General features: G+C 39.3%; 1 pseudogene; it reads left to right on the top strand.

Moving 5' to 3' along the window:
• Positions 1-210,688: 210,688 nt before the first annotated feature.
• LOC103220507 (ADP/ATP translocase 2 pseudogene) lies at positions 210,689-211,719 on the top strand (annotated as a pseudogene).
• The last annotated feature ends 76,639 nt before the right edge of the window (positions 211,720-288,358 follow it).

Raw genomic sequence — 288,358 nt, 5'->3', positions numbered from 1 at the left:
CAATGGACCTGCAAAGCTGTTCTTTGTGGGAGAAAATTGGCATCATTAAAGAATCTCTAATAACATAGCTAGTTCTTTTTCTTCCAGACTTTCCCAATCCTAAAGAGATTAACATTTGAAGAGGAAACTTCGTCGTCTACTGTCTGTAAGGGCAGCCACTACAAGACTTCAAAATAACTTTGGTCTCCAAATCTTTTATCTTAACCTGAATTCTCCCTTTCTATGGATTCCAGATCTTTAGACAAATGCAACCAACTGTCAACCAGAAAGTGTTTAAATTTACCTACAGCCTGGAATCCACCCCTTTCCCCCTCCCCTCCCCACTTTGAGTTGTCCTGCTTTCTGGACCAAACCAATGTGTTTATTAAATGTATTTGATTGGTGTCTCATGCCTCTCTAAAATGTATAAAACCAAGCTGCACCCCCACCACCTTGGACATATTGGGACTTCCTGAGGTCTGTATCACGGGCCATGGTCACTTGCCATGTGGACAGAAGTTCAAACCAGCCACAACATTCCCTTACGCCAAAGCCTAATCAAAAGCAAGACCCTAATTCTCTTCAGTTATCTGAAGATTGAAAGAGGGGAGAAAGCTGCAGAAGAAAAGTCTTTTGTCTGACAGTAACAGAAGTTGGTTTATGGGGTTTAAGAAAAGCCCTGTCCATAACATAAAAATTCAAGATGAGGCAGGCAGGTGCAGATGTAGAAGCTACAGCAAGTTATCCAGATCTAGCTAAGATCATTGATGAAGCTGGCTACACTAAACAGCTTTTTCATGCAAATGAAACCACCTTAAAATGGAAGAATATGCCATCCATGACTTTGATAGCTAGAGAGGAGAAGTCAATGCCTGGCTTCAAACTTCAAAGGACAGGTTGACTCTCTTGTTAGCAAGGGTTAATGCAGCTAGTGACTTTAAGTTGAAGCATGAGGGTTTGAGAGGATTGACTCCAATTTTCAAAGAAGTTCTTCTGTGGGTAAAATGCTATCACACAGCATCACGTGCTACAGGGCAAGCTTTTGTGAAAGGAAAAGTCAACTGAAGTGACAAATTTCATTTTTTTAAGAAATTGCCACAGCCACTCCAACCCTCAGCAATCATTTTCTCTGACTAGTCAGTAGCCATCAACATTAAGGCAAGACCAGAAAAAAGTTCATATTTTGCTGAAAGTTCAAATGACTGTTAGAACTTTTTAGTAATGTGCTAGTTTTTATTAAATTAAGGTATATAGATTTTTTAGACATAATTCAACTGTACCCTAATAAGCTACAATGTACACATAACTTTTATATGCACTGAGAAACCAAAACAATTGTGTAACTTGCTTTATTGAGATATTCACTTTATTGTGGTGGTTTGGAAGTGAACCCATCATGTCTCTGAGGTATGCCAGTAATTGGTTATAAGCAGGAGAGGTAATGAATGGTGGAGATAAATGGAGCCTGAGCTGAGTCAACTGGCTAAGATTAGACTTTATTCTCCAGGCAAAGGGATATTATTTTGTTTCTGAGAAAAATACTGACATGATTGGATTTGTGCTTCAGGAAGATTAATCTAGCTGAGAAAGGTAAAACAAATTAGACACAGGAGGAATCTAAGGTAACAGTTCAGGGGAGAGGGTCTGAATTATACTAGCAGTAGTAGGATATAGGTGCGGGGGCAGATCTGAGACATAATAAAGTTAGTGATCATCATCAAGTTAGTGATCAGAAGTTCACTAATGAAATTCACCTATCTGGATTTATAGGACAAACAAACACCTTCGGAAAAAAAATATATATATGTACCATCGTCAATATTTCTATTTCAAAACAAATACTTGAAGTGCGTCTTGGATTGTTTCCCCCATATTAGGGTGATATTTTCCCCAGAAGCTATGTAAGCAGCTCGGACTCAATCCCAAGTTCCTTCACTAAGTTCATGAAGTAGTTTTTCATCATGACAGTAAACCCACAGCACACACTCAAGAGGCAGATGATGGATTAAGGACATCTTTGAACTGCCAGTGGGAATGGAAAACAGAAGAAGACTAAACACTGCAGCACACCAGAAGAAAACCTTACCTTTTGGTTGTTTTTTATCAAGCATGAAGTTTATCTTCTGCCCCAGGACTGCAATGTTTTCCACATGGGCACAGTGGTTTATGGCCACAAAGCAGGCACCCTCCAGAGGTTTCCTAAGTCATTCATAATGCCTAGTCTCCAGTCATCACATGCATCTCATCTAGATACCACACACACTGAAAAAAAAGAAGAGAACGTGCAGGCAATTTTAGAATGTAAAAGCAATCCATTTTTTTCATTTGTTCAGCAAATATTTATAACATACCTACTCTGTCCTAGGGGAGTCAGCAAACTAAAGCCTCTAAGCCAAATCCAGCCTGCAGCTGGGTTTTGTAAATAAAGTTTTATTGGAACACATCCATGCTCATTTGTTTAGCTTCTTTCAAGCTTCAATTGCAAAGAGGGAAGAAAAGGAGATTTGATGTTCTCCAGGGTTGGTAAACTTCCCTGAAGGAACAGAGAGTAAATATTTGAGACTTTGGGGGTAATGTGGTCCCTTGTCACAACTACTGTATTCTGCACTGTGAAGCAAAAGCAGGTATAAACAACATGTAAATTGTCTTTAGAGTTCTGTTTACAAAACAGGAGGCCAACCTGTAGCCATAATTTCTTACCTCTGGTCTAGATCATAGAATGTCCCTGGGCTATGTCTCTAGAAAAAAACAATAATTTCTCCAAGAACTAACCAATATTTTTATTTCTCTTCACTAGTGTGAACATAAAGGAATGACAAAACATATTTTGTGTTTGATTTCTTCATTTGATGATTTATCTGTCTTAGATCATAAAATTTTAACAAATCACAGTTAAATCTCAAGTTCTTTTTATTCTATCTTGTTCTTATTCAAATATTTGTTTCTTCAATATGCCTGTTGCAGAAGAGAAAAAAATTTTTATACATTTTTCGTATTCATTTCAGTAGAGGAATTTTATGGTGTTTTTATTTCAGCATATACTTGGGTAACTAGGGTTATTGGACTAAATTTGGATATAGATTCTGCTGCATGATGATAAATTGCTAGTGCTTGGAAAAGAAAATATACCAAAATTTAGAAGGCACACTCTGAATTTACCCAATGCTACATCTATATGATATCTATTATATGTAGAACAATAATGTGTCTGTGAGAATCCTGTTAGAGACAGAAACCACACCAGTAATTTGATCAGGGAAACTTTAATATAAGAAAATACTAACCAGTACAAAAGGAAGTAACATTTTAGTAGTTAAAAAGGAAAAGAACAGAAAAGAATACCAGAAAAGTGTCTCTAACACCTCTTACACTGTCACATACAATCAGTTGCCAAGACCACATATATTTGGTCTATTATGATCATTTCCTAATTGAGCTCTGTACTTTCGGTCTCTTTGTGAGGCAATATTAATCTTTCTTAACTAATCACAACTTTCCTCAAAATCTTTTAAAATAATACTTCTATTCAATATCCTCTTTAAATGTCTTTTAAACTAAATACTTTCTTAGTATTTAATAACTCCTTGGTTCTTTTACTTTAAAACCTCCATAAAACTCTAATTTCTTTTTCATGATTACTTTTGTACTTTCTTGCCTATGTAATTTTAGCTGAGTCCTTCCTTTCTTCTAGAATCCCCTCAAGCCTATCTCTACTTGTTAAAATTCTCTCATTTCTTGAGAACTGGTCTCCAATACTATTTTTCCCATGAAGAGTTTCCAGTTGCTCCATTAAATAAATACAATCATTTCCTACCCTGATCTCCTCCAATACCATTTTATATTTCCCTAATGCTAATTACCACACCCACAAGTGTTAATTTTTCCACAGTCATAAGAAAACACCAGCAGATAAGCAACTTGTAGACTAGGACTATATTTTAGGGAGTTGGTATATAACAAGAGATGATGTATTAAATCTAATGGTTGGGTTTGAGGCCCGGCTGCTATACTTGCCAGGCATTAACCCATTTATGCCTGAGGTTGTGATTTTTTTTTTTAATTTTTGCAATCAGACCTTGCTGATGACTTTGAGCAGCAGGATATAAATAACTCCCACATGCTTAGCGTTCCTATAATGGAACACTAGGCAGAAAGGGGTTTTAATGCCTGATTCAGTGAAATACAGAAAATATTATCAGCCTTACAAACAAAGTGACTAACACAATGTTAAGCTCAAAGTGGGTGCAAAATGAATCAGTTCTTCTTTTTCATCTTTAGAACCCTCCTGACCCCGAACACAAAGAATGCTCAATTTCTTAAATACATTTTTATGGAGATGTAGGCCAATATGAAGTTTGCCAATCTAGAAACTCAGCATTATCAGCTGAACAATCCTATTTGAATTCCTAATGTAGCAAAATCTTCAAAGAACTTCCAGATCTCAGTTTCTCCCATATGGGAAACAAAATGTAAATGAACCTATTGCTCCCAATTACAAATGTGTGGTGGGTAGAAGAGAGAAAAAGAGGGGCACGTTGAGGAAGGGAATCCCTTTTTTAATCCTTAAATTCCAAAATCAGGCCACTATTTTGATTTTGTATTTATTTTTTCTTAGTCTATTCAGCTTCCAAGTTTTAGATGGAAACCATAGTCCTTTTATTGCTTCATATTAACCTAATTTTTTAAACTTTTATTTGTCCCTTTATTTTGAATTATTTTCAAGTTCAATGCAATTACAACTCTCAAATATATATATATATGAGAAAAGGTTTTGTTTTACGTATAGGTTTTTGTCTTAAATATATATACATTTAAGGTTTTTGTCTTAAATATACATATATATTTAAGACAAGGTTTTGCTCTGTCACGTAGGCTGGAGTGCGGCACGATCATAGCTCACTGCAACCTTGATCTTCCGGGCTGAAGCAATTCTCTCACCTCATCAAATGGAAATTTTACTTGTAGTTTCATTCAAAAAATCAGAAGTTGCTTAACGACATTAAGTTGACTTTAAGCAATAAATGAAATCCTAAAAATTGTGTAGAAATTGAATTTGTTTTAATTATAAATGAATGAATTCATATTGGGTTAAATGGTCTATAGTAGTATGATTCTTGAGGAATAAATTCATATTTATAAATATTTGGGCAAAAATGAATAATTTAGGTTTTCATACGTCAGATTTGTTGTATGTGGGCTAAATCTGTAATCTTTTTCCTTATTCCTATTTGAAACTCATTTCTATGATGACAAAATATATATTATTTTCTGAGAAAATAAAAACCATGCTTAATGAAACAAATAAAGGGAATAAGTCATGAGCTACATTTCAATAATTTTAGCCCTCAGTTTAAAAGATACTGCCAAATAAAGTGTCCCATATCTTATATTCATTTAGAAAACCTTTCTCTGAACACAGAAAAGAAATATAACTCTATAAAAACCCCAGGCACAAACTGCTACCCAGTTGAATATAATTTTACAGATTTTTTTAATACTTGAATATAGAAAGGCTTTTGACTGTCATGTATCTTGCAAGATTTGTATAAATAAGGGATGACTGGTTGCATCATAATATACACATGTATTGCTCAGTCTGCTACTTCATATTTTTGCTATGATGATGAAATATTCACAATGACATTTCCCTTGACATAAATGCAGATCTATAACAGAGAGACTTCATCATCAGAATCACGGAATGTTTGAACTCTCAGAACCACAGAGATGACTTAGTTTAGCCTTTTCCTTTTATATTTCAAGTTGTTGAAACTCAGAAAGATAATGACATACTCAAGATCATCCAGGTTATTGGTGGCCACACCATAAGAAATTTAGGACTCTGTTTCCTCCCCTATTGCACAGTTTGAAACAGAAAATGGAAATTACAGTGTTTCAAATCCAAAATTTAAGCCATTTTTTCCCCATGCTATTTACCCAAGCTACTTTGAGGTCATTTTTGCTTGCTCATTTTTGTTTGTTACACAAAGCATCTTATTCTATATAAAAAATAAAAACCTAAAGTATTGACTCTGGGAAAGTTTTGAAAGTAAATTAAAATAAATGATGAAAAACAAAGTAAATATTAGATATAATTAAACACAGTATTTATTCCTGGGAAGTAAACTTCCTAGAGCTCTCATAAGTATTTTTCATTACGACAGTTGAATATTCTCCAGCCACTTGCCAACACCTAAAACTGAAGGATGAATATGCAGGGCTAAAATATGTCAATTATGTTTTTAATATCCCAACAGCTTTAGTTATAACCTATCTGAGTTCTATACAAAGGGAGGCAGAGCAAGATGGCTGAATAGAAGCCTCCATTGACTGCCCTCCCCGCAGGAATGCCAAATTGAACAACTATTCGCACGTTAAAGCACCTTCCTGCGAGGCAAAAACCAGGCAAGTTATCATAGTAGCTAGTTTTAATTTCATATCAAGGAAAGAGGCACTGAAAGTTAGGAAAAAGTCTTGAATTGCTGATGCTACCCCTCTGCCATCCCCTAGCAGTGGCTGCATAATGCTGAGACAGAATCTGTGCCCTTGGGGGAGGAAGAGTGCCATGATTGTGGGACTTTGCACTGGACCTCAGTGTTGCCCTGTTACAGTGGAAAGCAACACAGGGCAGAACTCAGTCAACACACAGAGAAAGCATTTAGACCAGCCCTAGTCAGAGAGAACTTGCCCATTCCAGTGGTTGGAACCTGAGTTCCAGCAAGCCTTGCCACCATGGACCAAAGTGCTCTGGGGTCCTAAATAAACTTGAAAAGCAGTCTAGGCCACAAGGACTGAAATTTCTGGGCAAATCCTGGTGTTTTGCTTGGCTCAGAGCCAATGGACTTGGGGAGCACGTGACCTAGGAAGATATCAGCTAGGGTGGCCAAGGGAGTGCTTAGGCCACCACTCCCACAACCTCAAGCAGTAAAGCTCACAGTTCTGGGAGAGACTCCTTCCCTCTGCTTAAAGAGAGGAGGGGAAGAGTAAAGAGCACTTTGTCTTGCAACTTGGATACCAGCTCAGTCACAGTAGGATAGGGCACCAGGCAGATTTCTGAGGCCCCCATTCCAGATCCTAGCTTCCAGATGAAGTTTCTAGACACAACCTGGGCCAGAAAGGAACCCACCGCCTTGAAGAGGACCAAATTCTGACAGGATTCATCACTTGCTAAACTAAAGCACCCTTGAGCCCTGAATAATCAGCAATGGTGCCCAGGCAATACTTGCCAAGGACCTTGGATAAGATTCACAGACATGTCTGCATCAGGAGTGACCCCACACATTCTCAGCTGTGTTGGCTAAGAGGGGGGACTTTTTCTGCTTGAGAAAAAGAGAGGTAAGAGTAAGGGGAGTTTGTCTTGCAGATTAGGTACCAGGTCAGTCACAGTAAAGAAGAGCACCAAGCAAGCTCTCGAGCTCCCAGTTCCAGGCCTTGGCTCTTAGATGGCATTTCTTGACATGCTCTAGGCTGGAGGGGAGCCCACTCGCCTGAAGAGTGAGTCTCAGCTCTAGCAGCATTTACCACAAGCTGACTGAAGAGCCCTTGGGCCTTGAATAAATATCAATAGTAGCCAGGCAGTACTTACGGCAGGCCTGGGGTGGTGGTGGCCATAAGGACAGACTTCTCTGCTTGAGGAAAGGAGAGGGAAGAATGGAAAGGACTTTGTCTTGTGCCTGGGATGCCAATCAGCTGCAGTAGAATAAAGCACCAAATAGATTCCTAAGGTTCCTGACTCCAGGCCCTGCCTGTGGATGGCATCTTTAAACACCCCAGGCCTCTGGAAATCTTAGCACCCTAAAGGGAAGGATACAAGCCTGGCCGGCTTCACCACCTGCTAATTAAAGAGTTCGAGGACCTTGAGCAAACATAAGCAGTAGCCAGGCAGTGGTTACCACAGTCCATGGGAAAGACCCCAGTGCTGTGTTGGCTTCAGGTCTGATTCAGCACAGTCCTAAGGGTGGTAGTCACAGGGGTGCTTGTGTCATCTCTCCCCAAGCTCCAGGCAGCTCAGCACGGACAGAGAGACTTTGGTTGATTGGGAAAAAGTAAACGAAGAGAACAAGAGTCTCTGACTGGTAATCTAGGGAATTCTTCTGAATCTTACCCAAGACCACCAAGGTGGTACCTCCATGAGTCTGAGGCTTGGGATGCCCCCTAATGCAGATACAGCTATAGTGACCTAAGACAGATCATAACACCCAAGTTCCTTTGAATACCTGGAAATCATAACTGAGAAGGATATGTACAAACAAACTCAACTGTGAAGACTACAATAAGTACCTAACTCTTCAGTGCCCAGAAAGCAACAAACATCCACAAGCATCAAGAGCATCCAGGAAAACATGGCCTTGCTATGCAAACTAAATAAGGCACCTGGAACCAATCCTGCAGAAACTGAGACATGTAACTTTTCAGACAGAGAATTCAAAATAGCTGTTTTGAAGAAGCACAACAAAATCCAAGATAGCACAGAGAAGAAACTCTGAATTCTATCTGATAAATTTAACAAATAGATTGAAATAGTTAAAAAGAATCAAATAGAAAAATTCTGGAGTTGAAAAATGCAAGTGACATACTGAAAAATGCTTTGGAGTCTCTTAATAGCAGAACTGATCAAACAGAAGAAAGAATTAGCTTCAAGACAGGCTGTTTGAAAACACACAGTGGAGACAAAAGAAAAAATAATAAAAAAGAATTAAAGCACACCTACAAGATCTAGAAAATAGCCTCAAATAGGCAAATCTAAGAAGGCCCTAAAGAGGACGCAGAAAGAGGTAGATGTGGGTAGTAAGCTTATTCAAAGAATAACAACAGAGAGTGTCTCAAACCTAGAAAAAGATACCAATATTCAAGTACGAGGTTATAGAACAGCAAGCAGATTTAACCCAAATAAGTCTGCCTCAATCTATTTAATAATCAAACTCCCAAATGTCTAGGATGAAGAAAGAATTCTAAAAGAAGCAAGAGAAAATAAACAAACAAAAACATACAATGAAGCTCCAATACGTCTGGCAGCAGACTTTAAAAAGGATATTTAAAGGCTGAAGGAAAAGAAAATTTACCCTAGAATAGTATATTTGGCAAAAATATCCTTTAAATATGAAGGAGACATACTTTCTCAGACAAAATCTGAGGAATGTCATCAACACCAGACTTGTCCTACATGAAATACTAAAGGGAATTCTTCCATCTGAAAGAAAAGAATGTTAATGAGCAATAAAAAATTATCTGAAGGCACAAAACTCACTGGTAATAGTAAATACACAGAAAAACACAGAATGTTATAAAACTGTAATTGTGGTGTGTAAACTATTCATATTTTGAGTAGAAAAATTAAATAATGACCCAATCCAAAATAATGACTTAATAATGAAAACTTTTCAAGACATAGACAGTACAATAAAATATAATTAGAACAGCAAAATGTTAAAAAAGCAAGGGGAAAAAGTCAAAGTGTAGCATTATTAGTTTTTATCTTTGCTTGTTAGTTTGTTTATGCAATCAGTGTTAAGTTGTCATCAATTTATAATATGGGCCAGAACACAGTATTTACAAGCCTCATGGTAACTTCAAATCAAAAATCATACAATGGATACACACAAAAATATGAAAAGCAAAAAATTAAAACAGACCACCAGAGAAAATCACCTTCACTAAAATGAAGACAGGAAGGAAAGAAGAAAGCGAAGACCACAAGACAACAAGAAAACAAATAACAAAATGGCAAAAGTAAGTCCTTACTTATCAATAATAATATTGAATGCAAATAGACTCTCTGATCAAAATACATAGAGTATGACTGATACATTAAAAAACAAGACCCAGTGAACTACTGCCCACAAGAAACACACTTCACCTACAGACAAAATAGATTTCAAGACAAAACTATCGAAAAAAGACAAAGAAGGTCATTATGTAATGATAAAGGGATCAATTCAGCAAGAGAATACAACAATTGTAAATACACGTGCACCCAAAACTGGAGCACCCAGATATATAAAACAAATATTAGAGTTAAAGAGAGAGACACCAATACAATAATAGATGGAGACTTCAACACCCCACTTTCAGCATTGAACAGATCTTCCAGGCAGAAAATCAACAAGGAAACATTGGACTTTGCACTATAGACTAAATGTACCTAACAGATATTTACAGAACGTTTCATCCAATGGCTGAAAAATACAGTCTTCTCATTAATGGATTATTCTCAAGGATAGACCACGTGTTAGGCCACAAAATCAGTCTTAAAATATTCAAAAACATTGAGATAATATCAAGCATTTTTTTCTGACCATAATAGAATAAAACTAGAATTCAATAACAAGAAGAATTTTAGAAACTATACAAACACATGGAAATTAAACATATGCTCCTGAATGACCAGTGGGTCAATGAAGAAATTAAGAAGGAAATAGAAAAATTCCTTCTATTTTTTTACAATTACAAATGGAAACACAACATACTCAAGCCTGTAGGATATAGTGAAAGTAATACAAAGAGGAAAGTTTATAGCTATTAAGTGCCTACATCAAAAAAGTAAAAAACAAAACAAAACAAAAAAAACACTTCAAATAAACAACATAGTGATGCATCTTCAGGAACTAGAAAAGCAAGTGCAAACCAAACCCAAAATTAGTAGAGGAATATAAATAGTAAAGATCAGAGCAGAAATAAATGAAATCGAAACAAGGAAACAAGGCAAACAATAAAAAAAGATCAATGAAAAGAAAGTTGGTGTTTTGCAAAGATAAAAAAAACTGACAAACCTTTAGCCAGATTAAGGAAAAGACGGGAGTTCTATACAAGACATTGAGACACTATCCATTCATCACAACTTGAACTCAGTCATGAAGCCTGAGCATCGTTTTTTTAATGCTTCCCTCTTCATTTATACCTACGTAATTTTCCTCTCTGGAATCATTAAGTTATTTTATTGTCTTAGTAAAATATATACCCATGCATGTACATAATTTATTCTTTATTCATCTTCCATAAGAATTGTATAACTATCTTTTCCTGCTGTCTCCAGCAGGGACAGTTTCCCTTTATCATCAGTCTGTCTTTCAATTTGTGCCAACTAATTACCTATTCAACACAGGATTAAAGGCTAACAGAGAAGAGGAGGATGGACCAAAGATGTAAAATACGTGGAACCAATACTTAGTTCAGGGAAAAATGGATATTCAATTAATTCTCCTGTGAACAAAAAGAATATTAAAGTCTCACCATAACCTTTATAATATTATTACTATTCTATGGCAGCAGTTCTCAATCAGAGGCAATTTTGCCCCCTATGGGACATTTGGCGACATCTGAAGACATTTTTGATTGTCACAACTTGGGGAGTTGGCCGCTGCTAGTGGCATCTAGTAGGCAGATGCCATGGGTCCTAGGACAACCCCCTAAAACAAAGAATTAACAGGCCAAAAATGTCAATCATGTCAAAGTTGAAAAACTCTCTCCGAAGGCATTATTATATGCATTCTATGTATATTACATAATTTAACCCTAGGTTACTCTCATTTAACTGAGGAGTTACACAAGTCACAGAGAAGTTAAGTAACTTGCAAAAGAGGTCAAGAAACAGCTAACAAGTGACAGAGATAAGATTTAAAATTGAGAGGTCTGGATCCTAACAGCTCTGCATCTCTGCTGAAATATTCATTTTTTAAGGCCAAAATTACTAAAATTTTTCTAGTCCAGTTGACCCTTGAACAATGTGTGGGCTAAGGACTCTGATCCTCCGTGCAGATGAAAATTTATGTATAACTTTTGACTCCCCCAAAACTTAACGACTAATAAACCACTGTTGACCAGAAGCCTTACCAATAACATAAACAGTCTATTGATACATAATTTGCATGATACATGTATTCTATACTGTATTCTTTAAAATAAGCTAGAGAAAAGAAAATATTAAGAAATCACATAGAAGACAAAATGTATTTACTATTCATTAAGTGAAAGCAGATCATCATAAAAGTCTTCATCCTTGTTGTTTTCATGTTGGGTAGGCTGAGGAGGACGGGGAGGGGGAGTCGGTCTTGCTGTCTCAAGGGCGACAGAGGTGGAAGAAAACTGGCATCTAGGCCAGGCACAGTGGCTCATGCCTGCAATCCCAGCACTTCGGGAGGCCGAGGCAGGTGGATCAGGTGGTCAGGAGATCGAGACCATCCTGGCTAACATGGTGAAACCCCGTCTCTACTAAAAATACAAAAACAAAATCATCCGGGTGTGGTGGCGGGCACCTGTAGTCCCAGTTACTTGGGAGGCTGAGGCGGGAGAATGGTGTGAACCTGGGAAGCAGAGCTTGCAGTGAGCAGAGACTGCGCCACTGCACTCCAGTCTGGGCAACAGCATGAGATTCCATCCCCCCCCAAAAAAAAAGAAAAGAAAATTGGCATCTAAATGGACCCATGCAGTTCAAACTCATGCTGTTCAAAGATCAGCTGTACTTTGTAGGACCCTCTCATATGATGACCATAGCAGCTCTATGCTCTAAGTAAGATTCACAATATTTTCATATTTCATTAGCTGTCACCATTGCATGAAGATTTTTTGATTCCCTTCCCACCTACACAGTTAAAAATAATTGTTCTGGTCTTCAAATTCCCAGAGCTGTAATATCTTACCTAGAGCATGACACTAGGATTTCCCAAAGCACTTCTTAAGGGACACTAGCTCTGCCAAGGATTAAAATATATTGTGTAACAAGAAGAATTCTGTGGTTAAATAATACATGAAAACATAAGATAAATAAAATCAAACTTTCCATTTAAACTTCCCAGAGACTGATATGCACTGTGACGGTCTGAGATATATACTTTATATAGCATACCTCAGATTAATTTGAGCAAAAAAGCTCTTCTTTACCTATCAGTTTGAGAAATATTAGTATCATATGACCAAAAATAATAAAAGAATAGTAATCATGTTGTTAGGTTATAATGATCTTTTCTTATCTCTTGACCTTTTAAATGACCCACTCAATACCCTTTTCCCAAGCAAATGGGACAATATTTGTAAAGCACTGGAATATAATAAACATTATGCAAAGATACTACAGAAAATATACACAAACAAATCATTATTTTCATGACTCTTCTCATGGGGCTTAAAATAAAAAGAAACAACTAATATGATTGTCATCTTGCAGATAGAACAACCATGCATTTGGGTGCCCTGTAACCACAGGGTTCATATATCTCCTCAGTCAAACCTCCTAAAAGAAGCCTGTTAGAAGTAGAGAACAATGCTGCCAATGATCCAAGAACTCACCCTTTATTCTCCAGTGAGCTAAGAAACAGTTTTGTCATTGTGGTTTGCAGCAGAATGTGCTCTCGAGATGGTTGCAGACAATTGGGTCAAGAATGTGGCCTCCATGACCAGGTACAGTGGCTCATGCCTGTAATCCCAGCACTTCGGGAGGCTGAGGCAGACAGATCATGAGGCCAGGAATTCAAGGCCAGCCTGGCTAACACAGTGAAACCCCGTCTCTACTAAAAATACAAAAAAATTAGCCAGGCATGGTGGTACATGCCTGTAGTCCCAGCTACTCAGGAGGCTGAGGCAGGAGAATCACTTGAATCTGGAAAGCGGAGGTTGCAGTGAGCCGAGACCATGCCATTGCACTCCAGTCTGGGTGACAGAGTGAGACTCTGTCTAAAAAAAAAAAAAAAGAATGTAGCCTCTAGACCTAGGTAAACTACCCACCATAATGCCAAATAAAGTGAAAACCCTGGTGGGAAACAGGCAAAGGATTTGAATGAACATAAGCACATGGAAAGATGCTCAACATCATTCTAGAACTTGATTAATTGTTAGAGAAATGCAAATAAAATCTACACTGACCTACAACTTCTCTTTCACTAGGATGACTAAAATGAAAAAGACAGACAATAATAAATGTCAGTGAGGATGTGGAGAAATTAAAACCCTCATACAATTGTTAGTAGGACTGTAAAATGGAGCAGTCACTTTGGAAAACAGTTTGACAGTTTCTCAAAACATCAAATATAGAGTTACCATAGGCTGCTCCTAGGTATACACCTACAAGAATTGAAAACCTATGTTCACACAAAAATTTGTACACAAATATTCATGGAAGCATTATTCATACTAGAGGGAACGTGGAAACAATCCAAAAGTCTGTAAACTGATAAATAAGATGTGGCATGGCTATACGATGGAATATTATTTGCCATACAAGAGAATGAAATACAATGGGAAGTAACACCTAATGGGTATGGTTTGTTTTGTTTTGTTTTGTTTTTGAGACAGGAGTCTCACTCTGTCGCCCAGGTTGGAGTGCAGTGGCATAATCTAGGCTCACTGCAAGCTCCACCTCCTAGGTTCACGCCATTCTCCTGCCTCAGCCTCCCGAGTAGCTGGGACTACAGGTGCCTGCCACCATGCCCGGCTAATTTTTTTTTATTTTTAGTAGAGACGGGTTTTCACCACATTAGCCAGGATGGTCTCGATCTCCTGACCTTGTGATCTGCCCGCCTCGGCCTCCCAAAGTGCTGAGATTACAGGCGTGAGCCACCGCACCCAGCCGGGCATGTGTCTTTTATTTCCGTGGGGGGTGATGAAAATATTCTGGAATTTGATAGTGGTGATGGTTGCACACTCTAGCTGCATACTAAAAACTACTGAATTATATGCTATAAACAGTTTAGTTTTATGGTTAGTTTTAAACAGATTAGAGAAAATAACCACACACTGTATAAAAGGGGATCCCACAACTCACCTTGTAAGAAATCCTCAAGTTTTAGTACTTTAGGTTGCTTATTTCTATTATACTACTAAAAAGAATTTAGTATTATAGTTTCTTTTCTTCTCCAGATCCACACAGATTAGAAAGAGCTCTTTCTCCTCCATATACGTTCAACATTTTTCCCCAGCCCAGTTAGAGTGCCACCTCTTCAACAAGACCCCTCTTCTGCTTTTTAATAAACAAAAAGTCACTTTTACTCAGCTCCAGCAGACATTGTTTTAAGCGAATGTCTCTTCAAGGCAGGGATTATCTTGTGCCTTTATTTTTAGCACATTTACAATAAGCATTGGTGGCAATGATGTTGATCTTCCTTGTTTTCTTTGTCCTTTTCATTTTTCTTCCTTTTCCTTCTCAGGGCTTCACTATTGTCCTCCATATGTAGAGCTTAAGGTTAAGCTCTATCTTGAGCTACTCTAAAATTTCTAGAACTTTATTCTACTGGTGGATGATGCAAACTCTCAAGATGGCCTTTGAGGCAGAGGATCACTAATGTGCTGTCAGCTGACTTCCCACTCCTCCCACCACCTACCTCAGCTCAGCACTCTCCGGGCTTCTTAGTACAGGTACCACATGCCTATCTGCTGTTTTGCATGCCAAAGATTTTTTTATTCTATTCTTACTGCTCCTCTGCATTTATGGCTTTCAGAAGGAGAAAAAAAAAAAAAAAAAAAAAAGAACACTGCAATTATATGAGTGGTGTTTGGGTGGAAAGCCAGTGTACTTATTCCCTGGAATGTTCTTTGACAAACTAGAAAACCCTGGCAGATCAGCATACTCTGAGAAGCATCACAACTGGGAAACACTAGTCTGGCAAAAGGATATTGAGATTTCAGGTCAGAAAAACTAGGCTCTAGTGTTAGCTTTGCTATGATTTAGGGGTAAGCTAACATTTCCAAGCCCCAGTTTTCTCATCTGTTAAACGGACATAATATGAACCTTGCACGTACTTGAGACAAAGAGATGAAACATTACCTGTACATTGCCTTGTATGTAGCCTACAGCTTTTTTGAGTTGTGACTCACAAATGTTAATTCAATTTTATTCCCTTGAAAGCAGATCCGGAGCTATGCTACTCAAAGGGTGGTCCATGGACCAGAAGCATCTGCATATCCCAGGTTCTTGTTCAAAATACAGAGCTTCCAGCTCCACCCCAAACCTATTGAATCAAATCTGCATTTTATCAAGACTTGAGGGTATCTGTATACCTACTTTTATGCATATTAAAGTCTGAGAAAACTCTGCTATAGAGGCCCATGTTTATTAACTGACAGTTGTTGGCATGGGATGGAATTGGAGATGATAGGAAAGTCTATTAATGAGATTCCAGAACATCCTGGGGAAGATTCAAAGGGCCTGAGAAAATTGTAGAAAGTGTCTTTATAACTGAAAAGCATAAACTCCTTCCAGTTTTTGCTTTCTCCCATTGATACATACATTGAGATAGTAGAGCATGCTGAGGCATCTTGGGACAGATGTTGAATAGAGGCAGCTCCCACACTTCCCTGCCATGCAGATGATGGAGATCACTCCATGCCAGGTGAGTGATCAGCCTGATATTGTCTCTCAAGGACTTTCCTTTGGTATCTTTATAATGATTTTTTTTTTTGAGATGGAGTCTCGCTCAGTTGCCCAGGCTGGAGTGCAGTGGTGTGATCTTGGCTCACTGCAACCACCGTCTCCCCAGTTCAAGTGATTCTCCTGTCTCAGCCTCTTAAGTAGCTGGGATTACAGACACCCGCCACATGCCTGGCTAAATTTTTTTTTGTATTTTAGTAGAGATGGGGTTTCACCATCAGGCTGGTCTTGAACTCCTGACCTCAGGTGATCTGCCCACATTGGCCTCCCAAAGTGCTAGGATTACAGGCGTGAGCCACCACACCCAACTATAATGAATTTTTAAACCTATAAGCAGACCATGAGTGTAACACTTCATGCCTGAGCCCAACATACAGATACAGAAGCGCTGGTTTCCTCTGTCTCCTTATGCCATTTACAAAATGCATCCCTCAACCTCTGTGTTACAGCCAGAATTTATCCTAAAGCTGCTCCTTCAATTTCTGGGTCTTGTATTGATATATTCCTACAAGCTCAAGCATTTTGAAGACCATTAGAAATATCCAATGTGGGCCGGGCACGGTGGTTCACTCCTGTAATCCCAGCACTTTGGGAGGCCAAGGTGGGTGGATAATGAGGTCAGGAGTTCAAGACCAGCCTGGCAAAGATGGTGAAACCCCATCTCTACTAAAAATACAAAAATTAGCTGGGCATGGTGGCGGGGCCTGTAATCCCAGCTACAGGCTGAGGCAGAGAACCGTTTGAACCCGGGAGGCGGAGGTTGCAGTGAGTCAAGATTGCGCCACTGCACTCCAACCTGGGCAACAGAGCAAGACTCTGTCTCAAAACAAAACAAAACAAAACAAAAAAATATCCAATGTGGTTCAATCAAGAAATAATGTTAGAGAAAATAACCATCTACTGTGTATAAGAGAGGATCCCACAACTCACCTTGTAAAAAATTCCTCAAATTTTAGTACTTAAGCCTGCTTGTTCCATTTTTTAAATAAACTAGAGAAGCAATTGACAGGTATCTTAGGGTACACTTAATTTACACCAACAGATTTTCATTTAATCGTTGGAGTCTGTGATTTCAATTAATTACCAGAAAGATTTTTGAAATGTTAGTACCATCCTTTCTCCAACTATCCTTTAATCCAACCCCAAACAGGATACTATCTTAAGCACAGCCTTAGGTAACAAGAAAAAAAAAAATCAGGAAATGGATTATTATCTCTTAAGATAGAGCTTTATAACTGTAAAATTAGTTTAGATGAATTCCTTTCTTTAAATCACTTCACCCAGAAACTCAATAAATGTTCATTAGAGGACTGAATAAACCAACATTTGGTGACAATGTTCCACCAGCATCTCCGGAAAAGCGTCTACTGTTAGGACACTGTTTGGCTAACCACCCATAGTAGATCTTTCCAGATCACATCAGTAATTGCAAATGCTATCTCTTGGATGAAAGAAAAACTGTGTTAGTTGTTATGTTGACAAGTGTATCCATAGAGATGTTTTGCTGCCAAGAAAAGAGGCTGAATATGAGGAAATTTCATTATGCACACATTTCCATTAAAAAAAATTAAATGATCCAAACCATCTCTCTGAAGCACAGTCTTTAGCATCAACCTGGAATTGATTCAGTTGTTGTTATTTTAATGGAATTGCTTTTTTCCCCAATAAAGCCTCAATGAAATTTGTTAGCAGAAGTTTCAGTTAATGGCATTCAGCCAAAGTATTTGTCCATAGGATTTTACTTCTTAGATGTGTTTGGTAGGTTTGGAAAAGTTTTTATTTATTTATTTTTTAATTAGACGTCTCCAAAGAATGTCTGGAAGCATAAGTACTAGATAGTCTCTATTCCAAGATTTATTTTACATTAAACTTGAAATTCCCAGGTCTCCTTTGGGTACTAGAATATGCAAATTTATGAGTATGACACTGCACAAATACACAGTTGAAGACTGCATGACTGAAAGAAAACACCAGTTTAAGTGGAAGAAAGATTATTTTTCTTAGGAAAAGAATAAAGAAGATCAGAAATGTGGAACTTTGAGTCTGACCATGATAATAATATAGTATAATTTATTGAATTAAAATTCCAATCCTGACCTGTTTCTTTTGTTAACTCACTACCTCAACAGCTCTCCACTGCTGGTCCACCAACCTTGTGCCTCAGATTTCCAATAGACTTCCATTGTAGACAGTGAAAGTCACGTCCTTCACTGTCATACCTCAGCTGCTGCAGTGTAGGAGAATGTCTAGTTCTTTTTAGTGAGAGAGTGAATGCATTTGCTCTGACAGAGAAGTCAAGTTTTACTCAAGGAAGAAGTGTATGGTCCACAGCAACGCATTGACACAAATGTGCTACTCTCTGGCAGCATAATCTTGGTTCTTTAACCTCTCAAAGCATCACATTCCTCATTTTGAAAATGCAGAAAATACTCAATACTGTCACAGTATTGCTGCACTCACAAGTAAAGTGCATTCATACCCAACAGACAACAAGTGTTCATCGCATTCCTTTTCCTTCCCTCTACAACCTGAAGTTATGAAGAGATTACGCTTATATTGCATAGAGACTTTTTGGGCTTCACTGAATCTTCTACCTTTACAACGGCAATCACTATCAGCTTTACCAGCAGCAACATTCACAGGTCAGGTAGATCAGGCTTATATCATGTATTGACTTGGTTCGTAGGCTTAGAACTTATGTGGAAACAAACTTTGAATTTACAGATAAGAAAATATGAAAAACTGGGATACTTTAGGGAAATGTTCTAAAACAAAAATGAGATCCCTTCTCCAGTCTTGCTTTTATTACCAACTGGCTTCATGACTTTTACTGTCACTTTATCTTTTGAGACTCAATTTTCTACCTAAACAATATGATTGAAACTGTTTGTTAACTCAGAGTGTTATAAAAATCCAGTGAAATATGGAAATCTGGAACTCTTCACAACTATAAGGTAGTGAGAGTAGCAGGACCACAGAAATCTTCCTGCTACTCTGTGCAATTGTTTTTATCAACAAACACATAAAACACACAAAAAAAGAGAGATTTTCTAGGCATATAATTAGTGACTCTGAGGTTTTTCTCACGATGAGAATAAAGATGCCAAATGTGGAAAAGTAGATAAATTCTGAACAAGACCAGGGAAGCAGTCAGAGGGAAGGAGTTAGATCTTAGTACAACAGGTACAAGAAAAAGTGTGAAGGTCAGAATACAAGCACACATTATATGATATGGCAGGTCATGCAATGAAATTATATAAATAGCATATTTGTGAATATAGAGAAGGAGTTTAGAAAATAAGAAAATTCGATGAGGTTGAACTTTTCCCCGATTGAGATCAGAGATTTATTAGCTCATATAGACCAATAGGAATGTATCCCTTTTTCTGTGAAGTTGTATAATGACTTCTGCATAACCAGAACATGGCCAACTTGGGGAATGTGGTCTGGGAAGAAAGAACGTGAGAGCAACTGAGTGAAAGTGTGGAGACCATGAGCAATTCTGTTGTGATCATCCCCAGCAAACAGCAGGAGCCAATCTCTGAACTTTCATCAGCTTATATAGAAAGGGCTTTATGCAAACCTCTCGTTCCAGATTGAACTTTTGAAGGCTTTCAAATCACCGCTAACATGTAAACATTGCTGCTTGCTGGCAACGGTCCACCGACCTTGTGCCTCAAATTTCTAATGGACTTCCATCGTAGACAGTGAAAGTCATGGTTATTATTCGGCCACAATTTAGTTTTTTAAAGCGTGATTATTTGAGGTGTTGGGAATCAACATAATTTTCATGCTTCTTCTGCTTAAACATCTGTATAGCTTTCCAGATACATATGCATACATCTCTCATATCATTGTAAAATAAGATGCTTGAGAAAATGAACTATATCCAGAGACAGAAGCAACCATAAACGGAGTAGGGATTTTTCTTAAATAACTTCTTTTTTGGATATAGAAAATTTTCACCTCTACTCCAATGATCACCTTTCCTTTTCTTTTTTGTAGTGTTTATCAAACATGTATTTTCTGGCACTGGTTCTCTTCCCAGATTTATTGAGGCATAATTGACAAAAATTATATATATTAAAGGTATACAATGTGATCATTTGAAATGTGTGTGTGTGTGTATATATATATATAGTGAAGTGATCACAATTTAATAAACATATCCATCACCTCACATAGTTACCTTTTGTTTTGTGTTTCACTGTCATACCTCAACTCTACTCTCTTAGCAAATTTCAAGTATACAATGTGGTATAATTAACTATAGTCACTGTGATGTACATGACTTTTTTATTCTTAAAGGAATAAAGCCAAGGTCCATCCAGAACAACCTTTCCTGAAATGTGGTCATGTTCTGTGAAACAAGAGATTATTATACCTCAGCACACTGGAAGAAAAGATGGCAGAAATCCAAGAGTGGATGCAAACAGACCCAGAATCATCTTATAATGCTAGCAGAGAGTTTGTTTTCCAAAGAAGGGTAAATGCTTTGACTACCACCTGTGAAGCAAGGCTCTGATATTCTACCAAATTATGTCAGAACATGAGATAGGGAGGCAGAAGAACGTTGAATTAAGAATCAAGATGCTTTGCTCTGTCTCTAGCTATTAGCACATCACTAGGCAAGTCACTTTCTTTACTCAATCTGTTATCCCAATTGTTAAATAAAAAGAATGTGTTATAGTCTCCAATGTTCCATCCAACTCTAAGTTTCTATGATATCCATGAACCCTCTGTTCAATAGTAATGAGATTAGCATAGAGGCTATGCAGGGAGAAATCAACTTCACCTAACGTGGAGCAAACCTCAAAAATGCCAGTTGCTTCTTTTCTGTATAAAAACATTTATTTATTTGATTATATTTAATACATTAATCAGCACCAATGAGACTGTACCATGCAACTTGAACGTGAGGACCCTGACCATAACCGAATATACATATTTTGCATCTCCCATCAAGGTTCATCAAAGACTTCACAAAGCCTAAGGGACTTCTTCAGTCTTGCTAAGACGCACCTGTCATTGCTAGCATTCTCTTGTAACAAACATTGGCCTAATACTCAGCAATCTTGAGTTGAACCCAGCTGCTAATAATTTGCTTTGTGATCCTGAGCATATCACTTAATCTGCTCAGACTCAGTTTTCTCTACTCTACCTGGAGAAGAATGGAATAGATTTCACATTCTATCATTCGACATTTAAACAACCAATGGAGAGGGGTGATTGTAATTTGCAGTCAAGAGATATTGAATATATGTCTTCATACTACCCTTATTTGTCTTTGCTTCCAGATCCACTTGCAATGATGATTGATTTGGTAAACTGTAAACACTGTCACTCAGGGAGCAATTCTCACATCACCCAGAACAGTATCTGGCACTTATTAGGCCATCAGTATGTATTGACTGAATATATGAATGCAAGAAAACTACAGCTTAACACTGAGAACCAAAAACTATTATAATAACTCCAACTACATTCTGTAAAATCTGACTAGAAATTTCTGAATTGGAAGTTACAAGTACTAACTAGCATTCTGAGATATACAGTTACTTACCTATGTATTGCTTCAGGATAATCTACAGCTAAGGCACAATTTCAACTAAATGGATTTGATTAGAATCTAAATTTGTCCATTCAAATCAAAGCAGCTTAGTAGAAATTTTACATATGTTAGGTAATTAAGTGAATTTCTAGTTAGTACCTCATTATTGGTTAATTATTAAAGGCAGGTCACAGCTCTAATTTAAGGATTCTATTTATGTCTGGAAATCTATGCTATGGTCTACTTTGAAGTGCTATTGCACGGGAGGGAGAGAAAAATAGCCATGAGTCCATGGCGGTAAGTTCAAACCCTGGTTTCTCATCCAGAACAATTTAACCCATTTCTGTTCTCAGTTTCCAAGTATAAATGGTGCAATTAAATTTTCTTTTGCATGCCACCTTCACAAATACTAATGTGTTACTGTTAATTTTTAACAGAGAACTCTTAGAAGGTATGCATAGTCCAGAAATAGGAAGAATAAAAGAGAGGAAGTAGAACATCCAGGAAGAAAAGATGGCTCTGTTTCCATTGGCATCTTGGCATCATCTTTGCTTTTTCTTTTTTCTATTTTTTTCTTTGTTTCTTGTTTTCTTGAGACAGAGTCTCACTTTGTCAACAAGGCTGGAGTACAATGGTATGCTCCTGGCTCACTGCAACCTCCACTTCTCAGGTTCAAGTGATTCTCCCACCTCAGCCTCCCAAGTAGCTGGGAAGACAGGAGCACGCCACCACGCCTGACTAATTTTGTATTTTTAGTAGAGACGGGGCTTCACCATGTTAATCAGGCTGGTCTTGAACTCCTGACCTCATGATCTGCCCGCTTCAGCCTCCCAAAGTGCTGGGATAACAGGTGTGAGCCACCGTGCCTGGCCCATCTTTGCTTGTTTTAAGAGATTCCAAGCTAGCATAATAAACACACACAAAAATGGGATAGCAGTCAAAATATTACTGTCGTTAATAATTCTGATAATTGGGGAATCCACAGATGGTATATCAATTCTCCTTTTGCTAAGCAGTCCTTCATGGTTCTTCCCCAATATCCACACATGCGTAGCTATTTTAGGAGCATTAATAGTTCACTCAGAATAGAATCCAGGGATGCATTTGCTGTGATTTGAACACTATATCTGAGAAAAATATGCAGATCTTTAAGAAATAAACAATGTATTTCTAGAAGAATTAGGTAGGGAAATAAGATAAAATTATTGAAAGGGATTTATAACAAATAGCCTTTGAAGTGAACTTAAAATGCACTGGAAGAGAGGGAAGAAGGAGGTTGTATTTAAAAAAATAAAATAAAGGATGACCGTGCAGGGTATTGTCATTTACCGCAGAATTTTACCTTGGCCAGAGGCAGCAGTTATATATGCAATAAATTAGGCAGCCCCTAATTTAAAGAGGGCTAACTTGAGGGATATATAGAGTCATAGCATGGGCAAGTACAGCTTGAAGCTTACTGCAGTGGAGAAGAGAGACAACACCCTTCATCATATAGAACACGGACTGAAAGGAAAGCCAAGAAGTGTCTAATTACCCAGGCAAGAGTAAAATGGGAGGAATCAAGAAACCAGACTACTTTTAATTTCTACCTAGAGTCAGAATAATTACTTATTAATTTTACTCAAATATTGACTATGAGAAAAAATATTTAATTTTAAATGTAAATTGTTTATATTAAACATAGATAAATGTTACAAATATAGATTTGAATGTCAATGTTATAGGACTTTTGAAAATAAAGATATTAAAGAAGTATCTTGGCCGGGCATGGTGGCTCATGCCTGTAATGCCAGCACTTTTAGAGGCCAAGGTAGGTGGATCACGACGTCAAGAGATCGAGACCATCCTGGCCAACATGGTGAAACCCCATCTCTACTAAAAATACAAAAATTAGCTGGGCATGGTGGCGGGTGCCTGTAGTTCCAGCTACTCGGGAGGCTGAGGCAAGAGAATTGCCTGAACCCAGGAGGCGGAGGTTGCAGTGAGCCGAGATCGTGCCACTGTACTTCAGCCTGGCAACAGAGCAAGACTCTGTCTCAAAAAAAAGAAAAAGAAATATCTTGCTTGTGATATACTAAACAATCATATGGTTTGTACATTTTTCTTTAAGAACACAATTTTAAAAATTTAGAATTAAGCAACACTTCTCTGCATTAAGTACAAAAACCTCAAACCATTTGTTATCAGAAAATATTCAGGGGCCAGGACTTCAGTAAGGATTGAGCATCCCTCATTCCCTGATAACCTCTTCGTAAAGAATAAATATTTGCCACCAAGAGCAAGAGGTCCCCCTAAAGAGTCCAAATGATGGAGTGACAAAAGGTGTTTACAAAAGGTAAATGTTAAGCTAACTCCCCTCTGCTCTCCCCCAACACAGTCACTAAATGTAAGACAGCCCTCAAAATCACTAGATAAGCCATCGTAATTTTAGAAATCACATCTTGTTTATAAGCTGTTACTTATGCATAACAAACTCTGGGACCTCTTGGTGAGCTCCTATATCTGCTGGCAATTAAGTATTTTAAAAATAAAAATAAATAAAATAAATAAATGAAAATTCAAACTCTCAGCATTTGTGCTGGGAGGAGCTAAGTTCTCAAGCAAAATGCAGAGTGAGCTCATTTATCATTTACTTTCAGATAAATGATAGCTACAAGAGCAAAAATGAAGATAAATGTATACCTTCCAAAGAAGTCAAAGAACTTATTTCTCTCTTCTGAAAGAATTAGATATGTCCAACAATATCTCTAGTTTAGCAAAGATGTATAAAAAGATGAAATTATATTTAGAAATTCGAGAAGGTCAAAATTAAGTATTTTATTCTAACTCACATCTGTGGAGTAAACAAACAGGGAGAACTGTTTACCAGACTAAAGCTACAGGGAACAAGGCAATGCAACAGGCTCTAGCCAACAGCAGAGTTCAATGGATGGCCCCATAATGGAATTCCTAGTGGGACAATCAGAGAGGTGAAACCATCAGCCAAGCATGACTGCACATACCAAATCCATCAAGACCTATGATAGCCCTGGCAAGACAAATAGCAAGGGCACAAAGACTTAAATGATATTGGAGAAACTTTACTATCCCCCAGCTTCCAGCATGCCTGAGAAACAATGACACTCAAATTCCCATCTATTCTAACAACACAATCAAAATACTCTTTTCCTTAGCCAGTTGAATTTACTGCCTAGTATTTCTTTTTAACTGCATCTATGTATAACTAAATAAAAATGTTTATATATGTTTTTATATGTCTCTGTTACTGCATCAAACAAAATCAGCCTGACAGATTTTTATCAAATTTGGAGAGTATGTTTTGAGCAACGTGGTTTTAAGTTTAGGCTATGTAGCATACCTGAAATTTGCTTTGGGGTCCTCTGGGTGGCAGAGGCAGGCAGTCATTTACTAGAGAAGCAGAACCAGAGGTGAAATAAGAGGACCATAAGACTGCCACAGGGAGTAATGAGCCATAAGTATGAGGATGCATTAACATGCCAAGGACAGGGAAAACAATTGGTAGTTTTAAATATGAGTCCCAAATTGATCATTAAAAACATAGGTATAGTTCGCAATCTAGCCACTCCTCGCCTGGGTAACTATAGGTAAAACTGTTCAGGTTAAGTCACACCAATGACTTATATAATTAATGGTAATTAATACATTTTTAAAAATTCATCAGCTCTAGAGAGGCATTTTTGGAGAAACTGTTTAATGTGCAATGAGTCTAACTCCCAATTCCAAGTCAGAGTAGGGAAATGCCAGCCCTCGCCTCATACTGGTGAAACACGATTCAAAAGAACACTCCAAGAGCTTGTCCCTCCTAGTTACGAGACCTTGGAGCCTGGTATCTAACTACCTCCAGCAAATTTAATGGTCCAGAGACAAGCTGACTACCCACTACTGACAAGTCAAAGGAATGATGTCTGAGTTGGGTTCAGACTGTACCCCCAGAGTTTATTGGCAACTCTGGCACAAAAGATGCATAAGCATTTCCCATGGAGCAGATGTGGGTTAGGCAGGAGAAAGAGAGTGCTATTAGACCTATCCAAATGAAGAACAGACTCAAGAAGTGGAAAGTTGTGGGCCATACCTTATTTCTAGTGGCTATGGAAGGACTAAGTTGCCAGACAGAATAGATAAATATTTTCTATTATCAATGGAGCTACAGGTTAGAGATCCCTCAAAATTTGGAGGTATGAGCGAGGATTTCCTCCAAAGAACACTTGAATGTCCCATGAGAAGAAGAGTCAACCTTAAACACCTGCCATGGCCAGAGGGAAAAGCCAGTTTTTGATATCCCAATCAGGGGGAACTTGCTAGAGTAGTTATAGACCACCCAGACTTTTGTCCAGAGGCAAGAGAACTGGTTCCAACGAATATTTTTAAAGGGACAGGAGAAAGGAAAATTAATGATTCTATTTCAAGTGGCATGCTTATTCAATATATCAAACATACAACACACACACACACACATATATATATATATATATGCAAGAATGGAAACATTCACCCACACAGATAGGCAGAATATAATTAAGCACTGTGATTTCAAAGCAGAAAACAATTTAAGAAACACTTGATGTCTGAGCTTTGTATCGCTTGGGGACTTATGAGAGCTTCTTGCTGTCTAGTAAGTTATGTTTCTAGCTGTTGGGTTTGTATTTGAGATTTTACTACATGACCCCTTGTGTCCATATCTGTCCCTGACAAGTCTCATTTCCCATCACTTCCACATGCACAGCCTTTGGCTCAGCCAAGCAAGCTACTTGTTATCACTGTCATTACTTGTATTCAATTTTCCATTCTGCCACATCCAAAGAAATACTTCTCACTACTCAAAGAATCCTCAGGATCAGGGAAGATACAGTCACTCACCGGGTGTGCCTTAGGGTTATGTTTTCATGGCTGCTGATTTCCTAGCCCTACTGGGGCTCAGTGGTTCTCAAAACTGACTACCTATTTTAATTATCCAAGGGTAAGCTTTAAAAACAATAGCACTGGCTAGGGCTGTACCCCATAATATTTGAACCAGAATCTCAGGGGTTTGGTGCTAGGCAAGTATTCTCTTGGGGTTTGGGTTTTGGTTTTAAGCTCCCCAAGTAATTCCAAAGTGCAGCCAAGACTAAGTCTATACTGCGTAAGGTACAGCACAGGTAATTAATTTCTTAATGTAGAAGAATGTATAGGTTGGCTAAGTCGGCCCTTCGGAGAAATTTTGATAAAAATTCAGTTGGTTGTGCAGGTTTTTAGTATTCTATGACAGATAAGGGTGGAATTAAATATGACTATGAATCAGATTTGGGGTCTTGGAGGAGAAGATTGAAAGAAGAGAAAAGAAAAAATGGCTGTGCCAGAGCAGTGGTTCTCAATGCTGAATACACAGCGGTATCACTGGGCACCTAAAATATATCTATGCCAGAGCCTCAGCTCCCACAGATTATGAGTTAATTGGTTTGCACAGAATTCAGGCATCAGGTAGTTTTAAAAAGCTCCCTGGCTGACTCTAATGCACAGCCAGATTGAGAATCCTTGCTGTAGAGAAAAAATAAGGTGAGTGTCATCTGACACTGTGTTGTCAAAGGAAGCAGATTCTTCTATGAAGGCTACTTCCTTAAAGAACAGAGAATGAGGCCGGGCGCGGTGGCTCACGCCTGTAATTCCAGCACTTTGGGAGGCTGAAGAGGGTGGATCCCAAGGTCAGAAGATCGAGACCATACTGGCTAACATGGTGAAACCCTGTCTCTACTAAAAATACAAAAAATAAGCTGGGTGTGGTGGCAGGTACCTGTAGTCCCAGCTACTCGGGAGGCTGAGGCAGAAGAATGGTGTGAACCCAGGAGGCGGAGCTTGCAGTGAGCCAAGACGCACCACTGCAGTCCAGCCTGGGCCACAGAGCGAGACTCAGTCTCAAAACAAACAAGCAAACAAAAAAAAAAAAAACAGAGAATGAGGAGGTTGTATCTATGAGAATGTTGTTAGTTTAAGGGATTTAGTGTTCAAGTCAGGGCCCCAAAGCTCAATCCATTTGCTCACAAGTCGTCCAAGCTGTCCACAGAAGCATGCTGTTCATAATTAGGTTCATGTATGAAAAAGAAAAAAACAAGAAGACTTTGTATTAGGGTTCCCCAGAGAAACAGAGAGAAGGAGGAAGAGATTAATATGGGAATTGGCTCACACAATTACAGAAGCCTAGAAGTCCCATGATATGCTGTCTGCAAGCCGAAGAACCAGAAAAGCTGATGGTGTAATTCAGTCTAAGTCTGAAGGCCTGAGAACCAGCAGAGCTGATGGTATAGAGCCCACTCAGAAGCCAAAGGCCTGCAAACCAGGGAATGAGGGAGTTGGACACTGGTATAAGTCCAGTTCAAAGGCCCAGAAACCAGGAGCTCAAATATCCAAGCGCAGGAGAAGATGAATGTTCCATCTCAAGGAAAGAGAAAGAAAATCACCCTTCCTCTTCCTTTATGTTCTATATAGGCCCTCAATGGATAGGATGATGCTTATGCACATTGGTAAGGGCAGATCTTCTCTACTCAGTCTAATGATTCCAATGGTAATCTCTTCCAGAAATACCCTCACAGACACACCAGAAATATTGTTTTACCAATTATCTGGGTGTCCCTTAACCCAGTCGAGTTGACTTGTAAAATTAACCATCCCAGACCTCAAGAGGTTCTTTACCTATTTCTACAAGGTAGAGATTCCTTAATAAAGATGAAGCATCACAGGACACTCTGTAATTTTTCTGTCTGCTATGGTCGATTCTTAGGAGATATCCACTCTTTCTCTCAAACACCTCCACAGCCTGAGTTTACTTCTCTCTCTCTCTTGACTTCAGGCTTAGCTATGTGTTTTACTTTGACCAATGAAATGTCAGCAGATAAGACATGACAAAGGGCTTGACAAGTACTTAAGAGACTGAAATGGCTCTGCTATGGATATGAGAAGTTCATGTCTTGATTTCTTGCTGGTCTGAGAAGGATGCATGACACTTTGCGCAGAGTTGCCTCAGCCAACTGCCAGACCTGAAGTGAGAAGCAGAGCCTCTCACCTCCTGCAACCTGAGGCAGAGCTGCCTGGGGAAGCCTGTCTTAGGGCAGATGAGTCTGGCCAATCTGCAGATGAATAAGCTAGATAAATGTCTATTTTTTATGCTGCTATAATTTTTCGGTTGGTTGTCATTTAGCCATATTATGGCCAAGGATAGCTAATACACTTGCTTTTCACACTTTTTTCACACAAGGGTGTGCTTTCATCCTTGACATGTTTTTCCACATTAGATCAAAATCTACTCTTTTAAGAAGCCTTGTAACATGTGGGAGGTGAATGTATTATCTCACTTCCTCACAGTCCCTTCAAGCTAATACAATAGTAAGTTTTATCTTTTGGAGGATGTTCTACGAAACACTTGTATCAACAAAAAGGACTGAAGTCTACTTGAGGAAGGCTATTGCATCCTTTCAATGCCTTTTCTATTAATTGTTAATTTCATCACAGCATTATTTAAATAGCTTAAGCTTAGAACCAACCTATGTGACTAATATTAGGGAAGAGTTAAGTAACATTTGGAATTTTCATAAACTGTTTTCCCGCATTTCTAAAAATACGCTTATGAAACTTAAGTATGAGGTGATATCTATATAAACAAAGTAAATATAAAATTGCTTGTAAGACTTGGTTTCAATTACATAAAATCAAATACATAAAGAACGTTCAAAATAAAGTATACCAAGATATTAATGGAAGTTGTATCTGAATAAGGGCATTAAGAGTGATTTCCTTTTTTAAAACCTTCCTTGTACTTCCTAAATGTTCTTCAATGAGTATATTTTGCTTTTACATTCTAGAAAAAAACAACTCTAAAAATGGTAAGAAAGAAAACAGTTTCTGAGGGACTTGGAATTCTGAACACCACATGACTCAAAAGGGGCAAAGGTCTCTCCTTTTTATAATGTATTCAGCTGCCAAAGTGAGATGATAACTGGCCTCTTTCCAGTTGGTGAAAGTTCTCTAATTCTAAGGAGTTCTCATTTCTTCTTCGGGATCCCTATCTGCCCATCCTCCCTTAGGAATAGTTCTGAATTTTGGTATCAAATCCTGCACAGTTCTTCAATATGTTGACTTACTTCTTCCTTATAATTAGAGGCAGTTCATACTAACAAATAAGGTTATTTAAATTTTCCATTTCCAATACTACTTAATTACAGGAAGCCAAAGTTGTACAGGTAGCCAATGTACAATTTAGTTAAACTCTCAATAAATGTCAAATTTGGCATTAAGCTTTGAATTCTGAAGGTCACTATTTATACCGTAATATTCACATTTTTGAATGACTGATCCTGGGCCAATGGATCATAAGTTTCTTATATGGAAAAAACTCTATCACGTTCATCTTTGTTACCCTCACCACCTAGTAAAACAAGTAGCACATTGTAGGCAGGGTTGAAACACTGATAGCTGGATTTGCTCAGTAATAGTCCACTTTTAAAATATGTTTGCTGGCATAACCAAAAGCACCTGGGCTTTTGTTTTTATACTGAATGTTTCAGTATTTGTTAAATTAAACGAGGGGAGAAGATAGCCTCTTTTGTGCTGGCTACTTAACAATCATAGCCTAAAGGCTGCAGAAAAGACGTATAAGCTGCTGTGCTTATGCTCTAGGCCTCATGTCTCATTCCTGGGCTGCAGAGGAATTTCCCAGCCAAATTTCCAACCTATATTTAGATATGTGGTCACGGCCGCCAGGCAGTTTGTGGCACTGCATTAGGCACCAAACATGGGCTGTTACATAGACCATTCTTCACATATCCAGAAGTAAACTGCAAGACTTGGTACATTGTATTTGGGAAAAAAAAAAAAAAAAAGAGAGAGAGAGATTAAATTCGAACTTTATACTATTACAGCCTTGAGAATTGTAGGAACATGGCGTTTCCTTTTGGCTAGACATAACAATTCCTCCTTTTCAGGTAGTTTTTTCTATAAAAACTGGCCTTCAGTTACTCAATCCATTTGTCCCAATATGGATCATGATATAAAAGATTTCATACACTTGACTTAAGCATATGACAAATATGTGTTTAAATACTCTTTTCCCCAGGACACTGAGTTTCCAAGCCTTTATGTAGACATTTGACCCATTTTACTGGAGTGGTAGATTTGTAAACCAATTAGTAACTAGGCTATTGACTGAATTTAATGGTTGCTAATTGATTCATTACCAATTAATCTAGACAAAATGATCAAATCACTTGTTTATTTCAGGCTTAGTAGTGATAAAAAGTCTATTACTTCTTTAAAAACATGGTGCATGGAAGCACCCCATGTTTAGTAACTAAATTGATTACAGTTATGTATTTCAGGGTCTGTCTCCAGCTGCCTTGGCATCTGTTTCAACTCTCTGCCTTCTCCTCTCCCTCAAATCTTTGAGTTCTTTGGGTAGAGGTAAGTCTCAGCAATGCCAAATCCTATATTCACTTTTAGAAACTATAACAGCAGGAGCCTGCTGAATTTCACCTTCAGAGTGTCATAGATGTTTGCAGCTTCTCAGGTTTGTTCAGCATCTCTTCTGCAGTGTCCTCACTTAGACTGCCTGCTAAGGCTTGAGAAAGTCAGTGTTTAATCTTAGCATACCACCAAAGGGATGAAAGCTACTCCCTATCATTTTTTAAACAGCTAAATGATTCAAATTAGAACTGTGAATGGTCCAGCCATATTAACAGGTGTTGCAGTATATTAATTTCAAAAAGGACAAAAAGGATTTTGAAGGAAAAACCTTCTGCAAATCAAGTCTGAAACTGGGTGCAATATGAAACAGTCCAATGCAGTGGGATTTTTTTTTTTTGTGCTTTGAAGACTTTACGTCTTTTTTTGTGGGCAAGAGTTCAAAATTCAGGTCAGAAGGTATCAAGGCAGAAATGTCATGTTAAATGAAAAGAGAAAAAGAATGCATCCGTATAAAGGCTGGGGATGTGTGCCCTTGCCTCCTCGACGTAGATGTGTTCATTGCAAGGGCAACTGCATGACTGTTCAAAGGGCCACTGCCCTGTTAAAATGCCCTGCCTTTGAAATTCTGTATTATTGTCCTAAAAATTCTACTTCCAAACTCACTAATTGGTCAGATGCAAGAACTTGCCAGTTTATTATTTATTCTCCATAAATAAGATAGAAATTCTTTATATAAAGGCAATGATACTGTCAGGACTACTACAGTATAATCCCAGACTGTAGAAAATTGATAAACAAGTCTTGGTGTATAGATAATTGTCAAACTATGATTTTCTAAGAATGAGCTGGTAAAGTAAGATTATCTAGCCAAAACCATCTCTGGATTTTTTTAAGAAAATCCAGTGCTTAGGGTAACTTCATGGAATTTGTACTACTGTTAAGTACAAACATGTAAGTGTTCTACTTCTTCAGTTCAAAAATATTTAATCTGCTATCAAGTATGAAAGCACAATCAAATAATATGTAACTGTATAATCGTTAAATTACACCCAAAGAGGTCATCTTTTAATTGGCTCTTCTCTGTATATCACATCATTAAGCCTTCCATAATTGCTTGTTGATTTAAGAGCTCCGATTTCCATTCTAAGGTATTTCCATTAGAAGTATGAGGATATATGGATGGAGCTCTTGAGGGATGACCTTATTCCCATTCCCATACCTACTGACCTATTCAGAACAAACATTTTACAGATGGAACAACTGAGACTCCGGGAAGCTGGACTTCTTCCAAGGAATGCCTAGTCTCTGTTGTCACACCATCACTCCAACACTGTCTTAGGCATACAGAGCATCTGATTCAACCCAGCAAACCTATACTGAGTTCCCACTACATGCAGTACATGCACTATCCTTCCCACTCTTCCTTCCTAATTTACCAGTAAAAATCTGCTTAAAATAATGAATAGAGTAGTAGTTGTGAATATATTATGTACACAAACACACACAAAAAAGTACATGCTAAAAAAGTTCACACTCCCACCATTCAAAATGTTCTATATTGTATTTTTTTATCAGCCCGTTTAGCAGCAAATGAAGGTATGTACAGGAAGGAATTATACTGGGTTTCATAAGGACCTTTTTTAATTGAGTAGAAATGTACATTGTCACGGGATACTCATTTTGCTTCAGGTTTCTGCACATTGTGGTTGACTAAGATTTTAAAGCAACAATGATAACTATAAGGAGGCCCTGATGATAACGGTAGCATACGTTACAGGTCATCTCACTCCATATGCAAAAGCAATCTTGTAGGAGATGAAACACAATATTGTAATTAGAAATAGATGGATTCAATAAATATTAAGCAGTAAAAAATATTCTCTTAGCCATTTCCTTCTTGGCAGAACCTGCAATTCTGGCTGATCCTAATATCTGACCCATGAAATTAAGATAAAAGGTTATTGAATAGGGAGAGAAAATGGAGAGAATTTAATGGGCATGGCTTTTTGGAATTGCAGTATGCGTTTTGCAATTGCAAGTTGATGCTTCCTCCCTCCTCACCAGGACCGACCACCTCAATGTAAACAAGAAATGGTAACTGCCAGAAGGACAAAGGACACGAACACATGCGGATAGATGAGTTCTATTCCTAATTCTATGAATTACATTTTGCTATTTTGATAGAATTAGGCTTCAAGATCAGTTGTTTCAGATAACCAAAACAAACACAAATTTTAAACTATTTTGCATATATTTCCTGATTATTTAAAACCTGTTTGATCCATTTGAATATTTATTTTAATTGAATTGCCCAAACTGGTCAAGTTAGTTCAGGCCCTGGGTCAAGTTAGTTCAGGCCCCACTGCCTTTTTTCTTTTAGAAAATGCTTCCTTTCCTCCTTCCCAACCAAAGAAACTTCAATAAACTCTACCTTTAATCAAGCCCATCTAGTCTTCTCCCAGTCTCAGTTTTGCCTCCAGGCAGCCCTGAGCAGCAGGAAGCAGGCCAAACTAGCTCTCTGCTAGCTAATCTGATAAACGAATCTGACAGAGACGAATGCTTTTTAGGGAAGTTGCTGCTTTGCATTTTGGAAAATGGATATTAAAGGCAACCCAGGGATAAAATAAGGTCAGTTTTGAATATTCAAATTGCTTGGTCCCTCTTTCTTTGAAATGTTGGTCTTACATGACTCGCAACTATTTTTCAAATACTTTTCAATGAATAATAATAATGTATAGCTCTTTTTTTATATATATAACCAAAAATAGTCATTGTACCTATTCCCTAAACTAGTAAAGTCTCATCTAGCTTTTCAAAATTTTGCTGATAGACAGAAGCTAGTATTAAGCTTATAAATCATCAGAATTGTTCTCAAGGTTTGGTTTAGAGAATTGCTTCCATCTGTGAGTGGCAAACTTATTCCCTACCAGAAAACTCTCTTTCTTCTAAAATACTAAAAGCATCCCTGGAGTACTTTAAGAACAGAGAGCTAGCCTCAGGGCCTCTAATGCTTTTTTTAAGTTGTAACTCTCCACAGGAAGCCTCAGGGCCTGGTGCACCCCTGAGCCTTGCAGCCTTACTGGTCGCTATTCCACCTGCTCAACCCCGGGCAGGTGCAAGGCACTTCTGACCTCGCTCAGCAGTCCTTCTGATTCTTTGTGTTTTAAGGCCTTAGAATGTGTGTGCTCTAAAGTAACAGCTTTTGGATACAGGTAAGTCCCCAGTGTCAGACTAAACTCAGGGCACAGCAGAGCAAGAAAATAGCTAAAAATCAGAGCAGGTGAAGTAAGGTAAAGGCCAGGTTCAAAGGAAAAGAGTAAGTCAGAGAAAGTCAGGGATTCCATCCTGGGCCAAACGTAAGTCATGAATCAAAGCTAGATATGTGACCAGGGATCATAAAGAAACTGGAAGTCAGGACATGGGAAAAGAAGACTGAGATGAGAAAGAAACCTGGGTTTTCATTTCACTCCACTCTGGGTCTCAATTTTCTTATCTGTAAAATGAAATTTTAATATGAAATTATCTTAATCACCTAAATATTGTAAGTCTAGAAAGACCATATGAATAGTGTATTAGTCAGGGCTCTCCAGAGAAACAGGATCAACAGAAGAGAAGAAAGGAGAGGAGAGAGAGATTTACCATAGGAATAGGCTCACATGATTATGAAGGCTGAGAGTTCTACTGTCTGCTATCTGTGATCTGGAGACCTGGGAAAGCCAGTGTTGTCATTCAGTCTAAGTCCAAAGGTCATGGAAAGGATGGGGTACAGGGGGACAATGGTGTAAGTCCAGGTTTGAGTCCAAAGGCCTGAAATGTTTGAATGGGGTGGTCATATAGGCCATGTTCTACATTGCACAGAATAAATAATTCTGAAGAGAAAAAAAGGAAATGGTAGACGCAGAGCTGAGATGCAATGCAGAATGCAAGATAAGAGAAATCAGCATTAACTAAGTTCCTGACTTTCAGCTCATGGTACATACCCAATGGAGGTCGCCTGGTAGGCTGTGTTCATTTCATTGCATTCTTTCAGGGACTCAGGCTAATGGGAGATTTATCTTGACACATGCTTTCTGTAACACGGAAACAGGAAAAGGAAAGGTAGAAAATTGTACACTGGCTCTAGTTTCCACTCCAAAGTGACAATGTCACATCTGCTTACATTTCATTAGCAATACCAAGTCACACTGCTCTAACTTCAAAGGGTGTGAGAAAGTGAAATCTTATCTACTATGTGCCCAGAGGGTAGAAAAATTGAGCATGAATTCCACACCACCCATAGGTTCTTTACCTTCCAAATATAAACATATACAAGGTTTTTTTTTGTATCTTTAAAACCTATGCATGTGCACACAAACACAAATACACAAAGAGACCCAAAAAACTCTGTCAAAGCTCGGTCCCTCTTTTCTATCCTTTTCATATGCAGGCTTCTTAAAAGAACTGTCTCTATTTGCTACCATTACTTTCTCCTTCATATAATCATCTTGATTTCTAGTTCTTGTTTGAAACTGTTTTTACCATGGTCACTAGTGACCCATGTGTGCTTAAATTCAATTAACACTTTTCAGTCCTTATTTTTCCTGCTCTGTCTCTCTCTACAACATTTGCTGCTATAAATTATTCCCTAACCTCATCATTTTCTCCAACTTTAATTTCAGTGACACCATTGCTTCCCTCCAAAATCCTGATCCATTCTTTCTCCTCTCCCTTCTTCTCACTACATGCAGCCATGAAAGCTCTCCTTAAGTTATCCTTTCCCTTGGCTTCACTAATTATTTATACCTCAATGACTCCCAAATCTACATCCCTACCTTTGATTCCTCTTCCATCCTGAAAAACTGCCTGCTGGCAATCTCCATATGAGAGCCCTTTAAGTTCTTCACATGTAACAGCTCCAAAACAGAATCACATTTTCCATTAAAATCTGCTTCTCTTTATTTCTTAGTTCAGTGAATTATACTACCATTTCCTAGTCACTCAAGTCAAATATCTAGGAATCACCTGCAGCTTCTTTATCTTCAGTCCTTTGTTTTTGATTACAAAGTCATTGTTACAATTTCTCACTTGGTTTACGACACCAGCCTCTTGAAGTTTCCTCTGCCACCAGTACTAACCCTTGAGTCTTATTCTTCACAGATGATCAGAGTCATCTTTATAAACATAATTATGTCAACCCCTTGCTTAAAACCCTTCAATGTTTCTCAGAGGCTGTAGACCAACATCCTTCTTATGGATTATAAGGCCTTCAAGGCTTCACCAGTTATATTTATTGCCCTGACCCTCTCCCTCTGTAAATTTCAGCTATATTGCATTACCTATGGGTTCTAGAATGGTCTCTGATAATTCAAATTTCCAAGCCTTTGAGCATGTAGCACTTAATATCTCTCTTTTCTATTATCTGTCTGGTTAACTCCTTTGGACTTAACTGACTATCATTTCTTTCAAGAAGTCTTCTCTGATCCTCCTAATCCTGACCAGGTATCCCCACTATGTGTTCTAAGGGCAACTTAAGCTTATCTCAATCGCAATAGTACTTATCACAATTACGTTTTTCCAGTCAACATTTCATTTTTCTTCCCTGCTATGAATTTCATAAGGAAATACTTAGCTTTCACTCATTATTGTAGACTCAGTCTAATATAGTGCCTGACACATAAGAGGAGTTCCATAAATACCCATTAAGTGAATTAATTAGTTAAGCCCAATTTTCCTATGAGAACAAAATTCTGGAACTGTGCTCAGGGAGACAGAAAGAATGGGGGGAAAGTATGCCATATATACATGTATTGATCCTTAGACTAATATATGTATAATTGGCATACATAATTAACTCCTTCAGAACAGGTCCGAGTAACTGCAGTGGTGCCCTTTACCAGATCCCTGGATATGTCATGCTACACTTGCCCTCCTGTGATGCCTCTTTCTTTCACAATTAAGATGTGGTTTGAGAGATAAGTGACTTGTCATATGTCTTTCAAATTATATGTTAACTTGGTGTTAAAAAATAAACACATATCTATCAAAGACCTAATGTGCTGGTTTCCCTGGAGAAGCAAAGTTCCTGTCCTCAAGGAGTTACAGCCTAAGGCAAAGAGCTACGTTTCCAGCAAATAGAGAAATCTGCTCATCTCAATTTGAGTTTCAGTTCTTTCCATATATATTTTTTTCAGCTCTTTCCATATATATATATATATTCCATATATATATATTCCATATATATATATTCCATATATATATAAAAGAAAATATATATTAGGAAATATATATTTTTAGGAAATACATTAGGAAATATAATATATAACTATATATTATAAAAATATATTAACACTTTTCAGTCCTATTTTATTTTTTATTTTTCCTGCTGTCTCTCTCTACAACATTTGCTGCTATAAATTATTTCCTAACCTCATTATTTTCTCCAACTTTAATTTCACTGACACCATTGCTTCCCTCCAAAATCCTGATCCATTCTTTCTCCTCTCTCTTCTTCTCACTACATGCAGCCATGAAAGCTCTCCTTAAGTTATCCTTTAGGATCTTAGGATCATGCCATTCTCCTGCCTCAGCCTCCAGAGTAGCTGGGACTACAGGTGCCCGCCACCACGCTCAGCTAAGTTTTTGCATTTTTAGTGAAGACAGGGTTTCACTGTGTTAGCCAGGATGATCTCGATCTCCTGACCTCGTGATCCGCCCACCTCGGTCTCCCAAAGTGCTGGAATTACAGGTGTGAGCCACTGCGCCCGGCCTAGCTGTTGCCTAATATTACTAAGGAAATGACCCTTCCTTCTGTGACTTCATTTCCTTATCTGTGAAATGTGTAAAATAAGATATTAAAATAATATGGGTTACAACAGTAATGATAATAATTACATGAGGTTTAATTGATATGAAGTCACTTTATAGTAATAGCTATCATCTACTGCACAATCACTTGGTAGTATTAATTTTACATTCTAGATGTTATTTCATTCTTACAACAACCCAATGTAGCATTATAATCTCCATGATACCTATAGAGAAATAGTGGTTCATAGAGGTTAAGTAACTGATTCAATGTCACACAGCTGGTGAGTAGCAGAGCCAGGATTCAAATCAATATTTGTATTACCCAAAGACTAGAGCTGCTAACTACTATCTACATTGTCCACTTTTAAGCTGTCATACAAATATCAGTTTATACACTGCATATACCCTTAAATATATCAATATTTAAGCACTATGATGAAGTAGAGTCCACACTATAAGTGAAAGTTACCAATAAACCAAATGGCCAGATTTTTCCATCTGTAAAATGAGTGAGTTGGATCACATTAAATGAGACACTGCATATCAAGCACTCTGCACAATCCATGACACAGAGTATTAAAAAATGATAACTATCATTATTATTTTATTGTTGCTAAGTCCCTTTCTACATCAACCTTCTATAATTCTGTGACATTTCATCCACATACATTTTGTTAAAGGGCTAGGGAAACATATAATAAGATTTATATCAAAAGATACAAATAAGCTGGGTGATGATTTGTGGAGGCCATAAAGGCAGAGGTAGGTGTTTGGGACCCTACAAAACACGAGTTCAGATGAAGTATGACAATTATCCAAGAAATTTGTTACCATTTTTCAGGGCTTGAGGATCTGCTCCTAACTCTTTTAAATAGCTTAGGCTCAGTATTCATTCTCCAGCTAATTGGGAGCACAATCTGTTCATGAAGTTCCCAGTGGATTCAATGCTACTAGAAGGATAATCTGCACGTTCTGTTTATCTAGTGGGAAGAGGGCCATGGAATTGACCTGGTGAGACCACTCTTTTCCATAACCATCACAGTACTTAGAAAAATACCAGACTCAAAATTCTCATTTGCTACAGGCTGGTAGCCACCACTATCCTTCTTGTTTAATAAGCTCAGCCTGTGGACTATAATAAAGGGGACAGAGATAAACAAGTATTGTTTTCCACCTGGAAAGCCAGGTAGAAAAGTCAAGAATCCAGGGAGAAACACGAGCTTTTAGGGCCTGACACATATCAAAATCTAGGGCATAAAGGATGAAATCATCAAGACAGTTAAAGCTATGCAGAAGTCAGAAAAGGCAGGAGTTAAAAGATCACAAGGGATCTTCCCAAACACAAACTTAGTTACTTCCATAACCTTCCAAAACCCCAATTTATAGATGAGGAAACAACTTCAGAGAATTCAAGTGATTTTTCAGAGGTTATAAAATTAGTAATATATTCAGGAGAAGGAATATTAAATAACTAAAAGTAAACAAATATGCTGCTAGATTTTAAGATTTAAACAAGGTGATACTAGGGAGTAACTGAGATGAGAGTAATACTAGCTAGATGCGGTGTCTATTAGTTACATATTAGTGTATAACAAATTACCACAAACTTAGCAGCTTAAAACAACACACATCATCTCATGTATTCTACAGGCCAAGAATCTAGGCACAGATTAGCTGGGTCCTTTCTAGGGTCTTAAAAGACAGCAATCAAAGTGTCAACTAGGCTATATTTTCATCTGTAGGCTTGAATGGGGACAAATCTACTTTCAAACTCACTCAAGTTACTGGCAGAAATATGTATGTATGTATGTATGTATGTATGTATGTATGTATGTATTTGCAGCTGTAAAAATGAGGGTTGGGCTTCTTGCTCACCATTGGCAGAAGTTAGCCCTCAGCTCTTAGTAGCTGTCCATAGTTCCTTGACACAGAGGCTTTCCCAACATGGGTGATTACTTCATTGAGTCAGCAAAGAAAATCTCTAGCAAGACAGTCTTATATAATGTAACATAATCACAGGCATATCTCATTGCCTTTGCCATATTCTTTTGGTTAGAAACAAGTCACAGATCCATCAACACTCAAAGAAGGGGATTATCCAAAGGCATGAACGCTGCAGGCAGGGATCATGGAGGTCACCGCAGAGTCTGCACACCAGAGCGTGTCACAGTGGTCTTTAAAGGAAGTGAGACCACTGGCTTTAAGGAGCTAGAGATGGAAAGACCCAAGAGAGGGTGTGATAGATGGAGGGAACTGCACATACAAAGCCCCTAAAGTGGGAAAGAGCTCAGACAGGTAGGGCAATGGAAAGGAGGTCTGGGTGGCTGGAATATAGGAGAACAGGTGGGGAGCAGGTGGGAAACAGTGCAAATTCATCATGAAAAGATTAGAGAATTGAGCAGCAGCCAGATCACACGTAAGTACGCACTACAACTTCCTGATGATCAGTTGATATTTTATTCTAAACTTATTTTGATTCTTTCATTCAGCCAACATGTATTATGTTGCCCACTGTGGCCAGGCACTGTGCTTCATGTTGAATGAAAATCTAACATTATTTTTTTTATTAGTTTCTGGCCATGAAATCTACTAGAATAAATTCAGATAAAACACCTTCTGTTGCTTCTATGTTGACCCTAGGCAACAATGATGTGCCTAAGTGGTAAAACCTGGAGAGCCATAAACAACATCCACGTAAAACATTAAAGCCCAGTGAAAATGAAAATCATGCAATTTAATTCTACTTTGCTACCTGCCTGATGTGTGTGAGGCCTTAAAAATAAAAAACCGATATTTGTCAGGTTTTCAGATGGCTCTAGTATCTCAAGAAAGAAGAGAGACAAGAATCTTCCCCAACATCATTTTCTCACTCACTCCATTAGTTTCTCTCCATCTAATCTGTCTCTCAGTCACCACCGGATGCACATCCAAGACGCTTTTAAATGGGCTGCAATATGAACATTCCAGTAATGTCTTTTCTTTGTCATTCAGATTAAAAACACTTCAGCATTTTGCTATAGTATTAATAATACAAAGGAAAGCTCACTCCAAGACTTTCCTAGTCATTCTTTTGTCTTTGTTTTTGTTTTTGTTTTGACGGAGTCTCGCTCTGTCGCCCAGGCTGGAGTGCAGTGGCACGATCTCTGCTCACTGAAGCTCCACCTCCTGGGTTCACGCCATTCTCCTGCCTCAGCCTCCAGAGTAGCTGGGACTACAGATGCACGCCACCATGCCTGGCTAATTTTTGTATTTTTAGTAGAGACGGAGTTTCACCGTGTGAGCCAGGATGGTCTTGAACTACTGACCTCATGATCCACCCACCTCAGCCTCCCAAAGTGCTGGGATTACAGGCATGAGTCACTGAACCTGGCCAGACTTTCCTAGTCATTCTTTCTGCCTATGTCCTGTAAGAAGCACAAGAGTTTGTGAGTTAGTCATTAGCGATAGTAGAAATTATCCACATTCAGCCCAAAGAGCAGTGTGACCTTCTCCCCAGAATGTGGGCATGTGGGAACAGTATCAAGCCCATATAAAACAGAGCTGGTATCCATTATGAATTGTGAAGTTTTAAAATAAAAACCTGATCTCAAAGCATCAAAGTAGATACTTTGACCTACATAGAATTTACAGCTTATACATGTTAGTTACACATTAATTCAGTTTCCACTAAACCAGACGCCCCCAACCCTCAGACCAATCTAGTACCAGTCTGTGGCCTGTTAGGAACTGGGCCACACAGCAAAAAGTGAGCAGCTGCAACCCAGTGAAACTTTATCTATATTTATAGCCACTCCCAATCACTCACATTATCACCTGAGCTCTGTCTCCTGTCAGATCAGTGGCAGCATTAGATTCTCATAGATTCTCATTCGCAAACCCTATGGTGAACGGCACGTGCAAGGGATCTAGGCTGCTCATTCCTTATGATAATCTTTTTTTAAAATTTCAATAGTTTGGGGGGAACAAGTAAGGTTTTGTTACATGGATAAGTGTTTTAGTGATTTCTGACATTTTGGTGTACCCATCACCCCAACAATGTACACGTTACCCAGTGTGTAGTCTTTTATCCCTCACTCCTGTCCCAGTGTTCCACCTGCATGCCAAAGTCCATTGTATCATTCTTACGCCTTTGCATGCTCATAGCTTAGCTCTCACTTATAAGTGAGAACATGCGATGTTTGTTTTTCCATTCCTGAGTTACTTCACTTAGAATAATGATCTCCAATTCCATATATATGTGTGTGTATATATATAATAGCATATATATACATATATATAACATATATGTGTGTGTGTATATATAATGGCATATATATAGCATATGTAAAATAGCGTATATATGTATATATAATAGCATATTTTCTTTATCCGCTCGTTGATTAATGGACATTCAGGCTGGTTCCATATTTTTGCAATTCCAAATTATATGGCCATAAACATGCATGTACAAGTGTCTTTTTCATATAATGACCTTTTCTCTAGGAACCCAGTAGTGGGATTGCTAGATCAAATGGTAGATCTACTTTCAGTTCTTTAAGGAATATCCATACTGTTTTCCACAGTAGTTGTACTAGTTTACATTCCCACTGGCAATGTAAAAGTGTTCCCTTTTCACCACGTCCAACATTTTTTTTTTTATTTTTTAATCATGGCCATTCTTGTAGGGGTACGGTGTTATCACATTATGGTTTTGACTTGCATTTCCCTGATAGTTAGTGATGTCAAGAATTTTTAAATATGTTTGTTGGCCATTTGTATATCTTCTTTTGAAAATTGCCTATTCACGGCCAGATGCAATGGCTCACGCCTATAATCTCAGCACTTTGGGAGGCCAAGGTGGGCAGATCACCTGAGGTCAGGAGTTCAAGACCAGCCTGGCCAACGTGGTGAAACCTTGTCTGTATTAAAAACACAAAAATTAGCTGGGCGTGATGGCGGGCACCTGTAATCCCAGCTACTCAGCTGAGGCAGAATTGCTTAAACCCAGGAAGCACAGGTTGCGATGAGCCGAGATCGTGCCATTATACTCCAGCCTGGGTGATAAGAGTGAAACTCCATCTCAAAAAAAAAAAGAAAAAGAAAAAGAAAATGAAAATTGCCAATTCATGTCCTTTGCCCACCTTTTGATGGGATTATTTGTTTTTTTCCTTGCTGATTTGAGTGCCTTACAGATTCTGGCTATTAGTTCTTTGTTGACTGCATAGTTTGTGAATATTTTCTTCTACTCTGTGGGTTGTCTGTTAACTCTGCTGATTATTTCTTTTGCTGTGCAGAAGCTTTTTAGTTTAATTAGGTCCCATCTATTTAACTTCATTTTTGTTGCATTTGTTTTTCAGTTCTTGGTCATGAACTCTTTGCCTAAGCCAATGTCTAGAAGAGTTTTTCCAATGTTCTCTTCTAGAACTTTTATGGTTTCAGGCCTTAGATTTAAGTCTTTGATTCATCTTGAGTTGATTTTTATATAAGGTGAGGGATGAGGATTCAGCTTCATTATTCTATATGTGGTTTGCCAATTATCCCAGCACCATTTGTGGAATAGGGTGTCCTTTCCCCAACTTGGTTTTTGTTTGCTTTGTCGAAGATCAGTTGGCTGTAAATATTTGGCTTTATTTCTAGATTCTCTATTCTGTCCCATTGTTCTACATGCCTATTTTTATACCAGTACCATGCTTTTTGGTAACTATAGCTTTGTGGTATAGTTTGAAGTCAGTTAATATGATGCCTCCAGATTTGTTCTTGTTGCTTAGCCTTGCTTTGGCTATGTAGCCTCTTTTAGGGTTCCATATGAATTTTAGAATTGTTTTTCTAGTTCTGTGAAGAATGATGGTATTTTGATGGGAATTGCACTGAAGTTGTAGATTACTTTTGGCAGTATGGTCATTTTCACAATATTGATTCTACCCATCCATAGGCATGGGATATGTTTCCATTTGTTTGTGTCGTCTATAATTTCTTTCAGCAGCGTTTTGTAGTTTTCCATGTAGAGGTCTTTAATCCCCTTGGTTAGGTATATTCCTAAGTATTTAAAATTTTTGGTGACTATTGTAAAAGGGGTTGAGTTCTTTATTTGATTCTCAGATTGGTCGCTTTTGGTGTACAGCAGAGCTACTATTTGTGTACATTGATTTTGTATCCTGAAACTTTACTGAATTCATTTATCAGATCTAGGAGCTTTTTGGATGAGTCTTTAGGGTTTTCTAGATATACAATCATATAATCAGCAAACAGTGACAGTTTGACTTCCTCTTTACTAATTTGGATGCCCTGTATTTATTTCTCTTGTCTGATTGCTCTGGCTAGGACTTCCAGTACTATGTTGAATAGAGGTGGTTAAAGTGGGCATCCTTGTCTTGTTCCAGTTCTCAAGGGAAATGCTTTCAACTTTTCCCCATCCAGTATAATGTTGGCTGTGGATTTGTCATAGATGACTTTTAATACCTTAAGTTATATCCCTTATAATGTCTGATGATCTGTCACCATCTCCCATCATTCCAAGAAGGGACCATCTAGTTGTAAGAAAACAAGCTCAGGGCTTCCACCGATTCCACATTATGTTGAGTTATATAATTACTTCATTATATGTCATAATGTAATAATAATAGAAATAAAGTACACAATAAATGTAATGTACTTGAATCATCCTGAAACCATACCCCAATCTACCCTGGTCCATGGAAAAATTGTCTTCCATGAAACCGGTTCCTGGTACCAAAAAGGTTGGGTACTGCTGCACTAAACGATTCTTAAAGAATTATAATTATTCCACTGTAGAATTAAAAAAGCAGAAGTTGTGTGGCTCTCCCAAAGTCACATGGTTAATAAATGGTACACTAGATTTTGGATTTGCTGATTCTTCATCTGACTCCTCTTCAATTTTATCAGCTGATATTGTCATTGTTACAAAGCAAAAATCTATGTAATTTTCCTACAATGGTATACTTTTGTTCAGAAATATTAAGTGAGAGTAGCCTGCTGAGTTTTGCTAGGCAAGGGGTAAAAAGGTGAACAGGACACATTATACTCACGTGCTCATACACACAGAGATACACACACAGACTTGCAAAGCATTTGCCTAACTTAACATTTTAAAATTAGGCCAGGCGTGGTGGCTCACACCTATAATCCCAGCACTTTGGGAGGCTGAGGCAGGCAGATCAAGAGGTCAAGAGATCAAGACCATCCTGGCTAACATGGTAAAATACCGTCTCTACTAAAAATACAGAAAATTAGCCAGGAATGGTGGCAAGCACCTGTAGCCCCAGCTACTCGGGAGGCTGAGGCAGGAGAATGGCGTGAACTCAGGAGGTGGAGCTTGCAGTGAGCCGAGATCACGCCACTGCACTCCAGCCTGGGCGACAGAGCGAGACTCCGTCTCAAAAAAAAAAAAAAAATTAACAGAATTAACCCAAGGATTAGGCTTGAAGAGTCCATCCATTAATTTTACATAGCCTTAATCTGAGCAAAATGTGTCAATCTAAGCAGAGTCCTACAATGTATGCATAAAACTGCCATATCTGGGTAACTTAAGGGAAAATTCTATTGTTGGTTTCCCCATATAAAATTAAACCACTTGAAAAGTAATTGTTTCTGTTATATATATTTTTATTTTCCCTAAAGGCTATGTTGAGATTAGGCAGAGCATCCTAATATGTGGTCTATGGCCACTCCAGCACTAAAATTACTTTTGACTTTAAACCTTTTCAAGTTTTGCTGAATTTAATATTTCAATCAAACCCTGAGAAAATCAGGGTTCCACAAATGCCAGCCTTTCCTCTAGAATTATACTGGAAAATAAACTTTTAAATATTTTTAAACTGTTTTAAAATTTGTATATACCAACCAATATATTAATATGCAACTTCATAAACACTTTGATCATGCATAAATGGCTGTTTCAATTTTTCGCCTCAGCTTAATATGTCATATTTACATGGTAACACACATCAGCTTCTAAAATGAGGTGACAATTCTATGAGTAATTGAAGCTCTCAGGGTCATGTACATCTCTGCAACTGAGATTATTAGGGACTCCCTAGTCTTATAACGTCTACTATTCTCATATTACCCCTCAGATAATTCAATAATCAAATTATTTAAATTGTGCATCAAAGAACTCAGAATCTCCAAGGAAAAGATCTTCATTCCAATAAATGCATTCTAAAGAATACTGAATATACGAAAATAGATTTAGAGAATTTGGACTTTTGAAATATCACTACATTGATTTTCTTCACATTTTCTAGTTATAAAAATAATCTTTAGGTAGAAGAAAATTGTCAAGGTGTTGAGAAATTGAGGGAGAATTTGAGATCTGAGATTGGATTCGACCTGAGATCTAATTCCAAATGTTCTGACCTTATTCAGTTTCTTTCTATGTAACATTTGGATAAATACCCACCATAGAATTTTTAGAGAATTTGTGAGATTTTTATTAGAATGTATGAAAATTAATATAAACAGATATATTAAATGAGCATAATAACTATAATATAAAATTTATAACATAAGTGACACCATGAAGGATTTTGAAAAGCCATAAATATGGCACTTTATAGCTTGAAGCTGGATAGGGCCAGACAGATAGCCTTGTATCTACAGATGGGGTTTTTGTCTATTCAACTGATTATCCTCAACTCTAACCTTGTCAGTTTCTCCAAGTCTCTCATACCTGGCCTAGCTACACAACCATGACTTGATCTCTCTTTCTCCTTCTTTCCATGACTCCTGATAACCTTTCCTGCCACAACTCAACCTTCTCCCTGCTCCTGCTTCCAACATAGCCAAGGGGTGCTTCTCTAACTTGGCCTTGTGCAAGCTCACTTGGAAAGCCCTCTGCTGCCCCCATCAGTCATCATGAGGCAGCGTCCACAGACTCAAGCTTCTCTCCTGTCCAATAAACAATGAAAATTTGGTTTCTACTGGGTTGTATTAAAAGGAAAGTTAATCTGAATTTTACAATAGCAGAAATAAAGAAAACATATTGTGTTATGTGAATTTTTATGGTTTGCCTATGCTATATTATCCTGAAGTATGTTTCTGAAGTATTACAGGGAGTGACAAAGAACCTCCCAATTCATCCAAAGTGGCAAAGCCCGTTTGATGAATTCCAACAACAGATTCTAGGATGGTCTTGTGACTAAGCAAGATGATAGTAAGGTGGGACACTGAGAAGCCTGCTGAATTTGCAGCTCAGTCCTCTACAAACAAAAGAGAAAGAGAAAACAAGAAAGGGAGAAATAAGGGCAAAGTAGTGATTAAGAATTTTGAAGTCAAACAGACCTGACTTTGATCTTCCTGATAACTGCAACTTTGGACAAGATACTTAAACTCTCCAAACTGGAGTTTCTTCTAGAAAATGGTAATAACTACCTCACAGCATTATTGTGAATATTAAATTAGATTATGCATTGCATGACCTTCAGTAAATTGTCAGAACATAGCATTATCATTATTTTAAATGGTTTTCAGAAGTTTTTATCCAGCTTTTATGGAATGTGATGGATGGCAGAAATAATACAAATTTATAATTATATTGAGTAAGGCCTATCAGATGCTACTATATTTAGAAGCTATATCTGAACAAAGAGCAAATCGACATGAAATATGTTTTGAGAAATTACAACCTTACATATTCTGTTTGAATTGTAAACTTATTATTCATTTAAAACACTTGCTAAGGTAATTAAAAGCCTTAAGTATAACAAACAGCATGATCTTTTTACTGTGATCGTATCAAAATTTCTGGCTTCTTTGCAAAGAAACAGAACGAATTTGAGACAGATGTTTTGTGTGTTTATTATGTTTACATATATCTGACTTATAAGGCAACAAAGTTAGGAAACCACTGTGAATAAGCAGGATGGTGGAGTTTATAGACCCAATGTAGTAATTAGAGCCACACAGATTTGAGAGAGGAATTTGTTGTAGTTATATGCTGTAAATGATTTTCCATCTTACTTTATGTCATTTCTCTTTATGTCAGTTTCACTCATCCTTTCACCATATCCATGCCAGATGATTTTTTTTTTTTTTTTTTTTTTTTGAGACAGAGTCTTGCTCTGTTGCCCAGGCTAGAATGCAGTGGTGCCATCTCAGCTCACTGCAACCTCCGCCTCCCAGGTTCAAGCTATTCTCCTGCTTCAGCCTCCCGAGTAGCTGGAACTACAGGCCCATCACACCCGGCTAATTTTGTATTTTTAGTAGAGACGGGGTTTCACCATATTGGCCAAGCTGGTCTCCAACTCCTGACCTTGTGATCTGCCTGCCTTGGCCTCCCAAAGCACAGATGATTTGTTTTTTAAGTTTCAAGGAGAGGGCCATCTACACCCAGGATATCTCTCAGGATATTCACAGTATTGCTTTTTTCCACTCTCTCCTCATTCTCAGCTTCCACACTTGATTTCTCACCGAGATTTGAATCCCAGTCACTGAACTCTCCTCTGTCTCTTTCTCATGACTTCCCTTTTACCTTTAACTTTTACCTGGTTATTTTGGGCTTTAACTTTTCTACCTGGTTATTCTACTCTGGTTTTAACCCCAGGGGTCCAAGCCCTAGGACTCCCACCTTCCACTGAAAATCAGACTGGTCCAGCCCTTCTTCTTATATTACAGGAATCTAGATAAAAATATAGTAAACCCAAGAAAACAGTATTAAACATCACATGATAGACACACGTTTTTTAATTACAAATTACTCCTATGCTGTCATTATTTCTTATACCAGGACATTTCTAAATTTACAGCAAATACAGTGTTACAGGGAATATGCACAAGTTTAAGATGAATCCCCTTCCCAAGAGACAATTAGATATAAACAAAGAAGTTGAAACATGTATAAAATATTGAAATCTGACTTCAATTCACCTGAGGACTTCTACTTCTGGCCAAATTTATGCTCTAGTCTGAAACAACAAAACAAGGCAAAATATTCTTTAAAAATTATTTTCACAATGTTGGATGTCAGGAAATGAAGGAAAGTGATCCCTGAAAAAAACAGAAAACAAATAAAGTGATCCTTATAACTACTCTAGCTTATGTCCTTAAAATGTTTTAAATTATGCTGCAGGTAGGAGAAAGCTAAGCAAAGCACAGTGAACCATCTGACTTGAGAAGATGGAGCTAAAAGTCTGTGAAGGTGGCTACAGTTCTTAAGACAATGCACCAGAAAGGAGAAAACTGGACAGAGGAAGAACTCCTAACATTTGGTCAGAGACCTCCTCAGTGCTCAGCTGAGTAATGATCAGCCAGTGCATTGAGGCTAAGGAAAGAATCCCCCAAAAGGATCAGCGGTAACTGCCCAACATTCACCCAAGACAGGCATAGAATAATGCCTGCTCCCACTGGGGAAAATAGAGATCCTCATGACTCACTTAGCATCGGGTAGATAATACAGAAGGATCTTGCCTCAGTAGAGAGAAATAATTCTCCTTAGACTGAGCACTGCTATACTTCCACCTAGCAAATCTTAACGGTAAAGAAGCCAAATTTTTCTGAATAACTGAAATGCATTCCAGAACAAAGGCCAATAATAGTTATATAAATAAAAAACTGTACAAAAGCAAACAAGTTAAAATTCACAACATTTGAAATCCAATAACAAATTACTAGATAAAGAGATGAGAAGGAAAATACAGCCTATAATAAAGAAAGAATACAATCAATCAAAATTGACTCAGAATAAATGCAGATGTCAGAAATAGAGAACAAAGAAATTAAAATAGTTACCACTATATAATCATACCTTCAAAAATTAAAAGTATACAGAGGAAGATACATTTTTTGAGAGACCTAAATCAAACTTTTAGAGATGAAAGTACAATGTGTGAGTTGGAAATAGACTTGATAAGATAAAGAGCAGTTTAGACACTGCTGAAGAAAAAAATTAATGAACTTAAAGACACAGCAATAGAACTTTCCAACATGAAAAAAAAAAAATCAAGAAGAGTTTGTTTTTTTTTAATGAACAGAGCATCCATGAAGTGTGGAACAGTATCAAGCAGCCTAATTATGTGTAACCGTAGTCACTGGGTTTGGAGAAAATGGAGGTGGCATAAAAGAATATCTGAAAAATTCATAGTCAAAAATGTTCAAAATTTGATAAAAACTGAACTTGTATATGCAAGAAGTCAAACAAACCCCAAATGCTAGAAACTGAAGAAAATAGGCTATGGCACATCTTTTCAAATGGCCCAAAATCAATGATAAAGAGAAAGTATTAAAAGTAGCCAGAGGTCAGCCGGGCACAGTGGCTCATGCCTGTAATTCCAACATTCTGGGAGGCCAAGGTGGGCGGATCACAAGGTCAGGAGATCAAGACCATCCTGGCTAACACTGTGAAATCCCATCTCTACTAAAAAATACAAAAAATTAGCTGGATGTGGTGGCAGGCACCTGTAGTCCCAGCTACTTGGGAGACTGAGGCAGGAGAATAGCTTGAACCCAGGAGGCGGAGGTTGCAGTGAGCCGAGATCGTGCCACTGCAATCCAGCCTGGGTAACACAGCGAGACTCCGTCTCAAAAAATAAAAAATAAAAAAAAAGTAGCCAGAGGAAAAGTCATGTCACATACAAAGAAACAAAAATGAGGATTACAGTTGATTTCTTGTCAGAAACAATGTAAACTAAAAGATAGCAGAACGACATCTATCAATCTAAAATTCTGTGCCCAGGGAAAATACCTTTCAAAAATCAAGATGAGCCAAGCAAGCTGGCTGCACCTGTAATCGCAGCTACTTGAGAGACTTGAGGAGAGATAATCACTTGAGGCCAGGACATTGAGCCCAATCTGAGCAACATAGCAAGACCTGTCTCTAAAAGTATAAACAAAGATGAAAATGAAACGAAGGCTTATCACCAGATCTATACAACAATAAATGTTAAGGAAGTCCTTCAGGCAGAAAGAAAACAACAGCAAATGGAAATAAAGGTCTATGGAAGAGATAAAGAGTGCCAAAAATGGTAACAAAATGGGAAAATATGTATCTTATTATCAAAGTCTGTTTTTTTTTTTGGGGGGGGGGTGTAGATTATACAGATTATACAGTCTCGCTCAGTCACCCAGGCTGGAGTGCAGTGGCGCTATCTCGGCTCACTGCAACCTCTGCCTCCCGGGTTCACGCCATTCTCCTGTCTCAGCCTCCCAAGTAGCTGGGACTACTGGGACTACAGGTGCTTGCCACCATGCCCAGCTAATTTTTTGCATTTTTAATAGAGACAAGGTTTCACAGTATTAGCCAGGATGGTCTCAATCTCCTCACCTCGTGATCCGCCTGCCTCGGCCTCCCAAAGTGCTGTGATTACAAGCGTGAGCCACTGTGCCCAGCCTATCAAAGTCTCTTTTTAAAGATAATTAAATATCTAAGCAAAAGTAAGTATGGTTTATAACATATGTCAAAGTAAAATGCATAACAATAGTATAAAAGTTGGGAGAAGAGAAAAGAATATACTGTTGAACATTTCTTATAATTCTCATGAAGTGGTATAATTTTATTTGAAGGTAGAATATGATAAGTTAAATATGTATAATATATAGCCTAAAGCAGTGACTAAAATAGTTATAATAGAATCATAAAAATTATTAATCTAAAAAAAGGACAATAAAGAAGAAAAACAGGAACAAAAGAGATAAGACCAATAGAAAGCAAATAGAAAGATGATCAATTGAAATGCAATCATATCAGTAATCACATTAAATGTAAATGTTTTAAACATCTCAATGAAAATGCAGAGATTGTCAAATAAATTTCATTTTTCTGGTTGTCAAATAAATTTTATGGTCTTGCTCTGTTGCCCAGGCTGAAGTGATCATGGCTTACTCCAGCCTCAACCTTCTGGGCTCAAGCAATTCTTCCACCTCAGCCTCCAAAGTAACTGGGACCATAGATGTGTGCCACTACATCTGGCTAATTAAAAAATAAAATAAAATGTAGAGATGGGACTCACTATGTTGCCTAGGCTGGTTTCAAACTCCTGGGCTTAGGTGATCCTCCTGCCTCAGTCTCCCTAAGTGCTGGGATTACAAGCATGAGCCAGTACACCCAGCTCTGTCAGATTTTTCTTTTAAAGCACAACCATATGCTAATACAAGAAATATGTATTAAATATAAAGAAACAAATAAGTGAAAAAGAAAAAGTACTGAAAAATATATGCCATGCTAACATTAATGAAAAGAAGGTTAGAATGCCAGTGTTACTCTCAAACAAAGTATATTTCAGAACAAAGATGATCAGTAGGAATGAAGAAGATCATTTTATAATTGTAAGGTGGTCAGCTGAACAATAAGCATAGTATTTGTAAATGTTTATGCCCCTAATGAGAGAGTTTCAAAATATATGGTGCAGAAACTCATAGAACTGCCAATAGAAACAGAAAAACCCATAATTACAGTTAGAAAATTTAACACCTCTCTTCCAATTGTTTCTAGAAAAAGTAGACACAAAATCGGTAAGGATTTAGGAGATCTGAATAATGCCATCAGCCAACTTGACCTAACTGACATTAATAGAACACTCCAAAATATGGAAAAACAAAACTCCACCAAAGGCAGAATACATATTCAAACGTACATGGGACATTTACCTATATGGATTATATTCTAGGCCACAAACAAGTCTCTATAACCTATATGGATTATATTGTAGGCCACAAACAAGTCTCTATAAATGTAAAAAAATTCCAGTCAGACACAGTATGTTCATTAATCATAATGGAGTTAAATTAGAAATCAGTAACAGAAATATCTCTAGAAAATCCCCAAGTATTTGGAAACTAACACATTTGTAAATTTCCTCTATATGCACAAGGGAATGAAATGAAATGGAATAAATGGAATTCAGCCTTTAAAAAAAAAAAGAAATTCTGTCACTGTGACATCATGAATGAACCTAGAGGTTCAGAAATAAGAGAAATAAGCCAGACACTGATGGACAAATACTACATAATTCCATTTATATGAGGAATCTAAAATAGTCAAACCCTCAGAAGTAGAGAGTACAATGGTGGTTGCCAAGTGCTAGGAGAAGAAGAAAATGGGCAGGTATTGGTTAAAGGGTACAAAGTTTCAATTATACAGGATGAATAAGTCCAACAGATCTACTGTACAGCACAGTGCCTAAAGTTAACAATACTGTATTTCATACTTTAAAATCTGCTTAGTGGGTAGATCTTATGTTAAATATTCCTAACAAACAAATAAATAAATAAACAGAGGATGGGTGGACACTTTCGAAAGTGATGGAACATCTATGGCATTGATTGTGGTGATGGTTTCACGGGTATATATTTATTTTCAAATTCATCAAGTTGTATATATTATATATGTACAGCTTTTTGTATGTCAATCGTACTTAAATAAAGTGGTTAAAAAAAGAAAAAGCACAAAGTACTATGCTAATTAGTAATAGTAATAAGAACAATAATGATAAACACTTTGGTGTTTCTCTTCTGCCTCAGCAAAGTATATAAATTTTCTCTTGTCTTTTAAAATTAGACAGTGCGATTAAAAGTCATTTGGCTGAGATCAGGACACCCAGGTTGTAGACCTGGCTGTGTCGATCCTCTCTTACTTTGGGAAAATCCCTAAAATCACTCTGTATCTGTCTCCTGATCTGTAAATTATGGTGGTTGGATTAAAGGATCTGTATGGTGTCTTCTAGCTCTCAAATTATAGTATTCAATGAAATACTATAAGCTCCCCTCTGGCAGTAAAGTTCATTCATTACACACACACACATACACACACACACACACACGCACACACACGCCATGGGAATATATTAGCATTTCTCTTCTGAATATCAGGAGAGAAATAACACCACATCCTAGGCCCAGGAAGAAAGGGAGAGATACTGTCGAGATGAAGGGGTTGCTTCTTATATGGAATTGCAGCTCCTACACACCACCTGAGTATGTCCCCATGCCCACTGATGACCATAACAGAAGGAAAGCAGTTAACCCCTGTCTGGGCTCCATCAATTCCTCATTAATTGCTAATACTGGAAGTGTTGAGTTCGCTGGCAGAGGAGGGGCACCCGCCTAGTTCTGCACAAAGGATTTAAGCAGAGCCACACAAAGACACCTAAAGAAAGAACTGAATCCATCAGTTCATCCCACAGAGAAGCCCCATCTCTGATTCTTCTGGTTTTACATCAATTGCTAACCTCAACAAGACTGTATGGCTATGAGAGAAATGGTATCTGTGGAGTTCCACACAGGCATCATAGCAGTTGGGCTCTTACTTGCAGCTGACACAGCTGCACTGCCATAACAAGTATCTTTCGGCTAAAATTAACAAAGTCCGTTATGTATTAGTAAGAGGTAGCTGGGGTTGTTACTTTTGCATTTATAAAACCCATAAAGAGGAAAGCAGACACCTAAGAAGTGAAGAGAGGATAAACCCTAGCAGTTGGATATGAAGAAGAACTTGGGTTTGAATACAGATCCCCTTAAGGGCCCTGGGTGAGTACACTGGAGTCTGGCTCTTTATATGCTGAAGATTCATTACAGCACCGACCATGGGGCTGAGCTGTGGAACATAGATAAAAATGCTTATAGTGAGATACTTTAAATATTTTAATCACTAAATACAATTGAATAGGGTCAACGAACTCCACCTTGCATCAAATTATATTTTATTATTGTGTCCCACTGTGGCTCCGGTTTGGATTGATAAAATGTCATCACTGAAAAATAAACCTCAGAGATTGATCTCCACTCTATACTCAGTGTGATTACTAGTCCTCTATAAGAGATATTTCATGCATAAAGATGCCAGAGCATTAAAAGGTTCACAGATAATCTCTGCAGGCATATAGCTACTTACGCATTTAGGATGAGGGACCCAGGATCCCTCTGTCATACCTTGTTACAGAAAGCCAAAGTGACGTGCACATTCTGCGAGATTTTCCTCCCAAATATGTGTGGATGGGACTGCCAGAATGCATACAAAGCAAACCACTGTGCCATCCCTAATTGGCACAACACAAAAATGAATGTGGACAAAGGCTTGCTGGAAAAGGGCAGGATTCTAATAATCTCCCATTATTCGGGGATGCCTCGCCAGCTGGCCAAGCCAAATCCCAGCACATTCTCCGCCAGTTTTCATCTTTGGGGCTCAGTGAGATGAAAACAAAGGGATTAACCCAGATTTCAGATTCTTTCAAATTTGCAGTTCACATTCAGTGTTCCCAAACCTATCTTAGGCCTCCTCACTCCACAGACCCGGGACTAGTGCCTGCAAATCTAAAGGGAAACCGGGAATAAGTGACAGGCGAACTTGTACTGCCAGAACGAAAACATTCAAAATGGGAGCAGAAACATATGAGGATCTAACCTACAAGGAATCCTACACAAAGAAGTTTTATGCAAAAGATACTTATTGCCACAATAAAATCTCAAAAAATTAGAGACATGAATGCCCCCAAATTATGATTAATAAACTGGTTTTGTCCCATGAAGCCTTTGAGAACATTTAGTTTATAATTATATAGAAAATTCTTGGATTAAAAAGGCGATACAGAATGGTCAATATACAACATGTACCACATAAATGAAAGAATAAGCAAAAACATTGAGAAGTTAAAAATGAAATCTGAAAATATTAGAATTTAAGTGTTTGGTTGGTGGGAGACTATTTCTTTGTTCTATTTTATTTTCTAAATGTTTTATAAAACATCTCATTTTTGATGAAAAATAAAATTTTAATGGAGTTTTAAAGCAAGTTGTAAGCTAAAGACTAATTAAACTTTACATTATTGTATATATAAGCTGTATTTGAGCTGGTCTGAAAAACTCCCAAGATACTTGACACTGGGTATTGATTCCTAGGACTACAGCTTCTCCTTCAGCTACCCAATACATTCCCACAATAAAACAAAACAAAACAAAACAACAACAAAAAACCCAGAAGTTTGAGAAGTTCGGGTTCCTCTTCAAGGTACCAACATAACATTCACTGTCTGGAGATACTTTGACCCCGCTGGTAAGCCTTGGCTTTTAGGGTGTGAGCACTTTTGGAATAGCACTATTTGGGGAAGTGTGCTTTTTGATCAGAATGCTTTTAAGAAGGGCAGTCAATGACTAAGCTACAAGTATAGACAACCACAAGAGAACTGGAGGGTAAGATTAGCGAGCTGTGGCAATCCAAATGTACCTGCCTGCAGCTCATGGGCTGACTTAATGAGCCACTGCAAATCCAAATGACTGAATCCCTCAGTTGCTTTTAATTTTGCACTATTGTATTATATTGACACAGCCAGTATGTCTGATACTGAAACCAGATCTAATCTGCTAATTAAGCCAGCTAATAAAGAGTCTGTGTTTGAATTCACTTGGTAACTCTGTAGTTGAAAAAATCCTGTAGGATAAGAAAGATTAATCTAATCTGATTTTTCTCACTCTTTTTCATTGAAAAGATTTGTATCCTATGTCATACAGAGTATGAGTTGGTTTCCTATATTTGCAAATAGCAGAAACCTATTTAAGTAAAATAGTGAATTTATTATACAGTTACAAGAATGTCACATGGAAACAAGAGAAATGGCCAGTCCTCTGGAATAAACTGGAAGCTAGAGGAAACGTACAAGATCTTCTTTCTTATTTAGTTCTGCATCTCTTCGTGCCTCTGCCCTATTTATTTTTTTCTCTCTGCTTTCCTAATTATGGTCTAAAAACATGGCCATAAACAGCCTTATTTACAGGTCCAGCCACCCACAGAATGACTAGTCTTTCTCTCGATTTCTCTTTCTTCTTTTTCTTTCTTTTGCTGTCACTCCTCTCCCCAAATCTCCATGGTCGGGACTCTCGTTGTCAAAACTAAGAACTGGTGCCTACCTTGGAAAAATCAACTGTGGCCATAGGATGTACAGTCATCTCATAAAACCAAAGCTGCTGAGATCCCTGCCTCTACAACCAGGTAGATGGCAAGAGGCAGGGAGGAGCAAGAACAGAAGGAGAAAAGGTATTCACAATCCACAGCATTCATCTATCCTCACTGATATTTTAATATTTCTGTATTCAAAAACATAAAAATTAAACTTGATAATATATGGAGAACAGCAAAAACATGAAGAATATTGCTTCCATGAACCTTTCTGTATAAATCTCTTATATACCCACCAAAAGATGACTGGAGAGAAAATGGCAGAAGGAGTATCAGTGAGCGTTGCATCTTTGTAACTGTAGTACTAAGACTAAATAACTGTGGGGAGTTTGGTTGGCAATAGATGTTATAACTCTTAATGTATATAATCAAAATGTTAGGAGGGAAGGTGACATAAGGATGACAAGTAATGTGTGCCCCGACCTCATCGCTTTTAGTAGTTGGGGGTTTAAAATAGTTAAATCTGAAAAATCAATACCAGAGAAAAAACTTACTTGATAAAACAAAAGCGAATACTAAGAATCGTTATTTAACAGCAAGTCCTCACTTAACCTCATCAACAGATTCTTGGAAACTGTGACTTTAAGTGAAATGACATATGGCAGGCCTTGAATAACATTGTTTCTTTCAAGTAGTTCTGTTATAACATTGATTAGAAAAATAAAATTGTTTTTGCAAAGCAGCATGGTGCTAGTACAAGAACAGACACACAGAACAATGGAACACAATAGAGAACCCAGAAATAAGACTACATACCTTCAACTATCTGATCTTCAACAAACCTCACAAACACAAGCAATGGGGAAAGATTCCCTATTTAATAAATGGTGCTGGGATAACTGGCTAGCCATATGCAGAGGACTGAAACTGGACTCCTTCCTTACTCTATATATAAAAGTTAACTCAAGATGGATTAAAGACTTAAATGTAAAACTCAAAACTAGAAAAACCCTGGAAGACAAGCTAGGCAACACCATTCAGGATGTAGGCACAGGCAAAGATTTTATGATGAAAATGCCAAAAGTAATTGGAATAAAAGCAAAAATTGACACATGGTATCCAAGTAAACTAAAGAGCTTCTGCACAGAAAAAGAAACCATCAGCAGAGTAAACAACCTACAGAATGAGAGAAAAATTTTTCAATCTGTCCATCTGACAAAGGTCTAATATCCAGCATGTATAAGGAACATACGCAAATTTATAAGAAAAAAAACAACCCTGTTAAAAAGGTGGGCAAAGGACATGAACAGACACTTCTCAAAAGAAGACATACATGTGGCCAAGAATCATATTTTAAAAAGTTCAGTGTCACTGATCATAGAAAAATGCAAATCAAAACTGAAACAAGAGAGTCCCCTGACCCCACTCTCAGGACATCTGACATGGGTGTGGCTCATCTGTTTGGTCACTGCCACTGCTCAAACCTCTTATGGAAGGTGGAGCATGCAGACGAACAGGTGCAGGAGCGTAAGGGGGCATTTGCTACAGTACCCCCTTTTAGCCTTGCCATCTGCTGATGGCTTAAGTGTTAACTGGCTCAGTGAACCCTCTGCCTTTTTGCAAGGGCAGAGGGCCAGTTTGACAGCTTTCTGTATCCCAAGCTCTTGTCCAGCGTCCCAGAAGAATCAGGTTGCATGGGGACTTGAAGGATGGTGAATGTGGGTTTTACTGGGTAGTAGAAGTGGCTCTCAGCAGGATGGATGTGGAGCTAGACAGAGGATAGAGTTGGAAGATGATCCTCCCCTGAGTTTCACTACCCAGTGACCAGTTCTCCAAATGTCCCCAGCCAAACTCCTCCCAATGTTCAGATGCTCCATCCCTTCTGTCCTTCTCTGCTGTACCGTTCTTCCATTTGTCTGCTTGTCTGTTCATTTCCTGGTGGATCTGAGGGTTTAGGGTTTATATGGGTACAGCACAGGGGGACATGGAGAATGAAAGGCAACTTTGGGGTGTGAAAACAGGACTGCCTGTTCTCATTTAGGGCCACAGGTTTCCAGGCTTGAGGGTGGGGCCTTTGCAGGGGAACCGCCCTCTTCTACCCAGTATTTCCCTGTCTCCTGTCCATATCAAAACCACAGTGAGATGCCATCTCACACCAGTCAGAAAGGCTATTACAAAAAGTTGAAAAATAAAAAATAACAGATGCTGGTGAAGTTGTGGAGATAAAAGAATGCTTATACACTATTGATGGAATTGTAGATTATGATAGTTCAACCATAATGGGAGACAGTGTGGTGATTCCTCAAAAACCTAAAGGCAGAACCATTACTGGGTATATACCCAAAGGAATATAAATTGTTCTATTATAAAGATGCATGCATGCATATGTTCATTGCAACACTATTCACAATAGCAAAGACACAGAATCAACGCAAATGCCCGTCAATGATAGACTGGATAAAGAAAATATAGTACTTATACATCATGGGATATTATGCAGCTATAAAAAAAGAAAAAGCTCATGTTGTTTGTAGGGCTATAGATGGAGCTGAAGGCCATTATCCTTAGCAAACTAAGGTAGAAACAGAAAACCAAATACCACATGTTCTCACTTATAAGTGAGAGCTAAATGATTGAGAACACGTGAACACACAGAGGAGAACAATATACACTGGGATCTCTCAGAGGTTGGAGGGTGAGAAGAGAGGGAGGATCAGGACAAACAGCAAGTACTAGGCTTAATACCTGTATAAGGTATTAAGGTATTAAGGTAAAATAATCTGTACAACCAACCCCCATGACACATTTACCTACGTAACAAACCTGCACAGGTACCCCTGAACTTAAAATTAAAGTATTAAAAAATTGAAAAAAAGGAAAAGGTTTTTTAAAATAAAAGAAATTGGTTTTGTTACGTATTGTTTTACATTAAGTTGCAGTTTCTAAGAACCTGCAATGCCAAGTGAAGACTAAACTGTAATTAACTAAACTTAGGAGGTAGAGGCAAGGAAGGAAAGAGAAGCAAGGAAGGGAAAAGAAGAAGAAAGTGTACTATTTTCATCATTAATCAGAGTAGAAAATTAACAAATACTGTCCAAGGAAAGAAGGATATCATATAAAATTACAGGAAACAACTACAACAAAAGTACAAGCCTTTCTAATTATCAAAAGAAGCACAAACATAAAGCAGAGAAACCAGAGCAGGCCATGAAATATTTGTAAAGCTATAAAAACATAAGCATGAAATAAAACAATATGACAAAACTAAGACCAAACACATGTGCCATTTCCATAAGAATAAAAGATTAAACTTGTCCATTGAAAGTGTTCCACATTCAATTACAAAGCAAAACCAAATAAATACTATAAATATAACTAAAACCTAAAACATTAACTCAGAAAACTTGAAAATGAACTTTAAGCAAGTTAAATTATTTGCTTATTAAAGAGACAAAGAGGCAGAAATCATGATCATAATATCACATGATTAATAACCAAAAAAACAAGTTAAAAAAAGAAAAAATCTGTAAAATAATAAATGGTACCACCCAGACACGGTGGCTTACACCTGTAATCCCCGCTACCATACAGATCATACACATCATACCTCTGAGAGGCTGAGGCAGGAAGATTACTTGAAGCCAGGAAGTTGATACCAACCTGAGCAACACAGAAAGATCACCATCTCTGGAAAAAATGTTTACAAGTTAGCTAGCATGGTGGCATGAGCCTGTAGCCCTAGCTATTTAGAAGGTTGAGGTGAGAGGAACTTTTGAGCTCAGGAGTTTGAGGTTACAGTGAGTTAATGACTACATCACTGCACTCTAGCCTGGATGACAGAGCAAAACCTGTCTCTCTAAAACACAGGCCGGGCCAGTGGCTCATGCCTGTAATCCAGCACTTTGGGAGGCCGAGGCGGGTGGATCACGAGGAAAGGAGTTTGAGACCAGTCTGGCCAACACAGTGAAACCTCATCTCTACCAAAAATACAAAAATTCACCAGGTATAGTGGCACGCACCTTGTAGTCTCAGCTACTCAGGAGGCTGAGGTGGGAGAATCGCTTGAACCCAGGAGGCAGAGGTTGCAGTGAGCCGAGACCACATCATTGCACTCCAGCCTGGGTGACAGAGTGAGACTCCGCCTCAAAAAAAAAATTAAAAAATAAAAAATAATGGGCACAATATCAATGAAACTATAATAGTAGAAATATCTACATATTATGAAAAATGGTATCAATATTCATAAATAAAACCTGAGAATATTCAAAGAAAAAAATAGAAGCATATTAGAAGCAATCTATACAACATAATTAAGTACATCAAAAGGACATATATTTTAAAATCTACCACGAAAATATAGGCTAGGCTTACTTTCAAGAGTCCATAAAAAAATTAAAATTATTAGGCCACAAAAAAAGTCAGCAAATTCAAAAAAAAAGAAATGGTTCAGACAAACTCTCTGATCATAATGTAGTAAAATTATAAACAAAACCAAAACCAAAAAGTGCATCAAATCTGAAAATGAAAAAAATACCCTTTTAATTAAATTTTGTCAAGTCAAAATTGAAATTGCATAATCTTTATACATTATAATAAAAATACATCATACCAAAATTTGTAGGCTATATCTAAATTCATTCTTAGAGAAATATTTATAGTTCTAAATATATATCCATTTATATCATACATAAATGATACATATCTTACTACAAATACAATATATAGGTATATACGCATATATATACATCTAACTCAAGAAACAAAATGAGCTGAACAAAATAAATCTAAGTAGAGCAAAAGAAAAGATTAATTTAAAAACACTGCATTTGATAAATTAGAAAAATGAGTACTAATTAAAAATTACAGAGCTAGTTTTTTAGTGAAAAACAATAAAATTAAGAACAAAAATAATTCAGTGACAAAAGAGAGCACAACAAAACAAGTGCACAACAAAACAAGAAATAAAGGCTGGGAGAATTCTACTTCTTAATGAGAACAACCGGAACATATAGATAAAATATTTTTTAATAAAATCTGCCTTAAGCCATTGAACAGGTAACAAGATGAGATTTGTGATCAAAGGAAAAATCATTTCAGCAAACCAAAAATTCTATACTGTCTACCTCAAGTCATTTCTCAATTCATAGGTGACAATGGATAAGATGAGAAACCATGAAGACAGTAACTATCCATGCATAAAAATACCTTCACAAGAGATAAGTAAGCCAGGTGAGAGATCACAGTACCTGAGTATGACACAGAAATCATATGCACTGAAGAGGGTAGGAAGAACAGCTTTACATTACCTGTATCACCCCTCCCCCATACCTAGGCAGCACAACATAGAGAGAGAGATACCCTCCACTTGGAAAAAGAGAAGAATTGACACAAGACATTGTCTTGGATCCCAACAACAGACCTGCCACAGTAAAACCCAGCATTGTATAGGCCCCCACAGCAACAGACTCCAGGCCAATATCCTCACACTGAGCCTGTAAGCCTAACCTGGCACTAAGTTGGACTCCACAGCCTCAGGCCTCAGACCTACACGGGAGACTTGATCTCCAGTCCACACTGCCACCAGACCAAATTCACTGTTCCCAGGCTACAAACATTCCTCAGAAACAGTGACACTGGGCTTCAGGACTTCCCCAATGCCAGGCCAGCCCCAGCAGCACTGGGGATTAGACCCACTCCAACACCAGGCCAGCCCATGAGAACACCAGTTTTAGGTCAATCCCCATGGATACAGGCTCCAGGCCCACCTCAACAGATGCAATCAACATGTCCACCCAAGTGTATTCTGGCTCCAGGCTCACCCTCCTGCTGACCCAGGCACCAGAGTATCCAGGCCAAGGACTCCAGCAGCAAGTCCATCTGTGGACTATGCCAAATGACTTTTTCAGAATCTCTGGACATGCTAACTGTTGAAGGGCTTTCCCAGACTAAGCCAGTCTGTGAAGACTGAAATAGGTACCTATGCCTTCAAATGTACAGATACCAATCCACAGCTGTAAGGATTAGGAATAATGAGAGAAACAAGACCTGACCAAAGTGAAAAAACAAAGTGCCAGTGAATAACCCTAAAGATATAGAGATGTATGAACAGGCTGATGAATAATTCAAAACAATTGTTTTAAGGAAGCTTAGCAAACTTTGAGAAAACAGAGAAAAAAATTCAATAAAATGAGAAAAACAATAAGTGATCAAAATAAAATTAAATAGAAATTAATTTTAATAATGTATATTATTAAAAACACAAATGGAAATTCTGGAGTTGAAAAATACAGTAAATAAAGTGAAAAATGTATTAGAGTATTAACAGCAGAATTAATCAAGTGGAAGAAGGAATCTGTGAACTTGAAGAAAGGTTATTTGAAAATATACAGTCAAGGAAAAAAAGAATAAAAATGAAGAAAGCTTACAGGATTTATGGGAAAGCATCAAAAAAAGCAAATTTTTGAGCCATATGAATATAAGAAGGGGAAGAGAATGATAAGTAGAAAATATATTTATAGAAAAAATGGCAGAAATCTTTATAAACCCGAAGAATTATAAATATCCAGGTAGAGAAAGGGCAAGGGACTTCAATAAGATTCAATCTAAACAAGACTACTTCAAGACAGAAAAGAAAAATCTTAAATAAGCAATTTTAAATTGCATCTCAAGAAATTAGAAAAAGAACAAAGTCCAATGTTACAAGAAGAAATAAGATTAGATAAAAATAAATGCAATAGAAAATAGAAAAATAAGAGAAAAGATCAACAAAATGAAGAGTTTGTTTTTTGAAAGATAAAATTAACAAACCTTTAAGAAAAAAGGAGAGAAGATAAAATCAGAAATGAAAAAGAGGCATTACAACTGATACAAGAAGAATACAAAGAATCATCAGAGACCATTATGTGCAATTACATGACAAATTTTCTTTTCTTTACTCTCTCTCTCTCTTTTTTTTTTTTTTTTTTTTTTTTTGAGACGGGGTTTCGCTCTTTCACCCAGGCTGGAGTGGAGAGGCACAATTTGGCTTACTGCAACCTGCAACCTCTGCTCCCCCGGGTTCAAGCGATTCTGCCTCGGCCTCCCGAGTAGCTGGGATTATAGTCACCTGCCACCATGCCCAGCTAATTTTTGTATTTTTAGTAGAGATGGGGTTTCACTATGTTGGTCAGCCTCATCTTGGACTCCTGACCTCAGATGATCCACCTGCCTTAGACTCCCAAAGTCCTAGGATTACAGGCATGAGACACCGCACCCAGACAAAAAAAATTTATAACCTAGACAATACTGATACATTCCTATACACATACAACCTACCAAGACTGAATTATGAAGAAAAATAATCTGAATGTACCAAAAATAAGGAGAGATTTAATTAGTAATTAAAAAGTCTCCAATTAAAGAAGCGTGCAGATGCTGATGGCTTCACTACTAAATTCTACCAAACATTTAAAGAACTCATTCAGTCTTTCTACAACTCTTCCACAAAATTGAAGAGGGACTATTTACAAACGCATTCTATGAGGCCAGCCTTAATCTGATACCAAAACCAGACAAGACTACTACTGGGAAAGACACAGGAAAAATACAAGCCAGTATCCCTGATAAGCACAGACACAAAAATCCTCAATAAAGTACTAGCAAATTAAACTCAGCCACACATTAGAAAGATCGTTCACTATGATCCATGTTGGATTCATTCCAGGGATGCATGCATGATTCAACATACTCAAATCAATAAATATGATATACCATATTAACAGAATGAAGGATTAAAGTCATGTAATCATTTCAATAGAAGCAGAAAAAGCATTTGACAAAATTCAACATTGTTTCATGATAAAAACTCTCAACAAATTAAGTATGGGAATGTACCTTAACACAAAAAGGTCATGCATGAGAAACCCACAGCTAATATCATAATCAATGGAGAAAAGTTAAAAGTTTTCATCTAAGATTAAGACAATAATTTTTACTCTTGCCATGTTTATTCAACATAGTACTAAAAGTCCAAGCCAGAGTAATTAGATAAAAGAAAGAAAATACACGCAAATTGGAAAGGAAGAAGTTAGATTATCCTTGTTTGCAAATGACATATTATATAGAATACTCTACAGACTCTACCAAAACATTTGTTAAAACTAATAAATCCATTCAGTAAAGTTGCAGGATACAAAATCAACATACAAAACAAAGTATGTTTCTATATAATAGTAAACTATGTGAAAAAGAAATCAATAGGGCCGGGCACGGTGGCTCAAGCCTGTAATCCCAGCACTTTGGGAGGCCGAGACGGGCGGATCACGAGGTCAGGAGATCGAGACCATCCTGGCTAACACGGTGAAACCCCGTCTCTACTAAAAAAATACAAAAATTAGCCGGGCGCAGTGGCGGGCGCCTGTAGTCCCAGCTACTCAGGAGGCTGAGGCAGGAGAATGGCGTGAACCCGGGAGGCAGAGCTTGCAGTGAGCTGAGATCCGGCCACTGCACTCCAGCCTGGGGGACAGAGCAAGACTCCGTCTCAAAAAAAAAAAAAAAAAGAAATCAATAAAGCAATCCTATTTACAATGGCTAAAAAAAATACTGAGAAATAAATTCAACCAAAAAAGTAAAAGATCTCTACACTGAAAACTATAAAACATTGATTACAAAATTAAGCAAGACACAAATAAAAACAAAGACATCCTGTGTTCACGAATTAGAAGAATATCATCAAACTTCATACTACCTGAAATGGTCTACAGATTAAATATATTTCCTATCAAAATATCAGTATTTTTCACAGAAACAGAAATAACCATCCAAAAATATGTATGAAACCACAAAAAGATTCCAATTAGCCAAAACAATCTTGACTAAAAAGAACACAACCAGATGCATTACATTACTTGACTTCAAAATATGCCACAAAGGTGTAGTCATCAAAGCAGCACAGACACAGAACAATGAAACAGAATAGAGAGCTCAGAAATAAATCTATGCATTTACAGTAAACTGATTTTAAAGAAAGATACCAGAAACACAAAATGGGAAAAAAAACAGGCTTTTCAACAAATTGCTAGATCATATGGTAATTTTTTTTAAATTTTTTATTTTAAGATCAGGGATACGTGTGCAGGATGTGCAGATTTGTTACATAAGTAAAAATGGGGGTTGGCTGTACAGACTATTTCATCACCCAGGTATTAAGCCTAGTATCCATTGGTTATTTTTCCTGCTTTTCTCCCTCCTCCCAACCTCCACCCTCCAACAGGCCCCAGTGTATGTTGTTCCCCTCTGTGTGTACATATTTTCTCATCATTTAGCTCCCACTTGTAAGTGGAAATGTGGTATTTGGTTTTCCGTTCCTGCGTTAGTTTCCTGAAGATAACGACTTCCATCTCCATCCATGTCCCTGCAAAGGACATGATCTCATTTCTTTTTAAGGCTGCATGGTATTCCATGCTGTATATGTAGCATATTTTCTTCATCCAATCTATCATTGATGGGGATTTGGGTTGATTCTGTTTTTACTATTGTGAATAGTGCTGCAATGAACATATGCATGCATGTGTCTTTGTAATAGAATGATTTATATTCCTTTGGTTATATACCCAGTAATGAGATTTCAGAGTTGAATGGTAGTTGTCTCTAGGTCTTTGAGAAATCGCCACAGTGTTTCCCACTAATGGTTGAACTAATTTACACTCCCACAAATGATATAAAAGTGTTCCTTTTTTTCTACAACCTCACCAGCATCTGTTATTTTTTGACTTTTTAATAATAGTCATTCCGGCTGGCGTGAGACAGTATCTCATTGTGGTTTTGATTTATACTTCTCTATGATCAGTGATGTTGAGTTTTTCATATGATTGTTGGCCACATGCATGTCTTCTTTGGAGATGTGCCTGTTCACGTCCTTTGCTCACTTTTTTAAAGGGAATCTTTTATTGTAAAGTTAAGTTCCTTATAGATGCTGGATATTAGATCTTTGTCAGATGGACAGATTGCAAAAATTTTCTCCCATTCTGTCGGTTGTCTGTTTACTCTGTTGATAGTTTCTTTTGCTTTGCAGAAGCTCTATCATTTACTTACATCATATTTGTCAATTTGTGCATTTGTTGCGACTGCTTTTGGCATTTTCTTCATGAAAACTTTTCCTGTGCCTATGTCCTGAATGGTATTGCCTCGGGTGTCTTCTGGGGTTTTATAGTTTCAGGTTTTACATTTAAGTCTTTAATCCATCTTGAGTTAATTTTTGTATATGGTATAAGGAAGGGGTCCAGTTTCAATCTTCTGCATAGGGCTAGCCATTATCCCAGCAATATTTATTGAATATGAAATCCCTTCCTCATTGCTTGTTTTTGTCAGGTTTATCAAAGATCAGATACTTGTTGGTGTGTGGTCTTATGTCTGGGTTCTTTGTTCTATTGCATTGTCTATGTGCCTGTTCTTATATGAGTACCATGCTGTTTTGGTTACCGTAGCCTTTTAGTATAGTTCGAAGTCATGTAATGTGATGCCTCCAGCTTTGTTCTTTTTGCTCAGGATTGCCTTGGCTATTCAGGCTCTCTTTTAGTTCCATATGAATTTTAAAATGGATTTTTCTAGTTCTGCAAAGAATGTCAGTGGTAGTTTAAGGGAATAGTATTGAATCTATAAATTGCTTTGGGCAGTATGGATATTTTAATAATATTAATTCTTCCCATCCATGAGCAAGGAATATTTTTCCATTTGTTTGCATCATCTCTGATATCTCCAAGTAGTGGTTTTTAGCTCTTCTTGTAGAGATATTTTCTTTCCCTTGTTAGCTGTAGGGAATTCTAATCTTAATATTTGTAGAATCTCCATATTGTTTTCCATAATGGCTGAACTAAATTACATTGCTACCAACAGAGTTCAAGTGTTCCCTATTCTCTCCTTTCTTACTAACATTTGTTGTCTGTGTCCTTTTGGTAATTCTCAATCAACAGATGTGAAGTCATGTCTCATTGTGGTTTCAATTTGCATTTCCCTGATGATTAGTGATGTTGAGCATTTTTTGATATACTGATTGGCCATTTGTATGCCTTCTTTTGAGGAATGTCAAGTCCTTTGCTCATTTTAAAATCTGGTTGTTTTCTTGCTATGGAGTTGTTTGAGTTTCTTATATTTGGGTGTTAACCCCTTATTAAATTTTGTAAACATTTTCTCTCATTCTATATGCTGTCTCTTCATTCTGTTGTTTCCTTTGCTGTGCAGAAGCATTTTATTTGATATAATTCTGTTCGCTTGTCTACCTTTGCTTTGGTTGCCTGTGCTTTTATGGTCATATCCAAAAGAATAATTGTCCATACCAATGTCATAAGGCTTTTTCCCTAAGTTTTCTTCTAGTAGCTCTACAGTTTGGGGTCTTACATTTAAGTGGTTAATCTATTTTCAGTTGACCTTTATTGAAGAGTGTGTCCTTTTTACAAAACACATATATTTTAAAATAGAAGATTAATAAATCCAAACACGTAAAAATTTCAGCATGCCAAAAATACCATTAGTAAAGTCTAAAAGCAAACAAAACATTTAAGGGAAATTGCAACATATGTCACAAAAAAAGTAGTTAAATTCCTTAGTATACAAAGAGTTTCTAGAAACCAATCAGAAAAAAAGGGAGGCTGAGGCAGGCGGATCACAAGGTCAGGAGATCGAGACCATCCTGGCTAACATGGTGAAACCCCGTCTCTACTGAAAATACAAAATAATTAGCCAGCATGGTGGCAGGCATGTGTAGTCCCAGCTACTCGGGAGGCTGAGGCAGGAGAATGGTGTGAACCTGGGAGGCAGAGCTTGCAGTGAGCCGAGATTGCGCCACTGCACTCCAGCCTCGGCAACAGAGTGAGACTCTGTTTCAAAAAAAAAAAAAAAAGAAACCAATCAGGAAAAAAAAGGCCAATAGAAACATGTGCCAAGAATATGAACAGATAGGCCAGGCGTGGTCACTTACGCCTGTAATACCAGCACTTCAGGAGGCTGAGGCAGGTGCATCACTTGAGATCAGCTTCGAGACCAGCCTGGTCAACATGGCAAAACCCCATCTCTATTAAAAATACAAATATTAGCTGTGTGTGGTGACGTATGCCTGTAATTTCAGCTGCTCAGGAGACTGAGGGACAAAAATCACTTGGACCCAGGAGGTGAGGATCACAGTGAGCCAAGATCATGCCACTGCATTCCAGCCTGGGTGATGGAGTGAAACTATCTGAAAAAAAATAAATATGAATAGACAATACTCAGCAAAGGAAATACCAATATCTCTTAGTTATAATTAAAGATTACTGGCATAGTATTTTGCAACTATCAGGTTGATAAACATTAAAATGTTCAGTAACACTCCATGCTTTCAAGGGAATGGAGAACAGTGACTCTCACACATTGCTGGTACAAGCGGAAATCCAATGCATTCTTCATATGGGGCAATCTGGCAATATCTGTTTTTAAAATGCAGCAATTCCATGTCAAATAATTTATTCTATACTGAAACACTTGCACAGGTTATCCTTTGCAGCACTGTTAGTGACAGCAAAAAAAAAAAAAAAAAAAAAAGGAAATAATCTAAACACTCATCAAAGTTTATTAGTTAAATAAATTTTAATATAGTCCTATCATGGAATAAGATGTAGGCGTAAAAAAGAATAATAGCAGCCAAGAGTGGTGGCTCACACCTGTAATCCCAGCACCTTGGGAGGCCGAGGCGGGTGGACCACGAGGTCAAGAGTTCAAGACCAGCCTGGCCAGTATGGTGAAACCCCATCTCTACTAAAAATACAAAAATTAGCCAGGTGTGGTGGCATGCACCTGTAGTCCCAACTACTCAGGAGGCTGAGGCAAAAGAATCGCTTGAACCCGGGAGGCAGAGGTTGCAGTGAGCCAAGATCACACCACTGCACTACAGACTGGGTGACAGAGACTCCCTCCCAGAAAAATAATAATAATAACCAGCTGTTGTGGCTCACACCTGTAATTCCAGCACTTTAGGAAGAAAGGAGGGAAGATCTCTTGAGCCCAGGAGTCCAAGACAAGCCTTAACAACACAGTGGGACCCCACCTCTGCAAAAAATATATATATATTTTAAATTAGCCAGGCATGGTAGCATACCCTTATAGTCCTAGCCACTCAGGAGGCTGAGGCAGGAGGACTGCTTGAGTCAAGGTCAAGGCTGTGGTAAGCCATGATCATGTCACTGAACTACAGGCTGGAGGACAGAGTGAGATGCTGTCATAACAAAATGGTAAAGTTTTTTAAAACACTGATAAGAAATAAACTTTGACACACATTTCTAAGTGCAAAAAAAAAAAAGCAAACCTAGAACAGTGTATCCAATACTCTATTTGTGTAAAAGTGGGAAAAACATTTATACAGAAAAGGTATTAATAAAATGCTTTTATTCCTCCTCTCAGTCCTCACTTCAGGAGCTGGGTAAAGGCACAGCCCCTCCCTGAGGTTTTCCCTGCCATTCACCTGTGATGAATTTCATCTATGATACTTAAGTCATTCCAAAACTACTTAGAATTTAATTAAAGATATAGAATAGTTCTTTGAGTGGGCTCGATTCAGTAGGATAAAATCAAGAAAATAATTTATTTTCCTACCATTGATTTCTAACACTCTTTTCTGGCTGTCCCTTTTGTGCTCTTATACAGTACCCTGGGAAATCCTACAGCTCCCCAGGTCACTTTCAAACATTGGGTTTCTTCCCCACGTTGCCCCCACATCATCCTCAGTTATTCTGCTGTTTCGTATCTACTCAGAGGCAGGGGCAGGAAGATGATGATTCAGTCAACCACTTCTTTGATGAATACTGTTGTTCTTTAGAGTCCTCTGTGGTTGTTATAGTTCGGGTGTATTTGTGAGCTCCAAATCTCATTTGAAATGTAATCCTCAATGTTGAAGGTGGAGCCTGGTGGGCGGTGTTTGGGTAATACAGTGGATCCCTCATGAATGTCTTGGTGCTGTCCCCAAGACAGTGAGTGCGTTCTCATGAGATGTGGTTGTTGAAAAGTGTGTGACACTTCCTCCCTCTCTTGCTGCTCATCTCATGTGACATACTGGTTCTCTATCACATTCTGCCATGATTTTAAGCTTCCTAGGCCTCACTGGAAGCAGGTGCCAGCACCATGCTTCCTGTACAGCCTGAAAAACCATGAGCCAGTTAAACATCTTTTTTATTATTGTTATACTTTTAAGTTCTAGGGTACACGTACACAACTTGCAGGTTTGTTACATAGGTATACATGTGCCATGTTGGTTTGCTGCACCCATCAACTCGTCATTTACATTAGGTATTTCTCCTAATACTATCCCTCCCCCAGTCCTCCACCCACTGACAGGCCCTGGTATGCGATGTTCCCCATCCTGTGTCCATGTGTTCTCATTGTTCAACTCCCACCTATGAGTTAGGACATGAAGTGTTTAGTTTTCTATCCTTGCAATAGTTTGCTTAGAATGATGATTTCTAGCTTCATCCATGTCCCTGTAAAGAACATGAACTCATCCTTTTTTTATGGCTGCATAGTATTCCATGGTGTATATGTGCTACATTTTTTTAATCCAGTCTATCATTGGTGGACATATGGGTTGGTTCCAAGTCTTTGCTATTGTGAATAGTGCTGCAATAAACATGTGTGTATGTGTCTTTATAATAGCATGATTTATAATCCTTTGGGTATACACCCAGTAATGGGATTGCTGGGTCAAATGGTATTTCTAGTTCTAGATCTGAGGAATCACCACACTGTCTTCCACAATGGTTGAAGTAATTTACACTCCCACCAACAGTGTAAAAGTGTTCCTACGTCTCCACATCCTCTCCAGGATCTGTTGTTTCCTGGCTTTGTACTGATCATCATTCTAACTGGTCTGAGATGGTATCTCATTGTGGTTTTGATTTGCATTTCTCTGATGACCAGTAAAGATGAACATTTTTCATGTGTCTGCTGGCTCCATAAATGTCTTCTTTTGAGAAGCATCTGTTCATATCCTTTGCCCATTTTTGACACTGTTTTTTTTTTCTTGTAAATTTGTTTAAGTTCTTTGTAGATTCTGGGTATTAGCCCTTTACCAGATGGGTAGATTGCAAAGATTTTCTCCCATTCTGTAGGTTGCCTGTTCACTCTGATGATAGTTTCTTTCGCTGTGCAGAAGCTCTTTAGTTTAATCAGATCCCTTTTGCCTATTTTGGCTTTTGTTGCCCTTGCTTTTAGTGTTTTAGTCATGAAGTCTTTACCTTTGCCAATTAAACATCTTTTATAAATTGTTCAGCCTAGGGTATTTCTTCATAGCAATACAAGAATAGTAATAGAGAAAATTGGTACGAGGAGTGGGGTGTTCCTATAAAGATACCTGAAAATGTGGAAGTGACCTGGTAAATGGGTAAGAGGAAAAGGTTGGAAAAGTTTGGAGGGCTCAGAAGAAGGCAGGAAGATGAGGGAAAGTTTGGAACTTCTTAGAGACTGGTTAAACAATGATAGAAATACAGATTAAGTAAAGGCCCGGTTGACCAGGTGTCAGATAGAAATGAAGAAGTCATTGAGAACTGGAATAAGGGTCACCCATGTTATGCCCTAGCAAAGAACCTGGCTGTACTGTGTTCATGCCCTAAGGATCAGAGAAGTTTGAACTTAAAGGTAATGACTTATGGTATCTGATGGAAGAAATTCCTAAGCAACAAAGCATTCATGATGTGGCTTGTCTACTTCTAACAGCCTATAATCAGATAGAGAAGCAAAGAAATGACTGAAATTTGAAACTTACAATTAACAGGAAAGCAGAGCATAAAAATTTGGAAAATTTGCAGCCTGGCCATGTGGCACAGACAGAATCCAAGCAGGCTGCAGAACCACCACTTGCTAGAGAGATTAGCATTACTAAAAAGGGAGCCAAGTGCTAATCTCCAAAACAAAGGGGAAAAGCCCTCAAAAGCATTTCAGAGATCTCAGACAGACCCTCCCATCACAGGCCCAGAGGGCTAGAAGGAAAGAATGGTTTTGGGGGCCAGGCCTAGGAAATTCCTGTCCTGCTCAGCCTTGGGACATTGCTCCCCACATCCTGGCTGCTCCAGCTACAACTGTGGCTTAAAGAGCCCCAGGTACAGCTCAGCTCACCTTTCCAGAGGGCACAAGCCATAAGCTTTGGTGGCTTTCACATGGTGTAAAACACACAGAATGCAAGGGTGAACAAGGCTTGGTGGCGTCCATCTAGATTTCAGAGGCTGTATGAGTAAGCCTGGGTGCCCAAGTAGAAGCCTGCTGCAAAAACAGAGCCCTCACAGATAATCTCTACTAGGGCAATGACAAGGGGAAGTATGGTGTTGCGGCTGCCATACAGTCACCACTGGGGAACTGCCTAAAGGAGGTGAAGAAGGTGACTGCCACCCTCCAGACCCCAGAATGGTAGATTCATCGGCAGCTTGCACTGTGTACCTGGAAAACACACTCAACTCTAGACCATTGGAATACCAAGCAAACCCACAGAGGCAGAACTGCCCAAGGCCTTGGGAGTCCACACTGCACCAATGTCCCCTAGATGTGGGACACGCAGTTGAAGATTATTTTGGAGCTTTAAGATTTAATGACTGCCATGCTGAGTTTCAGACTTGTGTGGGGCCTACTGACCTTTTCTTTTGGCCAATTTCTCCCTTTTGGAATCGTAATGTTTACCCAATGCCTGTACTACCATTTTATCTTGGGAGTAAATAACTTGTTTTGATTTTACAGGCTCATATGTGGACGGAGATGAGTCTCAGATGAGACTTAGGACTTTGGACTTGAGGCTAAAATGAGTTAAGACTTTTGGAGACTATTGGCAGAGGATAATTATATTTTGCAATGTGAGAAGGGCATTCAGTTTGAGGGGCCAGAGACAGAATGATATAGTTTGATTGTCTGTTCCCTCAAAATCTCATGTTGAAATGCAATCCCCAGTGTTGGAGGTGGGGCCTGATAGGAGATGTTTGGGTTATAGGAGTGGATTCCTCATGAATGTCTTGATGCTGTCCTCATGATCGTTGAGCCCTCATGAGATCTGGTTGTTTAAAAAGTTGTGACACCTCCCACTCTCTCTCTCCCACTGTCATCAATTGACATGCTGGCTCCCCATCACCTTCCACCATGATTACAAGCTTCCCGAGGCCTCATCAGAAGCAGATGCTGGCACTATGCTTCCTGTAAAGCCTGCAGAACCATGAGCCGATTAAATCTCTTTATAATTACCCAGCTTCGAGTATTTATTTATAACCATGCAAGAATGGTCTAACACAGCGATACACGTGTATAATGCTCCTTCTTTCTTCAGGGGCACAGTTTTGTGCCTTCTGTGAAGCTAATTCTGCTAGGAACCTTGACATGTCTTGTGTCCTCTCTGCCTAACATTTCTTGGCAGCCGCTCAGCTGCAGTCTTCAGTAGTATTCCCAACATACTCTCTTTCTGCTTGGGTCTCCCTTTTTCAGACAGCCTTTTGGGCAGGACCTAACATTACTACTATCCCTAGCATCTACTCCTCCCATGGAAACTCACGCGCTTTTGTCCAGGTTATTTTCTGAGTATAGCTTGCGGGCTCAGGAATCATCCCTTCCTACTTGCCTGTAGAAAGGGGAAGCTCCAGCCATTTCCTGACTTCAGATGTCCTCAGGCCAGAGTCCAGCACCAGTTGATCTTCCTGCAAACTAAAGGGGTCAATCTCCAGTTCTTCCAAAAAAAATGTATCACTTTCCCTTCTTCAGACATTCCCCTGCATTTCAGGACCTTTTCCATTTGTCATTTCTCTTCCATGTGTTCCTTCCCCAAACTGTCCACTTCAGTGGGATATAAACCCAGTCAGTTTTATTGCAAAAATGAAAAAATTCTTATTGCACTTTAGCAATTCAACAAACCTCTGGGAATGTTTGTATGCCACATTCCACTTCTAGAAAATACCCCTTAATCTTTCTGAGTGTTCTCTTGCATCTTACTGATATTTTTTTAGAAATTCTCTCCCCTAAATTGATTCTACACATCTGGTGAAGGGTCACAAAGCTTCCCAACACTGTGGTATTTCTGCAAAGCATCTCCTGTCAGCTTGCTCTTGTGAACCCAAGTGAGAGACAGGAGTAGAAAGTTGATTGTCCACTTTGGCTACATCTGTTTAAATATATGGAAATTTGTTTAGCAGTTCTCATTTAGAACCTGAGCACACTTATCACCTGATATCCTCAGCTTTGAGAACTGTTCAATTCCTACCAAAAGGATACCTCCCTTTCTGCATTTTTTTGTTTGTTTTTTGGTTTTGTTTGTTTGTTTGTTTGAGATGGAGTCTCTCTCTGTCACCCAGGCTGGAGTACAGTGGCAAGATCTCAGCTCACTGCAAGTTCCGCCTCCCAGGTTCACGACATTCTCCTGCCTCAGGCTCCCGAGTAGCTGGGATTAAAGGCACCCACCACCACGCCCAGCTAATTTTTTGTATTTCTAGTAGAGACAGGTTTTCACCCTATTAGCCAGGATGGTCTTGATCTCCTGACCTCGTGATCCGCCTGCCTGGGCCTCCCGAAGTGCTGAGATTACAGGTGTGATCCACCGTGCCCAACCCCTTCTGCATTGTTATACGAGTTTCTGTCATCTCCTATTATTCCATAAACTTTGCTTTGCTTGTTTCCCACTGAATATAAGCTGTTTCATGTCAGAGGACAGGCTTTCTAACTCTTCTGCATCCCCAATCCACTCTGAGCAACTACCACAAATATGTAATTACTTGTCATATTATATTCACAGGTTGTAGGGCTTATAGGTTACTTGATTAATAAATTACCCAATTAACAAATTTCTTGAGTAAAAAATATGTAATTACTTTTCATAGTATAGATTCATAAATTGAAAGTTAATGAAAGTTGACAGAATTCATTCCCAAGGTGCCCTGCCTATACTCCCAGACATCAGTCCTTTCCTTACAAAGTTGTTGAGAAAGACCTAATATATTCTGGTATAAGTCTGTACTCTTCTACCATCTGAAGGCCTGTTTTTGCTTCAGGAGTACTTTTGTGAGACACTCACTCTGTTACTGAGTAGTTCTTTTGATACCTCCTTAAGATCTCTGTGAACCTCCTCTCTACTTTTAATTCTACCTGCCACTAGAGTCAACTCCAATTAATAAACAGGTATTAAGCATTTACTACATACCTGTCCCTGTAATATAAGCAATGATGCTCAAATTATGGGAAATACAGATACGCAAGAAAATAATTGCTCAGTATTTGAGTACAGAATGTTACACAGATGCAGACATAATAAATTCTCATGGGTAAGACAATGTGATAGACTTCACAGGAGAAACAATATCCACTGCGGGCTTTGTATTAGCCTAGAAGATAAAGGAAGAGATCCTTCCAAATAAGAGAAGGGAATGTTTTCCCTAAGAAAACAAGAATCAAAACTCCTCTTCCAGCCTCTTAACTTATGGCCCCAAATTTCCTCTCAAAAGAATTAAAAAGTTAAACTCAAAACTCCAAATACAAAAGCTACACATGTGAAAAAGATGACATAAAATCTGCTGTTTGTATATATCTATTTTGTCCTTGTGCCTATGTTTTAATTAAATCTAGGTTTAAAAAAATAACACCCAAATGTTAATAAGGAAGTATGTATTTAGCAAATCTGTTGAATTGGAAAAAAATACTGTATGTTCTCCAAGAATTATGTATTCCAGAATTGATAATTTGCTAAATTCTTTTAGACACAGTAAATAAGGAGATCAAGATATTTACCAAAATAAATGCAACGCATATTATACAGTGTCTCTGAAAACATCTTAGTTTGCCTTTTTCGGAAGCAATCTGAGTTGGCAGTGTTTTCAATTACTTAAAACAGCAAGATGCTGGGAACATTTCTCAGTTAAAGTGCTAAGTTAAAACATGTCAAGATTTTTCCCAAATCCAGAAAATCACTTTAGGATTTGCACAAGCAAATCCATATAATCCTCTTGACATTTAATCTGTCCAAATCGGTAGTAGAAGGGGAAGTGTCTTTACTTCTACATCTTCCAACAATAGCTTGGTCTTCTGACCAGTAATTCTTATCCATTGCCACTGAGGAATGAATGGATACACACCCCAGACTCCAGAACTGTAGAATGAACCTTCACTCCCTCTCTTCCCAGAATAGCATATTGCTCTGAAGACTTCTCTTTCTCTCAAAATTAAAAGCATTTTTAAAATATTCCATGTAAAACTATAAACATGTAGCAAATATCAACAAAATGAACACTTGTGGGAGATATCCATTTCTCTCATGACTTCCAGTAACCTCTCCAGCCACCTCCACCTAATCCCAGTTGTACTCATTTGAGAAGCAGTGCTTTAGATTATAGATTTCAAAGCCCTCATAATAATCATTACCATCGAACAGTGCTTCCTAAATTAAAACCATCACCTCTTAATTCTCACAACTACCCTATGAAGAAGGTACTATTATTTACTATTTTTAATACCATCCTATAATAAAGAAATTGAGGCTGAAAATGTAAAACAACTTGCCCAAAGTAACCACTAGTGGTAAAGTCACCAAGTCTTATTCCAAAGTCTATGGTCTTCACCAGCTTTTAATATCTCACTGTCTTTCTCATGGGTATGGCTTATAGTTTCTATTTAAAGTGTAAATTTTAGTTTTTGAGGCTATATTTTGGCCAGCAATATGTACATAACACTGATGTCAATAAATACCTGCCATGAGTGGGGTATAACCCCATGGTATAAATACTATAGTACTCATTGGCCATAATGATAAATAAAATGTATATAGTATTTCATTGCTGAAATGCACAAGAGGGCTCAGAAAATGTGGGATAAAAGGGATTAGTAACCCAATTTTGCAAATAACAAAGCAGACCAAAAGTGATTGACCAATTTTCCAAGGATCTTGCAACTAGCAGAAAAGGTGAATTTCTGCAACAGACTCTTCCATAAAGCAGTTCTCAAATAAAATATTTCCCCTTCTACCACATCTTAGCTACCATCTCAAAGCACAAAACTATAATAGAGCATTCTTCACCAGATATCCCCCTGTATTTTATGGTATTTTATATTTATTTCTCTTATATATGTGCGTGCTCCAGCACTGTCCATTTCCATGGGGTATAAACCCAGCCAGTTCCAGTACACAAAAGTTTCTTATTGCAGTTCAAGAAAACAGGAAGGAATAGCCCCTGGTTTTCACCACCCTCTGCTTACTTGAAATGGTCTCATAAAGTCAATGGCTTCATTGTTAAATAGATCATATATTTTCATGGTAAAGAAATATTCTAATGGAAAGACATTCCTATAAACAAATAATAGCTATTGCCAGCAATGTATCATACAAGCCATGACTATACATTTCTAAGTATCAAAATTATTCTTCAAGTCCTACCTAAAGAGCATAAATTTCTGAACCATTGATTACACAAGAGATTTCAATGGACAGTCATCCAAAAGGCTTCCCAGCATTATATTCTATCATGTTTACCTTCTGCCATGTTAGTTCTCTCCTTCCCTCTGTAGCCAACTATCTTCAAACAACTGACTTCACTCCTCGCTTTTCCCACAAACTTCCTAGTTTACTTCTCTCTAAATAGTTATCTCCCTAAAACAGCTTTCTCTTGAATCAACAATGACCTCCATATTGCTAAAACCTAAAATCAATTAATGTTTGTATTGTTCATATTACCTCACCTGCTAATAGCATTTGGCAATGTCAGTTATTACATCAGCCTAGAAACGCTACTTTTCCTTGGCTCCCAAGGTAAACACTCACCTGGTGTTTTCTCTCTACATCTTAGGTTTCATCTGCAGATTCATCCCTTTTTAACCACCATTAAAGGTTGGCATTCTTAAGGTTCACTCCTAGATGTTCTTCCTTTCTCATACTCTTATAAGAAATGTCATGAACAACCAAATATTCTGAGACAAACAAATTCACATCTGTAGGGTCAACCTATCCTTTGAGTTCCAGAATCACATGTCCAACCAGCTATTTAATGTAACATTTGGTTATGTTATAGGCACCGCATATCTAACATATCCATGATCAAACCTGTGATCTCTCACACCAAACCCCATCTTCTACCAGTAGTTGCAGCTTCTGTGAATACGTTATCATCCTGCCAGTTGCATAAGCTGGAATGTAGAAGTCATCTTGACACCACTTTCTCCCTCACCCTATCTAGGTATAACCCATTACAAAATATTGTCCATTTTACTTCTAAATATCTTACACATTTTTCCACTTCTTTCTCCATCATGATAGCTCAAGTTGCCATCTCTACCAGGACCAATGCAATAGCTTCCTAACTATACTTCCTGCATACACCCTAGGCCCCTCTAATATTTTCCATACAATGGAGCCAGAATGATCTTCGCAAAAACATAAATGTGATCACATCAAGTCCTACATTAAATTATCTAATGGCTTTTCTCTGTTATCATGAAAAAGCCAAATCCTTATCATGGTTTGGAATGTCCTACATGGTCTGACCTCTGCCTCCATCTCCATCTTCACCTTGCATCAATCTTATCTTTCTTCTCACTTTAAACACAGTTTTCTACCAGTCTTTGCACCTTCTGGCAACAGACTCATTGGCCATTGTGTTTCCTCTAGACGGAATATTTATCACCGGCCCCTTCATCACCTTCCATACTCCCTTTTCACGAGGATCTCCTAGGTCTATCAGCTTCTATTGTTGTATGGCTTCCAGATACATTGATTTCTATCTTATTCTATATCATTTCAAATGGCATGTGCATTTGATTAATCCACACTTGGTCTGTAAGTCAATTAGGGCACAGATCATGTCCTTGCTTACCAGTGTCGTTCTAGACCTTATTAAATAACTGGGTACATATTTGATACTTTAAAATATCTGTTGGATGAATGAATAAATGAACGAATGAGACCTACAAACAACATATTAAAATAAATATTTATTTTCAAACAATTTTTCCCACATCATGGGAATTTAAAAAGATTGATCTAGGTAATGCCTCTTTTTATTCTTGATCAATTATCCTGTAAGAATAGAATACATTCAGAATTATTTCAATAAGCTTAGAACTGAGTTTAAAATATAAACAATGGCCAGGCGTGGTGCCTCACGCCTATAATCCCAGCACTTTGGGAGGCTAAGGTGAGCAGATCACGAAGTTTAAAGATCAAGACCGTCCTGGCCAACATGGTGAAACCCCATCTCTACTAAAAATACAAAACTTAGCTGGGTGTGATGGCATGTGCCTGTAGTCCCAGCTACTCAGGAGGCTGAGGCAGGAGAATCGCTCGAACCCAGAAGGCAGAGGTTGCAGTGAGTCAAGATTGTGCCACTGCATTCCAGCTTGAACGACAGAGTGAGACTCCATTTCAAAAAAAATAAATAAAATATATATATGTGTGTGTGTGTGTGTGTATGTGTGTGCAATGTGGGATGAGGACAGAGGGGTTGTATAAAATTTGCTCAGATTATTTCAAATTTTACATTTTTGCATGCATGTGCCTCAGTCTTCCAGGAAACCTTTTCTTACCTATACCATTCTCAGTTCAGTGAAAAACAATTAGAAAGTCTAGGAATTTCATGTATTGCGCACCAACTAGGCTTCAGTAAGGTAGCCAGATTCTAGTAAGAAATAATTCTTCCCTGAAGGACCTCCTAATCTAGGAAGGGAGGTACAAAACTGAGTTCATATCCATAGGAACAAATAGCATATTCAGAAAATATAAATATTTTAAAAGAGAAATAAAAAAAAAAGAGTAGAGAATAACAATAGATAATTTCAGGAAAACTAAATCTGAAAGACAGACACATCTGCTTAAAGATGGCGATGGCCTGAGCCTGATCTCTCCTTAACCACATAATTCCAGCCCACTCCTAGAAACTGACCTTCTTAGCTGCTCACCTCAGCTGCTTTCAGTTATTATCTGGCTAAGTTTGATCTCTAATTATTTTGTCAGTGAAGGAAACATGGAAGCCCAAGTCTGAAGCAAAGGCACAACTCTTTTTCTTGATATTTGTGCCCCAGAACCAATGCCAAGACGGAGACAGATTGAGTGAGGCTCAACACATAATTTTGGAAGAAATGGGGATTTTACCAAAAAATTTCAGAACAATCTTGCCTTTGCAAACTTACAGAGATATACGATCACAGAATACATTGCTAGGACCCCACTCCCACCCCACCCCAGAGCTTGGGAAGATGCTCTGAAGGTTCACCTTCCTTCAGCTCAAGGCAAATTCTCCTCTGGCCCAGATACTCCCAACTTTGATACTCAGGATCCTAACTAAGCCTTTTGACTTTTGCTGTTTAGTTTGTGGCTAACCCACCTCCCTCTGTACAGTGGAGCCCAGTCTATTTAACCTCTCGATACTCTATCCTTCTGGACCTAGAATAATTGCCTAGCTTTCGCCTGTGCCTTGTTCTTCCCCGAGTTACCCCTGTGATAACCCAGCATGCTGCATGTGCCCCTTAACATTTGTGCTTCTATCTCCCAGTCCCATGATGGCTTTCCTGTTAGTGGATCTCACACTGGTCCCATCTAGCATACAGACTCCATGTTATCACACCGGCCCCTCTAATATCTTCCTGTGTCCTATTCCACTCCCAATATTGTGCTCTTGTGTTTTCTTTTTTTAAGCCACATCTAATTGCAAAACTTTACCGAAGAGTTGAAATCACTCATCATAACTTGATCTTATGTTAAATACCTCCATTCCCTTTCCACACCATATATGAACAATTCTCTAAGTATATTATTCCTCATGAGCCTCTTCAGTGTCTCTGCAGTATCCTTAATTTGTGACACTCCAATATGAATACAGTGTTCCTGCCTGAGAAGAGTTAAACACAAAAAGGAACATGGATTTCCCTCCCTGTCCATTAACTATTAATAACATATGTACAATACTAGTACTACATTAGCAACTCATCATCATGCCTGATCCATCTCCAGGATTTCTTTCCTGTTTTCCTGGAACATACTTATTCTCCATTTTCTGATCACACAATATGGTCCTTATTTTTTTTAATTTCTAAACTTGATGCTTACAATGTCACTTTGTTTCAGCCTAACTCTCCAGCTTTACAGAATAACTTTTGAATCACCATCCTGCCTTACAAGGTGCTTTTTCAAACACAGTCCCATTTACATTGACTATTAACTTGTAAATATTATGAGGTAAATTGTAATTGTGATTCATATATTTTCCCATAAACACAGACATTTTTCAAGGGACAGGAAATGGTCTGACACATTCCCTACTGTCCCAAATCTCACTTATTCTAGTGTTCAGCTGATAGAGGGAGCGCAATGCTTATTTGACAGAACACCTTTTTTTTTCTTGCTGCCAATTCTCTTGAAAAGGTGCTCTGCATGCACTGCCCACACATTTCACTCTCAGTCACATGTCAAACCACTTCAGCCTGGCTTGCAATCTTACCAACTTTCTGCAAGGGCTTTCTTAAAGGTCAGCATTCACCACCTAATTGGATAAGTGGCCTTTTCTTTGGTCTTTAGTTCACATAACTCTGTCGCTTTTGGCACTACTGATAGGCCTTCCATTTTAAAAGTATCTCTTCTCTTTTCTTGACAATCCTCCATCCTAGGTTTTTTTTTCTTCTTCTTCTTTTTTTTTTTTTTTTAACCTCTCTGACTTTTTTTCTTGGTCTCCAACACGGTATCCTCTTTTGAAATATTGCTAGTACTAAAATTCCATAATGAATCCACTTCCTTTATTCTCTGCTTTGTCTCCTCAAGGGATCACTTTCACTTCCATGACTTCAACAAACACCTGTACACTCATGACTCACAAAGTTTTTATCACACTGGCCTCATCCTGAGCTTCAAACCTATATTTATAAGTCCCTCTACCTAAAAGTAACACAGGCAGCTTAATATCTTTCCACAAAAAAACTATTCTGTCTGCTATATTAATCTTCAAAATGAGGCTAATAACTGTACTTATTTTGTAGAATTATTAAGGTAATACTAGCTGCTATAACAGATAAACTGAGAAATCTCAGTGACTTCACAAAACAAGAATTTATCTCTCACTCCTTTTAATTTCAATGACAGGAGGGAAAAAATGTTGTAATGCTCTGCCCTTCTTTATCCATTTATTCAGGGACTCAGGAAAGAAGAAAAATATGCTGTCTATAACACATCCTAGGCATCAGTCTCAAATGGCAGACAAAAAACTAAAGGAAAGAGGATTTCCTAAAAGCTCTTGTTTTTAATGGGCTAGACCTGGTAATAGTTTCTATTACTTCAGCCAACATTTCTTTGGGGGGAAAAACTTGGTCGCATGGTCTAATTGCAAAACACACTGGTAAATATAGCCTACCTCTGTGCACAGGAGGAAAGGAAAATGAGTTTGGTGAAAGGTAAGATTAAATTAATTAACAGATATTTGCCAGATAGCTGTCACTTAGCCTGATACATAGTGACACAACTGTTGGTTTATCATACATTTGTTTAGCCATCTCAGTTAGAATTCTAAGAGTTGTCTTTTATTTTTCACTATCCCATTTTCAGCTGGCTATCAGATCATGAAATTCTATTTTGCAATTATCTCTTAAATGTAAATATTTCCCTCCATTTAAATTCCCTTGGCTAAGTGGTTCTGAACACTGTCTTGACAACAGGATCTCCTGGCTTTTTCTTTTTTTTAAGCATTAAATTAGATCTTTCCAGGATCAACATTTTATTAAAGCTTTCAATGCAATCCTAATCCTAATGGGCAGTTAAGGGTGAGAAATGCTGCTGTAATCCAACCGCTTCCTTGCCATACCCAGAATGATCTCACTGAAGCACTGATTTCATCATGACATTCCTTTGCTAAAAAACTGTTTCTGGGCCAGGCGTGGTGGCTCACGCCTGTAATCCTAGCATTTTGGGAGGCTGAGGCGGGTGGATCACAAGGTCAGGAGATCGAGACCATCCTGGCTAACAGGGTGAAACCCCGTCTCCATTAAAAATACAAAAAAAAAAAAGAAAGAAAGAAAAATTAGCTGGGCGTGGTGGCGGGCTCCTGTAGTCCCAGCTACTCAGGAGGCTGGGGCAGGAGAATGGCATGAACCCGGGAGGCGGAGCTTGCAGTGAGCCAGATTTTGCCCCCGCACTCTAGCCTGGGTGACAGAGCGAGACTCAAAAAAAAAAAAAAAAGAAAAAAAAGAAAAAAATTGTTTCTGGGCCAGGCACAGTAACTCACGCTTATAATCCCAGCACTTTGTGATCCTCCTACCTCGGCCTCCCAAGGTCAGGAGATCGAGACCACCCTGGCCAACATGGTGAAACTCCATCTCTACTAAAAATACAAAAATTAGCTAAGCATAGCGGCACGTGCCTATAATCCCAGCTACTCTGGAGGCTGAGGCAGGAGAATCCCTTGAACCTAGGAGGCGGAGGTTGTAATGAGCCGAGATCATGCCATTGCACTCCAGCCTTGAGACAGAGCCAGACTCCGTCTCAAAAAAAAAAAAAAAAAAAAAATGTTTCTGAACTCCCATTATCTAAAGCAAGGGATGCATATTTGAATGAGTCTGAAAGGATGATACACTAATGAATTTAAATGTTTATTTGTATGTTTTATTTAATGTTACTTTAATGTGATCATTGTATAAGTTTTATAACATACAAAATTTATTAACACAGTAGAATCAAGGTATTTCCTTACTTAAAATTTGCTGCTGACTGTGCATTCTCTAATGCAGTGGTTTCCGATGTAGAATGTAAATACCTCACATGATATGCAATCAGAAACAATCTCTTGAATATAAATTTTGTTTGCAATTGTATAAGTCAGGGTTCTCTAGAGAAACAGAATAAAAAAGGCATGTGTATACATATATTACATGTTTTGATACATACATATCATATATATATCTATCCTGTGTGTTATATATCTATATCAATAGAGATGTATCTCTATATCTATATATACACACTATTGTTAATAGTATATATACACGATAGTATTGTATAGTATATATACTATTGTCAAAAGTATATAGAGAGAGATCTAGATACAGATCTAAATCTAGATATAGATATCTATATAGATATAGATATATCTAGATATAGGTATATATATAGAGAGAGTTATTTTAATGAATTGGTTCATGCAGTTAGGAAAGCTGGCAAGTACAGGCAAGCACTGTGGCTCACGCCTGTAATCCCAGCACTTTGGGAGGCCAAGGACAGCGGATCCCCTGAGGTCAGGAGTTCAAGACCAGCCTGACCAACATGGAGAAATCCCATCTCTACTAAAAATATAAACTTAGCCAGGTGTGGTGGCGCATGCCTGTAATCCCAGCTACTTGGGAGGCTGAGGCAGGAGAATTGTTTGAAGCCAGGAGGCAGAGGTTGCAGTGACCCGAGATCACGCCATTGTACTCCAGCCTGGGCAACAAGAGTGAAACACCGTTTCCAAAAAAAAAAGAAAAAATAAAAAGAAACCTGGCAAGTATAAAATCTACAGGATAGGCCAGTAGGCTAAAGGCCCAGGGAATGTCAGTGCTACAGTTCAAATCTGAAGGCTGTCTTTTAGCAGAATTCCTTCTTGCTAGACTTTGTTCCATTAAGGTTTTCAACTTATTGAATAAGGCTCACCAAGTTTTGGAGGATAATTTGCTTTATCTGTCAATTTAAATATTAATCTCATCTAGAAAACATTCTCACAGACACATCCAGATAATGTCTGATTAACCCTCACAACAATGCAATAAAATGTAAAACTTTAAAGAAAAGTCAAATAAAGTATAAAAAAACTTCCCACCTCTAGTTTGGGGGCTAATGGGAGAAAGATCAGGAAAAGCACCTAAGGGGCTTCTAAAATTCTGATACTCTTCTAATTCTTAAGTGGCAGCTGAGTACACAGGTGTAATTATATTGGTTGGGGAGGGGGGTATTGGTAATTTACATATATAGAGGAATCTTTTAAATATATTCAATATTTAATAAAAATGAATTTTAAAAATCCAATCCAACCAAATTTAACATTTTAATTCCATGCTATTAACATCTGCTCCTCTTTCTCACAAGCTCAGGCCCGAGTCATGGATCTCAGATTTCTAGTAAAGCAAAGATGTTCAGTTTGGTCCCTCACTCTTGTTTATTTTTGCTCTCTTGCTCAGTTTTGTTATTCCATTCTCTCTTCATTCTTGCAGGCCTCCTTGCTTTTCTTCAACCATACCAAGAATGTTTTCACTCCATCATCCTAGCCCTTGTCATTCCCTTTCTCTGGAAGCTCTTCCTCAGCTCTTCCACTTCACTCAGGTCTCTGATCAAACATTCCCTCTTTACCTGTAACTGCACCATCCCTCTAAATCCTCTTACTTTATGCATTTTCTTCATTGCTATTATTACCTGATGCATGTAAGTATTCATTCATCTTTTTCCACCAATAAAAATGCAAGTATAACAGCAGAGACTTTGTTTTGTTAGGTGATACAACCCAAGCACCAAAAACAAAGCCTCATGCATACTAAATCATCAATAAATATTTGTGTAATGAATACTATTTATCAATGTTATAGAGAAAAATTCTGATGGAAGTTATAGAAATTCTCACCTATGGCTTAATATATACTGTAAAATTTGGTAAGTTTGCAAGAAGGGAAAGTTTGACAAACCTTTATTCAAGCGGGAAATTTTAACATACATCTCTCCGTAATGTATAAGGAGAAATTTAAAAACAGGCCAAATAGCAGTCCTAACTGCAAGATCTCAGAGTGGTTTTTAGGTTTAAAGGTCAGCATAACTTACAAAACACAATTGGCTTATTCTTCACCATGTTTAGTTAGCATAGGGAAAGGATGCGGGACAGGGAACCAATGAGAAGCACATCAGCAACATGATGAGGTCTCAGACATGCGGACTCAGCTTCTGATGCAGCTCATTACTGCACAGGGAAAATTTTGATTGGGAGACATGACAAGAAACTGACGTAAGTGAAGATCACAGTAGAATACAAAAACCTCAGGCCAGGACCCCTTAGCTTAAATCGCATGCTAATCTGCTAGCTCATAGGAGATGATCACCTAGATCATAGCTAGATCCGATTTTTTTTTAGGACTGCAGAATGTCATAAATTATAGATTACATAGGAAATAATTCTAAGCATACTTACATACATCCTTGGATCAAAAGTAACACAGAAACCCCAGCAAGACACCGTCACCTATTTCCAACTCTTCACTTAATACTGCACAAATCCGTCAGAGAATTATAGCTTTGCATTAACTCTTTTCCTCTAAATTTCAATAAACTGTCTATTGAATATATTTAGAATCCTATAACCAACAATTAGATAATGCACACTCATACCAAAGACTCTTGGAACATTTCTAAAAATTCACATCTTAAGCCACAAAAATATTCCCAACATACCAAAAATCAGTATTATACAAAGTTCTTGTCCATAACACGCTTAAGTTAACAAACAGTAACCAGAAAGCAATTTTGAAAGTTCTTATTGCGAAATCTAAAACACTCTGCTAAATAAGCCATAGGTCCAATAAATCATAACACAATTTATAAAACATGTAAAACTGATCATTAATGAATGTGCTATATATAATGAAACTTAAAGGTTATAACTGAAGTGGTCTTTACGAGAAATTTTTAGCTTTAAACTATGTTAAAAAACAAAACAAGAAAACTAGTATGTGATAAGTATTTCTTCCCATGTATTCAGTCTTCCTATGCATTATACCTGGGGAACCCGTTCTGCTGCAGTCAGACCTTTGGTATCCTCACTGTAGGTGATATCCATAGTGATTATCCCTAACAGTTGATATGCTGAATCCATCCATGCCACTGTAGCTTCATCTCCACTGGATGAAGATGTGATCTCTTCCTTACTTTTTCAATTACTGTAAAAACTTGGAGTGTGCATAAAAAAATATATTTACCTATATACTTAAAAAAATAACTATAAGGAAGATAGCATAGTATATAACGGCTACATATATTGTCAATAGTATATAATGGCTATATACTTAGAACTGCTTTCAAAATGCGGAATGAATGAGAAAAAAAAAACACATACGAAACAGAACCTCACTGACTGGGTTTAGATATTAAATGAGAGCGTACAGTAAAAAGTTTGACCTTGCCCAAAAGAAGTCTACCTTTGCTCTCAGCCTTGGGAAGTCAATCTATTTCATACTTGATAGGAACATTGTTATTTAGGGTTGGGGGTTGGCCACACCGGGATGGAGTTAGTCACACCTGATAATCTTAGGGTATAGACTGGCTATGGCAGGAAAATAAATTATGAGATTAAGGACGGAGGTTTGGGGATCACACAGTATCAGTCATCCTGAAGTTTGAAATTGACCATGTGGGCAATCAGTCAATTAATCATGTCTACATAATGGAGTTCCAATAAAAATTGTGAACACCAAGACTTGGGTGGGTGTCACTGGTTGGCAATGCCCCATGCACATGTTCACACATCAATGTCAGAAGAATAACATAACCTAAAGACAATAAAAGCTTCGTGTCTGGAATCCTTGCAATCCCTTCTTTATATGCCCCTTCTTTGGCTTATTTTTATCCTTTTCCTGTAATAAACCGTGACTATAATAGCTTTCAGTGAGTTCTGTGAGTTTTTCTAGTGAATTATCAAAGCTGAGCATGGTTTGGAGAACCCTTCAAGCTTGCATTTGGTATCAGAAGTAAGGGTTGTCTTGTGTGGATTCTTTTCTCTAAACCTGTAGTTAGACCCTAACTCCTTGCAGTTGGTGTCGGAAGTTTTGGCAGACTTGACATTCTAGAAGACTATGCCCTCATCCTTTGCAGTTTTGTCAATTCTAGGTAGGGAGTAAAAAATACTGCATATGAAATATTGGATGCAAGGAATGATGGGACAACGAGCTAACAAGCTAATTTCAGTATTTTGTATAGTATGTAATCAAAAGACAATAGGCTTTGTCTTAATCAGTTCAGGCTCCTGGAACGAAAATACCACGGATCGCATGTCTTAAACACCAAACATTTGTTTCTAACAGTTCTGGATACTGGGAATTCCAAGATCAAGGCACTATCAGACTTGGTGTCTGGTAAGAGCCTCCCTTCTGGTCCATAGACAGCTAACTTCTCACTATGTCCTTACATGATGGAAGAGGTGAGTGAGCTCTCTGGAGTCCCTTTTAAATGGGCTCTACACTCATGACCTAATCATCTCCAAAAGGTCCCACTTTCTAATATCATCACACTGGGAGTTAGGATTTCAACATGAATTTGTCGGGAGGGCGATTGGGGCATGCGGCACATAAATATTCAGTCCATAATCTATCTCCTCCCGAGAGAGAGAAAAGGAGTATAACAAATTTTTAAAGCCCGATTTAAATATATAAATAGACAGGTGTGGATGTAAACCGAGGTGGATACACAGATGATATAGCAAGTAAATGAAAACAACTAAAGTAGTATATAAACTGCATTATCTATTTTGTTTCTGGAAAATAAAACTGACATAAGTGTGCATGTCATATGAGAAATTAGTGAGAAAAAAAACACATGAAAAATAGAAGAAACTCACTGATTACCTTTAGCTATTAAACAAGAGTGTATAGTAAATAATTTTGCTTTGCCCAATAAGAGGTATGTGTTTTCCCTCAGCTTCTGGGACACAATCTATGTCACACCTGAATAAAGCACCTGAATACAGTGTCCGTGTAGAGCTGATATGCTTTCAAGTACACACGAAATATTTAAGAGAGTTTATTATTAAACACAGGCTACAAAGAAAGCCTCAAGAGAATAAGTCACAAAGAATAGAAATAATACAAATAAAAATCTCTGTCCATAATGCAGTGGACCTGCAGGCAAATAACAAAAACTTTTAAAGGCCGTTCCACCTGGTATTAAAAAATAAAACCGAACAAAAACACCATAACTCTTGGATCACTGGAGAAATACAAAATAAAATTGCAGAATTTCTTGAAAATAACAATGAAAACCATACATGTGAGAAATTATAAAACAACTAAGACAGGCAATGAAATAAATTTTCCAGCATTAAATGTCTATTTGACAAAAAATAAAAATTGAAAGAAAATGTATTGCATAATCAATTCAGAAAGCTAGTGAAAGAAAACACAGCAAATGAAAGCAGAACTCAAAAAATTTTTTAAATATTGGCTTTATAGAGTAAATATAACATCGAGTCACAAATCTGAAAAAAATTCATCCCAAAATACAACTGCAGAAGATTTTCATTTGTGAATATCAATGCAAAAAAATCTTAAATTGGTCAGCAGAATCCAAGAGCATATTAAAAATTAATACATCATGAAGTATAATTTAGTCCCAGAGTACAAGGCAGTTTATATTCGGAAATACACTGCTGATTCATAACATTAATAGAGCTAATGAGAAAAATCATATTAAATCTCCACACCTATTAACAATTAGGTATTTAACAAAATTCAACATTTACCCATATTAAAAGAATGCTCAATAAAATAGCATATACAATTCCTAGCCCAAAGCCAGTGATTTTTCTTCATGGAGAAGTATTAGAGATTTTCACAATAAAACCAGAAACAAGAAAAGAAAGCCCACTACAGACAATCCCCAACTTGCAATGGTTGCACTTAAGATTTTTTAACTTTTTGATGATGTGAAAGTGATATGCACTCAGTAGAAGCCGTACTTTGAGTCCCCATACATCCATTCTGTTTCTCATTTTCAGTATAGGCTACAGTACAGGCACACCCTGGTTTATTGTGCCTCACTGTATTGTGCTTACAGATATTGCAAGTTTTTATAAATCAAAGGTTTGTGGTAACCTCAGTTGAGCAAGTCTGTCAGTGCCATTTCCCCAAGAGCAGGTGCTCACTTCATGCTCTTTTAGAATTAAGGTATGTACTTTTTTTAGACATCATGTAATTGCACACTTAATACACTACAGTACCATGTACACATAACTTTTATATGTGTTGGGAAATCAAAAACTGAGTCATTTTATTGTGAGATTCACTTTATTGTAACGGTGCAGAACTGAACCCACAATATTTCTGAGGTATGCCTGTATGGTATTCAATAAATTACAAGAGATATTCAACACTTTATTATAAAATAGGCATTGTATTCAGTGATTTTGCCTAACTGTAGGCTAATATAAGTGTTGTGAGCACACTTAAGGTAAGCTAGAGTAAGTTATGATATTCAGTAGAGTAGATAAATTAAATGCATTCTCAACTCACATGGGTTTACTGAGATGTAATCATCGTAAGTCAAGGAGCACTGATATTTCCATTGCTATTTAGTATTATGTTACAAGTATTAGCCAATGAATGTTGACAAGAAAAATATTGAGGAAATAAAAATTAAAATAGTAAAACTTTCTGTGTAGATATTGTAATCCATATCTAGAAAAACCACCCTAAAGAATCAACAAAAACTACAATAAACAATTTTAAAAATTAATAAAGTTGCAGGTAATTAAATTAATTTACAAAAAAAACCAGTATCCATCTATCCTTTCAAAAATAGGTGAAGGATACAATGGAGGACTCCATTTCCAATCATGGGAGGAAAAAGAAAACAAAGTACCTATGATCAAAATGTATCAAGTGTATTTAGATCAATGAGTTTGTAATGATACCAAAATATAACTTTAAAATATCACTTTTCTTCTTTAGAGGAGGCTATGAACTGGTTCATTATTTGGAACACTGATAACTAGAAAGAGGAAATCAAGCAATTACTCTGACTTGACATGATGACTGTATTTCAGAGTAGCCAAATATTTGGTAAGAAGAAATGATAGAAAAAGATCTAGGTAAAGCTCTATCAATGGCTGCTAACATCCTACACATAAAAAAAAAAAAAAAAAAAGTGACAAGACACATTTTGTACATCTGAAGAAAGTAAACAACAGTACCTGCTATGGGCTGAATGTGTTTCCCCAAACTCACTTTTTAGAACTTAAATCCCAATGTGATAGTAAGAAGAGGCAGAGACTTCAGGAGATGATTAAAAGTCAGGAGGGCAGAGTCCTCATGAATGGGATTAGTGATGCTATAAAAGGACTACAGGAAACTAGCTAGGCTCTTCTCACCCTTCAATCCCTTCTGCCATATGAAGATGCAACATTTATCCCCACTGGAGGATACAGCAACAAGGTACCATCTTGGAAGAAGAGGCTGGGTTCCCACTGAACACCAATCCTGACAGAGCCTTGATCTTGGACTTCTAACCTCCAGAACCATGAGCATTAAATTTCTGTACTTTATAAATTACCCCACCTTGGGTATTTTGTTATGGCAGCAATAAAAGACTAAAATACCACCTATGAAGTAGTCTTACTAAAAAATACCAAACCTAAATTTAATCAAGTCTCCAGATCTAACCAACAATTTACAAAAGATACAGGAATCAGAGCAACATGTAAATGCTACCTTAGGGATGTAATCAACAAAACCTATCCCGTATAAAAATTGCCCAGTGACTTCAAAAACAACCCAAGAAGAAATAAATGCAAGACAAAAATCAGACAGAAAAAGGCATCCTTTAGAAGACTTGAGCATATGCTAATTAGCTTTATTTAGCCATTGTGCAACATATACATATATGAAAAGATATTATATACCATAAATATGTACAAATTTTAATTGTTAAGTTGTGTTTTTTTTTTTTTTTTTTTTTTGAGACAGAGTCCCACTTAGTCTCCCAGGCTGGAATGCAGTGACGCAATCTTGGCTCACTGCAACCTCTGCCTCCCGGGCTCAAGCCATTCTCCTGCTTCAGCCTCCCGAGTAGCTAGGATCACAGGCTCCCGCCACCATGCCCAGCTAATTTTTGTATTTTTAGTAGAGATGGGGTTTCACTATGTTGGCCAGTCTGATCTTGAACTCCTGACCTCAGGGGAAACGCCCACCTCAGCCTCCCAAAATGCTGGGATTACAGGTGTAAGCAACTGCGCCCGGCCGTCAATTTTGAAAAAAATAATGAGGGAGGTAAGATTCCCACTAGAGAAGAGGAGAAAGACAGACCCCTGAGAGAGACCTAAGAGACTTACTAACCAATCGCAATGTCTGGATGTTACTTATCTCCTATGTCACATAAACCAAACAGACAAAAATTTGAACACTGGGTATTTTATTAGGTTACAATATTATTTATGGCACAATAAATATTCTCTTTGCTGTGATAATGTTTCTTTGCTGTGATAATGTTGAAGGTATGTAATAAATATTATTTAGATTATATTCTAATATGAGTAATATTCAATCGGTCTTGATAGAATCTCTGGGGCTTGCTACAAAATAATCTGGGAGATAGAAGCCAGGAAGTTGCAGGGGAAGTTAATAATTGTTGAGGCTGGATAAATAGTTCATTGTACTGTTCTTTCTACTAATGTATATGTTGTAAACTTCCTAACATATAAAGTCTTTCTAAATACAGAAAACCTAGAGAAATAACTCATTTTACCTAAGTTTGTGAAATGAATGTGAGGAATCTGTAGCTTCTTATATGTGATTAAATAATTCTTTTTCTGAAATTTTTACTCTAATTGTCCCGTTCTCTCTAGATAATAAGAAGCTAATTGAGATTATTAAGAAGTTGGCCAAAAAAAAAAAAGCTTTCTCAAGAAAAGCCAAAACAATTTTAGGAATTAAAGTTTTACATTGTCACGGACTCCTGTTTTATAATAGTGATTTCAATACCTTCTTTCACATGTTTCCCCATTTATATGCCCCTGTCTTTCCATCAAGTCCCCATTAAAGCAAACACCTGTGGAGACATTGCCTCTGCTCATTTTTAGTGTACCCATGAACTCTTTCTATCCCAAACTCCTTCTAAGGACAAGTATGTGAAACTTTAAATCATAACCAAATATTTTCAATACTTTCAAACCTCTATGTGGCATCAAAATGTTTTGCTTATGTATCTTATAACAGAGAACCTTCAACACAATTCTTCTGCAGAAATATCAGACCTTCAAGAAATTAAAGCAAAATCAAAATGACTACCTTTATTTTGGCAATTCAGATGCTAAAGGAGGTTAGTCACCTCTTTAAAGCATTTCTGCACCTTAAATGTTCGGGGCAGTACCAGCTGTAGTCACTTGATTGCAGCAATGGGATGTGCTCTCTCTGAAGTTTAATACAGTACCTGCTCAAAGGTCAAGCCAAGTTGACCACACATTCTGCTCCTCTTTTGCTTTGAAGACAAGTGTATACAAACAATTTTTTTTAATGTGCTTTAACACATTTGAGACAAGATTTTAAACTTCTTTTACTCACTTTCTTTAATGTATTTTAAAGTCTTTTAGGTATTTTTCCTCTTTTGGGGGGTCTAAAATGTGCTCTTTGTCAAAGCTGCAAGGGTTTTTTAGCAATATATTTTTTTCTTCCTAGTTGTACAGATTAAATTTCTCTTACTGAAGGATGAATTCTGAGAAGAGAGAGAAAAGACACAGGATATCCATCTCTTTCCTGCTACTTACCCTTTCTCATCATAGAACTATTATTCATAGGAAGCATAAAGCCCTGTGTTTTCATTTATGATGGTTTTTACACTATTCTTCCATCCTCTGCCTGTTACCAAGTTCCAAAGTTGCTTCCACATTTTCGGGTGTCTTTAAAGCAGAACAACACTCTCTGTAGAACCAATTTACTGTTATTAGTCCATTATCAAACTGCTATAAAGAACTGATCGTGACTGGGGAATTTATAAAAGAAAGATATTTAATTAACTCACAGTTCAGCATGGCTTGGAAGCCCCCAGGAAACTTACAATCATGGCGGAAGGTGAAGGGGAAGCAAGGAATCTTCTTCACAAGGCAACAGGAAGAAGAAATGCTAAGCAAAGGCAGGAAGAGCCCTTTATAAAACCATCAGATCCTGTGAGAACCTAAGAACGAACTCACTATCATGATAACAACATGGGGGGAACCGCCTCCATGATTCAATTAAAGAACTTAAATGCTTTCTTAATTGGTGGCTGCATTTGGGCCATTACCTCCACCTGGTCTCTCCCTTGACACATGGGGTTTATAGGGATTACAATTCAAAATGAGATTCAGGTGGGGACACAAAGCCTAACCATATCAGTTCCCTAGGAAGGGACAAAAACAACCCTATCCTTACATTTATCAAAGTAGAAGTTGCCAAATTACCTTGAATGTGATTTTTAAAAGATTACATGGCCTATGAACATAGAAAGTAGAAGATGGTTATCAGAGGCTGGGAAGGGTAGCGGAGGGCTGGAGGGAGGTGAGGATGGCTAATGGGTACAAAAAAATACAAAGAATGAATAAGACCTACTATTTGACAGCACAACAGGGTGACAATAGTAACTTAATTGTACTTTTTATTTTAATTACATGGCCTGACAGCCTGCAGTGTTTTTGACTTTCTTAAAGAAACAGGTAACAAGACTCATATGACACCAGTGGTTCCCAAGCATTGGGAATTTACCATGGACTCTATTTAAAATACTTAACAGGCCGGGCATGGTGGCTCACACCTGTAATCCCAGCACTTTGGGAGGCCAAAGCAGGCGGATCATGAGGTCAGGAGATTGAGACCATCCTGATCAACACGGTGAAACCCCGTCTCTACTAAAAATACAAAAATTAACTGGGTATGGTGGCACGTGCCTGTAATCCCAGCTACTCCAGAGGCTGAGGCAGGAGAATCGCTTGAACCCAGGAGGCGGAGGTTGCAGTGAGCCGAGATGGCGCCACAGCACTTCAGCCTGGCTGGCAACAGATCGAGACTGTATCAGAAAAAAAAAAAAAAAAAATAGTATCAGCTGGTAAAGCATGAGCAGTCAGAAAGTATCCTGGTGACCCCAGCTATGACAGGGATTAACCCTGCAGATACTTAATTTTGAGGAAGTCTAGTCCCAAGAAAGAGGATTGGGTGGACAGAGTGGGTGTGAAGGCAGGCAATTAGGGCACAGTTATTTAATAATAATTTTATTTCAGTAGTTTCATAGCCAGTACAGCTATAGATGCTTAGTACTTACAAGTCCCAGAATATACTAATTAGTGATTTTTTTTAACTGGGGACCAACATATGGTATCAACTTTTCTTTTGTCAAGTGAGAATATTTAAAAACACAAAAATGTAAGTACTGCCTACTGTCACCATGATTTCATAAAATCAACAAAACCTATCCCGTATAAAAATTGCCAAATTTAAAACCATGTAAGTAAATAGAAGGCAATCATAAAGCCATTTTTAATGGAATGAGTTTACCATTATGAAAAACTTACAACATTGACTTTATTTTTTGCAATTCCTCTACTGACTTGAGAAAATTTAATCACTGATCTTCCTCTGTCCGCAGAGAAGCCTTAGCCTGATATTTTTTTAAGTGCCGGTTTAAAGTGAAGAAGTGTCTTACCCTAGAAGATGCTATATGAACAGAAAATCTGAACAGGTCAATAACCAGAAGATGAATTAGTTTCATCACAAGGATATTAAACATTGGTCATTATTTATTAAAGAAATGCCAAATATGGCTCAACTTCTATTTGCTTTGTGCTCACACATCTAGTGTCAAATTAAGGATTTCAATCTCTTTTTATCTCAACCAAAATATGTTCATCCATTTGTTTTATTGCTGATTCTTCGTAAGGAATAATCAATATTTTTTACAGTACAACTACAAAACTACCAGCTCTTACAGAAACTCCATTTCAGCACACACATGAGTTCATGGTGGTACAATATTAATAGTTTTACTCTGGAAAGGATATACAATATAAGCTGATGTGCTTCAAAACAGAATTTGTGGGGATTAGGGATGCTTTCTCTCTAACTAGGTGAATGTTTTCATTCCACAGTAGAAGCATTTCCAAAAGGAAAGCAAAAAACTAAAACTTTTCACATGTTTAATTTAAAAGCAGTTTCTTTATATTCATTCAAACTCAGGTCAAGTTCCTTAGTAATAATACTCAATATTCTGAAATCCAACTAGAGGATCACTTTTTACATTAACTGATATGAAATTATAAATACATTTGCATGGAGAAGCATAGAATTCTTATTCTTAATGAGAACTCAAATACACATAATTAAAGAAAGTTAATTTCATATGATACCCACAATTACATGCATGATGGCTAGTCTCATATTGCATATTAGAAGTAAATGCTTGGCCGGGTGCGGTGCCTCATGCCTGTAATCCCAGCACTTTGGGGGGCCGAGGTGAGTGGATCACCTGAGGTCAGGAGTTCGAGACCAGCCTAGCCAACATGGTGAAACCCCATCTCTACTAAAAATATTTTTAAAAATTAGCTGGGCATGGTGGCAGGCACCTGTAATCCCAGCTACTCAGGAAGCTGAGACAGGAGAATCCCTTGAACCTGGAAGGCAGAGGTTGCAGTGAGCTGAGATCGCACCACTGAACTCCAGCCTGGATGACAAGAGTGCAACTCCATCTTAAAAAAAAAAAAAAAAAACAAAAGAAGTAAATGCTCTTTCTTCTTACTGAATTAATGAGATCCAGAGACTTTTCCCTTTCTTTAACTGAATCTGTTCTTAACTAGGACAACTTTAAACTATTTACCCGTAGTTGTTCATGTTGACATTCTAATGCCTGATTTCCAAAACATACTTTGATACTTTTGGTGTCATAATTAGTTCACAAATGATTTGTACTGAACCATCACTTATTATTATTTTTATTCTTTCCTACTCTGGGTATGATCTTTCTCTTCCTTCACCTTAAAGAAAACTTTGGATAAACGTGTTCCAAAGGAACTGTGGTTATTATCTTAATTTTTAGTGCAATTAGCAAAGACTCAAGAAAACATCTCCCAATGGAATGATTGCATCATGCAGGAGTGCAATCCTTGGCTGGCTTAGTCAAACTACAACTGGTACTTAATCCACACAAATATGCAGAGGCTGTCTCTTTGCTATTCGTTAACTATAAGAACTGAATCACATAAATACAATTTGATCTGTTAATTTTAAAAAAATGTATAAGAAGAAATGAATGACCATTCTTTTTGACTGGACACATTACTATAAGCCTTTTCTAAAATTTCACAGCAACCACACAGTGAAAGGATGTTTCTATAACCCATGAACTAAATGAAATGATGGGACAGAAATTTGATTGTGGTCTCTTTCTTCAGTCTCTGTCTTAAATGATGTCTTCCCATTATTTTTTTCAGAACTATAACTTCCCTGTAGAATCATCTGTTTCCCTTAGGATGGGGGTGGGATATCAATATCTTTCCTAGTAACTATGTCCAGAGCCTGATTCACCATTATTTTACTCCAACTCCATAGCTAAACTGTCCTCAGAAGTGTTTCTAACAAAGCTTTTTTTCCCCTACAGTGATAATTTCACAGCTTCACTCATTGGACTTCTTATTTTTTGTTTTGTTTTGTTTTGTTTTTTTGTTTTTTTTGAGACAGAGTCTCGCTCTGTCACCCAGGCTGGAGTGCAGTGGTGCGATCTCGGCTCACTGAAAGCCCCTCCTCCCAGGTTCACGCCATTCTCCTGTCTCAGCCTCCCAAGTAGCAGGGAGGCGCCCGCCACCACGCCCAACTAATTTTTTGTATTTTTAGTAGAGACAGGGTTTCACCATGTTAGCCAGGATGGTCTTGATCTCCTGACCTCATGATCCACCCGCTGCGGCCTCCCAAAGTGCTGGGATTACAGGTGTGAGCCATCACTCCCAGCCTGTACTTAGTTTTATAACTAATTCCCATCCTCTTTTCAACAATCACTCCACTTATAAATGAGAAAACTTGGCTATTTCAGATTCCTTTGGCAATATTTAAAAAAAAAAAATTAGTACCTTTTATTCAACCTGATTTAAAGTAATAAATGTTCTATTGTTTGAAACAGCTAAATAGACCTAAGAACTCAGTTTTAGAGTTATTTTATAACTAGTGGCATGTCCAGACATAAGTTGGCCTGGCTGAGATCACATTCTTGTAAGTTGCTGGTTACCTGATGTACCTATTTCAGACTACAGGATATTGACTTTAGTGATCTGTGAAGGATCTCACAGCCCTCACATAGCTAATCAAACTGATATTTTTAAGACTTCATAAGTTTAATAAATTATAAAAGTGCTAAAAGTTTTGTTGTTGTTTAGAAATGACTAAATTCATATGTGGAATAAGAGCTATGTAAAATTTGCTAGGAAGCTAACTTAAGCATGATTAAAATCTTGCTTTTAATCAAGCAGGGTAGGTTATATATTTAAAATAGGCAATTCTGCCAGCAAATTGCCTATAGACTCAAACTGCAACTTTTCTCTGGGTCTTCCCATACATGGCAAGTTCAAGTTCAAAGTCTACAGGGTAGGCCATAAAAAAATATATATATATACACCCACACATGCACACACACATATATATACTATATATCATATACTGTGTATAATACAGAGACAGACAGCCACCGATGAGTGGACTTCAGAAGCAGATGATATAAGTTTGTGCTGAATGAGATATCTACTTGGATTTCCTAATTTGATAAGGAGGTCAAAACATGGGATGGATTTTGAGAATGGATTCTGAGGGAAGAAAATCCTTAATCGCTCTTGGTTTTTTTCCTTTTTTCATTGCTCCTACCAATTGCAGGGCATCACTATTTGGCAATGTCATTGAAATGAGATGTAATAATGCAGTTGTAAAATGCCACGTGAAAACAATGTCTTAATGAGAGTTATATATTCCTTCACTACTTAAAAGATAACATAGGCTCTTAACTGGTAGCAGCAGGCCGGATTGCCTATAAGTTTATTTCTTTATATGTCAACCAGTCATAATCAGGCTGCCTGTTAATGTTTTGCATTCACAGATTAAGATATTTAAAGTGCTGGTTTCAGAGAATTAATTTGAAAAGGACTGGGAAGAATGTGCTTATGTTCAGTAACACAAAGCAGATAGCACAAACGCTCAGGCAGTCTGGACCAATCGATGACCTTCGTGCCATATTCAATACGTTCTTTGTGACTGAATTAAACTGTCTCAGAAAGAAGGGATGAGACTTACCTCCCTTGTCCTCATTAATGCTGAAAGCAGAAAGCTGAATTTCTCAGCTGTATTACTTTAACTCCCTCCAAAGAAATACATGTTCATGGATTATCTTTTAATGATTGGAGGATCAAAATGAGGACTGGTCATGTAATGAACATTTCTGTTTCTATCAATAGATGACTATTAAATAATATTGTTTATTTGATTGTTCACCTTTCCTAATATTAATAAATTGAGATTTATAAAAATGTATCTCCTCTGAAAACTTAGCCATGGCTTCTTCCTCTTCTTTTTTCTTCCTCTTCTACTTCTTCTCCCACCATTTTGCAATGACTCTCAGAAAACTCAAGTATAAATTTATTTTTAAAAAATTCAATAATGACCGGGTGTGGTAGCTCATACCTGTAATCCCAGAACTTTGGGAAGAGTAAGACTCTGTTTCAAACAAACAACAACAACAACAACAAAACAATAACTACAGGAGCCTAGGCTTTTGTTAAATTTGTGTTTCCCAATAGCTGTATGGTTCGAATTTTATTTCTATTTTAACACACATATTTTACATGTCTTTTATAGTAGCACTCTCAAGTTCTTTTCAGACAGATAAACAGCATTTGTAAACTAACATATGCTTAAAAAACAAGCCATCTGCAATGGTAATAAACATTTTCTTATTCCTGTAGTAAGATTTCACAGCTCTATTCTTTGAGCTTTTTAGCTTTATAACCATAATTCCCATAATCCTTTCATCATTTACTTGTGCTCTGCCCAAATCATCTCAAATCCTTCTAATGCCCTCTCCCAGGCGTGTGGACTTTTTCTTCTAATGGTTTGCATCACAGACTCTCGAAGAATTGTTCTTTGGTTACCAGAGCCGTTTTGACAGCTCACACAGAACTGGAAGTGCCTGGAAATTTACATCCCTCTGGAGTGGCCCTTAGCCAATGACTGATTAAAGCCTAGCTCCTTTGCCTACAGTTGGAACAGACTGTAAAGTATAATTTACACCTCAGAACTTCCTGCTCCAGCAGGCTGGGGCTTCACCTGAAATCACGCATTTGCAGGGCTGCTTCTCCTTTGTCCTACTTTCGTCATTCCCTTACTGGTTACTCTTGGGAACACTTCCTTAATAGACTGCCTGCACATGAATCCTCTCAAGGTTTGCGTGTAGCGAACTTGCCCCAAGATGCCATTTATTGAGTTTAAATCTTCTCTTTCTTTCGCTCTCTGTCTCTCTCTCTCTCACACACACACACACACACACTCTCTCTCTCTCTCTCAACACTGAATGTAGAAAAACACAAAGAAAATAATGATTTAAGCTAATTGAAGCATAGAGACATTCAGTGTAGAACTACATAACTGACCCACTCTTAGGGTACTCAATAACACATCCTTATTGGAAAATGTAAACTTCTTTGGGATATTGTTGATAAAGACTCACTACTTAACAGCAGGAGGACTAAGGACAGAGGAGAGGCTTTGGAGTCAAACAAATCTTAATTTGAATCCTGCCCATTTCGCTCATCAGATTTTGTATTAGTTAGGGTTCAGGGTTCTCCAGAGAAGAGTGTGTGTGTGTGTCCCATTAGCATATAGGAAAACAATGTCCACATGGTAGGAGACAAGGTCTCAACAAAGACTGCAACTCCTAGCCTTTTACATATGAGTCCTATGTGAGTAAAAGAATTGAGGCTGGGCACGGTGGCTCATGCCTATAATCCCAGCACTTTGGGAGGCTGAGGTGGGCAGATCATGAGGTCAGGAGTTTGAGACCAGCTTGGCCAACATAGTGAAACCCTGTTTCTACTAAAAATATGAAAAATTAGCTGGGCATTGTGGCGGGTGCCTGTAATCCCAGCTACTTGGGAGGCTGAGGCAGGACAATCGCTTGAAGCCAGGAGGCAGAGGTTGCAGTGAGCCGAGATGGTGCCACTGCGACCTGGCGCCATCTCACCAGGAAAACAGTGCGAGACTCTGTCTGCAAAAAATAAAATGAAATAAAAGAATTGAGCTGTAGAGGACAGAATTCTCAATTGAAAAGGAGTACATTAAAAGAGAAAATGAAAGATGAATGAAACTCAATTTTCTCCTGTTAAATCCATTAACTACAAACATCGTCCATGAACACAGAGCTTCCAATAAGCTTCATTAATATATTAGTCTCAAATATGAGAAGACCCGCTCTGGCACGAAAACATAAAAGAATACAAAGGATGTAAAGAATATTAATATTAATATTCTCAAAGTGACAAGAAAAGTTATTGTATTCATTAAATAGGACAAGGATAATTGCTATCCTAAGAAAAGAACAACTGGAAAAAGAGAAAGAGCCCTTGGATATTAAAAGATAACAAAAATATCAATAGAATTATGGAAAGATAATATTGAGGAAATCTCACAGAAAATATAAAGAGAAAAATAGGTGAGAAATAATACAGAATCTAGGAAGTCACCCCAGAAAGTCAAATATCATATTAAGAAGATTTTTCAGGAAAAAAAAAAAAGGACAAAGAAATGGGAGAAAAAAATAATTAAGGAAGAAGACATTCAAAAAAATTTTCTAGAGCATAAAGATGCAATTTTCCCAACTGAAAGACTCCACTGAGTGTTCCGCCCTGTGGATGTAAGAAGAGTCATATCAGGCACATTATAGTGGAAGTTTGAAGTACAATTATGAAAAGATCCTAAAGGTTTGCAAAGAGAATAAAGCTAGACATATTCAAACAATCTGGGGTTAGAATGATCAAATTTATCAAGAAAAAAGTACTGGCAGCTAGAAGACAATAGAGGAATGCCTTCCACATTAGGAAACAAACCTAGAATTTATACATAACCAAATATCAATTACATGAGAAGGTAGAATATAGACATAATCAGGCATGCAAGGTCTCAAATGATTTCTCTCCCATGCTCTTTTTCTCAGCTAGTGACTAAAGAATTGCTTTAGCAAAAATAGAGGACAGAAATAAGGAAAAGACATGGAATCCCGAAATGTGGGATTCAATGTAAGAATCAAAAGAAATTCAAAGGATCATGGTACAAGGAAATCTTAAGATGACACTTGTACAACAGGCTTAGGGAGGAACGGGTCCAGATAACAGCAAGAGGCTGGAGGTTTCTGAAAGAATGCCTCCAACAACTAAATGTGTGACCTTAAAATAATTGATGTGGTTGTTATGTAGAAAATAAGAAACAGGGAGCAGGAACAGAAGCAGGAAGTGACTGCGGTTTTCCAGATGAGGGGTAACGATGGCTTGCACTGGAATTCTATAAAGGAGGACCTGATTTAGGATATGTTGCCAAGGTAGAACTGATGAGATGTGCTGAGGGATTAGAGAAGCAAAGAAACACAGAGGCACTGCCGGCGCCTTGATTTGTAGCCTGGGACCTTGGGTGAATGAGGATGCCCTTACTGAAATGGGGATGGGTTGGGGAGAAGCAAGTTTGGATATTTAGGGATGAGAAAAATCCAGATATGTGTTTTAGATGTGTAAATTCCTAGATTCATATTAGAATTACAAGTAGAAATATCAAGCTGTGGTCAGATATATGTGGCAGAGAGGACATAAATCTGTAATAAAAGCTGACGGACTGGGTTAGGGTGTAGATAAAGAGGCCAAGGAAAAATCAGAGGCTAGTGTCCTACATGCCAGTCAGAAAAAAAAAAAAAAAAATGTACTAGAAGAAAAAGGGACTGATCATGTCAAATCAAATATGAAGATTAAGGTTAATCATTAGATTTGTCAAGGTGGTGGTCATTTTAGTCTAGTTTGAGTAAAGTGGTAAGCTAAGGGCTTAATCAGAGTACGCTAAAGGGGAAATAGAGATAAGGAAGGGGAGACAGCAAACGAGACCATTATTTTGGGGAGTTTTGCCAGAAAAGAAGCAGATATTAAAGCAGGAGCTAAAAAGGAGAACAAGGTCCAAGAACTTTAATAGGAAAAACAATGAATATGATGTTTATATCCTGAATGGAGTAATCTAGTGGGCAGAGAAGACAAATGATGCTACATATGGGACTGGGGGAAGGAACATCCTTCAGCAGGTGAGAGGGATGGACTTGCTTGAGATAAGTACTGACAAAAGTCCTGGCACCACAACCACAGGGACGGCAAGAGGGGACAAAGGGAAGAAAGCGAGAGCATGAGGAGGTCCTTTTCTGTTTCCTCTGATTGTATTATCAGAGGAAAGGCCTGACAGCATCAGCTGACAGTAAGCAGGAGAGGAGGACTGGAATTTGAGGAGTGAGAAGGTACAAAATAGTAACTTGAAGAGCAGGAGAGTGGATGCACTTTCATGAGGAAGGGTTGCCAGGTACTGCTTAGGGCTCTCTTTATTATTATTCTTTACTTTTGTAATAATTCCATCATGGAAAAGTGGATATTCATCCCCTCAACCATTTATCTTTTGTGTTACAAACTATCCGATTATAATATTTTAGTTATTTTTAAATGTACAATTAAATTATTGACTATAGTCACTCTGTTGTGCTATCAAATACTAGGCCTTATTTATTCATTCAAACCACTTTTTATACCTATTAACCATCCTCAGTTCCCTTCCACTACCTTTCCCATCTCTCTGATAACCATCCTTCCTCTCTCTATGTCCATGGGTTCAATTGTTTTGATTTTTAGATCCCACAAATAAGTGAGGACATACAATGTTTGTCGTTCTGTGCCTGGCTTATTTCACTTAACGTAATGACCTCCAGTTTCACCCATGTTGTTGCAAATGACTGAATCTCATTCTTCGTGATTGAATCTCACTCTTCATGGCTGAATAGTGCTTTATCATATATATAAGTACCACATTTTCTTTATCAATGGATATCTGTTGATGGGCACTTAGGTTGCTTCCAATCTCTTAAGATGTGCAAATGTGAATTTAAAATAAGAGCAGTCCAAACAGTTGTATGTTTTTCTCCAGCCAGATCCAGCTGCTCCACTTTGGGTCTAGAGTCGGTACAGAGTTGGTTTTCATAGAGTCTGAAATCTTACAGGAGAGTAAAATAGAGATGAGCAAAGGAATTAAAGATGTATAAAAGGCATAACTATAATGACAATTCATAGACCCTAACCTGGGGTGGGTAGATAAATGGGACCAGGTAGTGGAAGATATGTGATTTAAAAAAAAAAAATGGACAGGATCAAAGAGTTACGGAGTGTAGGAGAAGGGGATCAGAAGGAGTAAGTGGCAAAAATATGATGTGCATTCGGAGCCTGGTGGTGCCACCACTGGTAATGGCCAGATCTAGGGTGTGACCATAGGACTAAATGGTGAAATGTTCAGCAGGAATATGGATCTAATAAACCAGATGCAAAAATCTTCAAATAGTGTTCAGAGGCTTAAACAAGGAAAATATTTTCCTTGGCACACACACTTTATTTTTAAAGTAGAGATGGGGTCTCACTTTGTTGCTCAGGCTGGTCTTAAACTCCTGGACTCGAGCGATCCTCCTGCCTCAGCCTCCCAAAGTGCTGGTATTACAGGCATGAGCCACCACGCCTGGCCAACATGCACACTTTTTAATGCACTCCGTAAGAGGTTTCTTTAACATCCATTTAAAAACTCTGTTTATCTAATGAACTAAATTGAGGCAATAAAAATAATATTTTGTAAATATTAAAATGCACCATATTGATTTTCTTTACTCTCTGCATTTAAGTCATTAAATTTTATTTGCCCCAGTGAAAGAAAGAGTAAACAAAGACGCCACTGATCTCCTCTGAGTCTCAAAGTTGGTTTTCTTGACCTCTTTGGTGAGACAATGGTCTTGAAAATAGAGGCTTTGTGTTGTAGTTTCATTCATGCACAGCATGTATCAGAATTAATTCCCTTTGAATAATATTCCACTGTGTTTATTCCACATTTTTCTTTCTGTATTCATCTGTTGATGAATAACTTTTGGCCGTTGTGAAAAAATGCTGCTATTAAGCCAGACACGGAAGCACAAATATTGTAATGATTCCACTTGTACAAGGTACCTGGAATAGTCAAATTCATAGAAATAGAAAGTACAATGGTGGTTATCAGGAGCTGGGGGAAAAGGCAATGGGGAGTTAGTGTTTTCATCAATACACAATTTCAGTTTGGAATGATGAAATAGTTCTCAAGATGGACAGTGGTAATGGTTGCACATCAATGTGAATGCACTTAATACCACCAAAGCATATGAGAAAACGTTTGAAATACTAAACTTTATGACACATATACTTTACCACAAATAATCTCATGAAAAAGAGGGCTTATGAAGGGAGGGAAAATTTCTTAATAAAATACTCCAACTCCCATTTTGGGAGGCCGAGGTGGGCAGATCATGAGTTCAAAGAGATCAAGACCATCCTGGCAAACCCCGTTTCTACTAAAAGTACAAAAATTAGCTGGGCATGGTGGCATGGACCTGTAGTCCCAACTACTCGGGAGGCTAAGGCAGGAGAATCGCGTGAACCCAGGAGGCAGAGGTTGCAATAAGCCAAGATCGCACCAGTGCACTCCAGCATGGCAACAGAGCGAGATTCCATTTCAAAAATAAATAAATACAGAAAAATAATAATAATAATCCAACCCCAACCTCCACGCCCTGCCCCCACTGAGCACTGTTCCAGTTTTAAACACATCAATAGGTAGAACTGGCCAAATGGAGCAGAGAGGTTTCCTGTAGAGAAGTCTATTGAAGACAGGAGGAAGAAGGGAGAAAAGCTACCCTTTCCAGAACCAATGGCCTCTGGGAAGAAGAAAAGAGAGACTGGTGGAAGAGATGGGGAGGGAGGCAGCTGTGCCTTGACTTCTCTCCCTGGGCCTTAACATTTAGTGGAAATGATATTAAATAAACTCAGTAGAACAATGAGGACAGGAGCCTTTTGCCAACATTACTCTACATTTTTAAGAGGTTTTAAATTGTGGAAGTTGAACTGGGTGTATGTACTTTAAATTCAGGAGATAGTGCCTATAGGTTGGCGACTGAGAAGGAGAAATAATAATACAAAATAAATAAGGATCTACACTAACTAATCATTTAAACGTACCATGAATTACAGAATATAATCAACCTACTTCTGAAGTAAATTAAAAATATACTATACTACCAAGTTAAATTATCAGTTCTCTTTTCATTTCTGGCTTACACATACGGACTTGTGAAGAAAATCAGGTCAGTTATATATAAAAGAAAATGATGGCTGGGCACGGTGGCTCATGCCTGTAAGCCCAGCACTCTGGGAGGCTGAGGCGGGTGGATCATGAGGTCAAGAGATAGAGACCGTCCTGGCCAACATGGTGAAACCCCAACTCTATTAAAAATACAAAAAATTAGCTGGGCATGGTGTCACACACTGGTAGTCCCAGCTACCCAGGAGGCTAAGGCAGGAGAATTGCTTGAACTTGTGAGGTGGAGGTTGCAGTGAGCCGAGATCACACCACTGCACTCCAGCCTGCACTCCAGAGAGATTGGGAATCTGGGTGACTGTGTGAGGGCGTTAAAATTTTAAATAAGACAGTTAGAGTAAACCTCACTGGAAAGGTGATATTTGAAGGAACTGAGGGAGTTAGCTACGCAGAATGAGCATTCCAAGCAAGGAAAATCCTCTAATGAGGAATATGCTTGGCATGTTCAAGAAACAATAAGGTCACCTGATTGTCATGGAGAATGAGCATGAACACCACAGGACATGAGAGCAGAGAGGTAATGGAGAAGCAGAATGAGAAATAGATGATGTAGGACTTTGCAAATCATCATAACAACTTTGTTTTTTGTTGGTGGTGGTGGTATTTGGAGGTGGCGTCTTGCTATCTGACCCAGGTTGAAGTGCAGTGATGCTCAATCATAGCTTACTATGGCTTCTAACTCGTGGGTGGGCTCCAGTCATCCTTCTGCCTGAGCCTCCTGAGAACCTGGAACTACAGGCACTAGCCACCACACCCAGCTCACTGTAAGAACTTTGGCTTTTACTTTGAGGAAAATGTTGAGAACAGGAATGATACGTTCTGACTTGTGAATAAAGAGTGTAACTCTGGCTGCTGTGTTTGGGGTGATGGCAAGTGCAGGCATGGAGAAATACGCACAATCTGGATATATTTTGAAGGTAAAGCCAATATATTTCCTGAGCAATTGTTTGCACAGTACCAAGGACAAACATTGAGAATACTCCCAAAGCTATTGGCACAGCAAGTGGATGAATGGAGTGGCAATCAACTGAAATGAGGAAGGTTGAAGATGGAACACATGTGGGGAGGAATATTAGGAGTTTGGTTGTGAGTATGTTAAGTTTGACATTTATTTAACATCTAAGCAGAGATGTCAGGTAGACAGTCATCTGGAGTTCAGACTGATTTTAATGTTAATCTGTGAGTTAACCACATGTTCATGCACAGTTTTTAAGTCATGAGGCAGATGAGATCATCACAACAGTAAGTTTAGATAGAGAACAGGACAGGAGCCTAGTAATACTTGAGAATTAAAAATCAAAATATCTATAATTTAAAGGAATAGAAATATGAAACATTTGTGAGCATGTGGAACAACTGGAACTCTCTTAAATTGTTGATAGGAGAACAAATTGGTACAGCCACTTTGGAAAAATGTTAGACAGCACCTATAAAACCTGAATATACATTTAATTTATGACCCCACTATTCCATTCCTAGATTTAAAAAAAAAAACCCAACTTTAATAAATGCTATATTCAACAAAAGACATATATAAGAATGTTTATAGCATTTTTATTTGCAGTATCCAAAAACTGAAAAGAAAAATCCACAAATATCTATCAACGGTAGAATGGATATGTGACTTGCAGTATATTCCTACAATGGAATACTACCCAGCAATGAACAAGAAAGAACTATTGATGCATGAAACAAGTATAAATCTCACTGACATAATGTTGAGTGAAAGAAATCCGACAGTAAGAACACACACTAAATTTTTCTCTTCCTATTGTGTTCAAGAACAGGCAAAATTAGGCCATTATGACAGTGGTAAGAATAGCAGGTATACTTTGTACTGCCTAGGAAGGAACACAAGAGAGACACCTGGAATGTTGTAAATGTTCTACATTTTCATGTAGGTGGTGATTACACAAGTAGCATCTTAATACTTAAGATATATACACTCTGCTGTATGTAAGTAATTCCTCAAGAAAACAAACAAACAAAAATCAGAAAAGGATGACTCAGCAAACAAAACTAAAAAGAATACCAGTAAGGTGAGAGGAAAAAACAAGATTCTTGTATACTATAAGCCAAGAAAAGAAAGCGAAACAAAGATAAGAGCATCATCTACTGCCAGATGTTGTGGATTAACATGAAGGCTGACAAATAGCCATTGGATTTACCAGTGTAGGTCATTAGCAACTTTTGTAAGAGTAGTTTAGTAGAGTGGTGAGCACAAAAGCTTGATTGGTATAGGTTCTTAGATTACGAATAAAGGAATTGAGTCAACAAAGGCAGATAGATGACTCTTTTAGAATTTTGTTGAAAACGTAAGCCAAATAAATAGGGTGAAGGAAGTATTGTTGCTTTTTTTTTTTTTTTTTTTTTTTTTTTTTGAGACAGAGTCTTACTCTGTCACCCAGGCTGGAGTACAAAGACATGATCTTTGCTCACTGCAACCTCCGCCTCCTGGGTTCAAGCGATTCTCCTGCCTCAGCCTCCCAAGTAGCTGGGATTACAGGCACCTGCCATCACGCCCAGCTAATTTTTGTATTTTTGTAGAGATGGGGTTTCACCATATTGACCAGGCTGGTCTTGAACTCCTGACCTCCAGTGATCCACCCACCTTGGCCTCCCACAGTGCTGGGATTATAGGCGTGAGCCACTGCGGTTGGCCTGCTTTTTTTAAGTGAGAAAAATACATGCATTTTTTAATACTATTGGAAATGATGTGGTAAAGAGGAAATAATTATAAACTAAGAAAGAGAAGAAGAATTATAGCAGAGTCCTTGAGAAGGTGAGAGAAGCTGACATCTACTGCACATATGGAAACACTGGTTTTCTATAACAGCGTGGACACTACATTCACAGTAAAAATGCACAAGTTAGTATATGTCCATGTAGATGCTGGTAGATGAGTAGATGTAGTCATGGAGTATGAGATGTTCTCTTCTGATTGCTTCAATTCAATTTTCCCAGTAAAGTAAGAAGCAAGGTCTTAATCTCAGAATGAAGATGTGCAAGGTTTGAGAAGAGAAGGAAAGGTATGAAATATTATCTAAAGGGGCCAGGCATGGTAGCTCATGCCTGTAATCCCAGCACTTTGGGAGGCCAAGGCAGGTGTATCACTTGAGGCCAGGAGTTAGAGACCAGCCTGGACAACACGGCAAAACACTGTCACTACTAAAAATACAAAAATTAGCTGGGCATGGTGGTACACACCTGTAATTCCAGCTAATGGGGAGCTGAAGCACGAGAATTGCTTGAGCCCAGGGGGCGGAGGTTGCAGTGAGCTGAGATCATGCCACTGCACTCCAGCCTGGATGATAGAAATGAAACCCTCATCTAAAGGAATGAGAGAGTAATTGGACTAAAGAAATGTAGCATGACTGCCATGACTGCCAGGCTGCATTAAAGGCCAATTTAGGATCCGTGTCATGAATGTGATTTGAGGTCAGCTGGTATGGTTGAGTAAAGAAAGCTGGAATTTAAGTCAGAGTTGTGGTTTTGCCAAGTAGGGCAATGTAGATGAGGTCATGGCAGTGTTTACCTGGTTTGTGAGGTCCTAAGTGATCTGGATCAACTCTCCCAGTGGATTCTCTACTCCAGTCACATTGGACTGGTCATCTTTCTGTTCTCAAAAGCTCACACTCTCCCACTCTAAGGCCTTTGTGCTTATTATTTCTCTGACTTCAATCTGTCTTCTTCTGAGTCAGAATCTTTCCTAATCCTGGGTCTCAGCTCTCAAGTTCTATTCCCAGAAGGGCCTTCCCAGACTACCTTCATTCTTATCACATCACCTTCTTCATTTATTTTTTAGCACTCATGAGTATCTAAAACACACTTGCTTCACTTGCTCACTATCTGTCTCTTCTCTAATAGTAGAATATAAGCTCTCAGAGCAAAGAACACAACTGTAATGTTCATTGCTGGATTCAATGCCTAGAACAACACCTGGGATGGATCAGGACAAAGATAAATGTTTCTGAATTGAATATATTATTTTTTTTCTTAAAGATATTATGATCTGGTTGGGGAACTAGAGATACATGCAAGTAAAATAAAATTTCCTTTTTTTTTTTTTTGAGATGGAGTCTCGCTCTGTCACCCAGGCTGGAGTGCAGTGGCACGATCTCTGCTCACTGCAACCTCTGCCGCCTGGGTTCACGCCATTCTCCTGCCTCAGACTCCCAAGTAGCTGGGACTACAGGCACCCACCACCACACTCATCTAATTTTTTGTATGTTTTATTGGAGATGGGGTATCACCAGGTTAGCCAGGATGGTCTCAATCTCCTGACCTTGTGATCCGCCCACCTCAGCCTCCCAAAGTGCTGGGATTACAGGCATGAACCACCACAACCAGCCATAAAATAAGATTTCTAAAGCTTCATATTTCACTGGGGAATTCTTGTATTGAAAAGCAGGGTCTAATCAGGAAATGTATGTTTACCCCAGAAATCCTTGGGATTCAATGCATTGTGTCCAGAACTTGTTTTATGCAACTTTCTAACGAAAATTATAACAGAATGTTTAATATGTGTCTCCTCCCCCTGCCCCAATCCATCTGAATAAAAACTAAGTAAATGTTAGAGCAGCTGTATTCAATATGCAAAATTATGATTATTCCTGCTCCAAGGCAAGTAAAAAGCAACACAATATTTTCCATTAAAAAATCTATTTCATTTCAGAATATTCTTACAGATTGTTTTTTAAATGCCTTTATTTAGTCATTTTCTTGTTCTCAGTTTTTTGCTCAAAAATTCTGCCATTCTGTGATGTGTTCATTTTAGCTGCAAACACCTAATCAGAATTTTAAGGATAATTAGTAGGTTGGCTAACTTTCAGAAAGAAATACTAGTGCTGTTTTCAACAGGCCGGCAGGATGTCTCCAATTATAAAGACGGAGGAAATAAAAACAACAGGATCATAAAATCCATTGAGGGACAGATTGCATTTTATAGGAAGAGATGTAACTTCATTTACCTTCGGTCTTTATGTCTTGCAAATGTGCTCAGCACTCCTACATCCCAGGGGTCTCAGCGTCAATATTTATATGCTGGAATACTTCATTGCCTCATAAACCAAGAAGTAACTGAGTATTTTTACTCTCTGGAAAAAAAAAAATGTGTTATACCAGGTAGTTTCCACCAGCTCCACTCACACTTTTACGCATTGACTCGCAAGAAGATACAAAGCTAGATAAACAAGAAACGTTGATCTTTTCCTTCTTGTTGCTTGAATTAGACTTTAACTATTTCTAATTTTTTGTTAAATGTTATTCAACTCCAACCAAAATTTCAATCATGGATAACCTAGGGATAAAGGCTTGAAGTTTTTTAAAATTTTGTTTTAATATAAATTTCAAAAGTCTTTATGAGGGGAAGTCCTAGTACCTTAAATAGCAAATTCAGATTCAAAATTGATGTCCTTCCAAAAAGAAACAGAGGGGAGTTCTAAATAAATGATCCCTAAAAGACTTTTAAAAATATGAACAAACATTGCATTCAATATCCAGAAACAGTGAGTATTTCTCAAAGGAGAGTCACTCACCTCATGAAGAGTCCTCATGTGGAGTCCCAGATTACAAGCCTCCTTTCTCAATTCCACAGAGGGTTCTGTCTTTAAGGATCATACATCCAAGTTACCTGGATGCTTACCCTCTGATTTCTGCTCCAAAGCCCTTTATTCCATCAATATTTTTCATCTGTGTTAAATTTGAGAGCAGAATCCAGGCGCCTGACAGGGATGAGCTCATACATCTATTAGGTGGTCATGTTGTCTACCAACCAAATCAGGTCTCCCGATAAATAAGCTGTTTTCCACATTGTGTTCTGCAGGCTTATATTCTACGGTATGTTTTTCTCTCCTCTGTCTCCTTATCTCTCTCCCCACTTCCTTCTTTTCTCTCTTCCTCTTTCTTACACACACACACACACACACACACACACACACAAAGGAGTCTGTAATGATAAGCTTGAAAGATGTAGACTGAACACAAAATAGATCTATTTATTAGATATCTCAAAGCATATATGTTAATATGCATTAGGAATCTCCAAAAAAGTGATACAGGAGGTAGTGTTTTCCAAATATTCTTGAGCATGGATAATTTTTTTCAAGGAATGATCTTTATTGTCGCAATAATTTATTGAGCTACTACTATATGTCCTCTATTGATTTTCCTAAGTACATACCAAGATAAATAAGACAGATTTCCTGCCCTAAAGAAGCTTATAATTCAATGAACATACCACATTCTCAACAACTGTGCTCTCCAGAAAGGTAGCCACCACCTACATGTGGCTATTTTAGTAAACAAATAACACTAAAAATTCTCAGTTCTTTAGTCTCACTAGTCACACTGCAAATTCTTAATGGCCACATAGTGGCTACTGGCTGCCATACTACATGGTGCAGTTATACATTTCCTTATTTCTATTGCAGATATTCTATTGGACAGAGGTGCTCTAAGCACTATATTATTTGTATTAATCACACACTAACAAGCATGACCTTTCATTTTTATATATTTTTTCCTTCAAAGACTACAAACTTTTTCAGATCTTATACAATCACAGTCATCTTCTTATTGCTGTTTAAAAAAATTCACTCAGACTGGTAGAAATTATTTCTAGTTCTATTAATTTATTCTTGCAGTGGGTTGTTTTTGGACGTAATCTGTTACCTAATTTCAAGGGCATTGACATGAGTTTACAATCAAACCAACTCTATGGTTGGTCTAATCTGATCTGATTTTACAGACCCTAAAATCAGAGATTTCAGAATCTGCAGAAGCACCTAAGTGTTATTTAATCCTATTCTCCCAATTTTGTAAAGTAGCAATTAAAGCTCAGTGTCATTAGGAACTTAAACTGGTTTACAAAGATGTTAAGTAGCAGGGCCCTTTGGATTCACCTAAGTAAAATTTGGTGGCTGTATACAACTCCCTAGGCCTTAAATATTGTCCCTCAGAAGTATAAATTGTGGCATAACACACTGCTGGCCAAGAAGTACACCTGTACGAAGACAGGATTTTTCTACTGATATTCCTACATTAATGATATAAAATGGAGCCCATCTCTATGAGATTATCATAGGCATTAACTTTTACTGAAATTCTGTGGGTATCATAAATGATAAGCCCTACAGAGAAATATTTGCTGAGTTACAAAGTGTGTGTGTGTAGGGTGTTTACACATGTGCACTTGTGTGCATATGTGTACAGAATCAGGAAAAAGGATGCAGTTTTTTTTTAACTTTTAAGTTCAGGGGTACAAGTGCAGATTTGTTACAGAGGTAAACTTGTGTCATAGGGATTTGCTGTACAGATAATTTCATCACCCAGGTATTAAGCCTAGTACCCATTAGTTATTTTTCTTGATTCTCTCCGTTCTCCCACCCTCCACCCTCCGACAGGCCCGTGTCTATTGTTCCCCTCTATGTGTCCATGTGTTCTCATCATTTAGCTCTCACTTATAAGTGAGAATATGTGGTATTTGGTTTTCTGTTCCTGCATTAGTTTGCTTCCAGCTCCATCCATGTCCCTACAAAGAACATGATCCAGTTCTTCTTTATGGCTGCATAGTATTCCATGGGGTATATGTACCACATTTTCTTTATCCAGTCTATCATTAATGGGCACTTCGGTTGATTCCATGTCTTTGCTATTGTGAATAATGCTGCAATGAACATGTGTGCATGTGTCTTCATAATGGAATAATTTATATTCCTTTGAGTATATACCCAGTAACGGGACTGCTGGGTCAAATGGCATTTCTGTCTTAACAAAATCCAGCAGCACATCAGAAAGTTTATCTAGGCCAGGTGCAGTGGATCAAACCTGTAATCCCAGCACTCTGGGAGGCTGAGGTGGGCTTTTCACAAGGTAAAGAGATCGAGACCATCCTGGCCAACGTGGTAAAACCCTGTCTCCATTAAAAATACAAAAATTGCCTGGGTGTGGTGGTGTGTGCCTATAGTCCCAGCTACTCAGGAGGCTGAGGCAGGAGAATCGCTTCAACCTGGGAGGCAGAGGTTGCAGTGAGCCGAGATCACGCCACTACACTCCAGCCTGGGCAAAAGAGTGAGACTCCATCTCAAAAGAAAAAAAAAAAAAGCTTATCCATCACAATCAAGCAGGTTTTATCCCTGGGATACAAGATTGATTCAACACATACAAATGAATAAATATGATTAATCACAAACAGAACTAACGAGGTTTTGTTGTTGTGGTTGTTGTTGTTGTTGTTTTGTTTGTTTTGAGGCAGAGTCTCACTCTGTTGCCCAGGCTGGAGGGCAATGGTGCAATCATGGCTCACTACAGCCTTGATCTTCTAGTCTCAAGAAGGTCACCTCAGCCTCCTGAGCAGATAGGACTACAGGTATATGCACCACCATACCCAGATGATTTTTGCTTTTTTAGTGGAGACAGGGTTTCATCATGTTGCCCAGGCTGGTCTTGAACTCCTGGGCTCAAGCAATTCAGTTGCCTTGGCCTCCCAAAGTGCTGGGATTATAGTCACGCTCTACTCCTCAGTACCCATTTTCTGTCTTAGTCCATTTGTGTTGCTATAAAGAAATATCTGGCTGGGTGTGGTGGCTCACACCTGGAATCCCAGCATTTTGGGAGGCAGGGACAGGCAGATCACTTGAGGTCAGGAGTTCAAGACTAGCCTGGCGAACACAGTGAAACCCCGTCTCTTCTAAAAATACAAAAAAGTAGCCGGACGCCTGTAATCCCAGCTACTCAGGAGGCTGAGGCAGGACGATTGCTTGAACCCAGGAGGTGGAGGTGGCAGTGAGCTGAGACTGAGCCACTGCACTGCAGCCTGGGTGATAGAGGGAGACTCCATCTCAAAAAAAAAAAAAAAAAAAAGACATATATATACACACACACACACATATGTATACACACATATATGTATACATACATGTATACGTGTGTGTGTGTGTATATATATATCTGAGGCTGGGCAATTTATAAAGGAAAGGAGTTTATTTTGTTTACAGTTCTGCAGGCTGTGCAAGACACACAGTACCAGCAGCTGCTTCTGGGAAGGATTTCAGGCTGCTACCATTCCTGGTGGAAGGCAAAGGGGAGCTGGCATGTTCAGAAGTCACACAATGAGAGAGCAGAAGCGGGGGGCGGGTAGTTCTAGACCCTTTTTAACAATCATTTTTCTAGGGAACTAATATAGCAAGAACTTACTCATTTCCACAGGATGGCACCAAGACATTCATGAGGGATCCATCCCCATGACCGAAACACCTTTCATTAGACCCCCAATCTCCAACATTGGGAATCAAATTTCACAATGATATTTTGAGGAGACAAATACCCAAACAATATCAGATGAACATGTTTTTAAAAGAAGCAAGACATTTGGCAAGTCTGCCTGAATTTTTTGGCAGATGGAAAGTGTCTTTCATCTTAGCAATACCATATAAATGTAGTATAGTCTCTGGACAGTTGAAATTATGTGTTCCGTTGATCAGAATTATGAGATGGCTGCCCAGAAAAATAACGAAAAGCAGAACAGCCTCAAGGGGCACATCTGGAAATTGAGTTGCATACATTGAAGAATACAGAAATACTTCTGGGGACTTAAAAATTGAACACTAACAATTGTTGAGATTTTTTTACCTTAAAGCAGACACCTGTGCAAAGTGAATTTTTACATAAAACTTAAGGTTATTGGCTAGTAAATACTATTGTAAATAAAGAAATATTTTCAGCCTCTTTGATCCAGAAGAAAAAGAGGTGAAAGACCCCTTTCATATAAAAGGGCTATGGATTAACTTAGAGAGTTTTAAAAGTCATCTTCCTTGACATATATGAACCTTGCATCCCCAAGAAAGGAGCAGCTGATGATTTTGGATTGTGTGCCCATCCACGTTCCTTTCATTTCCCAGAGCAAGCATAGATCTGCAAGTCAGCAAAATGGGAGCTCTGCTCTCACATCTAGTTTCTAGAGCTGAGTGGAAAGACAGAAATGGGGTCTCTATGGAAAAATCAGGAAAATTATTGGAAACATACAAATAAAATTTAATTGCTCTCCATCAGTGTAAGTTCATTTCAAGATTGAGTTATAATAAGAGATTATTTTGTACAGTTCCAGAGTTGGACAGATACTTCAAGATTACACAAAAAAATGTAAAAAAGTAGTTAAGAACATGAGTTCTGGAGTCATACAGACTTGGCTTCTTTTCCTGGTTCTAAGATGTGTCCATTTTGCTTTCAGACAGATGCAGTCAACAGGATTAAAGACTGGTCCATAAAAATATCTCAAAAATTTATCCATGCTTCTTTCCCCTTCTAATTCAGTGGGATGGATATGACTACAGCAGCCATGGAAACGAGGTGTTGTATTGGCACAGTCCTCATCTGCTGAAGGCCCTGAATAATGACAGAGCCTCCATCGACGGGCATTCCTGAATGACCACAAGAAAACCTCACTGCTGACATGCTCACCTGCCAGAGACAGCTACAAGCACAAGAAACAAATTCGTATTGCTGCAAGCCATTTTATATGTAGGTCTGTATGTTACAGCTGTCAGCATTACCCAACAAAGACACAACCATTTGCATGTATCCCTAAGTCCGGGAGAATATTTTCTAAGCTCTCTAAGACTTATGTGTGACCTTTTAGGTGTTTTCCAGTTCTTCATTTAAAGTTTTGCAATTCCTGCAAAAGCAAAGCTTTCTTTTACCTATGATATGTCATGGGGAACAATAAAGAGTGTAGGATCAGAGCATGACTAGAATTTTATTGATGACCCACGGCAAAATGAAATTCAGCCTGCTCTTTTGCAGCAATATTAGATCTGCTGCTCTTTCAGCAGTGAAATCTTGTTTTGTCAGCAGCTACTGAGAGTGGATATGACTCAGAAGACACATAAAAGCATATATGTAAGTAACTAGCTATTATGTTTAGAAAATCATTTTTTTGCAACTTAAGTGCACTCTAACATTTCCTATTTTAAATAATCAAGACCGCCTTCAGAATGCAGAATCTCAAAAATAGTACGCTTTTCTATTTATGTCCTAACTGAATAAGGCAGAAGAAAGTACAAGTCACACAAGGACATACAGAAAATCACAAATTTTAGATATGAAAGGGAGCTTTAAAGATCATTGAGCATAACAGCTTCATGCTATGGAAAAGGGAAGTAAGGCTTAGAAGGATTATGTGAACTGCATAGTATCATTCAAACAGACTTAGGACTAAAATTCAGTTCTCAGTAATTATTTTAGAGAAAATTCATTTTTTGTAGAGAGTTCAGATCCCAGTGCTTTAGAATTATGGAATCTTGTTTGTTTTTGTGACATTGTTCAACTTTTCTTCAAAAAGTGGTATTAGGATATCAAGATTTATCATATAATATTGAGCTTGCATGAGCAACAATTCTGAGATCTACCAGCATCTGGTACATAGGTGATGCTCAATAAATGTTGATTGGTTGATGTTATAACACTCAAGTTTCATAGCCTAAGGTAACCCTTTGCTATGGCCTCATAATCCAATGGTCTAGGACTTACATTTTTAAAGGTTCTGAAAAGACAAAGTGAAATTTAAATATTAAACATTTATTGGGATTCAAATATGACTTTGTATAAATACAACATAAGCTAATCACCACTTATATTTTAAACATATACAAAAGATTTCTGGATCTGTCCATGACAAAAATCACAGGTGTAGGATATATTCTCATGGTACAAATAAATAGATAACTAAACAAACTATGTAAAGTAACTGTTTTTAGATACTCGACAATAGGTAATGTAGGCTGCTCATAAGAGAAGAGAAACATATGAGGTGATTTTTGCATTTGCAAAAAGTATTCTACCTTTCCAAGATGCAGCTGTGGAAATGAAAGACTTCATTTTGTGGCGGAGGAAACAGAGCACAGAGATATAACTCACCAGAAAACAACAGAACAACATTTTTTAAGTGCTGAAAAACAAAAACCTGTCAACCTAGAATCCTATAGCCCGCGAAAATATTGTTCAAAAGTGAGGGAGAAATAAGTTGATTTTCAGACAAACAACAACCAAAAAACTGTCATTAGTAGATCCACACTAAAGAACTATTACAGGATGGTGGCTTAATACCAGATATAAACATGGATCTATAGCAGAAGTCAGCAAATTATAAACTATAAACCAAATCCAGCCATCTTTTATGTGGTCCATAGGGTAAGATAGTTTTAACATATTGAAATAATTAGAAAAATCAAAAGAATAATATTTTGAAAATTATGTAAATTTCAAAGTTTAGTGAAAATATATGAAATTTGAAGTTTGGTATTTACAAATAAAGTTTTATTGAAACTCAGCCATGCTCAATTGTTTATAAATTGCCTATGGCTTATTTTACTCACATGAGCATAGATGAGTCATTATGACACAGACTGTATTGCCCGCAAAGCCTAAAATACTTACTAACTGGTATTTTACAAAATAACAAAATAAAACAAAAAAAAAAAGTGTGCAGAATAAAGAGCACTGAAAATGGTAAACATGTGAAAAAATACTTTTAAACTCTTTTCTCACTTTAAAAATTTGTTTGAAAAACTGTTTAAAGCAAAAACAATGGCAGTGAATTGTGGGTTTTAAACATGTAGAAGTAAATATGTGACCACTACAGGAGCAATTATAGGAAAGAAGTAAATGGAATCACTACAGTGTAAGGGTATATTAGTCCATTCTCATGCTGCTAATAAAGACATACCCGAGACTGGGTAATTCATAAAGGAAAGAGGTTTAATTGACTCATGGTTCAGCATGGCTGGTGAGGCCTCAGGAAACTCACAATCATGGCAGAAGGGGAAGCAAACATGTCCTTCTTCACATGGTGGCAGCAAGGAGAAGTGCAGAGCAAAGGCTGGGGGTAGAGGGATGCCACTTATAAAACTATCAGGTCTCATGAGAACTCACTCAGTATCACAAGAACAGCATGGAGGTAACTACCCATGATTCAATTACCCCCCACTGGGTCCCTCTCACAACACAAGGGGATTATGGGAACTACAGTTCAAGAGGAGATTTGGGTAGTGACACAGGCACACCACATCAAAGAGTCTTACATCATATACAAAGAAGTATGTCTTAGTCACTTAAGATTGCTATTACAGATATCATATACCAGGTAACTAAAGTAACAGACATTTATTTCTCACAATTCTGGAGGCTGTAAAGTCCAAGAAAAACGTGCTGACCAACTCAGTCTCCAGGGAGGGCTCTCTTTCTAATTTGCAGATGGACATCTTTTTATAAACAGATTGATTATATTTAAAAATTAGACAAAAAGTGCTTCAAGAAAAGGAATAATAGTAAAAACAAAGAGGAGCATGTCATAATGTTTTAAAAAAATCAAAGGATCTTGATGATGTGAAATGCACTATTAAACAATTTTAAAATACTAAATGAAATTAATTGAAATTTTATAGACCACTACTCAAAGCAATTGCATTCTTTCGATGTGCACAAGATACACCATATGTTGGGTCAGAAAACATACCTTCATTTCAAATGATTGAAAAAATACAGAATACATTTTCTAACTAAAATAGAATTATATTAGAAATCAGTAAGAAAATTATATCTGGAACATTCATAAACATTTGAAAATTAATGTAATTCTAAGTAAAACATGAGTAAAAGGAAAACATTACAAAAGCAAATAGAAATATTTTTACCTGAATAATGGAAATACAACAAATTAAACTTAGTGGGTGGCCAGAAATTAGTCCCTAAATCTATAGCCAACTGATTTTTGCCAAAGGAATCAAGAACACACAACGGGGAAAGGACAGTCTCTTCAATAAATGGTTCTGGAAAAACTAAATATATACATGCAAAAGAATGAAACTAGACCCCCCACCTCTTTCCCTATAGAAAAATCAACTCAAAATGGATCAAAGACCTGAACTTAAGACCCCATACTATAAACTATCAGAAGAAAACATAGGAGAAGTGCTTCAAGACATTGGTCTGAGAAAAGATTTTATAAATAAGACCAAAAGTCACAGGCAACAAAAGCAACAACAAACAAATGAGATTATATCAAACTAAAAAGTTTTTGCACAGCAAAAGAACCAATCAGAGTGAAGAGGCAACCTACAGAATGGGAGAAAATATTTGCAAACTCTCCATCAAATAGGTGCTTAATATCCAGAATGCACAAGAAATTCAAACATCTCAACAGCAAAAAACAATCTGATTTTTAAATGGGTAAATAATATGAACAGACATTTCTCCAAAAAAAAAAAAAGACATACAAATAGCCAACAAATATACGAAAAAAATGCTCAATATCATTAATCACCAGGGAAATGCAAATCAAAACCACAATAAGGTATCATCTCACCCCAGTTAGGATGGCTATTATCAAAAAGACAAAAAATAACAAATGCGAAAAGGGAACTCTTACACACTCTCGGTAGGAATGTAAAGTAGTATGGTTACAATGGAGAACAGCACAGAGGCTCCTCAAAAAACTGCCAATAGAACTTCCATAAGATCCAGCAGTACCACTGCTGGCCATTTATCCAAACAATAGAAAATCAGTGTCTCGATGACACATCTGCATCCCCACGTTTGTTGCAGCACTATTCACAAGAGCCAATATGTGAAATCAACTAGGTGTCTAACAACAGATGAATGAGTTTTTACAATGTGGTATATACACACAATGGAATACTATTTGGACATTAAAAAAAATAAATCCTGTCATTCACGGTAACATGGTTGAAACTAGAGGACATTACGTTAAGTGAAATGAGCCAGAACAGAAAGTTAAACACCGCATATTCTCACTCATATGTTAAAGCTAAAAAATGTTGATCTCATAGAAATAAAAAGTAGAACAGAAGATACCAGAGGCTGGGAAGAGTAGAGATAAGGGGGTTATAGGGAGAGATTTGTTAGAGGATACAAAATTACAGCTAGATAGAAGGAATAAGTTATAGTGTTCTATAGCACTGTAGAATGACCAAAGTTAATAATTCATAAATTCAAATCGCTAGAAGGAAGATATTGCATGTTCCCAACATAAAGAAATCATAAATGATCGAGATAATGAATACGCCAATTACCCTGATCTGATCACTATACATTATATATATCAAAACACCACTATGAACCCTATAAATATGTACAATTATATGTTACTTTTAATATAAAGAAAAATACCATAAAAATATAAATTAATTTTTAAAATAAACTTTGTGTGTTGCAACTAAAGCAACCCTTAAAGGAAAATATGTATCTTGAGATGCTTACACTAGAGAAAAATCAAAGTTAAAATTAATAATCTAACGTTCATTTTAAGAAGCTAGTAAAACAAGAGAAAAATAAACTCAAAGTAAGTAGAAAGGAGAAAATAAAAAACTAAATGTGGAAATCAATGAAATATAAGGTGGACAAACAAGAAAGAAAAATCAAAACTGAAATTCACTGGTAAATATCATCAAACACTTGAGGAAGAAGTAACTACAATCCTCCAATCTTAAATAAATGTTTTCCTAAAATATAAATAGTCCAAACAACACAATTAAAAGGCAGACATGTCAGACTGTATAAAATATAAGACCCAACTATATACTGTCGGAAGGAAGGAAGAAAGGAAGGAAGGAAGGAAGGAAGGAAGGAAGGAAGGAAGGAAGGAAGGAAGGAAGGAAGGAAGGAAGGAAGGAAGGAAGGAAGGAAGGAAGGAAGGAAGGGGAGGGAGGGATATTTCCAGCATATTTCCAGAGCCCCAAAGTGTGGTGAAGGTTGTAAATGCAACCTTCACCCAGATCCACATATGGCATCCTTGTTAACAGGCAAAAGAGCAGCAAGATGGGCATAAAGCTGACCCAAGATCCTGCTCATGATCTTGTAGAACTGCCCAAAAGCAGAACTGAGGGAGGAAGGGAAGGAGGGAGGGGAGGGGAGGGAAGAGGAGGGGAGAAGGAAGAGAGGAAGGCAGGCAGGCTACAAATATAAAGACATATTAAAAAAATATATAGACATGTTAAAAATAAGTTTGTGGAAAAATCTGTGCCAGGCAAATATTAATCATAAAGCTGATGTGGCTATATTAATACTAAAGTCGACTTTAAACCAAGATATATTACCAAGGATAAAGATAAAGCAATCATAATGATAAAGGAATTCAACAAGAAGGCATAAAAACCCTAAATGTGAATGCACCTAAAAATAGAACTTAAAAATAAATTAAAACTACAGATTTTATGAAGTACAAATAAATTTGTAATTATAATTGAAGATTTCAAAAACTTCTCTCTCAGTAATTGATAGAACAGGTACATAGAAAATTAGTAATCATATAGAAAAATAACTATAATTTGACTTTCAAAGAATACTCCCATCAGTAGCATACCATTCTTTTAAAATACAGATGGTATATTAACCAAGACAGACAATATGCTGAGTCTTAAATTATGCTTCAATAATTTAAAAAATAAAGTTTATGTTAATTTTCCTTCTTATTAAAAAGAACATATTTTTGAAAGAAGCCTCTCTCAATAGGCTTAAGAAAGCCTACATCAGAAGACAAAATCCAGCTACTATTATGTTATCAAATGGAGTTTTTAAATTATTATTTTCTTTTCCTTTTCCAGGTTATTTTACAAACTGTGTGATATTCCCACAATTTATGAAAAAAAGCCTCTCAGTGAGGGAAATGTTTCCAACAAATAAATCAAAAGATAAATGATCACAACTCAAATCCTCTGAAAGGCATTGTGTTCATGTTATATCGAAAGCAATAAATACTCAAATGTCCTAGCATATTTTTCATATCATTGAAATATTTTAAGGAAATTTTATCAGTCATTTAAAAGTAAAGAAGGCTTCTGGTAAGGCAAATTCTTTTCTACTTCAAATATTATTTATGAATACAACTCAAGGTAGTTTTTCATGCTGTACATAGAGCTCTGCAGAAAGTATTTCCATTTAAGGTAGATAGCAATCTATCAAAATAAACCTGGTGAGGCTGTGATATAAATGCATATAAGGCTATCTAGGTATATGACCCTATTTTTTCACTAATCCAATGATGGTAGGGTGCTATTAAGTTTTTCTTAAGTATGTATGGTTCGGTTTGGTTTGGTTCTTATTTTTATTTTAATGTAGAAGGCTTCTGGCATTGACATTTAGTCTTCAATTGAGATAGGAAAGAATTAGGATAGCTTTGGATGTTCAAGTGGTATTGAAAAGGTATTCGTTATCAAGATATTGAGATGAGGTTGTGAAGGGGCCCGGAGAACCAGAGAAAAGGCAGGAGGGGTGACGGAATCAAGACACTGCCATCTATATAGAGGCTAGGAAATGATTTGGGAGCAATAAGTACACCAGCACTGAATCAGAACCTAGAAGAGGCTTCTTACTCGTAGAACAAGTAAGAGAAGTTTGAAGATCACAACAGAATGCAAAGAAGTCGAAAACAGGTGAAGAAAATAAGTTGTGCAGATCAAGCTCCACACCCATAATTTGCATAGAATTAGAGATCAAAAAATAGAACGTAGGTTTCAGGTAGTCAGGAAGGAACCTCAGACGACAGGTCAGAAAGGCCCAGAGTTATACATGAGTCAGGGTTCAAAAACCCGTCCAAAGTAACTACATCTCAGCAAGCAGCACTCCCAGAAATTAGATCAGCTGAGATCCTATAGAACGGAATTACTGAGTTCCCACCTTGGGGATGTAAATAAAATCATTGCACCGATAAGGATATGCCACTGTTAGGCATGTGAAGCTTCACCCAGATCCACATATGGGCATCCTGCTTAACAGGAAAAACAGCAGCAAGATGGGCACGAAGCTGACCCAAGATCCTGCTCATGATCTTGAGGAATTGCCCAAAAGCAGAACCGAGACCAAGCAAAAGAAAGCACTCTGGTGAGCAGGCTCATCTACTAGGAGCAAAGGTGAGTCAAGAAAGGACCAGATCACTTCCACCTCCGAGACTGGGTTTTTCAATGAGTTTTAAGGAAACGTTATATTTTTAAAATACTTTTTATGATTCAGGTATTTACAAACAGCAATAGTGCTAATAATCGAAAGCTGACACAAGAATTGCTGAAGCAAAACCCATTGGCTGATACTCTGATAACCCTATGAGTGCAAACTTAAATACATAAAAGGCCATTTCATTTTCTATAGCTCTACTATATTAGTAATAGGTATTTATGAAATGGAATGCTATTGTCTATTCTTTCCTCTGCAATAAAAGCAGTTAAAAAAAGGTTATCTCCAGATTTCATGAAGAATTGGTTTTCACGGAATCACAAAACTTTCCAAATTGAAAATCTCTGGAGAGAAAGTAAGCATTGCTAGACTCAACAGACCGTGCAAAAAACAGACAGGGCTCATGCACAATGGTTAAGGATAATCTACACTGGAGTGACAGAGCAGACCAGGCCACTGCCCTCAACCCTGCCTTTGCTACCTCTGCATATCTGTGTGAGTGACTTCTTTGAGAACGCACTCCCTAAGTCCAGAGGAAATGTGAGCTTAAATGTTTCATTACTCAACTGCTTTTCCTCCCCTTTCTCATTGCCTTTTTTCCATTCTAAGGTCTCTGGGTTTCTCTCTAGGTTCCTCTCCCCTAGAATGAGTTCTAGAAAATTCTCATTCCTAGCCCTCTAAACCCCCACTGAAGATGTGGATATGTCTTGCTAGAGTTCTTCCCAAAAATTGGATCCTGCCCCAAATTCAGAGATCAGTTCTGCAGTTTCACACAGTTTTACTGCCTGCCCAAAGACAAATATTGATCACTCTCTGTGTGACACAGTTGCCCCAACTAGATGCCTTTATATTAACTGTTGCTTCCTGTACGCATTGACCTCTACCCCATCACTAGTCTTTTTGTTTGTTTGTTTGTTTGAGGTGGAGTCTCACTCTGTCGCCCAGACTGGAGTGCAGTGGCACGATCTCAGCTCACTGCAAGCTCTACCTCTCAGGTTCATGCCATTCTCCTGCCTCAGCCTCCCGAGTAGCTGGGACTACAGGTACCTGCCATCACGCCAGGCTAATTTTTTGTATTTTTAGTAAAGACAGGGTTTCACCATGTTATCCAGGATGGTCTCCATCTCCTGATCTCGTGATCTGCCCACTTCGGCCTCCCAAAGTGTTGGGATTACAGGCATGAACCACAGCGCCATGCCCAATTTACTGTCTTAATAAAGTAATATCCCAATCCCCAACAGTATGCAAAATACCCATGGAATAAACACATATGTGTACCTCCGAATCTAAAAATTGAATTTAAAAAATTTTTTTAAAAAGTAACAATATTAATGGAATAGTTTCTAGTATCAGGATTCAAAGCCACGGGCTAAATGAAAAGAAAGTTCCTAATCCAACCCGCTTGTGATTTCCTCATCTCTCAGATATATTTATTAGAAAAAGAGAGGCTATAGAAGAGATGCTGGGAATAATTTGTCTCTCTTACGAACCGCTGACCAAGCATTTCAGACTGTATAGTGGAGGGCCAAGTTTCAGTATAGGGTGAAATAGAAACCACCTATAGCCAATGGTGAAACTAATGAATTACAAAGTCACTTCGCTGTTATTTCCTTCAGGTGTGAAATGAGGCAGTTGGGCTAGGTCATCTCTGAGGCTACCTTAAGCTCTAAAAATCTATGATCTGTACAGAGCACCTCCACTTACGTTGACATTTAATGTTAAACCTACAAAAGCTTATTGACAAGAGGATGTACTTTTGTGGAAACCGATATGGAATCAGTGTGTATAAAATGTAAAGTTTTAAAAGCAGGTAGAAGGTAGATACTTCAGAATTGAGAAGGCATAACTTAAGCTTAATAATTTGTGGAGTATCCACAAGGTCTGAATAATAAGATACTTAAATCCACAGAGTATTTGACAAATTCACATTCAAATTCATAACCATTTGTTTATCAGCATATTTCCAGCATATTATCAGCATAAACAGCAAATTGTTTATCAGCACATTGCAGCCCCAAAGTGTGGTGATGGTTGCAAATGCAGTAGAGGAATGCACTATTTATTATCATTCAGAAAATGATGTCACAGAGCAAGAAATACGAAGAACTGTCTTTCATCATTTTAAAATCTATGACCATAAAGGCAACTGGGCAGTGCTGGAACACAATGCTCCATCTCCCTGGTCACAACTAAATAGCTCCAATTTCAAGTCATTCATGTTTTCAGGGATATGGTTCTCCTTTTCAAAATGTCCTAATAGTTATAAATGGCTTGTTGTCATTATAAATACCTAAGGTGTTTTTCTATCAGATTACTTCATTATGGAATAATGTACGTCAATTTCATGCATAATTTGCACTTTTGTCACTGAAACATCAAGTAGAAAAATTATCATTAAATGTTGATTCATGAAGAAAAAAAAGTATTTTTTAATCAAGCTCGGGCCCATGAATATTGGGTCAGTAGGAGCTGAGAATTCTGCAGATATCACACTGCTTCCCCCAAGGAAACTTCTCTTCCCTATATAACTCTCCACTCTGCCTGCTTGTTGCTGCTTACAGAAGAATATTTGGACATAAAAGGTTGCTCCTTTCCTTGTAGGAACAGAAGCTGCACTCTATATAACAGGGCTTGGCAAACTGTGAAAGGGCCACATACATCTCACTGCCTGTTCCGGTATAACTTTCAAGCTAAAAATGGTTATAGTTTTAAATGGTTGACAAAAAATATGTATCAAGACATGTGGAAACTATATGAAATTCAGATTTCAGTGTCCAATAAATAAAGTTTGGAACTCTATCAGACTCATTTGTTTACACATTGTCTATCACTGCTTTCATGCTATAATGTGAAGTCAGGAAGTTGTAAGGTACCATATAGCCCACAAGCTCTTTACCACCTGGCTCTTTAGGGTCAAAGTTTGCCCATCCCTTCCCTAGAATATCCAGGAAGTTCCCTTGTTGTGCCATACACAGAACAATATTCCACCCAGCAAAAGTCTTCTGCTTCTCGTGCCTGATGGCAATGTGAATTTTTTTTTTTTTTTTTTTTGACACAGAGTCTTGCTCTGTCGCCCAGGCTGGAGTGCAGTGGCTCAATCTTGGTTCACTGCAAGCTCTGCCTCCCGGGTTCACACCATTCTCCTGCCTCAGTCTCCCAAGTAGCTGGGACTACAGGCGCCCGCCACCGCGCCCAGCTAAGTTTTTGTATTTTTAGTAGAGACAGGGTTTCTCTGTGTTAGCCAGGATGGTCTCGATCTCCTGACCTCGTGATCTGCCAGCCTGGGCCTCCCAAAGTGCTGGGATTATAGGCATGAGCTACTGCGCCCAGCCCAATGTCAAATTTTAAAGTCAGCACTTTGCTTTAACCAAAATCCTCTACAAAAATACTCATTTTTCTCTAAGACTTCTGCCTCTGTTCTCCACGCCTAGTCATTTGCTTAAAACCAATGTCTCTGCTTCTGTCCCTGTTCCCAACTTTGCCAGGAGCCCACCACACTGATTCTACCATTTAAGTAATCCTTCTGTTCTTTGTCCGAAACCCAACTAGATTTCGTCATAGCATTTAATCCTGCAGTGAGGATCTGTTTTCTATTTGTCTGTGTCTGCAGAAAGGAGCAAATTGCTTACTTTCAGAAATACATGAATTCTCTCATGCCAGTAGGAGGGAGAGTTTCACAAGGAACTAACATTTGAATTTTAAGCCAAGCAATTTGAAGGAGGATGGGGAAACATACAGAGTTTATATTTACTAGTCTGCCATTGACACATCTGATTCAAAGTGACCACATAAAAACTCCTTTATTGGTCTTATGTCCTTGTCATTATGAGAGATGTTCAAGTGTCATTTGAATCCCAAATTTTCTTTTTTTTTTTTTTTTTTTGAGAGGGAGTCTTGCTCTGTTGCCAGGCTGGAGGTCAGTGGTGCTATCTCGGCTCACTGCAACCTCTGCCTCCTGGGTTCAAGCAATTCTCCTGCCTCAGCCTCCCGAGTAGCTGGGATTACAGGCACGAGCCAACATGCCCAGCTAATTTTTGTATTTTTAGTACAGAAGGGGTTTCACCATGTTGGCCAGGATGATCTCAATCTCTTGACCTCGTGATCTGCCCGACTTGGCCTCCCAGAGTGCTGGGATTACAGGCATGAGCCACCGTGCCCGGCCAAAAGTGAATTTAAGCATCAGAATTTTATCCCACAGTATTGGAGATCAGAAGTCTGAAATCAAGGAATCAAGGTGTTCACAGAACCACACTCCTCCAGATCCTCTAGAAGAGATTCCATTTCTTGCCTCTTCTGGCTCCTGATACTTGTTGGTTTTCCTTACCTGATGACTGTATCACTCCAGCCTCTTCTTTTGTCTTCACCTGGTCTCTGCTCTGTGTCTGCCTCTTATGAGGACACTTGCCACTGGATTTAGGGCCCACTTTGGTAATCCAGGATGACCTCAAGATTCTTCATTACACCTGCAAAGACCATTTTTGAAAATGAAATAATATTCACAGGTTCTGGGGATTTATACCTGGATATATCTTTTGGGGGACACTATTCAATGCACTGAATGTAGCAAGAGAATACTAGGGCATGTATGATCTCATCCAGGCCTTCAAGAGCCTTGACAGTTACTGCAATTTCTCAGATAAGAAAACCGTAGTGATAAAAGTGAAAAGCTAGCATTTAAAACTAGCTCTGTCAGCCTGGCACAGTGGCTGACGTCTGTAATCTCAGCATTTTGGGTGGCCGAGGCGGGTGGATCATGAGGTCAGATCGAGACCATCCTGGCTAACACAGTGAAACCCCTTCTTTACTAAAAATACAAAAAATTAGCTGGGCGTGGTGGTGGGCACCTGTAGTCCCAGCTACTCGGGAGGCTGAGGCAGGAGAATGGCGTGAACCAGGGAGGTGGAGCTTGTAGTGAGCCAAGATTGAGCCACTGCACTCCAGTCCGGGCGACAGAGCGAGACTCTGTCTCAAAAAAAAAGAAAAACTCAGCGTGTCAGGATTTAAGTCTATTCCCTTAGCCGCTATGGCATTTTACTACCTACAAAGCAGACGGGGCCACTTTCTAAATTGCCCTACCTACAGACTAAATATACCAGAGTCCTAAGCCACCACAAGGTCCCTCTGTTTCCCCCCTTCACCTATTTGTATAGCCATATGGCCCACCAGGAGTGCAGAATTACAGGCTATTTCACAGGTCAGCAGGAAGTTCCCAATTGCCCTCAGGGCTAATCAGACACTCTCAGCCACTTTCTTTAAAATTAAGTTCCCATTTCTCTTAGTAAGTTCTGCTTGATGCTTCGTAAGGTTCATGGCAAGTTAAATGCACTGCATATTCACCACTGGTAAGCAATGTAGATAAGAAATTCTAAAGAAAATATTTCATCTTCATTTCAATCTAGCAAACTTATAAAAGTATGGATTTTTAAACTTGGGATGCAAGTGACACTAGAGCATATCTCATAGTGACAAGTAGAAAGGACTAATAAAGGAGTTTTTATGTGGTCACTTTGAATTAGACCTGTCAGTGACAGTCTAGTGAATATTAACTGTGTGTATTTTTCCATCCCCCTTCAAATTGCTTGGCTTAAAATTCAAATAAAGTTAGTTCCTTGTGAAAACCCCTCTCCTGATGGCAAGAGAGAATTAATATACTTTCAAAGGTAAACAATTTGCTCCTTTCTGCAGTTGGAGCAGAGCTGTTATAGATCATGCCAACTCAAAGGGAAAATAGAGTCAAGGAAATGGAAGGGTCAAAAGCCAACCACCTGGAAATTTATGTCAGTTTTTATGCTTAAGATCCTTCACTGCAAACAAATATCACACTTTAATGCCACAGCACAATAAAGAAAAACCTTTGACTTGTGGGCTTGTGGAAAAAGCAGAATGAAAAAGCAGCATTCATGTGGGAGTCAAAACCCATCCTGCACCTTGGGGAGGAATAAAAAAATCTGTATGTTATTCCTTTTATCTCTGCTGGAGCCAAGGTGCAGATTGACTCAATGGACAGGAAACTGACAGTGATGGAGCAACTGCTGCTTACCTTATTGTTTCATCGTGATTATATCATTTAACTCTCATGCCCACCCTTGAAAGTAGGCAAAATGCCCTCATTTTAGAATTGACCAAATTCAAGCTTGGAAACCTGAATGATTAACCAAAGGTCACTCTGTTAATCTACAGTGATACAGTGCAAGCCAAAGACATTCCCAGACAGCAGGCTTACCTAAACCAACTTCTTTTTCCTGTTCCTGCCAGCATATATAAACACATGCTTTTAAAATAATGACAGGCTAAATCTAGCAATCAAGTCATTATAGCATTCCAGTAAGTCTACAAGTGACATGTTGTTTTCACTAAAGATGGACCAGGATATGACATTGTCTCCTTCTATTATGCCCTGCCAGCAGACTGTCAGATACCCACTGCTGTGATCTGTTTAGCAAGGTCAGCTGTTTGATTGCTATGAATAATTGGATGCCATTAATAATGGTCAGCTCCAGGATATAGGAAAGTGGTCAAGCGTGGTAATTGTATTTTGAATTCCAGCAGATTATTTCCTGGGAAGCAGGAAGACAACCACTACATGGGATATGGTTTTTCTAAGTACAATAGAAATAATTGCTTCCCTAGAGGTGAAGGGGAGAAGCCGAGGGCTCCCGTAATAACATGTGTGACCATATCTAGTAAGAAACATGGAGGTCAAGGTTTTGCAAGCGATGGCTAATACTATGAAGCCTGGCCATTACCATCACTAAAAGTCTTCACAAGTTCACATTCTTGTTATTCTCTTATTTAGATTAACACTAGAGCTTTACATGTTGAGGGGGCCAATTTCTAAATTTTGAAGCACCAGTGAGGTTAGACCAATGGCTAATTAGGAAATCTAATACAATTGATATCCATCTGAAAAGGTCAAGCATAAATCTTTTGCTGTTTAATGTATATTAAATTCTCACCACATATTAAGGGCTGTAGATACTGCAAGACAATTAAGCAAAACATTATCTTTTTTGGGGGGGAGAAAAAAAAAGCCCTGTCAAAAAATGAAGGGTTTTAAAAAAATCTCCCAGGACATAATAATAAAAGTGAGAAATTTTTAAAAAGATTGAAAAAAAGCACATTTTAAAATCATGTGAAAAGGAAAAATGAAAAGTGATTTTAGAAGATGATAGACTGGAGTATAGGCAACACATAAAGAGCAAAACATTTCATAGAAAAATATAATAGCTATCAGTTTCAGACTTTACTAAGAAAACTATTTCTTAAATTGCCCAGCAATGTGGGCAGAACAAATTAAAGTTAAAACTTATTATAGCCAAGGAAATATGGATGGGAGCATGGAATCAAGATACAACTGCCTGAAATAAAATATTCGACACATGCCTCAATTCTTGCCAGCTTTTCCATTATTTGGAGCTACTAGGAATTGAATCATTTTGACCATTTTTTTTTTAAAGGTATTCAGTGTTTGGATGAACTCTAAAATGAAAAGAGATAAACAATCATAGAGCTAAAACTATAAAACTCTCATAAGAAAACATAAGGAATAAGTCTTTGTAAACTTGGGTTACACAGTGGTTTCCTGGATCTGGCACCAAAAGATGGGTGACAAAAGAAAACACTGGGGCTAGGCACGGTGGCTCATGCTTGTAATCCTAGCACTCTGGGAGGCCGAGCTGGGTGGATCATGAGGTCAGGATATCAAGACCATCCTTGCCAACATGGTGAAACCCCAGCTCTACCAAAAATACAAAAAATTGGCCTGGCGCAGTGGTTCACACCTGTAATCCCAACACTTTGGGAGGCCAAGGGGGGCAGATCACAAGGTCAGAAGATGAGACCATCCTGGCTAACACAGTGAAACCCCGTTTCTACTAAAAATACAAAAAATTAGCCTGACGTGGTGGTGGGTGCCTGTAGTCCCAGCTACTTGGAAGGCAACAGGAGAAAGGTGTGAACCCTGGAGGCGGAGCTTGCAGTGAGCCAAGATTGCACCACTGCACTCCAGCCTGGGTGACACAGCGAGACTCCCTCTCAAAAAAAAAAAAAAAAAAATACAAAAAATTAGCCAGGCATGGTGGCACATGCCTGTAGTCCCAACTACTTGGGAGGCTGAGGCAGGGGAAATCACTTGAACCCGAGAGGCAAAAGTTGCAGTGAGCCGAGATCACGCCATTGCACTCCAGTCTGGTGACAGAGTAAAACTTCATCTCAAAAAAAAAAAAAACACTGGACATTGGACTACATCAAAATTAAAAACTTCTGTGTTACAAACGAGACCATCAAGAAAGCTAAAAGATGACCCACAGAATAGAAGAAAATATTTGCAAACCATATAGGTTATAAAGGATTTGGATCCCAATACAAATAGCGAAAAAATGAAAAGAACCCAAATGTTGGTCAACTGATAAACGGGTAAAGAAAATGTGGTATACCCGCCCAGTAAAGTATTAATCAGCCATAAAAAGGAATGAAGTACTGACACTCACTACAACATGTTTGACTCTTGAAAACATTATGCAAAGTGAAGGAATCCAGTCACAAATGCCATATATTGTATGATTCTATTTAGGGTACATATTTAGGGTACACATCCAGAATAAGCTAATTCACAGAGACAGACAGTAGATTAGGGGTTGCTTAGGGCTGAGGGAAGGACACGAGAGATAAATGGGGACTGATTGCTAACGGGTACAGGGTTTCCTTGAAGGGGGATGAAAATATGCTAAAACTAGATTATGGTGATGGTTGTGCAACCCTGTGAATATGCTAAAAAAAGAAAACAAACTATACAATTGTACACTTTAAATGGATGAGTTGTATGTGATTCTCTCTCAATTAATTCAAAGCTCTTTTTGAAAAATCAAACACAAATAAAAACAGCATTGGATACTCGGTGCTTCCCTAGTGACCAAAATCACTGTTTTCTCAGAATACAGGTCCAAAAGGGGAGAAGCAACTTGTCCTAGGCCCCACTTTGAGACAGTAATGAAACAAGATCCCTAAGATTTCTGCTTCCAAGTGATTCCCTAGACTCCAGTGCCATTGGCAAATTTCTTAACCCTTTATGGTCCAAATTTATTTTTTATTTTTTTGTTAGTGGCTTTTTCCCTCAGTGATGGTAGCCTTACTGATACGTTTGTCCAGAAACATTTCTATAAGCTGATGTAAACGGAAGACATGATAACCTAAAGGAAGTACGCAATATCAACCTACAGAAGTCTATTTCCCTGGACAACAGTAAGCTACAAAACCTGGGCATGGTCTAAATAGTTCCTTGGAAAGAGTATTAGACGGAACCATGCATGGTTTTTAGGTCTGAGAAAATTGTAGAAACAGGTGATGATCTGTCTATAGAAGTAAGAACCCCAAATCCGGATTTCCCAGTCTTTCATAACACCTACAGATTAAGCAGGACAGAAACCAGGGTACAGAGGGTCAGCTCTTTGACTTTTGCTCTTAAAGTTAATGCCTTTTCCCACTAGGGAACATCCATTTCCTTCAAGAGCCACTTTTAAGCCCACACAAAGCTTCGAGCAGCCAGAAAGGAAAGAAAGAGCCTCATCTCAGCCGCAATATTTCCAGAAACTTCAAACATCTTATTTTAAAATCAGAAGAGACAAAATGCCTCAGACATCAGTGGTATCCTCATTTGTACAATGGAGAAAGTGAACACCACTTCCCCCCCAAAAAAAAGCCCAAGTAAGAAATAACAGTCAAAAAGAAAAAAAAAGTGTGTGTGTGTGTGTGTGTGTGTGTGTCTGTGTGTGTGTGTGTGTGGCCTATGTGTGCTGGTAGCTCAGGTACAAAGGGTTCAGGGAGCGCAAAGGCTGAAAATCAGAACCTAGAGCATTTTAAGAGTTTTCTAGAACACATCAGAGATGATACAGAATTTCTTCATGCCTGAAGAGGAGGTGTACCAGAGATGGAAGAGTGTAAGTTTTATCTTTGTTCTCTCTACTGCACTCTAGGCTTTAAAACAAATTCAATAATTACATAAAATTCAAGGTTTATTTTTTCCTCTGTTAGTTCTTTTATCTGTAATACATTTGCAATTTTCAAGCTCCTATTTTCCTTGGTTTTTTTTACTTCTACTTGAGTTATTTTTATTTATTTTTCTTTTCATAAAATAAAAATGTTTCTCCAAGAGAGCACTGGCAAGCCTTGAGATAAGAGTAAATTAGCCAGTAACCATATCTTTGACATCTATTCGACCACTACATATCCACCTGAGAGTGAGGAGGAGAAAAGGTGAGAGAGGAGATTGATAGGAAAAGCACTCCATGTTTTATTCATCTTTTCAGGACACTGTAGAGATTAACTAATTACCCTACACTATGCATCTGTAGGAAAAAGAGTAATCCAGCTGTGCCCTACTTTAAGAAAAACTGATTTATAAAAATTGAATTTATCAAAAATACAAATTATGAAATGAATCAGAAAACGTATTTATAGAAGTGCTCAATATAAGGTTGAATTTCAATAAAAGTGCCCCCCTAGAGCATGTAAAATATGACATCATTTATAAAACTTCAATAATTCTTCTACCAAAACCCATTATTTAAAAATCCAAACTTATAAAAACAGATGTATTAGGGGGTTATTTGTTAAATTCATTAAAATATTTTTTTAAACAGCATACCACCTCCACATCCCACCTCCAGGTACTAAAAATATCATTTGATTTGCCAGCAATTAATTAAAGGCAAATTCAGGGAAACACAGCTATTCTTAGAACTAAATATGCCTGTCTTTGTGTCGTTGTTCCTGTGCATAAATAGGAAAACTGAAGATCTAAGGAATTAAGTAGTTATTCTCAGATTAATATTCATAGTTAAATTATCCTACTCTCTTATCTCTAAAATATCTATCCTCTGTAATATTGACACACAAATAGACATAAATTATTCATGATCGGCCAGGCGTGGTGGCTCACACCTGTAATCCCAGCACTTTGGGAGGCCGAGGCGGGAGGATCGCGAGGTCAGGAGATGGAGACCATCTTGGCTAACATTGTGAAACTCAGTCTCTACTACAAATACAAAAAAATTAGCCGGGCATGGTTGCCGGCGCCTGTAGTCCCAGCTACTCGGGAGGCTGAGGCAGGAGAATGGTGTGAACCTGGGAGGCAGAGCTTGCCGTGAGCCGACACTGTGCCACTGCACTCCAGTCTGGGCAACAGAGTGAGACTCCATCTCAAAAAAATTATTCATGATCATGGAAAAAGCAGAGAAACATGACACTAAACAGTGAGTAGTAACAAAATTATTTCATTTTAACTTTTGGCTGTTTCTTATTTGCTTTAGATGTGTACCCAAAATAATTCAATAATCCAAAAATAGGCATTTGAAATCTAATTTTTCATGTACATAAATTGAAGTTGAATAATGTTAAGCAGAATTTCTATGAGAAGTAGACCCAGGAACAGAATCTCAACACGTGCTGTAATTTGAGGGTAGTTCTTGATAAAATATCACAGAGTATGACAAAGGGAAGTCCTCTGATTTTAACTGATCAAAGAGAAAAAGCTAAGTAAAAGATTTCAAGGGCAGGGTACTACATACTGATCCTTTTCAAACAAACTGCATTAAAAAATGAAAACCCTCCAAAATATCTGTACCTTCAGCATTCCTTTGACCAACCTGGGACTGATTTTTTTAAAAACCAAAAAAAGCATTCATTGGCCAGTTTGCATTTTTACTTTTGGAGGCAAAACGTGACAACAGACCTGCTCTCTCTAATTTATAAGGCCCCAACCAACTACTCTGTAGCACTGTAGAGATCACTGTCAAAGTGGCTTAGAAATTTGTACCAGCACTGTCATTTCCCAAATCAAAATCTAAAATACCAATTGAAGGTGAGAAATACGTACTATAAATTCTCTTAAGATGACTCATTAGAAATCCAGAGAATTTGAGCTTTGCAACAATAGAGTTGAAGGTCTGACCAACAAAAAAGCAGTGTAACCAATTTAAAACCAAATATATGCCCAGTATTCCAGATAATTGCAAGGTAGGCAAAACATGAAGCTTCATGTAAGATTCTCATATTGACGAAGACTTTTAACTTATTAATGCACTCCCTCTCTAATAAAGTCTGACAACGCCAGGTAAAATGAAATATTCTTGATAAAATAGGAGCATGAAACTAAATAGCACAAGGGAACAAAATTGCTTCTAACAGTCTATTTAAAGACTCCATTAAGTAATGCTGGTTCACTTTGAAGCTGATATTGGAGCTACCTATGAGTTCCACATGAATATGGAGTGATTAACGTACTCTCAGACAATGAGTATTAAAGCAGGTTCTGCTTGTGAAAAACAGATAAGGGGACTTTTGGCAAAATCAAAACAGTAGGATTGAATATACACATGGGGTATTACTTTGAGAGGGAGGCTATGGCCAAATGGAGATTTAAAAAACAAAACAGTGCTATGAATAGGGACAGCCATGCATGTAATTTTTGTCAAGACAAATTGGCTGATTAAAGCTGTTAGATATTGTGATAATACAAAAGAAGAGATGGTGAGAAAATTCAGTAAGCTCAAATAAATAAAACTGAAAATGAACAAAGATTATAACATCACTTCAAAAAATGAAGCTAATAATAATGCTCTTTCTGTCCATGGCACCTTTTACCATAGCAGTTCATAGCATTTCACAGAATCACTGAATCACGACTTTTATAGCTGAAAGTGGCCAAAAAGATGAACACGTCCAAACATATGTCCAAAGCTTCTGTCTCCTCTACAACAGCCCACACACACAGTCACACAACCTATGTGAATCCTCCAATAATCTTATTTCCTCCTGAGTGTACCATGTCAGATCCATACAAGGAGAGTCCAGAATATTCATACTTATTTTCTTTGCATTGAAGCACATAGCAAAATTATATATTGGGCAGAGCAGTAAGTTGCTAAGGCAAGAGAACAGGAAAACAAGAGACGACTACAAAAGTTTCTACTCCACCAATAGGAAGTGTCTGATGTCCTGGGCAGGACGCAGGTCACTGGTTCTGACAGTACCTCTGCACTTCAGGTGAAAGAATCATCATTAATCATTTCCCCAACCATGAGAATTTGTGGCTTCATGTCTAATATCATGTGGGTTACCTTGTCCTGATATTCACAAATGAACACTGGTGTAGAGGTAATCATCTCAATAGGTAGTGAACAAAATCAATTTCATTTCTTCTTGAAGGAAACAATTCGATATGTGAACAAATATTTCTGTGGCTTGGAGGTTGTGATTGTAGCCACCATGGGGCCATTTTGATATACACGTAAGAATTACAACGGCCCACAGTTATCCTGTAGGGGCCTCTTCTAGGGCCAAGATTATGGGTCACTGTGGAAGCAGGTCAGTTGGAAAAGTTTGTGGATTGTGAACTTTAGTCCAGGTGATTCTGGTGATATCCTTCAGCATTGATTACCCAGCACATGCTCACAAAACATTAGGCTTCCAGGTATCATCAAAATTTTTCCATATTCTCAGGGATCCATTAACTCTAGAGAAAAAACCCAGAACCAGAGCACATTGTACCAATTTAAGGATGGATAGGCTGGCCACCTAATTTTTCTACCTCAGGGACCTCCTAGGGCAGAGATTCTTAACTCTTAACCCAAGGTCCATGGATAAATACAGGGGGTCTATGAATTTGATTGGAGGTTATGCATATTTTTATTTTTACTAACAACTAACTTAAGTTTAGCACGTTATTTATGAATAAGCAAAAAAAGTATAGTGGAATCAATGGTACCTGTTACTTTGTCACCAATGGAAATCACAGATATTTTTATACCATATTACTGAGAGATGACAATGTGCTAGCAGCCTTGGCGTCCACTCTGGCGGCACTTGAGGAGTCCCTCAGCCCGCCACGGCACCGTGGGAACCCCACTCTGGGCTGGCTGAGGCCAGAGCCTTCGCCCTCTGTTTGCGGGGAGGTGTGAAGGGAGAGGTGCGGGCGGGAACCAGGGCTGCGCTCGCGGGGCCATTGTGAGTTCCGGCGGTTGCGGGCGCAGGCTAGGCAGGCCCCGCACACAGAGCGGCCAGGGCAGTGAGGGGCTTAGCACCCGGGGCCAGCAGCTGCGGAGGTTGCCCGGGGTCCCCCAGCAGTGCCGGCCCGCCGGCGCTGCACTCAAATTCTTGCTGGTCCTTAGCTGCTTCCCCACGGGGCGGGTCTCGGGACCTGCAGTCCACCATGTCTGAGCTCCTCCCCCTGCAGTGGGCTCCCGTGCGGCCTGAGCCTCCCCTACGGGCGAAGTCCCCTGCTACGTGGCGCCTGGTCCCGTCGACAGCCCAAGGGCTGAGGAGTGCAGGCACGGCTGGTGACTGGGAAGCAGCTCCGCCTGCAGCCCTGCGCAGGATCCACTGAGTGAAGCCAGCTGGGTTCCTGAACTGGATGGGGACTTGGAGAACTTTTGTATCTAGCCAGAGGATTGTATCTGCACCAATCAGCGTTCTGTGTCTAGCCTGAGGTTTGTAAATACACCAATCAGCACTCTGTGTCTAGCTCAGGGTTTGTGAATACACCAATTGGTACTCTGTATCTAGCTAACTCTGTATCTAGCTAACTAGCATTCTGTGACTCTGTGTCTAGCTCAAGGATTGTAAAGGCACCAGTCAGCACTCTGTCAAAATGGTCCAATCAGCTCTCTGTAAAGTGGACCAATCAGCAAGATGTGGCTGGGGCCAGATAAGGGAATAAAAGCAGGCAGCCCGAGCCAGCCACGGAACCTGCTGGGGTCGCCTTCCACACAGTAAGAAAGCTTTGTTCTTTTGCTTTTTGTGATAAATTTTGCTGCTGCTTACTTTTTGGGTACACGCTGCCTTTATGTGGTGTAACACTCACTGTGTTACAGTTCATTAACTTCATGTTCGCAGCTTCATTCCCGAAGCCAGTGAGACCACGAACCCACCGGGAAGAACAACTCCAGACCCGTTGCCTTTAAAAGCTGTAGCACTCACCAGGAAGGTCTGCAGCTTCACTCCTGATGGTGAGACCACGAACCCACCAGAAGGAAGAAGTTCCAGACACGTCTGAAAGAACAAACTCCGTCTTTAAGAACTGTAACACTCACCACGGGTTCATTCTTGAAGTCAGTGAGACCAAGAACCCACCAGTTCCGGACACATTACTATTGGTCCAGATATCTCAAAAGATGCTTATCCTGTTTCAATATAATGGAAATTATGCACATCAGATCTTGTTTAACATGTTAATAAAATGCATATTTATTGCTATATCGCACGTTTGTTTTTTAATGTATTTCACTATAGTTATATATAGAGATAGCCTATGTAATATAATTAGGTTCATTTGCAGTCTTTTTTTGTTTTTTTGTTTTTTTGGGTTTTTTTTTTGAGACAGAGTACTCTGTCACCCAGGCTGGAATACAGTGGCGCGATCTTGGCTCATTGCAAGCTCCGCCTCCCGGGTACATGCTCGTCTCCTGCCTCAGTGTTCCCAGCAGCTGGGACTACAGGTGCACACCACCCCACCTGGCTAATTTTTTTGTATTTTTAGTAGAGATGGGGTTTCACTGTATTTAGGTTTCAATCTCCTGACCTCGTGATCCGCCCACATCAGCCTCCTAAAGTGCTGGGATTACAGGTGTGAGCCACCACTTCTGGCCTAGTTATTTTAATTTTGACTTCACCTGGCCTCCAAGGTAAACATGGTACACAGGGGTACAGAGTACCAAAAAAATGGAAGAAAGAAAAAACAAGTTCAGAGGCATTATTCAGGGCTAATGGATTTTGGGGGATGTTTGCACAGGTTAGTATATGGCCCTGTAGGAGAAAGGCAGGCACATAAAATCACACTTAATGTTTTGCTGCTAATCAGGAACCAGAGAAGAGCCCTGTTTGAAAGCTGTGTCACCACGTGCACAAGCCCACTTCCTGAGAGGGCTGTGGCAGACTTGGACTCAAGTGTTATGAATACAGTGAATGGACACAGATGTGCATATCCTATTCCTCTCCCCAGTCCCTACTCCATCATTCATTTCCTATTTTTTCACATGAAATTAGAAGGCTCTCTTTTGTGTCCCCTAACTTTCACTTTTCCCCATCCTATCCCTATTTCTCAATGTTCATCTGCTAGGTTTCCTTGCTTGTATCTTTGACATATTTATTATGCTCCCTGCCTCCACCAAGAATGACGCTTATAGCCACCAGCTGCTCTGTGGGAGCATGTCACTTCAACAGTTTCAGATGTCCCCAAATCACACCAGCTGTCCTATAACAGGTACCAACAGAGCAGAGAGAGGAGTGCCCATAGGTGGAGGCAGTGTGTCCGGAACTGGTGAGTTCTTGGTCTCACTGACTTCCAGAATGAAGCCGCGGACCCTCACGGTGAGTGTTACAGCTCTTAAAGATGGTGTGTCTACAGTTTGTTCCTTCAGATATTCAGATGTGTCCGGAGTTTCTTCCTTCTGGTGGGTTCGTGGTCTCGCTGGCTTCAGAAGTGAAGCTGCAGACCTTCGCAGTGAGTGTTACAGCTCATAAAGGTGGCACAGACCCAAACAGCCAGTAGCAGCAAGATTTGTTGCAGAGTTAGAACAAAGCTTCCACGCTGTGGAAGGCAACCCTAGCAGGCTGCCACTACTAGATCCAGCAGCCTGCTTTTATTCCCTAATCTGACCCCACCCACATCCTGCTGCTTGTTCCATTTTACAGAGAGCTGATTGGTCTGTTTTGACAGGGTACTGATAGGTGCGTTTACAAACCTTGAGCTAGATACAGGGTGCTGATTGGTGCGTTTACAAACCTTGGGCTAGACATACAGTGTTGATCGGTGCATTTACAAACCTTGAGCTAGACACAAAGTGCTCATTGGTGCATTTGCAATCCTCCAGCTAGACATAAAAGTTATCCAAGTCCCCACCAGATTAGCTAGATACAGAGTGCTGACTGGTGCATCCACAAACCACGAGCCAGACACAGAGTGCTGATTGGTCCATATACAATCCTCCAGCTAAACATAAAAGTTCTCCAAGTCCCCACCCAACTCAGGAGCCCAGCTGGCTTCGCCTAGTGGACCCCAACCCTGGAGCCACAGGCGGAGTTGCCTACCAGTCCCACAAAGTGCGCCTGCACGCCTCAGCCCTTGCGTGGTCATGGGATCTGGCACCACAGAGCAGGGGGCAGCGCCTCTCAGGGAGGCTAGGGTCGCAAGGAAGCCCACGGGGGTAGGGGGGCAGTCTTGGGCATGGTTGTCAGCAGGTCCCAAGCCCTGCCCCACGGGGAGGCGGCTGAGGCTCGGGAGAATTCAAGCACTGTGCAGAAGGCTGGCAGTGCTAGGAGACCTGGCGCACCCTCTGCAGCTGCTGGCTCAAGTGCTAAGCCCCTCACTGCCCGGGACGGGGGCGCTGGCCAGCAGCTCCAAGTGCGGGGCCGCCGAACCCACACCCACCCGGAATTCACGCTGGCCTGCAAGCGCTGCATGCAGCCCCTCAGTTCCCGCCGGCGCCTCTCCCTCCACACCTCAGTGCAAGCAGAGGGAGCTGGCTCCAGCCTTGGCCAGCCCACCGAGGGTCTCCCACAGTGCAGCAGCGGGCTGAAGGGCTCGCTGAAGGGCTCCTCAAGCACGGCCAGAGTGGACGCCAAGGCCGAGGAGGCACCCAGAGCGAGCGAGGGCTGCCAGCACGTTGTCACCTCTCAGCAGCACAGCTTCCTCTCTGGGAATTCCCTGGTGAGTAAGTCTGGCTCACAGCTACTACGCAAGCCAGCAGCAAGTATTTCCTGGGTTCAGATTCAGATCTCCTCCCATTATAGTCTTTGAATTCTGCTAACTGGAAGAAATTAAATTTTATTTTATTTTATTTTGAGATAGGGTCTTGCTGTGTTGCCCAGGCTGGAGGGCAGTGGCACTATCTCGGCTCACTGCACCCTCCACCTCTTGGGTTCAGGGGATTCTCCTGCCTCGGCCTCCCAAGTAGCTGGGATTAAAGGCATGTGTCACAACACCTGGCTAATTTTTGTATTTTTAGTAGAGATGGGGTTTCGCCATGTTGGCCAGGCTGGTCTCTAACAGCTGGAGGATTTCATAAGCAGACAATAAAATTGGTGCCAAAAGAGAAGAAATCAGTGCCCAGAAAATAAATGCAGAACAGGATGAATCTGCATAGCGAAAACAGCACCAATTGACAGACAACAGAATGCCTCCCTCATTAGAAGGGTGGTTACATGGAGGGAAGGGAGAGAGTAAGGAAGAAAGGAAGCTGCAGGTCACTTCTCATGAAGACATCGTCAATATTATCTGAACAACAGAGAAAAAAGATGGGCAATGACCAACAAGTGGCCGAGCTTCTTCACTGACTAGACACAGGTTAGCTACAAGCAAAGCTTAAATTTGTATTGCCATCCTATTCTGATTATCTGACATAACAGCTCTTCCAAAACAAATTTTAAATCGACCGTTCTACAGAATGCATTGTTTCCTTCTGCCTCACAGGAAGATACTCAATCACAGAGAGACACAGAATCGCAGTTGTTGAAAGCGGTATGTGTTGCTGCCAACATGATTTATTTACAAATGCCAATCAGACCATGTCACTCTCTTGCACAACACCTTGCAAGAGTGTCACATTGTACTGGGAATAAAGGCCAATCTCCTTTCCACTGTTTCCCTTTCTGACCTGGCTGCAGTCGACTTCTCCGTCTCATCTTGGGCCAACCCCACCCAACTTCACTCACTGGCCTCTTTTTTTGTTGCCTAAGCAAACCATATTTTCCCATTCAGAGCCTTTTCTCTGACCTGGATCATGTAACTCCCACATCTTTCCATGACTAACCCTTTCTTGCCATTTAGGTTTTAGGTCAAACGCCACTATAGCAAAGAGGGTTTCTTGACCACCCAACTATACTACTCCACGTCCTGATCCCCTCCATTTCATTATCTTACTTCATTTTCTTCAGAGTAGCAATCTATGGAATTCTTATTTTTCGCTTACCTTCCCATCTTCTCCATGACAGCAAGAACTTTATCAGCCTTTTCCACAGCCATACTCCCAGCCATTAGGGCTCCTAGCACATAGCACTTAATATATATTTGTGTGGATCAAGTAAATGTTAAATGACTATACTGGCTTAGAATGAGTTATTGGTGTAACCCATTTTCCAAGCTCTGATAGTTGGAGCTTGAATCTGACATCAGAGGTCAGCACACAAACGCTCACAGTTGCACAAGGAATCTCCTTTCTAGAGATAAAGTATACCAGTAACATCAAAGTATTTTATTTTATATCATTTAATTAGAATCATCCACCATTCCTACCTACCACAAGAGGGGGATTGGAGGGGAGTGCAATACAGTTAATTCTGAGCTATGGTACAAAAATATACATTAATTTGATAGGGAAAAATACGACTATTGTCATGTCATACACTAAGAAGCAGCAGGCACCAAAGAATGAGTTTCTAAGTCGGACTCAGAGTCACATCACACCCCAGCTCTTCTATCTCTGTTACTGACTGAATTGTGGCCCCCCCTCAAAAAAAATTTGTATGTTGAAGCCCTAACCCCTAATGTGACTGGATTTTGAGATGAGTCCTTTAAGGAAGTAATTAAGGTTAAATGAGACCTATACAGAATGGCCCTAATCAAGTAGGACTAGTGGCCTCTAAAGTAAAGAGGAAGATATACCAGAGATCAATTGATCTCAATCTCTCTCTCTCTTTTTATGCAGAGTATCACAGAAGGTGCCCAACAGTCATTGTGAAGCCTGCTAAAGTCACTATGATCAGTCCCTCAGTGAATCACCTGTTTGCATCCCACTAATCACTGAAGATATTTGTCAATATGAAAGCAACTGAATAACCAATTAAGAAGCCAAAATGGTTTGTCAGCACCATGTAGAACATACAATTTAGTGGTAAGACTAAATCAACTATCAAACAAATAAATTGGAAGGAGGCTTTTCAACTCTGGTCAATAGATTTGTCTTTATAGACATGGCATTTATGAATTTAGAATATTTTAAAAACTAAATAAATTATCTGGTAATAAATATTTAGTAACTATCTGAATACCAAATAACGTAATTTATTTTTAAGTAAATGTTGTTCCTTTAGGTAACTCACATCATATGTCACATGTCTAGCGACATCAGGTCCCTTGCATGTAAAAAGGGGAGGTTGGCATACCTTATTGTAAAGGCATTTCTAGCTCCCAGAGTCTAGTAAGAATCCTCTCTCCTACCTGACCCCACTGCCCCCGCCTTTTGATCGGTTGCACACACTTACAGGTCAACCACCTACAGTTAGCAGTACAGTATGGATCAATGAAATCAAACAAAGTTTATGTCTTCAAAACACCCCCAGTACTTTAATCTCTCAGTAATTCAACCTCTTCTAAAGCTAGGGATTGGAGGGTAATATTAGCATATAACTCTGGGGGCTTGTGTTCGTTCTCTGGCAGGGAATATAAACTGACAGTGCTAATAACATATTTTTCATGGCTCTGATCATCATCATTGCACCAGAAAACCTGTTTTGATATAACTTAGCCCACCCCTATGTGAGCTAAATTCCAAGTACTATTCGAGATTTATATTGTGTCTGGTCCCAGTGGAGCATGCAAAGAGCCTTAGTTCCTGGGAAAGGCTTACAGAGGCTTTATGGGTGCTTACATCTGGATCCTGAGTGCATGACAAAAGAGAAGGGCTGGATTTGCTGTGCATGTTCACTAAAATAGCCTAAAAGGATGTGTTTTTCTCTTTTTAAAAGATGAGGGTGTTAAGTGGGTATTTTTTTTTTCCTGAAAAGTTTAAACTTGCATATGAAGCATTTGGTCAGACAACCAAAAGGATTTGTGTCCTTCTGATAAAACCCAGAATTGTGTTCTATGCCCTGCAGAAATCTCCACAGTATTCTCTTGATGTGATTTCCAGTCTAGAGTCTGACAACATGAAAAAGCACATTTGGGTCCCTAACACTTTCCTATTGCTGAAGCTTCCAATAGCATGTCCAAAACAATTCTTAATATTTATTTTGTGCACTTTTTCTTTAACTGACAAATAATTATAAATATTTATGGTATACATGATGTTCTGAAAGTATATACATCACGAAATGGCAAAATTGAGGTACTTAGCATATGTACTACCTCACATACTTTTTTTGTGGTAAAAACATTTAAAATCTACTTTCTTAGAATTTTCGAGAATAAAATATATTGTCATTAACTATAGTCAACATAATGTACATCTTTGAACTTATTCTGCCCATCTGAATAAAATTTTATGTCCTTTAAATAATATCTCTCCAATATCTCTTGTGTACTTTAAAAAAAAAATCACTCTGATGTGAAGAATGTTTTCCCACTCATCTTATCATGAAATGATACCCATTTTATACCACAATTATAGAAACAACATTTGATTTAAATACTGAAATCTTTATGTAATTATTTGCCATATATTTGTATGTTTCGACAGTTGTTAATTATAAACACAGAGGTTTTATCTCTGCTTTTAATAAATTGATACCATTTAATGGACTCGTGATTTTGAATGACTGTAAAGCAACAAAAAAAAATTCATTGGGATGAAAACTCTCTCTCTCTGTATATACATGTTAAGTCTAGAGATATCTATAGAGAATCTACAGTTAGAGATATCTGTATCTATACATAGATATATATCATGCATCTAAGTGATTTTTATTATAGAAAATAATAGTTCATAAAACAAATCATAAAATAAAACATTAAGGCCGGGCGCGGCGGCTCAGCCTGTAATCCTAGCACTTTGGGAGGCTGAGGCGGGTGGATCACGAGGTCAGGAGAGCGAGACCATCCTGGCTAACACGGTGAAACCCTGTTTCTACTAAAAATACAAAAAATTAGTCAGGCATGGTGGCAGGTGCCTGTAGTTACAGCTACCCGGGAGGCTGAGGCAGGAGAATGGCGTGAATCCGGGAGGCGGAGCTTGCAATGAGTCGAGATGGTGCCACTGCACTCCAGCCTGGGTGACAGAGTAAGACTCCCTCTCATAAATAAATAAATAAATAAATAAAGGCCGGGCATGGTGGCTCATGACTGTAATCCCAGCATTTTGGGAGGCTGAAGCGGGCGGATCACAAGGTCAGGAGATCAAGACCATCCTGGCTAAACATGATGAAAGCCCGTCTCCACTAAAAATAAAAAAAATCAGCCAGGCGTGGTGGCGGGCACCTGTAGTCCCAGCTACTTCGGAGGCTGAGGCAGAAGAATGGCGTGAACCTAAGAGGTGGAGCTGGCAGTGAGCTGAGATCGCACCACTGCACTCCAGCCTGGGCAACAGAGCGAGACTCTGTCTCAAAAAAATAGTAAAAATAAAAATAAATAAATAATAATAAAATACAATAAATAAATCATAATATAAAACATTAAATAACATAGGAAAATATATAACAAAATGTAAAACTAACTTTTTTATTCTTCTCATTTTCCATTTTAACTCTCCAGAAATAACTAACAAAAAGTTTTTTCTTGCCAGAATTTTTTTCCAAGAAAATACAAGTGTGTGTGTATAAAAATATACATGTATAAATAAGCATGCATATATACACACATACACACACACACCCTGTGTGTGTTTAGGCATACATACTACATATATCTTTATTAACTGGTGCTGTTAACTATGCTAGAAGCCAATCATATAAACTGGATCTTTGGCATGGAACTCAAATAAAATCTTGCCATTTTACATACCTGGATTTTCCCATAGGAAAAAAATATGTGGCCGGGCACTACGGCTCATGCCTATAATCCTAGCACTTTGGGTGGCCATGGCAGATGGATTACCAGAGGTCAGGAGTTCGAGACCAGCCTGGACAACATGGTGAAACCCTGTCTCTACTCAAAACACACAAAAAATTAGCCAGGGGTGGTGGCAGGCGCCTGTAATCCCAGCTACTCAGAATGCTGAAGGAGGAAAATTGCTTGAACCCAGGAGGTGAAGGTTCCAGTGAGCTGAGATTGCACCATTGCACTCCAGCCTGGGCAACAAGAGTGAAAACTCTGTCTCAAAAAAAAAAAAGTGTGTGTGTGTGTGTATACTTTCTATTGCTGAACATATATATATGTTTAGCATATATTATATATGTTAAACATATCTAATATTTATGTTATATATATCTAAATGTATTATATATAAATATACTAATTATATATATTATAATTCATCATTATTAATTATATGTATATTTATATTAAATATATGTATATATTATTTATATTATATATCATATTTATATAACAGTTAATATATATTTTTAGCAATAGAAGTTATAAGAATGACAACTATTCATTATTTAGTATTTACTATTTACCAGGATAATGCTTAGCACTAAACAAGCATATTACCTATATGATCTCATTGAAAACTTACAATAACTCCATGAGAGATGTGTTATTCAGATTTTACAGATAAATAACTGAAAATTAAAGAAGTTAAATAATTTGTTTACAATCAATTTGTGGTCAATGCAGGATTGCACAGCCAGCAATGTTAATTAGTATACCTTTTTGTTAGATTTGTAACTTCGGGAACAAATGATAAATAAAAAATATATTTTCTGGAAAAATATGAGAAGACAAAATAAACTATTTGCTAGTATACAGGTGAAGAAAAAGGAATTTTTGGCCCACATAGTAATTTATTAAATACCAAAAATGAAAGTTATTTTATAAGCAAGTTATGCCATACCATTCCCAGGCATTTCCCCTTTGAAGACATTGGGCAATCTTTGTCAACTTTGGTGACTTCCTCTTTTTAAACTCCCCTTTCCTGGTTCTACCACATTTCCCAATTCCTTGGATTGATACAAGCCAGTAGACTTTGCTGACTTTCTTTCCTCATACTGCCATCTCTTCCAGTTCTCTTTTGCAGGCACTCAAGTTATAGATCCTTCTCTCCTTCCCCAGCCCCCAACTTCCCACCCCACCATAACCTCACCAGCTCAAAATAAAAACCAACACTCCAGGGGAAAAGACTTCACCGGGGTGAAATACTGCAATTTTATTCTTCCTGGGAGAAGATTGCTGTTGCCCACTGCAGCCCATGCCAACCTTCCCTTCTCGCCCCAGGAGGAGGAGGGGGAGGCATATTCAGCCAGAGACAGGGCTACGAAAATAAAAACAGATCTGGAATGCTGTAGCAAAGAAAAGGAGTAGGGGGCATGGAGGAAGGGAGAAATACTATCGCCCTAGAGGAGGGATATAAACACTTGTAAAAGATATACCCCAAGACACAGGCCCAGTGATAGACTGACACTTAATCAAAAAATTAAAGCATGCTCTTTCTCCCCAACACCCACCATGACACCAGCAAGTCCCAGTATAACGGTGGACTGAAGTTAAAAGAAGTGCAAGACATACTCTTCGTTGACAGCAATACAGAGAAAAGTCCCAAAGTCAAGAAATGAAAAGAAACAAGGTACTACTGGAATTTGATGTCTCTAATAGCTGTCACTACAACAAACATTAGACACTTTCTATCTCCTAACCATATTCTAACACAAATTCTTGTAATAAAGACCTATTTATCTCAGTATCTGTTACCCATAAAACACATCCAGCTTTCTGAAAAAATACAAACTATGCCAAAGACAAGAAAAGACACACTCTGAAGACACAAAGCAATCATCAGAACCAAACTCAACTATGACACAAATGTTAGAATTATCAAACAAGGAATTAAAAATAGCTAAAACTGGGGCAACATGCAATGGCTCACACCTGTAATCCCAGCACTTTGGGAGGCCAAGGTGAGCAGATCATTAGGTCAGGAGTTCCAGACCAGCCTGGCCAACATGGTGAAACATCTCTACTAAAAATATGAAGAAAAAAAAAAAAAATTAGCCTGGCATGGTGGCGTATGCCTGTAGTCCCAGGTACTCGGGAGGCTGAGGCAGGAGAATTGCTTGAACCTGGCAGGTAGAAGTTGCAATGGGCCGAGATCACACCACTGCATTCCAGCCTGGGCGACAGAGCAAGACTCCATCTCAAAAAAAAAAAAAAAAATGCTAAAATTAATATGTTAAAGGCTACAAGGGAAAAGACAGATAACTGGCTAGACTGGTACTGTCTGCAGACAGATAGAAATTCTAAAAACACACCAAAAGGAAATGATAGAAATCAAAACACAGTAAGAAAAGTAAAGAATGTCTTTAATGGGTCCTTCATTAGACTCAACACAGCTGAGGAAACAATCAGTGAACTTGAAGATGTGTCATCTGAAACTTCCCAAACTGAAATTACAAAAGAAAAAGGAATGAAGAAAAAAAAAAGGAACAGAACATCCAGGAACTGTGAGACAACATTAAAAAGAGTAGTGTACATGTAATTATAATATCAGAAGGAGAAGAAAAAGGTAATAGAACAAAAGGAATTATTTTATGTAACAATGACAAAGAACTTCCCAAAATTAATGACAGATGGCAAAGCACAGATCTATGAAGTTCAAAGAAAAAAAGTTATTTTTGGCTGGGCACAGTGGCTCACGCCTATAATCCCAGCACTTTGGGAGGCCAAGGTGGGCAGAACACAAGGTCAGGAGATCAAGGCCATCCTGGCTAACATGGTGAAACCCTGTCTCTACTAAAAATACAAAACATTAGCTGGGCAAGGTGGCGGGCACCTGTAGTCCCAGCTACTCGGCAGGCTGAGGCAGGAGAATGGCGTGAACCTGGGAGGCAGAGCTTGCAGTGAGCCAAGATCACACCACTGCATTCCAGCCTAGGTGACAGAGCAAGACTCTGTCTCAACAACAACAACAACAAAAAGTTATTTTTAAAAATGAATATATGTCTCAAAAGATATCACTTAAGCATATCATAGTCAAAATGCAGAAAACCAAAGACAAAACGAAATTATTGAAGGAAGCTAGAAGAATAAAGTATCTTTAGAGGAAAAAAGATAAAAATTATAGTAGACTTCCCATCAGAAACCACACAAGAAAAAGAAAGTGGAGTGAAATCTTTAAAATGTTGAAACTAAAAAAGAAAATACCAACCTTGAATTTTACATTCAATAAATTGTTATTATTATCATCATCATTATTTTGAGACAGAGTCTCACTCTGTCACCCAGGCTAAAGTGTAGTGGCATGATCAGGTCTCAACTGCAACCTCGACCTCCTGGGCTCAAGGTATCCTCCCACCTCAGCCACCCAAGTAGCTGGGACTATAGGCATGAGTCACCATGTGTGGCTAAATTTTTGCATTTTTTAGTAGAAATGGGGTTTCACCATGTTGTCTAGGCTGATCTCGAACTCCTGGATTCAAGTCATCCACCCACCTCAGCTTCCTAAAGTACTAGGACTGCAGGCATAAGCCACCTCATCAGGCCTAAAATTATTTTTTCAAAAGTGAAATACCTACTCAGAGAATCCATTGCCAGCAAATCTGTCCTACAATTAATGTTTTGGTGTTTTGCTTTGGCTTCGTTTGTATAAATGTATGGGGTATAAGTGTAATTCTGTCACATGAATATATTGTATAAAGTCAGGGCTTTTAGTGTATCTGTCACCCAAATAACATATATTGTACCCATTAAGTAATTTCTTCATCCACACCCCTTCCATAGTCCCCACCTTTCCAAGTCTCTACTGACTATCATTCTATACTTTATATTCAAGTGTACACATTACCTCCCACTTATAAGCAAGAAGATACAGTATTTGTCTTTGTTTCTGACTTGTTTCACTTAAAATAACGGCCTCTGGTTCCATCTATTTTGCTGCAAAAGATGTGATTTCATTCTTTATTATGGCTGAATAGTATTACCTAGGCAAAGAATTTATGACTAAGACCTCAAAAACATAGGCAACAAAAACAAAAATAGACAAATGGGACTTAATTAAAACTAAAAAGCTTCTGCACAGCAAAAGAAAAAATCAAGAGTGAATAGGGAAACTGCAAAATGGGAAAAAATATTTGCAAACTATCCATTCAACAGGGGACTAATATCCAGAATTTACCAAGAACTCAAACACTCCAAAAACATATTAGAAGAGGTTTTTGAGGCAGATGGATATTAAAAGAGGTAAAAAAAAAATGGATCTACATAAAGAAAAGAAGACCATCAGAGAAGGAATAAAGGTAAAAACAATTTTTCTTAATTGATCTACAAGACAACTGCTCAAAGCCATAATAGTAACAATGTGTTAGGTGACTATAGCATAAGAATAAGTAAAATAAATCACAGTAATATCATGAGGGACAGGAAAGAGTTATTGGGAACAGTCTGGTGCAAACTCTCCACACTACACATGAAATGGTATAGCACTACTTAAAGATGAACTTAGAAGTATATTGTAAATCACAAAGCAATCACTAAAAATGTTGTTTTAAAAAAGAAATAAAGGCCGGCCGCGGTGGCTCATACTTGTAATCCCAGCACTTTGGGAGGCCAAGGTGGGCGGATCACAAGGTGGGGAGATTGAGACCATCCTGGCTGACACAGTGAAACCTCATCTCTACTAAAAATACAAAAACAAAAAAAAACTATTAGCTGGGTGTGGTGGCAGGCACCTGTAGTCCCAGCTACTAAGGAAGCTGAGGCAGGCGAATGGCATGAACCCAGGAGGCAGAGCTTGCAGTCAGTTGAGATTGTGCCACTGTACTCCAGCTTGGGTGACACAGCAAGACTCCATCTCAAAAAAATATATATATATAAATATACATATATTTATAGATAAATAAAAATATATAAATATATATAATACATAAAATATATATAATACATAAAATACATATATAAATATATTTTATATATATATATGAGATACCAAGAGAGAAGATAAAACTGAATTGTGTAAAATAAAACCAGAAAAGGAGGGGAAAAGAACTAATACAACAAGTAGAAAACAATTCAAAATATGGTAAAACATAATGCTGCTGTATCCATAACCACATTAAATATGAACAGTCTAAACAGGCCAATTAAAAGAGTGATTGCCATATTGGAGAAAATGAAAGGCTGCAACTGTGTGCCCTACAGAAAGCCCACTTTAAATATAAATAAGCTCTTACAAATTGTGACCACATATAGTCCTCTCAAATTGTATATAATAAATTGCATAAGTGTTAGCCTCCAGAAAGATCAAGAAAGTGACATTTGAAAGGAAAGGAGGGCCGGGCACAGTGGCTCACACCTGTAATCCCAGCTCTTTCGGAGACCAAGGCAGGTGGATCATCTGAGGTCAGGAGTTCGAGACCAGCCTGACCAACAAGGTGAAACTCCGTCTCTATTAAAAATAAAAAAATTAGCTGGGCATGGTGGTAGGCACCTGTAGTCCCAGTTACTCGGGAGGCTGAGACAGGAGAATTGCTTGAACCAGGAGGCGGAGTTTGCAGTGGGTCGACATGAGGCCACTGCACTCCAGCCTAGGTGACAGAGCAAGACTCTATCTCAAAAAAGAAAAAACAAAAGAAAGAAAGGAAAGGAAATCTTTGCTATAAGAAGAAGATGTTAGTTTCCTAGGGATGCTATAGCAAATTACCACCACATTGGTGGCTTAAACCAAAAGAAATTTATTCTCTCACAGTTCTGAGGGCTAGAAGTCCATATCAAGTTTGTGTTAGGGCCATGATCCCTATGAAGGCTCTAAAGAAGAATCCTTCCTGCATCTTCCCAGTCTCTGATGACTCCCAGCAATCCTTGGCATTGCTTGCCTGGCAGCTGCATCACTCCCAGTTTTGCCTCTGTCTTCACATGGCCTCCATCTCTCTCTGTGTCCACTCCCCTCTTCTTATAAAGATGCCATTCATTGGATTTAATTAAGGTCCATGCTAAATCCAGTATGAGATCATGTTCAGATCCTTAACTAATTACATCTGCAAAGACCTCCTATTTCTAACTAGGTGACATTCTGAGGTCCCAGGTGGATGTGAATTTTTTCAGTTAATTTATTTTTAATTAACAAAAATAATATCTGTCTCTACATATAATGTAAAAACATATTTTAAAATTTCTATATGCTGCAAAATGGCTAAAATAGCTAATTAACATGTGAAACCAACCTGATAGTCTCATAGATCTTTTTTATTATTTATAAACATAAAAGTTGAATTTTCCGGTCTTAAAGCTTAAAATTTACATTTGTTTTGTCTGAGTTCCTTCCTCAGGAAATGACCTTCAGGCTTCTCAAAAAAAAGTATCAAAAAACTGAAATTCATAAGATCACTACATCCAGACAATGAGATACTGGAATCCTCATTCATCATGATTGCTTCCTTGCCCCTCCCTAGTTCCTGTTTTCTTACACACTGTTACATTTCTTCCTTGCTATAAACCCCTAGTATTAGTAGGTCAGAGAGATGATTTGAGACTGAGTTGTCATCTCCTTGACCACAGCACCCAAAGAAAGCCTTCTTCCTTGGCCATACCCCTCATCCCAGTCATTGGCTTTCTGTAAGGCATGCAGCGGTACCTAGACTGAACCCCTGGTGTTCTGTTAACATATACATTACCCCCCATACTTATTTTTTGTTGTGACAGGATTTAAAAATCTACTCTCAGTGGGCCAGGCATGGTGGCTCATGCCTGTAATCCCAGCACTTTGGGAGGCTGAGGCAGGCAGATGGTGAGGTCAGATCATCAAGACCATCCTGGCTAACAGAGTGAAACCCCATCTCTACTAAAAATACAAAAAAATTAGCCAGTCATGGTGGCAGGTACCTGTAGTCCCAACTACTTGGGAGGCTGAGGCAGAAGAATGGCGTGAACCCAGGAGGTGGAGCTTGCAGTGAGCTGAGATCGTGCCACTGCACTCCAACATGGGCAACAGAGGGAGATTCTGTCTCAAAAAAAAAAAAAAATCTACTCTCAGTGATTTTCAAGAATACATTGTTATTAACTATAGTCACCTTGATGCACAACAGATCTCTTGAACTGATTCCTATTTAGCTGAAATTTTGTATCCTTAGACCAACATCTCCCCCACTACCTTTCCCCCAGTCCCTAGTAACACCATTCTACTCTCAGATTCTGTGAGTTCAACTTTTTTAGATTCCAGTGGACATGAATTTAGGGGACACTAATCAGTCCACTACAAAGATTTAAGGTTTAAAAAAAAGCTGACTTAATGAGTTTCATCTTGGTTTGGTTTTCTTTGTGGCTTTTGTCCTAATAAAATTGTGCCCAGGAGGGGCAAGGCAGAAGAGAGCTCCCCCTCAAACACAGCATTTCCAATTTTTGTCAATTGTCAGCTTTTCCTGTAAGTGGCTTTTTCACTTCTTAATATTCTCACAGGTTTTTAGCCTTCATCTTTTTGTCTTTTGTTTTTCAAGACAGGTTCTCACTCTTTTGCTCAGGCTGGAGTGCACTGATCCAAACACAGCCCCTTCTGGGCTCAAGCAATCCTCCCTCTTTAGCCTCCCTAGTAGCTAGGACTATAGCCATGTGTCACCAGGCCCAGCTAACTTTTTAAATTTTTTGTAGAGATGGGGTCTCACTACATTGCCCAGGCTGGTCTCAAACTCAAGCTCAAGCAATTCTCCCACTTTGGCTTCCAAAAGTGCTGGGATTACAGGCATGAGCCAGGCACCCAGCCTTTTTAGCCTTCATCTTACCAGATGCTCAAAGGCTACAGGTGAGAAACCCCAAGCAGGCCCTCAGTTCTGGCACTGTTCCAGACACCACTCTGATCCTATTTGGTCCTCCAAGGATAAAAGCACTGTCCACAATGGAACCCTAAAACCTTGAGCACTCAATTTGCATGAGAGGAAAGAAAAGAACAAAAGGAAAGCAATAGAAATGTGGCCTCTTTTCTTTTCCTAGGGAGACTACATTCTCCAAGGAAATGGCATACCTGTGTGCCATAATTTCCCACACAAATCTCTTGGTCCTGGTGGTGAAACTGATTCCAAAGGGAAGGGAAAAGTTGCCTGTATCAGTATCCCATGGCTATTGTAACAACTTATCACACTCTTGGTGGCTTAGAATAATACAAATGATTCTCTCACCATTCTGGAAGTCAGAAGTCTAACAGCTGGCAGGTTCCTTCTGTAGGCTCTAGAGGATAATTTATTTACTTGCTTTTGTAGATTTTGGGGGCCTCCTACATTCCTTGGCTCATGTCCCTTTCCGTGAATCACTTCAGTCTCTTGCTTCCATTGTCACATCTACTTTTCTTCTGTAGTAACATCTCCCTTAATTATCCTCTTATAAGGACACATGTGATTACCTTTAGAGCCACTTGAACACTCCAGGATAATTCCTCCATCTCGAGATCCTGAACTAAATCATACCTTCAAGGTCCCTTTGGTATCAAAAACATTGACAGGTTCCAGAAATTAGTATCTGGACATCTTTGGGAGCTATTATTCAGCCCATTACAGTAACCTTTCCAGAGAAAATAAAATGACCACAGGTATTACCAGAAAGTGGTCTGGATCCAGACCACAAGAGGGGGTTCTCGGATCTCACACAAGAAAGAATTCAGTGTAAGTCCATAAAGTGAAAGCAAGTTTATTAAGAAAGTAGATGAACAAAAGAATGGCTACTCCAATGACAGAGCAGCCCCAAGGGCTGCTGGTTGCCCACTTTTATGGGTATTTCTTGATTATATGCTAAATAAGGGGTGGATTATTCATGCCTCCCCTTTTAGACCATACAGGGTAACTTCCTGACATTGCCACGGTATTTGTAAACTGTCATGGTGCTGGTGGGAATGCAGCAGTGAGGACAACCAGAGGTCACTCTCGTCGCCATCTTGGTTTTGGTAGGTTTTGGCTGGCTTCTTTATTGCAACCTGTTTGTTTTGTTTTGTTTGAGACAGAGTTTCGCTCTTATTGCCCAGGCTGGAGTGCAATGGTGCAATCTTGGCTCACTGCAACCTTTGCCTTCCAGGTTCAAGTGATTTCTCCCTCAGCCTCCGGAGGAGCTGGCATTACAGGCGCCCACCACCACGCACAGCTAATTTTTGTATTTTCAGTAGAGACGAGTTTTCACCATGTTGGCCAGCTGGTCTTGAACTCCTGACCTCAGGTGATCCACCCAGGTCGGCCTCCCAAAGTGCTGGAATTACAGGCGTGAGCCACTGCACTCAGCCTATTGCAACCTGTTTCATCAACAAGGTCTTTATGACCTGTACCTTGTGCCGACCTCCTGTCTCATCCTGACTTAGAATGCTTTAACTGTCTGGGAAGGCAGCCCAGTAGGTCTCAGGCTCATTTTACCCAGCCCCTATTCAAGATGGAGTTGCTCTGGTTCATACGCCTCTGACACAGGTATATTTCTGGATCTGTACACCGATATATTTCTGGATCTGGCCATTCACATGCAGAACAGAAGAGTATGATGAAGCTTAAAGCCAAGCTTCTCAGTAACTACAAAGGATACCACAGAACTCTAAGACAAAATTAACCAAAAGATTTCAGTTAGACAAGATGTACACATAAAAAATGTTGGTAAATGCTAGCCTCCTTAGTTTTGCAAAATAAAGAAGTTAGTTGTCATTCTCCTTTGTAATTCTGACAAGTTCTACAGACACTAACTGCAAAATAATTGTCTTTATAAACTTTCAACATTAACTCACAGGCAGGGTTTGATTTTTCAACTTGAAGGTTTATTTTGAAAAGCAAAAAAAAACCAGTTTATTTTCCCATGGAAGTGGTCTGGGTTTGCACTCTTAAGTGAAACAATAAACTTGAACTTTTAAAAATTTATTTCAGTGCATAAAGATGTCTTTGGCATACATTCCTGTCAGCCTCGGTGATGGGGACCTGGTATTATTAGCAGGGGGCCTGGGAGACCTAAAAGAAGGTGACTTGTTTAGATGACAAGGAAGGGAAGGGGAGTGGGAGGTTATTGGTCTAAATATAGCTAGAAGTGACATGTACAACGTTGTAACAATTGGTACGATTGGCACCAACCACTAAGAACGAATGCCAGCTGAAAACAAGTCCCACACCCTTACTTGCACATATCTGTTGCTATCAGCTATGAACATGAAGCAAAATTATCACAAGGAAATAAACATATTCGTAGTGTCGGTTCAGTAGTCTTACATTTCTGGACTTCTTTTTGGCACTAGAGCTGATATAATTTTTCTAAATGTTTTTTAAATCACATTCATAGGATTGGGAATAAGAAAGCTCCAAAAATATCAGCTTTAAAGAGGCATGGCTTGCCTTTGGAGATAGGGATGGAGATGGCAATGAGAATGAGCATTTGAGGGTCAAGGTAACTGGCAGTTGGATTCCATCCCACAACAGAAAAAGTCTCTTATTGTCTCACTCTCTTTTGTTAAATTGTAATTGTAGATATATATCCAGGACCAGACTGGGCAACATACTGAGACCTCATCTCCACAAATGAAAAATAAATTAGCCACATGTGTTGGCATGTGCCTGTGGTCCCAGCTACTCAAGAGGCTAAGGCGGGTTGATCACTTGAGCCCAGGAGTTCGAGGCTGCAGTGACCCATGGTCACACCACCATACTCCAGCCTGAGAGACAGAACAAGACCCTGACTCCCAAAAAAAAAAAAAAAAAAAAAAAAAGACCATAGCTTTAGTAATAAATGTAACCTACGCGTATGCCGAAAGCGCCAAATGAATTGGGATATTTAATGGCAACAAAGCGGGAAAAGCCTCAAGAAAATAACCTAATGAGCCTAATGACATATTGATAAACCTAACACCTTACTTTCATACTGGGCTGTACAGTTTATAAAGCACTTTCACTTATTTCCTTATTAAAATTATCTTATAAGATCGGTGACATTGGTATTAAATCCCCTCTTTTTTTTTTTTTTTTTTTTGAAATGGAGTCTCGCTCTGTCACCCAGGCTGGAGTGCAGTGGCACAATCTCGCTCACTGCAACCTCCGCCTCCCGGGTTAAAGCATAAAATCCCATATTTTACTAATGAAGAAAATGAGGCTTGGATTCTGTTCTGTTCTCTTTCCATTTGACTGTAAAAAAAAAAAAAAAAAAAAAAAAAAAAAAAAAACTGTCATTTTGCCTTTTTTGTTTTCTGTCGCCCAGGCTGGAGTGCACTAGCGCGATCTCTGCTCACTGCAAGCTCCGCCTCCTGGGTTCATGCCATTCTCCTGCCTCAGCCTCCAGAGTAGCTTGGACTACAGGCGCCTGCCACCACGCCCGGCTAATTTTTTTGTATTTTTAGTAGAGACGGGATTTCACCCTGTTAGCCAGGATGGTCCCAATCTCCTGACCTCGGGATCCACCCACCTCAGCCTCCCATAGTGCTGGGATTACAGGCCTGAGCCACAGCGCCTGGCCCATTTTGCCTTTTTTGTAATAAGACAGTCAACTTAGCTGATTCAGAGAGCCATGAAAATAAACAGAAACTATCTGTAACTTAATGACTTAATATGTCAATTTAGTCAAAATTACTGATTCAGAATCTGCATGTGGACTAATTAAAATGTCACAAGGCCTGTGTTGGGAAAATGGTGCTTAAACTTGCACCACATTTCACCAGCTGCCCCATCTCATCACATAGTCTAGGCTAGAGCTCCACGCTTATGAGCACTTAGGGCCAGTAACATTAGTCACTCCATGTCCTTGTGAAACAGAGGATGATAGCACTAATCATAATACATGCAGGCAGGGTAACAGCTAATTAACAGATGAAAGATGAATAGAAGCTTTAAGGCATTCTGCAAATTTCACCAGGCCAATCTGAAACAATAACAACAAAGTCCTCAGAGATCAATGATTTTCAATACATCGAGCCAGATTTATTCCTTTACCTCCTAAGCTTCTGGCTGCTTACTTCTGGAAGTGGCACTTCTAGAAGCTTCTTTCCTGTAGAATACAAACTCACATATAAAAAATAAGACTAATCAAGTCTCTCAACTCCTCCAACCACCTGGGAAGGTAGGCAGGTGTGGCAGAGTCAAAGAGCATGGACTTCCAGCTCAGATCCCAAGTGTCAGGTTTGTATAACATGACCCAACATGCTACCACTAAAACCTGGCACAAACATAGAGAAGTTTCCTTCTGTTCAGACTCCAAGACAAGCCCCACATTGGCAGGCAGCATGCATTTCTGCTGCCTTAGTCTCCTCTGAGGCAGGCAGACTGAGTTGCAGAGGGAGTGTTGATTTTATAACAGATCCAAATAAGCTATAGGGTCAGGACCCACCTAGTACATTTAAATTAGGCTAAGTGCCAGGTAAGACTTTCGTGGCAGAAGTAATGGGAGAAGCCACGTCCCTAGTCACCAAGTCTTGGAACACACCCAGAAATCCATAAAGCAAAGAGTTTTTTTCTTTCTTTCTTTCTTTTTTTTGAGACGGAGTCTCGCTCTGTCGCCCAAGCTGGAGTGCAGTGGTGCAATCTTGGTTCACTGCAAGCTCTGCCTCCCAGGTTGACGTCATTCTCCTGCCTCAGCCTCCCGAGTAGCTGGGAATACAGGCGCCCGCCATTACGCCCAGCTAATTTTTTGTATTTTTTAGTAGAGACGGGGTTTCACTGTGTTAGCCAGAATGGTCTCGATCTCCTGACCTCGTGATCCACCCGCCTCGGCCTCCCAGAGTGCTGGGATTACAGGCGTGAGCCACCACACCTGGCCAAAGCAAAGAGTTTCTTAAACTAAAAAGTGATACAGAAACATTACCATAGTTATTTTCCTTATCCTCAGAAACACTGAAAAGTGGAACAGAACATTATTATAACAACGTAACATCTGTGTCTTTAGGATATGAATGCTCCACATCATGTTCAGATCTTACTTGATAACTATTGATGCTACATAATTAGATGACAACTAAAATCTGCTGAGCGCTTACTGTATACTAATAACTATAGTGAGAGCATTTTCCAGTTTGATCCTCACAAAACCCTGAGACATAACTGTTATTCCTTTCCTTTTGGGTCCAGAATTCATTCCTTCTGGTGGGTTCATGGTCTGGCTGACTTCAAGAATAGAGTTGCGGACCTTCGAGGTGAGTGTTACAGCTCTTAAAAATGGCACAGACCCAAAGAGTGAGGAGCAGCAAGATTTAGTGTGAAGAGCTAAAGAACAAAGCTTCCAGGGGACCCAAGTGAGTTGTGGCTGCTGGCAGGGGGTGGTCAGCTTTTATTACCTTATTTGTCCCCGCCCATGTTCTGTTTCTGTCCCATCAGAGTGCCCTTTATTCAATCCTTCCCACGATTGGCTACTTTTAGACTCCTGCTGATTGGTGCATTTTACACAGTGCTGATTGGTGCATTTTAGTGAGTGCTGATTGGTGCATTCTGCAGAGTGCTGATTGATGCATTTTACAATCCTCTTGAAAGAAAAGTTCTCCAAGTCCCCACTCAACCCAGGTCGTCCAGCTGGCTTCACCTCTCACTTTTAGGGTTTAAGAATCTGATGCTTCAAGGTCACATAACTAGTGATACACTTTGTTCTCTTAATGTTTATACAATATTGCCTCTTACTCGTTTTCAATGTTTCAGAAAAATACAATACTAAATGTCATAAATATAGTAAGACTGTAACTATATTTGCTTATTTTCATGCAGTTTATTAATGCCCTAAATACTTTTCAAAGATAGTATTTACTTACATCCACACAGTGCATCACTAGCCCTAGATAGTTTACCTCCAGAAAAATATATTTTATGTATTACATTTGGAAATTATATCAAGTATCTTTCTACAAAACTCTTATAAGTACAAATTAATTCTATTATTCTAAATCTACCTGTAGCCTTCCCACTCAAAGACTATGAACGTGCTGAGAATGATGTGTCCCAAGTTTTCCATCTGTGGACTGGAAAACCCAATCCAGTCCCCAGAGACAGATGTTATTTTCAGATACAGTAGAAGAGAAACATCTCAATTTCCTTATATGATTTCCAGTTTCTGTGGATAATCAAAGATGCATGTAGAATTGAAATATTCTAATTTCCATTTGCCTTCGTTTTCCCAATTCCACTTTCCACTTCAGCCCTGCCTTGAGTCTTTTGCTTTAATTTAGTCAAGTTGATAGAGAAGTATTCTAAAGTGGGAGAAAAAAAATAGATAAAGAGGAAGTTTTAGAGAGAGATTAAGAAGAAATTAGACAGTAGTTCAATAGTCTAAGAGTATTAAGATAGTTTTAAGATAAAATGTATTTAGTCCAATAATAATAAGAAACAAGATTAACTTGTCATCATTGTAATAACTAGCAAAAGTGTAGGATTATCATGTGCTGAGTGTCCTAGATAGAGTATCTCACTCGATTCCCAAAACAAACCTGTAAGTTAGATATTATTGTCTCATTTGCTTTGGTGAGACTTCTTCAAACTTTCCTGGCTCTCTAACCTGTGGCTTACTCTCTGAAGGGCTTTACACAGATCTCTATTCCTACCTTTGTCTCATCATGGTGTAATTCATTATTTTTTTTTCTTTTTTTTTGCGACAGTTTTATTCTTTTGCCCAGACTGGAGTAAAGTGGCAAGATCTCAGCTCACTGCAACCTCCGCCATCTGGTTTCAAGTGATTCTCCTGCTTCAGCCTCCCGAGTAGCTGGGATTACAGGTGCATGCCACCACGCCTGGATAATTTTTGTATTTTTAGTAGAGACGGGGTTTCATCATGTTGGCCAGGCTGGTCTCGAACTTCTGACCTCATGATCCACCTGCTTCAGCCTCCCAAAGTACTGGGATTACAAGCGCGAGCCCGTCATTATTTATCAATTAAAGTCTGATAGACTGTGACCCCACTGCGCCCAGCCCAATTCATTATTTCTTTATTAAATAAAGCCTGACGACTGTGAGCTCCATATAACTAAGAACTGGACTATCTTTATCACCTTCTCCCCAGATTTTTTCAGGGTTCCAGACCATGGAGTATACTCATTTAATGCTTGTCAAGCTGCATCCATTAAAAAGAAGAGAAAGAAAAAAAAAAAAAAAAAAGGAGATCCAGAGTACGTTTGGGGAATTTCCAAATTCGAAACATAGTCTGTTTTGCTGTTGTGAGAGAATGGTGGCCTCCAAACAACCTCCTGTTCCTAAATATACTTAATGTCATAAAATAGCATGCATTAACAAAAACTATTTGAATACAATTAATTTTGCTCAACAGTATGTCCGTGGGGTCTGGCACATAGCAGGAACTGAGTACATTCTGGTTTTGTTTTTGGTTTTTGTTTTGTTTGTTTTTGTAGAGACCGAGTCTCACTCTGTTGCCCAGGCTGGAGTGCAGTGGTGCAATTTCAGCTCACTGCAACCTCTGCCTCCTGGGTTCAAGCAATTCTTGTGCCTCAGCCTCCCCAGTAGCTGGGACTACAGGTGTGCACTACTATGCCTAGCTAAGTTTTTGTATTTTAGTAGAGATAGGGTTTTTCACTGTGTTGCCCAGGCTGGTCTCGAACTCCTGAGCTCAGGCAATCCACCCACCTCAGCCTCCCAAAGTGCTGGGATTACAGGCATGAGCCACTGCACCTGGCCTGAGTGCATTCTATTTTAAAATGAACATCAGCAAGACTAGGGGCTAGAGGGCTTCAAGCTATTAGTATAATAAGCTTCACTTTTCTAGCAGGAGTGTTTTTTCACAGTTTATATAATCAAAATACCCAAAGGCATGTTGCTGCCCTTGACTACTTCTAGCTGAGGGCCACATGAAAATCATTCCCATTCCTTTTCCCAACTGTGAGCTACCCATCAGCACAAGTTTTCTCTACTTTCTTTCTCACTTTCTCACTGTCCAGTTATTGTGAAAAACAAAGCAAAGACCTATTTCAAGGAAGCACTTGACACCTCTACCATATCCCCTTCCTCCAGCAGTAATGTTCATTTCCTGGCATGCTCAAGTTACAACCTATGCTGGTCCTCATATGTCCGGAATTGGTGGGTTCTTGGTCTCTATGACTTCAACAATAAAGCCGCGGACCCTTGTGGTGAGTGTTACAGTTCTTAAAGATGGTGTGTCCAGAGTTTGTTGCTTCAGACGTTCAGATGTGTCTGGAGCTTCTTCCTTCTGGTTGATTCGTGGTCTCACTGTCAGGAGTGAAGCTTTAGACCTTTGCAGTGAGTGTCACAGCTCTTAAAGCTGGCATAGACCCAAAGAGTGACTAGCAGCAAGATTTATTGCAAAGAGCAAAAGAACAAAGCTTTCACAGGGTGCAGGCAGACCCCAGCGTGTTGCCGCTGGCTGGCTAGGGTAGGCCAGCCTGCTTTTATTCTCTTATCTGGCCCCACCCACATCCTGCTGATTGGTCCACTTTACAGAGAGCTGATTGGTCCACCTTACAGAGAGCTGATTGGACAGAATGCTGATTGGTGCGTTTACAATCCTTGAGCTAGACAGAGTGCTAGACAGAAAAGTTCTCCAAGTCCCCACTAGGTTAGCTAGATACAGAGTTAGCTAGATACAGAGTACTAATTGGTGTATTTACAAACCTTGAGCTAGACACAGAGTGCTGACTGGTGCACATACAATCCTCCAGCTAGATATAAAAGTTCTCCAAGTCCCCATCCAGCTCAGGAGCCCAGCTGGCCTCACCCAGTGGATCCTGCACTGGGGCTGCAGGCGGAGCTGCCCGCCAGTCCCTAGTGGCGCCTGCACTCCTCAGCCCTTGGGCTGTCGATGGGACTGCGCGCCACGGGCACCCGTCAGGGAGGCTCGAGCTGCGAGGCAACCCACGGCAGGGTGGGAGCTCAGACATGGTGGACTGCAGGTCCTGAGCCCTGCCCCCTGGGGAGGTGGCTGAGGCTGGGCAGAATTAGAGCATAGCGCCGGCGGGCCGGCACTGCTGGGGGACCCGGTGCACCCTCTGCAGCTGCTGGCCCAGGTGCTAAGCCCCTTACTGCCCTGGGCTGGCAGTGCCTGCCTGCAGCTCCATGTGCAGGCCCCTGAGCCCATGCCCGCACCCGACAGAACTCACACTGGCCCGCAAGTGCCACGCGCAGCCCCGGTGCCCACCTGGGCCTCTCCCTCCACACCTCCCTGCAAGCAGAGGGAGGCGGCTCTGGCCTCAGCCAGCCCAGAGAGGGGCTCCCACGGTGCCCTGGTGGGCTGAAGGGCTCCTCAAGCTCAACCAGAGTGGACACTGAGGCCGAGGAGGCGCTGAGGGTGAGGGCTGCTAGCACATTGTCACCTCTCCCTCAGAATACAAATTGTGCCATTTGATGATTCAATCCAGTTATAATCAATCTGCATGATGAAAGCTGGAGCTATAGGAGCAATGGCTGCATGTGGATTTCAGATGATCCACCATTCCACACAATAATGAACTGTAGATGTTTTCCTTCAGCCTAAGACATTGGTGTTAGGTTCTTAGCACTGATGTCATATCCCTATAGAATAGAGGTAGAGAATTACTACACACACACACACACACACACACACACACACACACACTTAGGAAGTCAGTGAGCCTGGGCTGCAGCCTATGTTCCAGGCATACAGTAACTGCAGAAGACACCCTGGGCCTCTTCCTCATGGGAGCAGAGCTATGCCAGTCCCCACACAGTAGGGAGAACAAAACTCCAACTGCTTGCAACCAGAGAAGATAGGATGCCCAGAGCACACAAATGTGGAATGGGAGAGCCTGTATAGAAATTCTTCCAAGGGCTCTATGAGACACAAAATAGTATTTGGGAGATGGCCGCAGGGGACCATCTGCATAAGGGATAATGCTTCTTAACTCATCCACAGCCTGAATTATCTTGGCTTTCTCGTCTTAATCAGAAGGACTCCAAAGGTTTTCTCAAGGGTGATGATGAACTGCCTGCATCATCCAAACCCTTTTCCATTCTGGCCAGGTAAGTTAAGAACACTGGCAAAAATGTTTGGAATCCATCAAACTCTTTGGATTGAAAATCAAAATAAGCCTCTTTAGGTAATGGCTTTCTGATTCTAGGTACTGAGACACCTCCCTTTCTGAATTAGAACAGGACGGAGTCAATGGGCAATAAGTCTGTTATTCGCAAGCTTAACCAAGCTGTGTGGAGCTGAGCTAATTAACAGATCTTATTGTTAGAAAAACTCCAGGCAGGCTTAATTTGTCCAGATAAAGTCAATAATCACTGATATACAGTTCCTTTTAATACAGCAGATAAGTCATAATCTAATTTTGTGGTACATACAAATATCTGTACACTCGTTCTTATCTGAATAATACAACATATGAAATACAATGAGTATGCATCTGACCAAGTTAAAAGCCATTCCTGTTGAACTAACCTTATAGTTTAACAACGTTCTCATTAATAAACCTTGACTAAAGAGGAAAGATACTCTAACTTAGTGAAATTTCTGAGTTACAAAATATAAAGAATCATTACAAAAATAGGTACTTGCGGCCGGGTGTGGTGGCTCACGCCTGTAATCCCAGCACTTTGGGAGGCCAAGACAGGTGGATCACGAGGTCAGGAGATCGAGACCATCCTGGCCAACATGGTGAAACCCCGTCTCTACTAAAAATATAAAAAATTAGCCAGGCATGGTGGCGGGCGCCTGTAGTCCCAGCTACTCAGGAGGCTGAGGCAGGAGAATGGCATGAACCCGGGAGGTGGAGCTTGCACTGAGCCTAGATCATGCCACTGCACTCCAGCCCAGGTGACAGAGTGAGACTCTGTCTCAAAAAAAAAAAAGGTATTTGCAAAAATGGAAAAGAATGTTGGTAAGTTCTAAGTTATACATTATCTTGTGTTTAAATAAACAGGTAAGGAAAGAATATAGTCAGCTTTGTGATACCTTAATTTAAATACTGCTTAATACTGTGATATCTTAATTTAAATAAATCAGGTAGCACTTGCAAAGAGTTCAGTGATCCTCCCTCAGTAGGAAGGCTGGAGAGAGAGAGAAAACTGGTAGATTGCCTACTATGCACCTGACCCTCAAGGGTATGTATGTTTCATCTAAACTAATCTTCACATATGTAATCAATTCCTAAGGAGGCTGCTTCATCATTTAACTATATTGCACAAATATTTGAGTACTTACTTGTGCTAGGCACCATTTTAGACACTGAAAATTCAACAGCAAATCAAACAAAGTCTCTGTTCTCACAGGTATCTGTCAAAGGCAGATCAACATTAAACCAGTAAACAAATCATTGTGAATTTTCTATTGGAGTAAGTTCCAGAAGACAAAGAGTAAAGTGGAATAGAAGAGTGACTAATCCGGCGTTTATCACATCATGATGTAACTCATTATTGCCTACATTCTGATAGACTGTGAGCTAAGGTGGTAGCACGTTGTCTACACCATCCACACGCTTTTCCATCCAGATCAGATAAGGTAAATGTATCAATTTACACTGGCAAAATCCTTTGGAATTCACCTACCTCCCCATATTGAGAGTCAAAATCAGTCTCTTTAGGAAATGATTTTCTGGATCTGGAGTTGGCAGCAGCTTCCTTTTTGGGCAGGAGAAAATCAGAACAGGTAGAGGTAGGAAGTGTTACTTTACTAGGAGTTTAAGAAAATGCCTTTCTGATAAATCCACATTTGAGCTGAGACAAGGATGATAAGACTCTAGCCATGCAAAACTTTCAGGTAAAAACATTTCAGGGAGAAGGGACAGTGTTTGAGTGAGTGCAGGGAAGAAAGCATGGGATGACATTGTCAAGCCAGTCAGTAGCTGATACAACAGGGACATTTTTGGGCACAGGAAAACATGTGGATTTTTTCTGACTGCAATGGGAATATATTGGACAGTGATAAGCAGGTTACTAATATATCAACCACCAGCTGCAGCATCTTATGGCAAAAGGAAAAAGTTTTCTAACACCCAGAACACAAGAAGTCACAAGATAGCACTACTATTTAGGAAATTCCTGCTCTCCAGACCAACAGTTATCTATTTTCATTTAGTTATAACATCATATATGCACGCACACACACACACAGTCACCCACACCCCATTACATACCACCCTGTTCCCTCCTCCTTTGAGGCTTGGTAACTAACACTATTTTATTACCTTCTGGCAAAGAATACATGAATTAGGATTTCTCTGAGTTCAAACAGGAAAGTTTTTACATTGCTTTGGTTCACCAGACCTCAGTAGACCCACTTTACATTTTGAGAAAAGCATTATGTCTTCTTCCAGCCTGATAAAATAGTTTACCTCATGCTGTCCTTTGAAGGGTGGGAGAATTTGGCTTTTAAGATGAACACACAGTTCAAAAAATGCTTTTTGAATAATTCCTAAAATCATGCTGTTCTGGGTTATGTGCAAGAAAGTTGTATTTGTTAGTTTAGTATGCTCCAGAGTTGTGGAATAGAATAATTACTACTTCATACTAATCAATTTGTCATAAGGTACATTGGTACTTGCTAGAATATATTTTCAAGTCATCATTAATTAATTCCCTCTTGAAATCCTAAAATTGCACTGGTGTTCTGGTATATGCTATACAAGATTCACATTTTATTTCATGCAAACTTTTTATCAAAATATCACTCCATAATAGTTATAATAAATGATATTTCAGAGTTATATTTTTATTGCCTGTCATTTTTGCTTGATTTTTCCCAACTTTAAATTCATTACTGACATTAATTAAAGATAAAGTAGTCAGTAATTCTGGAAACATCTACAAAATAAAATGGGGTATTTGTATTTTGAAAGCCAATTTCTCAGAATAATTTCAAATTTTTCATATCAGATGAGACTGAATTAACTAGATAACATAACATTATTTTTTAAGCAAGAGCGCAATTCAAACAGACATCTAAAATGAGTTTTTTTTGTTGTTGTTTTGTTTTGTTTGAGACGGAGTTTCACTCTTGTTGCCCAAGCTGGAGTGCAATGGCATGATCTCAGCTCAGCACAACCTCTGTCTCCCAGGTTCAACTGATTCTCCTGCCTCAGCCTTCTGAGTAGCTGGGATTACAGGCATGCACCACCATGCCTGGCAAAATTTGTATTTTTAGTAGAGATGAGGTTTCTCCATGTTGGTTAGGCTGGTCTCGAACTCCTGACCTCAGATGATCCACCCACCTCAGCCTCCCAAAGTGCTGGGATTACAGGCATGAGCCACCGTGCCCAGCCAAGTTTGTATTCTTTAAGATAAGGCTAATATTGGGCCAGGCTGCAGTGGCTCACACCGGTAATCCCAGCACTTTGGGAGGCTGAGGTGGGCGGATCATGAGGTCAGGAGATTGAGACCATCCTGGCTAACACGGTGAAATCCCATCTCTATTTAAAAACACAAAAAATTAGCTGGGCGTGGTGGCAGGCACCTGTAGTCCCAGCTACTTGGGAGGCTGAGACAGGAGAATGCCATGAACCCGGGACGCAGAGCTTGCAGTGAGCTGAGATTGTGCCACTGCACTCCAGCCTGGGCAACAGAGTAAGACCCCGTCTCAAAAAAAAAAAAAAAAAAAAAAAAAGGTAAGGCTAATATTACACGTGGGTTATATATAGAGAGAAAGGGAGAGTGAGACTGAGAGAGAATGCGGACTATATAATTCCTGTAGTTATAGTCTACATTTAGAAAATGGGACCAATGGTGGCCATTGAGAGATGAAGTCTTTATTAGTCCATTTTCGCACTGCTATAAAGAAATATCCAAGACTGGGTAATTTATAAAGGAAAGAGGTTTAATTAGCTCACAGTTCTGCATGCCTGGGGAAGCCTCAGGAAACTTACAATCATGGCAGAAGGCAAAGTGGAAGCAGGCACTTTCTTCACAAGACAGTAGGAGGGAGTGAGGGCAAGCAGCAGAAATGCCAAGACATTTTACAACCATCAGATCTCGTGAGCACTCACTCACTATCACGACAACAGCATGGGGAAAACTGCCTTCATGATCCAATCACTTCCCTCCCTCAATACGTGGGGATTACAATTTGTGATGAGATTTGGGTGGGGACACAGAGCCAAACCATATCACAGTGCAACAGGCTAGGGATAAAAGCAAAGACATCAGCATCCTGAAGAAGATCCTTGCTTGATTACACTGTATTGCAGGGAGCAGACATCCTGGTTATGCCAAATTCCTATTAACTCCAGTGGGGATGGCACCAGGTTCAAGAGGCTAAGGAAGAGACCCAGAGCCAGAAGACAAGACATAGAGTTTTATTAGAGGCTTATATGTAGGGGAGAGAGTCCAGTGGTGGCAGGCTGGACAAGAGAAACACCTTGCATACAGTCCAGTGACAGCAGGGTGCACGGGAGAACCACAGCCACTTGCAAAAGGCATGTAGTTTGTGTGTCATTTTCACTTAGCACCCTTTCCCTAATAACCTCTACTGGCAATCTTCATTCAACCCAAAACTCAGGATCTCCATTATGGGATGGGGGTTCAGATGTTCCTCACAGACAAAGAACAAATCTCTTGGTTAGCCAGTCCCAGATCAAATAGCTCAGAACTCACATTCAGGTGCATCTGCCATACAGGGTAATTATCAGCATAAGTGTACATTATTGCTAACAGGCACATTTACTATACAATCCTCAGTTTGGAGGAGCCACTATGCTTGGAAAAAAGTGATTTTCAGTTGTTTTTGTTTTTTTTTTTCCCCCCCAGTGAAGAGTGCTCTCTGATGGGCATTTTTCCCAAAGACAAGTACCTGGGAGCCTTTGTTCTGGTTTAGTGCAGGTATTCTCAACAAGAAATTTTTTCTGTTGTAAACGTAAATCTCTTAAGTGGGGAATGAAAACTTAATAAAACTGTTCAACAACAGAATTATCTAAATAGAAAATTGTGAGCTTCCCTTCTCTGGAGGCATTTGACCATTCAGATGCTTAAAATGGAGTCCTACACGAGTGATGGACTAGCTTAGAATGGCGTCCTAAGGAGCCATTTCGAGAATATGGATGAATATCTACACTCTTTATAGTGATAACAGTCCTAATGTGGATATCTGTTTGAATCTGTTAAAAGTTTAGCCTAAAGCTGCCTATTTACATATTTTTAAGGTTTCTTCATACATCATGAACTGCAACCAAACCGGATGTGTGACCAGACTCACCAAGTTTCAAACAATTAAAGGTGGCCATTGTTCAAACTGTGTTCAAATAAGGTGTATTAGGTTTCTCCAGAGGGACAGAACTCATAGGATATATGTGTATATGAAAGAGTTTATTAAGGGCAATTGTCTCACATGATCACAAAGCGAAGTCCCATGATAGGACGTCTGCAAGCTGGGGAGCAAGGAAGCCTGTAGTGGCTAGTCTGAGTCCAAAAACCTCAAAAGTAGGGAAGCCAGAAGTGTAGCCTTCAGTCTGTGGCCAAAGGCCTGAGAGACCCCAGCAAACCACTGTAAGTCCAAAGGCTGAAGAACCTGAAGTTTTATGTCAAGGGCAGGAGGAACAAAAAGAAGCATCCAGCATGGGAGAAAGATGAAAGCAGGAAGACTCAGCAAGCCAGCTGATCCCACCTTCCTCCACCTGCTTTGTTCTAGCCGCGCTGGCAGCTGATTGGATGGTGCCCACCCCCATTGAGGGTGGGTCTTCCTCTCCCAGTCCACTGACTCAAATGTCAATCTCTTCCTGCAACACCCTCACAGACACACCCAGAAAGGATACTTTACCAAAGCCATATAGGCATTCTTCAATCCAATCAAGGTGACATTTAATATTTACCATCACATAAGGCAAACATCCAAGTGCAACCATTCTGGCTGTTTCCATACCTTGCTTCTGTTTTCTGTCCATAATTTTCCTTTTTCTGTTCGTAAATCTCCTTCAACCAGTTGGTAGCACTGGAGTGTCTCTGAACTTATTCTGTTTGGGGGCTACCTGATTCTCAAATCATTCTTTGCTCAATTAAACTCTGTTAAATTTAATTTGTCTCAAGTTTTTCTTTTGACAAATACAAATTCAAATTACTCTGGAGCCTTCTCATTAAATGTAATAATAAGTGTCATTTAAGTACTGTTGCACTCTTTCCAAACTCCAAAGGAAATCATTTGCTTTACTGCCCTGTATATAATGCTGATTTCCTTTCAATTCATTTTTCAATTCTGCTTTTCAAATGGATATCCTGTAGTTCTTTTTACTGTCTTTTGAGATGTGACTTGCACTTCTACCCACTTCATTGAGAATACTGCTGTTCATGACCTATATCTTCTCCATCTTTCTATTGCATTTGATACCAGGGACTCCTTACCTACCCTCTCTTTTTCTACAACACTCTAAGCTCATGAAGAGGGAAACTATATCCTTATATTCCTTTTAATATTATTTTGCTCATAAGAGGCCTCAAAAGATACGTTAAATGGAAAAAAAATTGATATCTTCATCCTAGTACTTTAGTTTTAAGCCCCTAGAGGCATTTCCAATTTCTCCCTTCCTTTCCACATACCCCCAAAACCCAATCCATACCCAGTGTGTATAAATCTAATTCAAAAATATGTATTTTATGTTTAAACTTACCTTTCTCTTCTCAGAGATTTTTTACAAAGTATAGACATAATTCTCGTCTGAACTTGGCTGTTCCAACAACTTCTAAATTACATTTCAGACCCCCTGTTCTATCCCCAAACTTGGTCTTAGAGAAGATGAAATCATCTTCAACAGATCAGTTTTCATCACATCACTCCCCACCCCCCAAAAAGAGACCTACTTATTACATTCCCATTCTCTGAACACACTCTGGCCCCACAGGTATAGTCTGTTATCTACTCTTTCTGCAGACTCTAGTGATTGGAATTAGCATTGACCTCACAGGAAATACAAATACAAGGCACTTGGAAGAGCCAAATTGTTTCTTAAACTCAAGGTCAAGATGATTACATTAGTTTGATTGATTACTCTTTGTGGTAGGCAGAATTCCAAGATGGCCCCCAAGAGTCTCAGCCCATGGTGTACATGCCCTCTGCAATCCCATCCCCTCGAGTGTGGCTGGGATCTGTGAATATGACAGGTACCACTCTGTGATTAGATTTATGTGGCAAAGGTGAAGGGACTTTCCAGGTGTCATTTAGGTCCCTAACAAATTGACTTTCAGTTAATCAAAATGTACATTATCCTAGGTGGGCTTGATCTAATTAGGTCAGACCTTTAAAAGACCATCAGCAGATGCTCTTTCACTGATCTTGAAGAAGGAAACTGGTATGCTGTGGAGGGGGCAAGGAATGGTAGGCAGTCTGTAGGAGCAGAGGACCTCAGCCCTACAGTCCTAAGAAATTAAATTCTGCCAGCAACTATTGCCCTAGGAATAGGACTGTGAACCTCAGATGAAATTGTATCTCTAGTCAACACCTTGACCACAGCCTGTGAGAAACTGAAAAGAGGACCCAACTAAACTGTTCCCAGACCTCCAACCCACAGAAACTGTGGGATAACAAATGTGTATTGTTTTAAGCTATGAAATTTGTGGTTGTTACACAGCGCAAAAAAGGAATGCAAACTTTGTCTCCTCTTACTGACTTGCCAAGACCTTTTTTCTTTTGCCATTTTAACTTCTCTGATTAGATCTTGACTACCTGGAGTCTTGATTTCTTTATACTCTTAGCCTATAGAAACTGCATGTTTATAACTCACACTGAGCTTGTATGGATTCCCGATTGTGGAAACTGCACGTGTCTGCTTTCTGTGAGCTTCCCTTGGCTCCTCCCTCTTCAGACTATACACTCTCAGCACAACACTGTTTCTCTCAATAGCTGCCTTATGACACCGCTGCCCTGCCACCTGTATCTCTGTCCCCTGAAGGCCCTATCCACAACCCTGTGCAAAGTATTCACATCCAAACTATGCCTCATCTCAGGCTCAATCAAGTACAGTATCACAGGGCAAAAAACCAAGTCTTCACTGTGGCCAATTTGCATCTGGCTGTCTGTCATTGAGTTCTCCTCTTTCCTTGAAATCATAATTATCTCTTTGACAAAAATTCAGAGGACTTTTTTTTTTTGAGACAGAGTTTCGCTGTTGTTGCCCATGCTGGAGTCCAGTGGCGTGATCTTGGCTTACTGCAATCTCCACCTTCTGGGTTCAAGCGATTCTCCTGCCTCAGCCCCCTAAGTAACTGGGATTACAGGCACCCACCACACCACACCTAATTTCTGTATTTTTAGTAGAGATAGGGTTTTACCATGTTGGCCAGGTTGGACTCAAACTCCTGACCTCAGGTGATCCACCTGCCTCGGCCTCCCAAAGTGCTGTGATTAGAAGTGTGAGCCACCGTGCGCGTCCAGCCTCAAAAATTCAGAAGATTTTTTTTTTGAGACAGAGTCTCGCTCTATCACCCATGCTGAAGTGCAGTGGCGCGATCTCGGCTCACTGAAAGCTCTGCCTCCCAGGTTCACACCATTCTCCTGTCTCAGCCTCCTGAGTAGCTGGGACTACAGGCACCTGCCACCACGCCCGGCTCATTTTTTGTATTTTTAGTAGAGACGGGGTTTCCCCATGTTCGCCAGGATGGTCTCCATCTCCTGACCTCGTGATCTGCCCCCCTCAGCCTCCCAAAGTGCTGGGATTACAGATGTGAGCCACCACACTCGGCCGAAAATTCAGAGGATTCTCAAAGGGGAAGCAGGCACTTGGCCTTGGTTACCAGATACATACACCTTGACAGACCTGGACAGACAGTTTTGTAAATAAAGGCTTTGGTTGGATACAACTGTCCTTCGGTACAATCCTATTGCCAAAGGCCCCAGTGCAGCTGTAGCCTCTTCCCTCTGATTCTCCTCAATGTCAGAGATGTGGGCTGATCACATCTTTGTTCCCTTTGTTCTCCAAATCAGCTTAGTACCGGCCTCAGGTCTCCCTTAGATCCCCACGATCAGGCCAATTCACTGGCGGTCCCCGCTCATGCCTACATGATTCATTTGGAAGTGGCTCTTGCTGCTATATTGTCCTGTCCTCTTTGAGCTCCATCATATCCCCAAGAAGGGGCACACAGCTGCTTAATCTCACTCAGTATTTGAGCACAAGCTCAAACAGTGCACATCAAAAGAGTTGTCCCTTGGTATCCATGGGGGATTGATTCCAGACTCCCCTCACATACCAAAATCCATGAATGCTTAACTCCTTTATATAAAATGCCATAGTATTTGCATATAACCCATCCACATCTTCCTATATATTTTTAATCACCTCTAGATTACTTATAATACCTAATACAATGTAAGTCCTATGTAAATAATTGTTGTATTGTTCAGGGGACAATGACAAGAAAAAAAAGTCTGTACATCTTCAATACAGATTCTTTCTTTTTTTTTTCAATTATTTTTGATCTGAGGTTGTTTAAATCTACATATACAGAACCCACAGATACAAAGGGCCAACTGTATATAAGTTACTAGGTGTTTTTAATGTTCTTGTCTAGATGTACTTATTGTATTGGTTAATTTTATGTGTCAAGTTAATTGGGCCACAAAGGACCCATATATTATTTAAACATTATTCTGGGTGTCTCGGTGAGGATGTTTTTGAATGAGATTAATATTCGAATCAGTAGACTGAGTAAAGCAGATTGTCCTCCCTAATGTGGGTGGCCCACTCTAATCGGCTGAAGGCCGAAATAGAACAAGACAGGACAAGAGAGAACTTCTCTGACCTGACTGCTTGGGACACTGGTCTTCTTCTGCCCGCACACTGGAATTGATGCCGTTGGCTCTCCTGGATCCCTAGCTTGCTGACTGCTGATCTTGGTACTTAGCCTGCATAGTCACATGAGACAATTCCTCATAATAAATCAATCAGTTTCTCTCTCTCTCTCTCTCCCCTGCTCTTTCTCATCTCTTTCTCTCATCTGCCTCTCTTCTCTCTCTCTCTCTCTCTCTCACTTGCTTCCTTTCTTTCTCTGGAAAACCCTGTCTAATATACTTATCAATCTCCCAACTATTTAAGATGGCCCTAAAGAGCAGGAACCTTTCACTGTGATTCTCCTGCTTCTTTGTCCTGTCTAGTACCATGCATGCTTTACATGCTGTGAGTGTTGTGTAAATGTTGTTGACTGAATCCCCAGAGAAAGAAAATTTACCAAGGTGAAATCCCTTACCAAGAGCGTGATGTATCGGTATAAGCAATATTGATTGTCATGCCCATTAGTGCTCCCAGCAAGCCAAGGCATTTCCTGAAGACAGATAATTTGAGTGACCCTGGTCACAAAGAAGGATGAAAAGGAGACAGCCTTTTCTCTCAGCAGAGGGCTTCTGAGTCAGTTCTCCTAAGGAAGAGGCTTCCTCTGTGTTTGCCATCACTTCAGTGTTTCTAAAATGGCCAGGAAAGATGCAAAGGAGTAAAAAACAGATTGCCACTTGTCAAACAAGAATCAGAGTGGAAATTAAGGAACCAGAGTTTCAGAGACTGTGTGGATTATTCTATTCAAAGGATAAAACCTCATTTCTTTTTATGTACAAGAATGATAAAGGGAGAGGGAGGCAAAGAATAGCTAGTACAGCCTGGAAAGAGGCTCACTCCAGAAAGCATTGAAAAATCTACAGAACTTGATCAAATGAAAGAAGAAAGAGCCAGGTATGTTAATCTCTAAAGACAGCCTTGCTAAACTGTAACATTTCTCTCTCCATAAATATTGGAAACAGGGTTACTCAGCCTCAGCTGGGGCCATTTATCAGCCTAGTCAAGAATTCAAGGACAAATAGGTAAGCCCCTTTAAAAAGATTCACTATATTTAGCCAGGCTAGCCGATTGACAAGGCATTGGGCTGAATGAAAATCATCCTGATCCTGGGACAATAAAATTGTTATTCTTACAACTGATTCAAAACTTGGGCTCTCAAACAACCTTCAGGGAGAGCCTGACCTGACCTTATCAGGACTCTGGAGATTTTTCCATTCCCATTTCCAAAACAATGCCATTGATTTCTATAAACAATAAGCAACTGGGATTCCAGGTTTAAAAAGAAACATCGAAGCATCCTGGTATAAGTGCTGAACCTCTTGCTTCTTGGGAAATGAACGTGAAACTTAAATATAACCTGGAATTGGCATAGAGAATGTTTATAGTTGGAATGTTGATTAAATCCCTCCAAGTCCCACGGGCTCTTATCTACAAAGCAGTAAGCTCCACTTGCTGTGACTCTATAAAACACTTGTATTCTCTCCAGTGGTTAGATTGCCTCCTACAAATATGTTACATCAGTAAAGGGGACCAATTGCCTTTTTGTTTTCAGGGTAAGGGGCCATCATTAAGCCCAAGTATACATATAAGGTTCTGAGTGAACTGACACACATTACCTGTTTTCCATCATTTTTTACCATTTCAGAAAAAAAATCATTAAAAATGGGATAAAACTTGATTGAACATTGTTAACCTCAAAACCAAAGTCAAAATAAAGATTCAGAGAATTGAAAGAAGTATTAACTGCTTCATGTAAAGGATATAACTATTGAGTATAAACCAGAGTCCTCTAACTCTGTTCTCTTTCAAAATCATTTTGGGGGGAAAGTGTTTTTACTGTAGGACAGTACATGTTTAGGAGACGCTTGAAGGGGCCCGGTGCGGTGGCTCACGCCTGTAATGCCAGCACTTTGGGAAGCCGAGGCGGGTGGATCATGAGGTCAGGAGATCGAGACCATCCTGGCTAACACAGAGAAACCCTGTCTCTACTAAAAATACAAAAAATTAGCTGGGCATTGTGGCGGGCGCCTGTAGTCTCAGCTACTCAGGAGGCTGAGGCAGGAAAATGGCATGAACCCGGGAGGCAGAGCTTGCAGTGAGCTGAGATCGCGCCACGGAACTTCAGCCTGGGCGACAGAGCGAGACTCCATCTCACAAAAAAAAAAGAGACACTTGAAGGTTAAAGAAATGGCAGACCTATCGCACTACATTAACCTATCCATTTAAACCAAAAAGAAACACTAGATGCAGCATTTCTGCATAGACAAATAAAAGGTTGTGCTGTCTCAATGTCAGAGCTCTTCTCCACTGGTTGAAAAGAGTTAAACTTCCAATTAATATCAGAAATGTACTTATGCACCAAGCCACAAGAAAAGTACCAACACATAGCTTAGAATACTGTCCAAAGAGTCCCTGTGATGCCGGGGCATGGTCCCAAGGTGGAGCATGATCTTATTCCAGAAGGAGTATACACACAGCACAAAGAAGAATAAAGAGTGTGAGTGTTTCAACAAACTCAATTGGAAAATGTGTATAGAGAAAATCTCAAGCTCAAAAGTTAATCTGGGGCTGGCCAGAATAGAACATAAATCCAAAGATGAAGTGTTGGGCAGGCTTAAGAATGAAGATTAGCAAATGAGAATAAGCTAGGTGAACCCAAAATTGCTACAGCACGTGAAACTGGAAGAACATATTTTTTTTTTTGGAGACAGAGTCTCACTCTGTCTCTGAGGCTGGAGTGTAGTGGCTCAATCTCGGCTCACTGCAAGCTCTGCCTCCCTGGTTCACACCATTCTCCTGCCTCAGCCTCCCGAGTAGCTGGGACTACAGGCACCCACCACCACGCCCAGCTAATTTTTATATTTTGTTTAGTAAAGACAGGGTTTCACCATGTTAGACAGGATGGTCTCGGTCTCCTGACCTCTTGATCCACCCGCCTCGGCCTCCCAAAGTGCTGGGATTACAGGCGTGAGCCACCACGCCCGGCCTGGAAGAACACATCTTTAACAGCATGAGTCAGATTTGTTTGATTAGAAGGCCTCAGGATAGAAAAAAGAAAGTACAATTAAAATATTTAGGCCTGCCATTTCTTTAACTTTCAAGTGTCTCTTAAACATGCACTATCATACAGTAAAAACACTTTCCCCCCAGCATGATTTTGAAAGAGAACAGAGTTAGAGGACTCACATTTCTCCGTTGTAAGACTTACTACAAAGCTATAATAATCAAGACTGTGTTATTGAAAGAGTGATAAACATGGAGGTCAATGGAATCAGATTGAGAGTCAAGAAATAAACCTTCACATTTATAACCTGTTGATTTTTGACAAGGGTGACAAGATAATTCAGTGGCAGGAAGAATAGTCTTTTCAACAAATGATTCTAGGACAACTGGATTTTTACATGCAAAAAAAAAAAAAAAAAAAATGAAGTTAGACCCCTATATAACACCATATGCAGAAATTAACTCAAAATGGGTCTTCAACTAAAATATAAAACTATGAAACTGTTTTATTTATTTTTAAAAAATGGGTAAATCTTCATGACCTTGGACGATGCAATGGTTTCTTTAATAGGACACCAAAAACCCAAGCAACAAAAGAAAAAATAAATTGGACTATATCAAAATTTTTAAATGGTGATTCAAAAGACACCATCAAGAAGGTAAAAATAAAACCTACAAAATGGGAAAATATGTATAAATCAAATATCTATTAAGAAACTTATTGCAGATGATATAAAGTACCCGTATAACACAATAATAAAGTGACAACCCAATTTAAAAATGGGTAGAAGATCTAAGTAGAGATTTCTCCAAAGAAGATTTGCAAATAGCCTATAAGCACATAAAAAGATGCCCAATATATTTAGTCATTAGGGAAACTGAAGTCAAAATGACCTAAGAGAAGATGATGGCATAGCCAAGCTTGGTTGAGCACACCTAAGAACCCACCCACATGGCCACATAGCACTGCGCCAGCAAGAAACACACATCAACCCCCAGCACAACGATGCATGTGCGAATCTTGCATGGGCCCTGGTTCTGCTTCACCAGCCCCTAGGCAATGTGATTGCAGCCCCAGTCAAAATCCATCCATGAAAAACTCTCTCAACAAACCAGAAGTAAAAGGTAATTTACTCAATCTAATTAAAAAACTGACAAAATCAAAAAGGCTGTAGTAATAATAATAATGAAGCACTGAATGTTTTGCTCTAAGATCAGCAAGAACGCAAAGGTTTTCACTCCATTCACTCCTATTGAACATAATCCTGGCAGTCTAAGCCAAGGCAATAACAATGTAAAATAAAATAAAAGACATGTAAATTAAAAAGAAATAAAACTGACCCTATTCATGGATGACACGAAAGTTCATGTAGAAAATCCCAATAATTCCACAAAAATAAATGTCCAAGTACCAGTAAGTGAGTTTACTAAGGTTATAGGATACAAAGTCAAAATTAAAAATTCAATACTGTTTCTACATACTAACAATAAACAATTGAAAACAAGAATTCAGGCCAGGTGCGGTGGCTCACACCTGTAATCCCAGCACTTTGGGAGGCCGAGGTGGGCAGATCACGAGATCAGGAGCTCGAGATCATCCTGGCTAACGCGGTGAAACACCGTCTCTACTAAAAATACAAAAAAATGAGCCAGGCGTGGTGGCAGGCGCCAGTAGTCCTAGCTACTTGGGAGGCTAAGGCAGGAGAATGGTATGAACCTGGGAGGGGGAGCTTGCAGTGAGCCAAGATCAAGCCACTGCACTCCAGCCTGGGCGACAGAGCGAGACTCTGCCTCAAACAAACAAAAAAAGAAAAAGAAAGAAAACAAGAATTCTAAAAGCGATACTATTTACAATAGCTGCCCCCTAAAGTAAAATACTTAGGTATAAGTCTAACAAGGCATGTAAAGAATCTGTAATGTAAAACGTTGATAAAAGAAATCAAAAACTGTAAAACTGATAAAAAGAAATCATAAAAGACTAAAATAAATGGAGAGAGATAATGTGTTCAGGAAGTGGAAGATTCAACATAGTTAGCATGTCAGTTCTTCCCAAAATGACCCACAGATTTAATGGATTTCAATCAAAAATCCATGCAGGAAATTCTGTAGATATATACAAGCTGATTCTAACATTATATGGAAATGGAAAAAAAGAATAGTGGAAAACATTTTGAAAAATAAGAAAAAAGTTGGAAGAGTGACACTCATCTAAGACAGTTTGTATTGGAAAGGGGATATGCACACAGATCAACAGAAAAAAAGAGAGCCCAGAAATAAACCCACACAAATATGGCCATTCACCCACATAAAGCATACAATTCAGGAACTTTTACTATATTCACAGAGGTGATAATCAATTTTAGAACATTTCATCACCTCAAAAGGAAATGCCACATTAGCAGTCACTGGTCATTGCTCCCCAATTCCCCCAGGATGATGAATGGTTTCCTACATTTCCCTAGGAAAGGGGGAAACCATTCATTTACTTCCTGTCACTACAGATGCCCACTCTAGACGTTTCCTATAAATGGAATCATACAGTTTACAGAAACACACACCCATGAGATACCACTTCAAACCCACTAGGATGGCGATGGTCAAAAAGATAGATAATAACAAGTGTTATCGAGGATGTAGAGAAATTGGAACTCTACCTCTCTGGTGGGAATACAAAATGGTGCAGCTGCTTTGGAAAACAACATGCATATGCCAGTCTTCTTTGACAGTTCCTCAAAAGGTTAAACACAGAGTTAGAACATGACCCAGCAATTCCACTCCTATACACCAAAAAGAAATGAAGGAATATATCCACAAAAAAAAAAAAGCTTGTACATAACTGTTCACAGCAGCATTATTTATAAAAACTGGTAAATGAAAACAATCTAAATGTCCATCAACTGATGAATGAATGAATAAAATATAATATATCCATATAATGGAATGTTACATGCTGCAACATGGAAGACCTTTGAAAACAAGCTAAGTGAAAGAAGCCAGTCACAAAAAACCACATATAACGCCATTTATAGGAAATGTCCAGAATAGGCAAACCTAGAGAGACACAAAGTAGATTAGTAGTTGTCTAGGGCTGGGAAGGATGGAGAAGATGAGGCTGACTGCTAAGGGATACAGGATTTCTCTATGGGATGATGAAAATGTTCTAAAATTGTTATAACCCTGTGAATATACTAAAACCCACTGAACTGTACACTTTCAATGAGTAAATTATATGGTATATGAATTATATCACAACAAAGCTGCTACCAAAAACAAAGCCACACACTATTGTGGCTTTATTTCGCTATTACTTTCCTCAGTAGATGCATTTTTGGAGTTCCCTTATTTTGAGGGACATACATCATCTTCCAAAATTAACTTTCTCCCCCTTCTACCATGTGAAATCATTAGAAGGGGCCATCTATGAAACAAAAAGCAGGCCCTCACCAGATACCAAATCCACCTTGATTATAGATTTCCCAGGCTCCAGAACTGTGAGAAATGAATTTCTGTTGTCCATAAGCTTATATGTATGAGTTTCTAATGAGAGGTGATTGTTGGACTGCACACTCAAAATGGCACAAAAATCTTACTTTGAGAAAGCAGAATGGTTGTAATCAATATTTCTAATCTATATGACCCAATTTCTTTCTTAATTTTTTTTGAGACAGGGTCTTGCTCTGTCACCCAGGCTGAGTACAGTGGCACCATCATGGCTCAATGTAGCCTCAACCTCCCAGGCTCAAATAATCCTCCCACCTCAACTTTCCAAGTAGCTGGGGCTACAGGCATGCACCACCATGCCCAGCTAACTTTTTATTTTTTGTTGAGACAGAGTCTTGATATATTGCCCAGGCTGGTCTCAAACTCCTGGACTAAAGTGATCCTCTAGCCTTGGCCTCCCAAAGTGCTGGGATTACATCTTTCTTAATTTGTATTGCAATGAGTTAAGATATGCAGGGAGGGAGTTAAATATAGAGTGTATAACTGTGGCTTCTGGGTGATCCAGGTTTGATATGGAAATTGGGAATATAAAAGAGAGTAAGAACAAAAAACAAACAAGCAAACTCAATTTCTCACCCCTGTATACATCATAAAGACTGAGCTCTAATTAAATATAAGACCTATTTTGCATATCCTTCTAAGGCTTCCAGTGCCTGTGCAATCTGTCCACTTCTCTGTCTTCATATTGGGTCATGTTCCTCTTCCCTCTGGGCCTCTTCTGGAAATCTCTTCCCTGAATATTTTCTCCACTTACTCACTGATAATTCCTACTTGTCCTTCCAATCTCTGTTTTAAAATCATTTCTTCTGGATAATAGTATTGAGATGGGAGAGTTCCCTGGCCCTCCTCAGAGGATATGGGACAGGGGTGTGGCTCTCTGTTTGGGCTGGGCCACCACAAGCTCAAATCCCTTACAAGATGGGGAGCACACAGATGGGCAAGTGTGGGAACCAAGGTGAGCACTTTTGGGCTCCAGCCCCACAGCAGCATCTAGGGGTGGGTGCCTGTGACTCCTGAAGCCCCACTGTTACCGTGCTCTTTTAGCTCTGCCATTCACAGATGGCTTAAGTGTTAAACAGCTCAGTGGACCCCCTTGGGACCCAAGTCCTTGTTCAGCATCCAGGAAGAATCAGGTCACACACAGACTTGAAGGATGAATGCAGGGGTTTTATTGAGTGGTGGAGGTGGCTCTCAGTGGGATGGATGAGGATCTGGAAGGGGGAATGAAGTGGGAAGATGATCTTCCCCCTCGAGTTTGGCCATCCAGTGGCTGATCTCCTCTCCAGTTGTCCCCAGCTGAACTCTTCTGGGCATTCAGATGCTCCTTCTCTGCTGAGCCACTCTGCGGTTCATCTGCTCATCTCCTTGTCATCTGCTTCTGGAGCCTGAGGTCTGAGATTTATATGGGTACAGGAGAGGGGGGCGTGGTGGGCCAAAAGACAACTTTTAGGCTTGAAAACAGGAATGGCTATTCTCATTTAGGGCTGTGGGTTTCCAGGCTTGTGGGCGGGGCCTTTAACAGGGAATTGCCCTCTTCTAACCAGCATTTCCCTGTCTCCTCTTTGTAGCAGTATCATATGCTTACTCTTAGCATAACATTGATCATATTATATAATGAAAAGTGAACCATTTTTCAGTGTTTACTAGATGCTAGGCACTGTGTAAACATTACATATATGAAAACAGCTTCACAGAAATCACATGAGGTAGATGCTGTTGATTACCCTACTTCACAGATCAGGGAACTGAGGCTTAGACAGCTGAAACAACTTGCCCAACACCACACAGCAGTAAGTAAGAACATCAAGAGTTGAAGGCAGACCCACCCCCTGAGCCTCTAGGCATCTCGCTCATTTACTTTTCTGTCTCCTCACTTAACAGTAAGCGTCTTAAGAGTCAGGATGGTACTTTGCATACCCTTGCCACATCACTAGCTGCTGTATTATAAATGTTGAAAAAATATTTGCTGAATCAATAAATAACTATATTTTCAAATATACACTTAATGTTTTCTTTGTTCATAGACTTTTTTGTTCCCTTCAAAACTTGGGGAATTTCCATATGGCAGCAAATACTCCCGGAAAACCAATGACAAACAGGGCAAAATTTTCTAAAGCAATTATTTCAGGGCTCTGGAAATTGATCAGATCAAAAGCATACAAAAAATTAACAAGTGGTTACTGATTGAAAAACCACTCAACTTTAAGTAAGAATAGTGGATGTCTCTGGTATCCTGGCCTGGAGCTGCTTCATGATCACTCTACCAGGGCAGGGAAAGCAGCAAAAAATTAACAGTTTCACTTCCAGAGGGGCATGACTGGGTCCATATCCCATGTATTACTATTATTTTTTTCTTGAGACAGAGTCTTGCTCTGTTGCCAGGCTGGAGTGCAGAAGCACAAACTTGGCTCACAGAAACGTCTGCCGCCAGGGTTCAAGCGATTCTCCTGCCTCAGCCTCCTGAGTAGCTGGAACTACAGGCGCCCCACCATGCCCGGAAAATTTTTGTATTTTTAGTAGAGACGGGGTTTCGAAATGCTGGTCAGACTGGTCTTGAACTCCTAACCTTGTGATCTGCCCACCTCAGCCTCCCAAAGTGCTGGGATTACAGGTATGAGTCACCGCACCCAGCCTATCTCATGTATTATTAATGCTACCTTCTTATTTTACTACTCCAGGATTTCTCAACCTTGGCACTATTGACTTGAGGCCAGTAATCCTTTGTGGCAAGAGGCTGTTGTGTGCATTGTATTAATAGGATGATGTTCTGTAATATCTCTGACCTCTACCCACTAGATGCCAGTAGCACCCCTTACCAAGCTGTGAGAACCAAAACTGTTTCCTGACATTTTTATATGTGTTCTGATGAGCAAAACTGCCCCCAGATGAGAATCACTGGTTTCGGTTATTACCTCACACCTTACTGTACAAAAGTTAACTCAAAATGGGCTGGGTGTGGTGGCTGACACCTGTAATCCCAGCACTTTGGGAGGCTGAGGCAGGTGGATCACAAGGTCAGGAGTTCAAGACCACCCTGGCCAAGATGGTGAAACCCCGTCTCTACTAAAAATACAAAAATTAGCTACGTGCGGTGGCTGCTATCCAAGCTTCTTGGGATGCTGTGGCAGGAGAGTGGGTTGAACCTGGGCGGCAGAGGTTGCAGTGAGCCGAGGTTGCACCACTGCACTCCATCCTGGCTGATAGAGTGAGACTCAGTCTCAAAAAAAAAAAATTAACTCAAAATGTATCATAGACCTAAATGTAAGAGCTAAAGCTAGAAAACTTCTAGAAGGAAACAAGGAGAAAAATCTTTGTGTCCCTGGTTTAAGCAAAGAATTATTAGATATTATAACAGATATATCATCCATGAGGGATAACAAATGATGTATTGGACTTCATCATGATTAAAAACTTTCTCATGTCAAAAGTCATCATCAAGAAAATGAAAAACAGAGACTGGGAGAAAATATTTGCAAATTATGTAATTAATAAAGATCTTGTATCCAATGTATAAGAAGAAACATTAAAACTCAAGAATAGAAAAACAAACAACCCAAATTTAAAATAAGCAAAATATTTGAATCAGCATTTCACTGAAGATTTATAAATGGTTCATAAGTACATGCAAAATGTTCAACATCATTAGTCATTATGAAGCCAGCCCAATTGTCTCATAGAACTGATGTTTATGGTTTCTTTTAAATAAACATAGAAATTGACCCTCCTGGTCTTATAAGTTATGAAAGTAAAAACTGTCTTATCTGAGTTCCTTTTCCTTTCTGAGGAAACCAACTATCATGTCTCTCAGACAGTATTAAGGAACTAAAACTTACCAGATCATTGCATCTGGACAGTAAGACATAAGACCCCTTGCCCATCATGACTGCCTATCTAACCACTTGCTTTCTGTTGACCAACATCTCTTCCTTAACCTTCTCTAATTCCTGTTTTAGTTTCTTCCCTGCTACATAAATGCCTGATTTTAGTTGGTGAGGAAGATGAATTTGAGACTGACCTTCTGTTCTTCTTGGCTGCAGCACCTGATTAAAGTCTTCTTCCCTGGCAATAATTGTTGTCTTAGTGATTCGGCTTTCTATGCGAAGAACATTGGGACCTACATCAAACCCCTGGCATCAGTAACAATTAGGGAATCAATACCACCATGTGATATCATTATGCACCCACTAGGATGGCTATAATTTTAAAGAACAGATAAGTTTTGGTGTGGATGTGGAAAACCTATAATCCTATTCACTGCTGGTGAAAATGGAAAATAGTGAAGCCTTTTTGAAAAGAGCTTGGCAATTACTTAAACAGTTAAACTCACTAAACGTAAACATAAACCTGGCAATTCATGCATAGAAATCTTCCAAAGAGTAAATATCATATGTCTACACAAAGACTTGTAGGGAATATTTACAGCAGCATTATACAGTATAGCCAAAAACAACCCAAATGTTCATTAAGTTGCAGATAAATAAACAAAATGTGATATATACATATAATGCATACTATTCAGCAATAAAAATCAAACTACTCATACATGTTAAAACATGAAGGAAACTTAACAGCTTTTTGCTAAGTGAAAGAAATCAGATGCAAATGAAAAACTATTGTATGATTATATTTATATAAAATGTCCAGAAAAAGCAAATCTATAAATTCAGAAAGCGAACAGTTTCCCAGGCCTGGGAATGAGAGGGATAACTGCACGTGGACATGAGAGAATATTCTGGAATAACAGAACTTCTAAAACAGGATTATTGTGTTGGTTGCACAACTTTGTAAATTTGCTACAAATCATTTAATTGTATACTTAAAATGGATTAATTTATGGAATGTAAATTATGCCTCAGTAAAGCTGCAAGGGAAAACAACAGCAAGAAGTAGGCAGTAGAGAAGTTATAGGTGAAATAATATTGGCAATATATTGATAATTGTTGAAGCTGGATAATGGATTATGAGGATCTTTATACTATTCCTTCTACATGTGCTTTTGTTTAAAGTTAAGGATACCGGCCAGGCTGGTGGTTCACGCCTGTAATCCCAGCACTTTGGAAGGCTGAAGCAAGAGGATCGCCTGAAATCAGGAGATTGAGACCAGCCCGGGCAACATGGTGAAATGCCGTCTCTATTAAAATTACAAAAATTACCTGGGTGTAGTGGCACATTCCTGCAGTCTCAACTACTCTGGAGGCTAAAGCAGGAGAATCACCTGGACCCAGGAGGTGGAGGTTCCAGTAAGCCAAGATCGTGCCACTACACTCCAGCCTGGGTGACAGACCAAGACTCTGTCTCAAGACAAAAAAAAAAAAAAAAAAAAAAATTAATTTAATTAAATTAAGGATTCCAATAAACACAATTATCAGTATACTTCATGCCCAAAGTAGCCCTATAAATAATTGAGGTTGTAATGTAGACTTCCAAGAAGGCTCAGAATGGTTCTATTTTCCTAAACATTTCGATGTCTATAGGATAATTTACATAATATGATATTAATGACAGCAGAGTTTCCTAAGGAAATCTTAAGTTTCTACTAATGGGTAGATCTTGGCAGGTTCTTCTCTAGAAAAAGCTTGCCAAACTGAAGCATTATTTGAAATTCACTGACTAGGCTGAAGTGTAGCGAACAGCTTCAGCATTCTAACACCCTCTTCTGCTAACTAGTCTGGTACACCCAAAAATGTCTTGTTTTTTCTTTTCCTGAGAGTTGACTTTTTTTTGGAGTTTTGCCTTACAATAAGCTCTACTTTTCTGGAGAATCACTAACCTGGTGGAAAGAACCAGGTTAGTGATTTTGGAATCCTGGTGGAATTTAGATTCAGAACTGGGTCAGATCCAGTTCCAAACTTTACAAGCTGTTTGACCTTCAGCAAATTGACTAATTTGCTTCTTCAACAACAACACAGTATTATTAAACCTGACCCTGCAGAGCTATTGTGACTACTGAATTACATAACCTATATAAAGCACATGGCATGTTGTGGGTATCAAACAAATAATGTATTTATAATCTAAGCCATTTTAAAATTGAGAACTGTGGCCAGGCATGGTGGCTCATGCCTGTAATCCCAGCACTTTGGGAGGTTGAGGTGGGAGGATCACGAGGTCAGGGGCTCAAGACCAGCCTGACCAATATGGTGAAACTCTGTCTCTACTAACAAATACAAAAATTAGCCGGGGTGGTGGCACATGCCTGTAGTCCCAGCTACTCAGGAGGCTGAAGCAGGAGGATCGCTGGAACCCAGTAGGTGGAGGTTGCAGTGAGCCCAGATCACACCACTGCACTCCACTCTGGATGACAGAGCCAGACTCCATCTCAAAAAAATTTGAGAGCTGTATCTCATAATAACAAAATGTATTGACTATTGTTACAATCTTAATAGATTGTGAAAAATGTCAAGATTTTTTAATCCAACTTTACTGATGATGATGCTGCAATCTAAGGACAGAAATTTAGGAGTAGAATCTGGACTAGAAATTCAAAAATGGAATCCCATGACTTTTGAAGTAAGTTTAGCAAAATGATTAAATGCCAGCTTTTAGTCACATAGCTTCAGTTTGGTCTCTAGCTTTACCGCTTCCCTTAACCTTTGTATGCTTGTTTCCTCATCTGTAAAATTAGAATACTATTAGTAGCTATCCCAAAGTTTTGTTCTGATGATTAAATGAATTAAGCATACCAAGAAGTTAGAAAATCAGAGCCCAATAAATGCTAATTAATGTTAATTTTCTGAATTCTAATATATACTTCTTTATATTCTGTATCTAATAATCAGCTAGTCTTAAAATTGAAAACGTTAATTTTAGTAGCATTTTCTTTTTTCTCATAAAGTTATCTTGAATTCTATTTTTTACAACTGATGGTTAGACTCAAGGAAATATCAAGTTATCAATTTGATATCAACTTGGCTGAGTTCTGTTTCTTCTACACCTTAATATATCAAAAGTTATTAAGATCATGAAGTAAGCTGAAGGCTAGGGTCATATCTTACTCATGTGTATAATTCTAGTACCTAGCAATAACTATATACTGACCTGAAGTATATATAATTTTAGCCAAGGATGCTGCTTTAGAAAAAGAAATAAGATCACAAACACAAAATTAGGTTAATATTTATATAGAATAAGAACAGAAATTACAGCAAATTACTGGAGCTCTGGAGATGTCTTTGAAGTTATCTTTCATTTTCTTTGGAGTTTCAGTGTTACGACGGAAGCACTTACAGAGAAATACTTCCTGAAAGCAATCTGGCCTCCACTCCCCACTAAGAATACTCTGCAGTGTCCTGCAAGTCCCATCACTCACAGAGACCCAAGCAAGTGAAAGTCCCTGAATTTTAAGCTTCATTTGCTTCACAATGAGTCCACTTCTGCCCATGGCTCCCTCACTCCTCCAAGTCTCTGAAGCAAAGTTACCATCCCATTTCACCATCATCTTACCCTGCTTCACACTTTTTCATGGCATTTTACATTTTCACAGCACCCGAGAAGTCTTTTTCGTTTTTGTTTTTGTTTTCGTTTTTGAGACGAAGTCTTGCTCTGTCGCCCAGGCTGGAGTGCAGTGGCACAATCTCAGCTCACTGCAGCCTCTGCCTACTGGGCTCCAGCAATTCTCCTGCCTCAGCCTCCTGGGTAGCTGGGATTACAGGCACATGCCATCACACCTGGCTAATTTTTGTATTTGTAGTACAGACGGGGTTTCACCATGTTGACCAGGCTGGTCTCAAACTCCTGACCTCAGGTGATCTACCCGCCTTGGCCTCCCAAAGTGCTGGGATGACAGGCCTGAGCCACCGCGGTACACCGAGATGTTAAGTATTTTTTGTTGTTGTTTATTGCCTGTTTCCCTCCCCTCCCCCCACTGAAATGTGAGCTTCTAGTATTAGGGTAGGGTTTGTGTTGTCTCCTATATCACTGGTGTCTAGTACAGTAAGTGACACATAGTTGGATCTCACAAAATTTACCATTTGTTGAGTGAATGAATGAATAAACAAATGAAAATCAGGCTGAAATACTGTCTTACAGCTTGAACTAATTATTTGCCTGAAGTACTTTTCCTTTAGTGGAGTGAGTATCTATTATACATGCCTAGAAACAAAAATGGTAACATGATATCTTCACAAATGTGTCTGTTTCTAACATTTTGTAATACATTAATTTAATGTTGGCATTCCAGGCAAAATAATTGCAAATTTAATAAACCTCTTCAAAGAAGATAATCCTAGCAGTCATCTGATATCTTTTTCACACTGTATAAATATTATGATTGAAACTGCAGACACTGATGAATTATACTCATTAATTTATAGTTCAGTTTCTTAATCTACTAAATTTACTAGGTTAGTTAATGTAGTTAACAGAATGACTAATAAATAGAATTCAGAAACCATGGTAAACTAGAAAGTGACCAATGTGGCAGGAAAAATTAAAATACTCTTTCTTTTCAAACTCTATATCCTATCAATTCTCAAATAGAGAAGAATTAATAGTTTATTTCAAAACCCTAAAATAATCATAAACAGCTTGAGCAACTGATAACCAGGAATTAACAAATTCTTCCTAATATGCCTCCTTGTTATAAAACAATAAAGCAAATGCTATTACAATTATTTATCTTTTAGGGATACAATTATCTTTTAGGGATTATAATCATTTATCTTTTAGGGATGCTCTCTTAGGGATAACCCATGCATAACTGTATAAATTTAGCAGATGTGGGAAAATAGTTGTTAGTGGGGCAGATTGCAGATTGCATATCAAAGGAATGCCTTCAAGATATGGATTAACTGTAATTGTCTCAGTATGTCTTGGGATTCATTAGGTTTCTCTGCTTCAAGCTTCCTGATGTCCCCTGTACCTAGATCCATTTGCTGGTCTCTGGGCAGATGCTTCTCTGACTTCCAGCATTTTCTCATCAAGACCAATCTTCTATATTCCCTAAGATTCTGGACTTCCGACCATCTATACATCTAAAGCAGCACCTTCAGGAACTTATATAAATTTTACTTATATAAATTTTCCCTTATTATCATCAGTATATACCAGTAAAGAGATGTCTACATGTTCAGAAGAGGATGAGAGACTAAGGACCAGAAATTAATTTTAAAAATCTGGAAAGAAATTCATGCAGTGACTATGTTCATCCTTTGTTCCTTTTTCCTTCTTTCCAGATCAGTTTTTGATGAATTTTTTGATGGAAAAAAAATTGATTTTTCCACTAATGGATTACTCAAGGTTATATATTTTTAATGAGTAAATTTCAATAGCTCTGTATTAGCAGCATATCACTAAACTATTTTAGCAGCACCCAGATAGGAATTTTTTCCCAGAGTAAAAGGCAAGGAGTTATTATCCCTTTTCAACTAGATTTTCACTGGATTTTATAAATGTAGGTCATATACTGTATCTCCATTTTAAAACTCAATCATAAGCAATAGCTTAGGCAAGAGGAATTTTCATAAAATAATAATGTAGGTGTTGGTCTAAATCCCTCTGTGGGACTCAGCAGGGTGCATCTTTGCACTGTGCTTGGCAGGGAGGATTCAAAGTGCTCCCCCTGCATTCTGGATTTAGTCCATTAGCCTTGACAGCTCCTATACATTATCTGTTTGTACTGAATACATGGGAAAGGTCTGAAGACTGTCCACATATGAACAAAAGAAATAACTGAGTCCTACATAACAAACCTTGATAACATCCCTAAAAAAATAAGAGGTCTCCATCCTCAAAATGTCAGCCTCAGGTGACTGAATAAACAAAATTTCCAGATGTTGAAACTGGCCCAGTTGTCTCAGAACTGAGGTTTATGGTTTCTTGGAATAAGCATAGAAATTGATCCTCCCAATCTTAAAACCTGAGAAAGTTACAACTGTCTTATCTGAGTTCCTTTCTCAGGAAACCAACCATCAGTCCTCCCAGATAGTATCAAGGAACTACAATTTACCAGATCATTGCATCTGGACAATGAGACACTAGACCCCTAACATATCATGATTGCCTAACTGACCACCTGCTCCCTGTAGACTAACTCCTCTTCCTTATGCCTCCCTAAATCCTGTTTTCCCACACATGGTTACAATTTTTTTCTGCTATATAAACCCCTAATTTTAGTCAGTCAAGAATATGGATTTAAGGCTGATCTCGTATCTCCTCTGCTGCAGCACCCTTAAAGCCTTCTTCTCTGGCAATGATAATTGTCTCAGTGGTCGACTTTCTGTGTGGTGAGCAGTAGGACCTAGACCGAACTCCTGGCATTTTAGTAACAATATGTGATTGACATTTTCACATCCATATCATGTATACTTAGTTTAAATGAGTGAAAGACAACTTTGTGGGTTACATAGTGTCCTCCAAAATTTATGTCCACGTGGAACCTGAGAATGGGACCTTATTTAGAAATAGGGTGGGCCAGGCATGGTGACCCATGCCTATAATCCCAGCATTTTGGGAGGCCAAGGCGAGTAGATCACAAGGTCAGATCAAGACCATCCTGGCCAACATGATGAAATCCCGTCTCTACTAAAATACAAAATATTAGCCCGGCATGGTGGTGCATGCCTGTAGTCCCAGCTACTCAGGAGGCTGAGGCAGGGGAATCGCGTGGACCTGGGAGGTGGAGGTTGCAGTGAGCCAAGATTGAGCCCCTGCACTCCAGCCTGGCAACAGAGCAAGACTCCGTCAAAGAAAGAAAAGAAGAGAAGAGAAGGAAAGAAAGAGGGCCTTAGAGGCTATAATTAGTTCAGGTGAGGTCACACTGGATTACAGTGGGCCCTAAATTCAACAACTGGTGCCTTTATGAGAAGAAGACATACAGAGAGACTCAGAGGAGAATGCCATGTGAAGACAGAGGCAGAGAGCAATGCCTCTACAAGCCAAGAAATGCCAGGGAGTGCTGGCAACTCCCAGACGCCAGGAGACAGGCAAAGAAAGAATCTTCCTTAGACCCTTTAGAGGTGATGGATGGTATTTTTGCTCCTTAGCTCAGCTAGGTCTGAGTTCTTGCCTCACAACCAGGAAGAAGTAGGCACATAAACACTTGAAGAGTGAGTAGAGTAGAATTTATTAAGCAAAAGGAAAGTTCTCAGCAAAGAGAGGGGTCCTGAAAGCAGGTTCCCAGTTGCCCCTTTCACAGTTGAATACAAGGGCTTTTTAGAAAAGCTGATAGTGCTGTATAAGGCGTGAATTCCTGGTAGCTCCACCCCCCACATCAGTGCATGTCGGCCCTTAGCTGCAGGTATGTTTAGACAAGCCCCCTGGGCAAGTTCCCTTACTTGCACAAAACATCTGAGGTAGGCACTTGTGAGGTGGGTGAGTCGGATGTTCTCTGCAGACCCTTCCCTTGCTCTCTGCCTAAAGCACGCTGGCTAACTCCTTCAGAAGAGCATGGCCCTACCAACTGCTTGACTGCAGACTTCTAGCCCCCAGAACTGTGAGAATAAATTTCTGTTGACATAGGCCACTCAGCTTGTGGTAATTTGTTATGGCAACCCTAGAAAACTAACATAGCAGCCAACATAGAAGATTGCAGAGAAGTTCCCAGGAGGATATGGGAAGGACTTATCCTGAAAACTGACTTTAAAAAAAACAAAAATAAACTACAGACTAAGGCCATATGAAATGAAATAAAAACATTTCTTCCCACTGAGATGAGAAAAATATAGATTTCACTCTATTGAGAGGCTTTCTAGACAACATTGGAAGTCAGAGCTGTCTCTACCATCACTTAATTATTCCTTCTCACTTCCTTTACCTAACTGTATTTAAAGAAAATAAAGTTGTGCTACCAATTATTTGTCAAATGGAGACTTGACTTTTGATGCATGGTCTTTAGGATTTTGTTTTCAATGCTAAAGAATAGTCTGTGACTGTAAGGCTGTACCCTGGTGTTCAAATCAGGCCAACTGATTGGCATTGTTTTTTTCAACTTTTTTTTTTTATGTTGACATTTTCAGAGCAATGGTGCAGTAAAATGTTTCAGAAAGTCAAGAGTTAACCAGGGTTTAGGAAATCAGAAACTAAAAACCTCCCCCAAAATAAGGCGGAAAAACTTAAGGAAAATATAATTAAGGCAAATATATGACCCTGTTTACATATAAATTAGACAGCGTGAAATTGAGGGCTGCTGGCCAAAGGTTAAGGAATTTGTATCTAATTTGTAATCTGTAGTTGGCAGCAAACAGGAAAAACAAAGACAAAACTTCAACCTCCAAGATCCACCCTGCATATCTGCCCAGGGAAGTTTGTCTGCTGATGACTGGCCCAGTTCCAATGCTCTGCATATCCTGTTTCGGTACTAGGAGCACAACCACAAGTTTTAAAAGTCATTTTAGCCATAGAAGATGGTCACAAAGTATTCTGGTGTTGGCTTCTCACAGAGACACAAAAGGGGAGAATTATGTTGTTTTTAGTCATACTGAGCTTTTTTTAATGCTGAAGTACTAAATGGAGATTTCAGAAGAAAAACACAACAAAGAAAAAAAGAATCAATAGTAAAAGCCAACTAATGGCTAGCCACTGTAAATGTTTGGTGTGCACAATACACAGCCACAGGAGGGGAAGGAAGGGAGGTTGAAATGCTGATCAGAAGACTTCCGTTCAGCTAAAAGGATCAGAAGTGAGACTGAAAATGAGATGGCAAAGAAAGTACCCATTCAAGTCCATTCACTGTGCTTACCCCTCTCATATTCCCATCTTCCGAGCCCTCCTGAAAAACACAGCCACCGACTTTCTGAAACTTTTGCAGAGGAGAAGGGGAAATATGGGCAGGTTTTATCACGTTTATGCATATTGCAAGAATGGTGGAAAAATGTGTTCTCTTGCTGCAGGTGGGCAGTGATTCAGGTTTGGATGCAACCTAGATTCTATTTTCTTTCTTTCTCAATGTCTGCTCATTAAGTGGAAGGGACTTGCCTTGTCTCAGGTGAGACTTTGGACCTGGACTTTTGAGTTAATGCTGGAATGAGTAAGACTTCGGGGAACTGCTGGGAAGGCATGATTGGTTTCAAATGTGAGAATGATGTGCTTTGGGTCTGTGTCCCCATCCAAATCTCATCTCGAATTGTAATCCCTACATGTCAGAGGAAGGGCCTGGTGACTGATCGTGAATGAGTTCTCACAAGATCTGGTTGTTTTAAAGTGTGTGGCACTACCCACTTGGCTCGCTCTCTCTCCTGTTCCACCATGGTAAGATGTGCTTGCTTCCCCTTCACCTTCTGCCATGATTGTAAGTTTCCTGAAGCCTCTCAGTCATGCTTCCTGTTAAGCCTGCACAACTGTGAGTCAATTAAACCTATTTTCTTCATAAGTTAACCCAGTCTAGGGCAGTTCTTTATACCTGTGTGAAAATGGACTGATATATTGCCCATGGCTACTTAGGGCTCCATCTATATTAAAATAATCAAAACGCCATGTTGGTTCAGAGTACAAGCACTTTCTCCACACTGGATCCAGCATTATTTTGAGTCTTCTCTAAATGTTATAGTCTTTTGAGGTTGACTTCCATTCCTGTCTTCCTCCTGGAATAGAATTTCCTCTAATCTGCTAATTCTAGTCAATAAATCTTTTCCTCTGAATGCTACTCCTCATCAAAAGCAAATCCAGCTTGTTCCATGATGCCTAGACAGATGTCAATCTCTCCTAAAGCCCTCTTTCGGTCTTGTGAACCAACGTTGTTTAAATCTACTGTGCATGTTTTGTTATTGGGTACTAATTGCCTGAGTACAATTAGGATACCTATTTTGTACCCCAAAATGATGGCCCTCCCATACTGGGGTTAGATGAGTTAGTCACACCTAGATTAATTTACTTTGACTAAGCCATAAAGCTTTCCATAGCCTTCTTCCTCTCAGGGTGGGGCTGTTCCCCCAGGGAATTCGCACTCTTATGTGATGCCTACTGCTTTAATCCCTTCAGAAACCTATTATCTTTTCCTATTCTGTTTAATAGCTTTCCAACCACAAAACAAGTGTTATATCTATTTGTAGACAGTGCACGGCTAGACATTCGGCATATGATTGCTATATATTTTTTCACTATAATCAGAGAACTTTCTAAGTATTTGATCATCAACATTTAGAGTTGTACACCACAAAGTCTGATGGCCCAGTAGGGAATAGTTCCTGGAAATTCTTTCCCACGTGAGATCCTTTGTAATAGTTGTATCCTGAAATTCTTGAGGCCACAGACATGAGCATATTACTAGAGTTCCACTCAGTAACTAACAATTGATCCAGTTCATCATTCTATCACCAAAATATCTCCCAGAGTGATGCTACTCAGTTTTACAGGTTTCATTTGACCTTGTCAGGTTCAAAAAGCAAGAGTAATCTCAGTAAACATATGGCTCCACCCTTTTGGGTATCTGGTATATTGTACTAAAAGAAAATATGGTTCTCTTGCTCTGAGCCTCTCTCAAAGGGCTGGTGTAGTATTGGATTTCCCTCATTTCATAACTCATTTATTCATTCCTTTACCCTCAGCTACTATTTCTCCTCCTCTTTATTTGTCATTACTGTTTACCTAAACTTTTCCACTTTTGGAATGGATGTTAAGTTTAACTGAAGCCATCCTCACCAGCTTAACAAGAATTCTAAACAGAAATAGAGTTATAGTTAAGCATTAATTGGGTTGCACTTTGACCCACTTCCTTGTAATTGAAAGCCATGTAGCACTAGATACTAACCATTTGCATCCCCATTGTTCCTATTTCTGATGTTAGAATCATAAGACTTTTGTTTAAGATAGATAGGATCTCTGACATTAGAAGAGTAAGGTTTTTGTTTAAGAATTGCCTAAGATCATAGGATGTTCCTTCACTTTGTTCTGAATTGTCATGAGACAATTGTCATGTTTTGCATCCTTGCTACTTTGTGACAGCCTCTCTATCTAGGCCTCAGGGGAGAAGTTGCAGCTTGACGCCATGGATGCCAGTCCTCTTAGGTGTCAGAGGGAAGCTGTTCCCTCAAGGAAGGAAAGTGGTGATGACTGTGTTGTGTTTATGGTGCTTGGTGGACAAACATATTTTTACTTGATCTGCCTAAGAAAGAATGGGTGTTTGGTGATGGGGAAGGCAGGGACAGGCTTTACTCCATTCAGAGCTTTGAAACCCTTCATCACTTAAGGAGAGAGATCTCATTGTCAGAAAGCCGAAAAACCGGGTCATGTAATATCTGATCATTACGTAATATAATGTGGAGTCAAAAGTAAAGGGGTTTTCTCAGGGCGGCGGGGGGGAAGAATTGCTTAAGATATTTTTCAGATCCTGAATTTCAGTATAACAGCTGACCCCAAATAATTTGAAGACACCCCACAGAGAAACAGAATAAGCATGTGTATTAGTCTGTTTTCATGCTGCTGATAAAGACATATACAAGACTGGGAAATTTACAAAAGAAAGAGGTTTAATTGGACTTACAGTTCCACATGGCTGGGGAAGCCTGACAATCATGATGGAAGGCAAGGAGGAGCAAGTCCTGTCTTAGATGGATGGCAGCAGGCAAAGAGTGAATGAGGAAGATGCAAAAGCAGAAAACCCTAATAAAACCATCGATCTCATGAGACTTATTCATTACCATGAGAAGAGTATGGAGGAAACCACCCTCATAATTCAGTTATCTCCCACCGGGTCCCTCCCACAACAAGTGGGAATTATGAGAGTACAATTCAAGATGAGATTTGGGTGGGGATACAGAGCCAAACTCTATCAATATGAGAATACAGTTTATCTCCCTGTCCCATGACTTCACCCTGCACTCTCCAACCCATCAAAGATCTCTACACTTCTACCCACTCCAAAACCCTATCCCCAAACTCCTTGAGGAGATGGCTTTGTTCATCATTCAGCAGCCCTATGATAAAACTTCTTTCTCTGTTGCAAGCCAGTGTCTTAGCACGTTGACTTGCTGTGTGCATTGGACAATGAACATATTACAGTTATACAGCCACTCTGCTGGTCTGGATTGTGAGCACAAACACCGGGCTGTCAAGTGTCTCCTCAGTTCATTCTTTCCTGTTTTAGTCCATTTTGTGCTGCTATAACAGAATACCACTGACTAATTTATAATGAATGAAGATTTATTTTCTCACATTTCTGAAGGCCAAGATCAAGAGGCCAGCATAAGCATAACGTGAGGGTCTTCTTGCTTTGTCATCCTGTGGCAGAAGGGCAAAAAGAGGACAAGAAAGCAAGAGATCAAACTTGCAGCCTCAAGCACTTTTGTAATCAGCATTAATCCACTCATAACGGTGAACCCTTCACGACCTATATACCTCCCTTTAGGTCCCACATCCCAGCACTGTTGTACTGGGAATTAAGTTTGAAACATATGCTTTTTGGGAGACACAGTCAAACCATAGCACCACCCATATATAGGGTAGGATTACATAGGTACAGAGCTAGTAAGCCATTACAACTGCTAAGCAATACCAATGCAGCTGCATTTACTGTCAACTTCAATTTTGCCATATAGGATGAAGGCAAAATCCATTCCATCAGGCCTTCAGGAATTCTGACATAAAAGTTTAAAGATAATGTTACAGTTTCTTGCATAGCAGTCATCCCTGCTTCTGGCATCTGCAGTTGCAGTCCCGGTCCTGGGACTACTGCATCAGGTAGGAAACAAAATGATTGAGGGCATGTAGGAAAGAACTGTATTGTTGTACCAGCATATTCCCCTAGCTCCCTTCCACAAGTTCCATGAAAAGGCAGAGGAATCTATCTAGGTGAAATTACCTGTCTACTGTTTTATAGTATGAGGTAGGGAATTATTCTCAGTCAGACAGAATATCCATCCCTCTCTTAGCTCCCCCATCATATTAAATGTGAGCACACACTCATGAAGGTATGTAAGCCAGCCCTTCATGCCTTTATGCCCCACCCCCATTTTAAACAAGAGTATTCAATAAACCATTACTTTGATAATATGAACATATGTTTACTTGGTTGATCTATGTACTCATTGTTGGACACTATAGGTTGTAAAGTATGATATTTGGTATAAAAAACAAAGTAGCTTGGTGGTCCAAGTTGGCACAGTATCTTCTTTTACAGTCTGATATAGTTTGTATATTTGTCTTCTATTGCAATCTGTATTGTTTGTAGATTCATCCCTTGCCAAATCTCATGTTGGATTGTAATCCCCAGTGCTGGAGGTGAGGCCTGGTAAGAGGTGTTTGGATCTTGAAAGCGGATCCCTCATGGCTTGGTGCTGTCTTTGTGATGGTGAATTCTCACAAAATCTGGTCATCTAAAAGTGTGTGGCACCTCCCTCCCACTCTCTCTTGCTTGCTTCTGCCTTTGTCATGTGAGGTGCCTCCTCCCCCTTCACCTTCTGCCATGATTGTAAGCTTCCTGAGGCCTCCCTAGAAGCAGATGCCACTACACTTCCTGTACAGCCTGCAGAACCATGAGCCAATTAAACCTCTTTTCTTTTAGATTGTCCATCCTGAGGCACTTATTTATAGCAATGCAAGAGTGGCCTAAAACAAAAAATTAGTATCTACGAATGCTACATTGCTATAAAGATACCTGAAAATGTAGAAGCAACTTTGGAATGGGGTAATGAAAAGAGGTTACAAGAGTTTGGAGGGCTCAGAAGAAGAAAGGAAAATGAGAAAATGTTTGGAACTTCTTAAAGACTGGTTAGATGGTTGTGACCAAAATGCTGATAGTCATACAGTCAGTGAAGTCCAGGCCAACAAGGTCTCAGATAAAAATGAGGAACTTATTGGGAACTTGAGCAAAGGTCCCACATGTTATGCTTTAGCAAAGAAGTTGGCTGCATTTCATTCAAATCTGAGGGATCTGTGGAAGTTTAAGCATAAGAGTGATGATTTAGAGTATCTGGTGGAAAAAAATTATGAGCAGCAAAGTGTTCAAGATGTGGCCTGGCTGCTTCTAACAGCCTCAGCTCACATACAGGAGGTAAAAAAAAGACTTAAAGATGGAATTTATATTTGAAAGGAAGGCAAAGCATAAAACTTTGGAAATATGCAGCCTAGCCACGTGGCATAGTAAGAGTCAAGCAGGCTATGGAACAACCACTTGCTAGAGAAATTAGCATAACTAAAAGGGAACCAAGAGCTAATATCCAAGACAATGGAGAAAGGCCTCAAAAGCATTTCAGAAACCTTAGTGTGTGCCTCTCTCATGGCAAGCCCAGAGGCCTAAGAGGATGGAATGGTTTTGGACAACAGAATGGTTTTGTAGGCCAGGTCCAGTGACCCACTGCCCAGTGCAGCCTGGGAACACTGATCCCTACATCCCAGCTGCTCCAGCTCCAGCTACAGTTCAAAGGGGGCCAGGTACAGCTCAGGCTGCCACTTTGGAGAACACAAACCATAAGACTTGGCAGCTTGGTGATAAGCTTGCAGGTGCACAGAGTGCAAGAGTGAATAAGGCTTGGTAGTCTCCACCCAGACTTCAGAAGATGTATGGAAAAGCCTGGGTGCCCAGACAGAAGGCTGTTGCAGAGGCAGAGCCCCCAGAGAACCTCTACTAGATGCCCCTAAGGAGAAATGTAGGGCTAGAGCCCCCACACAGATTCCCCAATGGGGATCTGCCTAGTGGAACTGTGAGAAGAAAGTCATCATCCTCTAGACCCAAAAATGGTAGATCCACCAGTAGCTTGGACACTGCACCTGGAAAAGATGCAGGCATTCAACTCCATCTCATGAGAGCAGCTGGGGGGCTGCACCCTACAATGCCACAAGGTTGCCTGAGGCCTTGGAAGCCCATCCCTTGCACCAGTATGCCCTGGGTACAGGATATGTAGTCAAAGGAAATTATTTTGGAGCTTAAAGATTTAATGATTGCCCTGCTGGGTTTCAAACTTCCATGGGGCCTGTAACCCTTTTCTTTTGGCCAATTTCTCCCTTTTGGAACAACAACGTTTACCCAATTCCTATATCTCTGTTGTATCATGGAAGTAACTAACTCATTTCTTATTTTACAGGCTCATAGGTGGAAGGTATTTCCCTTGTCTCAGATGAGACTTTGAAATTTGGACTTCTGAATTAACACTGGAATGAGTTAAGACTTTGGGGGACTGTTGGGAAGGCATGATTATATTTTGCAATGTGAGAAGGATATGAAATTTAGGAGGGGCCAGGGCAGATTGAAATAGTTTGCATTTTTGTCCCTGCCCAAATCTCACGTCAAACTGTATTTGAATCATGGGGGTAGATCTCTCATGGCTTGGTGCTATCTTCATGATAGTGAGTGCTTGCACAATCCGGTCATTTAAAAGTGTGTGGCACTCCCCTTCCCTTGACCTCTCCTGCTTGCTCCTGCTTTTACCATGTGATGTGCCTGTTCCCCCTTTGCCTTCTGACGTGATTGTAAGCCTCCTTAGGCCTCCCCAGAAGCATATGCTTCTAGGCTTCCCATACAGTCTGCAGAACCATGAGCCAATTAAATCTCTTTTCTTATAAATTACCCAGCCTGAGGCATTTCTTTATAGCAAGGCAAGAATGGACTAGTACAGACCTTTTAGTCTTGTTAAAATCAGCCCAACTGGCCCATGGAAGTAATGTTTACTATTTTTTGGATAAACAAAGAAATTGACCTTCTCAGTCTTAAAACTTGAAACTTACATTTGTCTTATCTGAGTTCCTTTCTTGGAAACTGACCCACAGGCCTCCCAGACAGTATCAAGAAGCCGAAACTCACCATATCATCACATCTAGATAGTGAGACACCAGACCTGTCACCCATCGTGACTAGCTAACCAACCACCTGCTTCCTATTGACCAACTCCTCTTCCTTATCTTTCCCTAATTCCTATTTTTTCACATGTGATTACATTTCCTGCCTGCTATATAAACCGCAAATTTTAGTCAGTTGAGGAGACAGATTTCAGCCTGATCTCCTGTTCTCCTTGGCTACAGCATGCAAATAAAGCCTTCTTCCCTGGCAATACTCCTTGTCTCAGTGATCGTTTTTCTGTGCAGTGAGCAGCAGGATCTAGACTGAACGTCTGATGTTTGGGTAACATTGTGAGCATTTTCTTCTCCCATCAGGTAGGCAAAGTCCAGTCCTAAGTTAGTGTTTATTCTTATCAAGATACAATTACAATCTCTCTGAGATACTGGCACCAGTCCAATGTAGCCTATTTTCCAGCTCTGTGCAGGTCCTTCTCCCTGGGGAGCCTGTCCCACAGCCCTCCACAGTCTCTTGTCTTTCTTGCTGATAGACTGGCCAGTTGTTGTTGACATTTTGTGCCACAGAAGTGTAAAAGGTATACGTTGATGACCAGACCATCTTTGCATTCCTGCAGCTTCTCCATATTCATTCATTTCATGGACCTAGGTGGCCCCCTCAAGCAAGCACACCAGATTTGGTGGTTTCAATCACTTTCCAGTCTTATAAGGAGGTTCTTCTGATGGGCGTCAAGATTTCCTACTTTAATGCATCATTTATATTCCCATAGTCATTTCCATAGGAGCATACCCTATACAGGAATCTCTCTATTAGTCTAGTTTTTCATTGCCCATCTAACTGACCAAAAAGCCAAACCATTGGCCAATGCCCATGAGCTGACAAAAACCCAAACATAGGGGCTGTTATCATTGTTGAATTCTTCCACCACTGCAAGAAAAACACCATGATGTTCAGTCCACTAAAGTGATTTGTTCTTGCCTTCTTCAATCATTTGTTCCATCAGTCAATCATAGTGTGGCAGGCCTTCAAACAAGGTAGTGTCTGTCCACCTGGCAGCTGCCATCCATAAACCAAGCAGTGTTTTCTTGGCCAATGGAGAGTTGTTCATAGGGCACCACCAGTATGACAGTAACATCCTGCAGTTCCTCTTGTGGTTCCAAAGTCAGTCATAGAGGGAAAAGGGGTATCTACTCTTAAATGTGATGACTACCTCTTTGCACTCTCCCAAGTAGTATGTTCCCATATAAATCGTTTCCATTTTATTATGGAACTATTCTGGGTCTGTATTCCATATTAAAATGTTTCTCTAATATTATCCAAGACATTATGGATATTTCAGGATTCCACGCTATTTTATGTCCTTCAGTCATAGGGGCAGTTTTGATTATTGTCAGTACAAGCTGGTAATTATCTCTCAAAGGGTATATACAATACCACTGCATATGGAAAATTTCTGTTTCTAAATTCCAGCAGTCACTCCTGGTGGCAGTGACAGGCTTTTGCCATAAGCTCTAGTCTGCGTAAGTGTGTGTTACAGATGCTTCCAAAATCCTATCTGAGTGCAGATCATAAGGGCCAAAAGGATTGAGAAGGCTACCACTTTTTGCAATTCAGACATAGTCTGGTTTTGTTGAGGATTACACTCAAATATGATCTTCTTTCAGGTAGTTCTACGGATAAAATCTAGAAATATTCCCAGATGTGGAATATGTATCCTCCAAAATGCAAGGAAATTGACAAGGTACTGTGATTCTTTCTTAGTTCTCAGGATAGACAATAGCAGTAGCTTATTTTTAGTCATCTGTGGAATGCCAGTGGTGGCTCCTGTCCAGGTTATTACTAAGAATTTTGTCATTTGGGCAGATTCTTGAATCTTTGCTAGAATTATCCATCAGGTTTTTTTGGCAATATGTGCCAGCATTGCATAAAAGTCAGTTTTGCTTATTCTTCTGTTTCTGATATTTTTATATTATTAATATATGTGCATTATTAAACTTGAGACCTGCATCAAGTCTGAATCTCTTCTAATCAAATTATGAAAATAAGCTGGTAATATCAAATAACCCTGTGGCAATACAGTAAATGTAAAATGGGATCCTTCCATGTAAAGCCAAACTACAGTTGTCTCTATTCTGATAAAGGAAAAAAAGAATTTGCAAGATCAATCACTGAGTATCATTCTCTTTGGCCTACTTTATTTTTGCACTATTGAAACCATATCAAGGACAGTGATGCTACAGGCTGCACATCTTTCTTCCAGCCTCAGTAGTATACTTTGAATCTCCATTAGTCACATATTTTTTCATGGGTCACTCAGGGTTATTGTACAGAGAACTTTTGATACCAGCACTCCAGCTTCTAATATTGCCCTTAATTAAAGCAGTAAGCTCTTTATTGTCCAGCAGGTATTCTATACTGTTTCAGATTAACAACCTGTATGGGCTCAGGCAATTCTGTAGATTCCCATTTGGAATGTCCAATTAATACTTGCTGAAAGATAACCTACATGCCTTCTGTTTTACAATACTAGGTAGACAAGTGTTCCCCAGTTAAACATAATATTTACTCCGATAATACATTCAGGGAAAGCAGACACAATCACTTCACATAAAGTACATTTGAATATTCTAATTTTTATCCAAACTTTCACCTAAATCCCATCAACCACTGCATCTCCATATACTTCAGTCTAACTGTAGCCCTATTAGAAATTCACCAAACGGTTCTGGAATCATAGTGCATTTGACTCCCATATCAAGGAGTCCCAGGAAACTTTCTTTTCCACTTACTGGCCATTTTACCCATGTATGTGTATGCAGGGGTTGCACAAGAACACCCTCATTCCTTTATGAATCTTCATCCTGGTTAACTGGCCAGACCATCACCCCCAGCAATTAAAAGTCAGGTTTCTCATTATCACCTTTGCTTTCTAAATTTTTTAATTCTTTAAAACTAAGTAGAGTGGTTTTGTTTATGGCTTTTCAATGCTGGGGTCCATCCCATATGTCCACCCAGCTTCCCACAGTGCTGCTTCAAGACCTTATTTCAACCCCATCAATGTTTGCTTTATTCATGCTACTTAATAATAACCATCTACATTTTTTCACCCTGCTAGGAAGAGTCCCTTGAATCTCCCCTTTGTCTTTGCCTCGTTCTTTTGCGAATTGCTCTTTTTCAGCAACTGTAGACCCACAAGGCAAAGCTGAGACAACAAACCTAACAAGGCCCACCCCCAGACCATTGCTTGATTTTACAGCAGTAAGGTTACATAGGGTACCCGCACAAAAGAGCTTCCCTTAATCACTGCATTTACCACAACCTGGTTATGAGACGTATTAAGTCAATGAGCATCCTGATCATCAAAAAGTCAATCTAGCATGGCTTGCATACACAACATATTGGCCACTTCATCTGTGGAGTTCTATTTAGCATTTAAAGGAGGAGAAGGAGAATTCATATGCTCAGAAGGATTCCACTCAGTCCTCCATGCAATCAGTCTCCTTGGAAATAACATGCTATGTGTCTGAATCACATACAGTCATCTGTGATTAGTCAATAGTTATGTGTCAACCCAAACATGCTTTCATTCTGCAGAATTCAAAAGCAAGGAGAGTGACTTGCCCCTAAATTGGCCACTCTCACAATCCATTTTAGTAAAAGTTTCTTAGGAAGTTATTGATATTAATCCACAAAATGAGACAACTCCTTCACGCTATACCCTCTGCTTTCAGCAGTTTCTTAGTTTGGCCTTCCTCTCCCACTTGGACTGCTTTCTTGGTAAACAGAGATTGCGGAGGTTCTATCTCTTGTCCCAGCATAAATTGTCCCTTTGGTGGTGGCCCTGAGGCTTAGTGGCTGAAAACTGATACAGCGTGGTCCAGGGCCCCAAGTGAACAAGAGCAGAAATTCACCATAAACCATATTGTTAGCATAAACTATCTGATGTGGCCCAAAGCCTCAGATATACAAAGATACTCTGATCAAGCAGGATATTATAACGGCTTAAGGGTTATCTCCTAGGAGTTGGGTGAAGGGCCAGTCCTTTCTATGGAATCTGTGGTGTTGGAGCAAACCAAGCCCGCTGAGCTAACAGCTTATAGCACAACTTTTAACTTCTATTCAAGGTTTCCTTGAAATGGAAATACATTTCCCAAATATCCAATAACCAAAAAACAGAAAAATAGCAATGTGATTTATAGTTCCTCACAGATATCACACTGCATATGAAGAAGTTATCTGTGAAGTTTCAAGGAAAAGTTTACTTGTGATCTAGCTAGATAGGTATGAAAATTTACGCTGAAATTGAAACTTACATTATAAGCATTATTTACACCCACATTAACGAAATTAGTTCATCTGTTTTAGAATAGCTGAGCAACCCACTTCGTCGGGGTTCTCATTTGGGATTCATCAAATGATAAGAAAAACAAAGTTTAAGCACACATGACCTACCTATGTTACTCTGTGTCTACCAGCACCCAGGCCGAGGTGGGCAGATCACGAGGTCAGGAGCTCGAGACCATCCTGGCTAATATGGTGAAACCCCATCTCTACTAAAAATACAAAAAAAAAAAAATTAGCCAGGCATGGTGGTGCATGTCTGTAGTCCCAGCTACTCGGGAGGCTGAGGCAGGAGAATGACGGGAGCCTGGGAGGTGGAACTTGCAGTGAGCCAAGATTGCGCCATTGCACTCCAGTCCGTGGGTGACAGAGCAAGACTCCATCTCAAAAAAGAAAAAAATTCTATTAGTAGCAAAAAGGTAATCTACTAACTACAGTCAAAATTAAAAAGAAAAGAAGGATTTTGTATATTAAGCCAGTAAACTTGAAAGTCTAGCTATGATGTACAATTTCTGAGAAAATAATACGTAACTTGCCAAACTGAAAAAAAAAAAAGATAGAACATCTAAAATTTTTTTGGAATCCTTAGAGATGTTGAATCATAGTTAAAACACATTTACACATGAAATCTCCATTCCCTGATACTTTACAGGTGATTCCAATCAACTGTCAAGTCAAAGATCATTCCAACATGGTGGAAATTCTGCAGTGAATAGAAAAAAAAAAAAGTAAATGCTTACCAAGAAGCTAGTATAACTGAAATCAAAACCAGGCAAGAACAATCTAAAAATAGAATATTATGGGCCAATATTTTCATGAACATAGTCACAAAATTGTAAGTAATCAACTAGCTAAACCCAACAATATTTTTTAAAATAACACATCATGAACAAGTTGGATTTGCCACATAAACGCAAGAATGGTTCAACCTTAGAAATTCTAAAGATAAAATCTGTTCATTTAAAAGATTTAACATTTTAAAACACCACATAACACTCTCAATAATTGTAGGAAAAAAAATCATCTAATACCAATGAATGATTCAAAAACAAATTTAAAAACTAGGAAGAGAAGGGAATTCCCTTAATCTAAGAAATCATATCTACTATAAATGGATGTGTTAAATCATAGTTAATGATTAAACCTTAAAAGCATGCCCTTTAAAATCAGGAACAAGTCAAGTTTCTCAGTATCATTTCTGCCTTCCAACATGACTATGCATCACCCAGATAAACTCACACATGAAGTTAAAGCAAAGATTAGAAAGAAGCAAAACTATTAATTATCTAAAGATAAACATTTTTATTCATAAAGCCACAGAATTCACAGAAAATTTTGTAGAACAATGAATAATTTAGCCAGTTTACTAAATACAAGATTTATGTACAAAATGCAATCATTTTCATACACATAGTTAGGTAATGCAGTTTTAAATAATATTCTGTTTAATAACAGAAGATTCTGAAAGATACCTATAAATAATTCTAAGAAACAATATACAACCTTCACATTTAAGAAATATTTCATGGTGGCTCAGAACTGTAATCCCAGCACTTTGAGAGGCCACATTGGGCAGATCACTAGGTCGGGAGATTGAGACTATCCAGCATAATACAGTGAAACCTCATCTCTACTAAAAATACAAAAAATTAGCCAGGCGTGGTGGCACGCACCTGTAATTCCTGCTACTTGGGAGGCTGAAGCAGGAGAATTGCTTGAACCCAGGAGGCAGAGGTTGCAGTGAGCTGAGATCACGCCACTGCACTCCAGCCTGGCAACAGAGCGAGACTCCGTCTCAAAAAACAAAAAACAAAATAAAAAAAGTATTGGGCACTTACTGTGGATACTGCAAAAAAACAAACAAATCAAACAAACAATAAAAACAAGAGACCAAAGGTTCAGCTCTCATGAGCCTTTCTTATATTATAGTCATGGAAGACAGATGATAGATAAAATTAGTAAATGAGTGTATGTTATACTAGAATATGATAAATGCTATGGAGAAAAATAAAGCAGGAAAGTGGTATAGGGAAAGCTGGGGGCAGGAACTGCAATTTTGTTTGGATATTCAGGGAAGAACACATTGAGAAGATGATACTTTAAACAAAAACTTGAAGGAGGTGAGGGAGAATGTCCTGTGGATATATGGGGGAAGAGAATTTCAGGCAAGTGGTAAAGCAAGTGCAAAATACCTGAGGTCAGGGCATGCTTGGCAGGCTTCAGCGTAACAAGACAGAGTGAGCAAGAGGTAAGCAGTAGGAGACTGGATCAAAGAAGTCATAAGCAGCTAGATGGTTGGGTCCTTGCAGGACTTTAAAGGACTTTGAATTTTACTCTGAGTGTGACGGAGAACCATTGAAGAGTTCTGAACAGAAGAGTGATTTGATTTAAATTTTTAACAGAGTCACTCTGGTTGCTATATGTATTAAACTGTTCTCATGCTGCTATGAAGAAATCCCTGAGACTAGGTAATTTATAAAGAAAAGAGGTTTAATTGACTCACAGTTCCTCATGGCTGGGGAGTCCTCAGGAAACTCACAATCATGGCAGAAGGGGAAGCCAAAACATTCTTCTTCACATGGCAGCAGCAAGGAGAAGTGAGGAGTGAAGAGGGGGAAAAGCCCCTTATAAAACCATCAGATGCTGTGAGAACTCACTCACTATCATGAGAACAGCACGGAGATAACTGCCCCCTAATTTAATTACCTCCCACGGGGTCCCTCCCGTGATACATGCTTATTATGGGAACTACAATTCAAGATGAGATTTTGGTGGGGACACAGCCAAACCGTATCACTATAATAAAAACTTGCCTATAAGGGTGCAGCGTGGAAGTAGGAAGTCAGAAGTCTTGTTACAGGAGAGGTGATGGAGGTTTGAACCCAGTAGAAACCAAGAAATGAGGTAGTAGCTAGAGGGACAAGAGAGATGCAGAAATTTTTGTGTATGTATGCATGCTTTTATTTGTTTCAAGAACTGAAATGTGAGAAACTCCTGCACGTTTATGTGCTTGAGTACATGAAAGCAAATGGCATTATGTGAAGTATATGGCTCAGATTTATACAGAAGCACAGATGGTCATTTTATAGTAGCCAGGAGGGAACACAGGGTACAGGGGCATAGACGCCGATAGGTAGTGGATGTAGCAGGAGCTTGTGGAAGTTCTATTTTGCTATGTCCCCAGTAAAATAAGAAGCAGTTCATCAGATGATAGTGAGGAGCGTGGGTGAGGTGTTGGAGTTTTGAGAAGAGAAAGTGTAAAACAGTCACAGTAGAGTAAGAAATAGACAAGGGAAACAAGACTGTCAGACAGCATGAAAGATCCATTGACACTAAGGATGAACTTAAAGTGAGACCAGTAAGCATGCTATGTATTTTTCTTCTGCTGTGATGATGCAAAGTAGAAGGACAGTTGGACTTCACCAGGATCAAAGTTCTGCCAAGCAAGTAATCACCGCAGGAGAGGGGAAAGGGTGTTGAGGGTGTATGTGAGGAAATGGCTATAATGATTGATGATGGAATTTAAACTGTGGGAAGAGTCAAAAGCACATGAGCGTGAATCAGGGATACTGAAAAGTTGCACCAGGCAGTGGATTGTAGATCCTGGAGTTTGTTCAGGTGGTGAGACTAAAACGAGCAAGACAGGACAAGGCAAACACAAGGTGGAATGTTTGAACCTGCAATTATGAAAAGGTGATGGAAATTCTGTGCTATGACCATGTGAGTGAGTCGCTGAAATAGGCTGAAGGGGAGGAATTGAACAAATTCAACGCCATGGTGGTAGAAGAATCATTTATTTGGATATTAAAATTACCAAGAATTAAGGCAGGAATGTTGGGGGGTTTTTGTTTGTTTGTTTTTTGTTTTTTGTGGCTTTTTTTTTTTTTTGAGATGGAGTCTTTCTCTGTTGCCCAGGCTGGAGTGCAGTGGCGCAATCTTGGCTCACTGCAAACTCCACTTCCTGGGTTCACGCCATTCTCCTGCCTCAGCCTCTCAAATAGCTGGGACTACGGTCGCCCGCCACCATGCCCGGCTAATTTTTGTATTTTTAGTAGAGACGGGGTTTCATCATGTTAGCCAGGATGATCTCCATCTCCTGACCTCATGATCCACCTGTCTAGGCCTCCCAAAGTGCTGGGATTACAGGCGTGAGTCAACGCGCCTAGCCCAGGAATGTTGTTCAAAAGACTGACAGTATATATACAATGTACTGGTACTATGTACCCACAAAAATTAAAATTTTTAATTAAGAAAAAAGGCTGGGCCGGGCGCGGTGACTCACGCATGTAATCCCAGCACTTTGGGAGGCCGAGGTAGGTAGATCACGAGGTCAGGAGATCGAGACCATCCTGGCTAACACGGTGAAACCCCGTCTCTACTAAAAAATACAAAAAATTAGCCGGGTGTGGTGGAGGGCACCTGTAGTCCCAGCTGCTGGGGAGGCTGAGGCAGGAGAATGGCGTGAACCTGGGAGGCAGAGCTTGCAGTAAGCCAAGATCGCGCCACTGCACTCCAGCCTGGGCAACAGAGCAAGACTCCATCTCAAAAAAAACAAAAAGAAAGAAAGAAAAAAGGCTGCCATTGACAAAAATCATTGAGAAATAGGGACAATGAAGTGGGAGAAAGCAGACAACTCAACAGTGGGGACAGTGGGAGTGATGGTCTGTTAGGACATTCAGATCTTATAGAGTCTAAGTAGGAGAGAGGGAGAAGGGTCTCACAGCAACAACAAAACACTGAGGAGGATGCATATCTCACCTCCATGGCTCCTGATATAAGAGGTGTAGGACATTAAAATGGTCCTCCCCACAGCCCCAGAGTCAAAGCCAGTTCCCAGCCCAGTCCCGTCCCGCAGCAGCCTGCCTCGTCTTTCCTTTCAACATGACAGATGCCGCCGTGTCCTTTGCCAAGGACTTCCTGGCAGGTGGAGTGGCCGCAGCCATGTCCAAGATGGCGGTAGCACCCATTGAGCAGGTCAAGCTGCTGCTGCAGGTGCAGCATGCCAGCAAACAGATCACCGCAGATAAGCAATACAAGGGCATCATAGAATGTGTGGTCCACATATCCAAGGAGCAGGGAGTCCTGTCCTTCTGGCGCAGTAACCTGGCCAATGTCATCAGATACTTCCCCACCCAGGCGTTCAACTTCACCTTCAAAGATAAATACAAGCAGATCTTCCTGGGTGATGTGGACAAGAGGACCCAGTTTTGGCACTACTTTGCAGGGAATCTGGCATCAGGTGGTGCCGCTGGGGCCACATCCTTGTGTTTTGTGTACCCTCTTGATTTTGCCCTTACTCGTCTAGCAGCCGATGTGGGTAAAGCTGGAGCTGAAAGGGAATTCCGAGGCCTCGGTGACTGCCTGGTTAAGATCTACAAATCTAATGGGATTAAGTGCCTGTACCAAGGCTTTAACGTGTCTGTGCAGGGTATTAGCATCTACCTAGCTGCCTACTTCTGTATCTATGACACTGCAAAGGGAATGCTTCCGGATCCCAAGAACATTCCCATTGTCATCAGCTGGATGATCACAGAGACTGTCACTGCTGTTGCTGGGTTGACTTCCTATCCATTGGACACCATTCGCCACCACATGATGATGCAGTCAGGGCGCAAAGGAACTGATACCATGCACACAGGCATGCTTGACTGCTGGAGGAAGAGTGCTCGTGATGTAGGAGGCAAAGCTTTCTTCAAGGGAGTATGATCCAATATTCTCAGAGGCACAGATGGTGCTTTTGTGCTTGTCTTGTATAATGAAATCAAGAAGTACACAAAAGCTGTTTTCTAGGATTTTTCTTCCCGTGAACAGGCATGTTGTATTATATAACATGTCTTGAGCATTCTTGACAGACTCCTGGCTGTCAATTTATCCATGGAAACTATTTGCTGGTTGAAAATGAGAAGCAATAATGTTCATCTGACCAGTTTTCTCTTAAAGCCATTTCCATGATGATGAGGATGGGACTCAATTTTTTTTTTTATTTCAGTTACTCTTGACAAACAACAAATTTGGAGAAATAAAAATATCTAAAATAAAAAAAAGAAGACCCTTACTTGAGCAGGAACAAAGCTGTATGCACAAAGTAATTTTAAAAGAACATGAACTGGGGCTGGGCGTGGTGTTTCAAGCCTGTAATCCCAGCATTTTGGGAGGCCGAGGCAGGAGGATCACTTGAGCCCAGGAGTTTGAGAACAGCCTGGGCAACAAAGTGAGACTCCCACCTCTACAAAAATTTAATTATTTTTAATTCAAAAGAACATGGACTGCAGAATTATATACAAAAATAAATTTTAAAAGAAAACAAAAAACAAGTTAATTTTTTAACAATGAGAGAATGAATAAGTATATGGATTGGTCTTATAATGGAATACTATACACCACCAAAAATAAGCTGAGCTATGATGATCTAACATGATTATGTAAATGAGCTATTATCATGTAACATGGACAAATTCTGCAAAAATAATTTGAGTGAAAAAGGTAGGTGGCATAAGAATGCCCCAGCATGATATAATTTATATTATACTGTGTGTACAAGGGTTGCTTATAAATTGCATAGAGAAATATGTATCTGTTGCAAAATTATTTCTAATTATTTACTAATTGTTTACCTTTGGGAATGCTAAATAAATTCAAGATCATTAATTACAGAAATAAAAGGTGAGTGACTGGATCAGGGAAATATATAACCAGGGTGAGATGAGAGGGACCTGAAATGAGCAATCTGTTATTTATTTTTTTGTTTTGTTGTTTGTTTTGAGACACAGTCTTACTCTGTTGCCCAGGCTGGAGAGCAATGGCGCGATCTCGGCTCACTGAAACCTCCGCCTCCTGGGCTCAAGCAACTCTCCTGCCTCAACCTCCCGAGTAGCTGGGACTACAGGCGCATACTACCACATCTGGGTAATTTTTTGTATTTTAGTAGAGATGGGGTTTCACCGTGTTGCCCAGGCTGGTTGCGAACTCCTAAGCTCAGGCAATCCTCCTGCCTCAGCCTCCCAAAGTGCTGGGATTACAGGCGTAAGCCACCGCGCCCAGCCCAGCAATTCATTATTTCTTAGGCTGTGTGGTAGATACAGGGGTATTCATTTTATAATTCACTATAGTTTTTGAATTACTGAAGTAAGTGCTAATTACAAAAGATAAAGACTGTGTAATACTTTTAGTGTCTATGGTGTTTTCAAATAAATTATCTCAGTTGATTTGCAAGGTAAACTTGTGAGATAGTGAAGGTAGTTGTTATTAACATTTTCATTTCATAAAGGAGGAAACACCCAAGGCTAAAAAAAATTCTACAAGTAATAAACAGACGAGAAGCAAGGTTAGAACGAAGCTGTTTGGGGTCCAAATCATCATGCCTCCTTAGATATGCTAATATTTGGTCAGTGAGATTGCAGTCATATCAGAATCAGGGGTACAACCATCCTAGTTTATCCTTTTTTTGCCCTTGAGTTAAATCATATTGTGTTAAATCAAATTGAGATAAATATATTTATGGCGGCGCTGCTGCTGTGTCCAAGGTTATGAAATGCCTTTCTTCTTCATAGTTTTCTGAAATTTTATATATTGTCAATTCCTCTCCAGCATCATAAAACAGTGTAGAAGGTATCAGTTATTATTCAGAACCATGGAGTCAATTTTTTTCCTATAGAAATAGAAACTCTCTGTAGCTACTCAAGTGAAAAGAGGTAGGGGCATCAGAAAATCTGGGCAATCAGAAACCTAAATTGTATTTTCACTTGTCTTCTTCACTTTGGCTTTACATTGGACTTTCTATAAGTCATTTTGTATATCTCTGTCTCACTCTATACAATTGGGACAGAAATACAGACAGTTGACAACTTTAAGCACTCAAATAAAAAACTATGCATGATCACAAAGCATATTAACATACCTCACACAGCCCTTTGCATGTAGCAGCCATTTGCTTTGCTGATAATAAAAGAGTATTAGAAAGAGTTAATTTGCACTAGCATGTAATAAATCTCCTCAATCACCTCACATCATGCTATCTTTTTTTTTTTTTTTTTTTTTTTTTTTGAGATGGAGTCTCATGCTGTAGCTCAGGCTGGACTATAGTGGCGCGATCTCGGCTCAGTGCAACCTCCGCCTCCTGGGTTCAAGCGATTCTCCTGCCTCAGCCTCCTGAGTAGCTGGGATTACAGGTGCCCACCACCATGCCCAGCAAATATTTGTATTTTTAGTAGAGACAGGGTTTCACCAAGTTTCCCAGGCTGGTCTTGAACTCCTGACCTCAGGCCTCCGAGCCGACCTCTGATCCGACCACCTCGGTCTCCCAAAGTGCTGGGATTAAGAGCGTGAGCCACTGCGCCCAGTTTCATGTTATACTTCTATAAAAATAGGCCAGTTATTATGTAAGGTAGTATGTATAGTAATTAACTGTACAGGGTATACTGAGCTTGGTTTCTGACTTATAAAATAAGAATACTACTACTTACTTCTTAAGAGTTGTGATGATTAAAGGAGATAATGTATATAAAACACTTGGCACAGTACTGGTTGGGCTCAGTAAAAGTTGGCTATTTTTATTATTGCACATAATCACCATATTGATTAATACTCTTACTGGACCTTTGGCCTGGTCCTGTCGGATTCTGGATTTTGAGAGTATTTGCTGTAGAACTGTCTTCCCTGCACCACTTTCCTAGAAATTGCCACTCCTCATCCCATCTACATGATGTCAGCAAAACCTGTCATGTTTCTAACACGTGTGATTGTCCGTGCCACAGTTGGTCCAGGGGTTAACACCTTACCCATGCCGCTTTGATCATTTATTCCTGGAAGCTGTGGGACTTGAGAGGAGAGCAGGGAGCAAAAAGAAGAAAACAAGAGAAAGAAAGTAATGCAAGAGTGAAAACCCAAAGACTAGTCTCTGTCTTAGTTACTGTACCTCCTACATATAAGACTAAGACCATCTTAGTGACCATGCTTCCTGCCCTGTGGACCACCAGCTGGAGGGAAGGAAAATAAGGCAGAAAGAAAGAAGCACAGAAGAAAGATGTGGAGAATGGCAGTCTTATTCAGATTCCTAGCTGCAGGTTATTACCAAAAGGCAGCTGCACTCCTGCCTTTGAATACTGTGAGAAGACACCCAAGCATTGTCCTCCTTTACTTAGCTGAGCCAAGTTTAATTATGGAACTTGCAACAACAACTAAAGTCTTAACTAATACCCATTTTTTAATCCCTTCTTCACCATGTAATGGAAATATAGTCTGTCCCCAAAGTCAACCCCCACATATCCTTCTAAAGTCTTCTGTCATCACATCAGATCAATTCCTGGCCTCTCAACCCTCAAGGATAGATCCCTGCCCTCTTCCCCTACTCCTGTTATTCTGAACATCAATCCTTCCTTCTAATTGCCCTGACAGCTGGTCAGGAAGAACTGCTGAGCAGAACAAATCAGAAATGGCTGAAACTACAAATCCAACAAGTTGGATAACAATCATCTCTCAGAATATATGTCAGTTCGCAAAGCAGCTCAGGGCATGTGGGTACATTCAACCCGGCTAGAGAAGCTAAGTTCATAATCTGAGCCACCATGGCCAGACAAAGGGAAGAGAAATGGAGGACAGAGCAAGGTATTTAACCCCTATGAGTTTTCCTGTTCTCTTCTGTAAGATGAAGATAATACTCTTGATTTTCAGGGTTATTAGAAGGATTGGAATAATGTACATAAAATGTCTGGAATGTGGCTGATGCACAATTAATAGTACTTTTTATGAGCAGGTCTATTGTTAAGCCTATAAATGCTCTGAAACAACAATATCAACTGAAAACATACAGGAAGAATTTAGCAACATCCTCTCAGTCCAATTGAAAGGTACAAGAAAGGTACTTAATGCATTTTTAGGAACAAATGCTTCTTTACTTTAGCCTGTTAGCATTGCGGCCTAGCTCTTCCTACAGTAATCAGTATTCAGAGGTCATAATGCTAGAAACTATCTACAGATGTTCCTTGATTTCATCAGTGCAAGGTGCCTGAAATTTGAGTTTTAATGCCTAATAGAATTTAGCCTTACGGAATCAGAAATTGGCTGGACCTGATTCCCTTAAAAGTGCCATTGCATTCAAATAGGCTCACTGCTCAGCATTGCCTCCACTTTCAATAAAATGAATCTTTTAAAAAACTCATTGTACACAGGAGATTAACCGCACTCTGAAGTCACCTTCGAGTTACGTACATACCTTAACTTTCTGATATCAGTTCATCGTAAAGACCCCAGAAAATGCAGGACAATTATGGAAACTACAGCAATCAGATACCAAGCTCTGGAATATGTTCCACACCATTATTTTCTGGCTGAAAGTTTATTTGAAGCTGTTTCTGTAGTAGGGCAGAGAAAGAACTTAGCATTTGGAATAAGACAAAGGATTTGGTCCCAGCTGAGCTATTAACTCATTGTGTGTCAGCAGACATGTTTTTTTATGACCCTGAGCCACCAACCCAAGGCCTTGGTTTCTACTTCTAACAAGTGAGTCAGACTACAGAGATGTCCAATAGATTTCAGCTCATCAACTGTAATCAGCCATGAGTAATTATTGCAGTAACTATGTTATATGAAGAGTGTGGACTTCCCAAGTTGGGGAATCAGGCTTTCATTTATTATTTGGGGTGTGTGTGTGTGTGTGTGTGTGTGTGTGTGCGCGCGCACGCGCGCCCATTGCTATGGTTTGAATGTGTCCCTGAAAAGGCATGTGTTGGAGTCTTAATCCCCAATGCAGTGATGTTGGAAGGTGGGGCCTAACGGGAGGTGTATAGGTAGTAAGAGTGCAGCCCTCATGGATTAATAAATTTATGTAGATTATAAAAGGGCTTGAGCCTATGAATTCCATCTCCTGTTATCTCTCTTACTCTCTCAACTCACCAGATGTCAGTTCCTTGATCTTAAACTTCCCAGCCTATAGAACTGTGAGAAATAAATTTGTTTCTTATAAATTACCCAGTCTATGGTGTTGTTATAAAAGTACAAAGCAGACTAAGACATCCACATTTTCCACATAATCTTCATTTGATATTATTTTTATAATCACATATACACATAAGTCTTAAAGGATATATGCATTTTCTTCCCCAAGAAGACTTTTTGCCTCCCCTCTACAACTCCCTACATACCCCTTCTGCTTTTTAATCCCTTGAAGAAAGCTATTCTCTTCTAGTTCTCTCCAAGCACCTTGGACTCATATGCTTTAAAGCATATACTTTGACATTGATGAGTCTGTGACACACGTTCAGCTGTGGGTTCTGTAAGAGCAAGGTCTATGTCATAAGAGTTTTGATAATTGCCTCAGAGAGCACCATAGTGTGTAGGAATGAAGAATAAAGAGAGAAATGGATAGGTCAGGGGATAAGTGAACAGATGAGTAAAAACTTCCTGGTCTCTCACGAATGCAACACCCAATTATCAGCCAATTTTGATTACATTGAAAAATATACTTTTCATGTCTCCTGAAATTCTAGTTGCATATTTAGGGAAAAATATTAGGAAAAATTGGGTACATGAGTACATTAGTTCATTCTCATGCTGCTAATAAAGACATGCCCAAGACTGGGTAATTTTTAAAGGAAAGAGGTTTGACTCACAGTTCTGCAGGGCTGGGGAGGCCTCATGAAACTTATAATCATGGCAGAAAGGGAAGCAAACATGTCCTTCTTCACATGGCGGCAGCAAGGAGAAGTGCTGAGCAAAAAGGGGAAAGCCCCCTATAAAACCATCAGATCTCATGAAAACTCACTATCATGAGAACAGCATGAGGATAACAACCCCCATGACTGAATTACCTCCCACCAGGTCCCTCCCATGACCTGGTGGGGATTATGGGGTTACAATTCAAGATGGGATATTGGTGGGGACACAGCGAAACCATATCAACAAGTCTCATCTTAAACAGGTAAAGATACACAGCCCAGTTTCTTCACTTCTCCAAATCTACTGAAGTGTATTTATACCTTTTGTTTCTAACATCTAAACCATTTCAATTTTCGAATGATAAAGAGAGGTTGGAAGGCAATGATGGATGAGAGATCATATGATAATGAGGTATTTTTCCAACTAAACACTAAGTCTCAAAGTAATTAAAATTTCTTGCCAATACTCTTTCTGATTTTTTCTAACACTCGCCCATTTTGCATTTCCCAGATATGACAACTTTTCCCAGCATACAATGAGCGCTATTCATCAAAAATGGCATGTTCACGTATAGGGCTTATCGGGGCCTTTAACATACTCTAGATGGTGCTCACCCTAATGTGAGGGAAATAGTTCTCTGCTAGATTATTCTGTGTATGCCTCTCCTGTGTACGCATTGCTTGGTTTTTAAACTGTAAACATTTCTGTTTCTTTTCCCTGGTTAAAAGTGCAACCAAGAAGAAGCAATCAAGGGGCAAAAACAGGCCAAGTTTCTTCCACACTTTCCCCAGGCAAGGTTTTTCATGTTTCATTTGCTAGAATGTGACTTCACTACAGACTTTGCTTAGAATTTGATTGATTTCTATAGCCTCCAGTATAGCTAAAGGGTCATAGATGTATATGTAAAAGATCCCACAGAAAGTTTCATTGAGGCTTACCAGGGCTAGATCAAAGGGTAGCCAGCTGGGCACCTGACCGGGGCACCAATCAATAAGAGGCATTAAAACATCACTGGAAATGCAATTAAATGGAGAAGGCTACATTTACCAGAAGTCCTCTCAGGGAGACTGTAAGTCGTTGGAATTTGTGATAAGCCACTTGGGATGGGACTTGAGACCTCCAAGAGGCACACCCCAGAAACCTAAGGAATCAGTAATACATTACATCAGGTGTGACCAGTTGGTTGCATACTCTTGTCTTAATGAGCGTGATGTGAATATCTGGGGTCAGAGATGACCACAAAGAAGTTGAATGCCACCACCAGAGTTCCTTCTCCTCCTTCCCTCATACATTTTCTGCCTCTCCTATACATAAATAATTATTGGCTTTTTGAAAAACATCATTTTTAAAGTACATCCAAGTATTGGACTCGTGTGTCTATTTGGGAAAACATTTATCAGCAGATGACACTAAACCTCCAAGTATCTGCAGTTTGTAGAATGGAGTACCAGGGAACAGTATCCTTCAGGATCTCAAGAAGCCATAAGAATACTGCCTAGCTGCAGGTACAGATTCCCAGGACCATTCCCAGGAGTTAGGACATTCAACGGGCCAGAAGTGACACAGAAATGAGTTCCAGAGAGACAGAGTTGGCGGGTAAGGGCAGTGGGGGGAGAGGGAGGAAGGGGGAGAGAGAGAGAGAGAGAGATAAATAATATAGCATGCAAGGATATGTGCCAAGGGGCTGCCTTTTGACCTATGCATCTGAAAAGGCCGAAGGTGTCCTTCCAACAACGATCAGCAGTGAAGTGACATTGAGTTAATTCAATCTATGGTACTTCCTGGCTCTTTGGTCCACAGCCTCCATGAGATTGCTCACCGCAAGGATATTAAGCAATCTAATGGGATAATTTTAAAGAAAACCATCTTCAACTGAGTGAATTTTTCTGCCCAGTAAAAGTTGTAAAAGCCCGAGTGGCATACAATGAGACTTTCATTCTTCTGGGAATTCTTAATTCTATCCTTAGACCTAGTTGATTCACCACAGAGCAATGTATTCTTATGTCATTTGCAAAACCCTCAAAGAAATACCTTTGCTAATTAAAGATTTATGTTCTAACCTCATAATGCCTTCTCCCTGCCCTGCTCCTTTTGTCTTCCCTTGGCTTCCAGGAAGACCTGAACCTAATTTAATTTTCAATTGCTGTAACGTTAACCTACATTTTGGCACACTTATTTCTCCCATCTGTATAGTTTATTGGTGGTGGTGTTGATTATCTTCTTTCTGCTTAAAAATAGTATTGAAAATGTATCTTTGATTGCAAATTTCTCGAGTCCTTTATGGAAGCAAAAAAGGAACACTTCATAACCTATACATAGGAAAAGATCAGATTTTGCCATTCTTACTGATATTTAATATATACTCCCTTGTGAATTTCTCATTAAAACTATACCATTATTGATCTTCCAGAACACAGAACTTTAGAATATTCAGTTTTTTTTAATCAATTGATTTATTGATTTAATAAGGGATCCATATCTGACATTCTGCAAAAATAGAGAGTCCTAGAACACTCAAATGAGGCTCAACTTGAGGTCTGAGACAAGAAATTTGAGGGCAAATAAGGAATGTTATAAAACAGTAAATTTTTAAATTATTCATAATTTTCAAAAATCCAATAGATTCAAGAAAGACAGAACATTTTTAGGATGGGAAAATAAGAGTCATAATAGACTAATAAAGAAAACCAGAATACTATTTTCTAAGACGCCACAAATACTTAGAGATTAATTAACATCTCACAAAACAAAGATGATTCCTATAATGCATTCTCTGTGTTACTTCCAGGGAAAATAAAACAAAATCAGAACATTCAAGGATCTTAGAATTTGCTTTATGTCCTGACACTGAATGAAATCTAAGTCAATTCCCAAGCTGTGTTCTTTGAAGCATTACTGTTCAGGAAGACAGTAAAAGAAGCACCCTGAAAAGGACATTCTCTGATCAAATAACTTTGGAAAATACTGTGTACCATCACCTCATTCTTTGAGATTCAAAATATTCATTAATATATTAAAGTCTTTGAGAGATCCCGCAGTCACTCAAGAAAGCTGTTTCACATTGTTTAACCTAGCTTTTCCTGAAACTTTTTTGAGCAAAAAAAATATATATATATTGTTCATATGAAATCTCTATAAACATTCTGCCCTCAAATTTGTGACACTATGGTATCAAGTAGCCCATCCCCTTTGTTGATCAAACATGGTTCAGGACCACCAGGAACTCCACAGTCTGGCCTATCATGTCTATAAAAGCCCTGCCAAGTGTGAGTCCTGCCAGCCTAGGAGTGGTAAATGGTAAAAACCTGTGGTTTGGGCTACTATAACAAAATACCATATACTGGGTAACTTTTAAACAACAGAACAGTTCTGAGGGCTGGGAAGTCCAAGACCAAGGCACCAACAGATTTAGTAACTGGTGAGGGATCAATTTCTGGTTCACTGATGACACTTTCTAGCTGTGTCCTCACATGGTGGAAGGAGAGAACTCTGGTCTCTTCAGCTCTTTATAAGGGCACTGATCTCATTCTTGAGGGCTCTCCCCTAAAGACCTAATCACCATCCAGAGACCCAATCTCCAAATATCATCACATTAAGGCTTAGGTTTCAATATATAAATCTGGGGGAGACACATTCAGGCCACAGCTTACAGGAAACTGCTCTTATTCCAATTCACAGATGAGGAAACTGAAAACTTAAGAAAAGTTAAGTAGTCTATACCTAAGGTCACATACCTGCATGTGTGGCAGTGCTGGATTTTAAATACAAGTCTGCCAGACCCCAGAGACCATGTTTTAAACCCCTGAAGAAGGGAATGCAGAAGAGAGTTTTAGTAAACCATTTCGATTAGAAGAATGGACACATACACTATACTTTTCAGTAGTTACAAAAAGCCACTGCAACTGCTATATAAGAGTAGTGGGCACCATTTATTCACTCAATTCTAAGGGAAGAAAAATTATGATAGCCAGGTGGATTTTCTCCCTCAGTTACTTTGCTGACCAATCTACTTACAGTTTGCTGATCATACTATTCCCTTTCAAAATCCCCCTGCCTGTCTTTATACACACTAATCCCTTTATAAAGGTGGTTCTCCACTTGGCTCCCAGGAAATTCATTCTTTCAAAAGCAATTCAAGTGTCACCATTTCCTCTGTGCAGGCTTCCCTAATTGCTGTCTTTCCGTTTTCATTGCCTCAGTCCCTCCTCCCTGATCCCAAGGCACAATGTACATCTCCAAACATCACACAGCTGTAGTTGCAGACTCATTGCTTGTTTGTGTATCTGTCTTCTACTTCATACTACACCCATGTCTTACCTATCTCTGCACAGCTACATGGGACTTGACAAGCTGGATGGCACCATATCAATATTACTTGAACAAAGGCATTTGATGTGTTTGTCGATAACTGAATAAACTCTATGGCTATGCTAGTAAGTAATCTGGGAGAATTTTAGATTTAAAAATGCCAAAAGTAGAAGGGAAAGTTGAAGAATTATTGCAATCCCTCTAATGATTCATATAGTTGGATATATCATAGCAGCTAAAGGAAATGAAGTAAAGCTGCAAGTATCAACATGGATAAATCTCAAAGTGTTAAGTAAAAGAAAAGCTGTAAAATGATACATACAGTCCCACTTATACAAATTTTAGAAGTGTGAAAAACAATATTCTATATAATGTATGGATAGCAATAATAATTGATTAACAGCATCCAGAGGAATTACAATCACTAACTCAGGATAACTGTTTCTTCAGGGCCACAAAGATGGAAATAGAATCAGTGGGAGATACTCATGAAGCTTTAACTTTATCTGTATGTTTTAATTGCAGGAAAAAAATTATAAAGCAGGAAGCCCTAGTCAGAGCAATCAGGCAAGAAAAAGGAAAGGCATTTAAATAGAAACAGAGGAAGTCAAACTAGCTCTGTTTGCAGATGATATGATTCTTTACCTAGAAAACTTTACTGTCTCTGCCTAAAAGCTCCGTGACATGATTAACCACTTCAGCAAAGTTTCAGGATATAAAATTAATATATAAAAGTCAGTAGAATTTCTATATACCAATGATGAATGTCCAAGCTGAGAGCCAAACCAAGAACACAATCCAATTCACAATAGCCACAGAGAGAATACAATACTTGGGAATACTAGGTATTTTACCAGCTAGCCAGAAAGGGAAAAGATCTCTACAATGAGAATTACAAAACACTGCTCAAAGAAATCAGAGATGAACAAACCAATGGAAAAACATTCCATGCTCATGTATAGGATGAATAAATATTGTTAAAATGACCATACTTCCCAAAGCAATTTACAGATTCAATGTTATTCTTATCAAACTACCAATGACATTCTTCACAGAATTAGAAAAAACTGTTTTAAAATTCACATGGAACCAAAAAGAGCTCAAATAGCCAAGGAAATCCTATGCAAAAAGAACAAAGCTAGAGGCATCACATTACCCAACTTCAAACTGTACTACAAAGCTACAGTAATGAAAACAGCGTGGTACTGGTACAAAAACAGACACATGCACCAATGGAACAGAGCAAAGAGCCCAGAAATAAAGCTGTACACCTACAACCATCTAGTCTTCAACAAAGTTGACAAACACAAGCAATGGAGAAAGGACTCCCTGTTCAATAAACAGTGCTGGGATAACTGGCTAGCCATATCAAGAAGACTGAAACTGGACCCTGAAACTCTATATACAAAAGTCAATTCAAGGTAGATTAAATACTTAAAGCCTAAAACTATAAAAACCCAGGAGATAACCTAGGAAATACTACTCTGGACGTGGGCCCTGGCAAAGATTCCATGATAGAGACACCGAAAACAATTGTAAAAAAACAAAAATTAACAAGTGGGACCTAATTAAACTAAAGAGCTTCTGCACAGCAAAAGAAACTCTCAACAGAGTAAATAGACAGCCTACAGAATGGGAGAAAATATTTGTAAACTGCACATCTGACGAAAGTCTAATATCCAGCATCTATAAGAACTTAACAAGCAAAAAACAAATAACCCCATTAAAACATGGGCAAAGGATATGAACAGACACTTTTCGAAAGAAGACATACACAAGGCCAACAAGCATATGAAAAATGTTGAACATCACTAATCAATAGAGAAATGCCAATGGAAACCACAATGAGATACCATCTCACATCAGTCAGAATGGTTATTATTAAATAGTCAAAACGTAACAGATTCTGGCAAGGTTGTGCAGAAAGAGAAACACTTATACACTGCTGGTGGGAATGTAAATTAGTTCAGCCATTGTGGAAAGCAGTGTGGCAAGTTCTCAAAGAACTTGAAACAGACGTACTATTCGACCCAGACATCCCATTATTGGGTATATACCCAAATAAATATAAACCATTCTATCATAAAGACGCAGGCATGCATATGTTCATTATAGCACTACTTACAATAGCAAAGACATAGAATCAACCTAAATCCCCATGAGCGGTACACTGGATAAAGAAAATGTGGTACATATACGCCATGGAATACTATGCATCCATAAAAGGGAACAAGATCCTGTCCTTTCCAGCAACATGGATGGAGCCAGAGGCCATTATCCTAAGCGAACCAATGCAAGAACAGAAATCCAAATATTGCATGTTCTCACTTGTAAGTGGGAGCTAAATATTGGGTATACATGGACACAAAGAAGGGAACAACAGACACAGGAGCCTACTTGAGGGTGAGTGAGGGGAGGAGGGAAAGAATAAAAAAGCTACATAGCGGGTACTACACTTATTACCTGGGTGATGAAATAATCTGTACACAAAACTTCTGTGATGTGCGATTTACCTATTTAACAAACCCGCACATATACCCCTGAACCTAAAAGTTAAAAAATATCTAAAGCAAGTAATGTCAAAACAGATAGACCTGACCCATGAGTAGGTAGGATTTGGTAATGAATTTCTTAAAATACTTTGAATGTTTGAAATATTTTATAATAAATATAAAATATATATAGCTTTACCCCACCATCTTACGGAAGAGCATGACCCTAGGTATACAGGACTGGAGGAAGAGTGAATATAGCAATTCTCATGCAAACGCTGAGGGTCGAAGGGATTTTGCAGTGGCGGACTGAGGTCCAGAATTCAAACAATGAGTTTCCTTGGGGGAGAGGTTGGCCAGTTGAGGCTGGGCAGATATCCAGGACAAACTCAGCTTAGGTCACTGTTGGGTTTAGGGCTACCTTAAGGAAAACATTATGGCCTCAATCTCTAGAGTCCTGGACACTCAATCAGGGCCTCAGGAGAGGACCAGGCTCCTGTGTCTGAACAGCTCCTAGTTCTGTCTCTCTATCCAATGCCCTTCACACAGCAATAAAAGAACTCCCCTCTGGGTCAAAGCTGGGCAAGTAAGTGGCATCTTTTCCCAAAGAAACCAGATCATCTTCTCTGTGCCAGAAGTAACCAGGGTGCCTGGCTCACAGGGAGAGATCACTTGGTCCGGTTCTCAGCCTATCCAGGCCTCATTTGCACAACAACTGGGCTGCACTGACTGGAGAGGAGCCCCTGTACTTCTCTTTGCTTGGGAACCCCAGAAATGCCAGGCTCCTCCTCACCCAATCCCTCCCCAAATAGAGTTGAGAGCATGACAAACTCATGTGGTGTAGGTGTTTCTTTTCAGGAGACTGGAGGAGAGAGAGACAGAGGAGATTAACAAGATAATATTCAGCAGCTCCTGGCACCCTGCCCCTTCTCTGGCCCCCACCTCTACTCTCCCCCTTTCTTCCCAATTTTCCACTAGGAAGCCCTCAGGATGCCACTAAAACCATCTATAACCTTCAGCCTAGCCTACTGGGTGAGCCCCCAGGAAATGGGAACAATGTTTACAATTTTCAACTTCTTTCAGGCCTAAAACTTTGTCTTCCCTTCAGAAAGATTTGTTTTCAGACTTTTTTTTTTTTTTTTTTTTTTTTTTTGAGATGGAGTTTCGCTCTTGTTGCCCAGGTTGGAGTGCAATAGCACAATCTTGACTCACCACCACCTCCGCCTCCCAGGTTCAAGTGATTCTCCTGCCTCAGCCTCCCGAGTAGCTGGGATTACAGGCATGTGCCAGCACGTCTGGCTAATTTTTTTGTATTTTTAGTAGAGACGGGCTTTCTCCATGTTTGGCCAGGCTGGTCTTCAGCTCCCGACCTCAGGTGACCTGACCACCTCAGCCTCCCAAAGTGCTGGGATTACAGGCACGAGCCACCACGTCAGGGCTTTTTTAGACATCTTAAGAGTGTTTTTACACTGGGATTTGGTAATATAATCAAAAATTAAAATTTAATATCTCTGCTAAAATAACAAATTGATACATGTTTTACTAAATTTCCCTAAAAAGTCATTAAACACATGACTAAATCAAATTCAATGGAAAAACCTCCTCGTAGATTCATTTTACATTACAAATCAAAACACACAATTGTTGATAGTCACAAGGTGAGATTAGTCACTACTCCAAATCACAAACGTGTATATGCCTACACTTGTTGAGCACTTATTTTATGCCAGGATTTGTGGGAATTGCTGTAGACAAAAAGACAAATAACATACAGTCTGTGCTCTCAAGAATTTACTATCTATACGTTATGAACGACTGCTCTTGGATAGCTTTTAAATGTATTTGACAGATCACATAAACACTATCAGTTGAACTTGCAAGTCGAAATTAGCTATCTGCCTTGATTTGATTGGTTTGGATAGTACCATAATCGTCTTTTATATTTGTATTATGTTACTCTCTTGACCTGTGCTGAACAGAGCCCACAGTCAGTAGATGAGCAATGAATTCAGAATATGCTTCAAATTAACTAAATTGCCACTTACAGGAAGACAGAGGTCTTTGCAGCCACATGTGTTAGTAAATGTGTGGTCACTGATCATTCACCATTATCTAAATTATAAAGGTTATGAGCACAGAAATATGCAAGGATGCTTGAAACAATCTTCTGCAAATTTAGTAAAGTATAGGCGAAACTAAAATGTATCTAGAAATAAAAATATGGATTGTTTTTCCTCATTCAGAATTTTATAGTCCCAGCGTCAGTAGTACATTAATGTTAAACATTCCCCTTAAACCACTAACTGAATACTGATGATCTGTACCTCTTACTTAAAAATCCATATGTAGATATAATTTATATAAAAATACAAAACACCTTCAGATATGATAGCCAGAGATATGCATTATATCATTTAAAAGAATATGAGATGTCTTGGCCGGACACAGTGGTCCGTGCCTTTAATCCCAGCAGCTTGGGAGGCTGAGGCAGGTAGATCACTTGAGCTCAGGAGTTCAAGACCAGCCTGGCCAACATGGTGAAACTCAGTCTCTACTGAAAATACCAAAAAAAAAAAAAAAAAAATTAGCTAGGCTTGCTGATGGGCATCTGTAATCCCAGCTACTCGGGAGGCTGAGGCAGGAGAATTGCTTGAACCCGGGAGGCGGAGGTGGTGGTGAGCCAAGATGGCACCACTGCACTCCAGCCTGGGCAACAAGAGTAAAACTCCATCTCAAAAAAAAAAAAAAAAAAAAGTGTAAAAACAAATCTTTCTGAAGGTAAGACAAAGTTTTAGGCCTGAAAGAAGTTGAAAAGTGTAAACATTGTTCCCATTTCCTGGGGGCCACCCGGTAGGCTGGGCTGAAGGGTATAGATGGTTTTAGTGGCATCCTGGGGGGTTGGGGGCTTCCTAGTGGAAAATGGGGAAGAAAGGGGGAGAGTAGAGATGATCGAGCCACTGCACTCCAGTCTGGGTGACAGAGAAAGACTCTGTCTTCAAAGCAAAACAAAACAAAACAAAAAGATACCTGAAATGGCAATATGGCACCTTTTTTTTAACAGAAAACTTTGAAAGTTTACCTCTTCTTTGGGAAGACCACCAAACCCAATAATTATAGTGTTCCAAAAGAACCTTACCTATCCCTTCCCGTTTAAGAATTCCTTTCATAACATGCCTAGTAGTTGGCCATCTAATGTCTGCTTAATAAATCATACTGCAGATCTTAGTACTTCAAAAGCAGCTTCCTGTGTAACCTAGCTCCTGAAATCTTTCCTTGTTCCTCATAATGCAATGAATAGTGAATCATGGTGGTGAAATAGTTCAAATTTAGAGGAAGAAAAACCTGGATCTGATCTTATACCAGTGGTGTGATCTTAGGCACAATTCTTAGCCTCCGGAAGTCTCCACTTCCTAATCTGTAAATGGGAATAATAATAATACAATTTCACAGAATTACTGTGAGAATTAAGTAGGGATAGTATATAAAGCACTAAACAATGAATGAAATTTGATAAATGCTTAATAGACACTCTTATTGACAACAACCCTAGTTTGTTTATTTGTTGTTGTTCTTGTCTTACATGACTACTCTGGATCATTATGTCTGTTGACCACATCCTCCTTCTTCAAAGTCTCTCTTCCTTTTTTTTCCAACATATTCCTTTCTCCTCATTCCCCAGCCTATGCCCTTGAGTCCTTTTTCTCTCTCCTCTCTTTGTTAGTTTCTCTTTCTCCAGCAATCACACAAATGTCAGAAAAATTGACCATGATAGAAATAAAGACATACATTAGCCACTACTCCAATCTTGTTCTTCTAAGGATTGAGGATCCTTACTTGCTAGGTCATCTCCTGAAGTTTCTTCCCTTTCTATGCAGAAGCAAAGTAAGGTAAAGAAATCCAAAGAATTCAGATAATATAAATCAATTTTCCAAATAAAGATCTAACAGAAGAAAGATAAAAAGTTGTGCAAGTAGTTTACAAAGAGAGAGAGGAAAGTTGCTTTATTGATTTTCTTTTTCTGTTTTAGTTGTTGTCAGGTATGTGGATGTGAGAGAAAGATGAAGAAAGCAGATGTTGAGAAATTCCACTGCTTCTGTCCTTCCTACCTGCCCTCCTTCCTCCCTGAGCAATCCTATCCAAAGGGAACTAGGCTAGGCTGAGGACGGCAGGCATTCATGCAGATGGAGGCAAAGAGAGAAGAAGTGGAAGCAATAGCAGTGGCTCTGGCTCTGGTCCAAGCGGGGTCAGGGTATGTCCTTGCAGGGGATGGATGTGGTGGGGCGGCCAGCAGGAAGCATCCAAGCCTCAGTGGGGATAAAAAGGTATCTACATGGGGCAAGTAGCAACAGAGGCCTGGGTGGGAAAACTGAGCTAGAATGGGCTAAGGAGGGTGTCCATCAAGCGACGGATGGTAGGTGGCAGTGACAGAAGCACTAGCCAGGATATCACAGCCCAAGTAGGATGAGCAGTGTTTCTGGGAGGAAGATGTTGGCAGGAGAGACAGGAGATATAAGAGGATTGAGGAAAAAAATAAATATTTTTGAAGATAATGGAAGCCAGAGTCTTCATTGTTAGAAAAGGAAGTTACAAATCCAGAAAGAGAAATAGCTAGAAGGAAAAAAAAAAAAAAAAAAAAAAAAAAACCTGTAGTGCTTGATTAGAATTGAGGATGTTACTAAGAATTCACGAATCTTTTTTTTTTTTTTTTTGAGGCAGAGTCTTGCTTTGTCGCAAGGCTGGAGTACGGTGGCGCCACCTCGGTTCACTGCAACCTCCACCTCCCAGGTTCAAACGATTCTCCTGCCTCAGCCTCCAAAGTAGCTGGGACTACAGGCACGCACCACCACACCCAACTAATTTTTGTATTTTTAGTAAAAGATGGGGTTTCACCGTGTTGGCCAGGATGGTCTCCATCTATTGACCTCGTAATCTGCCCACCTCGGCATCCCAAAGTGCTGAGATTTCATTCATGAGCCACCGTGTCCAGCCTCATGAATCTTGGAGAGAGAGAAAAATAAATATAGAAGTACGTGTGTGTGTGTGTGTGTGTGTGTGTCTATGTACACGTATACACTCTAGCTTCAGTCACTGAAAGGGCTTGGAAGTAACTACATCGAGATAGCAATGAACACGTTTAAAGCTTAGATCTTGGTTTATAAAAGCCACTCTCTCCATTAAACGTAAACACGACTCCTTGGAGAAATGACTAATTCCAGAAATGGGACAGGAAAAGTATAAGATTAACCTGGAATTTTGTGTGCTAGAAAAAGGGAAGGGCTTAAATAATAATGAGGACAAGTCAAAAGAATACAGAAGCCAGCATAATGAGTCTCCAATGACCAAATCTGGGACAATTTGAGCATGAAAGTAAATAATCATAGTATCATATTATAATCCATTGTATAAAACAGATATTCATGAGTTTCATACCAATAAAAAAAATGAATAACAGTCTGATTAAGACTGAGATGTTTGGCCGGGCGCGGTGGCTCAAGCCTGTAATCCCAGCACTTTGGGAGGCCAAGACAAGCAGATCACGAGGTCAGCAGATCGAGACCATCCTGGCTAACACGGTGAAACCCCGTCTCTACTAAAAAAATTACAAAAAACTAGCCGGGCGAGGTGGCAGGCGCCTGTCCCAGCTACTCGGGAGGCTGAGGCAGGAGAATGGCGTAAACCCGGGAGGCGGAGCTTGCAGTGAGCCGAGATCCCGCCACTGCACTCCAGCCTCGGGGACGGAGCGAGACTCCGTCTCAAAAAAAAAAAAAAAAAAACTTGACATGTTTACAGTGGCTGGGTATGGTGATTCATGCCTATAATCCCAGGAGGGAGGATTTGGGAGGCAGAAGCAGGAGGATCACTTGAAGAAAGTTTCAAGACCAGCCTGGGCAGCATAGCAAGATCCCATCTCTACAAAAAAAAAAAAAAAGGCAGAGAGGTTTGTACAGAGTCACAATGAAACTCCTCACCAGAAAAAAAAAAAAAAGAATAAAACTTATTAATTACAAAGGGAAGAGTTATAAAATGACAGTAGAGAAGCCCAGAAAACCAGCAGACACCACCTTTCTCAGATAATTAAAGGTAACATCACCAGTAATGGGATGTTAGAATCACTACCACTTGATAACACGGTGAACACAGCCCTATTTGTATGATACTCCTGTCAAAGGTGAATAAGCTGAATCTAATCAAAAGGAAACATCAGATAAACCCAAACTGGGAGATATTCTACAGAGTAATTTATCTGCAAATGTGTCAAAATCATAAAAGTTAAGGAAAGTCTGAGGCATTGTTCCAGATTGAAAGGGACTGAAGAGACATGAAACCAATGCTACACATAACCTTTGACTGCATCCTTAAGACAAATGGAGACAACTGAAGGGAGTCTGATGATTAGATGGCAGTATTAAATTGATATTAATTTCCTGATTTTCATGGTTGCACACCGGTTGGGGGAATGTTCTTGTTTGTCAGAATTCCATGCCAAAGTATTCAGAAATGACTGGTGCATCATAGCAGTAATGTAACACTCAAATGGTCCAGAAAACATAATTGTAACTTTGTTGAAACTTTTGTGTGCATTTGGAATTATTTCAAAAGAAAAAGAAAAAAATTTCCCTGTACATTTTGAGTTAGATAACTTTGTTTATTTTTAGAAGCCTTCAGTAATTATTTTAATTGATTTCCAAATATTCTACATGGATGGGCTAACTTCAAGGCAAGCGCAAGTCTTTTGCCTCTCTGTTGTTAAAATGATAGCGTTATATGTCAAGAAAAGGAAAAATAAGTAAGAACTAAATAGGAAAGAACCTGGGCAAAAGTCTTAAAGGGACAATTTGCTGACTGTAAAGTATTCTAAACTCTTAGTTGTCTTTAAACTCTTTAGTAGTCAAACTCTTTTTTATTGATACATAATAGATGTACATATTTTTGGATACATGTGATAATTTAATATTCATATAATTTGTAAAGATCAAACCAGTGGAATTGGGATATCCATTACCTTAAATATTTGTCTATTCTTTATGCTAGAAACAGTTGAATTATTCTCTTCCAGCTCTTTTGAAATATACATTATTATTGAAATGGTTTGGATCTGTTTCCCCACTTAATCTCATGTCAAATTGTAATCCCCAGTGTTGGAGGTGGGGCCTGGTGGGAGGTGACTGAATCATGGGGGTGGTTTCTCATGAACGGTTTAGCACCATTCCCCTTGGTACTGTCCTAGAGACAGTGAGTGAGTGCTCACAAGATGTGGTCACTTAGAAGTATGTAGCACCTCCACCAACCCTCACTCTTGCTGCTGCTTCTGACATATAAGGCACCTACTCCTTCCATGATTGGAAGTTTCCTGAGGCCACCCAGAAGTAGAAGCTGCCATGCTTCCTGTACTGTCTGCAGAACTGTATGCCAGTTAAACCTCTTTTCTTTATAAATTACCCAGTCTCAGGTATTTCTTTACAGCAATGTGAGAATGGACTAATGCAATTATAAACTATAATCCCCCTACTGAAAGATCAAACACTAGGTCTTATTTCTTTTATCAAACTGTATGTTTGTACCCACTAATCAATCAAAGATGCTCTTTAGTACTCAAGAAAATGCAAATCAAAACATATATGTTGGGTATACATTTACAATTATATATACATGTGTACATATACAGCCATGGTTTCAATATCCCCTCCAAAACTCATGTGAAACTTAATTGCCAGGCCAGGCCCAGTGGCTCATGCCTGTAATCCCAGTACTTCGGGAGGCCAAGGTGGGAGAACAGCTTGAGCCCAGGAGTTCAAGACCAGCCTGAACAACATAATAAGACTCTGCCTCTACAATTTTTTTTTTTTTTTTAATTAGCCAAGCATTGTGGCATGCACTTGTAGTCCCAGTTACTTGGAAGGCTGAAGTGGAGGGATCACTTGAGCCCAGGAAGTCAAAGCCAAAGTGAGTCAAGATCACACCACTGCACTCCAGCCTGGGTGACAGAGTGAGACCCTGTCACTAAACAAAAAAAAAAAAAAGAAAGAAAGAAAGGAAGGGGAGGGGAGGGGACGGGAGAAGAAGAGAAGAAACGGAAGGGAAGGGAAGGGAAGGGAAGGGAAGGGAAGGAGGGAGGGAGGGAATTTAATCGCCTTTCTGATAGTGTTGAGAAGTGGGAGGGCTTCAAGAGGTGATTAGGTCATGAGGGCTCCACCCTCGTAAATAGATTAACGCCATTACAGTGGAAATGGGTTAGTTATCTCGAAAGTGGGCTCCTAACGAAAGAATTAGTTCAGCCCAATTTCTTCTCTGTCTCGTGCACACTCTTTCTTACCATGTGATGCCTTTGACTATGCTATGACACAGCAGAAGGCCCTCACCAAATGTGGCCTCTCGATCTTGGACCTCCTAGCCTCCAGAACTGTGAACCAAATAAACTTCTATTGTTTATGGATTACTCAGTCTGTAGTATTCTGTTATAGCAACAGAAAACAAACTAAGACATGCACATGCAAACATATGTGTATACATATATTTATACAGAAGACAGGATAAAATGAAAACATCACTTCTGTAACCCACTAGTGGAAGTGTAATTCTGGAAAGAAATTAGTGAAAGTATGAAGTCATACCAGTCATACTCTGCCTATAATTTCACTCTAGAAATCCATCCAGAAAATATATACAAAAGATATGAGTTACGTCCTCAATAAAGTTATTCATTGCAGCATTACTTATTATAACAAAAATTGAAAACAAGTTAAGCATCTAAGAGATAAATATTTCTGAGTTATGATATATACATAGATGGAACATTATACATCTAAGAAAGTGATATTATAAAGGAATCTAAAATAATATGGAAGGCTGGGCATGGTGGCTCATCCTGTAATCCCAGCACTTTGGGAGGCTGAGGTGGATGGATCACCTGAGGTCAGGCATTTGAGACCAGCCTGAGCAACATGGTGAAACCCCATCTCTACTAAAAATACAAAAAATTAGCCAGGCATGGTGCTGGGCACCTATAATCCCAGCTACTCAGGAGGCTGAGGGAGGAGAATCGCTTGAACCCAGGAGGCGGAGGTTGCAGTGAGCCGCAATCAAGCCACTGCACTCCAGCCTGGGTGACAAGAGCGAAACTCTCTCAATAAATAAATAAATAAATAAATAAATAAATAAATAAATAATATGGGGAAAAGACTCTTGGAATAATAGTAATTTTTAAAAATACATTACCAAATCACACATCCCAAATGTGTGAAAAATGCATGTATTATACATATATTCACTATTTGTAAAGATTTGAAGAATTACCACAAATGTTAGTAGCAATTGGGCTCAAAGAAGATCTAGGGCTATATTTCTTTTCTCTTTCTACATTTCTTTACATTCCACTTTTTACAAATATGTGCATAATTTTAATGGCTAGAACAATAAAAGTACTCATTTATTGCAAAGACAGCCAAGTCTCCCCTTCCCGGAATTTCTATCTATTCCACACCATGCCTGCCAGCACTATGTTAATGCTAGGCCCTGATCAGCCTTCCCCTTGCTCCTTCCGGTGCCTTTTGAGAGCTGAAATTATAAAATATTAATCAGATGTTCTGCTTTTAGCACATAAGCAGCTATCCAGAGAGTTGGATTGTGTTATCACTGGTACATTTTTCTGTTTTGCCTGTTTTATAATCTGAGCAATATGTACAATTCATAACTTCAGCTTAGCTGTGTAGTCTGTCGACAATTCCCACAATAATATCACTTTGCTGCTCTTGTCTTTCATTCTCACCCACCTCTCTCCAGTGAGCTCCACTTGTAGATATTTAAATAGTCACCTGAATGCCTTCTTTACTTATATCCTTACTATGCCACTACACTATTCTCTCTCAACTATGACTGATTTATTCATTTATTCAGTTATTGAACTTCAATACATATTTTATTATGGAGTACCATGTGTAAGACACTGGAGGCACAAAGACACAAAAAAAGTAAAATCTCCTTGTCTTAGATAAGTATACAATCTGGTGGGAAGTCAAAAAAACAAGCAAACAATCACAATATTCTAACACTATTGCTTCAGTGAAGGGCTGTGTAAACATCCGTCTGAGCACTGAAGCTTCCCTAAATGGGGAGTCAGGAGAAGCTTTGCCACTGAAGTCACATTTCAACTGACTTTAAAAAAAAGGAGCCGTTTGCAAGATTGACAGTCAGTCTCCAAACAAAAGAAACAGCATGTTTGAAAACAAGTAGGTCAGATTGTACTAGAAGCCCAAATGGGAGCAAGGGAGGATAGAGGAGAAGGAAACATTAGGAAAGAAGGAAGAGGCCAGTTCATAAAAGCATATCTTGTATTTTTTCACCATTCTTTTCTTGTCGTTAATCCCACCCCATCCCACTAGTGGTCTGAGCAACCAGAATATGTTACTTTAAAGCTGTTCCAGCCCAGCACAGAAGAAATGAGACATGGCAGTTAAGAGTCGGTTGCCATAAGTTTCTTGATCAGTGACAGGCTTGGACATCTTACTCCTGCCCACTCACCCACCTGATGTATAAGAAGCATGCCATGATACTATTTCCAAAATGCCATCCTTTGCAGTGTGCCATCTAAAAAAAACAATTGTTTCCCCCACTTTTACTCTGTTCTCTAGTCCTGGAATATGTTTTTTTAAGCCCACTGATTCCATAACCTAGTAATTTTTAAAGCACCAATTAAACCAATGAAATCTCAATTCCTTATTCTTAGCTAACTTATTATTTATTACTAATAGAATAAGTTACATGGCATCTCTGAACTTCAGTTTCTTCAACTGCAAAACAGATGTGACAGGCTGGGCACAGTGGCTCGCGCCTATTATCCCAGCAACCCAGGAGGCCGAGGGAGCAGGATCACTTGTGGCCAGGAGTTCGAGGTTACAGTGAACTATGACTGTGCCATTGCACTCAACAGAGTGAGATCCTGTCTCAAAACAACAACAACAAACAAAATAAAACAAAACAAAGAACCAAGCTGCACAAACAGGATCACATCCCAGAGGAAAATGAGGATTTTTTAATAGATAATAATAGTATTCACAATGGGGAATTATAGATAGAGGTAATGAGTACAGCCTAAGTTCTGAATAAAAGCTGTAGCTATAATTATTATAGTTATTACTACTATTGGTATTATGATCAAAATTCAGTGCCCTCTTCATAAATACTAACCCTCACAAGTTATGACACTGGAAATACTGAAAAATCATGCTAACCTGTTTTTGTTGTTAAAATTTTGGTTCATTTCTTGCCCACAATCCACATAAGTCACCTTCCCAAAACCTATTTGTTCCACACGCCTAAGATTTATTGAGTTGACGCTGCTACCTCACATTGTGCTCTGTGGGTATGATTTTCTATCAGAGAATTTCTTCATATCACATTGTTCTCTGTGAGTTTAATTTTGTATCTTAGAATTTCTTCTCCATCTCAGGATTTGGTTTAAAATGTTCTAGATTAACCATTTTGCCAAATATATGAATCATCTACAAATTTCAGATTTATACCGGTACTCTCTCAAAAAACACAGAAAATCTGGGGTTATGTAGTTCAAACAACCAAACTAAATTAAACCAGACAACGCAAATGCTGAAGGTAATCTTTCTCTATATCAAATATTAATATCTGTTCTTATCAAAGAAATGGAATAACTTAATTGGATGTCATCTGGTCACTTATTACTGCTACCTGTTTTTCAGTCTATGAGAACAATTCGATAATCTCTTGGGAAATTTAAAACCATGTTAAGTTGTCTCTTGAATTTAAATTGTGCCAAGACTTTATCTATACAGGTGATACTTTCAAGCAATTTAAACATTCTCATGTTCAAAGCTCTTCTCTAAATTTGATGAATCACCCACAAATATTTATGTCCCAGATCAGTGGATAGTGACAGAGAGCCAGATCATTACAAAAAGTGAGGCTCCTTATACCTCTGTTCTGTTGCAGTTGACGAACACTTCACCACCACGCTCAGCAACCAGATGTCAAAACACAACATCTAATAGAGTTTTCTGTACTGAGCAGATTACACTTTTGGTTATTGAACCAAAGATATTTGAGCATAAATAGCTAGTTAAAATTTACATAATTACTTCTTCCGTGTTTAGTCACTAGCAAAGGTAAAGAACAAATGAAATAGCTTTGGAATAATAAATTCTTCATCAACTCTTTGACCAAACTCAATATAAACTATCTAGTTGGAATGACTTTCCAGAGATTATATAAATTGCAGGCCACCTGCAAATAGATAACTTCACTTAGCCACTGGCTATAACTAATGTATGGGAGGGAGGTGGTAATAATATTTTTATTTATAACTGAAATGAAAGAATGAATATTTAACAATCAAGATTTTCATAATCTGTGAAACTTGTTTTCTAGAATGTAGGAAACCTGGTCTTGCAACTCTCTACGTTCCTTTCTAGCAAATCACATGGGAGGAATCCCTTAGAAAAGGCCACTGTGCAAACATATTTGAATAAATAAGCATTAATAAGGCTTTAGTTAGCATTAAAGATGTACAAAGAATCAAAATATAAAGAACTACAAATTGTTCTGTTCTGTTCAAAGGGGAGGAGGAGATGAGGTGGAAGGTATAACCTCTTTAGGAAGTGCCTTAGATGGACCTGATTTATAACCTAAGGTATTTTTCAATTCATATTCGGGTGCTATATCCAGCCATACTTAAGCCATGCCTGTGTGTTGAAAACTCAGTCCTATGGTTTTCCTATGACTGGTACCTACCTCATGGGTACCAATCAGAGGACTCTTTTTTTTTTTTTTTTTGTCAGAGTCTTGCTCTGTCACCCAGGCTGGAGTGCAGTGGTACGATCTTGCCTCACTGCAACCTCCACCTCCTGGGTTCAAGAGATTCTCCTGCCTTAGCCTCCTGAGTAGCTGGGACTATAGGTGCACTCCCTGCTAAGTTTTGTATTTTTAGTAGAGACGGGGTTTTACCATGTTAGCCAGGATGGTCTCTATCTCTATCTCCTAACCTCGTGATTTGCCAGCCTCAGCCTCCCAAAATGGTGGGATTACAGGCGTGAGCCACCGTGCCCGGTCAGAGGACTTTTTTCTAATCATCTATCCTGCCCAGGAAACTTTCTGTCTTGCTTTGGGCCACTATCCAGAGCAAGTTGAGGCTTCCCTCTGAGAGTTTAAGGTCCTTATAATTCTGTTCCAGTCTCTGACTAGCCTCATAGTTCACCCTGCTAAGAGCAGCAGCTGCCAGAATTTCAGGCAAAATGTTTCCAAATAAAATAACCAGAATTTAGGAAGCAGTCCTTGAAAATTCAATGTATTTCAATGACAGCAAATGCTACAGCCTGTTTACCTGTTGGTGGAAAAAGAACGAGATAGCTTGATAAATAGTCAGCTTTTATATTTACATCAATTGTACCTTTCCAAATCATACTGCACTGTTGATGCCTAGGATAGGATTTATGTTGGAAATTCAATTTACAGGCTGGAGTGAGGCAAGTATTTACAATGTTTCGCTGAAAACCTCCTTCTCCACCCCTCCCCCATGATCAGGTCTCTGCAAGCTCGTAAGCATGGAAGAGGCCAGGTATAAACCTTACTCATTCAATGATGGCCAACCACAGGCTATCTTGTGTACAGTAAACTGGGTTTGAGCAGTTGAACAACAGTTGTTCATTTGTTCATTCATTCATTGCTCATTCATTCAATATTTATGAAATGCCTATTATATGAGAGTCATTTCAAACAAATATTTAGAAGAAAAGCTAAAATAATCCTTTACATTTGTTTAGACCATAAGATCTCATTTAATTCCCTGCCACACATTGTATTTACTGTTTGATCAACTCAGCCAAAAAGTTGGAAAATTATCTGTGATCAGATAAACCACCTATGAAACTCCGTATTTTTTTACTACAACTGCCTGAAATAACCTCATTAAGTATTAAACTAGTGGGCCTTATGCATTATTCTAGGAGAAGATGTTTATTCTGACACATGCAGATCTACCCCACTGGTATATGTGAATATGTTCACCCTTGTGTGAGTTTATTAAAGGCAAAGTGGTTCCTGTATCTCAATATAAAGACAGAGACCACTGAGGACTCCATTTCCAACAGCGTAAAACCCCATCTCTACTAAAAATACAAAAATTAGCCGGGAGTGCACCTGTAGTCCCAGCTACTCAGGAGGCTAAGGCAGGAGAATCTCTCGAACCCGGGAGGCGGAGGTTGCAGTGAGCCAAGATCGTACCACTGCACTCCAGCCTGGGTGACAGAGCAAGACTCCGACAAAAAAAAAAAAAAAAGAGTCCTCTGATTGGTACCCATAAGGTAGGTAGGTACCAGTCATAGGAAAAATACTGAAAGCTTATTTTAAGATATATCAAATGGATAACAAAAATGATAAGAAATATCCAGAAGCCAAAAATTAAGTGGAAACAGGAATTCAGAGAGATGAGCAACTCACTAGAGCCAGATTTTGTCCTGAGGCATGTCAACACTGGTGAACCTGAGCTTCATTTGTCATGGCCTCTGGGGGACTGGGGGCAGAAGATAAAGCCAAAGCCCTTCAAAGGCAAGGAATCCCATAGAAGACCCCACCACATGAAGCTGACTATCCAACAGCTACAGCCTCAGGGAAAGGGTGAATTCGAAACAAACCTACATACCTCCTCACTCCAAACACAACCAAAAAAACAGCACCTGCTGAATCTCAGTGCTGCCTGGTAAGGAAAAAATTTGCCCCTAAAAGTCCTTAACTACAAGCCAGCCTTCACAGAATTTTATAACCCAAATTCACACTTCCTTAATGGCCTATAAACCTTCATCAAAGAATTTTATGTAAAGTAGTATTTGGTTGGTAGTTTCCAGAAGTGTGCAGAGAAAGGCAAAAAACTGCCTCAGATAAAGTACCCAAAAAATTGAGTCCACAGTCAAAAACAATAAAACATATAAGGAAATAACAAATAGAAAATTAGACCCAAGTAGATCAGATGTTGGAATTAACAAAGACATATAAAATACTAGCTAAATTTATTAAATAGTATGAAATAAAAAACATAGAGACAAGTGAAAATGTAAAGTTATTTCTAAATGATCAAGAATATTTGTTAAAGAACCGAATAGAACTTGTATCTACTTTTGGCAATGATAAATGTAGAAGGAATGACATAATAGTTAAAGTATAATTGATCAGAACCCATAGTAAAAATAGTTGATTTTGGCAAGAATCATCAATGGATGTTAAAATTATTGCATAAAATTTTGATAATTACAAAACATTTACATAGTCTACACATTTCTTTCCAATGATTATTAATTGTGTAGGAAAAAATGAAAAACTTTACAGTGGAGAAGACTGTCTGACATCACCTTAACCAGGATAACAACAGTAGTAGCCTCAATAACAAGAGAAACTGACATTTTGATATTATGCACTGAGAAGGGAATGATGTAACTTACCTAATATTCCGATTAAAAATGCAACTGGGCTGGGTGCGGTGGCTCAAGCCTGTAATCCCAGCACTTTGGGAGGCAAAGGTGGGCAGATCGCGAGGTCAGGAGATCAAGACCATCCTGGCCAACATGGTAAAATCCTGTCTCTACTAAAAATACAAAAAGTAGCTGGGTGTGGTGGCACGTGCCTCTAGTCCCAGCTATTCAGAAGGCTGAGGCAGGAGAATTGCTTGAACCTGGGAGGCAGAGGTTGCAGTGAGCAGATCGCACCACTGAACTCCAGCCTCACAACAAAGCGAGACTGCGTCTCAAAAAAAAAAAAAAAAAAAAAAAAAAAAAAGCAACTGTATCAACATTGAAGGGCATTTCACAAAAACAACTGCCCTGTAGTTTCAGAGATGTCACTATTATGAAAGACAAGGCCAGGTGCAGTGGCTCATGCCTGTAATCCCAGCACTTTGGGAGGCTGAGGCAGGTGGATCATGAGATCAAGAGATCAAGACCATCCCGCCTAACATAGTGAAACCCCATCTCTACTAAAAATACAAAAAATTAGCAGGGTGTAGTGGCAGGCGCCTGTAGCCCCAGCTACTTGGGAGGCTGAGGCAGGAGAATCACTTAAACCCAGGAGGCGGAGGTTGCAGTGAGCCAAGATTGCATCACTGCACTGCAGCCTAGGCAACAGAGTGAGACTCTGTCTCAAAAAAAAAAGACAAAAAAACTGAGGAAGTGTTCCAGATTAAAGGAAGCTAATGAGATGTGGCAACTAAATGTAATGTGTGACCCAAGATTGGATCTGGAAACAGGGAAAGAATGTTGCTATAAAAGACATTATTAGAACAACCGTTGAAATTTGAAAATAGAATATATAGTAAATAATAGTGTTCTATTAATACAACATTTCATTACTGTGATAATTACATACCCTGGGATCTTCTTGGGTAACATGTCACAATACCTGCAACTTACTTTCAAATGGCCCAAAATAGAATAGATATGTTGAAGAAGAAAATAAAATGAGAAATGCCATGGCGGATAACAAAAAGTATTTTGAATCTATAGCAGTAAATACAGTATGCTCCTGGCAGAACGGAAAAAAGACAAAAGGTACAGAATAAAGAGCACTCCAAAAAAGGTCCTCACTCACATAGATGTAATCTAGATGTTTGACAAATATGGCACTACCAGTCAGTGTGGAAAGGGTGCTTTTTATAAAAAATATAAAAAATGATCCTACAACAGTTGTTACTCATATTGAGGAGGAAGGATGGAACTCTCACATAATGCAAAGTCAATTCCAAAGAAACTGATGTGAAATGTATGGGGGAAATGTAAAATAAAGCAAAACTATAAAACCTATATAAAAAGAATAGGTCACATTCTTTATATGTGACCATTGGATCAAAAAGAATTTCTAATGCAAGAAGTTCAAACAATAAACGAAATACAGATAAGTTTAAGAACATTATAATCATGATCTTTCATTCAACAAAAGACTCTTATAGAAGAAAGTGAACAGGCAAGTTATGAAAAGGTGCAGATTAATTCAATATATGAAGAAATACTAAAAAGAGAAAAAAATCCAATGGAAAATGGCCCAAAGATTTAAACAAACTTGAAAGGGTAATAACTAAAAAGATATTCAACTTCATTAGTGATCAATGAATACAAAATAAAGCATGATAAATCACCATTGTAAGTTTACCAGGCTAAAAATAATTTACATCTGACTATCAAGAGCTGAAACGACATGCAGCAACTGGGATTCTTTTTTGGTGCCATCTCAGCTCACCACAACCTCCGCCTCTCAAGCAATTCTCCTGCCTCAGCCTCCTGAGTAGCTGGGATTACAGGAGTGCACCACCATTCCCAGCTAAGTTTTTTTGTACTTTTAGTAGAGAAGGGGTTCCACCATATTGGCCAGGCTGATCTCGAACCCCTGACCTTGTGATCTGCCCCCCTCAGCCTCCCAAAGTGCTGGCATTACAAGCATGAGTCAACGCGCCTGGCCGCAACTGGGATTCTTCTACACTGCTGCTGGTAGTAAAACCACCTCACAAAATAATTTGGAATTTATCTATTGAGATGCAGATCTATGACCCTTCGATTCCACTCAATCCGGGAAACATGGATAAGAATATACCTATCACTGTTCAGTAACTATAAACACACACACACATACACACATACACACACACACAATCAACAGTAGAATGAATCCACAAATGGTGGTGTATTCACATAATGGAATACTACACAAATACAAATGAATGAAGGCTGGGCACAGTGGCTCATGCCTGTAATCCTAGCACTTTGGGAGGCCAAGGCAGGCAGATCACGAGGTCAGGAAATCAAGACATCCTGGCTAATACAGTGAAACCCCGTCTCCACTAAAAATACAAAAAATTAGCCAGGTGTGGTGGCGGGCACCTGTAGTCCCAGCTACTGGGGAGGCTGAGGCAGGAGAATGGCGTGAACCCGGGAGGCGGAGCTTGCAGTGAACCAAGATTGCGCCACTGCACTCCAGCCTGGGCCACAGATAAATAAATAAATAAATAAGAATGGAATACAGTTATGTGCAAGAGCAAGGATAAATCTCAATAATATAATGTTAAGCAAAACTTAAAAGCATATTGGAAGAAAATTAAAAGTTCAGTTTGGTTCCTTTCATATAAGGTTCAAAAACATGGAAAACTAAATAATGTATGTAAGAAGGAAGGGAAAGGTACAGAATTAGTAAAGATAAATACAAAGCCTTCATAATTTCTAATAACTTTTCAATCTATCAAACTAGGCGGTAAGTACACTGTATTCACTGTTAGTCTATTCACGTATTTTTTAAATATTGTTCTGTCAACTTAATTAAAAAACAGAGAAGAAAAAAGGACTTCTGTTTCTAATAAATAATTCAAGTCAGAGAGAGTAGGTTATGTTTCCTATACTGAGATTCTTAACCAGAATGTTTGTACTATTCCAGAGCACCACATTTCTGCATTTTTCTTCTTAATTTTTCCCTAGCAGATCCTCAAATCCCCATACCCACCTTCCCAAAAAAGGAAGGTTTAAATGGAAGTTACCACATATGCTTTTATAATGTCAGGAGAGAATTTTATTTAAACTATTAGAAGAATAAGACTTGGCCAGGCATGGTGGCTCATGCCTATAGCCCTAGCACTTTGGGAGGCCGGGGCAGGCGAATCATCTGAAGTAAGGAGTTTGAGACAAGCCTGGCCAACATCGCGAAACCCTGTCTCTACTAAAAATACAAAAATTAGCCAGTCGTGGTGGCACATTCCTGTACCCAGCTACTCTAGAGGCTGAGGCATGAGAATTGCTTGAACCCAGGAGACAGAGGTTGCAGTGAGCCAAGATCATACCACTGCATTCCAGTGTGGGCAACAGAGTGAGACTCTGTCTCAAAAAAAGAAAGAAGGATGGACGGACAGACGGAAGGAAGGAAGGAAGGAGGGAGGGAGGGAGGGAAGGAAGGAAGGAAGGAAGGGAGGGAGGGAGGGAGGGAGGGAGGGAGGATAGTAAAATGCACAACCCTGAGTGAGACACTTAGATCTGGCACTCATCTGGAAGGTCTGATTGGACCTGGAGACAAACGGGTGGGTAAATGTAAGATGCCACATTGTTTAGGATTGTTGGTTATAAAGATATGCATGACATCTTCAGAACTGTAGTATATTTAAGGTGAGTGTCTTGACATTCCAATGAGAATCCCAATGGAGTGCTGACTTTTTAAAAGGTGTTATCATCTAGTAAGACTTGTATTCTTTCTCATCTTGTGTCTTTTTTTTTTTTTTTTTTTTTTTTTTTGAGATGGAGTCTCGCTCTGTTGCCCAGGCTGGAGTGCAGTGGCGTGATCTCGGCTCACTGCAAGCTCCACCTCCCGGGTTCACACCATTCTCCTGCCTCAGCCTCCCAAGTAACTGGGACTACAGGCACCCACCACCATGCCTGGCCAATTTTTTTGTATTTTTTTTTTTTTTTTGGTAGAGATGGGGTTTCACCGTGTTAGCCAGGATGGTCTCGAACTCCTGACCTCATGATCTGCCCTCCTCAGCCTCCCAAAGTTCTGGGATTACAGGGCTGAGCCACTGCGCCCGGCCCACTTATCTTGTATCTTGTCTGTGTTACTTTTCACTTACAATCATCTCTCTTCCTAAAGATTACGATCATCCTTAACCATCCTTTTTATGGATAATTTCTGCACCCATGATTGCCAAACTCATGTCTTTTATCCTTTTAAAAGCTTCTGAAGTCTCGGGTTGTCCAACCTTTTTACCCAAGTAATACGAAAACAGCTGGTTTTCACCCACTGACTCTCCTCTAATAAATATGTCACAGTCTTTTTTCATAGTCCCTGGTACCGTATTCAAAACATTTTTAATACAATCATTCTAATGCAATAAAAATGATTTAATTTATATATTTTTTCAGGTCTGAAATTTCCAGTCTCTGTAATGCATAATGATTTTATCAAAGTCTTCACAGTTTCTTGTAACACTGAAGATGAGATTAAACAATATAGATTCAAAGATAAGTGTTGCTTGTTGATTAATACGATACCTTAACCTATCATTTTTTACTTGAAGACTGTGACCATCCTGAGGACAGTAAGTAACCACACTTATTTATCATGATACCTTGAAATCCCAGACACTCAATAAATTTCATTGAATGAATGATCAATTTTAAAATCTTCACGTTAGGTACATTTTGTTTTTGCTGACAAATACTCCTTTCTCCATCTTCTGGTAGGACATCCTAGTGATGAGGGGAAACCATTCCTTCCATATTTTTGTGCACGTGGTTTGGACTTTGGCTGCCTCAAAGCTCCCACCCCACTCCTGATATAAGCATGTGGTTGCTTATCTGGGTTTCATCCTTCTAGCCATGATAATTTATTCAGGAATGGATACATGGCACACCCAGGCCAATAACACTCAAATCCGAAGCATCAGGTAGAAATGTTGAGAAGGAGAAGCACTCTCTACACTGAGAATCCTAACTCTATGGACACCACCAATCTGGAGCTGCCAGAGGCCACCCCATAGACAGAGCCAGCTAATAGAGCCAGCGCATAATAAAGAAGAATTAAAACACAAGGAGGGAGTCACAGCCAAAGTTCTGCTCATATTTGTTCAGCCCCAGAGCTAGCAATGACAGATAATGATCTACATTTGGAATTTTCAGTAACGTGAACTATATATTCTTTTTTAAAGCTAGTTTGAGTTGTGTTGACGTCATTAAACTTTTAACCTGTGATTTAGTCTTTAAAAAATAAAGTTTTATAAAGGTTTTAGAAGTTAACTTATACTGATTTACATAAACCTTGATTAAGAATTTCATAAACCCCCTGACCAGCAGCAGTATAGTTAAATAGCCTGGCCTTACTGAACCCATAACCAGGAGTCCAAGCCAAAATGAAAGGCCTGGTGTTGGGTGATAAGGACAGGGTTGTGTGCATACAGGGAGAAGTGCTCAGAAGTAGTGCCTGGAGGAAAATAAATCAGGAAATGACAGTGAGTGGAATAAGTTTTGTAGTGGAAGATGAGAAAATTAGTCTAAGATGGGGAAAATGAGAAGCAAGGAGAGTACATATTACAATTTCTTTTAAAGGGCTTTGCATGTGGTTGATATATGGCCTTTTGTTCCTTCTCTAGATTTACCTCCTGTCACTGCTCCTCTTGCGCTTCCTAATTCAAGCTGCTTCCAACCACCAGTGGTTGCCTAAGTAGGCCTTGTAGATTCTTTCCTCAGTGCCTTTGCATATACTCTGTCCTGTGCCAGGAATGCCCTTCCCATCCCTCACTCAGCCTTCAAGAGTCAGCCTCAGCCTCCCTTTGAGAAGCCTCGAAGGACCCCCTTTCTGCCTTGTGATCCACCTCCATGGGAAGGCCTGATCTCTGGACCTCTGGAGAAAACATCTTCCTCGTTTTCTTATTTTTCACTCATCTATAACACAAACTCCCTCAACAAGGAGACCTTGCCTAATACACTTTAACATCCCCAGTGCCCAGTACAATGTATAGCCCATAATACATGCTTCAAAAATATGAATTGATAAAATACATTGAATTTCATGAAGAAAGATTTAAGATGACCAATAACAAAATAGTAGGTTCTGTACGTTCATCAACCCCAGACAAAAGACTAAAGCAAAATATCATCCTACTAAAAGATCAAATAAATATATTGAGCATTTACTATGGAATAGCACTAGAAAGAAAATTTCTCTCCATTCTCATCCAACACACAGTCCAACCTTAAATGTAAAGCAGATCCTCCTCCAGCTCCCTGTTGCCCTCCAGCCCACTTAGAGTCTTTCTGCCAGAACAGGCCTTTCCTGTGAGTCTAATTGATCTTACAAATGCAGCATGAGCTCAGCTATCAGAATGCTTCTGTATTTTGTTGGCCCCATATTTTGCTCTATATTTAAGCAAACAGAATAATGACCAAGTATCTGTGTGTAATTGTCATTTTATTCTAAAGCACTACATGTAGCTGAGGTTTACTGAAGGGTTTTAGTGATTATGATCTCACCTAAGGAAATGACAATTCCCCTAGGTTCTCAAACAGGTTTTCCTAAACAAAATAGGTTTTCTAGTAGGTGTTCCTAAATAAAGAGGCAAATTTTATTTTAGACTGAATACTGCTTAGGGCAGATTCTTTACATATCTTCTAGGGGAACTAAGGAGTTTATTTCAAGTATTTTAAGTACTAATAATGTAGTAGAAGAATTGAACTTAGAGTAGTTTCAAAGTATAAAACAACAATGAATAGAGATAAGTTAGCAAAAGACAGACTTTAGCTTAAAGTAAGGGAAGACTTGTCCTATAATTAAAGTTGTCTAGCAACGGAAGGGGCTGAATTCCAAAGCAGAAAATTTACCAAGAATCATAATAAGAAATATTCCCATAAATTTTATGTCTTCCAGATATTACTTCATTAATGATTATGGCATTTTGAAATATGTAACAAAGCCATAGGTCTCCTTTTTGTAGATGAAGAAATTGACAGGCTTAAATGATTTGCCCAGGGTCACATATTGACTGATGCATGTCTGATGTTCTCTTTCTTGTATAATATTTCTTTATTGTCTTAGGAAATAATAAGCTTCCTGCAATTGCAGGTGATGTTACTTATTGCTATTCAATTCTTGATCTTCAAGGCAAAACTCAAGTTTTTTATTATCTGAGAGTTGGCCTCCTTGGAACCTTTTAATAGATAAAGCTTTTATAGTTCTGCAAATTCTTAGCATAGCACTTTAATTAGTTTTAACCAATTTTGCATTGAAAAAGTTAGATGATAATGATTAGCCTGCAAATTAGTAGATCATCTGTAACAAGTGTTAAAACATTAAATGTCAATACGTTATTACAAATACAGTGGCAGCTAGGGAAATAAATGTCAAAGTTTTCATTATTTTTTTGGTAGTTTCAGTAGTATCAACCAATGGTATCTGCAGTTAATAGCTCAATCTTTTTATTAAGAAAAAAGTTCTAGCATCGAACCATAGTGCAGAATGAGATACAAATTACCCTCAGCTCCTTAAAGTTAACAGGGCAACTCTTTCTTCCATAGAAGGGTCACAATTCCAAATTAAGTTAGCATTACAAATTTATGGAGATGGGGAAACTAAGATCCTTAAAGAGGAAAAAGGGGGAAAACAGTCAATTTTCAGAATAAAATTACAAATAATCGGCCAGGCATGGTGGCTGGTGCCTGTAATCCCAGGACTCTGGGAGGCCGAGGCAGGTGGATCACGAAGTCAGGAGACTGAGACCATCCTGGTTAACACAGTGAAACCCCATCTCTACTAAAAATACAAAAAAATTAGCAGGGCATAGCGGCAGGCGCCTGCAGTCCCAACTACTCGAGAGGCTGAGGCAGGAGAATGGCATGAACCTGGGAAGCGGAGCTTGCAGTGAGCCAAGATCGGGCCACTGCACTCCAGCCTGGGCGACACAGCAAGACTCCACCTCAAAAAAAAAAAAAAAATTACAAATAATCAATAAATAATAAATTGTCTTCTCTTCCTTAGTAGTAAAAGAAATAGAAAATGAAATTACAGTAAAATACAATGATTTTTACATATCAAGCTGAAAGGTTTTGACAACACAAACACTCCATGCTGGTGACAATGCAATGAAACTAGAGCTCCATGGTAGGTGGCCTCTCAGATTGTCCCCAGTGATTCCTGCCTCCTTGAATTCATGCCTTGCGTAATCCCCTACCCTCATGAGTGAGCTGGACTTAGTAACTTGCTACTAACAAACAAAATAGAGCAAAAGTGGGAGATGTCATTTCCAAAGTCACCTACCAAAAAAAAAAAAAAAAAAGTGACTTTCATGTTGCTTCCTCTCTCCTACTGTCTCCCCTGCTCCCTCTGAGAGAAGCAGCTGCCATGTTCTGAGCTGGCCTATGAAGAAACCAATGTGGCAAGGAACAGGTATCTCCAGCCAAGAACCAGTGAGGACCTGAGGTATGCCAACAGGGACCTGAATGAGCTCAGAAGCAAATCCTGCCTCAGTGGAGCCTTGAGATAATTCACCACGGGCAGACACCTTGATTGTAGTCCTATGAGAGACCCTGAACCAGAGGAACTGAGTTAAGCCATGGCCGGATACCTGACCCATAGAAACTGGGATTAATAAATGCTTATTATTTTAAGCTCAATTTGGGAGTAAATTTTTTACACAGCAAAAGACAACTAATACATATTGTTAGTATGTATTCTAGTTTTCTGGAAAGTTAGTGTGACAATACGCATCAAGAGGCTTTTAGAAAGTTAATTATTTTCACCCAATAATTCCACATCTAAGAATCTTTTATAAAGAAATAAAGCAGAATACAATGAAAGATTATTTGCAAAAAAAAGCAAAATTATCTTGATGGTAAATCTTAAAACTATTGTTTATAATGGTTAAAACTTGGATATAAACCAACTTGGAAATAAACCAATGTCTCAAAATTCTGGGGCTACATAAAAATGCCAACAAGAGTTCTTTTAAAGAAGACAATTCTGAAAAAGAAAAGTAATGAGGGATCACCAGTCCTACCAGATACTAAAGCATATTTAAAAGTTACAATAACTGAAATAGGAGGTATTGGCACATGAATAGATGAATAAATGGGTCAGGACACTCCAAAGATAGACACAAATATATACATAAATTTGAGGTGATAAATATGATCCTGAAAACAAGGAAGAAAAGATGGATTTTTTAATGTATATGTATACTATAGTCAAACAAGTTGCCATTTGAGAAAAAAAAATATTTTCACCAATGCTTCCAATTTTAGGCAAATTAGAGTTAAAAGAGAGAATGAAAAATAGAAGACAAATGAAAGTTTTTCTATATAATTTTGGAAGGAAGAAGGTATTTCCACAGAAAACAAAATCTAAACTCCACACAAGAAAATGCTGATAAATTTGATGACACAAAAACTTTAAAAATACCTGCATGGGGCCGGGCGCGGTGGCTGACGCCTGTAATCCCAGTACTTTCAGAGGCCGAGATGGGCGGATCACGAGGTCAGGAGATCGAGACCATCCTGGCTAACACAGTGAAATCCCTTCTCTACTAAAATTACAAAAAGATTAGCCGTGTGCTGTGACGGGCACCTGTAGTCCCAGCTACTCAGGAGGCTGAGGCAGGAGAATGGCGTGAACCCAAGAGGCGGAGCTTGCAGTGGGCCGAGATCCGGCCACTGCACTCCAGCCTGGGCGACAGGGAGAGACTCTGTCTCAAAAAAAAAAAAAAAAAAAAAAAAAAACACCGTGCATGGCAGGCCAGGTGAGGCTGGGGAAGAACATCATTAATATTAAAAACACTCTTTACAAAATGGCAAGGAAAAAGAATCTGCAAGAACATTAGAGTCAAAGGGCTATGTTCTTTACTCTTTAAAGGGTGCCTAAAAATAAATGTTAAAAATATGACAGAAAATATAGAAAAATGGCTGTGATTGAAGAGTGAATATAGAGAAAATGAAATTAAAAGTTTTTAAACATAGGAAGAGATGTTCAAACTCTTTCATAATGAGAAATACAAATTAAATGATATAACAAGTTATCACCTACTGGAATGACAAGGTCCAAAGTGTTTGATAGTATGAGTGTGTGGGAAAGAGACACTTTGAAACTTTGCTGATGGAAGTATTCATTGCTACAACCTTTTTTTTTTTTTTCTAAGATGGAGTCTCGCTCTGTCGCCCAGGCTGGAGTGCAGTGGCATGATCTCGGCTCACTGCAAGCTCCGCCTCCCGGCTTCACGCCATTCTCCTGCCTCAGCCTCCCGAGTAGCTGGGACTACAGGCACCCACCACCATGCCCAGCTAATTTTTTGTATCTTTAGTAGAGACAGGGTTTCACTGTGTTAGACAGGATGGTCTTGATCTCCTGACCTCGTGATCCGCGCGCCTCGGCCTCTCAAAGTGCTAGGATTACAGGCATGAGCCACCGCGCCTGGCCCCCTGTTTGTTTTTTAAAAGTTCTCATGGCTGAGCATTTTCTTCATGTCCTTATAAAAAATGAACAATATATTGACTTTCACAAATGTCATAGAAAATTGATAAGGACAGAGAAATGGAAGAAAAAGTATAATCAATCTTCCAGGTAACAGTTTGCTTTTCTGTTAAGTGTCTTTTCCAAAAGCAATTACCAAGGATGGAGTGAAACTCGCACCAAAAGAAAAACAAACAAGTCAACATAAACCTTCCTATGCCTTCCTAAGTTAAAGTATGTTAGACTGGGCAGGTAATTGTCTCTCCCTTCGGAAACAGAGTGCACGACATGAACTGTGTATTTTGTGGTTTGTGATTTGAGGAAGGTCCATGCTAAAGGCAAAAATATTTACTCACTTATTTCAATCTGCCAACAATGCAAAAAAAAAATCTACTGGTCAATGTAGAAAATGAAATGGGATACTATTCCTCAGATTTATAAAGGTATTGAAATACATGTATTTATAGATACACCTCTCAATTTGGCATCATGCATTGATAGATGATCTTTATCTGCAGGATCCATTTTTTTTTTTTTTTTTTTTTTTTGAGATGGAGTTTTGCTCTTGTTGCCCAGGCTGGAGTGCAATGGCACAATCTCAGCTCACCGCAACCTCCGCCTCCTGGGTTCAAGTGATTCTCCTGCCTCAGCCTCCCAAGTAGCTGGGATTACAGGCACCCACCACCATGCCCAGTTAATTTTTTGTATGTTTAGTAGAGACAGGGTTTCAGCATGTTGACCAGGCTGGTCTTGAACTCCTGACCTCAGGTGATCCGCCTGCCTCGGCCTCCCAAAGTGCTGGGATTACAGGCATGAGCCACCGCGCACGGCCCCAGGATCCTATCTTAAGGTTAGAGTAGTAGGGGGTTTCAGGAAGGCAAGTGCCACAGGCAGGAAGGTCTGTGTTCTGTGATAGTGATAGGATTTTACTGATGCATGGGGAGAAGAGAAAGAACGTCTGGACAAACCGGGTGTAAAATGCACAGGGTTTGGCACAGTAAAGGAGGGATACTAGATGAACTGAAATGAATTGAAGGGTGTGGGCAGGGATTGCCCCAAATCATGTTTGGGACTCTGATAAATGATTGCTTCCCAGGATAATCCCAACCCATATGCACATACACTGGTCCAAGAAGAGAGTGCTCAGCTTTTCTCAGGCAGGTAGAAGGCCAGAACCCAGCTTCTTCTGAGTTAGAAGAGGATTCCAATGTCATATCCCAAATTTCCAAAGTAGAGTCTAGCAGTCCATATTTTTGGAAAGTTTCCTATCTGATTCTGAGTTATGAGAACTGTCATCCACTATTTAAGAATGCCTTCTCGGCCAGGCACAGTGGCTCATGCCTGTAATCCTAGCATGCTGGGAGGCCGAAGCGAGTGGATTACCTGAGGTCGGGAGTTCAAGACCAGCCTGGCCAACATGGTGAAACACCGTGTCTACTGAAAATATAAAAAAATTAGCTGGGTGCAGTGGCTACAGACTTCGTCTCAAAAAAAAAAAAAAAAAAAAAATTTCTCTACCATATCTTAATCGGAATGACTCTTGTATTGTGCACCTCATTCTTTTCTTAGGCTTTGAGGGTGTTATGTTTCAGACCAATGTATTGCTCTGATAGCCTAAAACATGGAGAACCATCTAAAATTTTTCACTGGCCAGTACTGTATAAATAGTTGCTAAAGAATTAAATCATCATTATCAAAAGACAAATTTCAGTAATATATCACTCGTTTAAACCTAAACAAAAGGTAGGATGGATGAGCAATCAAAATTTGTGCTCCTTTTTTCTATCGACTACAGTTTCCTAGGAGGAAAATCAGTATATAATTTTATTCTGAGTCACCAAGGAAGTAGAATAACAAATTCTCATAAATGAAAGGGAACCTAAAAGTCATTCAGTTGAACATCCCTTCTAATTCCTAAGTCTCTACTACAGCTCCACTCATAGGTGTATTCTGGCCTAGTACATTCCAGAACACAGGAATGTATTAGTTAATGCAGAAAATAGAAAACATAAGCCTGCAGATTAAAAACAAAATTATAAACACTTACATAAAAGCAATTTCAGTCACCCACAAAAGTACAAGGCTGTACTTTTGAAGATTTGCTCATGTTTTCCTGATGTTAATTTGACATGTGATTTTAGGGTTTGCCTACACATAAGCACTAAGACTATCCACATAGAATGGGGCTTCCTTGAAATCTTGCCCTCACATTTAGGCAGAAATAGCATAATCACTATGAACTTCACAGATTAGAAACAGTTCTAAAGGTGGCAGCTCTTAGATAAAAACTCACATTCTTATTGCACTACATGTCTCTTGAAAAAGAGAGACAAATGGGCAAAGGGTGGGTCTATGCTGCCCATGACAACAATTTAGTAGATTAAACTAAGCCAGATCCTTGCAGCAATAAAGGTGGCTATGGCGCTCCCTGATAACCCCAGTGTTTGGGCCAAGGTAAAGCAGGTGAACCTGTACTAGGAGAAATATCCTTAGTAGATATTAAATTTTATGCTTCCTAAACTACAAATATCTCAAGAGGCCAAGAGAACAGTTAACCCAGGGTAGAGGCTGTTAGTTGTACATCTCTGCCACTTACACACTTTCTACACAATCTAGTAAAGATGCACAAAGAAAAAATCAGTCTTAAAGTCATGTTTTCATATAGACAGTCCTTGACTTGCAAATTTTCAACTTAATGATGGAGTAAAAGTGATATACTTTTTCTTTTATTTTTTTTTGAGATAGAGTCTTGCTCTATCACTCAGGCTGGAGCGCACTGGCAGGATCTCAGCTCACTGCAAGCTCCGCTTTCCAGGTTCACACCATTCTCCTCCCTCAACTTCCCAAGTAGCTGAGACTACAGATGCCCGCCACCATGCCTGGCTAATTTTTTTTGTACTTTTAGTAGAGACAGGGTTTCACCGTGTTAGCCAGGATGGTCTCAATCTCCTGACCTCATGATCTACCTGCCTCATTCTCCCAAAGTACTAGGATTATAGGTGTGAGTCACCACACCTGGCCCAAAAGTGATACACTTTCAATATATTATTCAACATATTACATGAGATATTCAACACCTTGTTACAAAATAGGCTTTGCATTAAATGATTTTGCACAACTGTAAGCTAATGTAAGTGTTCTGAGCACACTTAAAGCAGGCTAGGCTAGGCTATGAAGTTCAGTAGGTTATGTGTATTAAATGCATTTTCAAATTATGATCTTTTCAGCTTAACGGCAGGTAATTCAGGACAGACTCCCGTGATAAGTCAAGGAACATCTGTATAATTCTTAGTTGCTTAAAGTTGACTGTATCCACATGGCCTTTCTTCTGTCTCAATAAGACAAGTCTGGTGTTGGGCAAATTATTTAACCTCTCTCTCTGTCCTCAGGTTTCTCCCATGGAAATGATGATCTTCTAAAAATATGACACAGTGTTTCTACCCCACAGTAATTTTTTTTCTTTTTTTTTTTGAGATGGAGTCTTGCTCTGTTGCCCAGGCTGGAGTGCGGTGGCATGATCTCAGCTCACCGCAAGCTCCGCCTCCCAGGTTCAGTCCATTCTCCTGCCTCAGTCTCCCAAGTAGCTGGGACTATAGGCACCCGCCACCACGCCCACCTAAGATTTTGTATTTTTAGTAGAGACGGGGTTTCACCGTGTTAGCCAGGATGGTCTTGATCTCCTGACCTTGTGATCCGCCCTCCTCGGCCTCCCAAAGTGCTGGGATTACAAGCATCAGCCACTGCACCTGGCCCCCATGGTGAAAAATTTTAATGTCTCCACACTGACCCCCAAAACACACACACACACACACACACACACACACACAGACAACAGAGTTCAAAACTAGTTTTCCCTTCCATTCATTCCCAATTTACTCTTCTACCTAGGACTACTTAGCCCCTGACAATGTCTTGAGCTTTTATACCTTCAGCCACCTGAATTTTTTTTTTTTTTTTTTGAGACAGAGTCTCACTGTGTCACCTAGGCTGGAGTGCAGTGATATAATCTCAGTTCACTGCAGCCTCCACCTCCTGGGTTTAAGCAATTCTCCTGCCTCAGCCTCCTGAGTAGCCAGGATTACAATTGTGCTCCACCATGCCTGGCTAATCTTGTATTTTTAATGGAGATGGGTTTCACCGTGTTGGCCAGGCTGGTCTCGAACTCCTAACCTCAGGTGATCATCCCGCCTTAGCCTCCCAAAGTGCTGGGATTACAGGCACAAGACACCATGCCTGGCTAGTCACCTGAAATTCAATCCCTTCCCCGTGCACACTTTTTTTCTTTTTAGAGAGATGGGGCCCTGCTACGTTGCCCAGGCTGGTCTCAAAACTCCTGGCCTCAAGTGATCTTCCTATCTCAGCCTCCCAAAATGCTGGAATTACAGGTGTAAGCCACCACTCCCATGCACACTTTAACTCAGCCTATTGATTCTTTGAACGTAGCTGAATTTTTCTTTCTTTTTTTTTTCTTTTTTTTTTTTTTTTTTTTTTTAAGACATCGTTTTGCTCATTGCCCAGGCTACAGTACAATGGCGTGATCTCGGCTTACTGCAACCTCCACCCCCAGGGTTCAAGTGATTCTCCTGCCTTGGCTTCCCAAGTAGCTGGGATTGCAGATGCCCGCTACCATGCCTGGCTAATTTTTTGTATTTTTAGTAGAGATGGGGTTTCACCATGTTAGCCAGGCTGGTCTTGCAGTCCCGACCTCATGATCCACCTGCCTCGGCCTCCCAAAGTGCGGGGATTACAGGCGTGAGTCACAGCGCCTGGCCAAAGTTTTCTATTTCTCAGCTCATTGTTCTATGGCATTGTCCTGGCCCTTGTGATGAGCTGCCAAGTACCAATACAGGCTGCACAGGTGACTCCATCCTCCCAGTGAGGCTACTTACTACTTGAGTTCCTTAGGGTCTAGGGTTGCCAAATAAAACTCAACTAGTTGTCCAGTTAAACGTGAATTTCAGATAAACAACAATTTTTTAGCATAAGTTTGTCCTGTGCAATATTTCAATTTCAAGTTCATTCAGGGTAGAGGTTGTCAGCTGAGTTGTCCATTTCGCACCCACAGTTTCTATACAATCTAAAAAAAGTTTCCATGCAGTTATTTAGAACACACACTAAGAAGTTATTGTTTCTCTAAAATTCATATAAACTGGGTCACCTGTGCTTTTATTTGCTAAATCCAGCAACTCTACTCGGGACACCTATATCACTTTAAATGCTCAGAACAGAACTTCACGATACTGAGTGCTCAAAGTGTGTGTTGATTAGTTTAGCAACTGTAATTTAATCTAGACAAACTTGAAGACGGCTGTTACAGAATACAGCGTTTCCAGCATTCAGCCTTTGGTGCCTCCTTGTTTCAAGGGATCAACCGTCAATTCATCTGATGCCTCTTCTGAGTTAGCAGGATAACCCGGAGTCTGACCTAGGCTGGGTCAGTTATCAAGCAGTTGCAGTGGGGCATGGAAGGTGGAAGGATTGATTCAATGCTGAGACCCAAGGCAACAAGTTCCAGACCCAAGGCAAGGCAGGATTCACAGCACCAAGTGTGGATGAGAAGGGAAGGGTTTATAGCAGAAGGGTGGGCACGACTGAGAGAGTGAGTTCAGGGGTTGCCATGGACAAGGTCCTGATGCAAGAGCATGTGACCGAGACAATCTCACAAAGCAGCTGTAGCCACACGGATAGCACTGAGCCCATTTGGGCAAAACCCTTCCTCCAGTTTACTAAAGCAATCTTCTACATATTACCTTGACTGTTCTCTGTGTCTTCCTTTGGACTGTTCTGTGTTAGCTTTATCCTGAGAATGAAATAGTTGTGTCTTTCTAAATTTGTGCCACACCAGAGACAGAGGTGGGAAAAGAGATGCATGATCTTTAAAAGAATACCATGCTTCCAAGGTGGTACTGCTCTAAAAAGACTCAAAGTTTCCTATAGCAAACATGGAGAGGCAGGCACAATCTGGAAAGTCTGTGGCACACTGTAGGAGAATGGCAGGAGGTCTTAAAGAGAAGTCACAAAGGGAGGAGGTGGCCACACAGGTGCCTTTTAGACCAGCCTATTTTTTTTTTTTTTTTTTTTTTTTTTTTTTTTGAGATGGAGTCTCGCTCTGTCCCCCAGGTTGGAGTGCAGTGGTGTGATCTCAGCTCAGTGCAAGCTCCGCCTCCCGGGTTCACGCCATTCTCCTGCCTCAGCCTCACGAGTAGCTGGGACTACAGGCACCCACCACCATGCCCCACTAATTTTTTGTATTTTTAGTAGAGACGGGGTTTCACCATGTTAGCCAGGATGGTCTCAATCTCATGACTTCGTGATCTGCCTGCCTCAGCCTCCCAAAGTACTGGGATTACAGGCATAAGCCACCACACTCCGCCTTTTTTTTTGGACACATAGTCTTGCTCTGTTGCCCAGGCTGGAGTGTTGTGGCACAATCTCAGGTCACTGCAACCTCCACCCCCTGGATTCATGCAATTCTCCTGCCTCAACCTCTCAAGTAGCTGGGATTACAGGTGCTCACGACCACACCTGGCTAATTTTTGTACTTTTAGTAGAGATGGGGTTTTGCAATGTTGGCCAGGCTGGTCTCAAACTCCCGGCCTCAAGTGATACACCTGCCTTGGCCTACCAAGTACTGGGATTACAGGCATGAGCCACCACGCACAGCCTTAGAGTAGCCTTTTAAGTGTCACCTTCCCCATGAGATTCCTGAAACCCTTCTACCAGTACTCTATGGTTGCTTCATCCTCAGTGACGTGCTGACTATTTTCCTCACTGGATGTTTTCTCTGGGTTTTCACCAAGTAAACCAAAATCACTGGTAAAGAACCAATGGGCCACAGAACAGTGTTGCTGCCCGGCTGACAGATTGGTCCTCCAGAGTCAGTGGTGCAGCAGGTGTTGCCTGGACCTGCATCAAATCCCATCTGGGCCAAGAATAAAAGTAATTAGCCTCTTTGCATCTCACCTTCAAAATCTACAAAACCTATGTGGGGGTGCTGCCTGTTGAATAAAATAATTTTTTTTTTAAACCAAGTCTTACTTTGTTGCCCCGGCTGGAGTGCAGTGGTGGGATCTTGGCTCACTGCAACCTCCAAACCTCCACCTCCTGGGTTCAAGCTGCCTCAGCCTCCCTAGTAGCTGGGACTACATGGTGCACACCACTATGCCCAGCTAATTTTTGTATTTTCAGTAGTGATTGGGTTTCACCATGTTGGCCAGGATGGTCTTGATCTCTTGACCTCATGATCTGCCTGCCTCGGCCTCCCAAAGTGCTGGGATTACAGGCACGAGCCACCGTGCCAGGCCCTGAATAAAATAATATTAACATATTAAAACATAGTAAGAACTCCATGAATGTTGCCCTACCCTCCACAACAATTTGACAATTTATGGAGATGGATGGGGGAGCGTCCGTCCATCTTTAACACTGAAAGACTGTAAATATGGACAATTAATAAATAGGGATCATCTTATAAAAATAATTTCTTATGGAAAAGTAAAAGCGAAGGAAGACACAGGAAAATCTAAGGAGCATGCATGAATTAGCAGATCCAGATGACACACAAGGTAAAGCATTAATAAAACTGGCAGATGCATCCACAGGGTCCTTTCTCATTTTGCCTCAAAGACTTCTGTGAAACTGAAATGATGGGTGGAGTACTGAAGTGTTGAATCTTTATATCTTAATAAAGACCTGGGAGATAGAGTGATCAGTAACTTAATGAGATTTTCTGGATGTTTCTAATCTGAGACATGTTGCAAATACTAGTAAGCAAAGGTAAAATAATGCAAGTATATTTATATAAAATAAACTTGGGAACACAGGTAAGACACAGCTGTATAAAATTCAATGTAAAAATGCTAACTCATTCAACTGAGACATTCACCATGCCCAAGGGACTGGAGGAAATAGGAAACTAATAATGATCAAAAGCACCAATGGGCAAACAAGAAGAGCAGATTATAAAGAAGTTTACATTACGAGCTAGGCCACGAAGGAAAACAAATGCCACTGTTTGGGTACATGTACAAAATTCTGTTATTCCCCTGAGCAAAGAAATAGTGTGAATCTACTGAGATTTATCTGAGGATGACACACCAGATTTTGGGCTTCAGAATGTCACAAAGTCATGTCTGAAGTGAAGGGAGTGCGTGACAAGGAGTAGTTAGAGGAACACTAATTCTCAGAGAGAGAAACAAGGGTAGCTAAGTGGCTCATAAGAAATGGGAGGCACATAAAAGTAGTCCATAAGTATTTGCAAATGATGTGTAATGGGGGATTGCATTTTGTCTGAACAGAAATTAAGAAAGAGGAGGGACTTTTAAGGAAGAGGAATAAAGTAAAATAACCTTGCAAACCCGTGAAGAGTGAAGCCATGAATCTAAAGCTGCCCAGGGAGCAACAGCAAGTCAATGTCTCTAGGCTTTTAGCACCAGCTGGGATGAGATGCTAGACTGTGCCCTTCCTCTGGTGATACAGCCTGTTGGTGTAATAGACCAAACGACCATAGAGCTCTTTCTGAGGCAGAGTTTATGATAGGAAGAAACATATGTCCTGCTCTCAGAGGGAACATCTCTCAAATAAGAATAAGGCTGAAATCCTGGTTCCCTGCAGTTATTACGGGTCCCAACACCCAGTTTCAGCAGCAACCCACATTCCAAGGCAATTCAGCTTAATATGTGATGCTTCCATTTAACAAAGAGGACATGTGGCTTCAACACATTTCTTCTACTTAGAAAGCTTCTGACAAAGGTCAAGTGATGTAGGTGAGTTAGTGATGTGTTACAGGACTCCAGAACAAGGAAGAGTTGCATTACTAAAAAATGAATTAAGTGCTAACTATTATAATGTCAAAAGTGCCAGAATTATAAAAGTTATAGCTGTGAGTCTTGGGGTCTAGGGAGAAAAGGGCAGGGATTGCATTACATTCGAGAAGTGAGAGGCAGGGTCTTTCTGTAGTCAGGTAGGACAGACTGGAGTAAAGGGAACTCAATAAATGAGTGCAAGAAGGAAGGAAAGTAGAAAAGCAAAGCAGAAAAAGTAGGGAAGAATAAAGGACCTGTACTCTGATTCTATGACACTTACTGGAAGCTCCCAAAGAATGTAGCGAGTAGAGTCTAGGGCCTCACTGGAATTCTGACCTAGAGGATCCAACAGTGCTTGAATTGTCTGCAGAAGAATAGATCATTGTAAGGACCTTACAGTTACCCCCAATGGGAAAAGTGGCCTCAAGGATTTCATAGTAAAATCATGCACTCTTTGTAATAACTATTCTCATTTCAAGAAACAGCTCTTGACTTGCTATTTAGCCCTGGGAGAGACTGGATGACTTATCATAGGAAATCAGGAGATATGGAAACTAGGTGTTATTTGATTTCTACAATCCATAAATACAGGTGTGCCTAGGAGCACTCCATTTTCAAGTGGACATAGTATTTATGAAATCAGGCTTGAGAATGTCCTGAAGGCATAAGTCAGTGGTTCACACTCATGGTGTATCCACTGAAGAAGCCTTCCTCCTACAGGCTATATTATGACCTCTCCATCTACAGACTTTTAAAGTTTGCCGAGAACTTTGCTATGACTAGTTGACCAACAGGATATTTTAAGCCTGACTTACAGATACTTCTGTCTAACCTGTTGGCACCAGACGTAGACTGCTGCAGCGGGTGGACCTTTAGGCAGTTCTTCCTCTGGGCCACTTGCTGAGAAGCAGAGAAAACCTAAAATAAGAATTTATATCAATTCACGGGCAATGATTAATAGTTCCACTAGATTGTCAAGAACTTGAAAGGATCTGGGCACTGGGGTTCAAGCCTGTAATCCCAGTACTTTGGGAGGTCAATGCAGGAGGATCACTTGAGGTCGGGAGTTCAAGACTAACCTGGGCAGCATAGTAAGACTACATCTCTAAAATAATTTTTTAAAATTTTATAAAAACCAAAATTAGCCAGACATAGTGGTGTGGGCCTGCAGTCCTAGCTACTTGGGAAACTGAGGCAGGAAGATTGCCTAAACCCAGGAGTTTAAGGCTACAGTGAGTTATTATCACACTACTGTACCCCAGTTTGGGTAAGAGTGTGAAACCTTGTCTCTAAAAAAGAGAGAAAGAGAACAAAAATTTGAAAGGATCAAGTTCCTTAGAGGATTTTGGAAAAAGATATTTGAGAAAGAGCTGTATGTACATGGATTCATCACAATGGACCCACCATGAAGTGATATTTTTTGTTCATATGAATGATGACCAAAAAGCTCCCACTGGGAAGGAAGCTTTCTATAAACAGTTATTTGTTAGTCTCTTTACCCTGCCAACCCATGGTTGCTAATGAGGTTCATGAATGGGATGATTGTGAAGATAGGAATGGAGGTTATGCAACAGCATAGACTTCCTCTCACCAAGGCTAACACTGTTGCATATCTGTGGGTCCTACTTGCTAGTAACACAGACCAACACTAAGTCCTGTCTATGGTACCCTATCACAGGTAAACAGCCAGATACCTGGCAGCTTTGATTTCCTTGTATTCATTCTATCATGGAGGGGGAAGGTATTTGTGATTACTTTGCTCTCGCTTATTTTGGATTTAGATTTATTTACTACCCTTGATCACAATGTCTCTGGTAGCTTCTTTATCCCTGGACTTACCGAATGCTATAGTCACCATCGTTATATAACACATACATACTATTGCTTCTAATTGAGGAACTCACTTTGCAGTGAAATAAACATGACAGTGGGCCAATGCCCATGATATTTCCCGTGAGATTCCTCATGGGCATTAAGGAATTGAGATAGGGTCTCACTCTATTGTTCAGGCTAGAGTGCAGTGGTGTGATCATAGCTCACTGCAACCTGGAACATCTGTATTCCGGCAATCCTCCAGTTTTACTATGTATGCCACCCCACCCAGAAGAAGCTGACCTCACAAAACAGTGGGATGGCCTATTGAAGACTCAGTTTAGATACCAGTTTGTGAGATTGAGGTGCTCTCCAACAAGATACAAATATACTCTGAACCAGAAACCGATATGCGTGGTTGGTTGTTTCTCCGCTAGTCAAAATATATGAATATATTCAAACCAAGAGGTAGAAGGCAGGAACACCTCTATTACTCTTAACAAGTCATCTCAAAATGTCTGCTTCCCCCTGTCATCCACATGAGCTCAGATGATTCAGAGGGAGTGTTCCTCAGGAACCCAACAGTAGCACCATTGAATTGGAAGCTGCAAAATCTCATTTGGGGCTCATCAGGAGAAAAGGCAAAAAAAAGAGTATTAGGGTGCTGAGTAGGATGAGTGATCCTGACTATCAAGTGTAAGCAGTGTTATTGTTTCAGTATGGGGACAGTTTCCCTGAGTGACTTTATTATAGTTCCATATTCAGTGGTAAAATCTACTAGAAGACAACAGCAACCCACACAGATAGGTTTTAGAACCCTCAGAGATAGAGATGGAAAATGCTGATAAAGGATGCTGACCAGCTGAGGTGGCTGAAGATAAAGAAAAAGTATCAATTATGGCCTTGGGGTTAGTTCTAGAAATAAGGAATACAGCTTTGTAGGCTTACAGCCTCCGATATTTATTTATGAGACTCTTTTCTCTTATTTCCTCTTCCTTTCTCCTACTCTTTTATATATGGTGCTGTGGTAGAAGTAAGCTTTAGAATTTAGTCCAGAATATCGAAGCATGATATGATGGAACCAGAGATGCTGGTTCTGGGGTTAGATGTAGTAACTGTTGTGCCTTGACCACATACCCACCTGGATGAGGGGTGCTAACATTACTAGACAGGTACGTTTTCTATTGTTTAATGTTAATAAGGAGAAAAGACAATATGTTAACATTGTACAGCCAAGTGGGCTACAGTGAACAACCACTATTCTTTGTGTTCTCCAACATCTGCACACTGTTACTATGGCTGGAGATTTCCCAACCTTGTAAGACTGACCTCACTACTCACGAGTGAAACTCAAAATGCCAGACACTCACTTCCCCAGATTCTCCCTCAGACATTGGGAAGGAGGCTGGAGGTTTGAAGAAGCAGGGATTGCAAAGAAGCTATTCTTGTGACAGTAATAGCAGGCATGGAAGCTGCAACTGGCTTCCAGAGGCAGCAGCAGGTATGAGTCTATCAGTAGCACCCACTGTTCAACATTGCTTTCAATGGCCAAAACCACAAATACTTTTGTACCAACCTAATAACAATATCTTCACAGGCTCTGTTCTGATGCATAATGTGAACATGGTGCTGGCTACAGAATCTCCAAGCCTGGATTTCCAGCCTTATCAGAGATTCTGTGAGTCACCACCATATTTCAGCAAATCCCCTTTCTGCTTCAATTAATAAGAGTTGGTTTCTTTTGCTTGTAACTGAAAACCATGACTGATGCTTTCAGGTTCTGGAGGAAGTAAGATTTTATAATTCTCAAATCTCGTAAGGACTAAACTTTCAACATCTTCAGTCGGAACAACCTTTGTTCATTCTCTTCATTACTTCATTGATTTTGTTCATTCAGTCATTTAGTTTTTCATTCATTCATTCATTCAGCAACACTTACTGAACCTTTACTCTGTGCCAGTTGGCAAAAACAGACATGGTCCTTCCTCTCATGGTTTAGTAGGCAATAATCACACAAATAAATGTAACAGTGCAACTGTGATAACTGTTCAGGAAAGAACCATATTATAGGGAGAATTAATCATCATCAAATCCAAGGAAGATTTCTTTGAGCAACTGATGACTGAGCCGGAATCTGAAAAAAGAGTGAAAATTAGCTATGTGACAGCGAAGGAGAGAAAAACGTTTCAGACAAAGGAAATAGTATGAGCAAAGGCTCTATAGCAAGTTGAGCAAAGTATCTTTGAGGAACTGAAAGAAACTTACTATGGCTACAAATAAGAGAGCAGAGGGAAGCAGACTGTGAAGAAGCAAGTTTGTGGAGTCGGTGGAGACCATAACATGGCAAGCTTTGTAGCCCGTATTAAGGATGTTCTCCTTTATCTAAAAGAAGTAATAAATCATGGTAGTATTTTAAGTGGTAGCAGGGGAGGTGAGAGAAATGTAACATGCTCTGGCTGCATGTCAAATGTTTTGGAGAGGAGCAAGAGTAAATACAGAGAGGCCAGTCAGGGGATCCCAGTAACCCAAGCAAGAGGTGAAGAAGCCTGGACTCAGATGCAACAGTAAGTGGCAGATGAGAGGATGGATGGAAATGGTATTTGGAAGTTAACATTATCAGGATTTGTGGTTGATCAAGTGTGGAAAGTGAAAGAGACAGAATGGATGCAGTCACCATTCACTAAAAGAGGAAAATACCAGAAAAGGACCAAAAAGGAAGAGAACTGTCTTTGGAGAGAATCATGGCTATTTCTTATAATGTACTACACTCCTCAGCCAATCACCTCAAATTAAACAGATTTTATTTCCAGTGATCAAAAGTAGAATCAGGCTCTGACCTCAAAAATTTCTGCCCTCTGCTCACAGATGCCTAGTATTTGTACAGTAATGAAAGGCCAAAGCCTGAGTCAGCATACTCCACAATTACAGATAGTGTTGTACTTAGTTTCCTAGAGCTGACAATGTTGCCACAAACCAGGGAGTTTAAAACAAGAGAAATGTATTCTTTCACAGTTCTGAAGACCAGAAGTCCAAAATCAGAGTGCCAGTAGGGCCATGTCCCCTCCAAAGGCTCTCAGAGAGAATCTCTTTCCACCTCTTCCAGTTTCTGGTGACTCGTGGTGTTCCTTGGCTTCTGGTAGCATAACTCTTATCTGCCTCCTTCTTCACATGGTCTTCTTTCTGTATGTCTCTGTCTCCTCCTTTCTCATCTCATATACGAACAGTCATTGAATTTAGGGCCCATCCTGAAGCCAGAGTGATCTCATCTTGAATTTGTTAATCTCATTACGTCTGTAAAACCCTATTTTGAATTGAGGTCATATTCACAAGTACTAGGGGTTATGATGTGGACATATCTTTTGGGGGCCACTATTCAGCCCACTACAGATGTAAAATGTTAACAGGTTGCTTAGATACACATAGAGGAATTTTAGCTGAAACAGCATTTCTCAGAGTGTGTAAGACAAATATTAGTTCCTCAAGATGCTAAAAAAAAAAAAAATTGTTACCATGGTCAAAGTTTAGAAAACACTGAATACTCCATACTCTTCTTATGATTCCTAATTTACATACACACGTTAAAGTTTCTGAGAAGTCCTGCAGTAATGAAACCCATTCAAGTTACTCAACCCAGACTTTACAATCTTATTTGATGCATAACCTTTTCCTTTTGGTGACAAAGCACCTGCCCACTGACATCTGAAAAACTGTCCAAGGGCCATACTCACAGATATGCTAAGATACCATCAGTTAGCAATCAGCGATAAATAGTTTGGGGTTCCAGATTTTTCTCAGTTTTGGTGAGGAAGAAAAATGAAAGAAGGTCTTAAACATTGAAGGCTGGAGACGGAATGACCACTGGATTCAGGAAGGAGTGAGTGCTGGGATTGACTGGGCAGAATGCTAGCAAGTAACAGAAAGGTGAGATTGGTGGCACAAAATAAATTTTGCTCAAAGAATGTTTTATTCGCCTCACACTGTGAGGAGACAACACAAGCTGTGAAACAGGTTTTTGGTTGATTGCTTGGATTTTTTATTTGTCGGGTTTTTTTTTTTAAGTTAAGTAAAAGCACGTACAGGCAACTTTGTGATTTATAGTCGTTTTTCTTTTGTATTTTCTCAAACATGATGATTTCCTTGTAAAAGGGCATGTTTCCCATGGGTTTTATTAATCGAAGTGCCACTGTAACTACATTTCTGTCATCCTGAAATCCCCCTGAAGTTGCTGTGAAAAGCAGTCATCATTTTTCCCTTAGTTTCTCCATTACTGAATAAATATAACAGAGCAATGTCTTGGTCAATGAGAATCCTGATGCTTCACGAGCTATAAACCTATCCGTGAGCTATAAACCTATATATGAGCTATAAACCTATATATCCCTGCCTTTCAGCCAACATGAGCAAGCAAGCCCAAGCTATCAGGAGATCTGGTCACTCCCCAAGCAGCCAAGATCAGACTGGGGGCCAAGGTTCCAGAGAAAACGCAATTCTCTTATCCACCATGATTCTTTCCTTGACCCCTTTGATTCTTGCACTTCATGCGGGGCTGTGGCTCTACCTCCTGTGCTGTGCATTGTCTGGGCAAAAAGGACACAGAAGATCTCTAAGCCTCTGGCATCATTTCTTCTTTTGCCACACCAAAGCTAGGGCTTAACTTCCTTTTTCTGGGCTTACTGTCAACTATCTGGGAAGAAAAATGTGTGTTCTTCATTCTTCATTTGCTAAGACCTTCTTACTTCTCCTCAGTGGGCCAGCTGACTGAGCCTGCAGTCAGTGGATGGAGGTACAGGCCCCTCCACTATTTTTCATGCACTTCTGGATTTTAGCCAGCACTGCTGTGCATTAAGGTCTGTGTTGGGTCATGCGGGTGGATCCTTCATGAATGGTTTGGTGGTGTTCTCCAAGTCATGAATGAGTTCTTGCTCTTTTAGTTCCCAGGAAAACTCATTGCTAAAAAGAACCTGGCCCCTCCCTCCTCTCTCTCTTGCCTCCTCTCTTGACATGTGATCTGCACATGTCAAGAGTAGACGTTTCCTGAGTCCCATGCCAGAGCGGATGCTGGCACTATGCGTTTTGCACAGCCTGCAGAACATGAGCCAAATCAACCTGTTTTCTTTCTAAATTATCCAGCTTGGGGTATTTCTTTATAGCAACATAAACGGACTAAGACATGTGTGTCCCAGCAAGCTTAAATACACTATGTCAGGGTTTCCCAGTGTGGAGGTCCTGTACCATTGCAGAGACACAAGCTAATTGTATTTGATACAAGAATAAACATATTTTATGAGATATAAATTCATCCTATGTGCATTGGGGTGTTGGGGCAGGGGGAGGGAACAACCAGCACACAAAGTCTGTGATTCCATGAATGTGATTGTTTGGAAAAGGCCTTTTTTAAGTAAATTTAAAGTTTGTATTTAATGAAAAACATTAATAATAATGCAGGTGGTACATCTCTGGGGTAGTTTTTCACCTACTGAGATTCAGGAAGGACCACAATGCTGTATACTAGTGCCACCACAGAATCTTAGCCTGAGAGGCACGTTAGTGGCAGCCCACAGAGCAGGACTCCCTTCTCCAACCTGCCTTGACAAATGGATTCTACCCAGAGTTCAATCTCCGTCAATGTAGGAGAAATGCTGGGGGAGAGACTTTTCCATCACAGACAAATCCTTATTGAAGGATTGTCAATGCTTTTTTTAAGAAAAAAAAAATTAAAAATAAGCCAAATTACCCTAAAGCAGGAGCCAAGCTTGACACATATCAGGTCCTAGGGAAAAACAGCAAAAGATTTCATTTCGGAAGTTGTAACTTCAAAGAGTAACAATAACAATCCAATGATTCAAATTCATAGAATGTTTGCTTCAGAACACTTCTGAGCAACTTAGAAAGAATATCCACAGTGCCCAATTGTCCATGAATAGAATAGCCCTTGCCTCTTCCTTTAAACATCTCTACTTTGTTTTTTCCTGAATGTATCCCCCAGCACACATACACACACACACACACACACACACACACACACACGCTTTGCATATGTGCCATACGTGCTGTCGCTGAGGGGCTCTGAGGACAGCAAGAACAATGGGCTCTTTCCTGTTTATCCCCAGCAGGCCCCATAGTCACGAGGCTCTCCCCACCTGTATATTTTTCCACACTGCTGTCAGTGTGAGTCTCCTTTAAAACACTTTCAGTGGATCATAAGGTCAAGAGATTGAGACCATCCTGGCCAACATGGTGAAACTCCGTCTCTACCAAAAATACAAACATTAGCTGGACGTGGTGGCACGTGCCTGTAGTCCCAGCTACTTGGGAGGCTGAGGCAGGAGAATTGCTCAAATCCAGGAAGCAGAAGTTGCAGTGAGCCGAGATCCCACCACTGCACTCCAGCCTGGCAACAGAGCAAGACTCCATCTCAAAAAAAAAAAAAAACATTACTCATGTATGCCCACAAGGAAACTTTTGATGGATTTTTGTTACCCAAAGGGCAAAGTTACTCATCTAGTCACTGAACATTTATTAAATGTGTAGCATTTGCCAGACAATGCTAATTAGCCTCCTCACTGCTTACACATACTTGGTAAAGGGTAAGTATCAGTGTAGAAGTGACTAGGAGTTGAGTAGAGCTTGATGCCTAAGAGGCTACTGGGCACTTGTTGAGAATATTCTTCTTGTTCTTACCTTCCTGGAAAATTTCTATGCAACTTTTCAAGAACAATCCATCTGTCCTATGACATCTTTTTGAATTCATCAGATTATGTGTTTTTATCTTTCCCAACAATATATTAACCACTCAAAACTAAGAACTTTGCATTCTCATCTATATATTCCAGTACCTAGAATACAGTGAGCATGAACTTATTTCCTGAATATGTAAAGTGCTAAAAGAATATAATGCAATCCAAAACTCAACAAATACTTTAGTAACTAAACATTGTGTGGGGTTAGTCCTTCCAGTCATATAATCACATCAATTTTTGAAGTAATCGTATTTGCCCAGGTAAAATTTAAAAATGAGGCCAGGGGTTGAGCTCAGGATAGACATAAAAATGGGATCAAAGGAAGAGCCATGAGTTTGGAAAAAGCAAACACACTCAATCAGAAGGGATGTGTTAAACACTTACACAAGGGACTGTACTGAAGCACATCTTCTGAGGATGTAGCAGTTCAGTCATTCGGACATTCATTCAAACATTAAATGATGCTTTATGGAATGTTCACTAATTATAATTACTTCAATATTGTGTTCAATAGACTATTAGGAAACTTCCAATTCATTTGTTCCATTAAAAGAAAAACTGTAGACAAATTAAATTTACAGAGTTTAATAGAGCAAAAAACAATTCGTGAATCAGGCAGCCACTAGAACCAGAAGTTCAGAGCAACTACAGGGCTACCACATGATCCAATAACATTAAGGGACAGAAAAAAGAAGGTGACCTATGGAAAATGGAAGCAAGGTACAGAAATACCCGGATTATTTATAGCCCGGTGTTTGCCTTATTTGAAATTGGTGCGAACAGCTGGCTGCCTGTAATTGGCTGAAACTTGGCTACTTGTTATAGAAGAGGAGCTTACAGTCTGTTTACACATCAAGTTAGGTTACAGCTCACTATGTATGCAAAAACCATTAAGCCAAATTTAAAATACAAAGGAAGGTAGCTTTGAACCAAACTTAACTTACTTAACTTAACCAAACTTAACACCTTATTAATTCATTCTTTTAATGTTTGATCACGTACCTACTTTGAGTTTTGATCTAGATGCTGGAAATAGAGGTGACTCAGAGACAGACGAGGTCCCTACTATTAATACCTTGGAGTTCACATAATCTTACGAGTAGCTGTGAACAGATATCTAAACAAGACCAGTATCTAAAACCAGACAGAAGGTGTGGTGGAGTGGAGAAGGGAAGAAAGAAGGGAAGGGAAATACTCGATGACCATAAGCACTATGCACAGAATTGAAATAGAGAAAGTGAAAGGGAGTGACTGGTAGCTATTTTTCATGGATCATCAAGGAGGGGCTCACTAAGGTCTGAGTGACAATAAGGAGCAGCCAAGGGTGATCCTAAGCATTCCAGAGAATATCAAGCACAGGACTATAATTCCTAAAATAAAAATAAAAAGCACAATTTAACAACAAAACATACACAAAGAGAAAAACATAAAGTTGCTTCCATTTCTAATGACCAGCCAAGCTTGGTGGCTCAGGTCTGTAATCCTACCACTTTGGGAGACCAAGGCAGGCAGATCACTTGAGGTCAGGAGTTCAAGACCAGCCTGGCCAACATGGCAAAACCCCTGTCTGTACTAAAAATACAAAAATTAACTGGGCATGGCGGTGCATGCCTATGATCCCAGCTACTCAGGAGGCTGAGGCAGGAGAATCCCTGGAACTCAAGAGGTGGAGGTTGCAGTGAGCCAAAATCACACCACTGCACTCCAGCCTGGGTGACAGAGTGAGACTCTGTGTCAAAAAAAAATTCTTTCTGGTGACTATAATTTCAGACTTCATTTGAAATTCCGAATTAAAACTCTCACTGCTTAGTGATGTAAAAATTTTCATTGAAAAAAAAAATCTACAAAGAGCATTGTAAAACAATGAAAAAAAAAGGGTAAAGAATATTTTATGTTACTTAAAGTAAGGCCTAGTCTGGCCAAAATATGCTACCTTGAAAGGAAACCATAACTTAAACCTTGAAATGTTTATTTCCCTACCATTCTCTCAATCTGCAAAAAGTTGAAACTTCCATTTGGACTGATTACCAGCAGGCTACTGAAATCCTGATCCAAGACTAAAGTGAACAATTACAAATCCTAGCCAAGTATGTAGAACCCCAGGCTTTCTTCATAGATGAGGACATCTGGTGAGCTTACATTGTCTCATCAATCATCACAACATCTATTAGGCTACAAAAATCATGATAAAGTTTCCAATTCCATAAACAGATAATCAGAAGCACTGAATAGCCAAGTTAATGGTTGACTTATAATTACTGATTAAGGCATTGGCAAATCCTTGAAGAAAATCCAGGCACTGAGCCACAACCCTCTATTTCACCCTATATATTCCACAGCTTTGCTCTGAATACAAATAAGACTGCATTAGACGTAACTCCAGTGTGCTCCACTCCTTGCTTTGTTCTAAGCAACATGTTGTACAAATGGGATAGTGAGGGTTACAGAGAGTCATGTCTATGTTGTTCTTTCACCATTCTGGATATTTTGGTGCAATAAAATCGATTAAACTGAAATGACACAGGATCTCTGTAGCTCAGTTTCATCTGTTTTTAACAACCTCCATTCATATAAGTCATTTTCTTTCAAATGTAGGAAAACAAGATTGGGTTAACTTCAAAGGAACTTAAAGTAGTAAATGCAGAGTGCTGAATTTCTTATTACAAACAAGCTATAAACCTAGACCATGAGTGATGGTGGACTTGGGAATACAAAGCTGGAAACTGGAGGGTGAGAAATTAAAAGCAAGATCAGTAACAACTTGGAAATTAGTTAAACTCAAGATGTTCAGAAACTTGGGTAGAAAAGCTGAGAGTACAATCATGGGTCCACAGAAACATGGGTCCCAAAAGTCGAAAGAACATGAGTCAAACCCTGTGGATTCGTCATGAGTTGAGGATATCATGAATTCCGGAGCATCAGAAATCCAAACAGCACACCCTAGTACTAGCAACAAGGAGTCTTGGAAATGGAGGTGAAAGCTATCTCAAACAGTTTCATAAATATGTTCCATAAGAACAGTTGTCTCATTGTTTATATTTTGTCTTAAAATAAGAACTTGAGAATTTTTGCTAAAAGGTGACAAAAATGAATGCACGTTTACTTAGTTCCTCTGCCAGAAACTCACTGAAATGAATAACAACCACCAAAAACAGAGCCAGATAATCATCACCCATGGTGAAACTAGAGAATGGTGAAAATGGCATAAAAGACACCATAATGAATATCTATTCATGCCAAAATTCAGGCCAAGTTAAAGAAAGATGCGTGGAAACCAACATCTGACTCTACACCCCGTAGGAAGAATGTAAATTTCCCTTACAAAAAGCAAGAGTCCTAAAATGCCCACACCAAAATTCTATGGGTGTGAAAATGGCAGCAGGAGTTGTGAACAGTCAGTAGGACGAGCTACAAGGATCAACTCATCAAATATTTATTGAACAACTGTACATGCTAAGAGGAGTAGCTGCAAGACAGGGAAATGAAATCATGTTTATTTTTTTCTGTCTCACTATCTATTCACTAAAAATCCTTGAGATGAGGAGAGACAATAAATGGAAGCCTATACATCTGCTTGGCTAAATTAAATGAACTCTAATCAGCAAACAGAAGGTCTTGGATGTGAGTCCCAGGGTTCTCACTCACCCAGACTCCTGCCAGAGTGAACCACAGACCTAAAGTGGGAAATGCACAGAAGCTGAGGGATGATGGGTGATGGGCCATCATATGTAATTAGAAAGAACGTGAAGACACTACACCTACAATAAGACTCCTTATTTTGTCCCTCTGTCCCTCAAACTCATGAAGGACTAAACAGAGTTTAACTTTCCACCTTAGAGTCTGGTAGCACAATTTTAAAGTTTGCAAATCTATATGGAGAGGAATACGTTCAAGGGAAAGACAATTCCACTATCCACTTCTTGAGTAAATAATAGGCAAGACAGAAGAGAAGTGCCTGCGTTCAAACAGACAGAATTAATAAGATGAAGTTTCAAACACGGCACCTGTGCACAGTTCATACCAAAACAAAAACATAAAGAAAAAAAAAGAGGAGGAGGTGGAAGAGGAAAAAAAAAAAGACTCCACTAAATAAATAGGAGATAAAGACTATATATTGGAAGAACAGTTATTCCAAGAACAATGCCTCGTAATACATAACTCATTTATAGATTAGAACTTCTCAAAGTATTGGAAAAATCAGAGAGGACACAGACTTTACAAAAGTTGACATAGAAGAAGAGATTCAGATTCATGAGATCAACTAAGAGGTAAGACAATAGAAAAAAAGAAAAAAATAAGATTAATAAAAACATTACATTGTGAAAACCACAATGGTAGCAATAAGAAGTCAAAATTAGCAAAAATAGTGATATGAAGGACTGGGGAGAGGAAAAACAGAATGCAAAAGGAAAAGTAAAATGTATAAAACTGATTAGAAGATAAAGATGATAGGCTTGAAATAAAGATAACGGACATCTAATATCTGAATTGCAGTCCTAGAGAAAAAAGTAGTGTCCGTGAAAAGGAAAAAAAAATCTAAAGTGATAATAGAAAACCATTTTTCTGAAATAAAAGAAGATATGAATGCACAGATTGAAAGGGCTCACACTATAGAAGTAAAACTATTAGCAAACCATTGAAGTAGAAACATAGTCAAGCTATTGAATGTTAAAGAAGTCTATAAGTAATTAAACAGAAGAAACAATCTACAAAAGAAGAAAAACTCAAGCTAAACTCATACTTTTCAACAATATTAAATGCCAGAAGACAATGGAATAATGTTTATGGATTGAGGGGAAAAAATACAGTATTAACTTTGAGAATTGTAGTATTCAGCTTTTGTGGTCTATCCTGTAATCAATCTTTGTAAATATTCCATGAACTCTTTTAAAAAGACAAAAAGTGCTCTCTAAAGGTACCATGGAACATTTTTGAATGAGTATGTATTATAATACATAGTAAAGGAAATATTAATATAATTTTTAATAGAAATAGCACAAAACAAATTTTCTGATTATAATCACTGCAATAAAATTAGAAATCCAAAACAGAGGTAGGAATTAAAAACCCAGATCCTTGGAAATTTTTGAGACAGATTCCTCTATACAACTTGTGGGTCAAAGTGGGAATCAAAGTGCAACAGCACAGGAATTAGAAACCATGAGCATGAAGGAAACACTTACTAAAACCTAAGTGGAAAATTAACACAGCAGGAAAAGAAAATCTATGGCCTGAAACACTTAAATGTTACTAAACAGATATGAATAAAACAACTGAGACATTTGAGTTGGAAAAATTAAAAAGTATGCATAAAAACAGAATTTAAATCAATTTTAAATGAATGGATACACTCAATAATATGAATGAATTAAAAAATATTTGTTGGGCCAGGTGCAGTGGCTCATCCCTGTTATCCTGGCACTGTGGGAGGCCAAGGTGGGTGGATCGCCTGAGCTCAGGAGTTCGAGACCAGCCTGGGCAACATGGTGAAACCACATCTCTACTAAAATACAAAAAAAATTAGCCAGGCATGGTAGCACACCCCTGTAGGCCCAGTTACTCAGGAAGCTGAGGCAGGAGAATTGCTTGAACCTGGGAGGTGGAGGTTGCAATGAAACAAGATCACACCACTGCACTCCAACCTCAGTAACTGAGATTCTGTCTCAAAAAAAAAAAAAAAAAAAAAAAAAGTTGAGCAAAAGAAGCCAGACACCCCCACCTACATTATAATGTAACGTAATTCCACTTATTAGAAGCTTAAGAACAGTCCATTCTAATTTATGGCCATAGAAATCAGCAGAGTGATTATCTTTTAGGGTGGGGTTCAATGGTATTAATAGGAAAAAGGCACAAAGGAACTTTCTGGAAGTAATGAACAGCTCTATAACTTGACCTAGGTGATTATTATAAGGGTAAACGTGAAGGTAAAAATTCATTAGGCTCCACACTTAAGCAGTGTGCATGTTACGTTGCTAAATGATACTGCAACTTGAGGAAACACTTTTAATTAAAAAAATAGTAATTAATGAATTGGAAAACAAAAAAGAAGTGATTGATAAATACAAGAGCTAGTCCTGTGGGAGGTGGGGGTGGGATGGGGGGATAAATAAACTAAATATACCACTGCACTACTAAAGATCTGTAAAAAAAGATAAAACATAAATACACAAATTTAAGAAAGAGAAAGGTAAATGATAACTGATACAAGGAAAAGTAAGATAATTTTAAAGTACGTATATTTTCTCTCTAAAAATGTCAAAACCCTCAAAACATTAAAAAAAAAAAAAACTAAAACAAAAACATGAAATTCCAAACAAGAATTTCCGTGTATGTGTTTGAATAAACATATACACAAACAAGCGAAACAAGCAAGAACCCAAATTTCCGCCATAAACTTCCAGAAGAGGCAAAATGGTGGTACGGTGCGGCATGATGCAGTAGGACCTTTAGTCCATATCACAAGAGGTGTGAGGGAGTCAGATGCAAGATAGGTTGAGAAGTCACACTAATAGCCCCAGTTCACAGAGAAGCGAACTGAGTGACTGAGAAGAAGACATTCCCTGGAAAGACTTGAACAAACTAATTCTGAGGGGAAGAAGCCCTGGCCAACTTTCTCTAGGCTCCCAGTGAGGTGGGAGGAAGGCAGCTACCGTCTCCACAAGCCAGGAGAAACACAGAGAGAGAAGGTGTATTTATTACTTCCACCCAGACTTAATTATCCCCAGCAAGGAACAAGGACTCAGCAGTGTTGAAAACAGATGAGAAAATTAACGAAATGAGATCGTCTGAGAAAACAGTAAGCCAGGGGAGAGAGGGAACATTGCAAGGCCCCAGGCAAGTTCGCTTCACCCACTCACACCCCACCAAAGGCCAGAAAACAAGTACTACCTAAGGTTGCCAGATTTTGCTAATAAAATCACAAGATGTCCAGTTCCATTTGGACACACTTATACTAAAACAGGATTCATTGTTTTTCTGAAATTCAATTTTAACTCACACTAATAGCCTCAATTCACAGAGAAGTGGACTGAGTGACTGCAAGACGACAGTATCATGACAGGGTATCTGTCTACCCTAATAAGACCAGAAGCAAAAAGATAGCCTTATTGTTTCCCGTTTGTGATCAGAGAGAGTGGGAAAGGCTTTGGGGAATAGAGGGCTGGGTAAAAATGTGGATACAGGGGGTCCTCCTCTCTTACAGAACCTCTAAAGTATCGTTAGAAAATAATAAAATGAGATAAACTTTAAAACGGGATGGCCTAATAATAAAATAAAATAAAATAAAACTTAAAAACAGGATGGCCTTAGACCACTCCACAGAAATATTCACTACCAGAAGATATTAACAATATATGCAAAGTTCTGAGGGAATGTGAAAATCAAGAACCTATCCAGAAAGAGGTTGATTAATTATAATGTTCTCAACATAAAAGAACTCAGGGAGTTCAGCACCCACAAGACTTTCTTGCAAATTCCCCTGAACAGTGCAAACAAGGCAACTGAGATGAATAAAGAAGACTTGTTAAAAGGATGACGGGTAAGTATTGAAAATATTAAATTATGGTAATACAGCTAAAGCAAACTGGAAATTATGAGTAAAGAATAGAAATTGGCCGGGCACGGTGGCTCAAGCCTGTAATCCCAGCACTTTGGGAGGCCGAGACAGGCGGATCACGAGGTCAGGAGATCGAGACCATCCTGGCTAACATGGTGAAACCCCGTCTCTACTAAAAAATACAAAAAACTAGCCGGGCGTGATGGCGGGCGTCTGTAGTCCCAGCTACTTGGGAAGCTGAGGCAGGAGAATGGCATAAACCCGGGAGGCAGAGCTTGCAGTGAGCTGAGATCCGGCCACTGCACTCCAGCCTGGGCGACAGAGCGAGACTCCGTCTCAAAAAAAAAAAAAAAAAAAGAATAGAAATTAAACAAAATAAGTATAACTTAAAACAACATAAATCTAATTTTTAAAATGAGGTAAAAAGAAATTATTTAAATATTATCAATTCCAGCTATAAGTTGAGTAAAAAGTAAGTGAAAGTAAATGTAATAAATCAAACCCTCCTTTCATCATGCCCTTGTTTTTCTTGAACAAATAGGGATCTTTTAGAAATTAATACTTTACACAAACAAAACTTCACCTAAATTTCTAAATTGCCACAATTTCAGTTCTTTCAGTTATTTATTTTCATTTTGGTAAAATTAATTTTGTTACTTTTTATTTAAAATAAATATTAACAAAATTTAAAAATAAAAATAGAATTTAGTTTGACTCCATGTTTGCAAAATTCTTTCCATCTAATGTTCTACTTGTTCAATCAACAAATGTCATTACTTGAGCACTTACTATGTTCCAGGAACAGTTTCTCATACACACACATACAGAAAAACAATACACACACATCAAAAAATATCTGGTATGTCCATCTAATAGTAATGACAGTTATTTTTGAATGATAGAATTTAGAATGTTTCTCTTTTCTTTTCCTTTCAAACTTGAATTACTTATAAGAAACAGTAATCATTTTTATAAAAACAATACATTATCAAAGAAAATGGAGAAAAAAACAACACTTAATTTTTAAAAGCCAGCAAATCATATATCAAAACCTGAAAAGAAATGCACCAAAAAGAAATACCATGCAAATTTCATTTATAAATATTAGAAAAAACACAATGAAAATATAAACTAAGAATGTTAGAGAGTATAGTGAAAGAATTACACACTACAACAAAATAGCTTCATTCCAAGAATGACAAAATAGTCAATACATATTAACAGATTCATCACAGTAAGCATGAAGAAGATAAAATCGTATAGTCTTCCTGTGAGATACTAAAAGACATTTTACAAAATGCATTATCTTTTATGGCCTTATCACCTCTCAAAGATCTCAGTACCATCACCTTGAGGTTTAAGTTCCAACATACGAATTTTGGAGGTATACATGCATTCAAACCACAGATCGTTAGAAGTGAGAAAGATCAAGTACAAGAAGTCAGGATGATGGCTTTCCCTTTCCGTCTCACTCAATGCAAACTGCAATGTCCCAGTGTCCCTATTGTGATCTACAAGGCCCTATATGCCCTGCACTTCCATCCCCATTAACACTGTGACTTGTCTCCTGCTACCCTTCCTTCCATTTCTCTGTGAGTCACACTCACCTCCTTGCTCTTCCTTAAACCTGTCAGGGGCATTTGCATCTCACATTCCTTTCTCTTGCTACCTTGGCCCAGAATTTCCTTCCCAAGTCACCATCGCATTACAGATGTCACTACCATATCTAAAGTTGTTCCACTACACCCAAACACTACCTATCCCCCTTCTTTGCTTTACTCCATTACATTTATCACACTCTAATATATACATCTTAAACATATACAGCTGTTTTCTTGCTTATTCTTTATCTCTCCCAGTAGCACATAAGTTCCTGAGAGTCATGATTTTTGTTTCTTTTGTTTAGTGCTATAATCCCAGTAACTACAACAGTGCTTTGCACATAGTAGGTGATCAACAAATATTTGCTGAGTGAATGGAGGAGAGAGAGATGAGTAAGGGAGAGTGAACAAAGAAATACACAGGCCCCAAAGGCTTTGCTGAAACTGGGGAAGACCTAGCTTAATTTCAAAATAAGATAATATCCTTTTAATGAAACATATACTTTCACACAAAAGTTTAGCATCCTTCAAAATATCCTATTTTTGAAAAATATGTCCATTAAAAATGAAGAAATTGCTATATGACATTTAAAAACCTCCCCAGGAATGTTTAATTTTAGCTATTTCCCTCTCAGTCCTCATCCACCACTCTGAGCCATGCTTTAAAAATACTTTTCCCAAGAGCCTCATGTAGTTTTAAATGAAGTATACAAGTTCCAGTAAGAATTAGAACTGCAAGCAAAATCTAAACTTAAGAGTGTAGAAGTTTTTATTTTAGTTGTTAAAGTATACATCCAATATCATTTTTTTTAAATACAGGTTTGCCTAATCCATCCAGTCTAACATGAGGAGATATCCAAAGAATGTTCAAATATAGATTTATGAGATTAAATAACCTAATGAATTTGTTTTAAAATTCAAGGCTGTTCCCAAGCAAGAGAAAAAATGTGGTAGATTCACATATGGAAAATATGCAAAAGAGACCACAGTTTAAAGTTTAATGATAGTTATCTTCCAGTGTTCTCATAACTGCATGTACATTAAAAGCTGATCCACATGTTTAAGAGCAACACAGAAATAACCTACCTTTTCCTCATTAGAAGAATGGATAAACTGTGGGCTTTTCATGCAATGGAATAATATGCACCAGCTAAAAATGAAAGAACTGAAAAGCTAAAACACAATTTTCCTCTTCTCATTCCCTTCTTTTCCTCTCTTCCACTCCTCTTTACTCCCTTCATTTTCTTCTCTAATCCCCACCCTTCTCCTGCTTTTCCCTCCCTTCATTTCCCTTCCATCCCCTTCCCTACTTTTGGATCGCATCCCTTCATTCCCTTCTTGGACTATTCAGTGTAAAAGTCATCAAGTGACACGAAGCAGAATGCCCATCTACCCCTCACACTAGTGATAGGAGTCCACACTGTTAGGCATAGGGTGTCAGACCCTGAGCAGGGCAAGGAGCGCTTCAGCCCATTAGATTCCTATTGATCTTCAAATTCCAATCCAGAAGTCACCTCCTCCAGTAAGTCTTCCTTCATGAACCAAACACAAGAAGAATTAATATTCCCTGAACTCCCAAGACATTCTGCACTTGCCTCTAATCATGCACTTTTATTAAAGTGAGTTAAGCTGGTTCTTTCTGCTGCTGAATGGTGAATGCTTCAAGAATAGTTAACATACAGAATACATTTATATCTTCAGATCCTATAATGTTTTTAATTTTTAATTTGTGAAGTGGAGTTGAATAAGAGAGGAGAAGTTGTGGGGGAAGCATGTATATGCTTACCACATGGTTTATGTGAAATTTTTCCAACTTGTAACTCATGTAATTATATAATATTCAATATACTTTCTCAAATTACTTGTATCTCCAGGCAATTATTTGCCCCACTGGACCTTGTGCCCTCAGTAGAGAATCACAGTACAAGAGAGCCTTAGTAACAGGGTGTGGGCTTGGAGGGCTGTCACCTGAACCCATTCCACCCTAGTCACCTCGGAAACCAGCAGATTCTCTGGAAAAACAAAAGTTATCATTATAACAAAAAAAGAGCATCTCATTAAATCTTCTAACTCCTTAAAAACTGAGCAATCTGCCACAACTAACCCTGAGTGATCAGGGAAGTAACCATTCCTTTTCAGTATCAGTAACAGTTCCCTGGTTTTAAGCAATCCAAACTAACTCTGGATATTTCAGCCATAGAAGAAAAGCTAATCCATGCAAACCCAGAAAGGACAGAAATCAGAGTGGCCCAACGGATCACTGTTAAAAACGCACAATCTTCTTGAGGCAATTCCATTGGAATAACAACTTCCTTCCAACAACGTGTCCCTCCCATCAAGGTGCAAATATTCTAGAGACTGAGTCAGCTAGTCCTAGTTTGGGGCATGAGGGACACCCACAGGCCATGTATGTAAGACACTGCTATTGACAATCCCACTAGACCACATGGAAGAGGGAGGCATAGCTCCCCAGAGGAAAAAAAAATAATGAGATGAAGAAAATGAGAACTGGATGAGCAAAAACAGTTGTCTACCGCAACCCTTCTGTTCTGAGCAGACTGCTACAATGATGCAGCGGTATGAGGACTAAGAGAATTTGTGACTAGAGCCTCCTAGGGAATCGACACCAGAGGAAGGGATTTCCAAGCAGCACACTGGCCCCAAGAGACTATCAGCCTAGATAAACAGAGTTCCAGAGCAAAGCAGCAATGTCGCCTCACATGGAAGACATTTGGCAGCAACTGCGTGACATAGACTAGCCCAGGAGCAGAAAGGAGCAAAAGGGTTTATCTGTGAGAACACAGAAGACTTCTTCTGAGAACTCTAAGAAATACATAAAAAGTAGAAAGCTTCGAAAGTGGGCTGAGGTCCACCTGTGAGTCAGGCAAGAGCCAATGAGCTCATGAAATTCAGGAACTACTGTTAAGGCATGTTTGACCAGGAAGACGTCAAGTTATCTCTCAGTTTTTTTGTTTTTTTGGTTTTTTTCTGTTCAAGAACAGAGAGGAAAGGGAACTTGATTCCAATGTCACACTTATTTATCCATGGCTCTTATAATAGGGCATTGTATCTAATAAGTCAAGTAGTTCTCCATATCCAAAAGATTTAGATATTTAAGCACAACTGACTCCGTGAAGAGAGCTGCCTCATTCCATGTCTCTCCCTCCTAAAGTATGAAGAAATAAAAATCAGATAATTCTCAAACTGAGAATCTTTCCTCACCCATACCGCCTATGAATATAATTTTTCAAAGACACGCTATGTTCGTAAGTCAACTCAAAAGGATGAATGGGTGGACACTGCTATGAATCACCTACTAACCTCACGTGCTTGTCTTTCTTCAGCCATGCCCCCGTGTGTCCGGAATTGGTGGGTTCTTCCTCTCACTGACTTCAAGAATGAAGCCGCGGACCCTCACGGTGAGTGTTACAGTTCCTAAAGATGGTGTGTCTGGAGTTTGTTCCTTCAGATGTTCGGACGTGTTCGGAGTTTCTTCCTTCTGGTGGGTTCGTGGTCTGGCTGGCTTCAGCAGTGAAGCTGCAGACCTTCACGGGGAGTGTTACAGCTCTTAAGGCTGGGCGTCTGGAGCTGCTCATTCCTCCTGGTGGGTTTGTGGTCTTGCAGGCCTGCGGGGGACCGGAGGGAACGCTTTGGCATGGTGGGGGGTGCGCTCCAGCATGGCGGGCTGCAGGTCCCGAGCCCTGCCCCACAGGGAGGCGGTTGAGGCCCAGTGAGAATTTGAGCGCAGCGTGTGTGGGCTGGCAGTGCTGGGGGACCTGGAACACCCTCTGCAGCTGCTGGCCTGGGTGCTAAGGACCTCACTGCTCGGGGCCGCTCCGAGTGCCCGGCCCGCCCAGCCCGCGCCCATCCGGAACTCACGCTGGCCCCGAGCGTGCCACGCGCAGCCCCGGTTCCCGCCCACACCTCTCCCTCCACACCTCCAGGCAAGCAGGGGGAGCCGGCGCCAGCCTCCGCTAGCCAAGAGAGGGGCTCCCACAGTGCAGTGGCGGGCTGGAGGGCTCCTCAAGCGCGCCAGAGTGGACACCAAGGGCAAGGAGGCGCTGAGAGCAAGGGCTGCTAGCACGTTGTCACCTCTCACATACACACACATTTTCCTATCTGCAAAACTTAGGATGATTACCTACAGTAGGATGAAGAGAGAAAAAAGATATAAAATATAAAAACTGCAAACAGGAAACGAATGAAAAGCAAGAGGTCACCACACGTGCATAACACACAAACTCGGTTTGCCAAAATCATGGAGGTGTTGGTCACTGGGTTAGAGGATAATGGAATAAACATCAACCTCAGGTCTTTTCTGAACATTGGTTAATTTAGCTTCCTTTTTCTTGTCACCTGGGACCTTCCTGAATCTCCATGTGGCTGACCCCTAGCAAAATAGCCCCTACTGGGCAAGCTCTAGGACAGTACTGCCAAAGAAGGCTTCCCTCCACTGCTTTATTCAAGTCCTATCGTATTTTTAGAATGCATAGTAAATAACATTCTCATATTGCAGATGAGAGGTTGTTCCAAATGAGCCATTGGCAAATGAATGATCCATTGTTTCTTACTTCCGCCCCAGAACATTTGGGTAGACCAGTTAGAGAATGTGCTTAACATGGCTGTTTCTATAATCAGTCACATATACCAACAACCCATCAAACGTAACAGAATGTGAACATTTCTGAGCACTATTTAATACTAGCTCCATGTTACCGAGAGGATCACATTAACTTCTAAAAATATTCTTCTATTTGATCCTGACTTTACTTAATTAGGAATCTTTTGTTCTGGTGAAGACCTTAAACTCCATTTCAACTCTATATTTACATTTCACTGTTTACACAAACTTAGATTCTATGTTTGGGGCAGCTAAATATTTGCCATAAGATTATCTCTGCAGATCAGAATCTCATTTTTCCAGGCTTTAAAAAGATCACAGCTTCCAATATGAATACTTAAGGAAGTTCAGTTCTCAAGCCTTCTAGATATCACCCTGTGGAACCCTTGAGAACCAAGAAAAGCCAATTTAAAAAATGAAACTTGGAATGTAAATCACATAGAAACCTAAGGGTTTCCTCATTCAGAGTTAAAAACAAAACAAATAGCAAGTCACTGTGTTCATAAGTTCTGGGAGAAAATAATGAAAGATATTCTACATGTTTTATATTGTTTTGTATCTTTTTTATTGCTATAGCTTTGACTACTAAGCAACTTATCTTCAATAAAAGTACATTTAGCCCATGAAAGCACTAATAGTATATGTATTTAAAAAGCAACATTTCATAAGAAACATGCAGTTCCATTAGATGCAGCACATTCTTTGGGACCTTTATGCTTTCCAGCAGGATTTTGAAATAATTGTGGGCCCGTTAGTGCTTGTAGTTTCACCAAATAAGGCTTGGCTGTCTCATAATTATTACTCAAGAGGTTTGATGGACTCATATAGAATTTGTTGTATTCTAACACACACATAAGAATCTCATTTTAAATCGTCAATAAATACAAATACAAAATTTTGCATTGTACAATACAAAAAACAAAAATCCTTCTTACAAAGGAATACAAAAGAGACAAGGGTTGCTAGGCAACTGCCTAGCACAGACCTTAGCATTTAAAGTAACAAACTACACTGCTGCCACCACCTGAAGGGTCTTGCTTTCAGCAACAAAAGAACACTGACAGGAAGGAGTTGAAATACAGCTCAGAACCACCACCATTCTCCCAAAATTGTGTGTGAGCATATTTTACCAATTATAATATGTTGATTTACAAAATAAGCAAAATAAACCTCATTTGGAATGCATCCAACTTTTAAAATTCACCTGGATTTATCTTCTGTGTTCTCAAAAAGATGGACTATGCACAAGCTTTTCTTTTTTTTTTTTTTTTTTTTTTTTTTTTGGAGACGGAGTCTCACTCTGACTCCCAGGCTGGAGTGCAGCGGTGCCACCTCGGCTCACTGTAAGCTCCACTTCCCGGGTTCACGCCATTCGCCTGCCTCAGCTTCCCTGGTAGCTGGCACTACAGGCGCACGCCACCACGCCCACCTAATTTTTTTGTATTTTTAGTAGAGACAGGGTTTCACCGTGTTAGCCAGGATGGTCTTGATCTCCTGACATTGTGATCAGCCCGCCTCAGCCTCCCAGAGTGCTGGGATTACAGGAATGAGCCACGGCGCCCAGCCAAGCTTTTCCTTAAATAGAGGCAATGGTGGGGAAAATGCCTCCAAGGTGAATTTGTTTCTGGTAGCCTTCAACTTTGTCACCTCTCTTCAGTATGCCCTAGACTCCCAGACATCCAATATCTGAGGGTGGTTTTATAGGATTAAATTGTTTCAACAATACAATAACATCTTGGTGAGAATTAATTCAAGTGTCTGGTGTCCTATAAAATCTCTACCCCTTAAAAGAGGACAGCTGAGAGAAGAACATGAAGAGGAAACTTCAAAGGGTTCAATTTCAGACAGAACAGCCCCTGGATGAGGAGAACAGAGCTTGCCATACCACCACCCATGACCCCATCAAAAGCCCAGCACTGCTGACATAAGGATTACAATCCTTTAGATCTACGATGCAGAGGAGTGTATAGTTAAGCACACAGTCTTGAGTTAAGTTGCCTAGTTGAAGTGCTGGTTCTACCACTTACTAACCTTGTAAACTTTAGCGAGATGCTTAAATCGCCTAAGCTTCACTTTCCTCATTTGTGAAAAGGGGATTTAAATAAAAATAAAAAATAAAAAAACTTCCCTACCATAATGGTGTTGACATGTTCATTGAAATAACATATGTATTTTGTTTTTGTTTAGGCCTTTGCTTAGTGTTTGGCATGTAATAGATACACAATAATGCTTATATTCTTCATACTATTACGAAGGTCAATAACAAATAATGCTGCATCTCATTTATTTAACTAAATACTCTCAGGATATTTATTAACTAAATATCTGTTGTAGGAATTTTTTGTTCAAGCATACAATGTAAACGTATGCACAACTGAGGAATGAGTGCCACAGAGCAAGAACATAGAAACGGAGTTGGATCAATGTGATAAAAGGCCATTGAATACAGACCTAAACTTTTTATCATCCTGCATTGCCTGGGACCATGTTATTACAACAACAGAGACGTAGATAAATGGCCCAAAAAACAGTATGGCCTGTGTATCTTGATCCTATCTGAGTTCCTTGTATTCACGCATGGGATTATGTACACGTAAGTCAACCACAGAATTTCAGATATTTAACCTACCATCTGAAGGAAGAATATATGTAGAACCATAAAGAAAATACCATCTATATAAAATAAAAAAAAACACACTGGAGCTTGAGGTATCTCTAAGGGCTCAGCCACAAGATCTCATACACCCTAATTCCAGCTATGTCACTGGAGTGCTTGGTGACACACCTCTGCTCTCTTGTGCATTAAACCAGCTTCCTGCTTCAAGCAGCTTCCTTGTGTACTCACAGCTTCTGTTTCATGACATGAACTCTGTATGCCTCATGATGGCCTCAATGGCCCCTTCTTCATGTGACTTTTACTCTCTTCCAAGGACAATAACAATGCACACTTTATTACCTACTTTAAATCTCAAAACAGAGATTCAAACTATAGCCAAAAGATGAAAAGGGCTGTAGCGGGCACTGAGCTGTGCCACCCAGATCCCTTTCAGAAATGAAGAGATTTCTGCCCTAGCCCCTGGGAGTGCTGCTGGCAGATAGCCCCCAGCTGTCAGCCCCCTACAGAGAAGTTGCCTCAGCTGAAGAGAGCTGTCTCATCCAAGGTCATGTCCCCTTCCAGGGCAGCTGGAACTAACTGAGAAAGAGGATAAAGGCCCAGTCCTTTTGTCCCAACTCAGGACACCTCTGAAGGGTCATCTCAGCTGTAGGACCCACTGTGGTATCCACTCAGCCCTGAATTGAGACTACATCACCATTCAATTTCTCCTGCTGCCCACTCCTGCTCCTATCCCTTCCTGCCACTCTCTTCCCCTCCCTTTCCCTCCTCTCTTCTTGCATAGATGTTGATCTCAACAGCACTCCTGATAAACTTCCTATACACTGATCTCCCTCACAGAGTCAGCTTCCTTAGAGCCCAATCAGGGACAGGAGCATGGCCCAGAGGTTTATGCATCATATCATTAAGCCAAGCCATATAGGTGGTCACCAACCAGATGAAATAGTGGCTGCCCTAGATAAAGATGCCGACTCCTAATCCAGTAAGCTATGGCCAGGAAGATATGTTGTGTGCTAGAAAACACCATTTCAGGGCAGTACAGGTTCTAGGCTGTGTGTGGCTCTGAGGGGATGGTATTTTGATACGTCTGGTACATTCTTTTATCAACCCCAGACAGATAACCCACAGGTTTGTCTCTTTCTTTCCATGATCTGGAAAGCAATCTGGATCTTTTTCTCTTCAAAGCTATCACCACCTCCTCTGCTTCTTGGAGATCCTGGCCTATGCAAGAACTTGGAGTGAAAATACATCCTTAATTTTGCTATCTAAAAATATTCACTCTTGAATATGAGAGGTTTACTGCTAACCATGACAGGAAAACAGAAAAGAGATATGTAAAATAGCAAACATAATTCTTACATTAAAAAGAGTTGCTAAAGAGATTTTTTTAGAAACTCAAGCTTTTGCATTAATTAAAGATATTCCATAATACTTATAATATTTTTAAAAAATCTCTGCCTCCTCACATTAGTAATGACTGTAGCTTTGTTAAGAACAAAGCTTTTATCATTTTGTTAAAAATGATGTGTGCTCATTATAAAAATTAAAGTGACATACATAGAAAAGTCTAACAAAGGAAAAAAAAAGTTATCTAAAATCCTACTTCCCAAAAATAGCCAGAATCAACATTATGTGAATATTATTCTAGTTAACTGTCTATTCATATATTCAGAAATGTAGATCAACTTTCATTAACACTGAATCATTATATACATGCTATTTTAACTTAAGAAATTCTTTAATTTTATTTAACTACACAAAAAACTGAAGCAAAATTGAAGCGATTCCTAAATATTAAAGGAATATTTCTCCACTGTAAGTATTTCCTAAAAGATCACTCTTAGGTCAAAAGGTGATCATGAAAAGCTATAAGTTGAAATTATTTTAACTACATTTCAACTTAAGACGCTTCCAGCGCACTGGCTACCTGCTAGAAAAACATGAGGAAAGAAGCAGATCACATCACCTCCCCCCACCCTCCCCACTCTTTGACTCAGGTTATTTCGTTATTTTTACATTATCAAGTATGGCAGAAACTGCTTGGTCTTCATCAATCTCTATTTTCTCCTTTCTCCAGTTATAATACAAGTTTTGGCTGAGCATAAGACTCCCCTGATAAAGATTACATTTCCCTGCCTCCTTTGTCATTTGGTGTAGCCATCTGACCAAATCTGGGCAAGGAAATGTTGGAGAAGGAATTGATGCAATTTCTGGATTGTGCCTTTAAAGAGAAGGACTGTACCCTTGCCTCTGTCCCCATCCCACCTTTCTCCAGGCTAAAACACAGACACAACAGTGGCAGCTAAAACATCCATGTGGGTACGTAAGATGAAAGCCACATGCTGATGATGGCAGGACAGCAAAGTCATAGACATCTGGGTCCCCAGTACCCTTAGCATCCAAACAAGTCCTGGATTGTCTATGCAGACTGTGATGTAGGAATGAAATATATTTCTACTTCAATCGTGCCAATTTACTTTTAGGTTTCTTTTTATAGAATCCTAACTGCACCTTGACTAATATCTCAACTAATATATCAACAGACTATATAATTATTGTTGATACTGAAATAATTCCTAGAGTTAACTTGTCTGAATTCAATATTTAAAAGCATTCAGTGTTCCCCGCCAATACCTTTTACCAGGGTATCCCTATTCCTGAATTCTGGGTGATTTCTTTCTTTTGTTTTTCTTTGGTTGGTTGGCTTGGTGGCATATTAGTTTCCTATTGCTACTATAACAAATTACCCCAAACTTAGTGCTTAAAACAACACAAATTTGTTATCTTATGGCTCTGTATGTCATAATTGCAAAGTAGATTTTACTGAGCTAAAATCAAGTTGTTGGCAGGGTCACATTCCTTCAGAGGGCTCTGGAAGATAATCCATTTCCTTGCCTTTTCCAGCTTCTGAGATAGGAGGTGGACTCAGACACCAGACCAGATTGAGGACTAGCTAAAATGGGGGCGGCGGGGGGGCAGAAGCTTTCCAATCATACACACCCACAGGTGTGCCATGTCAATTTACTGTTGCCATGGCAGCACCCAAAGTTACTGCCCCTTTCCATAGCTATGACCCAATGACCCAAAAGTTACTACCCCTTCCCTAGAAAGTTCTGCACAAACCACTTCTTAATCTACATGTAATTAAAAGTGGGTATAAATATGACTGCAAAACTCCCTGAGCTGCTACTCTCTGCCTACGGGGCAGCCCTGCTCTGCAGGAACAGTCACCGAGCTGTAACACTGCCTCTTCACTAAAGCTGTTTTCTTCTATTTATGGCTTGCCCTTCAATTCTTTCCTAAGCAAAGCCAAGAACCCTTGTGGGCTAAGTTCCACTTTGGGGCTCGCCTGCCCTGCATCACTCCTATAGGCTGCCTGCATTCCTTTGTTCATGGCCCCTTCCTCCATCCTCAAAGCCAGCAGTGTAGTATCTTCAAGTATCTCTCTGATTCTGACCCTCCTATCTCCTACTTTTGCTGATAAGGACGCTTGTAACTACACTGGGACCACCAGGATAATCCATAGTAGTCTCCTCATCTCAAGATCCTTAGTTGCATCTGCAAAGTCCCCTCTGCCATATAAGGTAATATATTCACTGGTTCTCAGGATTAGAATGTGGATATCTTTACAGAGGGGAGGGGATGAATAGTATCCTTCCTACCACAGGGGGGTTGATTTTGTTGTATTTCTCTAATTTCATCAATTTTGTTTTGTTGTTTTTGGAAAAGGGTTCATGAGCGTTTCATTGCCTGAAGCATTTGAAACAATATTGAGAATGCATGTTTCCTTTATACTTGAAAAACAACTCATCTGAATATTATAATATGAAATCACTTTGTTTCCAGTATGTTACTGTTACACTGAAAAACCTTGAGGGCAACACGTTAAGTTTTTCTTTTTTCTGCCTCCTTGCCTAAAGAAGTCTCTCTTTATCCCTCAAATTCAACCTAATCAGCATATGGCTTGATGTCAACTGCTTTTTACTTTCGCCTAAGATGCAGTAGCCTTTTCCAATATACTTATTCACTTCTTTGTTTCAGGGAATTTTCTTCTATTATATCTACCTCTGAATACTTTTTCAATTCCATCTGTTGGATTATGTATTTCAAGGCCATCAGTTATCTTTATATTGGATTGTCTTTGTCTACTCACCATTGTCTATTACTTTATATTCAATTACTTCAGTATCATATTTTTGACCTGCATTCATTATGTTTCTCTAAAGCCTTTT

Source organism: Chlorocebus sabaeus, chromosome 14 (assembly GCF_047675955.1).
Source record: "Chlorocebus sabaeus isolate Y175 chromosome 14, mChlSab1.0.hap1, whole genome shotgun sequence".
In the NCBI taxonomy this organism is placed as follows: domain Eukaryota; kingdom Metazoa; phylum Chordata; class Mammalia; order Primates; family Cercopithecidae; genus Chlorocebus; species Chlorocebus sabaeus.
This window is presented reverse-complemented; position numbering and strand designations above follow the sequence as displayed.